Source organism: Rhinolophus hipposideros, assembly GCF_964194185.1.
Source record: "Rhinolophus hipposideros genome assembly, chromosome: 26".
Classification (NCBI taxonomy): Eukaryota; Metazoa; Chordata; class Mammalia; order Chiroptera; family Rhinolophidae; genus Rhinolophus; species Rhinolophus hipposideros.
Genome location: NC_138072.1, coordinates 10,594,428 through 10,882,785, shown reverse-complemented (window position 1 = coordinate 10,882,785; position 288,358 = coordinate 10,594,428). Strand labels below are relative to the sequence as shown.

The 288,358-nt window shown below is 39.6% G+C and overlaps 5 protein-coding genes across 13 annotated transcripts; 4 read left to right on the top strand and 1 right to left on the bottom strand.

The window, feature by feature from the left end:
• The first annotated feature begins 48,337 nt into the window (after window positions 1–48,337).
• On the top strand, window positions 48,338–111,485 carry RAB3GAP2 (RAB3 GTPase activating non-catalytic protein subunit 2). The gene is made up of 35 exons (XM_081039426.1): window positions 48,338–48,555; window positions 63,286–63,350; window positions 69,203–69,323; window positions 70,188–70,269; window positions 71,713–71,760; window positions 71,839–71,914; window positions 72,239–72,340; window positions 73,460–73,559; window positions 75,870–75,968; window positions 78,508–78,656; window positions 79,509–79,588; window positions 79,715–79,804; window positions 80,725–80,864; window positions 82,599–82,815; window positions 83,362–83,505; window positions 83,741–83,823; window positions 84,160–84,224; window positions 84,786–84,876; window positions 86,874–87,001; window positions 88,642–88,855; window positions 89,231–89,328; window positions 92,512–92,617; window positions 93,219–93,376; window positions 94,567–94,795; window positions 96,893–97,066; window positions 97,161–97,267; window positions 99,710–99,776; window positions 101,498–101,568; window positions 103,976–104,011; window positions 105,215–105,289; window positions 105,546–105,764; window positions 106,680–106,769; window positions 107,031–107,252; window positions 108,466–108,624; window positions 108,840–111,485. The coding sequence occupies exons 1-35, from the start codon at window positions 48,441–48,443 to the stop codon at window positions 108,993–108,995; spliced, it is 4,176 nt and encodes a 1,391-aa protein (XP_080895552.1). The 5' UTR covers window positions 48,338–48,440; the 3' UTR covers window positions 108,996–111,485.
• Window positions 109,804–142,892, bottom strand: IARS2 (isoleucyl-tRNA synthetase 2, mitochondrial). 2 transcript variants are annotated; one of them, XR_013992676.1, is made up of 24 exons: window positions 142,510–142,892; window positions 141,175–141,297; window positions 138,275–138,434; window positions 137,289–137,437; window positions 137,152–137,201; window positions 136,966–137,075; window positions 136,793–136,883; window positions 136,343–136,458; window positions 135,797–135,966; window positions 134,994–135,084; window positions 133,574–133,725; window positions 131,388–131,548; window positions 122,871–122,973; window positions 122,161–122,254; window positions 120,197–120,305; window positions 119,003–119,105; window positions 118,001–118,126; window positions 117,285–117,416; window positions 116,382–116,488; window positions 115,577–115,722; window positions 114,718–114,908; window positions 112,985–113,129; window positions 111,966–112,248; window positions 109,804–111,055 (listed from the first exon to the last, which is right to left on the bottom strand). XR_013992676.1 is itself a non-coding variant. In XM_081039427.1 (23 exons), the coding sequence occupies exons 1-23, from the start codon at window positions 142,774–142,776 to the stop codon at window positions 112,106–112,108; spliced, it is 3,039 nt and encodes a 1,012-aa protein (XP_080895553.1). In that variant the 5' UTR covers window positions 142,777–142,892; the 3' UTR covers window positions 111,099–112,105. The 2 variants fall into 2 exon arrangements, 1 of the variants encoding a protein (XP_080895553.1); XM_081039427.1 differs by lacking the exon at window positions 109,804–111,055 and having other exon boundaries at window positions 111,099–112,248.
• A 3,813-nt stretch (window positions 142,893–146,705) lies between these two features.
• BPNT1 (3'(2'), 5'-bisphosphate nucleotidase 1) lies at window positions 146,706–163,316 on the top strand. Of its 4 annotated transcripts, XM_081039209.1 has the most exons (11): window positions 146,706–146,874; window positions 150,290–150,446; window positions 150,544–150,671; window positions 151,858–151,962; window positions 152,648–152,755; window positions 153,858–153,906; window positions 155,242–155,333; window positions 156,444–156,488; window positions 159,099–159,296; window positions 161,588–161,693; window positions 162,642–163,316. In XM_081039209.1, the coding sequence occupies exons 3-11, from the start codon at window positions 150,552–150,554 to the stop codon at window positions 162,788–162,790; spliced, it is 972 nt and encodes a 323-aa protein (XP_080895335.1). In that variant the 5' UTR covers window positions 146,706–146,874; window positions 150,290–150,446; window positions 150,544–150,551; the 3' UTR covers window positions 162,791–163,316. The 4 variants fall into 4 exon arrangements, with proteins under 4 accessions (XP_080895335.1, XP_080895336.1, XP_080895337.1 ...); XM_081039210.1 differs by lacking the exon at window positions 150,290–150,446; XM_081039211.1 differs by lacking the exon at window positions 156,444–156,488.
• Window positions 163,317–165,684: 2,368 nt separating this feature from the next.
• Window positions 165,685–215,513, top strand: EPRS1 (glutamyl-prolyl-tRNA synthetase 1). 4 transcript variants are annotated; one of them, XM_081039132.1, is made up of 33 exons: window positions 165,714–165,906; window positions 167,738–167,822; window positions 168,903–169,002; window positions 169,870–170,026; window positions 171,208–171,347; window positions 172,604–172,698; window positions 176,194–176,320; window positions 177,010–177,202; window positions 178,592–178,763; window positions 180,567–180,800; window positions 181,444–181,528; window positions 181,949–182,008; window positions 182,295–182,315; window positions 187,712–187,822; window positions 189,678–189,814; window positions 190,646–190,853; window positions 191,441–191,553; window positions 194,074–194,191; window positions 196,020–196,379; window positions 198,166–198,399; window positions 199,410–199,672; window positions 201,172–201,223; window positions 201,685–201,894; window positions 202,255–202,327; window positions 203,676–203,755; window positions 203,983–204,084; window positions 204,732–204,887; window positions 205,177–205,374; window positions 205,855–206,028; window positions 207,095–207,255; window positions 210,153–210,231; window positions 214,993–215,057; window positions 215,154–215,513. In XM_081039132.1, exons 1-33 carry the CDS (start codon window positions 165,861–165,863, stop codon window positions 215,302–215,304), a joined length of 4,560 nt encoding a protein of 1,519 aa, XP_080895258.1. In that variant the 5' UTR covers window positions 165,714–165,860; the 3' UTR covers window positions 215,305–215,513. The 4 variants fall into 4 exon arrangements, with proteins under 4 accessions (XP_080895259.1, XP_080895258.1, XP_080895260.1 ...); XM_081039133.1 differs by lacking the exon at window positions 182,295–182,315 and having other exon boundaries at window positions 165,685–165,906; XM_081039134.1 differs by lacking the exon at window positions 176,194–176,320 and having other exon boundaries at window positions 165,737–165,906.
• A 3,276-nt stretch (window positions 215,514–218,789) lies between these two features.
• Window positions 218,790–244,866, top strand: SLC30A10 (solute carrier family 30 member 10; the record flags this gene model as incomplete). Of its 2 annotated transcripts, none has more annotated exons than XM_081039131.1 (4): window positions 218,790–219,237; window positions 235,807–235,884; window positions 241,982–242,221; window positions 243,800–244,866. In XM_081039131.1, the coding sequence occupies 4 exons, from the start codon at window positions 218,790–218,792 to the stop codon at window positions 244,300–244,302; spliced, it is 1,269 nt and encodes a 422-aa protein (XP_080895257.1). In that variant the 3' UTR covers window positions 244,303–244,866. The 2 variants fall into 2 exon arrangements, with proteins under 2 accessions (XP_080895257.1, XP_080895256.1); XM_081039130.1 differs by lacking the exon at window positions 218,790–219,237 and adding an exon at window positions 234,420–235,129.
• Between the last annotated feature and the right edge of the window lie 43,492 nt (window positions 244,867–288,358).

Below are 288,358 nucleotides of genomic sequence, written 5' to 3'. Positions count from 1 at the left end.
CTGCTCCTTGCAAACACACTGGTCTGGCTGACCCCTGGACAAGAGGCAAAGATGGTTCTCATAGCCTTCTCATGCGTGCACATGCCCAGTTACTGAGGGAGGAAGGGAGAACAATTTCTTATCCCAGCCCTGAAGCTTTCTGTGACCTGGTCCCTGCCCACCCCGTGACCTCACCTCCCACTACTTTCCTGCCACTCACTGCCCTCCCACCCCCCTGCCTTCTGATTATCTTTGAAGCCACCAAGCCAGTTCCTGCCTCCAGGCCTTTGCTTATTTCGGCTCTCACTTCTTTTAGATCTCTGCTTAAATGTCACCTGATTACCCTAAACAGCGACCAATCCTTCACTCGCATCGCTCATCCCGTTCCCTGCCTGTTGGTTCCACATCATTTGTCACTACCTGAGATTATGTTATATGTCCAGCTGTTGCCTCGTTTACTTCAGGCAGGCCTAAAGCCCAGGTCTGCTAGGGGGGTATACGCCTGGGAAATGGACTCTGAGAGACTGGACTTAAGTCTACTCGGCCCTGCAGCAAGCTCTCCAGAAAGGCTAAGGTGGTTCCTGGTCACTGGTTTTCGGTTGACAGACAGGTGTCAGTTACAGCCTCCAGCACAGTTGGGCAGGTCCAGGAAGGTGTAAAACCCTCCCTCGAGTGGCAAAGGGACCCGCTCCTAGCACCTTCCAATCCAATCAGCTCATATGGGAATCTTCACCTGCAGGGGGGTGGGGGAGGAGAGGAGTAGGGGGTCCTCCCAGGGCCTGAAGGGGGTCCTCCCAGGGGTCCTCCCAGGAAAACTGCTCCCCAGTGGGGTGAGTTGCATCTCTCACATAAAGGAGAGAACCCAGATTCTTTGCCTGTGGCTTTTGGTGTCTTTCCATCAATCCTGTTACTATCCCATTGGGACAACTGCACAGAATGGAAGTTTCTGTCTTGTTCACCAATGTATTCTCAGGGTGTAAGCAGTGCACACAGTAGGCACTCAGTCACTGAGCAATGGGAGATCCTCTAAGAGTGAAAGGGAGAAGATGAAAGATCAATGGGGAGGAAACTGGAGGTCAGCCTTCCTTTTCGGAGGGGAACAACTCCAGGGGTGCTCCTGACTTTGTGGCAGTAGCTTATGACTCTGACCAACAGCCTGGGACATGTGGACCCATAGGCATTGCCTCCAGCACCTCTGCTGGAATCCTTCTGGGATACTCAAATCCTCTGAAATGTACAGAATTAGGAGGCATGCCCTCGTTGCTCAGGATGATCTTACAGCCCTTCCAGATTTGCTCCCTATAATCCTGACCACCAGGACTCACTGTTAACCTATCACATTGAACATTCCCCACTGGCTCTAAGCTCTGACTTCCATCCTTCATCAAGGCTCACATCTGTTTCCTGGTTCACGTCTGCTGCTGGAGCTTATTTCCAGTTACGATTCTCTGTTTTTCCTTGTCTCCCACTAATGAACCTGGAAAGGTGCCTCCATAGAAGCTACACACCACTTGGGGAAACACGACCAAAAGAGCTTCAAGGGACCAAAAAAATGTCCGTCTCAACCCTGTCTGTGGAAAATGAGGAAGGACTCCCGTGGAAGCAGGTGGTGACACTGGAGCAAGGTGGTGAAATGGCCAGGTTAAAAATGAGTATTGGAGAATCAAGGGTGAAGGTAAGGAAGTTGAACTCCAAGAGCTTTAAGTTACAACGCTTCCATCAATATAGGAAATAGCAAAGACTTCTATTTGCTACAGTGAGCTTGTTTTTCAAAGATGCCATTTAAAACCACACTCCATTAAAGAATTTGTGTAGGTGGATTACTCTGAGAAAAACATTGCATCTCACGACACCTTCAAGGAAGGATAATGAAACAAATGGAACAGTCAACCTGACTGTATAGAAACAGGTCAGCAAAGGGGAGTTTACTAAACCCAAGTGAATTTAAATATAGAGATGGAAGAAATGCAAACCATGGAGCAAAGAACTGCACTTCACAACCATCCCCACTGTCCTTGCACCTGCAGTTTCTCGGTAACTGACGGTGCCAAGGGTAGGTCTGTCCTAGCCTATTCAGGGCCCGCGGTGTGTGTGCCAGGTCTGGAGGGACATCAGAGTTACTTGGTTCTGATCTGCCCCGTGGTGGCCCAAAGTCACTGGGCCTGTTTCAGAGTGGGATGGTGTCACCTATCACCCTGGCATGCATGCACACACACACACACACACACACACACACACTGTAACAAGCAGTGATTCTTACACACACACACACACACACACACACTGCAACAAGCCAGTAATTCTTATACACACACGCACACACACACTACAGCAAGCCAGTAATTCTTACACACACACACACACACACACACACACACACACACACACAGCAACTAGCCAGTAATTCTTTCAAGGGAGGAGACTATATTAAAATCTCAAGAGGGGAGACAGTATCTGGTTTTTAAAAGCATGTTCAATGTGCTTCTGGTTTACTAATCGAAATTCCAGGAAGGAAAGCACCACAGAAGGCTTTGTATTGCTATGCATTAGCAGACAACACAGTGAGTAAGTGAGAATGCTTTGCAGGGAGCTACCAGATTTTCCAAAACATCACTGAGGAGCATTGCTTGAGTTTGGCCCTGTCCTTGGTGAGGACGGAGCTCCAGGGCCTTCCATCAGCACATAGCACATAAGCCTCCGTATTAGGGGAAGAAAGCAATAACTTAAGCTCCAAGCAATTAAGTCCCCAGGAAAATCTGCTTGCATTAACCAGCTGGGTGCTGGAAATGTTTGCCTGTGCCTCATAAAAATTATTTCACTAACAGATGTCTGATCTCCACCTGAAAGGATTACTAAGTTAATGGCAGATTTGCCTCAAACAGCAGCTTAGTGAGTCATCATTGATGTCACGCAATGCACTAGCTGAAACATTTGGGGAAATGGAGCTGGGGGGTTGGGGGGGACTGGCCTGAACTCTGGGAATGTAGCATCTTGATGGGAAGACAGAGCCCTGGAATCTACGTGATTGGAATTTTAATACATTGAGATTTTTCTACAAGGAGTGTGGCATGTCAAGGCTCGTTAACGGCAAATCAGAGCATTGATTCCAGAATTGAAAATAGTTCTTATACCTAAAAAAAATTAAGGTAGCTTAATACCCTGACTCTCTTTACTTGGCAGCAACATAAAGTTGAAAAAAAAAAAAAAGAACATTAAGCTCTCAGAGACCTCAGCAGTGCTTCAAAGAAACTGAATTGGAGTAAAAGGAAATCTGTGCTCATTCTTTTGGTGCTAAATCAGTGTTGCTCTCAGCTCCCTTTTTTTTTTTTTTTTTGGCTACTATATGGGTTTTGTACTCCCCCCAGGCTCCCTCAAACTCCCACATCCATGGCCAAAACCCAGACCTTTCACATCCCGGAAGCAGTGTAACTCTTGCCGTCTCAGGGTTTAAAATCCCCTTCCCATCACTCCAGCTGAGAATGCATGCAGCCGAAGAGGCCTGATTTAGAGAGAGCGCTAGGAGATCTTGCAACCTTGTCTTTTTAACTACAGCGTCAGGCAGTGCATTTGAGAGAAAAGAGAGCTCTCCACAAAAACAAGCATGAAAGTCTTAGTAATCAAAAACTTTATCTTGAACAATATTTAACAAAATCCTTCTGAAATTAATAACCAGAGTCCTGGGATCAAACATACGGTGATGGAAGAAGAACTGAATCTGGGTGGTGAACACACAATGGGATTTATAGATGATGTAATACAGAATTGTACACCTGAAATCTATGTAATTTCACTAACAATTGTCACCCCAATAAATTAAAAAAAAAATAAAAAAAATAACCACAGTCCTGTTACAAAACGTGAACATGCTACATATGAGGTTAGACAATTAAGTTCGCGAAATTTCCACCGTGTGCTTGCGCGTAGAACAGGGGTCTTCCGTGCTTTCGGGTTGCAAATCCAAGCATTATGAAGACTATGTACCTCATTGTACATGTTTAAATTGACACATAAAAATTATATATACCAGAATGTAATTTTGGTATATTGCAAATAATGACATTTTAAAATAAAACTGTTACTCCTTGAAATACAACATCATAGCCATTTGATATCCACCATCATTTACTTTAAAAGTATGAGGAAGGCCTTTTTTTTAACATTTGGAATTTAATATCTTTCCTTTTTCTATTTGAATTCATATTCGACTCTATTTCTACACACACACACACACACACGCACACACACACAATCTATCCTAATATATTTTATAGTTAAGTCTTTTATGGTTAAAACTCTGTGATCACCTCATCATATAAAGTTAACACAAACATACCACAAACTAGCCCACTGCGATCACACACATTTGGGAAACACTGGCACAGGAATCCACTCTCATCCATCGTTTTGCTTTCCACTGTTTCAGTTACCTGCGGTCAACTGCGGTCCCAACAGATTACATGCAAAATGTCACAAGTAAACAACTTACGGTTTAAATTGCGCACCGTGTTGAGCAGCGTAAGGAAACCTGACGCCCGTTCGGAGCGGCGTGATGAGATCCCGCGCTGTTCTGAGGAGCGTGAAAAAATCTCACGTGGTCGTGAGTAGAGCAATGAAATCTGGCGAGTCCGGCTTGGTCCCACTGGGAATGTGAAGCATTTCTGAGCATTGGCTCCATGCCGTAGACCCTCCCTGCCGACTAGTCACAGGTACCGTCAGATTGACTCTTGAGGTATCTCAGGACTTGTGTTTGAGTCACCCTTAATTTACTTACCAATGGCTCCAAAGTGCAAGAGCAGTGATGCTGGGAATTCAGACGCCAAAGAGAAGCCATAAAGTGCTTCCCACAAGTGAAAAGGTGAAAATTCCTAACTTAAGAAGACATCTTGTCATCTTTCATCATCAGAAAGAAGGGTGAGTACAGTGCAACAAGATATTGAGAGAGAGAGAGAATGCATATTCCCATAACTTTTATTACAGTATATTGACATAATGGTTTCATTTTATTATTCGTTATTGTTGTTAATCTCTTACTGTGCCTAACTTATAAATTAAACTATCATCGGTACAAATGTATAGGGAAAAAACAATATTTGTAGGGTTCGGTACTAGCCATGGTTTCAGGCATCCACTGGGGGTCTTGGATAAGGGGGAATTACTGTACTGTGTCTCTCTTTGCAGTTAACCTATGAAAGATCTGAAGAAGTCCTGGAGTAGATGAACCGTTCCCCTTAGTTTAATCCAGCATTGTCCATATTGTTTACAGTAAAGCATACTGTCTTCAGAGCACATTTATTAACAGCTTATGGAACAAGATTTAGAACCTAATTTGGGATATCTTAGGCAAAACCTAGTCAGGCATCTGAATTATGATTTTGGAAATAAGGGGAGAAACCGGGAGAAGGGGGAAGGAGCAGACAGCGTTGCAAAAAGAATAGTTCATGGTATGTAAACCAGGCTGCTTGACCGAAGAGTTGCATAGATAAGCTTCATTGTAGACAATTAATGAGCAGATAAAATAATTTGATCATCCTGAAATTTGGCAATCATGAATAACACTTTCTTCTTTTAAACACTAATCCTTTTAAGTTTTTAAACTAACCCTTCAAATTCTGTTTGCTAACTCTTTGAAGAGCCAGAATTCAGGCCTATTTTCTTTTGTTTTGAAAGATGATTCTGTAGCCTGCCCAAGATTGTGTGTGAAATGGTTGAAGATACATACTGCTTCCCACTAAAAATCCAGAGGCTATAAGACAAGTCGCCTTAACTCCCATCACTCTGCCTTCCCCTCCTCCACTTTGCAGCCTGTGGACGACACTTGCAGACCGCAATTAAAAAGCAATTAGCGAGAAACGAAATACTGGCAAATGATAAAAATGTAGAGAGAAGCCCCTTTTGAGTAATCGGTAACTAGTAACAGGCACTTTTCAAATAGTGTTGGAAGATAGCTACTTCTCTAAACTGTAATTGATAAATTGTCAGTATTTAAAATCTATACTTCGAGCCACAGCAGATGATAGAGAATGAAATTTCTTCCTAGATGCATTAGTGTTCTGATCCATAGAGCATTAAGGCCTTACTTAATTGTTTTCTTCTATTGTCTGGGAGTTTGTACTCTATCACAACAGAGAATGAAAATTCTCTGTTGACTGTGTAAGGTCCTTGATATAAAAGCAGTATGAGCCATAAATAAGAACATCTGTGAACTCTGGAAGAGAATGAGCAAATTTTATCAGAACAAAGCCAAGACACACCCGGATAAGGTTCCAATAGTTCCTACTATGAAGAAATTTGAGGTTAATTATTTGAACTATAATAGATAGTATATGTAATTTGTTGTAGATCTTATGCTTTATTAAGTTTATTATAAGGCAAACATAGCTCATTCATATGTAAGTTTAGTCATTAAGAATTAATGTCTGCTGTGTTTATAAAAATGTGTAGTTTCACAATCCCTTTAAATATGTGTGTTGATACACATATCGATAGTAAGCAGACTTTTCTTGACAACTGCAGACAAGATTCTGGGTTTAGAATGCAAGGCCAGATAAGCAACAAGGTTTTTCAGCAGGCTGCCTTAGCCAGGTGTCCTCCTGTCTGATATGCCGCAGGTAGCCTGCCGTTTACTGGTGGTTTGGTTTTCTCCAAATGCCTATGGCTATATGTTACCTTTAGAAACTCCAAAATAGAGTGTTAGCTGTGCTTTGCTGAAATGAAACACTGAAGGCAGCATTAGGGGTTTCCTCTTGATTCATTGGTGTTCTGATCCATAGAGCATTAAGGCCTTACCATTTTCCTGGGAGTTTACCATTTGTCTGGGAGTTTGTACTTTATCACAAGACTGTTTTGACTCTGAAAAGTGGCACTGCTTTCAGATGCCCATGCTCCCTCTGAGAAGAGGGGCTATTGACACATAATAATAACTTTTCCCCCAAACCCTCAGAGCTGATAGCAACCTTAATAAAATACCAGTATTTTTAATACAATGAAGTATAAAGGATGTACAAGTAGGAAAAAGTTAATCCCAATCCCCACTCAAGGATCTCATTGTGCTGCTGACCACATGATGCAAATTTCATTTAGAGAAGAAAGGTCAGAAATAGTAAGAGAAGTGAGGCACATGGCAATTCAGGGGCAGGAGTGGAAAAAGAAAGCTCTCTCCTCCCTGCACTCACCTCTCTCCTAACTCACTCTGCCACCCTTACAGCCAGATTCTCTCGCCTACTATTTTCTTTCCAGATTGTTCACTTTGCTCAGAGAATGAAGGGAAAATACATTCACCACAATCGAAGCAGCATGTATGAGGAGTGACTGCTTACTAGTGCTCTCAATAACATCTATTCATTGTGGGCGGAGAAAAAACAAAAAAACAACTGGACCAAGACACACACACTCTAAATGTCTTGGGCTGAGGGGAAGGACACTCCAGTTAAGCTCCAGACTATAGTCTCTTGGTTTCTTTCCTTTCTGGCCTCCCTGGAGGAAATGTGAGGTGCTGACCACCTCCATTGAAAGGTGTGTTTCCTTTAGCTCTTCCATAGCAGTGATGCCTAAAAGAGAAACAGGTATCCGAAAAAAGGTTTACTGCCCTGCAGGTACATCAGAAGCATCTAGCAAAGGAGGGGGATTTTTTTTACTGTAAGACTCTCCTCCCACGCTAGGAGAATTTGGATACCCTCATGGGGGCTTAGTCGACATTCTCCTCTGTCCACGCCTGTTGAGTCACCATATTGAGGAGACACTGTTACTGATGATATTGCTTATATCCCTCAGTTGTGTTGAGTCAACAAAAACAACAACTACTATAGAGGCTCTTCGCTCAGCCTCAAATAAACTGAACTCTTTGCCTAAGAAAAAAGCTGAAGCTCTGTTGGGAGGACTCTGCTAATTAAAAATATGAGGACTCCCCAAGGTCAGGAGTATCTAAACCAGACCATGAGGGATAGTGAAGGATCTGGTTGCAAGGGAAAGGAAGAGCTGGGAGAATATAGAGCAATGAATAGGCAACGAGATTAGCAACACAAAGAGTGGTTAGGGTCGCATCATGGAGTGAAGTTCAGAGCAAAGATCAGAGTCAGGAAAGGTAAGGGAAAGACAGTGATTGGGAGTCTGGGCTACAATGGAGTTGAGTAGGGCAGAGCCAGGGAACCCAGGGCTAGTGGAAAGGAGTGTCATCGATATAAATGCCTGGCTGCCTCAGTGGTGAATCTCCCTTTCATGAGGCCCTCCTGCATCTCCACAAGTGTTGGCCTGAACATGGTCATGCGTTGGGGGCAGCCCTGCTAACAGGTGTTACGTAATTATTTACAGGTCTTGGGTGCCACTCCGCATCCTTAAGAAAATCATTTTAGGGCGGGCCCGGTGGCTCAGGTGGTTGGAGCTCCATGCTCCTAACTCCAAAGGCTGCCGGTTCGATTCCCACATGGGCCAGTGGGCTCTCAACCACAATGTTGCCAGTTCAATTCCTCGACTCCTGCAAGGGATGGTGGACTCCGCCCCCTGCAACTAAGATTGAACACGGCACCTTGAGCTGAGCTGCTGCTGAGCTCCCGGATGGCTCAGTTGGTTGGAATGCGTCCTCTCAACCACAAGGTTGCTGGTTAGACCCCCACAAGGGATGGTGGGCTGTGCCCCTTGCAACTAGCAACAGCAACTGGACCTGGAGCTGAGCTGCACCCTCCACAACTAAGATTGAAAGGACAATACTTGACTTGGAAAAAAGTCCTGGAAGTACACACTGTTCCCCAATAAAGTCCTGTTCCCCTTCTCCAATAAAATCTTTAAAAAAAAAAAAAAAGATCATTTTACTTAAGAAAAAAAAGGCATTCTTTTCTGTTGTTTGCTTTTGGTCTTCCATATGAAATAATTAGAAAATGTGTGTTGTTTAATGACCAATATTTACAGCAAAACTTCAGGTTTTCCTTGTGTTGGATTTAAGCCCACATTTAGAGAACGCTGGTTTGTGATGTTCATTTCCCCAACTCCACATTCCCATCTTCCGGTGAACTCCAAGGCAAAAGAAGTCTAAGCTACCCGTTTTCTTCCCATCTCATAACCCTGCCCACCTCACACCTTACCTGTTCTTTAGTTTTGAGCAGATGAAATGATGATCTCTCTAACAAGCACTCCAGACAAGTGACACAGCCACCACAAATGTCGGATGGCCAGAGCTTAGTTGTTGTGATATGTCTGAGGAGTGGCAGGGTCATGTTTTGGATCATGTTTTGCAATGTTACCATTCCAAGAACAACTGCAATGCTGTGCTGTGTGTCTCAGTTCCAATTTATATTTCACTCCATGAGATAGGTTTAAGATAGAAGAGCTTCTGATCCAAAGCCTCTTAATGTCTTATGGATTTGGACTATTGCTTCTGGGACTCCATCTTTGCCTTCAAACATTCTTTAGCAAGTGAACTAAATCTAGATCTCCTAAGTCTTTCCAAAAAGAGAAAGTAAGATTCATTTTACTTTCAGATCATCAGGGGTCAAAACTTGGGCCAGAGAAAGCCATGAAAATTTTATAACATTAGATCACGTAATATTGGGTGTTTGGGCAAGATTTCTGTTGTATATCTCTGGTCTCTTTCTTGAACGGGAGCAATAAGCACCATTAGTGTCCTTAATGAAAACGTATCTAAATTAGTGAATTCCTACAAACACGAAGAAACTAGCCCTCTCACTTACTTTACCAAACAAAATGTGTTTCTTCATGAAATTATCAAGACACCACCTAAGTTCCGTGTTCATTGTAATTAATTTATAAAGTAACTTGATAGATAAAATTATTCCTTATGCTTACCGTAACTATTATTAAAATAAAATACAGTAAGTGTATTGGAACCTGTCAACAGCAAAAATGTCATTTCTTTTATATTGAGATTCAATTTCCAAATAATAGGAAGAGAATGAAATGTATACAAAAATTCTGCTGAATAAAATTTGACCTTTTGATTATATAAAATATACTTTAGAGTTATCATTATAAACCTCCACCCAACTGGGGTTGAGTTAAAGTGCCAGCTGGAAAACGTTCTTGATTTCATTTTGTTCTAATGCTACACATGAAGAATAAGAGTTAAATATCTAGAAATAGAATCTATCAATTTGGTTTACAATGACACCTCAGTGATAGCCCCAACACATCTTTCAAACACCTCTAAGATGACTAATAATTATTTAAAAAGACATAATCTCATATCACCACCTAAAACTAGGACTCACAATCACACTATTGCAAAAGTCTTGGAGATAGTTTTATTAATAATAAAGCTGATGATATGCAACTTATGAAAATGACCAGGGCCTTCTAACCAGGGAAAGAAGGAAGGAGTGCATGTAGTTACTGTGAGGGCCTCTGTCATCAAAATGCAGCTAATGAACCAGAGCTACTATTTCGTAAGAGGTAGGGCCAAAGTCACAGGAAAGGAGGTCAATGGAAAAGCAAAAGTGGTTCTCTCCATGATGGGGTATGACTGCACTTGAGTTCTGATCAGTAGGAATGGAAAATAATAATGGAATTGAGGCCATCAGAAGCCGAGCCTTTGTTAGGTTGATGGGTAATTTATCTGGTGTTTGTGACTATCTGAAATAATCTCAGGTTCTCACTGTGAGATGTTACTACAGATTTTTTACCCATTTATCAAAAAGAATATGGAGAAAGAGAGCAGTGTCAGAGAACTGTGCACAAAATAACTATCCGTTGCTGTTGGTAACCAAGACTTGGAGTAAATTGAAAACTATAGAAATCTATGTCCCTTTTTGATTTTCAGATGGTTGAAACTTTTAGAAAAGGACTCAGTTTATTTTTGGTTTTTATGGTTCAGCTATGTCTCAGAAGGTCAGTTGGCCTTGGGAAGCTCTGTATCCCATATTTAGATTACTAAAGCTGTGTTTTAAAGAAGAATTATTTGGGACTTATCCAAACATTGAACTTAAAAAAAAGAAAAAGAATCGTAAGATAAGTAGGTTTTCAGCTGCCCACCCAGCCACTTGTGTGTCCCCATGTAGGAGCGTCATCATTGATCCTCTGAGTTCATGGTAGCTATTGCTTATTCCATAGACCTTCCCAGACCCAGCAATTCCTCTCACAATGTTTGATTTTTTTCTCTCAACCTTCACCCTATGCTCACCCTGTGGACTTGACAAAGGAACTTGGCTAACCCAGTGTATACTTCGGGATTTTTGCAGTTGTAATTAACAAGAGTATTCAACTCACACTGGCCTGAACCAAATAGGGAATGAAAGTATTGGCTACAGTACTGGAAATTTCAGAAGCTCAAGCACACCCTGGTATAAGGGCTTCAATAATATCTCCAGAACTTTTTTCTTTCTTTCTGTGCCGTGACTCAACTTCCTGTATGTTGATTCCATTCTCAGATAGGCACTCTCCTTATGGCCCCAAAATGACTGCCACTTACCCTGGGAACAACTTCCTTCTAAGGTTCAAATCTGGTAGAAAACAATGGATGTCTTTGACTCAGAATTCTCAAAAAAAAAAAAAAGTCCAGAGAGTCACACTGATTAGATCAGTCTTGCCACCCTTTTGCAAGAGAATATGGTGCATCAGTTGGCTTTGGCCTCAATCCAGTTACCACCCCAAAGTGGGAAGCCCATCTAGACCACAAAGAATGAAATGGAGAAGGAATGGATTCCAAAAAAAGCAGCAAATAACCATTAGATCCAGCTTTGACCATTAGCTCTTCCTAAGCTCACATTATATTCAACACCCCAGCCATATGGAGCTCTCCACACCCCTCACTTGCCATGCTCTCTTTTCTCTTCATACCATCCTGCATGCTGGGATATGTGGAATGGAGTCTGGCCTATCGTCTGCCTGTCATAAAACAGAGTCAATGAACTTACTCTAGGACATAGACACAAAGGACTCCAGCAACACTGGGGTTGCTATCGACCCATAGTAATGAGCATTGTTGCTTCTAAAGTGTGTTGATCATTTAATTGAAATACAACTAATTAAAAAAAATCTATCCTATGGAGAAAAATGATAAAATGTCTGTAGCAGATGTATTGTGTCCAGAACCACTTGACATGGTGGCCAGTAAAACTTGGGAATGCTTCAATTTCTGTTGTCTTAAAAATACTTAAAGATTTATCATCGAAGCCATGAATCCCTTTGAAACTAGTAGGTACCCAACATGGCCATTAAACTTAGAGAAAAGAAAGCCAATTTCAAATATATGAAGGAATGTGCGCTAAGTAGTGAAGGGAAAGACTTATTTTGTGATTTATTTTTTTTTTGAGCATACAAATAGAGCTAAAAGGAGAAGTTCAAAAAAAAGGAGAAGACATTTCATTTATCATACATTTATCAAGAGCCTGCTAAGTGCCAGAGCTGGGTATGTCACATTGAAATGAAATAAGACCCCTGCCCTCGAGGTGTAGACAGTTTAGCAGGAAACAGTACACACATTAACCAATGTCTCCAAGAGTGGCAGTAACCCTGCCTGAGAACCATTGCACCTTCCCACTTTCAACACTCCCACCTGGAAAGGAGGTGAGCAGTCTTGCTTTCCAACATTCTATGCCCTCCTTTACATCTTCCACCTGATGACTCCTCCTCCCCTATTTTTTTCCTTCCCATTATTAAATCCTGCTGCGTCAAGACCATCATGGCACTTTGCTGCTGCTTTCCCTACTGTCATGAAAGGCTTGAGAACTGGAGGAAGACTCATGAATAATTTAAAGGCAGCTTCTCACTTCCGGAAGCAATGCTCCAATTACCTAAGATAGCATCAGGCCACCTAGCTTTCCTCCTGTGCTCGAGACAGGTATGCGCTGGTGGTGGCTTCAGCTAAAATAGCCAATGAATCAGCAGTGCCAATAACTAACCCCAGATTCTCATAAATTATGGACTGCACCCAAAATTGAGGGATGGTGCTGTGTGTGCAAGAGGAGCTGGTTAGATTAGTTGGTCAGCAGCAGGATAGCCAGCCAAAATGATCACATGTGTTATACCAACACAATCACGACTATTTATAGTTGGGTTTTTTTGTTGGTATTTTTATAAATTTTATTGGGGAATATTGGGGAAGAGTGTGTTTCTCCAGGGCCCATCAGCTCCAAGTCATTGTTCTTCAATCTAGTTGTGGAGGGTGCAGCCCATGCAGGAATTGAACCAGCAACCTTGTTGTTGAGAGCCGGCTGCCCCCCCGGAAGCTCAGCGGCAGCTCATTGTCTTCAATCTAGTTGTGGAGGGCACAGCTCACTGGCCAATGGGGGAATCGAACTGGTAACCCTGTTGTTCAGAGCTCGCTCTCTAATCAACTGAGCCATCCGATCACTTCTATAGTTTTTTAAATCAAGCATGGAAGTTTTATCTACTTCCTCCTTCCTGCCAGCAGCCCCTTAGTTATTTCAATAAGCACCTTCACCAGGGAATTCAGAGAAACATAAATAAATCATTAATATATTTGTGTCTAAATGTAAACAGACGTGAGACTCTTCTTGTGACAAAAACAATATGCAGGAAGATCTAGAACTCCTAAAGAAGTTTTGCTCATTCATATCCCCCAATTTTGTTCTAAAAATTCCTCAAATTATGATCATACTCAGATTTCTAGGTATGACTATTGAAATATACTGATTTATTCAAGGCTAAATATTGAATACAAGTTTAGTTGGAAGAAGAATGGAAACAAATGCAAGAAACAGGGTCCTCTTTATATCTGCCCTGTGAAGGTTGCTCTTATTAGTTTAATTAAGCTCTTGGATTAATGTACATAAGCCCCTCCTGATTCATTCCTTACTCATGCAGGGAACCCAGCATGAGCCTAAGCTGGGTTCATTCTAGGACTCAGGCACGTCAAGGCACGTTGAAGAATGGATGTGTGTGTGTGGTGGGGGGTTGGTGGGGGAAGTGTTCAACAGGAACTTAGTTATGTAAGGGACAGAGGAACCTTTTGGAAAAGAGCTCCTCTTCAGGAAAAAGAATTCTAAGGCCAACATATTTGATAAAGGACAGAGGTCCAGAATGGGAGGGATAAAAGGGCAAAAGGAATGGTGTGGCAGGCCTCCAGGAGCCCCAAACTACTTCTGTTTTTGAGACTCCTGAAATATTACAACAGTGAGAAATACCAAAACTGGGTTAAAGAAACCGAAACATTTTGCAAATTTACATTTTGCATATTAATGTTTTTAACACCAGAAATAACAACACATTGCAAATAATGGTGCTACTTACAAGATAATGAAAAGAGTTATAAGCATTACTAATTCATAATTCGGTACAGGCGAGGCAATCCAGTGTAGGAACACAAGGGAACAGCTATATGGTGAATGCTGTCTTCCCTCAGTTCTGGGGCATCTCTCTGAGATGGTGTGAATGACCTCATTTGGAATCATCCCCATGACTGGCGTGCGGGTGGCTGTGCCTGTCCCGCAGAAGTGTCCTCCTGCTGGGTTCTCACTGACCCAGCCTGAATTTTATGCCTGGGGTGGGGGCTGCAGGAAAAGAGCCAGTCAAAACCACAAGAGCTCCTTATCCATAAGCTCTGAGAGACTCTGAGCTGGCAAACCGACTGGTGCCAATAAGTCCTTCGGCAACTTTGGTGACGTGAGCCATCACAGGAGTCGGCTGAGACATCACTGCTTCGACCCAATGTCAGCAGCCTTGGCACAGGTGTTGCTTGGCACAGGGCTGTCACAGCAGTGGAAGTGCCTTTGGTAATGGGGGCAACATTGGTAATGGGGGCAACAGACTTTCCTCATCCTGAGGTCAGCTTCATGATAGCAGTATCCATCAAAGGGACATGGAAGGTTCTAGAGCTGCAGAAAGTGGTCAGCAGAAAAGGAAATGGTGGTCCATGGTAGAGTAGAGTTCACCAGTCTGGAATTGTGTAAAGCAGAGGCACAGGTGTGGCATGGCTGACCTGGGAACAAAAATGAAGTAACCTTCCACCACCCACCGCTTCCCAAGCATGCTAGAAGCGAAGGACGAATTCAGGCAAAGGATGGCTAGGTGCTCAGCAATATCCTTTCCATGTCCTGAGCACACAGAAGAACTCATCTCCCAGACCCTTTGCAATGGCCAAAGGAACGTGACTGGAAGTGATAAAGGCCCCTTTCAGGCCTGGACTCTTAAACCTCCACAATACCCTCCTCTGCTTGATCTCTCCTTGCTTGCTGGTCAGCTCTGCTCAGATGATATGCAGAGGACTCCAAGAGTGCCATCGAGGACAGCAAACCAGAACTACACAAGCAGCCTGAATCCCTGAGTCATCACTTGGAGGAGAGCTGTCAGACCTGTTTTGAGTTGTGATGTGAGCAAAGAACAAACATTCATTGTGTTAAACCACTGAGATATTAAGGTTGTTTTGCTAGTGTAGCTCACAGTAATTACTCTGACTAATATAACAACACAAAGTGATGTCTAAAGTCCTATTATTATACAGACAAGGACCTCAGAAGCATCAGAAATTCAGGTTACAGAAACATGAATCAGAATTTGCAATCTACTAAGAAGCTTAGAGAAAAGGTGACAATAGAAGGATAAACAGGAACCTCGTAAGTGACTTTGTTTTCCTGCTGTAGACATTAGTGATGAGGCACAAAGACACCAGGAAACATTTAAGCAAGGATTCAAATAGTATCATTCCCTTGTCAGAATTGCCAAGAGTCGAGAGCTTGTTTTACAGTGGTGAAGACAATGAAACGCTATCCATTTTTCTCTCTGATCAGCTCATAGGTTTTTGTTTATGACCTTGATTTATGCATTGCCATGGTTTTATCTTTTACTTCCCCATGGCTATTGAAAAATAAAACAAAGGGACAGTTCTCCCTGAACCACAAATTTGCTAACACAATGCTCTTTAAGTACATATAACAACAAACCGAAATTTGACCAGACTTTTGAAAACCCATTTGACCTGCAATGCCTGAAGGAAGAACTGCTCACATGGGATATGTAGACTTTATTTCTTTTAATCCTCTTTTCCCATTTCCTCGGGAGCTGGATAAGGCACCAAAGCAGAAGTTTGTCATGGCAGTTCTTTCTCTCCTGGACCACCAAGTGAAACTGGGTGAAAGGAGATGTCCAGCCAGGTGAAGTGGGTCTGTGACTTTTCTCCCCTTTTTGTAATTCAAACGTAATTTATGATACATGCTACATACAACATGGATGAAGCTTGAAAGCGTTAAGCTAAGTGAAAGAAGCAAGACACAGAAGGCCACATATTGCATAATTCCATTTACATGAAATGTCCAGAATAGGCAAATCCATAGAGACACAAAGCAGATTAGTGGTTGCCAGGGGCTGGGCGGCAGGGGGTAGGGGAGTGCCTGCCGCTTAATGAGTACAGGAAAATGTTCTGGAACTAGATTATGATGATGATTGCACAACACTGTGAATGTACAAGTGCCACTGAATTATACACTTTAAAATGGTTAAAACGATGACACTTAAATGAATTTTACCTCAATTTAAAAATGTTCTGATTTTTTAAAAAGTAACAATATTATCTGTTGCCTTTCTTGTTCCACATATTCCTGTTCTGTCTGCTACTCAGTTTTCCTGAAGTTATGGTATTCGTAATGGTAGCCTTACTAACAGTAAAAATTAAATGCAACGCACAGCAGCCAGACTGGCAAAAACACAAAAATTAACTTTAGGGCAGTCAACTGTCTGCCAAATCAATAGAAAATCTGAAAGGGGAAATCATGTGATTTTTTTTAGTCTCAGGGGAGACCCTGCTTCCACTTGGAGCAGACGTAGAACTATAGGTTCCTGGATGGGAGATTAATAAATAAAGTAAAAAAACATATCTTGGTCCTTTCTACTTATCTCCCCCCAAAGCATGTTGCAGTTTATAGGTTTGATCATTTTTAAAATCTTCTTACTTTCAGAACCAGCTTTTGTGGCAAACCAGACTTCGACAGTGAAGAATGGAGTAACTAGAGGGCAGAAGAGGAGCTGGCGTTGGATTGTGATTGTCATGCTGATTCCTGGAAAGCCACCCATCCCCTGTCCCCTGTCTTGGATGCTGTGACAAGCAGGTGGGTAGAAAGCCATGAGGCTTGAAGAAAATGAACCGAAAACCGCTTGCTTTAAATTCTTGCCCTTCCTTCCCACCTCAGCCATGCCTTCTCTGCAGTGACAGGGTTTAGCATCTCTGCCTGAGCCAGGAGATAAAGGGCATGGTTCATAGGAGGGTGTGTCCCATCATAAAGAGGGTCAGATCCTTCACCAGAGGCCCCCGTCTGCTCTGTTGGATGGTTTGCTCACATCTCAGCGTATAAAGTTAGCAAGATATCAGCAGACGCTTCCTGGTCCAGCACAACAGAAAGCAAACAGCACTTGGGGTTTTTGACTATTGAGTCTTACATCCTAGCCCTGCTTTGCAAAAGATGTGAAGACAATTAAGCCAGGTGGCCACCAGCCCCTGAGGCCCAGTTGTGCGGGAGCCAGCGTGGCTCACAAGAGCCAGTTAAATTTTCAGGAATTTTGCAAGCCAGTTCTTAAAACCATCAGTTTAAAAATGTATATTACAAATATTACTAGAGCTGAAAGAGATCTTAGTTTATGGTTATCCAGTTGACCCCTGAACAACATGGGTTTGAACTGCGTGGGTCACTTACATGTAAATTTTTTCAATACATACTGTAAATGTATTTTCTCTTCCTTATAATCATCTTAATAACATCGTCTTTTCTCTAGCTTACTTTATTAAGAAACCAGTACATCATACATATAACACACAAAATAGGTATTCATTGACTTATGCGTAAGGCTTCCAGTCAACAGTAGACTATTAGTAGTTAAATATTGGGCGAGTCAAAAGTTACACATGGATTTTTGACCGTGCAGGGGTTGGCACCCCTAAACACTACGTTGTTCAAGGGTCAACTCTAATTTGTAGGAAGGTGACAAATAGTAAATAAACTGCAGGTTACATAACAGATGTAATAACAATAAATTTATTGGAAAAAGATTTAGCAGATTGGAATGCAACTCTGTCATATCATGGCTGAACTGCAACTACAGGTTGGCTCTCTGAATTCAGCAAAAATTAGCGAAAGCATTCTGTGAGGGTCAATTACTATGTGGAAATTCCAATAAAGTGGGTTGCATATCTTATTATTATTTGTCCATTGTATTCCACATTCCCTTTATATCAGTAAAACCCATGATAAACTCATAAAGTTGCTTTTTTTTTCCAGAGAGCCAGTTAAACTTTACTAGCACGCCACTGCCTGAAGTGAGTCATTTGTTCATTTTCTCAACTGTAAAATGAAAGAAAGAAAGAATGAGAAATGGAGGGGAAAAAGAAAGGAGAGAGGGAGAGAAGGAGAAGAAGGGTCATTCTAGAATCCTGCTCCTTGCATTTCAAATCTAAAGCAGTGAAGGAAATGATAGGACAAACACAGGGCTCTCTCTTTGCAGTGGTAAAGCAGGTGGCCTTCTGTCTAGGATGATTTGAAAGGGACACCAAAGTTTCACAGCCCAGAAATAGCTACCCCTCTGGCTTGCCGGAACCTGTTTCTTGAAATTCACAGGATTTGGGCATCCTTCCTTTGGGTAAGTATTGCCTCTTATAGCATTCTCTTGCCTCCAAAACCACTCATTAGCACCTTAGCCCACATTTCTGTATAAATAGCTCGATATGACCTTGAAAAGCACTGAACTTCTTCCCAGGGAAATGAGACATAATTACAAGTTCTGATGGAGGAAGGGAGCTGGGAAAAGCCCAGGCATTGGATTTAACCCTGGCCATAAAACTGGGAATCGCAGCATTGCCTTAAGTACGGAAGGGACTGGCAGGGAACCATAAGGGTTCTGCAAAGACAAGTGGGAAAGCCCTGGCGGCTCCATCACTTCTGGGTCAACCTGGTGTGGATAGTGGTATGGAATTTGTACATTAGACCTCACGTGAAAAATAAGGAGGTCAGAGAGAACCCTAATGCCTAAATCCTAATGCTATGGTCTCTGAGTGATGATGTGTCGATGTAGGGCTTGCCGGTCATAACCCATGTCCCACTCTGGGGCGGGAAGTTGATGGTGGGAAAGGCTGTGCATATACGAGGGCAGGGGATGTAGGGAAACTCTTTGTACTTGCGGCTCGATTTGGCTGTGAACTTAACACTGCTCTAAAAAGACCCTTCCCAGCAGTCTCCTTTCCATGCCTCTCATCATTTAACAACCCTCATGTTTCTCATACCAGAATGGTCACATTTACAATCCTTGGAAAGATGTAGTTATAACTTAATAAATCAACAAGTGTAAACATGTGGGTTTACACGTCCAAAGTGGTCAGAATGATGAACGAAAGCATCAACCCTTCACCCCCAGCAGTCAAGCAACAGAGCTTTAAAATACTTTCCAGGTCGTTTTTCTCTCTCAAGATCACCTCCCCTTTGCCTCTCAGACCAAATATTGGGATTCCCCTGTTTTTCAAACATCTCAATTTCTTTGCCAATGTTTATTTTACTTTGTTAACTGTGACCGCCACCCTGGCTTTCAAAATATATACTTGAATCTCTTTTCAAAGGTTTATTTGACTTTACTTTCTATTACTCCTCCTCTTTTCAAAAACTCGTGCTAGAATTACTCTTCAATAATGGTGTCAGCCCTTTAAGGTCGTTTACTTGATCGAAGGGGTTCCCTCCCTTGTGTGTTCCTGGAAAGGATGGAGGGTCAGGAGGATATTGGTATGTATTTAGATGGAAAGCAGCCCCTAAAACTGGTGTGAAAGAGGGGAGGCTGGCTGTTCTTTGCTCCTTTCATCTCTTCCTGCATGCATATATTTTAGTAAGTGGCCAAAGCCATATGGTTTTCAAAGGGGCTTAGGAATGAATGAACAAGTACACATAGAGCAAAGGTAGCTTGTAGTGGTGGCTGTAAATGCCAGGGTCAGCAGTGCCAGGTCGTAGTTGTTCTGGGGAGAGGTTTACGCTTTCCCTTCGCTAAGCCTGATCTCCTGTCCTGCTTGCCACAATGTCATTCTAATGCGACTTAAACCTGCCTGTCTGGGCCTGCCTCATTCAAAGAGAGTTCTGGCACGGCTCTAGGCAACCCAAATCACCCTTGTCCACTCAGCAACTGTTCCGCCACCTGCCGGCTTTGGGTCTTCCTAAACCCAAAATACATCCAAGTGGTCTAAGAAGAAAATCCTTTGGGCTTGTTTTCCTCTGTTTGAGAGTTCCTATAAAGGCAAATTAAACCTCACTTCCCTGTTTTGTGAACAACTTTTCTGGAAAAGAATCACGACTGACCAAGTGGGGGCTGTTCTAGGAGCCCAGAATGAGTGACCACTGTGCCCGTGTCTTCTCTCCCTCGGGCCACTGACCCTCAAGCGCCGACCCTCACAGCTACTTCCCCTCCCTCTGCCATCAGGCTGCAGACATGGGCTCACAGGGCACATTTCACTCGCTTCCCAGGATGCCACTGTTTTTTTCCAAGATGTCACCTTTGAGAAGTTGCCACACGCTCATGTTCCAGTCTAAATGGGAATCTTTCTTCTTAATGCCCCCAACTGGACTCCAAGACAGATCCTGTGGATGAGCTTGTCTTCCCTGGCGTTAGCACTTCAGGGGACGCTTTCTGCTTACTTCACCAACATTATAAAGGAAGCAGGGCTGGCCTCGTGGCTCAGGCGGTTGGAGCTCCATGCTCCTAACTCCGAAGGCTGCCGGTTCAATTTCCACATGGGCCAGTGGGCTCTCAACCACAAGGTTGCCAGTTCAACTCCTCGAGTCCCACAAGGGATGGTGGGCAGCGCCCCCTGCAACTAAGATTGAACACAGCACATTGAGCTGAGCTGCTGCTGAGCTCCTGGGTGGCTCAGTTGGTTGGAGTACGTCCTCTCAACCACAAGGTTGTGGGTTCGACTCCTGCAAGGGATGGTGGGCTGCGCCGCCCCCCCCTGCAACTAAAGCAACTGGCAACTGGACCTGGAGCTGAGCTGTGCCCTCCACAACTAAGACTGAAAGGACAACAACTTGACTTGGAAAAAAGTCCTAGAAGTATACACTGTTTCCCAATAAAATCCTGTTCCCCTTACCCAATAAAAAATTAAGTAAATAAAATAAATACATAAAGGAAGCGATCCAATGTACACAGAGTACCTGGAACCTGAGTTAAGTTTTTGACACATATGAAAGCTGCCTATATTTTATAGGATAGCAGGGTAGAGGGTGACTGTGTGACCTGATCTTACTTAATAATTAGGAGCCATATCATGATACAAGTATGATTACCAGTGTATTGTGGCCACATGTCTCTGGGAGCCTTCCTGGGAATATCAGGAATAGAGGAATGCATGAAGCAGGGGGCCATCTCTTTGGCTGACTGGTTCTCCAGCTCCTCTGGATCTGAAGAGAGGTGAGGAGGGAAGGGACCAGGGAAGGGCTGGTGTGCTCTGCGGGGCTGGACATGACATTTGATATGCGGAAGCCATTTCTCTGCCCAAACTCCTCTTTACCGGGCCTGTTAGAAAAGCTGATTTCAGGTCTGTCCAGCATTCGCAGGAGTCACAGGACATAAGACACACCTCCTCATAGCTGAAATCACCCTCAGCAAGGGTGTTAGAGGTCTGTGCTCACCAGCGATCCTTGCTGAGTCGTGGCTTCTGGGCTGTGGGGAGAGCCCGACAACAGAAGCTAAATCACACATGAGAGAAAACCCAGAGGCTGGAGGCAACTCCGAGGTCTCATTAATACCCGTGATGTAGTCTCTCCTGAGTCCTGCCCTCCGTTAAAGCCTCCAGATGGCTAAAAAAGAAAAAGAAAATTAAAAGTAGCAGCTGCTGTTTGCCTCTATGGCTTTTATCTCTGCTCACTCAGAAAGAGCCACACTCCCTGAGAGCTGCAATTAGCCCGGCTCTTGGAAGGGCAGAGGCAACTCCAGGCCACCAGCCATCATTCCTGCTGTGGCACCTCCCAGATGGAGAAATTCCCTGATGAAGAAGGACAGGAAGGGTTATCAGGCTCATTCCTGGGACTGTCCGCATTTCCAAGGCTTCTTGTCTTTGACCTTGTTTTCCTAACCCAAACTCAGGACATGTGGTCTGAAAATGGATTTTTGTACTGCTCCCAGGGGCGTGAGTCAGTTGGGAGAGCCATAGTTTAGAAATACAGATGTTGGAATTTCTGGCACATCTTGAGGTAAAGCAGAAGAGAATAACAAAGAAGAGTAATGTTGGAGTCAAATGAATGGGATTGAAAATTACATCTCCACTACTTAAAAACTATGCAGTCTTGGACAAGTTATTTCACTGTGACACGGCTTTCTCTCCTACAAAAGGGAATTCTAATACCTGTCCCACAGAGCTGTTCTGAATATTGAGATAATATGTGTGTGAGGGAGATGAGAAGAGGCATCATTATAAACTGCCACAATTGTTTTCTAAGGAACAGGGACCTCGAGTTTCTTCATGGGTCTACTGCTTTTCTTAGTGAAGAAATGAGGATTTTGACTTTCTGGGAATAGCCAAGGAGAGAGTCCCTGGGGAGTACTGTGTTTACCCAAAAATAAGACCTAACCGGAAAATAAACCCTAGCATGATTTGTCAGGATGACATTCCCTGAACATGAGCACTAATGCGTCTTTTGGACCAAACCTTAATATAAGACCTGGTCTTATTTTCGGGGAAACACAGTAGAATAGAAACAGGGAAAGAAGAGAGGATCTAGTGAGATGGTGTGAGGCTGGGGAAGGAGGCCTGAGCTCAGGGGCTTTAAGGCTTGCTGGAGCTGTGTTCAAATCCTGCCCTGGCCGGAGCTGGGTTCAAATTCTGCCCTGATAACTTATTAACTATGGAGCTTTTGGCAAGTTATTTGCCTTCGCTTATTTCAAATTCCTCATATGGAAAATTGGAATCATACTACTTTCAGGGCTGTTGTCTGAATTAAATGAGATAATTATTGTGGGGTGCTGAATCCCCAGGATTTGTTGTTGCTATAGTTGTGAATAACACTGAGAATATATGGTCTGAGCTCCACAACGAGGACGCCTTGGCAAAAGCACATGCAGGGCTTTGAGGTTCTAGCATGCTTTATTATATGAGGACGGTAATGAGGTTTCCTCCTCGTTTCTCCCTTCTATAGATCATGGTTGTATCTCACTACCATCACCACCGTCAGGACTCATAGGGATTCCCAACACTCATAGGGATTTGCTTTAAATCACAATAATTATCAGAATAATTTTTTACAAAAATTTAAGTGTACCAAACCCATCTTCAAATTACACCATCCATAATTCCCCCCAGGGCCATTTGTCTTCCATCATCTTAACAGCTCACAATTTATTCTATCAGGATATCAGTTCTGATGATAGAAGTCAGCCTGTAAATGTAGACATTCCCTCCCAGTTTGGAGGGGTTTGTGCTCAGGAGTCTCACCCAGGTGAGACTGAGGTGCTCAGAATGCTAGAAAAGACCTCAGTCAGTCAGAACGTGAAGGACCACTTCCGGATTCAAGGCAGTGAGATTGTTTCAGCAGCAGTGAGATTATGTCCATCCTAGAAAACGTGGAGAAAGCAAAGCGCTCCAGCTCTACCAAACCACACTTCAACCACAAAAGGTGACTATGAACCTTGCTAAATAAAATGTAATGCAAAATGGCACCAGGCACCATCAGAATGCGTATCTTCAAATGGGTAGAAAGCTCTATTGAGGGAAATCAAAGAAACAAAGAATGCACATCAAATTGGTGAGTGAAATAGGGACATAAATGTGGTACTTTATCCCCTAGGGTTGGGTGCCCAAAGTGATGCACTCCAATTCTGCTTAGGAGTTTCCATTTTACCCCTTCCCCGCATGTGTCAAGGGCTTCCAATAATTTTTTCTCAATTCCTCTTGAATGAAAGTATCCTAAGTCAATAAGTAGAAACATGGGTAAAGATTTGTGGTCTAGGATGTTTGATGTAATGTTATTTATAAAAAATAAAAATATTGAAAATAATCTAAATGTCTAGTTATGGATAGGTAATAAATAAATCATAATGTTATGAGTATTACACCACCGTTAACAATTGTTGTTTGAAAGAATTTCAATGTTATGGTAAAATGCTCACGATACAATATTGTATAAAAAATAGTACACACAAGTACATATAGATATCATTCAATTAAACATCTACATATATACATATACGTTTGTGCATTAAACAAGAGTTAAAGCAAATATATCAAATAATGGAATTAGAGGAGATTTTCCTATAATGTGTGGTTATTATCTTTAGAATAAGACAAAAATTAGATGAGAAACCAGGCTGTCTCTGGCTTACAAATTTGTGTCTGGTGACAAATTAAATACATAGCATTTATTTACATATTCTCTTCCCCCATGTGGGGATAGAGCCAGGAGTGCAGTTTCCAGGCTCTCAGCCTCACATGGAAAGGTACAGGCTCAGGTTGTAAATGGCCATCAATTGTGACTGGATGGCCATCAGCTGTGGCTAGTTGGCCGTCACCTGTAACCAGGGAGCCATTGTCCACTAATATAACTGCCGTGGCTACACTAGGAAAAAATGGGAGCTAGCAAGAAGATGGTGGCTGAGCTAGCAAGCATGGATTGCAGTTAGCATAGTGGATTGCAGCTAGCAAGAGGAGTGGAGTTGAGTTGAGTGGAGTCGGTCGGTTGGCAGGTGGAAAAGCGGACAGCAGGTCACACGTCGTGTGAATCCAGCCTCCAGTGAGACTATAGTGGTATAACTCCCCTACCTATGGCTCCGTGGGTGTTCCTTTTTGGCCTCACCATATCCTGTGTTCTTATGTGGGGAGCGGGAGCTGAGACCCCACATGCCGCCCCGTAGGACACCCCATTTATATTACCTTGATACTCAAGACTCTATCTGCTATTGCTTTTTAAAAATATCTTTATTAAATTTATTGGGGTGTCTGCTATTATTTTTCTTTTCTTTCTTATAGCACAGGGCTTTTTGCACACAGAGGCAGTCAGTCAACCAGTAAATCTAAGAAGAAGCAGCTCATACTATCAGTTCAATGGTCACTTCTAAAAAGACCCTATGGTCCATCTGTTAACAAAAGTACTGGCAGCTCACTGGATGAGACTCCACAACAATGGAGATGCCCGCATTCCCAGTGGAGAAGAATAGCAAAAACAAAAACCAATTAGGATCAAATACATCTGATCTCAATTTCACCACTCAATAGCAAAGTAAATGTGACCAAGTATCTACTTCTGTGAGTTTCAGCTTAATCGCCAACACTAATACCATTCCTTAAGTTGATTATGTAAGAATTAAAGCAGGTACAGTGCCTGGCAAATTGTTGGTATTTTCCCTTCCCCCTTTTGTTAGCATGGATCATTTTACTAAGAAAAGGATATTGTGAATAATTAAAAATTGTCATCTGCTCCCACAGTTCATTATCTCCTTTTGAAGAACTCAAAGGATTTGAAATTAAATTTTAAATGGTATCTGTGTAGACACAATTCACCCACATCTGGAAAACTCAAAGTTGAATCCTTGCTCCTGCTGCTAGCAATTTGATTTTTCAGTATTTCCCTGAAATCCTCTTGCTGTTTCATCAAATCTGATTGGGGAGGAACACGTGATTCCCCAGGGTCTGGGGTTAAGCATTAGATATGAAAGTCACAGGGACCAGGAGAGATGAATAATATGTCTCAGCTCATTTATTTTCAAAAGCCTATTGAGTCAGGAAAAGAGGTGGATGGGAGGAACTTTGAAAGAGTAACCAGGTTTATGAGGCAAAGAGATCTCATTTGTATAATTTAATACTGGGAAGAGGGTTATTTTTGATGAAATAGTTATCTTGGAACTGTAGTAGCTGCTATGTCTTTTGTGTTTCTCCCTTACGGTAAAAGGACATTATAATGAATGTAATAGGGCCATATGGAAATTTATTTTTTATCCTACCCCATCTCTTTCCATCTTTTCTTGTGCTGTGACTAGTTTGTTAAGCAGTAATTTTCACTTTTCTTAGTTGTCTACTACATAGTGTTCTGTATTATCAAACTATGTTATATTCTTTTGTTTTGATCCATGAAAAATTTGACCTTTACATTGCCCTTACTTTGAAGGTCAAGGCGATAATTAGCTTGGGCTTTTTGTGCATTAAGCAAACAGGTCATTTCAGCAGAGAAGAGAAATGGATAGTAACAATGAGTGAATGTTGGTGTGCATGATTCAACGTTATTTAATGTTTATCTGCATACAGTTCCACTTAAAAGGATCCCATTCCCCACCACACTTTGAGAAATACTGCTTCTGTCATTATATGATCTATGTTCCAGAATCCTTGGTCTTTATGCTACAAAACCCTTAGTGTGTGGCTCTTTATTCTCATGGCCTCATGATAGCTTTTCTATGTCCTCTGGATACTACATCCTCATTCCAGGTAGGAGGAAGGGGTAATGACAACAGAGTCAGTGTACCAGCTAGTTTTGATTTTCCCCTGGAAAACAATAGCTTCATAGCATTTTTACCCAGTAGAATGCAGCTTGCATCTCACTGGCCAGCATTATGTGACATGTTCATTCCTAATTGCAAAGGAAGCCTGGGAAGTCATCCTCATGACAGGTTTATCCTGTGCCAATGTATCAGCTATTCTACCAGCCCCATTTTCACCCTTGGAGACACTTCTCCTGGTGTGTTCTGTTGCACTCCTCCAATCTGAGCTGGGAATGCTCTAGGCTTGATGCTCAGCCAGAAAACAATAGCTTCCATAGCATTTCCATTTCCACCATCCTGGGAATTTTCTTCTTCTTGTCCCTGTATTAGATCCTGTTTCTCGAATGCTTAGTTCTTGGTTTACTCCCTTGTTTGATGGTACACATCCTTCAGTAGTTTTTTGAGAAGGAGAAGTAAATGTTTGAGACCTTACATGCATGAAAATATCTTTTATCTAGTGTCACACTTAAATTATAGCTCGTCTGAGTAGAATTGTATATCAACAATAATATAAATATACATATTTATACATATTTATTATACATATAAATATTATACATATTATACATATAGACGTATAATATATATTGTATGTGTATAATATTATATATGCAGTATACTATTTATATATATTCACATAAATATTTACAAATGTATATTTTTGGCTTTTGAAGGTGTTACTTCATTGTCATTTCCAATGATGTAATTCAGAAGTCTGAAGTCATTCTTGTGCCAGAACTGGTGTACGTGTTCTATTTTTCTCTCTGGGATTTTTTTTTTTTTTTCTCTCTGGGAATTTTTGGCATGCTCTACTACTGTTGTTCTAAAAGTTGGCATGGTTCTTTGTTTATTATTGTGTTGGGCACTTGTGGGCTCTTTTAATCTGGAGACATACTCATATGTCCTTCAAGTCTAGGAAAAGTTCTCATATTATTTTTTTGATCATTTCCTTCTCTCCATATTCTCTGTTCTCTTTTTCTGGAATGACTACTAATTACATATTACACTTCTTGGATTGCTCATTTTATTTTCTTATTTCTATTTTCTTTCATTAACCGTTGCTTTTACTTTTTATTCTTTCTTATGTTTACATGACATATCTTTTTCCATCATTTTACTTTTAATCTGTGTCTTTCTATTTAAAGTATATGTCTTGTAAACAAATACAGTAGGAGCTTGCTTTTTATCCAGTCTGATAATTTTTTGCCTTTTAGTGGGTTTAATCCATTTATATGTAATGTAATTATTGATATGGTTGGGATTAAGTCTTTCTATTTGTTTTTTATTTGTCCTGTGTATTCTTTAATTGAGTATTTTTGGTATTTAATTATATCTCTATTGACTTTTTATTTACACCTTTTTATTTTCCGTTCTACTTTTAATTAGTATTGTATACTTCACGTACAATGTAAGAACCTAACAACAAAATCCTTTACCTACTTCCTGTCCTTTGTGCAGCTGTTGTCAAACATTTCAGTTCTACGTATGTTACAAACTTCATAATACATTGTTATTATATTTGCTTTAAACCTTCTATTGTCTTTCAAAAAATTAAAACCCCCCAAAAATGTTTTAGAAATATTTACCCACATAGTTATGATTTCCAGCACACTTCATTGTCATATAGATTTACGTTTCTAACATCATTTCCTTCCAGCCTGAAGAACTTGTAATAACATTTCTTATAGGAAAGGGTTTTTGATACTGAATTCTCTAGCTTTTGTTGTTTTGAAAATATCTTTGTTTTGTCTTCAGTTGTCAAAAATATTTTCCCTTGATATAGAATTCTAGGCTGATAGTTTATTTTTTCTTTCAGCATTTTAGAGATGTCATTCAACTGTCACAGATACACACAGGGGTGAATATTTTCTATTATAGTTCCAACATTTAGCTAAGTGAAACAATTTGTTGGACCCAGAAAGCTTCAACAGATAATGAAAAACAACATTTAAGGTAAAAGGCAGTTTATTCAAACTCTAACACGTGTTGTGCCTAGAACCAACCTCTGGGCCCGTTTTTCTCACAGCTGCAGACAGAACCTCCTGGGTCTGTATTTCTCTGATCTGAAAGGCTTTCAACTTACCCCTCCCCCTCCTACAGATTCTGCCTTTCTCAGGTATTGAGAATCTAGCACTTGACAATCTCACAGGATAGGGGTGGGGTGTGGTCTCTGAGTTCAAACTAACTAGTATTCAGGTTCCAGCTGCCTCTGACAAGTTCTGTGGCCTTTGGGAACTTGCGCTCTCTGAGCCTGTTATTCACCTGTAATACAACAGAAAGCATTGCTTTATGAGACGTTGTCTCCCCCTGTCCTGCTAAGTTGTTGGCACTGATGCCAACTTTCTAGGGAAAGTGCCTGGGCCAATGAGAGGGATCTGTTAAAAACTCCTTCCTCTCAGAACGGGGAGAGAGGAAGTGATCTCCTGCACGTACACCTGCTACCGGGCATGCCTGGGGTGAGTGGCGAACTACAAGTGCCCTGTGAGTGTGGCCCACAGACAGCCCCACCTACCTCATTGTTCTAGCCCTGAGCTGTGCCTCGCCCTCTCTTGCCCCCAGCGCCACTTACAGACAAACAAGCTGTTTCCTCTGACAGGAATTTTTTTCCTTCTCAAATGCTTACTCCAACTCCCATCCCAACTTACTGTTTTTTCAGATCTCAACCTAAACATCTCTTCCCCAGGGAGCCCTTCCCTGACCTAAACTAGGTTCAACTTCTCCCGCAGTGGGGTTCCTGAAACACCTGGGCTTCCCTTAAAATAACATGCATTACAAAGGAGATTATTTGTTTAATATCTGTGTCGTCTGGTAGATTAGAAACTCCGTGAGGGCAGGGAGCGTGTCAGGAATCTCCAGGACCGAACACTCGCTTATCCCCAGCAGGACGCTCAATAAACCGTTGTTGACTTGTTAGTGGTGAGGTACACCTGCGGCCCCTGTAGCTGGTCTCCAGTGGCATCACCTGGTTCAACGCCGTTTCATTCTAAGATGCCGTAGGAACTGAACTCCCGTTTATATCAACGAGCCTATAGTAAAACTGGTTGTGTTTTATGTTGTTTCGCTTAAAGTCCCAGAATCTATTGGTGACCATAAGTGAGGACTTCCCATGTCTGTTTGGAGCGTGTTTGGTGTTTGAGGACACAGTGTGGAGAAGTGAGAAGACTGGGTGGGAACTTCAGATGGGGTCCAGAGGCAAGATGTTTTTACAGGGTATCTTTTGATATTAAAAACTCCACAACTGGAGTCAGATGGAGGAGTCCAACCTGAGCACCAGGCACTCGGCCTGTCGAGTTCCTTATATAACCTTTGCTGAATAAGACACAGAACAGAAAGCTTGGTATCCCAGAGCAACATCTGCTCACCTGGTTGGCACAAAAAAGTGAAAACTGAACGTGTTTAAATCCTGGCCATGGTCCAGTGTGGCCAGGACTGGATAAGTCATTTTACGTGCTCAATATTCCCTTTTCCTCTCTGGTGAAAATCAAGAGGCAGACAGAGTGTTTATGGCAGTGATACGGTGTTTCCCCAAAAATGGGACCTAGCCAGACAATCAGCTCTAATGCGTCTTTTGGAGCAAAAACTAACATAAGACCCGGTATTATTTTATTATATTACATTACATTACATTATATTATATAAGACCCAGTCTTATTTTACTATAATTAAGACCGGATATACTAAAGTAAAATAAGATCGGGTTTTATATGACTGGGTCTCATATAACATAAGACCCAGTCTTATATTATAGTAAAATAAGACCGGGTCTTATATTATATAAGACTCAGTCTTATAGTGAAATAAGACTGGGTCTTATATTAATTTTTGCTCCAAAAGACTCATTAGAGCTGATTGTCTGGCTAGGTCTTATTTTCGGGGAAACACAGTAGCAGCTTCTTTTTCTACCAAGGGGGCGAAAGTATATAGTTTATCTTTCAATTTGAGAAAACCAAACACAAAAACAAGCTCCTTGATTCTAAAGAAGAGGTTTTGTACCTAAGACAGGGCATCAAGGAGGGGAAGAAGCAGTAACATTTGGTTTGAAAAATTTGGACAATTTATCACAATTGTCCAAAAATTAGATATACTAGATAGATAGATAAAAAGATGGATGATAGAGATTGCTTTGTTTTTCTCTTTAGGTTTGTGTGTGGTGTGTATGTGTGTGTATGAGAGAGAGAGAGAGAGAGAGAGAGAGAGAGAGAGAGAGAGAGAGAGAGAGAGAGAGAGAGAATAAAACAGATATGTAAAAATGTTATTACTGGTGAACCTAGGTGAAGGATATATATGAATACTTCTTTTAGTAGCCTATAATTTTTCTATATACTTGAAATGTCATGGCTAAAAATATCATCATAATTAATAAAGATGAAGTTTTGTATTTTTTAAATATTCAGTCCATCCAGGGAGTTTGTAGAAGCTTCATTACTGACCCCACATTCCTCTCCCCAAAAGTTTGTCCCTCTGCCCTCTTAGAATGCCTGAGAATCTCTGCTCCCCCATCACCACTCCTCTTGGACATCGAGCTCATCCAGCTGAGAGCCACTGCTCTAAAGGTAGTGATATTGGAGCCAGTCAGCAAAGCAGGTTGTTCACCATTATTCCCCTGGAGAGTTCTACCTGCTTTGAAGTTTAGATATCATCTCCTTACAGGCAGATGGTTGAACCAGATAAGCCTCCCAAGGTCCTTTTGATTATAAAAGGGTCTGAATGCTAAGGGATGAGCGTTTAGGGTCTCTGGAGTATTACAACTCCCTTTCTCCTCTCTGGTGATTTGACTACTGAGATTTTTGAAGCTGGCACATAGCTTTTGTTTTGCTTTGCTTAGTTTGCTTGTCTGTCTCCAGTGTCTGCCGGACAAAGCTGTGAGCGGCAGCATTCCCGGAAGCTCCCACCTCCAGATGATGTCAGACCTCCTGTGACCCAACCACCACGCGCTGGGAAGCATTACATCATTCCAGGATGTGATTCCTTCTAAAGCAGAGCGTGCTGTCCCTGTGCTTTCATTGCTGCTTCTGTTGCTGCTGCTGCTGCCGCCGCTCGGAGCAACAAGCTGTGACCTCAGGCAGAGGCGGCTTTGTACAGGTCAGCAGTCAGGCGAGGTAGACAGCAGAATCACCTGAGGGTGGTGCTGCCCCCACCAAAATGCAGTGACTTCTGGGGCAGACCATACAACACACTTGACATGCATAAATCATTCCACAGTGGAAGACCAGAAATGTAAGGCAGGTGGCTTTTTCCTGGCAAGCTGTGGTAGCATGTGGTTTGTGTTTTGTTGAGCCCAGTATTCTGGCCTGTCAAGTTTGGGTTATGTGGGCAGATGTTGGAGTGAATCATCACTGTTGATTGGCTGAAGGGAACTGACTGTGAGTGTGTAACTCACATATGGGCAGGAATGGGACATGCAACCTTAGGGGTCATTAAAAGAAGTCAGGGTCGACTTTAAAGGCATTCGTAACCCATAATCACCCCAGAATAATTATAGAGGCAGAAATTGGAGGTGAATAGTTGGTACCATCTGTAAGAGGAATAGGAACTAGAACAATAGAAATAATGATCATTTATTGAGCTCTTACACAATAAGCCAGGTACAGTCACCGTGTGTCAAGAAATCTCCTGGCCTTGCTAACAGCATGACCAGCTAAGCAGACCACCCTTTGCCTTATAGTTATCTTCACCTTGTGTCCTAGGGGCGCCCATCAGGGTCCAGGGAACCATTGCCCCCTCTCAGTAATGCTGAGCTCTATTAGATCAGCCTCCTACCATCTGGAGTAACTCAAATATATCTGCACTTGGATCAGCTTGAGTGCTTCCCAGAGACAAGCTCAGGACGAAGGATGATGGCCTCGGTCATGTGGATCTTAGCTGTTCTGCAGGCATTCGGCCGCCGTGTGGAGACTGAGGAAAGCAGAGAACTATTAGTCCCACTCCATTCACCAGGAGCTTCGTTCAATCAGAATGACTTCTTCTGCCTTTACCATCTCTGAACAATAAGCTTTCCATTTCTTTGCCATCTCCACACCCTCGCGTAGCACTCACCTTATGTAAGTCTCATCTTGGATTCCCTGCCTCTTCTCTAGAAGTTGCCTCCTTTCCTTTCCCCAGCCCACACCCACTTGTACTTTAACTCCATTTTTAAAATTAGACCAGAAGTTTTAAAACTAGACCAGAAGGGAGTATTTGCTTCTCTATTTAACTCTAGAGTTGCATTCACCCTCCTAGCATCCCTGGTGAGCTGAGGTCCACTGATCACTGCCTGCTACCTCAGCCCCATCTCCTAGCAACCCTTAGCTCTTCACAGTTTGGAGGTGAAAGGGAATCTGAGCGGTGGAGGTGAGAACGTGAGGAAAGTTCTTTGCTCCAAGCCCCTGAAGTAAAGAATTGCTGCTTCACGATCGTTCATATTACAGAAGAAGGGATTTGCTTGCCCTGGTATATTTAGGACTCAGCCCTAAGGGTAACAAATCATTTGCCAAAAAGCTGGGCCACGCTTTTGGGCCAGAAGCAGACATTTCCATTTGAAAGATGCTTAATTATCCCTTACCCAGCTTGTCCTAAAGCAGGGGTGTCCAAACTTTTTTCAACGTTTTTTACCAAGGGCCATATGTGGTAAAATGCACACACAGCCGCCACTCACTCGAGGTGAAGTACGTATTGCCTCACCTGGTTTATTTAAGTAAACTAAACATATTTTTGGAATTTGCTGCGGGCCAATTAATAATGGATTGCGGACCGCAGTTGGCCCGCTGGCCGCAGTTTGGACACCCCTTCCCTAAAGGCTGATGAAAAAAACAGTAGGGTTAAATGTGATACATTTTTGGTACAAGAACAGTTAGACTGACTTGCTATTCATTGAGGATATACTTCAGTTTGTTCTGAGAGAATAATGTCATTTTAGAGCCAGACGATATCTTAGGATCATGTCACTCGAGTATCATATTCTTCGTAACCTGGTAAACTGAGGCTCAAAGAAGTTAAATTTCTCACTTGGGAGCGAGGCATCTCCCTATAAGGAAAAATGGAGTCGGGACTAGAACGTGATGCTATCCCCAGGCTCAGTATGGTGCTCCTCCCATTCCCATACTTCCTTCCAGAATCAGAGTCGATGTGCAGTGAGACATACGGGTTCACATTAAAGTCCGGGTCACGTATTGCAAAACAGCCGGATGGATTTAGGGGTAAGGCTTGTGTTAGAGACAGAGCAGAACTCACTGAACCACGTGACCTATACTCTTGGTCTCACTAGCAGCAACTTTTTCCTGGTTGAGCTAACCTGGACAGACAGTAGTGAGGCAATACAGAAAACAAAACAAAATAAAAAAAACAAAAATACAAAAACAAAAAATGAACTGCCGTGCACCCATGAGTCTGGTATTGAAAGATGGACTCTCGGCTTGACCCTTCGTTTAGGGTCAGAGGAAAGGTGACATAGTACCCGACACCAAGTTTTAGCTGTCTCTGTACGACCCAGCATTCTTCACTGTGACAAAACTCTAACTGAAACTACCTTTAAACAAATTTTTAAAAAAGGAAGCAGGATAGAGAGACTCCCATAGCTAGGAACAATAACGAGGGGAACCCAAAGAGAAGCTGTTGGAGCCGAGAGTGAAAGACTAGGATTGTGATTCAACCCTCCACCTGGCTTTTTTCTCTCATTCTGTGCTTACCTTACTCGTTTCTTCCGGTAGCAAGTCATCTCTGGTCAGAAAGGTGACCACAGTCATCTAACTTCATATCCTCTGGCATCATCACCTCCCATTTCAAACTCAAAGTCCCAGGCAGGGCAGGACTCTAATGACCCAGCTGATTTCATACCCTCTCTTGAACCATCACCTCGTCTGGAAGGAACAGGAAGCTAGGGTTAGCCAGATTGGTGTTACTAGCCCATGCTTCTGTGAGTGGGGCAGGGAGAGGGAGGGAGGACAGTTACAAGAATAAGGGGTAATAGGAAAGCTTGCTTGTGTGACAAAAACACAATAGCTAGCCAGGCAACGTTCACCACACCTTGTTCTCTGTAAGTGCTGGAATTCAGCACAACTGCCATGACCTCCTGCTACTCCCTCCTCCCTCCAGTCCACATGCACAGATATGGACCATCCATAAATAAACTTGGATGATGACATTGGCAGTCCAAGAAATTCTTGACACGTGAATCAGCCTTATCAGAATTGATCTGTACGAGCAGACCCTGTAAGGACCCTCCAAGGACTGGGGGCAGGAGACGGGGTACTGAAGAGCTCTGGAAGAGAAAGCAAGAGGTGTTGGGTTTGTCACTGACCTAGTCTGGAATCTTAAGCAAGTCCCTTCATCTCTCTGTTTGATTATAAAATGGGAGAAGTTGACCCAGGAGACCACTAAGACGGGTCTACCTCTAATATCCTATATTAGCAACAAAGCATGTCCCTGCGCCCTCTAGTGGTTAATTTAAAGTAGGAAAAGAATTCAGAGTAGCTCAAATTCTCAATAAAGAGAAGAAAAATTCTCTAGGCCCCTCCCCATGGAACAAGGTTTAAAGGCAAAGTTCCAGGGTGAGGGGGGGACAGAAGGATACCTTTGCTCTGTCCATCCAGGCCCTGGAGAAATACAAAAATAGAGACCTCTCTCCAGCATGGAAATATTTTAACAACCCAATACAAATTCATCAAGATACCATGTGTCCAACCAGTAGATGGTAGAAATAGGAATCTGACAGTAGGCAAAAAAGAAACTCTTGTGGAAGAGTGTAAATAGCTCTGTAGATGGTAGAGGATACGAAGGAGAGGAAAGATTAGTCTATTGATCAAAACCCATTTATTCCAGAAATGTTTATGGAGCATCTCCTGTAGGCCCTGATTGTGATTCATCGCACTGAGGATAAGAGAACTGACAGGTGCAGCCCTCCTGGAGCTTATATTCTCACAGAGGACACAAGCATTACCTCGACACAGGAAGTGCCATGAAGTGGAAATCTAGGGTGTTTCTGAGTTCGTAACAGGGGACCTAGTCCTTGCCTTTGGTAGCAGAGAAGGTCTCCCTAAAGAAGTGATTGTTAAGCTGAATTTTGAGAGTAATATCAGCTACCAGGTCAACTAGAGGGGGTAGGTAGTAAACAGCCAAGAGTATGAAACTTTTTTTGTGAGAAATAACTTTTAAAAATTTTAGACGTTATTTAAACGGTGACCACATGGTATGCTCTGAGGGTACAAAGATGAATAAAATATAGTATTCTTGCCTTCACAGACAACAATCTATGGATGACAGAGGACAGGACTTGGAGCCACTAATAGCTGGATTCCCAGAGGTCTGTGGTTGCAAATTGAGGGTAATTATGGTGTCAACAGAAAGGCAAAAAATGTCTTACTAACTGCCATACTTTAGGGACTCAGACTTTTCTAGACATGCATTAGATAGTGTGCCTCCTGCGAGAGCACGGAAGTAACAGCCTGTGTTTCAGACAACGTGCTGCTTATCAAGTGCCATGTCCCCACCATGGCATACATTGTCCTTAGCAGGTCATAAATAAGTGAACCGGGTCGCTGCCCTCAGACTCCTCAGCCCAGCCCTCCATACACTTGGGTATGGAGACAAGAGGCAGGGAAGAAGCCTGTGACAAATCAATGCCTGGCACAGAGCTGGTTCTTAATAGGCGTTTGATGAAGGTGTGGTGGGTTGAATTGAATGAGTGAGCACACAGCTCAGACTGCAGGTGTCTTCAACGATTAGGCGATAAGGAAGGGCTTCCTGTTTGTGAAAGGCCTGAAGTGAGATGCCGATAGTATGATAGGACTTGAAAGAGATCTTTAATGTGAGGCACAGTCACCTCAGTTCTTCTCCCTTTCTTTATATTTACTTATGTATTTATTTTTGGCCATCCTTGCTCCTTGGCACCCCAGGCTTCCTGTCTCCCATGACCAACAGTTGAGACGTTGTGATGAGTATGTTCTCACATTGTTCTAAAGAGGAAGAAATCCAGCCCCCAGCTCAGTGATAGCTGGTCCAAGGATGACTTCACGAGGTCCCAAGACAGAATAGGCATTACAATCACTCTTTCCTTCACACTTAGACTTGGCTTCATAGAGTCAGCATGTTTATCAAAGATGCAGAAGGAGAATATGTTGGACATGAAATCATTGTGAACAAGGAAGACAGGTAATGATTCCTTTTTCAAAATTAAGGTTTTTGTAACTCTGTGTGTGTGGACTTCTTAAAATGCAGTTGACATTTCAGGCTGACATTTGTGGTAGAAAACACACTTCAATTATTTAAAAAAAACCCATTTAGGAAATCATCATCCTATGTCAGTGAGGATCCTTATTTGTAAATTAAAATACACACACACACACACACACACACACACACAAAACCTCCAACTGCTTTAAGGAAAACAGGAATTCATTAAAATGATATGCATGTCACAGAATCACAAGCAGGGTTGAAGAACCAGTTCAGGATCATCAGTCAGGAAGGAAGTCTGAAATCCTGCGGCCTTCAGCCCTCCAGTTGCAGCGTTGCTGTTCATTCCACTGACCCAGTGCATTGCTTAGTGTTAACGTCCACAGCCAGTTATAGAGACCCCCAAATACCCCTATTTCAATCTAGGATATGGGTAATACAATTTTCAACATACTTAATTACAGATCATATTCTGTGAAGAGATTAATCCAGCCTTTCTCTATTAAAAAAAAAGTTTTAAAAAAATATAAGCATTAAAACATAAGCAAATGAATGGGACAGACCCACAATTCTCAGAAACATTCAATATAGGGAATAAAAGCCAGTGCAATTTGCTAGTCCCATGGCCACTTAAAAGTGCATAGGAGTAACTATAATTTACATCGTTTTGCAGTTGATAAACCCCGTGGCTTATTGTACATTATTTCATTTGAACCTCAAAGTAACCCTACAAGAGAGTTAAACAAGTAGCATTGTTTCTATCTTAAAGGTCAAAAAGAAGGCTCTCAGAAGAGAAATTACACATCCAGGGTTAAATCGAGAATAAGAGGAAGGGCAAAGACTCAAACGCAGAAGGCAAAAATCCATTTTCTTCAATTGCATTATGTGCCTCCCTTAGCACTTAGAAGAGCCAACTACTTAATGCAAAAAGCAGGCCAAGGAGTCTATGCCTTTTAAATACATATGCTGGTTTCATTTTCATTCAGATTTTCCTGCTTTGCTTTTTCCTTATATTTTTTACTTCACAGTAGAAAACAATGCCTCAAAGCTTTATTTTGAATAAAAGCCAAATTTAAACGTCTTAGAAAGAACTTGAGAGAATTCTGGTTCCAAGTATGAGGAGGACTAAAAATATATGACGGTCTTTTAGCTATAAGCACCTCGAAATGCTGGATAAAGCATAATAAATATGCTTTTAAATCATAGCTAGAGGCCTGCAAACAGGGAAAATTGCAGGTGCTAGAAATTCAAAGAAAACCGAAAGAGAAATAAGCTTGCAGACAACGCAGGAGCAGGGGACAAGACCAGCCTTGCTACCCAGCTTTGCTGCCCATATGGGAAGTGACGGTTATGCCTTGGGCTTGTTCAAAACAGGGTTTGGAACTGAGAATGTCCTTCCTAAAACTAGGATTCTAAAGAGCTGCCCCCCGAGTGAAGGGATGGTTCCGAAAACAGTCTGCTTTCCCACACAGGGAGTGAACAGAAGAGCTTGTCTGAGTTGCCTGGGCTCTCTCTGGGAAAAATTCTCCCTGAGAATGTGATACCACCTCCAAGAAAAAGAACTAACCCAAAAAAAGGGTTCCAAGTTCCTGATACCCCAATGATATCTGACCGGACCAACCCAAAACCTGCTTCTGAGGTTCATGTCTTCAACCCATGCTGCACAGGGTTCCCACACCTTAGATGAGATCACGGCCCCAAAGTATAGAACACATAAGAAAACTATGCACCCTGAATGGGAGTCAGAATTAGACACCAAAAACATCTGATATTAGGATAATCTAATAAAATAAATAAATAACAAATAAAACGGTATAATGTATACATAGCATAGTATGTGCGAGTTTGTGAGTGTATATTCACTAACCATGCATATCTCCATGTAACTCTAATTCTAAAATGGTCTCATTATTCTGTTCCCATTCATTCAACTGTGAAGGGAAAACGTTGGACAAAATGGTCTCTAGATTTCTTTCCAGCTCTAAATTTCTGCGATTCCAATAGCAGGCCTAATTACTTAATTACCTTTTGTTATAAGTGTTTTCTCTAGCCAAAGGAACTATATTCAAACTCTGTATGTTGTGTGAAAAATAGTACAAAGATTTACACGATATTTATTAACATCACTCTTCTCCGCCGCTTTAATATCAGTTTATTGAGTGAGTTTCCATTAAACCATATATATACAAGTATACACCTTTTCAGGAGAAAAACCTCAGAACATTTGATAAAGTAACTGTTGCTTTAAAAAATTTTTGACAACTTACACTTAGAGTTGCTAGTAGTTGTGCAGGAGAATGAGTGCTTTTTATGTTTAGCTATTATATTTTAGGATTATGCAACCTTCCGAAGGCAAACCAACCGTAGGAAAATAGAATAAACTTGTAGTTAAGTGGTTGTTCTATAAAAATAATCTCATAAGGATTTATTTAAAATAATGAGGTGTTCTAATGCAATCTTCATAATAGTTCTGTCACAAAAAGTAGAAGACCTGGATGGAATATTCACCATCTATATATGTACATATACAAACATACATATAATGTTTGTGTGTATAGGTATACATATACACATGCACGTATGACAAATGACTTGTATCCAGAGTATATAAAGAATTCTTACAACTCAACAATTACAAAATAACCCAAGGAGAAAATGGGCAAAATCCCTAAGAAGACTCTTCATAACAGAAGATACATGAATGGCTGATCAGCACAGGAAAAACAACATCATTAGTTATCAGGAAAAAGCAAATTAAAACCACAATGAGAAACCACTGGAGAACCATTGAAATACCTTTAAAATGACTGACAATACAAGTGTTGGTGAGGATGTGGAAGAACTAGAACTCAGTTGTTGTTGACGAGAGTGTAAAATGGTGCAACCATTTATCTATAAAGGTCGTAATACACCCATCTTCTGATATAGCAATTCCAGTTCCAGGTATTTACCCAAGAGGTATATCAAATATATGTCTATGAAAAGGCTTGTGTGTGAAAGTTCAAAATCATTTTGTTTGAAGTAGGCCCAAATTGGAAACAATCCAAAGTCCATCAACAGGTGAACAAGTTGCGGTATAATCAAACAAATGGACACTACTGAGAAATAAAAAATGAACAAAGCTCTGATATACACAGCAATATGGATGAATCTCACAGAAATTTGGTTGAGTAAAGAAGTCAGCCACAAGACAGTACATACTTTCTCATTCCATTTACATGAAGTTCTAGAAGAGCCAAACTACCCTTTTATGATAGAAGTCAGTGCTTTCCTGGGGCCGGGGTTGGGTTCGTGCAGGCCAGGATTGATGATAGCAAAGCAGTGGGAAGGAACTTTCTAAGGTGATGGAAATGTTCTTGACTGTGGTTGAAGGTACATGGGCGTGTACGTTTGTTAAAACTCATCCAACTGGACACCTAGAATCTATGCAATTTAATGCATGCAAGTTGTATTTCAATAATTGATTTTACAAGAATTATCATTATAGAGTAACAAACATTTTCTGTTGTTTAAGATAAAGGATTCCTATGTTATGACTCCTAAGTCTAAGTTCCTTCTAGAAAACATGTTACTGTAAAACAAGTGGTTCTTGATTGAGGGGTGATTTTGTCCCCCTGGGGACATTTGGCAATGTGAGGAGATATTTTTGGTTGTCATAAACCTGAGGGGCAGGGGTGGTTACCGGCCTCTAGCGTGTAAAGATGAGGATACTGTAAACATCATACAGTGGATGGGATAGGACAGCCCTGAGAGTAAAGACTTATGGAACCCAAAACGTCAAAGTAACTTCTGTAAAACATTTTCCAAAATTGTGTTTTGCTGTGCGCGTAAAGGTTCTTGAGACTTAACTTACTCATCGAATGTAAACATCTATGCAGAATCGCTAACATGCAGTGACCAGAGGGACAGTTTTACAGTCGACAGTACAAATAAAGTCTTGATCCTACATGAAAATGTCAGAGTTTTAAATATAGATTGCTAATGGCTGAAGTAATAAAAATAAAATTTGAATTTAAAAGTCCATCTGAATACCACATTCCAGGGACATATGTGCAGGGTATAGAGAGACTATGAGTTTAGCAAAATAGCAGTGATTCTCTTACTGTTTGTGTTCAGAATTCATCTTGACAATCTGTTTTAGGTGAGAAGAGTCTGGATAAGTACAATGAAATCAGATTTAGGGTTATGATAAAAACATATCTTTGCCTTTGAATGTCTTGCATTATTAATGAGTTCATTTATTAAAACATCCTCAACGTGCTCTTTTCATATTCATTCCTGACTTTGGTTAAATCTTTTACCTATATATCCATGGTCAGTAATATTAAATAGTTGAAGTTATAATGTATAAAACATTCAGCGTTTCACTTACTAAGATATTAACGTGCATTAACCAGGACTCCATTCAGCCCTGAAATATTTATTAATACATTAGTGAATTATTTATTCCCTTGTTTTTATAAATGCTTAACATCTCCGCACGTTAGCACTTTAATTTCTTCAGGAAAAAACCACCTCACAATGGATTTTGCCGGGGTTACAGGACTTAATGTCATAACCTTACCAAAAAAATATTGTTCTTCAACAGGGTATGATATTTTAGGGAATCTGATTTAGCGAGAGTGGCTGGGGTTTACCAAGTCTGTTATAGCACAGTGCCATGCACACAGAGAGCATACAATTAGTGTGCGGAGATAAAGGGGTGATGGGGAAAAGGAGGAGGAGGAACAGAATAGATAAATGAAAATAGAATACAAATGGATGCCACAGGATTAATAGTATGTGGCTTCATTGGTTAATAAAATGTAAGATGAGACTGCACATATTTCCAATAAATACAATGCGGGTAGCTCATTTTCACATGTAAAACCCATATTGATTGCGGGTCATCGTTAAGGATAGTAATTTGAAAAGTGGAAAGTTATTGCTTTTTAATGCTAATCAATCAAGCACTGCTCACGAGAAAAAAAAATAAAATTAAAAAAATGAAAATTAACAGTTACTATACCTATGACACAGTCAGGGTCTCTTTTCTGATTAAATGAGGGCTGGCAAATCCTTTCCATATCTCAAAGATTAAGGGGCATTTGGTGTGTGAGATTCCTAGAGTTACCTACAGCACAAAGTTAATGATAAACATTTCTTGTTTTCATGCCTTTTCTATGTAACTCATCACCCCTTACGCATTTGGTGACAATAGCAAAACTGTTTCATAGCTACATTAAAAAAGTAGTAGATATAAAGGAAATTACTGGACAATTTAAAAGTCATAGTGTTGGTTTTTCAAATTCTGCAATGTTTGATTGTCTTGTTTACAAATGATTATCCAACATTTTATGTTTCCCAGCACAATGTTTATTCAGAATAAATGGCTTTCCAAATGGATTCACTGCTTCAGTTGGCTTTGATGTTGATCTCTTAAAAAGCTATGTTTACTGCCTCCTTGCTTTATTGCCATATACATTTGGCTTAATTGCTTGAATCTTTGTATAGCAAAGTCCTTAAGTTACCATAAATTATCTGTTGACCATTTGTATTTAGAGTTTAGTGCATGTGCGGTTATATAATCCTTGATGATTGAGCTTAAGTGGCGCAATTAAATGTTGTCCTTTAAATAGCAGGTAGGCATATCACCAAAATGGCTATTTTACACAGTATGATATAAATTACCTAATTGGCAAGAAAGAACCACGTATTTAGTGCTGTGCTACTGTTTTTCTGTTAGCAAAACAAATTTATCATTATTGTCAGAAATTTTTGAATTTTTTATTTTCCTTAAGCTTTTAAGTTCAGAAAACCTTCAGGGGAAGAGGGAGGGTATGAGTGTTAAAAAGTTATTAGTAATAATCACCACAGTGGTTTTATATAGACTGACTAGTAGGTCAGAGTACAGTATAGATTCAGGTGCTAATTATCAATAAACGAATTCATTTAAAATACTGATCCAGATGTCACAGAAAAGTATGGTCTGTCTGCATTTTTTTAGAATAGGAAATACGTACATTGTTTCAAAACGTTAGCAACAAACACAACCGAAAATCATATCAATAGTTAGATAGGAATGTAAGAAAATAATTCCAGCAGGATCTCTTTTGTATTGGTTTAATACAGACTCCCCCAAACTACATCAAGTGTTCCAATGGTAAACACTACTTGAGAGTTCACTGTCATATATCATTGATTCTAAGATATATTTCCCTATATTTTAATACCTCTGAAATAGAGATCCATTTGATCAAGAAAAGCTATGTTGTGGTTTAGCTGAGAAAGTGATAATATTTCTTATTTCTTTGTGGTATATTAAATAATGGTGCATCTTTTAAGCTATGATATCTAAGATTCAGTGAAATATAGTATATGTCAGGTTGAATCTATGCTAAGTGATGTACACTCATTAGGAAAGGAGAATATGCCCATGTTACAGGTGATGAAATTGAGTTTAGAGAGATGAGAATAACTTGGCTGATTATACCATTAAAACAGAGACGCTAGAACTCAAGCTTAAGGTGCTGACTTTAGAGGAAGGCCTCAACTTAGTCTAGCCAGACTGCACTGTCCTGCAAACATTTGACGAGGAATTAAGAAATATATAGAGCAGGATCCGTTGCATATAAAAATAAATGTCAGATGCTCATGAAAGCCGATTTGAGAATTAAGATAACACAATTAAGTTAAAAACCTATTTTTAAAAAATTACCTTGATCACAATCAGTGGTGTGCTAGTAAATATTTAATAACTGGTTTGGGGAAGGTGGGAAGGCTATATCCTAATTTGTAGTGTTTAGGTACCTGTGTGGTGTTGTAAGGTGTCAGTTGCCTTCGTATATGAACCTGTGTCTCTGGGGCTCTGGTTCTGTGAATAGATCTTCCTAGACAGAATCCCTTGACTTTCCGCCAAAACTTTGATGTCCTCAAAACAGTTCTTAATTAAACACAAGTTGATTAGAAAAGGAACCATGGGAAGTTTAGAAGGGATTTTCTTTCTCCTTCCCCTCGCCTCGCCATGCTCCCATCTCTGTGCTGTAAAACTCAGAATGCCCTTTTTCTTTCCCTCCTAGTTAAACGGTACTCATCCTATACACACAGCTCAAGTCCCAACTCCTTGATAATGGGCTTCCCTAATAACTCCTGGTCGCAGCAATCTCTCCAGACCTCAACATGTTTGCCTGTACCACTCGCTTTTGGTATTTAATCCAGTGGGACCTGTTTGGATTGACCTATTTTGACAGCAATGTCTTGTCTGTCCAATGGCCCTGAGGGCAGGCAGGATCGGCATGTCATGTCGTTTACATACATCCCTCTTTTCTTCTTTCCTCCCTTCCAGAAACACTTGTTAGCCAGCTACCTATTTGTCAAGTACTTTGCTAGGCACTGGAGAAAGAAACAAAGATGAACAAGCCCTGTTCCCTGCCCTTGAGTCCTTTTATGACTTTGTTTCTCCTTTCTTCTTCAGCCTCATCCTAACACTTTTCTTTTAGCTCTAGACAGGCCGAAGGATATTCAACTCTCTAAATACACTACGTCCTCTCATGTCCAAGGTTTTGAGCTGTTTCCTCTATGTCTGAGAATGCTTTGCCCTTCCTGCACCCGTTCTACCCTCCATCTGGGTTATATTTGACTAACATCTAGTCACTCCTTCTGATCTCAGCTTCTAGTGATACTTCCTCCAGGAAGCCCTCCCTGATCCCCAAAGAAAGGTGCCTTTCTTAGTATGTGCGCCTATACTGTTTCCAACACTGCCCTTTCAAAATGGAGTTATTATTGCCTATTTATCTGTGTATGTCATTTATCTCTTCATACACATGTTTCTTTTGTGCATTAGGTATGAGCCATGGATACGTTTAGCTCCTGGTACTTAGCTGGTTTTTTAAAAAATGTATCGAATGAATGGATGAATGAATGAAAGAATGAATGTCACTAAGGTAACCAGGTCACAATCTCTGCCCTTGAGAACATCACCACCTAGTGGGGAGACAGATATGCAAACACAACTCATGACAGCAGCTGCTAAGTTTTAAAATATATACATAGTAAAAAGTTATGTGATCCAATGTGCCTAATTTTGCCTGGGGGAGTCAGGTCCTTCATCAAAGAGGTGATATTTGAGCTGAGTTTTGAAGGATTTCAAAGGCTTCTTGGGTAGAGAAGAGGCAGATAGCTCAGTAGTTAACTACTTTAGAATGTTCCAGCATACTTCTGTGCTGATCTAGAGTCCCAAACCTTCCAGGTGCCTATCGGTGCAAGAAGGAAAAGAGTATAGTGTGGCCACAACCGAAGGGTTCCACTAAGTAAGACAGTGAGAAGAAATGCATTTGTAAAATGATTCAAAAACTCAAGTGTCAAATATAAATTAAGTCAGGATCATTATTGACTACTACCTACTGGAAAGACACCACATTGAGACGCGTGAAACACTTGATCCAATGTAAGGAGCAGATATTAGAGGGCCAGTAAGAGGGAATGCTCCTCTAAACACGTAGAGGAAAGTCCCACAGCTATGGAATCTATTCGTCTGTGACAGTTTTATGGAGCAGGAACAGAAAGCCAAGATTCAACCCAAATGTAGCCTTGCGTGGAAATGGTCACGCATGTCATGTGGAGCTGTGCCAGATTAACCTGCCTCCCCCCAAACCTTGTCCCGTCCCTGCAGCCCTTTAGACTGCAAGCAAGCTATGGAGAATGGTATGAATGAAGAAAATGAACAGAAAAGGAGATCTTTCTCACTTTTATGCAAACTAAGAAACGTTGATGGGTCCTTAATTTCTGGAGGAAATGGAATATGAGGAAATTTCAAATCACTCAGGCTATGTCTCTGGACTCACCCCCGACCACTGTGTCACACTTTACATTCTAGAAGTAGCTGCTTGTGTTTCTCTGTACACACGAGATATTGCTACACTCAAGCATTGTGTGATGTTTCTTTTTCCTGGGTCACTTTCTCCCCTCCCCCTTCTACCATCATCAGCCCACTAAAATCTATGGTGCTTTCAGGACTCAGCTCAGATATTATCTCCAAGAAACCTTTTCTGAATCCCAAGACTGGTATTTGTCTCTGCTTTGTGCCCTTGTGAAATTCTTTCCTGTTTGTGTCTTGGTGACTCATCACCTCTTCCAGTGTTGGGTCTTATTTATATGTATGTTCATAGGGTTTTCAGCCATTCCTGGCCCCTAATGAGCACCCAGAAAACAGACTACATAGACTCCTCCTTTGGAGCTATCTCAACCCCCAGACCTTTTCCCTCTCAGTTTCTTACCAAAACCTACACATCCCTGTGTGGTGGACTTCAGAGTCCAGTCTCTTCATTTTTCTAGATCAAGAAACTGAGGCCCAGGAAGGTGACACAAATTGCCCGAGTTCATGTGACTTATTGGAGACCTAGCTGACACAGACCTTAGGCCTCCTGACTCCAAGCCCATTGCTCTTTCTTTCACACTTTGCTGCGTATCCTGCATCTCAACACCTTCAGCCTCAGGATGCTGTTAAAGAAGGTCAAGGACGGGCTGCTGCTGAGGCTCAGTAAGCATCTCTCTCTCTGCGGCAGTTATCAGGGCTGTAACTCCCTGAAATGGATACTGGACAGAGTTCACATTAGTACCCTCCTGTGATTATACTGGTACATGGTTTTTCCTAGCTCCTGAATGAGAGAGAGAGAGAGAGAGAGAGAGAGAGAGAGAGAGAGAGAGAGAGAGAGAGAGAGAAGACTATGCCGGAATATGTAAAGCCTGTACCTTTTCTGCAATGTGCTTTCTTATGACTGTGTGATATTCACTGTCTAACACAATCCTCCCACGCTCCACAGAAACCATGGCAGCAGAACTCCAGAGGCATCTCCCGCCCCCAACAGCTTTACATCTTCCTGGGGGAAGAGTTCAGTTCATGAATGTGCTGTAATTTCTGTGAAGGGTATCGAAAGTCCTTAAAAACATTCATGACTGAGCCTTTTCCATACCATTTGGAAGAAAGTCAGAAACTTCACCCTTGAAACTGAGCAGTAATGAAATTCCATGGCTGCCACACAAGAGATTTTTGAATGCCTCAGGGCAGAACAAAGGCCAGCCGAATCAGCCAGGAGCAGTTACTTCCACAAAATGCATTCACCTGAGAAGGAACCTGAGTGGCTTTCAAGGAATGACACTGTATCCTTCCAAAAAGTGTTCTGTGTTCTTTATTCATCCTGTAAAGCTAAGAATCTAAATTTAAATTGTATTCTGGTTTGGTATATTTTCGGGTTTAATTATCAGGACTGGATGATCTGAGGGCGCAATCCATTTTTTTTCAGATGGAAAGTGGGAGCATCTAAAGCTTGCCTTTTCTGCAAGTTTTGATTGTAGAATTACAGGTCGCTGATAGTTAAGGAATCTTGGAGCATATTTAATCCAAGCACGATTTTATTAAAGGTGAAGAACTGATTCCTGTTAATGTAAGAACTGATCCCTTGTCATGTAGGAACTATCTATCCTATTTTGTGAAATTCATTCTACTCTAGAAACAGGAATTAATGGAGTAGGAACCAGGGCACTGGTATAGTTGTTCTATGATCAGGACTAAGTGTGTGCATAGCCCTGACAGAAATGAATGCTCTGGACTTCATCTATTGCCTTCAATTTACTTCCATTCCATTTTCTGTCATACAAAGTGGACAGCCACTTTAGGTTTCTTTGGGAAGTATGTGAGCGTCTATAGTACTTTGTGCTAACATTAAAATCATTCCTTTTTTGTTTTTATTTTTTAGATCGTTTAAATGAACTTCAAGACTCTTTTCAGAGACAGATAAATTCCTTCATTAAAAAATTGAGATGAGACCCTTTTTAGACATTGTGACCATCCAATTGGACACTGTATAGAAAAGTACTTTAAAAATATATAAAGTACTTTGCAAAAGAAATGGGTTATTCTATATACATTATGCACACATTCCTTTCTATTCCTTCAGCAAATATTTATGAAGCACCATGTGTCAGATGAGATGCCACCTTCCAGTTTATAACAAAGGCTGTGCCTGATCCTGACAATCGTCCATCCCCACCCCCACATAACAAAACAAAAAACTAGGTAAAGTTCCCCGTTGTGTTCTGTCACAGCACTTTGTATTTCTTTCCTTCCTTAGCATTATCACAATTTCAGTTGCACAGTTAACTACAGAATCATTAATTGCTTACTACCTGTGCCAGCTACTCGATTGAGAGCTAAAAAAATCTTTTTTTTTTTTTTTTTTTTTTTTTTGCGTTATACTCCACGCCTAACGTGTCTGGAACAGAAAAGTGGAGCCACAACTATTTGTTGAATGGGTGGCTGAATAAATGAATGAAAAGGCAACTGGGTGTCACAACGTGCGAGCATCGCATGGCTCGTACTATGTTAGGCGTGCGTCGCGCTATGGAGATGGATGGAGGGGGCGCTTAAAGCTTAGCCTTGACCGGGCTGATTTCCGGAAAAGCAATTCATGTTTTCAAACTCCGACACTTGCAGGAGGCTGTCTCCCGTGGGCCCAGGGATTATTCGCTGTGAAACATCAGGTTCGTGGCAACAACAGGACGTCAATAACACTGATTAAATGACACAAAGGCCGGCGCGGACCACAGCCCACTGGATCGTCTCTGGCTAAAAGCTAAAGGCCAGAATGAACACGACGGTCCCCCGCGGGGTGGAGGCGCGGACACCGCTCACACCCGCGCCGAGCCTCCCCGTCGGCGTGGGACCCCAGGCCGGGCCGGTCACGTGCCTGGGACCCGGGCGGCCCGGCGCCGGGGCCTCCTGCGCACGCGCGCGGCCGGGGGCGGAGCCACCGCGCGCGCTGACAGCTTCCGGTCGGGTGTCCCCGCCCCCGCCCGGGTGCAGCGGTGCGGTGTCGGCGGCGGCCGCCGGGGGTGGCGGGGGCAGGGCGTGGCCAGGGAAGCCCAGTGCCCCGGCCGGGCGCGTAGCAGCCATGGCCTGCTCCATTGTCCAGTTCTGCTGCTTCCAGGACCTCCAGGCCTCCCGGGACTTCCTGTTCCCTCACCTGCGGGAGGAGACCCCCGGCGGCGCCCTGCGGAGGGACCCCAGTAAGTGCCCCGCGCCCCGCTGTGCCCTTCCCTGCTGCTCCCGCGGCCGCCGCTCGCCGCCTCGGTCCTGGGGGCTCCTGGTCCCCCCGCGCCTTCCGTCTCCTCCCTGCGACGACCCCCTGCCGCCCGTGTCACAAAGCCCCTCCGCCCCGGCTGGCTCCCGCGGCTCCTCTGCGTGTCCCCTTCCTCCTTCCAACCGGGTGTTCCCTCTTCCAGGCGCCCCCCTTCCTTGCCGGCGGTAGGCGCGCCACCCCGCGGTGGCCTTAACCCCTGCGCGCTCCATCCCCGGACTGTGGCCTTCCGCTGGCCACCCGCCTGTCTCAAAGTGTTTCTGGTGGCCCACACGCTCTCCCTTCTCCCATCTCCTGCTCCCGCTCACATTTAGGGACTAAGTGACTGAGTGACAAGCGACTCCCAAGGTCCGGGGTGAGCCTGTCCTAAGTAAGGGGAATACCCTGTCGGGAAGGGAGGAGGAGTCCACATCAGGACCTGGAATTACAGGTGCCTGTGAAATTACACGTCACGTTAATGACGTGTGAGTCACATGTAAATTCCAGTGCCACGGCCGTGAAAAGTTCATTCGCTTCATTGAGAGGCGAAGCCTTCCCCCCTAGTATCATCATCAAAGACGGTGAAGCCCTTGCCCACGTCCTGTAAAATCCTAACTCTGGTTTATTAGATCCTTCCTAGCGCCGCAGAATGTCCTACTTTCCTCCTGTTGAAAGAGGGTGTGTTTTGTGTTGGTGTTCGTGTTTCCAATGTGAAGCACGTTTTGCTGTGTCGTGCAGTGCTGCCACTTTACCTTTGGGCCCTGGTGGTAAACGTCCCCGCGAAATAAGCTTCCCCCTGTTTTTTTAAATTCAGAAGATTTCAAAACTGTCTGTGAATGTTTACTCTGGTGCTATAAATCACATGAGGTTGGTGGTCTCTACCCTCTAGGAGATCATAATTTCCTGGGGGGAGGGAAAGCTACTATCAGTATACAGGCGTGTCTGAGAGATGTACACGTATATAAATATGTATTTCCATGAGTCGCGAAGACACTTCCTTGAAGTGGTAATACTTAAGCCTACCTGTGAAGTCCTAGTTAGATGAATAAGGGAGAGGTAATAACATGTGCAGGAAGGGAGGCTGAAATGGCATGGTATGTAGAGAACAAACAAAAGCTGAATGGCCAGAGGAGAAGGTGAGGGAACGTGGAGAAGAGGCGTCTGTAAAGAGCTGGATCGTGAGAAGCCTTTGTGAAAGGAGTGGGATGCCTCAGAAAGACTTTAAGCAGAGAAATGACGTGGTCGGATTTGAACTCTGTAGTCAACGAAGTTTCTGAATGGCTGTTATGTGCTTCGGCAGCTGTGTGCCGGGGAGATAGGAAGCAGGGAAATTGGTTGAGACGATTCCAATAATTCATGCAAGAAATGATGTGAGCTCAAACTAATAAAATAGCCTCAGCAGGACTGGAGAGAAAGGACTAGATTAGACTGCTATTAAGGCGGTAGAATCTACAGGACCTAGTGGAGACCTGGTGATGTGGGTTATAGCTGATGAGTGACATGGCATTGAGGATGCCTTTGGCCTTTTGACTTGAGCAAGTGTGTATAATGAGAGAGCATGAAGGAGATAGGTTTTGGACCTTTTAAATGTTTGTGGTATGGCCAAGTGAGGGGGTCCAGTTGAACACTAGATACAGAGACCGCAAACTACCTTGTTTCCCCGAAAATAAGACCTAGCCGGACCATCAGCTCTAATGCATCTTTTGGAGCAAAAATTAATATAAGACCCGGTCTTAATATTATATAAGGCACGGTCTTATAGACCGGGTCTTATATTAATTTTTGCTCCAAAAGATGCATTAGAGCTGATGGTCCGGCTAGGTCTTATTTTCGGGGGAAACACGGTAAGTAAGGAGATGGGCCAGAGATATTAATATCAGGGTTATCAGCAAAAAGTGTCAGATCAGTGTCAAGGATGAAGTACAGTCATGTGCCGGGTACCAACTGAGAAATGCGTGGTTAGAGGATTGCGTTGTGTGCGAACATCACAGAATGTACTTAAACAAGCCTAAACGGTATAGCCTGCTACTGTAATTGTATGTGCTATGCTTTTATACGACTGGCAGCACAGTAGGCTTGTTTACACCAGCATCACCACAGACATGTGAGTAATGTGATGTGCCCTGACATTATGACAGCCAGGACGTCCCTAGGCAATAGGAATTTTTCAGCTTTGTTGTAATCTTATAGGACCACCATCGTGCATGCAGTCCTTCGTTGATTCAGATGTCGTCCTGCGGTGCGTGACTGTCTAGTGAAATGAACTGAGAACTGAAGTTGAAGAGCCAAATAGCTAGTACTTGGAATATTGAGTAAGAGGAACAAATAGAGAGGAAAACCAGGTGAGAGTAAAGTTCTGGGAGCTGAGGGAGGAAAGAATTTGATGAAGGGGAAGAGTGGTCAGTAAATGCAAACGCAGCAGAGGTCAGCTGACGTCAGGACGCGAAAGTGCTCATTGGTTTGGGGAAGGTGGAGGTTACTGGGACCTGAGGACAGTTTCGGTGGAATGGTGGGTGCAGAAAGCACATTCACAGGATAGTGAGGGGTTAAAAAATGAAGCTGAGTATTTCAAGGAGCCAGGTTGTGAAGGATATAGATACAGGACTGTGGACAAGGGGTGTAGAAGAAAAGCACACAATTTCTCTAGCCTACTGCCACTCCCCTAGCCCGGCACCGTCTTCTCCAACTGGGCAGTGGCATCAGTCTTCTTCTAGGTCTTCCTGCTTCCAGTCTGGGTTTCCTGTAACTCGCTCCCGAAAGCAGTCGGTGAACTTTGAAAGACAGTTTAGATCATCACATTGCCGTCTTACAACCCTCTCTGTCCTTCAGTTGCGCTTAATGGCTCTTACGTGCCTTACCAGACCCTGAAGGCCCTACCTCCTGCCCCTTTTTGCACCTCATCCTCCTCTCCCCTTATTTCTTATGCTTCAAACATACTTTTTTGTTGTTAAATCAGCCCCGTTCTTTGTGCCTGAGGCCTTTGCCCTTGCTCTGGTCTCTGCCTTGGATACTCTAAGCAGATCTTCGTATGCCAGTTGCATCTCGTCATTCATGTCAACCTCTGAGGGAGGCCTTTTCTGACCATCTAACCTACGACAGTCACTCCCGCCCCCGCCCCCTTGGTCTCATGTGTTCCTCTCAATCAAATCATCTTGTTTCTTTTCATCACTATGTCTGTCCAGTACATGGGAGTCTCTAGCCGCGTCTGGCTTTTGAGTCCTCGCAATGTGGCAGGTGCTAGCGAGGAACTGAAATTTTCATTCGACTTAATTTAAATTAATCTTAATTAATTTAAATTTAAATAGCCAGATGTGACTAGTGGCCACCACACTGTATGGCACAGTTCTAGGTAATACCGTTCAGGCATATATAGATTGAATATTTGCCCAAGGTTACAGAGTGAAGGGTAGCCTTAGGATGTGAACTCAGTCCAGGCAGTTGGAGATATAATCATACCCAGACATCTAGATAATTTGCAACATGCCAATGGGTTTGCATGTATTTCATTTATTACACTTTTAAATCAAATTCTTAGGTTTATGTATGTTGGTATTATTGTGGCTACCATCAATTCAAGTAGAAAATAAATGGAGAGGAAAAAAATCTTAACCAGTGAGCCCTTTTACCAAACCTATATTTTCCAGTTAAAATGGTGCTTTAATTTACCAATCAAAATCAGAAAAATAGCTTGTCCTACTGTAGGTAGTTTACTTGTGTTCTTGGAATGATTAGGTCCATGGATTTCAGTAATCGCTCTGGACCTCCTTTTACGAAACATTGGGTTTTGTAAAGAGCTCTTCCTTAAAATAAATCTGAACCTAAACTTTTGTGAGGGTGGAATTTTTAAAGGAAAAATGAAGTTAACAGAGCAGGTAAATAGGACCTGCCTTAAACTGCTTGGTGGCGTTTCATTTTGTTTTCCTTCACTTTCTTTATTAGTGTTACAAATGATTTATTAGAAAGCAGAAATCATGAGATCATTTTATTTTCCTTGCTTACATAGTTTTAATTTCTTAAGCTCACGTCTAGGGGGGTAGGTAAAACCAAAAAAAAGAAAAAAAGAAAGAAACCTCAATTACTTGCTATGGATTATTTGTCCTAGGTAAGTGATCATTTTTAAGGCTTATCAGTTGGTTTAATATTTCTTTTAATATGGGCAGCTGCCATAAATATAGAGATACCTAGTACCTGGGCACCTAGAAGTCATATTACTCTCCTCTATATTTGAATTTTCAGAGAATATTATACTATGACTTTATGTTTTTTTTATTTTCAACTATAAAATGAGACTGTTTTCTGTTAAGAGAGATCTTGAAACCTGCTGTTCCCCAGTGTTCAGTGATAACTAATCATAATTGTTTCTAGTCAGGCAAATGCTGTCTATTTCGGGTATAAAATTTTGTTGCATGATTTTAAATTTCAGAGATGTCCAGTAGTGTGGGTTCCCACTTAAGCTACCGTGGCATAATGCCCAGTGAGGCTGGATTTCTAGAACAGAGCTTCCTGATAATTATAATGGAGTTGTGCAAAAAAAGAAGAAATACAAGTACAGAGAGGGAGAATTAGAATATTTGGAAGTAATTTGAATATTATAGTATTTTGGATCTCTTAATTTACCTAATAGTAAAACAATTTTTTGTTGACATGCTAAAAAGGTAATACAGCTTTCCTTCTTGCCTGTTTTACCCAAAAGATAGAAGATACAGCATAAAGGGAATTACCTTGAAGTCATCAATTAAAGTCATGTTTCTATACAGTAACTGACAAAAGTGTGCTTTTTAGGATAACCGAAAATCATGGAATCACTTTGCTTTGTTAGGTATATTACAAAGGGTGTAAAATACCCATTTTTTAATACTTAGTGAAAGGGCTTTCTCTTGTTTGAGATCATACTGGGGAGAGAGAAGTAATCTGAAAGAAGAACATTTACAGGAATTTCAGAAAATGTATAGAGTATTTCATTAGTTATTTAAGACTGGAAAAGGATCTTACAGATAAAATTTTATCAGTGAGGAAATTGAGACTGAGGGAACTGAGACTTTAATTTCCTTCATTCCGCTAATATTTTTTGAGCACCTACTATGTACTAAGAATGAAGTAGTCTTAAAGGTTTATAAAATAGGTCGCTATCTTCAAGGAGCATGGAGCCAATACAGGAGGTAAGTATGTAAAAGGAATGTTCGAGGTGTTATGCTGTGATCTGGCTCGTGCTAGTCGGAGAATGAAGGAGTGTTGGTTTATTCTATGTAGGGGGCTCAGGAAAGCCTTTCATAGAGGAACTGTCACTTTCACCACGTCTTAGTGGTTTAATAGATGTCCATCAGGTGGAGAGGAAATGGTCAGGCAAGGGATGAAAAACAGCATGGGATTCAGAAAATGTCAATTTCTGTGGTAGGAGAGGAATGATGCTATGGAGTGAAGCTGAAGAGGTTTTAGAGGAGTTTAGATTTTATGCAGTCGCAGTGTCTTCAGATGGCAGTAAGAGTCCCTTGGGATTACATGGAAATTTGCAAAGGATTACTTGGGAAGAGATAGTTTTAAGTCAGTTTTAGGTATGCCTACGAAAGTACCTACTTTTCTCCCTGTCTTCGTCTGCCACTTTACTAAGGAAAGGTTCACTTTGCACACATTTTGAATATTATTATTATAGTAAGTTGCCCCAACGTGTTAAAACACTTTCCCTTTTATTAAGGTGCTGTAAACTTCCTCATCTATCGTATCGAGATTTCCAAATAATTTTTGCTATTTATGTTTAACAATTATTTATCAAAATCTGTGAATGTGTATGTTTTTCCTCAGTTACCTGCTTCTAACAATAATTGCAATAAGTCAAATAAGAAGACAAATTTTAATGCTTAGAGCCTTATGATTATAGGAAAACTATTTTTTCTCAATTCATATCCCTTTTGCCCAGAAATTTTTGGACTGATAATTACATCTATATTATGTTAGAATGGAAGTCTGTGGAGGAAATGTAATGAAAATAAGAATTCAAGGAGAAACAAGGACTTATAAAATTACTCTTAGAGAAGATCATATTTTTAACAGATGTTGGTGGGTATCATTTCCTTATAGTATTTAGAAACCACTGAATAAATTTAAAAATATGATATAAATTTTTATTAAAATGTCCGTGTTTACAGTAGATCAGAAATTACATCTTTTGATTAAGGGATACATACTGTTGAAAAACTCTTTGGGGTATGTGTAAGCAAAAAGTTTAAAGACATTCTCCTATAGGGCTCAGTCATTCCCCCAACTTTTTTTTTTGTATAATAGCATTCATAATAAGACATGGACACTGAACAGTGAAAACAATTTTGAAAAAGAAGAAAAAAGTTGGAGGACTCATACTTTCCTATTTCAAATCTTACTACAAAGCTACAGTAATCAAAATTGTGTGGTGCTGACATAAAGACAGATAAACAGTTGTCACATTACTCTAAAAATTGGTCAGGTTCATTCCTATCCATGGTAAACAGAAGTGCCTATTTATATACATACTTGTCATCATTCTACGTTAGCAAGATTAAGCTGGTATTGGAAGAATTTAAGGAAAATTTTCTCACAGGGACGGTAGTTGAATATTAGAAGGGGTTAAGAAAGGAAGATGTAGAATTGGCTTCTTTAGAATATGTAGAAATTAACTTCACCTAGCAGTATTTACATACCTTCACCCACACTTCATAGTGGTACATCCTCCCTTCACCTTATTAGCTATGCTTGTCTTTTTCTGCTGTTTTGGATGTAATAAATCCTAACATAAGTATGAAGTTGTAGGAAATAGTTACAAAAGATGTATAAGTTCTTTCCAATATACATATTGTATTATTGCCCTTAGTGACTTCCTGTGAAAAATAGAATGAATAGAAAGGAGAATAAGGAATAAGGCATATTAAACTTCTTTAAGTCTATAGATTTTTTTTGTTTTTGTAAAGGTGGGTCTAAAGTTTTCTCAGGTTTTTGGGCAAAGGGAGCGTGTTTGCTTTAGTAAATGTTTTAGATCAGGGGGACACATTCTTTTTCTGCTTAAAGTTGTTTTCTTTCTTTCTTTCTTTTTTTTTAAGGAGGGCGCAGCTCACAGTGGCCTGTGTGGGGATCGAACCAGCAACCTTGGTGTTATTAGTACCATACTCTAACCAACTGAGCTAACCAGCCACCCCTAAAGCTGTTTTCAGTGCTGTCATTTTGTGAATTGATTACCAGAACATATTTTCGTATGTGATATACAAGGTCACTTATTTGAAATCAGGAATCATTAGAATTCTAGAACTGAAAGGGACCTTAAATATCTAGTTTGATTTCATCATGGTGATTCGAAAGAGCTAAAGCCCTGCTTGTTGGAAATAGGATGGCGTCCTCATTTTAGATTGCTACATTTTTTTAATGTGCTGAAATGAGTGTGCTAATATGAACTTCATTTTCTTATTTCCGTTTTCCCAGAAATAGAAAAATATTAAAACTTCTGAGGCATAAGAAATTACGGAGCAGCTTCTCTATTATTTAGTCTTTTTTTTTTTTTTTTAAATTTGTAATGATGTTTTCCTTGTCTTGGCCAAGAAGACCCAACAACATTTTGTTGAGACTCCTGAATTATTTACATGTCATAGCTTCCAGAGGTTCTTCCTTTTTATAGAAACAAGTACATTATCTCTTCTTTTTTCTTATCTCGAAAGAACGGAAATGAATTTGCTTCTGTGCTAATAAGATCTTTTATTAGACCATAGAGATTAAATTAAGTTTTCCCTTTCCTAACATTAAATGATTTCAGTTTCTCATTTAGTTTTTGATCTTGACATACTCATATTGGAAAAAGCAAATACTGTCAAATTAATTGCCCACTTCTAGAATTCAATTTCCTTTCCAGCTCCAGGTTCTTGTTAAATGAAAGACATATACTCAGTTTATGAGGACAGACTGTTCAGAAACAAATCAAAATAATGTATTTTTGGAAGGAAATAGATCTATGGAAAGCAGAAGCTGAATGTCTTACTTAAGCTTTTGTTGGTAGAATAATACATTCATTGGAAATACTCCTAAAAAAGACATCTGTAATTTTTTGATGGTTGAATTAAAATGTGTTTTCTCAATGGTTGGAAGGTTTCAATGACCATCTCATTTATCAAGTGAGAGACGAAACAGTTTTTTATACTAGTATAATCTGACATCTCTTCAGGGAAAAAATTGCAGGGAAGTTGTAGTTTCATTTTATATTTTGAAGTCATTGTTTTATTCATTCAGGGAAAACATCTAGATAAAGGTAAGAACAAGGGTGTATGCTTATGTTACCAATTCTAGACAATTCAAACTAGTCTTCAGTGATGGGTAGAAAAGAAGTTAAGGATTGAAATGTCAAGTTACTAATCAATAAGGAGATAGTTGATTTTTGTTAAGTTGGTTAGAAATCAACTTACGAGTTTTATTTATATAGAGAGCAAGTATGATTTAAGACGTGGTGTGACACAAGAGTGAAGGGTAATTTCAGCAAATGAGATGGGCTAACAGATTATTTTAAGTGGGCAGACTTCCTGAAAGACTCAAATTGAATCCTCAAATGGAATCCTTGATTTTCTGTGGGTTTTAAGGAAAAATGTCTAAGAATGTGAAAAGAATAAATTTGAAAAGAAGCTCACCCTCCAGAAAGGTTTGTTGCCCCCCCAGTTCCCCCCGCCAAATCCAAAGACTCAGCAAAGTGTCTCACATACTTGGAAATGTCATTTTTTCAGTAAGTTGAATAGGAAATGAGGTGGGAAAGCCCAATTAAAACATGAGCCTTTGAAATATTTTGCTTATCGCCGGATGCTATCCTGGTGTAATACAGTTGTAAAATGACGTTTAGGAGCAACATCTGGCACGTGAATCATATTGTAGAAGAAACAAGACTAGAGAAGCATTCTCATGATCTAGTTTTAAATTTCTCCAAAAGGCAATATTTGCTATTTTAAAACTGTTTTTAGTGTAACCTGTTTTATTCACTACTGGCAAAAAGATTTGCATAATAGAGTTTAAGAAGGATGTGGATATTTTTTTCTTTCAAAATAGTATGGTGTTTTTCTGGGAACTCAGTGTCTCTTGTTAGTATTTTTTTCTAGCCTACCAAAATAGGAGGTTGTTGAAAGGCACACTTAATTGAATGAGCATGTTGGTTTCCTACTATGATACAGGATCTTTTAATAATACAAGCGTTGTTTTGAAATGTTGAAATATACATATACACACACACACTATATATATATATATATATATATATATATGTATATAGTGTGTGTGTGTGTGAAATATAAAGATCCATTAACCCATATCAGACCATCCACTTTGAACTATATTTCTAGAGGATCTTACCTAATCAAATTCTGCCAACTTAAACTTGAATTAGAACAAAAATATTTTTCCTATTATTTCTTAACACTAAAGCTAGGAATTGGTGCTTTTAAATTATTTTGTCTCAGTAATTAAAATGGAATGGAATAGAAGAGAGAATTATCTATGTAATTTTACATAGAAAAGTTATTTGACAAATATGGTTTTGATCTGAGATATAAAGTATATATATATAATAAAGTTTATGAAAAAATTTTATTGTTTTATGTTTCTGTAGAAATGCAAAGGGTTTAGAATCAACAACTGATTTGTTCATTATATTAAAAATTACTAATTTAAATCCTGCTGCTTATATGGGGACATATGGAGAAATGTTTGGGGTATACAGGGGAAGGTCATTTTCAAAGGCTTTATATTCATTCAGTAAATATTTATTAAGTGCTTATGATCTTGAACATTCGTGTGTGTGTGTGTGTGTGTGTGTGTACACACATGGTGTACACATTCCCTGCCCTCCGAGGCTTAGTGGTTACTTGTATAGACAATGTGTGCATTGATAATAAGTCAGACAAGTTAACAATGCAACAGGTGACCTAAAGCAGTTTATAATTAAGTTCTGACTAAAAAATACAAGCAAATGATGGCATATCACAAGAGAGTAAGATCGTTGGCGGATGGAAGTAAATTCATAAAGGATTAATGTGAGTCCTGGAGGAGAAGTTGAATTTGGAGAGGGAGAGACAAATGGGAATGTATTTTAGTTGGCGAATGTGGGATAGACAAAGGCGGAGAGAAGAATGAGGAATGAGTATGTTGTGTGTGGAGAAGGATCATTTTAATGGCCATTAAGGGTTTCACTGTTGCCAGCGCTTTGCATGTATTAACTTTCACAACAACATGATGTAGGTATAGTTATCAACTCCATTTTGCTAAAGAGGAAGCTGAGGCAGTAAGAGATTCCATAAGTTGCCCAAGGTCACATAACTCCATAGGGGTAAAAGGGGGCGTCCCACTCGGGCACCCAGAGACTTACAGTGTCCTGGACCTGCGCTGTCTCGTGCTGTAGCCACCGGTCACACGTGCTCTCAAGCACTGGAAGTGTGGCTGTCCCAAGCTGAGATGTGCTCTGAGTGGAAAGTACATGTTGGATTTTGAAGACTTGGTAGGAAACAAAACCATGTAAAATAGTCTCCTGAGTCAGTTAACATTGATTACATATTGAATTGATAATGTTTTGACTATGACTGCCCATCATGAGAGAAAACTCTAACTGGAGTGACCGAAAGAAGGTGGTGATGGCAGGCTAACGTGAGAAGGACATTGAGCGTCAGATTCGGTTGTGTTTGAAGTTGATCCGTGAGGCTGCTGTTCCTCACAGCATGATCCATGGACCATCTGCCTCAGATTGGTGGGATGGGGCCCCACCATTAAGAATGAACTTCCGTCATTCTTAATTCATCATTTTCGTCTCTTCCTCACAGACATTTTAAGACTAGAGGGGGGAATCTGCACAGGGACTGTATCTGGTTTTATAAAGGCAATGAATGTATGTACCGTTTTCTTAATTTTCTGATCAATTTTGTTGACTTGGACTTCAGCAAAGTAAAGGACACAGGCAGTTGATGACAGTGTCATTTAAAGAATTGCTTTTTGGAGATTGGGTTGTTGGCTGCTTATTTAATAAATGAGAAAAAAACGCAACATTATGCTATAATTTATAGTCTAGCTTTTGACCGAAATGAGTGCCACATACCTCACTGGATAAACTGAGTAAAGGCCAATGGCTTTGTGGTGTGTTTGGAATTTTTTCCACTGGGCCTTGACCACCCTCAAGAAGTTATCTGTCCTGGTGTCCTTATTCTGTCATATACTTTGTGAAACTAACTTACCTCTTCAATTATGCCAGAGCTTCAGACTTTCAAATTACCCTGGTCTGTAGGAGATTTTGATCTTTTTGCTCCATGAGGCAATCATGGTGAACTATTTTTAGCTTTTCTGTATAGTAATTGATAATGAAAGGTAAATTAGTCTTATTTTTTCGTGAGTACACAGAATTTATAGCCCATAAGGTCTTACAGTAACGTTCCATATTGACATTAAGCAGTGCACAGTTCTCAAATATATTCTAAACTCATTGCTTTGGTGACCCACAGCCTTGATCACTGGCCAATTAAGAAATACCCATAGTCATATCAATTGAAGAACACCATCCTTCATAGAAAAGTTACCAGAAGGAAAGACTGCCTGAATAAAATGCTTTACATGAATGGCAACTTTATTAGATATTCATCAGCTATTTTTTTTATATAAACCATCTTTTTTAAAAAATTGTTTTAATTTTTTAAAGAATGTGCTTGGCCTGCTCGCATAATTTGAAGGCATAAGAAAGAACCTTGGTGAAGTGCTGAGGTTCCAGCACTTTTTAACAGCCGACAATTGCTGTCAAATAGCAGCCTGCAAAAACAGTGTCAAATGATTTTCAACAGAAGTCAGGAGGCTGCAGAAATTATGTCACTGGCATTGCATAGAAATAACCACAAGGGTGGTGCACAGTTTGCAGAAGGCTTTCTGTCTTTTTTGAATGTCTTCCATTTATGAATAGACTTAGGATTCTAGACCAACCTTCAAAAACATCTTTAACCTGCCTAATAGTTTTGTGTCACCTTCCTTTAACCTCTGTTTGTACCTTGGGTTTTTTGGAAAATGTATTCTTGGGATAATAGATGCCTGATTAAATTCTTTCCCTCTTCTTAATGGAAAACTCCCCAGTCGGGGACACGGAGAAATGGCTAAACGTCCATAAACATAAATATCTTGTATAAAGGAAGTATTTCTCAAGGTCTTTCTCTTCCTGGATGTTTTGAATTGTGGCATAAAGAGATACTGGGTCTCTGCAGGGGCCAGAATTTCACATTGCTGCTGTCTGCTGTTTGGTTGTATGAGTCATTTGTGAGTTGAGTCAGGTACTTTTTATTCCAATACAGAGGAGAAATGATACATTTTTCATGGCTGTGTTTTGTACAGCATTCAACAGAGGTTATGTGCACAAACTAAGCTCTTTGAAGGCTTATTTGCTTTTTATCTCTAGCACTTAGCACAATGCTCAAGACATAAAAGATTGTTTCTTGAATGAATGAATGACTAACTTCACGAAGTGCTGTAAATTCTGCATGGTTTTCCTGAGATTGTGATAATTTGATAAATACATTATTCTTACAGCAGTTTTAAAATTGAATCATGGACTTTAGTGTGACAAGCATTTCTTATACAAGAGATAGTGCATTTTCGAAAACTGTGTAAATGGGGTGGCCTAGTTGCCATCAGCCCACAATAAGGCAGTTGTTTTTGGCGCAGTGGAAACATTAGCAGAATAAAGAGACTGCCTAACTGAATTAGATGGCCAAAGAACAAACTGTAATTTTCCACGTTACGAAAAAAATTTCCAAATCTCAATATCAAGGAAATGTTTCTATTTTAAAATAATAAGAATTCTCTTACTTTTGGCCTCCGCTGTACACCCCATTGTTCCCTAATCGCGTCTTTCTCCATAAACCATAGGAGGCAAAAGTGTACCGGAATACTAGGGAGCATGGACTTTGGAACTCAGAATTCAAACCCACTCTGCCACTTAATCCTCTGATCTTAGTCAAGCTGCATAAACTCAGTAATCTGTTTTTCTCATTGTAAAACAGGGATGGTAAAGGATCCTTGTCACACTTAAGTGCGTGGATGTCTACACAGCACCTAGGCGTTTAGAAATGCTGAATACATATTAGGTGGTGCCGTTACATAAGGGATAAGCCCTACATGTACATCGCATCTTTTTGCCTCTTTGCCTTTATCATGGTGACCTTTTTCTCAAGTAGCTCTGAAAGTTTCTAGCCACTTTTTTTTTAAACCGTGTCTTTTTTTATTGAGATACAACTGACATATAATATATTAGTTTCAGGTGTACAAACGTAATGATTCAATATTTTATATATTGCGAAATGATCATCACAATAAGTTTAGTTAACACTCATCACCACACATAGTTACACGTTTTTTTTTTGTTTTTTTTTTAGATAATTATTACCTTTACTCTGTCTCATTTAATTTGTGCTTAAGTCCCAGCATTATGGAGATGGTTATTGAAAATTTGTCTGTAAACATGTTTATAACATCAGTTTTATTTTGGTACAATATCAGTGAAGTTTTTATGTTTATCTTTTGTTTTCTACATTGTAATCCCTCAATTTTTTTTCTTATTTTTTACTTTTTAAAGGCTTAGTTTAAGATGACTCATCAGTGAGTTTTCCCATCTCTCACTGACTGGTCGGAGCTCCCTAGTAGCTGATAACAACATTCTCCATGTGGTGTAGTTCCATTTGTCTGTCTCCTACACTAGACCACAGATTTAGTAAGGAGGAGGACTATATTTATGTTTTTCTCTGTTCCTACTACAGGGTTTGGCATATGGTATGGAACAGAACATTTGTTAAATTGTTTAATTAACATGTATAGGGGAATCTTTAAGTTGGGCAGTGTTAATCCAATGATAGTACTCTTTTAGGACTTAATATATGCCTACCAACGTGCCTGGCTTTTTAGGAAGCAGTTATGTGGTATTTAAGCACCCAAGATGAGAATATTACCGCAAAGCTAATTGAGCAGTGATTCCAAGTACCAGACTGTAACATTTTTTATCATCTATGTATAACTGATTCTAGCAACTTGAAAAACCTTCTATATATAAGTGAAAGGTCTGTTTGCTTCCTAGATAATCAGGTGCAGTCCTACCTTTTAAATTGATCCTTCCCCCCAGACTTTTGAGGCAGATTGGTTTAAATACAATATTTTATAGTATTTTAATAGCTAAATTAAAAGGTGGGGAATAGACCTATTTTGTTTCAATATTCAGTTTTCTTTTTCATGGGTACCTTGTTTTATTAAAGAACAGCTCACTTTTTTAGACTTTGTGAAATTTTAGGTGTGTTTTTGTTACTGTGCATGTTTAGTTTGTCTGATGTCTGAAGTAACAAATATTTGTCATTTTAAGGTGTTTTTAAAATTCCTTTTGCCGTTTGATTTAACTGTGGATAAATTTGATGTCCAATATTTTAAGATCCAAATAACTTGCACAGTTTTACTATGGAATAGAATTGGAATTTCAGGTCAAATGTTTCTTGACTAATGTTACGTATAGCAATATTCTGGCATAGTTTACTATTGTTTTCTTCCTTAACATCAGGATTATATTTATATAATTATATAATGTTTATTTTATATCAGGGGTTGATTTTATTATGTTTAGAGAAAGTGTTTTAAAATATTTTAAACTCTCTATTTCATGTCAGTATTTTTATCTTTTTAAAAATAGGTAAATCAACAAACTGGGAAGATGATAGTTGGGGCGCATGGGAAGAAACAGAACCCCAAGAACCAGTAAGTCTTTGTAAACATATACATGCTTTTTGATAGTGACATATTTCAATGTTAGGTTGACATCTTAAAATCCTCATCAAGAGCGTTTTTGTGCTTGCTTAGTAGTACTTCAGTAGACACCCGTTCTTATAGATTTAATGACGGTATAGCTTAGTGGGCTAAACGGAGAATACTAGTTTATGGATTCTTTCTGCTTCATTAGTTATTCTTTTAGACTTTTTCACTTATTCTTTCAACTCATATTTGTGAAGTGCCCACCATGTTCTAGGCGTTTTTCTGCGTGCTGGCAATATAGCAGCGAGCAAGGTAGCAAAGTCCCTGTATATTAGTGTATTTTCACCTGTGAGCGATACACAATCCAACCCAAACTGGCTTCATTAACAAGGAAATGGATGAGATGGAAGTCACAGATAGTAAGGACTCCAGCCAAGGTTGGTGGATCAGACGGTTCCGCTGTGTCATCAAGGACCCTGGTTCATTCATTCTGTCTGCTCTGCAGAGACCGTGTTGGCTTCCTCCTAAAGCTTGTTTCTCTCACAGAGGTGCTGTGGCAACATGTTGCTTCATTCCTGACCCCAGGAAGAAAGACTGGGCTCTTCCATGACTCTTTTAGGAGGGGGAAACACCTTTCTCAGAAGTCTCTAGCAAACTTTGCCTTGTATCTTCTTGGTCAGAATTGGTCCAGATACTCATTTCTGAACTAGTCACTGGCGAGGGATGTGAGGTTTTCATTGGTCAGTCATACCATTGGCTGGGGTTGGTGGATAAAGGGGCTAACTTCTGAGACCCATAGCGGCATAGGGGAGGAGGTGATACCCACGCAAAATCAAGATTTTTATGCACAAAGAAAACTAAACGTACATATCAGATAGGTCTTCTTAGCATCCCAGTTCCCAGCAGTTTACACTCTTAAGGTAGAGAGAGAGATTTTTTTTTAAAAGGTAGATGAAAAGTATCAAATGGTGGTAGTAGTTACACAGAGAATTCAGATGGTGATTTGAGAGCAGTGACGAAGGCCTGCGGTAGGTTGGGTGGTCGAGGCCGGCTTTTCAGAGGACATGTAGGCTGAGGTCTGAAAGAGCAGGGAGTCAGCGAGGTGAAGAACTGGAGGAGAGGCCAGGCAATAGACAGCTCGTGCCGAGGCCCGAGGCGGGAATGCGCTTGGGGTTGGAAGGAACACAAAGAAGGCCAGTGTGGCTTGGCTACAAAATGGGGTCAGAGAAGGAAGCAGGCCTGATGTGTGTAAGGCTTTGAATTTGGAGTTGATTGTCAATGTGATAGGAAACAGCACTTACTTCATTGCTCATTTTTAAAAGTTCATCTTGACTGCTGTTTGGTATAGTTTCAAGTAGGGAGCAAAAGTGGAAGGAGGGGGACCAATTAGGAGGCTTTTGGAACAGTTTAGTTGAGAAATGGTGGTGGTTTGCATTACGGTGATATTAGTGAAAATGAGAAATTAATGAATTCAGGATAAATTTATAGCTAATGATAAGACCTTCCTATGGATTGACTGTGAGAGATGAGGGGGAAAAAGAAAAAAAATCCGGAATTAACTTCTTTGACCTGCGGTGTGGTGTGGACGGTAGGGCTTCCTGTGAAGTGAGGGTGGGGGCACAGTTCAGACCATAACAGGGCCTCAAATAATTGATCCATGTGAGGCATAAGAACTCTTGTGTATAAAAGTGCAAAGAATAGGTTAAGGAATTCCTACTTGTCCGTAAGTAAATACACTAAAGGATTAAAAAGGCAAACAGAGCAGGCTTTCAAGATGGAAGGAGAGGTACACTTCCTCTGGACTAACTTAACTTAAAGTGGGCATCATGACAGATTGTGTCTGACTTAGGGAAATTGGAAAAGAAGATAGTTGTACAACGCATCTTCTGATGAATGAGTCTGTAACAAATACTAAATAGCTTTGCTGTATTTTTCACAGTGTTATAAGGGGTTTTAGTTGGGATTATAATATTTTTGCTTTGGGAAAGAAGTGATTAGAGGGTGATATTTGGTCAGCTTTATTTTTAATGGGAATCGAGGCAGTTTAGGAAGAGGTCTGACAAGGTTTAATTTCATTTTTAACTGGCAAGACAGATTTCGTGAGCTTTCCTTCATGGGTATATTAAGACCCATGGGTAGGAAGCATAGAATGAAGGATTTGCTTGGCAGTGGTTTCTGGAACAGGAAGCACAGAAGATTTGGGTTAAGGTCCTCAGTTAAGGTTGGCAGCATGGAAAGCTTGCATGCAAAGACACTTTGGAATATGCTCCATTTGTGGCCTAACACCGTTTACAGAGGCAATTGGACTGAGCAGACTAACGGGATGATGAAAGCATGCTGGCCAGGTAGAGGACAGAGAAAGGTGTGTTTACAGGCCGAGAAATAGGGGATAGCCTGGCCTGCTTAGAGATTCTTAGAGCATTAATAATCTGGGACAGTACCGGAAAATAACTTATTTTAGTGTCATTAGACTCTGGTGCCATCTGCCACACAAGAGACATAAGCACCAGACTGGCCAAAGGCAGAGGAGAGCACTCACGTTATACCGAGGGTACGGCCTTGGTTTTGTGCGCGGGCACGGTAGCTGGGGTGGGCCTCCTTCCGAAGGCGGGCTCTCATTGGGGCTGTGGACCTTTGACAGCTGGAAACACTCATTTTGCCAGTAACCTTCCTCTCCACGTTAATACAAGCTGGGTCTAGACTAGTGATTCTCAACCAGGGGCAATTTTGTCCCCTTAGAGAACATTTCGCAATGTCTGGAGACATTTTTGTTTGTCACAACTTCAGAGGCGGTGCGTCTAGTGGGTAGAGAGATACTGCAAAGCATCCGACAGTGCAGGACAGCCCCCAAAACAAAGGATTATCCAGCCCGAAAGGTCACTTGTGCAGAAGTTCTGAGCTCTTGGTCTAGCCCGTGACTTCTAATGTAAGTCTCCTCATCTTTTCTTCCTGCCTTTCCCCTTTGTTCTCTAAAATTTCTTGGCCTCTTTTTGGGGGCTTCGGAACTTTTGATCTGTAAGGGCATTATTTGGTTTTAGTCGATTCTGAAGTGATCTGCTAGTGTGGGAAGTGCAGTTAAAGGATGGTTTGCCCACACACAAGGGTGGATGTGCGTTGTTCCTGACCTTTGGCCACCGACCAACAAGTCATCCAGGCTTGGTGTTGGTGGCATCACCTATTGCCTGAATGTTTAAGAGAGTCTCTCCATGAGTCAGTCACCATTTTTCGTTCCTCTTGTTTACCGTGGTTCATTACAGTCCACATCTGCATTCAGGCGTTCATTCCTGAGGGAGAGCTTCTGTTGGTTGGCTTTGGCTTGGTGATGGGCGCTGGTCTTCTGCCCGGGAGAGAGGGACAGTGAGCTGACCGTGGGGAGTGGGAGAAGCCATGGGCGACCTTAGCACACTTTCAAGCAAGCCTCATGATTTTAGCCGTCTCTCTGCCCTCACTGCCTGAGGGACCTGGCACCACTTCCTAAGCCTGTTGGCAGTTTTGCAGTGCAACTGTGGTTGCTTCTCGGCGTTCCTCTCCACCACATTGGGGGTTAGTTTCCTGGGGACTGTAAAAGCAGTTATGTGCTTCCTGTCCATCTGCTTTCTAGCTCTCAGAATGTTGGGGCTCTTCTCCTTTTGTTCTTTGTGCCCTTACCGGTTTTTGCCTTTAAACAAATTCTTTTACTGTTGTTCCTAGAGGAGTTGAGAGTTTTAGGTACAGAGAGTATAAAATTCACGTGTTTACCTCTTTACCTGAAAGTCCACGTAGACCTGATTTTTATACACTGTTCTACCTCTCGCTTTTTCCATTTGATGTAATTTGGAGGTTGTTCCGTATCTACAAATGTAACGCATCTAACTCTTCAAGGAATGCCAAATACTATCTCATCGCATAGGTACACAGTGATTTATTTAACCATGCCTCTGTCGAGCGATGTCTAGTTCTTGTTCGTTCTTTTGCTTTCTTCCATCACAGCAGTGGTGTCATCATCTTTACGGCCATGCATCTTTGGCTACGCATATGCACACAGTGTTACGATTGGGAGTCAGACTGCCTGAATTTCTATCCCAGCGCTGCCATTAAGTGACTGTGACTCCTTGGGCAAGTTACTTAATTTCTCTGAGTTCAGTCATCTCGTTCTGAAAGTAGGACTAATAACACTGTCAGCCTCGTAGGATCGTTAAGAGGATTAAGTGAGATGTGCTTAGAATAGTACCTGAAACATAACAAGTGCTCACTAGATGTTAGTCATTCTTATTTTTCCTTTAGGACAAATTCCTAGAATTGCTAAGGTAAAAGGTTATACATATTTTAAATTTTAATAGAAATTGTTGGATGGTGCTCCCACAAGGCTGCCCCAGATTGTATTCCAGACAGCAGTAGGGAGAGCACCTTGCTCTGCTGTCTGTAATTCAGAAATGAAAACAACTCTGAGCCAATGCCCTTTACCATTGACCACGGACTGTTTATAAAGAATGAAGTATTTCTCTATACCCATACTTTTATCAATATTGAGAAACAAAAAAACTATGCGAGATGAATGTGTTTTCTTGCAGAGGTCTGCTTTTCTCATGGGTTTTTTGAAACTATTGATCCCTTATATGTTATCAAACTTTAATCTTTGCAAAATCAGAAGTGAAAATGCCATTTCAGTCTTTTAATTTGTATTTTCAAATTTATGAGTGGGTTTGGTCAATGCCTGTTTTCGTCTGTAAGAATGCAACATACTGAGATATGCCGCTTTTCGTCTCTTAGATTGACAAAGATCCAGAGTTAAAGCATCTTTTAAATAGTCTAGAGAAGCAAGCACTTTCAAAACCGCTGGTCGGAGTATAAATCGACACAACGTCTGTGGAGCACAATTTTGGAATATCTAGCAAATTTACTAATAAACATTCCCTTTAACCCAGCAGTTTCACTTCTAGGAATTTGTCCTACTGATATACTCACTCCCACACAAACTGACACATGCATAAAGTTATTCGCTGTCATATCGTTTGTAGCAGCAAGATTGTATATACGTCACTGACGTCCATCAATAGGAGGCTGGATAAATAAACTCTGGTGTGTCTGTACCGTGGAATACTATGCAGCCATTAAAAAGTAAAGACACTTCATGTGGAATGAAGTCTAAGGTATATGTTAAAAGGAAAAGAGTCAAGTATAGAAGTTTGTATTGATATATAGTGTGCTACCATTTGTGTTGGAAAAAGTGCTAAATGTATTTGCAGAAAGTGTCCCTGGCAGTACATGCTGGAACCGATTACATTGGTTGTTTGTAGATTGAACACCTGTGGGGGTTAGAGTACAGCAGTGTCAGGAGACTTTCCAAAGAAGACCTTTTTCGATCTGTTCAATTGTTAACCACGGGAATTTACCTATGTAAAGAATACATTTTTCAATGGAAAAAAGAAAACACCTTTTAGGTCAAAAAAAAAGAAAGAAGTCAGAGTTATCAAACAGTTTCCATACCCCACAAGCATCATCATCAGACAATTCTTTCTTTGCTCTCTAGCTGCAGACACTTTAGCTATCTCTTGGGAATAGGATTATTTACTAAATTTCCTAATACTGAATCATTCCTGGAGTGATCCCTATGCGACATTTTTTCTAATGTCTTGCTAGTTTATATTTGTTTGCATTAAAAAATTTTGCATTAATATTCAAAACAGATTTGTTTGTAGTGGATATTTGTTGGTCATCTTTGATGTGTCTTGATACGGAGTATTAGTTGAGACTTTATGAAAAAAGAATTGGGAAGATTTCATTCCCATTTTTTCTTCCCCCTCGCCCTTCATGGCGGACAAGCAGAGTTGAACGACTCAGTATTTTTGCATGTAAAGTAATTGTAGTTTTATCCACAGGAAGAAGGAAATACATGCAAATCACAAAAAACTAGCTGGCTCCAAGATTGTGTTTTATCCTTATCGCCAACTAACGACCTCATGGTTATAGCTCGGGAGCAGAAAGCTGTGTTTCTAGTGCGTAAGTATCTATTATTTATCAGGGGTCTTTATTGTAATGTATAGAATAAAGCAGCAAATGGTATAAGTAGAAAGAAAAAATGTTATTTCTAGTGTATGCATTATATGGAGGCATTCTATAGTCTAGTTTATGTATGATATAACACTTAATTTCCTTTCCTTTTTGTATTCCTCTCTATCTTTTTCCCCCTTTCTTTTCTATTGTGTTTATTTCCTCTTGCTTTCCTTTCTTGGCTGTAGGAACTTGAGCTATCTCTCTGGTACTGCAGAGGCAGTACTGGGCATTGCCTAGGTCTAGCAAAGGGCAGTCAGAGCTAAAAAGGCCACGGCTCCCTTCTTAGTAATAATGTGAGTGAGGTGATTTCAACTACAATTTGAAAACTCACAGTACAGTAGTTTGCTATTTGGGGCATAAATTTTCAGCTCATAATTTTTGTTGAAGATTAAAATTAAGGTTTATGTATATATAAGGATATGAAAAACCTCACTGATCAAAATGTGTTCATACATTAAATGACTACGCAATGGTCCTGTAAAGCAGATTACCCTCCAATAGCATCAGCCTAATAGAAAGTTTTCTTTGTCATCTGAAGATAAAAGTAGTTTTATAAGTAAAATCAGTGCCGTGGTACATAAGAATTAATAACTTATTATAAGGATTTAATGGGAGGAAGGACAGACTAAAGGTAGAGTTTTATAAAAAGCTTATAAAAACTTTAAATATTATTTTTACTGTAAAAAGACCCAAATCAGTTAATACAGAACTATTAAATTTTGCACTCAATCATTGTAAAGAGTGAAATTTATAAATTACTCTTTTAGTCTACTATCAAGTTATTTTATGTGATAACCTAATTTTTTTCAGCAAAATGGAAACACAGTGATAAAGGAAAGGAAGAAATGCAGTTTGCTGTTGGTTGGAGTGGTTCTCTAAATGTTGAAGAAGGGTAGGTACCAGTTAATGTTTTTATCTTTCTGTGCATTAAATGTATATGTGATATTGTGGAACTTGAAAATGAATTTATTAAGAAATTTCGTCATTTGGCATGTTTAGTAAGTGTATATTCATCCCAACTTTGGAGGTTGGAGAGCATGATTCGGTCAGCAAAGTTTTATTTTACTCATCATGTGATTACTTGTTAAAACGAACTCCTGTTCGGGGAGGATTTAAAGAAGAGTTCAAAGAGAATCCCGTAACATCTTTTCTACATTTTGTCTTCTCTGTTCTTTATCACTAATTTTGTTCGACCAGAAAGTCAAGGGCAATCATTGTCTTCTCTGCTTTGCTACCACTGGGGTTGTGCTTAGAGGATAGCACTGCATTAGTTCTTAAAACTCGTAAGTACTTCGGAAACCCAAGTTAGTCAATTCACGTTTCCTACTGATTCCGTAAGAGTTTTGAAACCAGATCTCTAGTGCGGTTACGTGATAGCCTGGAAGCTGGAGCCAAAAAAATACAAGCTCTTTTGAATTACTGAGAATTCTCTGATCAGAATGACTACGTTTCTTCAACTTTGAATTCAAATAAAAGACAACCAAGTGGAAGTCAGGTTGTAGGTGCTCAGTGAAGTGTTTTCTACTGTTACCAAAAAATGAAAATATTTCTCGTTAAATCATTTAGTCTAAAGCATTTTGAAGACATTTAATTTCTGTCAGAAATGCAAAGCAAACATAATAGTTAAATGAGTTTACAGACAACAAACAAACAAAAAGATTGATTTTGTTCAGTGATTGTATGGGGCAGGAGTGTGTCTGCGTTTCTTGAATAAGCTGGGATGGTGCTGATGTTTGACTAGTTAAATAATAGTCAAGGAGTTATTTTAATTTTGAGGCTTGGTCTCTGAGCTCCTGACAAATGTTTCACGTCTACATGGCAGAAAAAATAATCTCTTAGGGAGCATCCAGCCTACCATGTGCTTAGAAATAGGTAATGAGGGAATATTTCTGCAAAACACAAAAGAAGAAGCCTACCAATTGAAATACAATGACTCGCTAGAATAGTGTACTCTGCAGAAATGCAGTTTGCCTGTAATGTTAATGACAGTTCTTCCCACCCTCAGTTGATGTGGAGGAGAGGGGGATACTGGGAAGTGACTGAGAGAGTATCAACTCTCTCAGTTCTGTATGCAATCAGTTGTGTATAGTCAAGTTTTGCTTTCTTTCATGCTTTTTATGACAAAACAAAATGGAAAATACTGCTTTTTTATTAACCTCAAGTGACTGTGACATTACTTTTATGTGAATGGATTTTATGGGAAGGGTTTTATTGTATTTTTACTTAGGCAGTAAATAAAACTGGTCCACAGAGCTCCCTGAACATTACGTTATAGCGAAATAACAGTGATTGGTAAAGTCATGAGCTAAGCACATGATTCTGTTTTTGTTCTTAGGGAATATGTAACCAGCGCTCTGTGCATCCCGCTAGCAAGCCAGAAGAGGTAAGGATAAATAAGAGTCACTTGTGTTCTTTGCTTTGATTTGTGAGCTCTTCAGATTGTGAATTTTGTCTGTGCCAGGAGTTCCACCGGCCGTCCCGACTGGACCTGCATTGTGGTCGGCTTCACTTCAGGCTACGTACGCTTCTACACGGAGGTGAGCTGGGTGTCAGCAGTTAGAAAACACCAGCTGACTGCAACACCTCGTTATGTAGCCCCATTGTGTTCATTTGTGACTCATCACCTGCCTCTTGGGAAGGTGTAGTTGACACTGTATGAGAGTGGAAGCTGGGCTGGGGGAGGGGTGGTGGTAGAAAGTTCTGGTGGAAAACTATAAAGAAGAGAAGCTGTATTCTTCTGAAAAAAGAGTACTTGGTGTCCATGGAAAACTTGGTGGGGACATGATAGTTTCTAGCTGGCCATACCTATTCAGGTGTATTAGTGACAAAACAGCAGGGCTCGTCTCTGTGTTTCCTCCTAGAGTGGGGTGCTCTTGCTTGCACAGCTTTTGAATGAGGACACAGTGCTACAGCTTAAGTGCAGGACCTATGAAATCCCACGACATCCTGGCGTGACTGAACAGGTAATGAAAGAGGTTGTGTTCAAAGTAACAGTGCCTTCACTTTGATGTAGTTTCTTCCCTCTGTATTTGAGGGGAATGTAAAGATTCCTTTGTTTTGTGGCACAGTTAGCTGTGCTGTCATATTCTAGAGAGATTTAACTGATTTTAACTGATAAAGAATACCAGTCTTGCCTTTACTTCTTTAATGAAATATTGCATGTTCTGTGCCACGATAAAACACTGTAGTCAGAAGCCGAAAAACGTTTTCTACGTGTAGAATTTGATAGTGACTTACGACCTTCCTGTTCCAGGAGCTGGGGTGGGAGGTGAGATGATGGTAGAGAGATGTGCCAGACCTTGCAGGTTAAGGAGGTCGGGTTTTATTCTAAATGCAGGAGGAAGCCACTGGAGAGTTTAAGCAGGAAAGTGGTTTGATCTGCTCTGTCTCAGAAGATCCACTGGCTGCGTGGAGCATGGGCTGTAGAGAGCAAGAGAGCAAGGAGGCCAAACTGAGTGTTGTGTTCAGTTTGTGTTCAGTTTGTGTAAATAAGGACTGGTTAACTGAGTTGTAGTACATTTAGTGCTACACGGTAGAGACATGACGAAAAATGATTTGTTCACTTATTAAAATGGAGAAATAGTGCCACTATTGACTAAACCATTTTCTGGAACACTGTACATGGTATAGTATCACACAAAAGTGTGTGATTATATGTGAGGATGTGTATTGATACCTGCCAGGTTCTTCACGTGAGTTTCCTTTTTTCCTTCTTTCTACTTTTGTACGTTGTTTATATCTGCACAATGACTGACTGTATACCCTTTTTATGAAACTTGTACCTATTTTGTTGTTGTTGTTAATCTCACAATTTATGCTGAAAGCATTACTCACCATGTACAAAAGCTGATATTTGAGATGAATTGTAAGTCCTTGGCCAAGGGTATTCTGAAGTTAATTTCCCATTTTTTTAACCATTTCTCTGCCTGATACTCTTGTGTGTGTGTTGGTGGTTGACATGTTTATTCATAGCATTTGTTATTTTACATTAATCATGACATTCAGCTGTAGTAGAAAAATAGATACACTTATTTGGCAGTGATGAAAATTCATTATTTTCTTCTTTCTTATTTCTTTGATAGAATGAAGAGTTGAGTATCTTATATCCAGCTGCCATTGTGACTATTGATGGATTTAGCCTTTTTCAGTCTCTTCGTGCTTGTCGAAATCAGGTAGCCAAAGGTAATTATTTGGCAAGAAATACCTAACTTCTGATGATGTTTGTCTTATTAAATTTAACCTACTTAGAGAATTAAATATGTCTTCTAAATTAAAAAGGCCTTCCAAACTACACGTAAGGGGAAAAGCTCGGGCTGTAGAAGCGGGAGGGCACTGCTGGGTAGGCTGCTCAGTAAAGAAAGACCAGGACTAAAAGTGCAACGCCCTTTACTGGCTGCAGTCTGTGACCATCACAGAAATAATAGATTTATCCATGAATTCAGCAGTGTCTCGGCCAGTGAAGAGAGAGATTTGCAGCTGTCTTGAGAATCACCTTCGGGGCAAGGAGTTGAGTTGCACCTAGCCGAGCAACCAGATTTCTCACCAGATCAGCAGCTTTTGGGCCAGTCTGCTGAAATCTTGTGATTCCACATTGCTTCCATTCTCACTGAGGGTAAAGATAGTCACGTGCAGGGGGAATTTCCCCCAAGGTGGGCAGGATGCAGTGAGGAGTCCACATCAGCTTCTTTCTGCTAACTTGGGACACTTGTGAATGGAGACAAGTGAGAGGCCTAAAGGTAATGGACATACAGGCAACTACATTCTTTCCAGATTTGGGGGTGAAAAGGATGCAAATATAATCAAGAATTCTGACTTTTACTGCCTTTAGTTTACCTTCTGATGCCATTATATTTTTGGAAGAGGGTATTGTGTGTGTCATCAGATTTAAGAGACCATTGATACAAGATTCACTGTTATTTTACGTACCATTAGGAAGCAGAAATGCTGCCTGTGAAACACATGCCATGGATTTTAAGATCCCAGTCTTAAAGATGTTAAAATAGAGGGGAAAAAAGCCTTAAAATCAGTGAAAATACCATTACTAGTGCTGACTTCCTCTTTTGGGGGGGGGAGGGGTAGAGGGGCCTCAGAGGCCCTAAAACAAAGTTTAACTCTTAAATGATTTAGAGAGCTCCCTGAAGATAGAGGTTAATTAGGATGTTGCTGATTTAAGGTTGTTCATAAAACCAGAACTAAACTGTAAGACGCAATATAAACAATTTCTTGTCTGGGAAAAATGCAGCATCTTCTATTGCAATAGAATATTTTTCACCATCTTTTTAGCAGATTGATGTGATTGGTAAAATTCTGAAGTCTTGCTTATGTGGTTCTCTAATAGAACATGTTTTTCTATTAAGTCAGAATTTGATTTTTTCTACCTATTTTCATAATTTTTAAAGTTACTTCAATTTAGCCCATTATAAACTTTATTATCTTGGGGACATTTAAAATAGTCACCATTAATATATATGCCCAAAGAGACTGGCAATTTTTTGTATGTAAGGATTCTGTCAGTAAAATAAATTAGAAATAAACAACTATGTTATAATTGGTGTAGTCAACCATTTAATTTTTACTATTTTTGAATTCCTGTTTATTATGTATAAGACCATAAAGCCATTTTGTCTCCTGGGAAGTAAGTATATGAGCCATTTAGTGCCCTCTTCTTGTAAATTTCTCTAAAAAGAATTCTAATTACTTAGCCAAAAATAATCTTGACATTTTTTCACAAGACAGGAAAATTCTCTCCTCTTGGCCTTACTGTAAAACCAGAAGTGCTTAGAGGGTTATCTTTTTCCTTTTTAAAAGTACTTTTCTTCACTTTCCAGAATAAACTGCCAGAATCCACTGTATTCTAATATGTAGCATGAGATTTATTGACAAATGGGCCTTGAGCATGAACCGATAGCAAGAGGTGTAACTTGTTTCTCCTTTCATTCCTCACTCACTAGGTGGAAATACTGAGGGTCATGATCGGCGGTTCATTGATTTTTTTCTGGCAATGCTACTGCTGCTAATAGACTGTCTGTCTATCAAGCCTGGCCTTGGTTTGCTTTAGAGACCTTGCTGTGTGTGTGCTCCTGCCAGCGTATCATCTGGTTTTTAGGTTTTCACTGAGGAAGGCACAGCTTGTTGTCCCCAGGATTTTACCCAGTGTCTTTCTCAAGGGGGAGAAATCGCTACTTGGCTTCAGTTGCAGTTTGAATTCACCTTGAATTTTAGTAATAGTCCAGACTTTTTAATTATCTTCTCTAACTACTGGTGTGTTCCAAAATCTCTTGTGGCACCCACCTGTTTTTTAATGTTTGCATTTTATGTGCATTGTCTTGGCCTGAATAAATTGCACTTTATACCTTGTTTACATTACTTTGTCTCATTGCTATTAGTGGAAATTTTAGAAAAATAAATCAAATTATTACACTTTTTGTGATATTTTCTAAAACTTCGTTTTATCCATTATAGTTAGGTTTGTCTCATTTTTATCTTTGACAGCTGCAGCGTCTGGCAATGAGAACATACAACCACCACCGTTAGCTTATAAGAAATGGGGGCTACAAGATATTGACACTATTATTGATCATGCTAGTATCGGTAAGCATCACTAGTTCATTTCTTTTGGAATTTACGTCTTACACTTTTGATTGAAGTATCTCATTGATTAGGAATGTAGGTTTATTCTTATGGGAAAAGAAAATGCATTGCCTTTAGTGAAACACTTGGAAGTCATTCATACTTACAGATTATCATGGGTTTATGGCTTTAAGACATGGTAACCATTGTAATAATTATGCTCTCTGTAGCGGTACTACGTAGTTTTAAGTCACTCACTGTTGGACCTAATTTTTCTGCACGCAGGTTTAATCCACATAATTACCGTATGGGTTAGCCATTTAAAAATGTAACCTTTAAACCAAGGACACAGATAAAAGCAGATTTCTCCTTGTAACCAGTGTTTGAAGGCTTCCTGTGTTAGGCATCGGGAATACAGAGATGAAGCGATATGGTCTCTGCTGTCAGGAAGCCTGAGTCTGGTTGGAAGAAACCTGTGACACACAGTATTCAGCGTAAGGATCATTGTTGCAGACAAGTGGGCCAGGGGAGTGGGAGCAGAGGAGCCCCCAGCCCTGAGCCAGTCAGGGAAGATGAGGGCGGTTGGCTCTAATCAGAGTGAAAGGAGGAGCAGGACTTGACTAAGAGAGCAAGCTCAGGGGAGGCATTCTAGCCACTAGGCCTGAGGGTGGGAGTGCATTGTGTGCTGGAAAACAGCGGACGCCAAGGAGAACTGTCAAGAGCAAGGCCAAGTATGTAAATTGGAGTCAGATTTTTGAAGGGCCTAGTATACTACGCATAGGAATCGAGATCTTTCTCCTTGTCACAGTGAGAGCCATTGAAGAGTTCTGGGCAAAAGAATATTACCTCTTAGCTTGTTAGAAAAACCACTTTGGTGGAAGTTTAGAGGTTGCAATGTTGGAGTAAAGATTAGAAATAATAATCTTGGTAGGAAGGAATGGGCTTTTGAATTAAGGTAGTAGGAATGGGGTAAGAAGGAAATGCTGTTTTAAAATGTATATTTTTTTCTGTTTATCAGCATAGTATTTGCTTGTTAAAACGATTCAAATAGTACATAAATATGTACAGAGAAAAGGAAAACTATGTCCCTTAAATTCTGCCATCTAGAGATACTCACCATTGATTTCAGTAAACATCCGTACAGACTTGAGTGTGTGATATGTGTATGGTTATGTAGAGAGGTTTTCCTAAATAGGACTGTATCATACCAACTGTTATAGCCCCTTTCTAATCAACATCTATTTTGAAGAGACTTTCACATCAGTTTTGCTAAATATACGGTTTATCAGAGTCCTAATGGAAGACAGATGGCACCGTGGAAATAGGATCATTGAAAAGAGCTTTGTTTGAGAGTGTTTATAAACATGTGGGACAGGAGAACCACCGGGTTGGTGCGGTATCTCAGGGCTTGGTAACAGTCCAGCTGTTAGCCATGCCGATGCTGAAAGGGGTGAGGGCTGGAGCAGTTCCGGCTGGAGCTACTGAGCAGAACCAGCACCTTCAGAGCAGCCTGGTGTAGGGTGGAGGCGGTGGAGTTGGAGAGGGAGAAGGTTCGAGACGTAGTTTGCACTTGCTGAGGGATGGACTTTTGTTTAGTGGTCACAGGGGAGTAGATATCCTGACTTCATTCTGCTTTCTGTCTTTGCTCTCCCGATGGGGCTTCCCATGTCTGACCCAACTAGAAGTCCGCATAATCTACACACACTGGCTGCAGGGAGGGCACAGGGAGAAGAGGCGGGTGTCACATCTGTGTTTACTGTTGCATAGTACTGACTGGAATGCTCTGTACTAAGCACCTTACTGGTAGACGTTCAGTTCATCTTGACTTTTTTGCTGACATAAAAATGCTGCAAAAGTCCAAAGTGTTGAGTTCAGTTCAGGGTCTCTTCCCTGTTCTGTTAATCAAACTTTGGAACATTGAAACAGGCTAGGAAAAATAATTGGATAGAAAATATACTTTATTCATTTATCTCCCAGCCTACAAAATAAAGAAAGTGCAGTGAACTTTATGTAAAGGTCTAATTAGTTCGTTCATTCAACAAATAAATGAACGAGTACCTATTATGTCCCAGGAGCTAGAAATACAAGGCAGACAGGACCCCTGCCCTGAGGAAGCTTACAGTAAACAAACCAAGTGAATAAATACAGTGATACCAAAATACTAGTGTGTATTGTGAAAAAAATCAGCAGTTATAATAGAGAGCAGTATAATAGAGCGTAAATGAAGAGGGCACAATAGGTAGACTGGTGAGAAAAGGCCTCTCCAGAGTGGTGACATTCAGACCGAGGCAGGAAGGATGAGAAGAGATGCATGTAGGAGAGCAACCTTGCAGAGGAAGCCCCAGAGATAAGATGTAATGTTTTATAGCTTAGACGAATTATAGCTGGCAATTTTAATCTTATGAATATGTTATGACATTGATTGTGTAGCTTTAAAGAATGACTTTTGTCTGTGAAACAAAATTAAGCAGTATCTCAGAATGGAATTAAAGTAAGTTTAACGACCTGCAGTGACAATGTCATTTCAGTGCATTTGAGTCATGTGTTGTTCTATCATCAGGTATTATGACGTTGTCCCCTTTTGATCAGATGAAGACTGCCTCCAATATAGGTGGATTTAATGCAACAATTAAAAACAGTCCACCTGCCATGTCTCAATATATCACTGTAGGGTCCAATCCATTTACTGGCTTCTTCTATGCTTTAGAGGTAAGAATTTTATCCCTGATCATAGAGGGCATAAGTGGGTTTTTCACCTTGTCTACAGAAGGGGTGGGGTAACTTAGCCTTGGAAAGGTGAAGCAGTTTCCATTTCTACGTTTCAGTTTAAGCTCAGATGGCTCTCTCAGCTCACTTTCTTCTGAATTCTTTAGATTAACTGCAAAGGTAGTAGAGTCAGTGTAAAACAAACAGACTTCTTTGTTTCTGATGCACGAGCTCTTGGACAGTTGAGTTGCCTTTGACTATTGGTGCTATAGTGTGTTGTCGATGACGATAGCCACCAGCGGTTTGCGTCAGTGAGGAATTGTGAAGGCAGAACAAGCTGCCCACTGGAGTTGACAGAAGTGGTGAAAATTGCTTCTTAGAATAGGGAAAAGTTAGGTGTTAGATTTGTCAGCTCTTATTTCTCACTTAAAAAGCTGCCCTCTCAGAATTGTCCAAACTATCTTTTTACTTTATATGCAAAAATGCATAAAAGAGCGAGGAGGGGAAGAGTCCCTTGCATATAGATGGGAAGTTTATAGCCCTGTTACAGCAATGCCACCTTAATGTCCTAGTTTAAATTTTTTTAAATTAAATTACAATTTAAAGAGGGAAATCCTAAAGCTAAAATGGACTACTAGTGATTTTTACATTTAAACTATAGAGTTAATGCTTTTTGGTGATACTGCTACCTCCTAAAATCAAGTTTTTACTGTACCCTCTGAAAGAAGCTGCATGTTCCTTGCTAGTCCAGGCTTTACAACTTGTCAAACTTTTTAGAGTAAGCCTTGTTCAGGAAATGTGTTTTGTTCCTTTGTCAGACAAACTAAGTTTTCTCTCTCAAATGTTGTTTTTCAGGGAAGCACACAACCGTTATTATCACACGTCGCACTAGCAGTTGCCAGTAAACTCACGTCTGTTTTATTTAATGCTGCCAGGTAATCACCTCACATGAAACAAAACCCATCTAATTTGTGTCGAGCTTGGTTTTCAGTTACAATTTGATCGCCTGCCCTTGGGGACTCGGGAAGCCCTGGTTTTATTCTAACATTCTTCCTTTTCAGTGGTTGGCTTGGTTGGAAAAGTAAGCACGAAGAAGAAGCCGTCCAGAAGCAGAAGCCGAAGGTTGAACCAGCCACGCCATTAGCTGTAAGGCAAGTTGGTCGTGCTCTTCTCAAACTGGAGGATGTCTAGAAAAGTACTGTTAAATGTATCGTCTTCCAGGGAGGTTAGCTGATCACATGAGTCTTCAAGGGAAATAGAAACCTCCCCCCCCTTTAGATTATATTTACCTAAAGAGATGTAATTCATTATCTGTGATTAGAATTTATGGAAGTTTATCTTCTAAGGTTTTTTCATCTTAATTTAAAAATATTATAGCATGTCACATTTTCTAGTTTTGCCCAAGAATCTAGAAATAAGCCAGATGGCCCCTGGGCATCCCGAACAGAAGGGACCAAGTTGAAGCACTTTGTCTCAGGGACTTTTGTCGCAGCAAGCTCTCCTGGTCCTTTGTCAGTACCTCCTGCTTTTCTTTTACTCTCAGTCCGAGAAGATTGATGACTGACCCAGAGCAGTTTAGAGAGAACTTTAGAAGAACATTTCTTGCTTCGAGCTGGTAACAGTGGTGTCAGCAAGATACGCAATCTAGCAAAAAAGGCAACAGGCTAGGAGTATGGACTTAACACAGACAAACGTGCCTGTGTAGGAGCAAAGTATCTAAAATTAGTTGGTTGTGAGCGTAATGTTTTCTGACGTACCACTTCGTCAAGGAAAGATAGTTACAACGTACTTGATATTCTCTTAAAAATACAAAGTTGTGGGTATCGGTATCAAACACCCATGAAATAATACACAAGTGTTTTGATTTTATAATGGGAGAAACTTCTTTATGTATTTTATAGTGCAGAATGTCAGATGTGAATAGTTAATAAATTACCTATTAGTCTATGCAAGGTTCACATTTCTTGTATGAAAACAGATTCAGCCTATTTCCTTTATGCATTTCATTATTCTGTTACCTGTTTCTGGATTGGAATGTGATTTGAGTTTCTTGTTTTCTTTTAAATATCAGATTTGGACTTCCAGACTCTAGACGCCACGGTGAAAGCATATGTCTGTCTCCGTGTAACACACTGGCAGCAGTGACAGATGATTTTGGCCGAGTTCTTTTATTGGATGTAGCTAGAGGAATTGCAATACGCATGTGGAAAGGTACTTCCTTACAACAACCCAGAAGTAAAGTTAATCCAATCGTCGAGCAACATTATCATCCCTTAGCTTCTGGTCGATAACACTATTTAGTCCTTTATATTTATGGTTTCTTGTTTTAACGTGAACCCGGATCAGCAACACTAGATCCAGTAGTCCAGTTGATTTATCCTTTAAGTTTCATGAACTCATAGGGACTTTTTTCATCTCTCTTTATGTACTTCTTTCAATTCTCACTGTCATCGTCATTTCTTGAACTCAGTTTCTTGCCCCTGCTACATTCATTCCATTTCAAAAGGCCATGCATGAGTCAGATGATCTCCCCAAATTTAGAATGCCACGTCTTTCAGGTTTAAGAGCAAAACCCAGCAAAATCCGTCTTTGCTGACTTGACTTCCATATCCACATGCTTGGGCCAGTTTACTTAGCTTCTTGGGAACTATGTCAGTTGGGAGTTGCAGTTAGCTGCAAATAACAGAGCCAAGTACAGGACTGATACGAAATCACCATCATACTCTCAGAACCCAGTCTCCTTCCATGTAGCTTCCCCACTCAAGGTTATCTCATGGTGCAAATGGCTGCTGGAGCTCCAGCCCTCTTACCTGCATTCCAGGAAGGAAGAACTGCCAACTGAGTCGCTCTGTTGTGAAGATATTTCCTGAAGTCCCGTCAACCTTTTGCTATAAAACATGATCCAGGACTTAGTCACATGGTTGTACCTAATTACAAGGAAGACTTGAAAGCATGTAGGCACAGTGTCACACTGAACAAAAGAAAATCTCCTTGACTAAGGAAGAAGTGGAGAATGTATCGTTTGGAGTTGTTTGGGATAGTACATGTTAGCTCAGACTGCTGGTTGGAAACCACAAGTATGGGGCAGTCTGGTCTGTACTTAGCAGTGTGAGGAGTCATAGTTTTGAGGATACTACATTCCTCTGGTCCAGACTGAGTCCACTCTCCCTTCGTGCCAAAGACTCTTTCAGTGCTTACCTGCCACATGTTTAAGGGTCTGTAGAAATAGGTGTTAATGCTACAGATACATTATTTCTCCTTGGTGTTTATTTCCTGAAAAAGTGTCAAGGGTGTGTTCTCAGCAAGACTTTTCCAGAACCTAGAAGACATAGGTGTACCAACTGGTCCAAATCCACTGAGGTGATCTTACTGGCATTGTTGCTTGTTTTTCTGCAGCTGGTACAGTCAGTTTTTCTCCCTGTGCTGGGAAGACAGGCATCAATTACCTGTAATGGGCCACCCTCAAATGAAGATAATGCCAGCTTCATCTTCTCACATGCAGGCGCTTCCTCCCATCACTGCCCATGCTTTCCCTCTGCCTACCACCAATCACAGGGAACCAATTGATCTTTCTCTTATATTTTAATTGGCTTGTATTTTAAATCTAAAGGGAGAGAGCTTTTTAAAGAGAGAGGGAGGCAAATGGCATCAGGGAAGGGTACTCAGGAGGCTTCTTCAATGATACCTATTTTCTTTTTAAAGAAAAAAAGTGATCTAAAGCAAATGGACAAAATGTAAAGATATAATGAGACTTCATGATTGATTCCATATTCATTATAATTATTATTTTCAGTTTAAGATATTTCATAATTTAAAAAGAGCATAGTTTTATAGCTTTTCTTAAATTCCTCCACCTCCCCAAAAAATATCCCAGAGTGCTTCAGAAGGCTATTATTGAACTTAGATTAATTAACTAATTAGCTTCCCTTTTTCTCTGTTCCCAAGGGTATCGGGACGCACAGGTTGGTTGGATCCAAATCGTGGAGGACCTCCACGAACGAGTCCCAGAAAAGGTGGATCTTTCCCCCTTTGGAAACACTCAGGGTCCCAGCCGAGTCGCTCAGTTCCTTGTGATTTATGCACCACGGAGGGGCATTCTGGAAGTGTGGAGCACACAGCAAGGGCCTCGTGTGGGCGCTTTCAACGTGGGGAAGCACTGCAGGTAAGCCGCAGGCCCGGGCACTCCCTGGTTACGGAAAGGCAGGCTTTGTTCAAGTAAAGCTTTTATTCCATCTCCTTATTCGTGGGCAAGTTGTTTGAGACTTGAAATGCTCTTTATTGTGGTTTTTCCTGCGAGTGCCTGGTGTATGATTATTTAATAACAAATCACACCAAAAAGGCCATGATATGCTACTGAATTAAAGTTAGCTTTGGTGCTGCCATTTGTCCCCACCCCTTACACTGTGGAGGCTCCAAAGGGAAGATGCGTTCCGATTCCCCTGCTGATGGTCAGTGAGGGGAACGCCTTGTTCCCTATCCTGTTCAGGATGGGCCTGTGCTCATTCCATTTTCTGGCACATTTTAACAGGGTAACTCTGCCAGACGAGTCCTGCTTTCCCTCTGTTTCTGGTATCAGTTCGTATTTATTTGCCTAATTAATGCTCCTGAATTGATAGTAATGTTGGGGTCCCCAGCTATCATAAACGCACCCTTTTGGTGTGTCTCCTTTCTCTAATGTCTGTACCGTATTGGTATGTGATTTCCTCAGGCTTCTGTATCCCGGCTATAAAATAATGGGCTTAAATAATGTCACCAGTCAGAGTTGGCAGCCACAGACTCACCAGATCTGTCTCGTCGATCCGGTGTCTGGAAGTATGAAAACAGTGATCGTTCCTTTCCATTTAGCACTGAGGTAAGATTTACCGAGTGTCTGCTCACGAAGGTCGCTCTGCTAACTTCTCCAAGTCGCTTAGTTTGCTATTTGTTTTGCTTTGTTTTCTAGTTATTGTTTTTTTTCCCCCTCATTAAACTGATACCTTTAAAGTTAAATAGGAAGAATAAAAAGGACAAAATAAAAGTTGGAGTGTCAGAATTAGAAGGAAACCAATTTCACCCTCTGTAAGAACGTGTTGTGTGTATTGTTTTAGTGATAAGAAGAGTGAACGAGCCAAAGACATGCACTTAGTGAAGAAATTAGCAGCCTTACTGAAAACAAAATCTCCCAATGTGGGTAGGTATCCTTTAATAAAAATAACAAAGCGTATTGCTATGTCATTTTCAAATTAATAGACTATTCTAAATGGCGCAGTCAAAATACTTCAGTGCATGTATGAGCTATGGCAGCTCTTTTCCAGAATGAGGTGAGGTGCAAATAATCACGTGTACTTTGAAATGGAATTGCTCTGTCGCATTGAAGCATGCCACCTAGTGGTATTAACAGTTGTTACGTGAGAGAACCCAGAAATCTTTTAAACTGATAGTACAAAAATGTACATTTTTCCTTCAGAATAAAGTTTTGCTCTAATAAAAGTGCAAAATTTGCTTTGGTTCATTTTTCTCTTTCTAGATTTGGTTGAAACCGAAATAAAGGAATTAATTCTCGATATTAAGTACCCTGCCACCAAAAAACAAGTAAGTGTATATAATACATGAACTTTCCTGCTGAGTAGCTATTACATATCCCTCTTAAGAAAAATCTTTATTTTTCTCATTTCCCTGCAAACATGACAGACTCATTTCTTCTTTTCATGTTTTTATTCATGTTTATCCTTTTTTATATTCCCACGTAGAAGTTCCCGTTGTTGGTTTTTTCCTTTCTTTTTTAAAAATAAGATACTGTCACCATAGACCCAAGTGCCTGTGTTTTATACACACACATCCATCCATAAAATATATTCAGATTAGAGAATAGTATTATATAAGATGAACACACGTGGATAACTACCCTTGCCTTCTGGTGGTTTCATCCTATCTGGACTTTTTGTCATTAACACCATATTTGGCAGGAGATGAAATTGATTACATTTACTTGTCATGCAAGTGGAATTCTCAGGTACACATGCTAACACCTTGAAAATGGAGCTTCCCTTTGAAACGTAGAGTAGTGAAAGTGTAGGCATTAATGTCAAATTTCAAAAACAAAATCGTTGCCTTCTAATTACTAGAATTGCTCAATCAATCTCTTTCTTCTAGGCTTTGGAAAGCATTTTGGCAAGTGAACGTTTACCATTTTCCTGCCTTAGAAACATCACTCAGACTCTAATGGACACTTTAAAAACTCAAGGTAATAGGTTTGTGCTGAGAGGAGGCTGTGCTCTCACTTCAGGTTTTATAACTCCTGATTGTAGAAAGCTATTCACTGCGTATGATACATCATGCTACTTTACTGTGAAAATAATGTGTATAAGGTTAAAGAGAACTCATTTCATACCTTTAGTATTTGGGAACTTTTTTACTCCCTGTTCATTGTATACAGTTGATCTTCATCTGAGCTTTCTCTGAATATATAATATTTCTTACTGTCAATATTTTTCTTTTGAATCCCTCTATTGTGAGGAAAGCTACCGGTATAGATAGAATGGTGAGAAGTGATTATTCTGACACAGTTGGAGAACATTTGAAAGCCATTGGCGTTGGGGGAAGTTAGTTGGTATGCAGAAACAACCAGGTTTTCTTGTTGTGTTTTATTCATGGGCGGAGAGATTTTTGTAGATGCGGCATTCTGTAAGTAATGATGTTTTGACCAAGATCATTATAAAAATATTTCTGATTTGTGATTTGATTAATGTTTATGTATGGAGTCCACGTTTTCTCACCCATTCCCTCATAAGCAGAGTTAGGACTTCCAGAATCACAGACTGCGATTACATTATTGGTTCTAAATTTTCTGGTTGTTTTTTACTGTTCACAATTTATTCATCTGAAGAGAATTACATCTGTAACTGTGGAGTTGTAACTCCATACTCTGTCCAGCTAAGCTAGCGAAATTCCATTTATTCTGACTTCTTCACATTAGTTCAATTGTAGTGTATAGAGTACCGACTTCCTTTTTTTGCTCGTCATGTTACTTATATAAAGCCAGCTGTATACTAATTATATTTAAGCCAATTTACAGTGGCTTAATTAATAAATCACAGGATGCCCTTTCAAGACTTTCAGCATCCTAATTTTGAGAGTCTTTTTTCAACACACGTAAAGCTGACTTTTGGTAAATAGTGAACTCCTTTAGTACAGAGAACTTGTGAGAAATACCCCTTTTAAAAAGCATGAGTGGTGGGAGCAAAAGGCAGATTTTTGATCCTTTGGCTCAGCCAACCCCCAAATAAAAACCAACAAAGACAAATCAAGAAAATAAAAAGTATGGTACACATATAAAGCGCCCTCCCCCCCACACATCCTACAAAGCTTTAACAAAATATCATCATTTATTAAATCAAAAATTATCTTGCACTGGGCTGGGAGTAAACCAAACACCACTGTTGGAGTTCTGTAAAATCATCACTAGTTACAAGTTCTACTCATAAATGAGAGTCCTAAAAATGTCCAGTGTTTAGTATGCTAAGCTTTATTATGGCTATAACAACTTAGACAATATTCCAGATTACTGTATTCTAAATAAGAGTTCTTAGGGGTTTTCCGTGTCTGCCTTTTAAAAGAATAAGTATTTATTTTTATTAGATATAAATATTTAAATTATCATACAGGCATGTATCACATAGAGAGTATTTTTCCAGCATTTATCTTGAAAAAACCTGATTGATAGGATATTAAGTGGAATTCTATTTTTGGTCTCTTTGCCACCCTGTTTTGAGGATCCATCTGTCACAATCCACTGTTTTGGGTTGAATCATAATATCTGAGCACCGTTCTAATAAGAAGAGCCAGGGAGCTTTCTTTATATTTTGTCTTCAGTGTGTGAGCCTGACAGGTGGCATATGAGTTACGGGGTGAGGGAGAACGTTTTCAAAGCTGTTTCAGATCATTTATGTACATTTGAGTATTAGACTAAGATATTTGTCCTTTGTTTTTTCTTCTTAATTTTGTTTGTTTGTTGTTTAAGCCCTATTGTTAAAGCAGCTTATTTCATTTAACAAGTTAGGTATTTTGCCATGATAGAAAACTCCTTTGCCTCATTCATCTGCTGTAACATAAGCAGCCCAATATTCAGTAAAATAGAGCATCAGGGAATTATGTACTATTAAGAGGTTTAATGAAAGAAAAGTCTTTCTATGAGTCTGTTAAATACATCTATTTAATGTGTTTTTTCTTTCTGCCTTTTAGAACTTGAGTCTGTTGACGAAGGATTGCTACAGTTTTGTGCCAATAAATTGAAATTACTCCATCTTTATGAATCTGCCAGTCAGTTAAATTCCCTTGATTTTCAGTCAGACACGCCTTTCTCTGATAATGTGAGTCATCCTTTTATACAAAATAATCGCTCTGTTTATGTTTAATTTTTTAAATTGGTGGTAAAGATTAGAAAATCAAGAATTTTTATGAACTGCGAAGGTGTATTTTCTTTACAAGATCTCCTGTTGGCTCTCTCTGCCTTGCAGCTAAATTTATATTATTTATGCTAGAATATTAAATTTTATGTTAATCCACTGAGACCACCCTCGAAGCATTTGGTTTTGCTCAGTTTGTTTTTTGCGGTTACTTCTTATAATACACTTCTGGACAAGGTTTGGCAATTAAAATATATTCAGTTTACTGAAGTTGCAAAACTTTAATTTTCTTTTTAAGGAAAACAAAAATGATTCTGCTTAGCAGAAGAGAATTTTTCTGTGTTGTTAGCTATCTCATACAGCTTGCTCTTTGTATACTATGTAATGAAATACTTTTTAAAAATATTCTGTCTTACAGCGGAGTGTTTGAAATAATTATAGTAAATGTTCTATGCTTTGGTTCTATAAAACATAAAAAAGTGACAGCAGTTTATAATCTTTATTACAGTGCAATATTATTCATTTCTGAGGACTGTATATAAAATTTTTACTTTCCATGTAGAGAAATTAAGTTTCTTTAATAGGGAAGAGATATTTCTTCTTCTCTAGAGAGAAGATACTAAAACCATATTTTGCTGTCGACTTGTTTAGATCCTTCAAAAAGCTTCTAGGCTGAATGGCTAATTTTGTACACACAAAAGTAAAATTCAAATCTGAAGTAATCCATTTTTGCATCTCTGGGACACGGTTCATGAAAGCTCCTGTGTAAATTCAGTATAGGATTCAGCTACTGGTATGTGTTCAGTAGCATTTCGCAGTTTACTGCTTTTTAAAAACAGCAGTCTTAAGGAAATAAAGCAAACTCTTGTTTAAACATGCAGCTCTAATCATGTAGCATGGGGAAAGGATGTTTTGAGTGCTATGGCAAACTTAGGGTCTTTTAAGTGAGTGTGTGTGTGTGTGTGTGTGTGTGTTGTGTACTTGTCCCTGATTTGTTATAGAAAACTAATAGTATCAGGAGATGTTTCTGCACATACTGTATGTGAAAATAGTTTGAAAGTCTGGTAGGTTGTATCTGGGACTTTTCAATCTCTGTAGTCCTAAAAGCCACATAGAGCACATAGAGGATTTACATGGAGATATAGTGAGGCTTGTTTTTCCAGTGTTTTCTTTTATAGTGTTTATGCTGCTTAATAAGTAAGGATTCAATTTCTTATTGAATAGTTCTTTAATTTCCTTAGGATCACAAGAGTAGCAGTTGACACCATTAAATTATTTTCTAACTACACACTAACACACATTTATTAAAATCATACATTTTATAAGTGCATAATATCAAGAAACTTTCTAAAAATGGTGCTTTTAGTAATACGTAGAGTTTCTAGATTAGCTTATTTAAATAACCTTCTAATGATGAATGTAACAGTCAAGTTTTAAGTAATTTGAGAGTAAGGTTTTAAGCAGAGTACATTATAGCTATCACATTAATTAAAAAGTCATCTTTTGCTTATCATCTTACATTTCACTTCAGATCATGGGGTTGACACATATGGCAGACTCATAGAAATACAGTCTATTCAGAACTTTTTCCCCCTGTTTTTAAGGACTTGGCTGTGTTACTAAGGCTCGATGACAAAGAACTGCTTAAGCTCCAGGCATTATTAGAGAAATATAAACAAGAGAACACCAGGACTGCTGTCCGATTTTCTGATGATAAGGATGGGGTGTTACCTGTAAAAACATTCCTGGAATATTTAGAATGTGAGAAAGATGTGATCAACATAAAGAAGATAAGTGAAGATGAGTACGTGGCTTTAGGTAAGTAGAATAATAAAGTGCTCTTGAAATCCTTCCTCTTCTGGAAGAAAGCTTGGGAGGCGCACACCTCATCCCACAGATACTGTAGGTTTGTATTGAAATTAAATCAACCAAAGAACTAATGTATATTTTTCCATCAACAAAAGATACTGTGGATATGTATGTACTATGTCATAAAAGTTGTGTCAATAAGGATATTTCAAAGATGGTGTTAGACACGTGATGATGTGTCTTCTTTCACAAACCAAGCAAATTGAACCATTAATTTCTCTCCTTTCATATGTTCCTCTGAGAGTCTAGATTGCAATTTAGGAAGATTGTTAGTCCATATGGTAAGTAGTCATTGGTTAATGCATTTTGTTTTTATTTCACTAGGCAGTTTCTTTTTTTGGAAGTGTTTGCATGGAGAAAGCTCCACTGAGGACATGTGTCATACTTTGGAGTCAGCTGGACTTAGCCCTCAGCTATTGTTGGTAAGGTTTCTTATTGCTGGATGCTGTTCTTCCTTGAACAATATCGGGAGGTGTCTGTCTTTTTTTTTTTTTTTTTTTGTCTTTTTTAGCCATTGTCTAAAGTATATTATGAGACATATGAGTACATGAAAACCTTCTAAAATGATCAAAGAAATTTATAATCATCATATTTCAATGAAGAATATTATTTTGTTTTTCTCATTCACTGTAAATGATGACAAGTATATTACATGGTTGGCCTTGAAATAAATAAATTTAGACTCTGACATACATGCATGCGTTTACAGTGGACTGTGGTCACCGTAAAAATGATCATATTAGAACGATAAAAGATCTTAGAGAACAAAATGAACTTCCCTTAAAGCAATACGGAATTATCAGACATTCCCAAGCTTTGAATACGTACGTGTTAGGATTTATTCTCTGTGCTGTAAGAAATGCAGGTAAAAGAAACCCCATGGAAAAATTACAGCATTAAATTTTTGCCCTTCCTGCAAAGTTACAGCACTAAATTTTTGCCCTTTTTGCAAAGTTACCCATCAGCAGTTCTCCCATTGCCATGCGCTACATGCACACATACACATGCATACACATGGATACTCTTTCACACAATTAATAGTTATAAATGGGAAGAGGAGAGGGAACTTCTCTAAAAAAAAAAAAAAGCCCAAGAATTAAAGTAAGTAATTGAATGTACAGTAAGACAAGCTTTTAAGAAAGCCTGCGTGGTCACTGTGGTCACGTTGATCAGAGGAGTGTCAGGTCCTTGCTAAGCCATGTAGCCTCAGGAAGATAAAGTGCAGGGATTTTGTGTCCTGTGCAGAGATAACACATCCTGCTTATGTCTTGCTCGTTCCCAAAGCAGTTTGTGCCAGTGCCACAATAGAGACCGACAACGTTTTTCTGAATTCTTCAATTTCAAATCGTTTTTAGAGATAGTAGATAAAGTATCAGACTTTTGCATATAAAAACCATGAGTAAAAAGTGATGTTTCAGCACAATACATTATTAGTGTTATGAAGAAAATCTATTTGAAATGGTACTCTTGCTATTGTTTCCTGATTATAATCTGAAAATTATCAGTGGTAATTTGATCAGAATTATGTTCATGAAGAAACTTGGTACTCATAGTCTAGGTTGTATAAGTTTTTAAATTTACAAAGTTTTCAAAAGTACTATATCCACGGATTTTTCTTTCAAAGTTACATTTGATTTAGTCACTGTTTTGCTACATTAGTGTAATACAGATGACAGCTGATAGTTTTTCACAATGTTTAAAACTTTAGAATTATCCTCAGTGGGATTTCATCAAGTTTTAGATTCTGTAAAAACAAACTAGTTTTCAGGAAAGACTAGAAAATAAGGCTCATCCAAAATACTGACAAAACAGGTTTCTTTTAAGTAGAGATAAGCAAGGCTAACGGACACCTTCCCCATGTTCTTATCTGCCAGCATGTCCACTGAGTGAAGGATTTTTAAAGCATTGGGAATTTCAATATCGTAGGAGGATACTTTGCAGAAGAAGTCATTAGGTATTAGAAGCATCTACCAGGGACCCATAGGATTTTCTCTTTCATTCTTACACACAGATTTTAACAAGTATTAGGTACTTCTTGACTGAGGACAGAGGAATTAACTAAATTTCCGCTCAAGGTTTCTATTGTTCAAAATCTGTTATTCAAATATCATCTCGTAATATGTCAATGTGTGACACCTATATGTGAAATAACATATTCACATTTATGATATATGAATCTATAATACGAATATTCACACGAATAATGTAATGTGACATTCCTTGCTGTGAGGTTTTGAAAGGATATCTTATTTTGTATGTACTAGTTATGGAAATAGTTACCTTCTAAATGTATATACCGTCTTTTCCTGTTGTGTATGTCTATTATGTTTCCACGTAGTAGCTTAATTTATCTCTGTATTCTCTTCTTTGATTATTTTTCTTCTCTCACCTTAATTTTCCCTGAAGTTTAAAACAATCTTCTATTTGTCTATACAGTGATTCCAAAATTGTACCATTGTGTTCTGCTGGCCCTTGTGATATCGTCTGTTTCACACTGACCTTCTGCATACAAACAAAAGCTTAACTGATTAGAATTTTTAAAGTTTAAGAAAAGAAAAACAACAAGAAAAGCACACACTAGGCTATAGGCAAAGATTATCTGGTTGGGTGAGAGATAGAGAAGGACTGACCTAGGAACAGATGGGAAATTAAGCAGAGGACCGGTGTTTTGGACAGGTGTTTTGTTTTAGCATTTGCTCAAGGTGGTGGTTGATTGGGGGAGGGGCTAGCTGGAGAAAAAAGTAGAAGAGTTCATAGTATGAACAGAGATCTAAGGCATGGCATTTAATTTGTCTAAATATAATTTAGTCTAAAATAACCCTTGAGGTGGCCAGTCTTTATGAGCACTTTGTGATGTGCTGTGACCCAAATTATCTGTGTACGAATTTTATAAATGTAAAAATATTTCAAATGTAAGTAGATAGACTGGCTCCTACGCATCTTAAAAGTCACTTATGTTGATTGAAGTGTTTTTGTTTAAAATCTGTTTCTCGTGACTGGTTAGTGATTTAAATTTGGAGTTTGATGGTTTTACCTGCTTGCTCCCCACTGCCAAGTCCACTGCCTTGTATGTCCATGACCAGCGCCAGCCAGGTCCACACCTCTGCCCCTCCAACTGAATCCTGTAGCTGAGTAGTGTCCTTTGGGATACAGCAGGTCCTCGAATGCCGTCCGTTTGTTCAACGTCATTTCGTTAAAACGTTGACGAGATGCTATAGGAATCTAACTCTTGTTTATATGTCAGTCTCTTGTAAAATTGGTTTTGTTACATGTCATTTTGCTTAAAATCACAAAATCTCTTGATGGTGTTAAGTGAGGACTTACCGTAATATGCTCCTTCATGGAGGCTCCAAGGGGAAGGCAGTGCTTAAACCAAAGAGATGGAGATGCTGGAGTTTAGATCTCTGACAGATGATAAAGAATTTCTTAGGGAGACAAGAGACCTTTGCTGCCCCTCATGTCACAGGCTGTCACAACCACCCGTTTCTTTCCCAGCCCAAAAGACCGAATCACTCACGCACACGTGTGCTATCTAGAAAAGTGTAAGATTTTGTTGATGTTACATATTTTCTTTAGACTGAAAAAAGATTTAAATTTGATTACAGTCTCTGCTCCTGAGTGTTTGGCTTTCTAAGGAAAAAGATATTCTGGATAAACCACGGACTGTCTGCTGTCTTCACACGATGCTGTCCCTCCTGAGCAGGATGAAAGGTACAAGCGGGACACTGGGGTTCAGCCTGCTCGGTTGGAAACAAGGCCGATGCCCTGGGAGGCAGAGTGTAGTGCTTGAAATGCCCCAGAAACAGGGAGGAAAGAGAAAAGGAGGCTGAAGTACTTACACACCATATTTCACTATAGAGATTCTTTTGTGTATAAAGAGAAAGCTCTTGATGCATTTGAAGTGTGTTTTATGAAAATTAAATTTATATTTTGTGTAATCACGAAAAATAATGTGGTATGAACAATGTATTTTCCTAATTCAGTGAAGTAATTGGGTCAAATGGTCTTTGGTGGAGTTCATAGTTTCCTTAACTATTTTCGGTGTGATTAAAACAATAACCTATTAAAACATTCACTAGTACTTTTCAGCAATGATGAAAATACAAATGCTATTCAGAGGCAGATGGCTAACAGCATGAGCAGACGGAACATACGTGCGCTGAATAAAGGACTGTAGGTTAATTTTTCTGGTTCGTTCAGGAAGATAACAGCTCCTCGCTAGGGAATTTAGTTTTAACAGTGTTTAATGTGAAAGTTTGGACCCCCCAAAAACCGAGAAACAAAAAGGTTTCTTTTTGAACTTTGCCTGCAGTGGCCATCGATGACACCTGGGACTCCCAGTCTGTGTCCCCTTGGTGGCAGCAGATGCGCACGGCCTGCATTCAGTCTGAGAACAATGGGGCTGCTTTGTTGTGTGCACACGTGGGGCACTCTGTCGCCGCACAGATCTCGAGCAGCGTGACCGAGAAGGTAATGGCAGAGGTGGGGTTTCGGCCATCACCTGTCCAGCCTGCTGAGGGGCCGCCCTGCCCTTTCTGGGGCCACATTGTCTTTCTTTGGTGTTGTGGAACATGGAGACTCTGAAATGTGTGTCCAGTGGGTTCTTAGGTCTTTTATAGGGTAAGAAGGGGGCGGAAGGGCGCTGCCCTTCATTTGTTTTACGGGGATGACATGCATCCTTGAACTTAGCGATTGCTGCGTGGGACAGGGGAAAGTACTGAAGTTGAGGCCTGGCTCCCCGCCAGTGGCTGGTGCTTGGTGCTGAGTCCCTTAAAAAAGGAGTCTCCTGGCTTCAGTTTCCTCATCTAAAAGAGGTCAGGGTTAGATTGCATTATTTCTCACATTTGTTCTAACTCCTAAGTTCAACGATTGCATTCAGAGCCCCTTTTTATAAACATAGGCTGTTTGGGCCCTGTGACATTGAATGATGGACGACTTGTGAAAGTTTCCTATGGACCCTGTGCTTTGTGGTGTTTCCTCATCTCTTGGGGACTCACATTTATTTAAAAAACAAAAGCAAAAGAACATTGTCATCCCTTAATAATATTGTTGGGTTGGTGCAAAAGGTATTGCGGTTTAAAAGGTTAAAAATAATTGCAAAAACCACAGTTACTTTTGCACCACCTAATATCTCATAGCCGATCGAATAATTTTTCCGAGGGGCACGTTGCATTAAACTGGACGAGACACTTACCGTAGGTCTGTGGAGAGTCACTTAGCATCGTCCGTCTCATAGTTTATAGGCTAAATGTACTATTGCCGGCTTAAGATGTTTATAATAACGGAGAGAGAAATTGAGACTCCCTTTTTTTTTTCATGTTGGCGAGTGTATGCTAAAGAGAGATCAGTACCCGACACGGGTAGAAAGAGCTGTGGCCGGAGAACTTTGTGAGGTGTCATTGGTTGAATCGGGGTGGGGTGGAGGGAGCGTCACTGCAGGTCTCTGTAAATGTCCAGCATCCATCACCATTGCCCTAAGTCTCCAAGTCCACACCTGCCCCTCATGTTTCCTCCAATCAAGCAGTGATATCTGCCAGCAGTATTCGTGTGTTGCTGTGTCATGTCCCCTGCCTACCCAGCAGCCTTCAAGTTCCAGGCTCATTCAAGTCGCTGGTGTTTCGGAATCTTGGCTGGAGTGTCACCCGCGCTTTTCCTTTTAGGTTTCCCAAACAGTTGTGGGTGCTGACTCGGAGGCCCTCACTGATTCCTGGGAGGCCCTTTCTCTGGACACGGAATACTGGAAGCTCCTGCTGAAGCAGCTGGAGGACTGCCTCCTACTTCAGACCCTGCTTCACAGCAGGGCGAACACTCGGCCCTCCCCAATGTCTTCACTGCAGTCCGAGCCACTCCCGAGGCTTTCTGTGAGAAAGCTGTTAGAAGGAGGAAAAGGTACCCTGAAGTCTGTTCGAGCATTTGTGTCTACGTATCTGTATGTTTCATGATAACGGGCTTTTTGGGCATTGGGTTTTGTTGTTTAGAGCAATGACTGAAAGAATAAGGAAAGAGAAATACACTCCGATGTTAAAAATACATAAATAACCCACCACATACATACTTGTTCTCAGTTCATCATTTCAATTAACTGAGAACCTGTCAGTTCACGGCTCAGGGATCCCCAGGTGTCCCGGCCCCCCTCACCCCCCCAGCTGGCCTTACAACACAAGCAGAGGTTCCCAGAGAATGCTCGGAGGACCTCACGAGCCTTCCCTTTGCCAAGTTTATGTCTGTGTGAGGCCAGCTCTTCCCCGTGCTCTTGCCCACCACAGCCGACCGACCACAGTGGGTGGAACGCAGAAGCGGTCGGAGACTCCAGATATAAGCCGGACCTGAGAGGGACTTGGAAAGTGTGGTGCCGTGCTTCTCACTAAATACCTGGGTTTGCTTTCGGAATACAATTATTTTCACAGGATGTGTAACGGGTTTATTGTTTTCCTTTTAAAATGAACTAGTACAAATATTTTTAAATTTCTAACACCATAACTATTCATAAACATAACCCACCAGCTAAAATTATTTGGGGTTGTCCATTTGTAAGAGTTTAAGGGACTAAGACTGAGAGTAGGGAGTTCAGAAACTGCTGGAACAAAGTGTGAATTCTGAAGCTTGCTCTCCAAGAACTTTTGACTTTGAACCCAACCCATTTTTCCCTCTCTTGCTTGCTTGTCACTAGTTCAGATGAAGCATCTGTGGGATTCGCCATCTCTGGGTCTGAGCCTTTGCTTATCCCTCACCCTGCCTCTCCCACTCATGGATTCTGAATCTTACTCATCTTTCAAGGCCCAGCTCAAATGTACCTTCTCCCAGAAATCTCCCATGAGTCACTAACTGCAGATTTTCTCTTCCTCCTCCTCATTTCCACGGAGCATTACACCTCTTTTCCGATGAATCACTTTCTCCTGTCCTAGAGTCATTGGGTTCCGGTGCTGATGTCTTGCAGGACCATAAGCATCTTCCTTTTGGAATTATCTTGCCGCGCTCCCTCTCACCAGCAGCCCTGTCAGGCTTTGATACTGGAATGCTGTCTTTCTGGATTTATAAATACCTGGGTATTTATAGATTTTTTAAATTTAGTTAACTTGTTCTCTCATTCGTCGTAAGTCCTGTGACAGTTTTGCATTGTGCCACCTGGTGAAAGTGTGTGAATACCGTTTTAATATTAACTAACACTCTATAATCGAGCTTGATTCTGGAAAGAGAATTATCAAATGATCTGAAGGCCAAGCATGAGACATTAGATCCCCCAGCACACTGCTCTTGTTTATTCTCACTGATAATTGTGATTTTTACTGGGAGGCATTCTTTTTGTGGAAAGGTTTCTATTTGAATCAAAATAGGAGGAAAGACGGAGAGAAGGAGTTTTGGTAAATTACGGAAGAATGTATAAATTTGTTGCAACTGTATCATAAACAGGACTCTTCACCTTGAAGGATTTCCGGTTTGCATTTATCATTTGTTGGACTGTATTGGTGATGGCAGCATGGCATAGCCTCATGTTGTTGATTAAATGTGGCTAAATTTTGCCCAGAAATATTCCATATAGGCAAGTTAGTTGACTCTTAAAAGTAATGTGTTGCCCTACGAAGCCTAGGCAAGGGTCATGCTGATCAGTTTTTACTTATATTTCTATGAAAGTGTCATGAAGATGCATTCATCCCTTTGTCTATTTGGCTGGTAAAGAATATTGTGAATTTGTGAACATAGAAGGTACGTGGTACACAAACATACATATGCACGTGCATTTATCACTCATATTTAACAAGAGTATAAATGTGTCCTTAGATACCAAAGAACCCACTTGCCCTCACACACAAGCCGAGTGGTAGGTAGGAACACTGCTGTGATCTCATGGCTTTGGGGGTCACTTTCAGGCTCTAAACGGAATGTAACACTTAGATCTCTTCATAGGAAATGCAGATCATGCCCTGTATGGGCTCCCTTCAGCAAACACTGCAAATTTTCCTTTTCTTTCTTGTCTCCAAACTACAGGTGGCATTGCAGACAGTGTGGCCAAGTGGATATTTAAACAGGACCTCAGCCCTGAAGTGTTACGCCTGGCTAATAAGGAAAGAGATGCAGAAAACCCAGACGAGCCCAAAGAAGGTATTCCCAGAGGTTTAACTGAGGTGTCGGAGGTAGAGATGGACTTAGGAGTCATACCAGGTAATAAAGATGGAGAAATGTGAAATCCAGAGTGGAGATGTGGCTGAGTTTGCAGGAGGGCAGGAATAACGTCTCCATGTCGTCTGACTTGCAGACTTGCTTTGTTTGGCCTATCAGCAGTTTCCTTGCAGCCTGGAGCTGGACGTGCTGCATGCACACTGCTGCTGGGAGTATGTTGTTCAGTGGAATAAAGACCCAGAGGTAAGACTCGCGTTACCGCTTCTGTGTTCATTCTGTTTTCGTGCTTATGCTCTACGTTTGTGGGGCTGTTTAATTGGGTGATATTATAAACACTGGATTTCTCCCCTTTGGGGTATCTCTGTACCAGGAGCCATGCTAGGCCTTTTCCATCCATTCTCTTGGATAATCATCACAGTAAATCTGTGGGGTACAGGTGCTGCTGTCATCCTACAGGAGACAGCTGGGGCTCAGGGAAGTGAAGTTCTTGCCAAAGGACACACTGCTAAGTTAGTACCAGGATTTCAGCATAGATTTCTCTAAGGCCAGTGAGGTGTTTTACCTACATGCCTGGTTAGCTTGTGATGCGCATATTTTGTATTTTCCTTTTGAATCCTACATGAGGTCGCACCCACCTAATAGAATGCTCTCAGTATTATAGTCTTTGTGGTGAAAGCCAGAGTAATGAGCCTGAGGCCAGCCTAGTGTCTGATTGTTAGGTATGACTGTATTTGTTCATCACTTCTCTTCTGTTGGTATCAGGAGAAAAATCAAGAAGGCCATATTGTGTGCAGGGCTGACTGGTCCAGGCTCTGAGCTCTGCTTGTGCCCCAGCCTCTCTCCCAGGACATTCAGTCTGGAGGCGGCCCCAGGCTGGAGGCAGCAGACCTATACTTAATGCATTTCTCACCTGGATTTAATGCATTTCTCACCAGGGTCTGGGTTTGGACCAGTCACTGAATCTCAGCCTTGTTTTCTCCCTCTGTCCATTTCTAATGATGGTTCCAGTCCTTCAGGATTGGCACCAGGAGAAAGCGAGATATAAAAACATACATGCATGTTCATCTTGCTCAGCACAGCCTTCACGAGCCCCCTCCACCCCCCGTCAGTGCTGTGGTACTCTCCTTCTCAAATCAGAATTCTTTCCTTCATTGTTCTCGTATCAGGTTCCACTCCAGAAGAAAAATCTCACTGATGAACTAATCATGCTAACATATTAATAGTAACAAAAAAGTCTTTAATATGTAATCACTTACTTATTAAAGGAAAACATTTAAAAAGTGCTTTAAACAAAGGAGTGGTCTGATCACTTAAACTTGGACCAAAAAGTAATTTGGAGACAGAGGACCTTCTTGCTCCCCCTCGAATCACCTTCTTTTGTTGATGCCTCTGTAGCCTGAATGGTAATCATATTTAGGCTCTCTACTTAAAGGGGATGTTTTCCTGCATGAAAAAAGAGTGTTTAGGACTAGAACGAGGACATAGTTTCTAAAATCTGAATGAATCAATTCCAGATTCCAGCCTCAGAACGTGGTATCTAAGAGAAGCGCTCTGTTTTACCACGTTCAGTTATAAAACCAAAGGCAGTTTGCGAAGTGGACACATAGCTGAGTTTAAGCCCCATCACTACTAGTTAATAGCTCCGTGACGTTTGCGAACGCCTCTGAACCCTTTGTGCTCAATGTTCTCCTTCAAGTACACGAGGGCTACACCGGTTGCTGCCTTGAAGGTTGTAGCAGTTTGTAGAGAAAATGCATGCGGAGAGTGTAATGCCTGACGTTTTCCCGGGTGTTATCATTGTCTGTTATTAGAATTGTTTACATTGGAAATAAGTGGCAATTTTTCTTATTTGTTTGGTTTTTTTCCTGTTGAATATTTATCTCCTTGCCCCATCCAGCCCCTACCCCAGGTCCACCATTTGACGCACACAGCTTTATTAGGCTCAAAACAGTTGAAATTATCAGAGGTGATGTGTTTAATTATTGCACAGGCTATACGATTATTTAGCAAACATCTGTATAATTCCTTGGTAAAGTTTTATGTATTATATTTGAGGTGTAATATGTCAACTACCTTGATTAGAAAGAGTTGAATTTCAGACCTCATCCCTGATGATTCATGTTTCCCTTCACTGCCTTAATGTTTTCTCCTTGGCATTTGTCCCTAACATACTGTGTAATTTGCTTACCTGTATTATCTAGCTCCCTCACTAGAATGTCACCTCCTGAGGGCCAGGATTTGGGTCTGTCTTATTCAGTACAGTATCCTGGTACCTCACACAGCCTGGTGCAGGGTAGCTGCTCAATAAATATTTCTTGACTAATGAATGAATCAGTGTGATATTTGCGAAGAAGTAAACCCAGTTTTCAGACCCACTGTGTAATATTCAAGTATTTATTGGAGAGAAAACTGTTATGATGTACAAACCACAGTAAATTTTGAATCCAGATGTCAATATATATGATCGGGGGGGGGGGGGGGGTTCTAGGAATCAGTTGTTATACAGTTAATGTGAATGTAAGAGAAACCATGACGTTGTCTTATGAAAATTTACTGCTTACCTAATACTTCCATTATTGCAACATTCTTATGTAGCTTTATGCAGAAATTTATGTAAAATTTCTATTTATTCGAAACACCTATTAAATGATATTTTTTTCTCTCTTTTTTCTCCCTTTATATAAGGAAGCACGTTTTTTTGTTAGGTCAATAGAGCACTTGAAGCACATTCTTAACGCACATGTGCAGAATGGTAAGTAAACGGGTGTTAAAAATATAACCGTCTGATTCAAAAGAGGCAGGAATCTTTAAATTTACATCCTGTTAAACATTTATTTCATGGTCTTATCCCCCAATACATTGCTGTGTACTGATTGACGTCTACAAAGTACTGGCTGTCTTAACTGCTTGGGAAAATCTGTCCAGAAAAGTGACGGGGGTGGACAGTAATTGTCTCATCTGTCCCCACCCATCGTTGCCCAAACTGACTACTATCCCTAGACGTAAATAAGCAAGGAGAATATTATGCATGAATTACTGATTTGCTGTTTAGTTCATAGGCAGGTAAGGACTAATTCCTGATTAAAAAGTTACGTAGCCAAAGCCTCATGGTACTGTACCCTAGAAGCCACCGTGTGCTTCTTTAATAAATGTGAATGTTCCCCGCTGGCTGGTATACCATGGGGCCTGCTGGTGTCTCCTGGAAAAAAAATGTTACAGTTGTAGGCAAACTGTAAACAGGTTGCTGGTTCCATCTATAGATAGATGAGTTTCCCTATAAGAATTAGTTGAGGAGTTCAGCCATTGGCTAGTGAGTCACCTTAGTGAGTTTGAGAGTAGGCTTGGGGCTGGGTAAGAGGAGGTGTCACCTTTATGTTCACGTGATCAATTCTAGCGAAGCTACTTCTGGACCACCTTCCTGCAGGTGATACGAAGTCAAATTGCAGAAATTCTAAAATGTCTCATTTTACGTGAAGAGAACTTGAAAATTATTTATCCATCTCTTAGATCTTACTTTCTTCCAAGAAAAAATGATTTAAATGACTCATTTGGGAAGTATGTTCTCTACAGTATTCTATCGTTTCTGATAAAATTAAGTTACCTACTGACTTCAGGCTGGTATTTCTTCAAGTTAGAGCTTTACCCAGTTTGTACAGAGTCAGCTTCCTGGCCCCTTGGCAGCCTTGGCAGGACCTCACTACTAGATACAGAAGCAGCTATGTGATCATAATAACTGCATGTGAAGTATCTGGGATACGCGGCCTCCCTCACAACTGTTTCAGAAATGTCCATGTCAGTGCCGCAGTTTATTGAACATGAAAGTATGAAGACCTGGTTTTTTTGTTTGGTGGTTTTTAAAAAAAAAAAAAAGAAAATTTTTCTATTTTGTTCAATGATTTTTTTATGTATCACTTTATTTGGTGGTTACCTATGAGAACAATGAATGGCTGGACATTGGGTTTGTTTCCAGTGTTTGGCCGTTGCCAGTGAAGCTTTGTGTTCGTTTCTGCAGTAGAATGGCTGGGTCACGTGGGAGACACATATTGAGCTTCAGTTGATACACTGCCAGTTTTCCAAGTGGTTTTACCAATTTATCGTCCCACCAGGAGTGTATGAGCGTTCTAGTTGTTTCCACATCCTCACCAACACTTAGTGTCGTCATTAAAAAACTTTTTAGCCTTGATGTGGGTTGCGTAATGTTACCACTTTGTGATTTTCGTTTTTCTCTCATAACTAATGATGCCTCACGCATATTGGCCATGTGGGTGTCCTCTTAGGCAGCCCAGTGCTAATTTTTCTTAAACATTAAATGTTCTTATTTTTTTTAATAACAAATACTACCTAAGCTGTAAGAAATGATATCTAAATCAGTAGCCTATGCAGCTTTATAAGCTTCATGAAGACGGTCATTTGTGTCTGACGCAAGAAAAAGCATGGAAGCCTGTTTTCCACATCCTTTTATTTGCTCTCTAGGCATCGCACTGATGATGTGGAATACATTCTTGGTGAAAAGGTTTTCTGCCGCTACATACTTGATGGATAAGGTAAGAGAATTCAACTCCATGTACTGACTTCTTGTGTATTTGGTCCCCTTAGGGGTACTAGAAAGATTATTTTCATGGGGCCTCAGTAGATTGATTTTTCTGATACTGCATTTCAGTCTTGCTCAGTGAACTGTACTTCTCAGTGCTGACATTTCAGTGACTTGAACAAGAGCCCCAAACCCCCGAAAGGGAACCATAGTAAAAGCCTCCTAACCCAAGAAGCGAGGTCTGGGCTTGATTCCAGCACTTGGGTTTAAATTACAACGTACCAGTGTACACTTACTTACTCACCAGTCTTTGCATGTCAGGCCAAGGTGTTTTCTTTGGAAGGAGTCAGTTGAAGTTCTACTTAGGTTTTCCTGCCTAAACCTCACCCATAATGCATTGTCTGAGTTCTAGATACTGTTTCTTTAAAGTCGTGATGCATTCCGAGTGTAAAATCTTCAGATTTTTATAACTTATCCCCCTAATTTTTATAGTTGTTTCCTACATCTAATCTAGTAGACCTAGGAGTTAGCTACTCTCCTCCATAAATCTTTTTAAAGCATTGATGTAGTATTCATATAAATAAATGACTCCTCTTTTTCCTCATTTATATTTCATCAGTTACTGAATTAAATTGCATACTTACCGTATGTACAATCAGCATAAGTAGATGTGGGAATAAACATAACATGTAAGCACGTAACAGCTGATGGGAGTAGAGGCTGCCAGCGCACTGGACAGTAGACCGTGGCTTTGAGCGGCCAGGCCGCTCAGTATGCTTCACAGGCTGGTCGGGAACATGGCTTAATCTGGCCTCAGTGAAGTGGATGGCAGAAGAATTAGCACTGTAATGACAACATGTTCTTTTAAATGTAGTGACAGACAGTCCTAAGCCACGAACAGCACTGGAATTCAGACCCACTTTAGGCCACAGCTTCTCTGAAAATGCTTTTTTGGGCGTCATTGGTACCTTTTTTCTAGTTAAATCTGTCCTTTCCTGTGTGCTCATCTTTCTTGCCAATGTATCTGCTTCTGTCTTGAAATTCAGTCCATTGGCCTTGATGATACTGTTGTTTTACTTCACCTCCGACCACCCTTTTTTGAGGGAATAATAATGCAGAGTCTTTTCTGTGTGGAGTTACTGTGTACAGTGTACAACAAGCTCATAACTTGGGTTTAAACAGTTCTGAACTAGGAAGCAGAGTCATGATCATTCACTCGATGAATATTCATTAAGTATCTCTCCTTGGTCAAGGACTGTGCTCGGTTCTGGGGTTGCAGAGATAAAAATCACAGTCGCTGCTTTCAGAGAACTCACAGTCTAAAGGATCGGTGGGTAGATAATAGGGCGCTTTGGGGACTGAGAAGAGCAAGTGATGACACGGGACGCCTCTGAGCTGAATTTTGGAGGAGGAACACGTATGAACCAGCGAGAAGTGGGTGAGAGAACATGTCTTCCAGCAGTGTCCTGGAGACACTGTGTCGGACTCAGAGCTGCAGTAGCTTCGTGGGTGAAGCACAGGCTGGAGGGAGGAGCGGGAAGAGGAGCGTGAAGAGCGCCCTATGTAGGCTGTGGGTTTGGGGCTTTCCAATAATGTGTGTCAGCTGCTTAGCATGGGCCTGGCACATGGGGTAAGGGCTCAGTAAATGGAGCTGTTATTTAATCGTGAAGACAGTGGGGCAGCCTTAAGCAATAAAATGATGCGTTCAGATTTGCATCTTAGAAGATTCTGGCAACTGGGTGAAATATGTTGAAATTGGGGTGTCCTGAGCTTGCTTGTTCCAAGGCCATGGCTGTCATCTCAACAAGAGGTAATGAGGCAATGGGTCCTTGGTACTGGGGTTCCTTCTTCCATTGTCACTGTCTCCTGTGAATTCTTATAAAATTCCTGAAGGGCAGAACTTCTGTCTGCCACTTACTGCCCTGTATCTCGTATAGAGTACAATCTTATTAAGTACCAGAGAATCAAGGAAATCAACTGATTTTCTGAACTAGCAACAGAAGTTCGGTCTGCTTTAGATTGTTCGGTGTGTTTTTATCAACAAGCAAAATTCCTACCTGCTTTTTGTTCATAGCCTTGGTTCTGGGTCTTAAGGCAACAGTTATTTGATTATACAAAGTAAGAATCAGATTTTTAGAGTGTTTTCTTATTTAGTTCAAAAATACTTATTTTTGAAAAGGATTATGTGTGAGCCTAGTGTGTTACATTTTTCATAATACTTTTTTATGTTCCACCACAAAATTAATTGCATTATGTTATATGCATGAGTGGAACCAACATTTAATTGATAAAAAGTTGCCACATTTATTGATAGCTGCATTTATATTTTTAAAATTTGGTAACTTTTGACTTCTTATACCATAGCAATGCCTTTTTATTTAATTAAATAAATACAGCATTTTGTGTCCTTTTTGTCTTAGGTTGGAAAATCCCCAAAGGATAGGTTATGCCGAAGGGTAAGTCAGTCGCCCGTGATTAGATATGTAATTGTTAATCCTGCACTTTCAATAGGATCTTATTATCCATAGGGGTGAACTTTGGCTTTTACTGTTGTGATGACATATCAGGAGATAAGAAAAATGGAAGGAGAATGCTGTCTTCAGGAAGTGCTCATGAACTCTGGCCAATTTTAATTTACCTTTCCAGATTGTCAGCATATTTACACTAGATTTTCACAAGATGTCTTCAACTTTGGACTGTGGACAGGAGGGTAACCTGCTGCCACTGCTGCTTATTTTCACTGTACTTCCAATCAGAAACATGTCCGAAATGAAATTGAAGTGGATTCAGAAACAGTCAATCTGATCTACCTTTGTGTAATAACCATTGTACAAATAGTCTTAAATAATATTCCAGTCCCCAGATACTGGTGCTTGTTTGTGAGGCCAGGGATTAATAGTGCTACCTTTTGCTCAAAACTTAGAAATATTCTTCTTATAAATATCTTAAGAAATACTGGGACACACAAATCTAGCTGTTATAGGCCTTAGTCTCGAAAAATCCCCTTGTTGAATTCTGGTACGTGCTTGAGTGTCTCCTTGACTACAGTTCATATATGTGTGTGTGTCCACACACGCACTGTCTGAATTAGAGATGTGAGGAGGGATTCGTTGGTTGTTGGTTTAAAAAAGATTGTGGATGAATCAGTGGCCCCCGGGCAGGCCCTTGAAGGGAGTCGGCAGGAATGATGTGTTGCCCACAGTGTGTCTGCTTCACAGGCTGGGGGTTCACGTTTTGCTCACAGAATTCAGCTGCATCTCCAAAAGATGCGCCGAAACCAGACCAGGCTGTTTTCTTACAACTTCTCACGTGGCCTCTCGTGTGTATCTTACCAGATGCCGTGATTCTTCTGTCTGTGAATTCTTGGACAGTGAGCGTGACTGCCCCCATCTATGATGACTGATGACACCGGGTCTTTACAATACACCCAAAATGCTCACTTTAAAAAGTTGATAGTAGTGCCATCTTTCTTTATAGCCCAAGCTTAAAATTAGTTAAATCTATAAAGGAATTAAAATGCACTCGTGCCTTGGCTTTCTAATCCTTGCCGGTCCCATGTAGGAAGTGAGTTGAATAGAGCGTTGTGTACTGTTTATTTTTCTGATAGTAACTAGAGCAGTTTGGCTGCAGGAGCTGATTATGTTCCATTTTAAAAACAGGATGTGGGGATGAGCGACATGGCCATGACCTCTTTCCTTGGCTCCTGCTTGGATCTCCTTCAGACTTTAATGGAGGTAAAAGAGGTGTATTTTCATTCTAAACTGTCTGAGATATTTAATATTTTGAAAATTGTTGGACTTTTAAGGACTAAAGAAAAATTTTCATGTATTTTAAAGTTTTAACACAGCCTAAAAGTAGTGATGTTTCTTATTAGAACCAGCTCTTCGGGGTTTTTTATTCTAATTTGGGAGAAAGACGGGTTTGCACTTGGCTGCTTGCCGCTGATGAAGATATTTGCAAGCTATGATGTCTCCATTCTCCGACACTCAGGCAGACGTCAGCAGGGATGAGATGCAGGCGCCCGTCCTGGACACGGAGGATGCGTGGCTCACTGTCGAGGGGCCAGTCTCCATAGCGGAACTGGCACTTGAACAGAGACACATCCACTACCCGCTGGTAGAGCACCACTCCGTCCTGTGCTCCATCCTGTACGCGGTTATGAGGTTTTCTCTCAAGGCTGTGAAGCCACTGTCCCTGTTTGATAGTAAGGTAAGTGCCTCAGAGGATGTCAGAGCCGTCTTGGAGCTGAGGGTTGGGCAGGATGCTGATCAGTAGAGGCTGTTCAGTGCATTTGTGACTTGTGTAGATAGGTTTTCACTGGGGGGTTCTCTGCTGCCGTTCCCTGGTGGGAAGTGTGGCCAGGAGCCTGCGGCTTCTAATGCAGAGACCCGTGCTTCTGCTCTGTTTTACATTTCCTTCCAAGGAACTTAAACCCCATTTTCAGATACTGTATTTTGGCTCTTCAAACACACATCTATTCTCAAACAGGTGTTTTTAACAGGATTCAGAGTACACGCTATATATTAGTTATCTATTATTGTGTAGCAAATTATCCCAACACTGAGTGGCTGAAAACAACAGACATCTATTATCATTTTTGTGGGTCAAGTATCTGGGTCCCCCTTATCTGGGTATTTCTGGCTCAGAGTCTCTGATGAGTCTGCAGCCAGGGTGTCTGCCAAGACTGCGATCTCATCTCAGGGCTCAGTGGGGCTGGGGATCGGGGCCCCACTTCCAAGCTCACGGAACAGGGTTTCATTTCCACATGGCAGCTCACTGCGTGGCAGCTGGCTTCCCCCAGAGTGAGCGAGTAGCCACAGTGTGTTTGTAACCTAATTTTGCAAGTGACATGCAATCACCTCTGTCTAATTCTCTTTGCCAGCAGTGAGTCACTAGCCCCCACTCAAGGGGAGGGGATTAGTGGGGGCTAGTGGGGGCTAGTGAAAGGCCGCCTACCACTTAGTAGGTAGTTGTTACAAAAATTAATTGAATAAAATTCTAAGATGTTATTGTTCAAGGAGAAACACATCAACCATGAGTTAATTAAATGACTTTATTTTTAAATTTTCCCTCTTTATAATAATCCACACTCATCAGTTTTCTTGTTCTCTTCTTTCTCTTTAGGGAAAAAATGCCTTTTTCAAAGACCTAACTTCAATTCAGTTACTACCTAGTGGGGAAATGGATCCAAACTTTATTTCTATACGACAACAGGTAATAATTCAGTTTTTGGATTTTGTTTTTGTTTCTTGGAAAAAATAGTAAAGGAAAAATCTTGCTGGCCTTTAAAGGATGATAACTTTAAAAGTATTCTTGAGAGCTACTAAGTTCCCTTTAAATTGTGTGTTCTTTTTTGATAATTCAGCAATTTTAATGGAAAAGCCACTGTAATGGACAGAAAAGCCAACAATTACTTTGATTTAGATTTTTTTAAGGAAACATATGAATAAGATGTTGCTGTGTTTCTTTTTCCAGTTCTTACTGAAAGTTGTTAGTGCAGCTGTCCAGGCCCAACATCCAGTTGCAAAGGACAAGGATTCCTCAGAAAAGGCAACGACCACTCCTTTTGGGAAAGACCAAGATTGGCCAGTTCTAGCCGTGGACTTGGCCCATCACCTTCAAGTTAGTGAAGATACTGTCAGAAGGCATTATGTGGGGGAACTCTACAACTATGGCGTCGACCACTTAGGAGAAGAGGTAATAATCACCTTAGGAATGTGAATTGGGCTCAAGTTATAAATCGGATGGTGGGAGTAAAGAATCAGTCAAGTCTCCAATAAAACTTTTGCTTTTCCTTTTGTTAGAACATCTACGCGCAAAAATAGAACAGAATATTAAAATATAAAACGAATCAAATTCCGTTTCTAGTTAATGTTTGGTAAACTCCTACTGTGTGCCAGGCCTGTTCTGTGTGGAGGCGTGTACCAGTGAAAACAGACAAGGCTCCTTCTCTTCCTCCCTCCCTCATTCCCACTCTCCCTCTCTCCTTCCCTCCTTCCTTTCCTCCTTCCCTCAGGGAATTGACAGTCTACTGTAGGAGCGGAAAAACAAGCTAAATTTTGTATCGAGTCAAATGTTGTGAAGATAATAAATAGGAATGTGTAAATAAACGAGCGACTACAATGGGGTGGTCTGACGTGACATTTGAACCAGGCCCCCAAGGATAAGCAGCAACCAGCCACTCAGAAAACTGGGGGGACCAAAGGCGGGGACTAGCTTGGCGAGGTCCAGGAAAAGCCCATACACAGTGAGGGAGGATTGAAGAAGTAGGAGGTGAGGAGATCGTACGTCTCGTAGCCCATGGTTACTTAACAGCGTAATCAGAAGCCATCAGAAGGTTTTAAGCAGTTGTGCAGTGATTTCATATAATTCCTTTCCTTTGCCAAAAGCTTGAAAATGACTCGTAGACATACTGAATTGGAAAATAAGGTGATGGCAGAAATTTGGGTTTTAAATGGGGAGTTTGATTTGGACTATATTTTGATTGTACAGTTCACCCTTGAACAACATGGGGGCGGGAGGAGCTGACCGCCACGCAGTTGAAAGCCCACATATAACCTGACTCCCCTAAAACGTAACTCGTAATAGCCACTGTTGGCTGGAAGTCTTACCACTAACATAGACGAGCAGTTAATACACTTTATGTTCTATGTGTTTCATACTGTATTCGTATAGTACAGTAATCTGGGGAAAAGTAAACCACAAGAGCAAAGACACTGACAGTCTTTATGGGAAAAAAAAATCCACGTGTAAGAGGAGCCACGCAGTTCAAATCCGTATTGTTCAAGGGTCAGCTGGACACACGGCCACAGATGCTTGTGAACTGGACTGACTCGTCTGTGGCAGCGCCCCCTAGCGCCGGCCAGGCTCTTAGCGCCCACTGACCAGCAGTCCGTGTTCTCCTCCTCAGGCCCTGCTCCAGGTGCATGACAAAGAGGTCCTTGCCAGCCAGCTGCTGGTGCTCACGGGGCAGAGGCTGGCTCACTCGCTCTTCCACACCCAGACGAAAGAAGGAATGGAGCTGCTTGCCAGACTTCCACCCACACTCTGCACTTGGCTGAAAGCGATGGTGAGTCCAGTGGAGTGAGCTAAATCAGATCGTGGGGTGTGGTCTTAAATGTGTATTGAATAATAGTTAAGGAGAAAATTGTAAGTATACGTTTAATTTACTTAGTTCTGAAGAAAAACATTTTTATTGGGAAGTAACTATTCTGATAAATCTTAAATTAGTAACAGTTTAGTTGTATATATAACTGATGGGTTATTTTTGTGTCCCATTTGCAGGACCCCCAGGATCTTCAAAACACAGAAGTGCCAATTGCCACAACAGCTAACCTAGTAAATAAAGTAATTGAGCTTTTACCAGAAAACCACGGGCAGTATAGTTTAGCCTTACACCTCATTGAAGCTGTGGAAGCCATATCTCTTCCTTCTTTATGACCCTTATCCACTGAAAACAGTCTAAAATTGTGTGACTATAACATGAATTAGTGCATGGCTATTTTACATAGTAAGAGCTGGAATTTTATGGAGGGAGTTTGTCTTTTTTCCCTTTTATAAAATAAATAAAAATATATTATTACTTTAAAAAAGTACAGTGCGGGCTAAATTCCACTCCTTTGGGTAAAACTGAAGGTAAAATATAAAGAAATATCAATTATACTATTAATTACTAATACAGATGTTTTACTGTTTATTTCTAACTCAAGCACTTAAGTAGTTTATTGTTCAATTTTGCTATTTAAAATTGGTTATAACTTACAGATGATGTTATTATAAGATTCTATATTTCATACTCAAACTGTGATTGTTGTAAGTAAAGTTCAACGTGTCCATGGATAGCCCCCACCCATAAAATAGAGAAACAGCCCACTCTCCTGTAATCAATGTTAGGACATGCTTTTGTTCTCATGCTTAATCCACGCGGGACTGTCACCTGGACTTCCGGAGGAGGACAGGTTCCTTTACCAGAGGTGGTGCTGCTGCCACCAGAGGACGTGACCGTGCAGGAAGAAGGGTTCGAGATCGTTACAGTCGTCAGAAGGGACATTAGAGAGAACCCGTGTCAAGTACCAAAGTACCTGCCGTACTTGCCAAAATTGAGAATCAGATGCGAGCAACGCAACAAAATTAATTACAATACAAGGTAAGATCTGCCTTTTGCCAAGATTCAAAGTCCTATCCACATCAGGTCATTGTAAAAATGTATTATCTTGTAAAACTTATGTTTAAAAAGGGCAAAGATGCTAAAAGATTAAGTCCAACTTTATTTTTCCTACAAGTGTTCAGAAATGCCTGCGTCTGGGACTCGGGAATGTTATCTGTTCTTAGGAACAGGACAGAAAATGCTCAGTGATATGACAGCGTTAGCAAACCTACCTCACAGCTGGGTACCCGACAGTGCCTAGAGCAGTCCAAGTGCTGAATAATCATTTGATTAAAACCAAATTAACCAAAACTCTAACAAGTGCTTTGAGCTCTACAAATACCAAGTATTTACCGGGGTATATCTTTGGAATGTAGCCATACAGTGCAATTATTGATATCAGTCATGGATCACAATTGTTATTCATAGTATGGTAACTCATTGTGATATAGAAGTTCGTTTCCTTCCTTGAAAGAAGCCAACTCTAGCAACTGTACAAGGTTGAATATGGCCTTCAGGGACATAAAGGAAAAAATGTCTGATGTTTGAGGGTATCTCAATGTCGATTCTTTCTAACTAAAAGATCACATTCAAATAAGAACTTCCTGTTTAATTTAGAATCTTGAGAAAGAAGCTGTTAGGCTGTCTTGAGTGTTTGGGATGAGGGGCCTGTAAGTCTGATGGAGACCCATGCTGTGTAAGTATGAAAAGGACCTTAGCTAGTCCAGCCTCTCGGCCTCTGCTTGGATCTCCACTGCCCCATCCAGACACATCCATGAGTTCTCATAAATAGCTCTAGATTTATAGGCACTGGTTATATGTATTCTGAAGGGTTAGTTCTTCCTGTGATTTTGCTAAATATTCGGAAGATAGTTATGAATTTTGGAGGCTGGTCAAAGAAAACTTGGAATTATAGCATTTTTAAAGATTAAACCTTCACTTTGATTCCATTATCACTTTGGAGGGAGGGGTACCTAACTTAGCATTTGAGATAATAAAACTGGTTAAACTTATTCTGGTAGAATACAATCAAATGTGGGCATTGCTGAGAATATTAATAAGCTGAAATAATGGCACGTAGATCCCCCTAATAAATCATTGAGTCTCTAGTTAGCTTTGTAATCCTAAAATTTACCATTCAGAATTTTAAAATTGAATTCTGAGTTGTATGGTTAAGAAAAGCAGTTAAGTATTTTACTGTTTCATCCAGGGCTTTTAAAATAAATCTGATAGGAGAGAATACATAGCTGTGTGCAGGAAGGCAGACCTCATTTTACTGGGCTTCACTGACTGCACTTCAGGCGTTGAGTTTTTCACAGATGGAAGGCAAGACCCTCCACCAGCAGAAATTCATCTAAGGTCAAAGTAAACATTGTTATATTTAGATTGGTTTCTTAAAAAAAAAAAACAAAAAACAAAACAAAAAAAAACACGATTAACTGCAATTTAAAATCACAGAAAACCCAGATTTAATAATACTAAGTGTACAGGGAATATAATGTTCACTTAGAAGTGGCTGCAATTCATTTAATTCTTAAGAGACAAGTATTTTTGAAGTACTCGATGGCAACAGGGAAAGCCCTCTCTCACCCTGACAGTTTTCTGCTGAATTGAATCAGTCATCTCTAGAATGATTTTAACCCAACACTGAGTTGTTTGTAAAATGCTCTATTTATCTTGTGTAATGTACTGTAAGTAGTGAAATTCTGTATATACTGCTGGTTTCTGTGTCTGTTCATTGTTGTGAACTGATGTATAATAGTGAAATAAATTTTCAGCTTTCATGTTGTTTCCTTAACATTCCTAAATTATTAAGTACATACTATTAAGATTTTTTTCCCCTATTATATGAGAATAACAGATTTGGTGATGTTTTTCTTTGTATTGCAGCTATTCCAAAAAGGTTGGTGTTTGCTAGTAAGGCAGAACGAAATTACTCTTCATCTCTCAAAGGAAACACACCCCTGCCATTCCCAATCAAAACCATTTTTTTCACTTGATATTAACTTCTACACCAACATCACTCAATAATTTTCTAGAATGCCTTTATTTTTAGATGTTACAGAACTTAAATACTGAGTCAAACAGATGTATAAAATATAAAACATTTTCTGCTCAGCCACATTGGAAGGCAAGCACATTCAGTGTCTGTTCTGAATGAGTCTGTCACAAAATGTATCAACCCCTCTGCATATGGGCATGTCTGCAATATACATATACACATTATTCTGTAGCTAGTTACAGGAAAATCTTAGAATTCTTACTTTGACTCTCATCCTGCAGCATTTCCTCTTCCACTCATTACCTAAACCGTAGATTTCTTTCCAACGTTGTAAACCATCCATCTAAGCTCATAAGTCCTGTCGGGGATCTCGCTCGGTCAGCTGTCAACAGCAGAGAGGTCCTACTTTCCATCAACAACTTCCGTGCATCGGGGGCAGAGTGTATCTGAGGACTCAGCTGTGTACTTCCAACAACGAGGGCATTTTTCTTTGGTAGTTGGCATGACGAGTACTTTATACGAAGACTCTTCACGAATATCACCACCTGTGCAAGAAAAACACACGAGGAGTATCAATCATATCACTGTATCTTCATTGGTTTTGCAGGTGCTCCTTTTTCAAGCTTTCTCCTTCCTGCTTTGGTAAAGCTTGACACATTGCGTGAGTAGCCAAGACAACGGAATCACACAACTTGACAAGGGAGGAAAGCTGAGGAACCTGAGGCCCTGAGAGGTTAGCTGATTTCCCCCCAAGTCACTCAGTTTTGTACCTAGCTCGGGCAGAGCAGACCTTCTAGCGCTTCATCCAGGTATAGTTCTGATAAAGTACACTCTTTCCAGCTACATACTTAAGAATTTTAAAAAGAGCCAAATTATAGTGACAATTGCACTTAAGACGTTTTGGTCTGGACAAAAGGAAACAACTTTCTGCCCTGTTGATCCTTTCAGAGCTCAGACTGATAACACATAGTAAAGAAAGTACATTATTGTCTAGTTGTTGCCCAAAGAATGTACATTAACATTTGAAAAGCAAGGTAAGCCAGAATCTTTACTACTTATTCACGGGACAGGAAGGAAAACTCCCTCTTCTACCCCAGCCCTGTGTTCCCCAGACCAGTGGGTAGGACACTTCTTAAACTTGGCCACTGTTTACCTCGTTTCCACGGAAAGGTGTATTCCAAGTGTGTATCTGCCTTTAGAATACATGTAGTCCCCTGGGAAGTTGGAGATGACCTACAGTCATCATTCAGTTCTCCAGCTGCCACTTGTTACTCTCCTTACCTTCTAAATTGATTAGGAATGTCCCTTTCAGCTCAGTCACATCTGCAGCCATCTCGCGTGGTTCCTGAGATAGTAAGGTTGTCTGGGAAGCCATCATTAATTCATTCAACTGAGAGGTGCTGGAAGTCTCCTCCATTTGCAGCATCTGAGAGGAAGCATGTGCAAGTTACTAAGTTACATTTTTACCATAAACTGAGGTTACTGACAGTAAATTCTTGTGTTTAGTGAGAAACCCCTTGATACCATTACCTCCTGACGCTAATACTATGAAAATACATCAGTTCTTACTAGTATGAAAGGTTTTTAACTAAAAACTTTATGGAGAATACACTCTATGCTGGCACTTCACTTTGCTAGATGCTAAGTGCTCATTATTTCCAATCATCACAAAACACCTTCCCGTTTACAAGTGAAGAAACAGGCTCAGAGAGGGCAACTTGCCCAACTTTCTCATCCAGTAAGTGTGCAGCTGCAGCTACAGCCCAGGCCTGTCAAAGCCCTCACTTTCTCCTAGTATCATGTTTCCTACATTGGAGGGGTTAAGATGCCCGCCACACGAGGACCTGCTTTTGGCAACGTAGACCAATGACGGCTCTCTGAAAACCGCTCAGAACTCCAGAAGGACACTGAAGCAGCTGTTCGATAAGCACTTTGACATTTTTCACTGTAATTTTCAAAACTGAGTTTGTGAACTACATAATACAGACTTTTTTTCAAAAAGCTCCTGAGAAAACAGGAGATTCAAGAGATTAATTTCATTTTAACAAATGCAATTAGCAGTTAATAGAACCAGCACTCCATCTGACAGCTACCTAGTGTAATTCCTAAGGAAAATATATTCACATTCAAAGTTTTTCCCCAGTATAAATGATCTAAATGAGCTGTATTCTTTTCAGCTTATTACTCAGAGCTAATGAAGTCAAAGGAAACACGACATGTCCAGCACTGTGGGCCAGGTCACAGCTTCGATGCTCGTTTCCTCATAAAATGGAGTCAGAACGTCCCGGCCATACATTTTAAGATGTGAATATATCATCGAAATTCTGTTACCAGTTTAACAATTTCATATATACTTGCTATTTCAAACCTCAAATCTTGATCAGTAACAATATTAAAAATTTTAATTGAGCTTACCAACCAAAGGAGATGGTCATTTTTTAGAAAACTATGGTACCAGTAAAACTGTCTAATATATTCATTGCCAGTTCTCTGAAGCATTACAACTAGAGAAAAATCTTGAGTCAATACATTAAGCTCTAAGCCAGTCGGGCCAATCAACTCCTAAGAATCCCAAGAAGAAACTTCTGACAGCCCTTGGGAAATAAAAATACATGAGTGCTTTGAGATATGAGCATATCTGCTGGAGCAAATGAGTTATTTCCAGATCTTTCTTTGACTTGTTTTGATCTAGTCCAGGTGGACGAAATGCTCAGCCAACCAGACCCTTAACACGAGACTGCCCATTTTTGTATATTCTAAACTGCCGTACATTTCCAATAAAACTATTACATCTGCCCTGTCCCAGCTTATAATGTAGCAACAGAGTAAATGTCTTGTAAGAGAAGGAAAAGGAAGCAAAGAATCAGTGATATATCAGAATTAGAAGATATAAATCCTAATTCCTAATTCTTTAATGAAAAAAAATCTTATTTATACAGAGATTTTTTAAAAAAACAATTTCAGGTGAAACTATGATATTAACACCATTGCAAAAGGTCCAAACAAAGGCCTACCTCTATTATCTCAAAGAGCAGCCCAGGCTCGATGACAATGGTCACTTGGTACTCGGCTGCATTTTTGCCAGGGATACTCCCCAGGAACGCATCTCTCATGGTGCATGCGCTCTCCACGGCTTCCTCCAGCCCAGGCTTCTTCCAGATCGAACTTGTATTAATCCACCCAGTACGAAAAACGCTCTTGGGTTCTTAAAAAACAAACAGGAATTGACAGAGGTTCTCAACCTCTAACCATTAAATAGTTACTATTCATGGGAAATGAGAATTACTAGTTAAGGTAATCGTGGGATGAAATATTGTGAAGCCATCTAAATATGTACCAGACATTTACGTGAGCATGTGGGAATTTTGATATTTAAAGAAAGGATAAAATATATAGTAAGAGCTCAAAGAAAAAAAAGATGGAAGAAAATAAAACAGAAATGTCCCAATATTAACAGCTGTCTTTGGGTAGGGAAGTAAGTGACTTTTCTATAGTTTCTGATTTTCTATAAGCTCAATACGATTGGGCGGGACGGGGGGGGGGGACTATTATAAAAGTAATTACTAAAAGGCATGATACTTTGTTTTAATAAAACTTAATATATTTCTGACTTTACAAAAATATTTAAGAAAAAGTGATTGCTCAATATAGTCAAGCTGCTAATACATTTCAGAAAGCATTTCAAGGTGGCTTGAAAGCCATTGGGAAGTTCATCCTACTCCTCCACAAGTACGTACAGGAACTACGAAGTGACTAAGACACATCATGCCGTAAATCATTGTGGATTAGTAAGTGCCCCTAACAGATACAACTGGAAGTTGCACCCTCAACAGGGGCCTTTCTCATGCAGAGAACGAATCAAGTGTTCCTTACCTTTAATATAAGGTATGTGCTGGAATACCTCTTCAGCCAAGTGAGGAAGAATGGGAGCAAAAGAACGAACTATTACATCCAAAATTTCAGCCAACGCAGTCTGACAAGAGCGTCGTTTAGGATCATGTACATTTTCACAATAAAGCCTGAACAAGAACAAATTCAGCAGTTGACAATACTTTGTATATTCTGACTGCCAAGACAGGTGCTGTTTCAACGCTGAGCTTATTCTTACAATGGCTAGTCTGTGGATCTAATCTAAAGAATAAGATATTCTATCACAATTTGTAATAACATCCTCTATTACACTTTACTCCTTCCATGTATGCCCTCAAAAAACTCTCAGCTACGTAGTAATGTCCAATTCCGTTTTTCAGAAAGTAGCCAGAGTCTAGACTAGTGCGTAAAGACAATTGGTCAGTTAGTTGGTGGTATTTAAAATGTGACTTCCCACCCCTGCAAGGCTGTGTCTGTGCCCCTTAAGACTTACAAACTCCTGAAAAGAAGTGCTATGTTCATTACCTCACGTTAGCTGCTATTACTTCTTGAGCGCTTACTTTATAAAACGCAGCATTAAGCACATTACTTATCGCTCTTCATTCTCGTAACCACATTATGAGATGATGTTAAATTAACATCACCACTTGACAGATAAACAGTAAGTGGCAGAACGAAAATTCATAATCAGGCCTGGCTCTACAATCTTCTTAACTGCGCCATGCTGCCCAGCTTGCTCACCATTTGCCAAGCAGAGGAGGCACTCAAGAAATATTTGTTAAGTATTTCAGTATTCAGTCATACATACCTATCTTTGATTATGCTGAAATAAAAGTTAGAAAGTTCTCTGGTGTAAAAGGCTCGTAATAGCCGAACAACTTTTCCAAAATCGTACTGTTTATATGAATCGGTAATCTAGGAAACAAAGCCAAAAACATTTGGAAGCTGGGTAAACAAATGGAAATGCAAGTTATTGTAAACAAAATATCTTCCTTTGGAAAGTATGTTTCTAAGGCGGACAAATACAAAACAGGTAATAAGAGCTCTTGGGGGTCCCCAAACATCCTGGATCACAAATTCGACTACCCTCAGAAAAGGACATTCAACTCTGGAAACTTTAAAACAACTTTCATCAAAGGAAAGGGTCAGGTATTCAATGATGAAATCACACCACTTCAAAACAGTGAAGAGGTTACCAATGTTTCTTCATTTATGCCTGAAAAGTAAACTTGGGCAAAAATCTGCACGCATGCCTCTGTCCGTACGTGGAAGCAACCACATTTCCCGTTTTTGAGAAAACACAAAGTTGTGTTCATATGTAAATGAGAAAATAACTTGAGACACACAGGAATACTCTATTTCTATGCTTCCAGGGGTACATCTGCAGGTAAAGTACAATTCTCCTTTATTCCATTCTGTCGGAGAAACAAAGCTGATCTTGAGAGAAAAATATGGTTTGAGGAGAAGTCTGGGCCTATCGTTCCCACGAGGTACTTCTCTAGTTTTCTGAGAAACTAGGAAAGAAGTCCTAAGACTTACACCTCCGGTCAACCTAGGAATAAGTGGAATTTATCAAGTCTAACTTCTTTCAGTGCTATAGTTACAATGTCTAGCAAGGTTTGATCCATTTACATGCAACTCCAACTCCAATTTTCAACATCCAACAGTGCTGATGTTTCCATTTTCCAAAAGCTCATTAATCCCCACTGACCTTATTTGCAAAGTCCTGCAGCAGATGTAGCATGTACTGGTCTATGACGTACATGTTGTTAACAGGGATGGCATCTGTCTCTGGGTTGAAACCAGCCACATTTCCCAAAAGAAAGCGGAGTGTATTCCTAAGCTATTGGGGGGGAAAATGCAGTCAAAGAAATTGATGATGCCTTCAGTTCTTACTGAAAAAGTATTTCTCTAAGTTTTATCCAACTCGTTACTTTCTTAATGGAATACTTTTTCTTTTTGGATACTTTTTAAACATTCTTAAGTAAGACTACAAATGCAAAAAAAAAAAAAAAACCACAGAAAATAAACTCTCATTCTAACAGTCCAGTTATAGAAACGATCCCTGGACTTTCCACATAAAGACTAGAGAGAGAATTTTCATTCTATTTCTTTATAAACTTAGGGCAAGTCACCTTTCAGTGGCCTTATCTGTTCATATGGGAAGGTTAAAATGTGTTCACCTGCCTCACAGGTAAAACGAAAGATATATTGGCTCTATATTTTAATAAAATATAAAAAGACAGTATATAAAATTATTAGTATTACTAATTTTTGAAACAAGTAATAGAGGATATTTTTAAATGCTCACAACATACGTAGAACTCATTTTCATTCAGTTTTGCATTGCCAACAAAATGTGCCCTTTCCTGAAACAATGACATAATCAACTTTTCATTGAGAAATAGGAAGAATGATGGCTCTGACCTTGCTGATATCATCTCTGGCAGCACTAAGGACAGATGGACTAATTGTCACTTCAGTGAAAACATTGGACTCGGCCACCCACCAGCGAAGGACATCGGCACCGTAAGGAGGCTCTGTGTTTTGATCCTTTCCATTGAGGGAAAAAAAGATAAACATATAAATGGCTTTCAGTTCCAGTAGGTGAACCAATTTCCTACTGAGGAAATGTGTGTGCACAACACGAGCATAAATACTGAATACCTGCACTGTAATGAAGGGCTCTGATCTCAGAAACCAAACTGCGTCTAAAAAACAATGCTGGGAATAAAAGAAGATTGGTCTCTCCAATCTGTTCACTGCGCAGATGCTAACACCAGTCTCCTCCCCGGTCACATGAGTGTCCATTTACCTATCAGAGCCGGTGGTCAGACTCAGAGCAGCGCCCTGACGGGCCCCATGATGGCGGAGGGGAATAGGAAGGGCTGCTTTTCCCTTTCAGTATTCCCTAGCAACTCTAAACAAAGAAATGGTTCTGGGCTTTAGGAGGGCAGTAAAAAGCCAAAGGAGTAAAGTAAGAGACAAGTGATTTCTTTTCTAAAAACTGCAAAATAAACCAAATGATCAGCAACCCCACATTTGATGTTTATTAATGGTGTGTAATTTCCAAGAATAATGAAACATGCATTTAGAAGCTGCAATCTCATTTTTTTCTTCTACCATTTCGTTTTAACTGTCACATTACAGTTTGCAAACTTTTAAAGCTCAGACAGTTACAAAAGGGGTAAAATGATTCAGGACCCAACGAAAGATTGAGACCTGAAATGAGTCAAAAGGGCCACCATCCCAGCCCTTCCCTTTCTCATTAAAATCATGTATTATTTGAGAGTCTAGTTTTAAAACATGGTAATGCATCTGCTATTCGTACGAAGATTTTTTACATGAAAGGAACTACATGAAGGGTATTTAGCTGCCAACTTAAGAGCCTTAAAACAAAAATAAAAATTTTATTAGAGAACCACCTACTTGTCCTCCATTGATGACAATGTCAGGATCAATGACATTCCCAAGAGACTTGGACATCTTTTCTCCCTTTTCTCCAAGGGTAAATCCATGAATCACCACTGTCCTAAGAAGATAAATCGGCTATTAGAATAATAAACAGAATCATAATGATTTTTTTGAAGATGACTTACAGCTTAAAAAGAGTATCCTATTTTGACACAAAAATAGGATATTTGACAGATTACGTATGAAAGCTTTTCTTGAAAGTCTAATTCTCGGCAGCTAATTTATCATGCATGTTAAATAGTAAGCTACGTACTTATGCACAGGAAAATTTTTGATGTTTACCTTTACTAAGCAAGTATTTCCTGAGCATTATGCACTGATTTTGATCATTAAAACTAACCAGGAAAAAGTATGCCTTGAAAAGAGCAGATTATCACCTCAACATTACCTTCGAAAAGACAAGTCAAGAGAAAAACGTATCTGCTGTTCTATTGGCTTATAAAAGCATGTTATACAAGAGACAAACATTGAAATTATTCTGAAATGGGTTTTCATTGTTAAGATTGCAAAAATCTTAAGCTCTTTAAGACTCTTTCTCACTAGAACCTTTAAAAAATACAAGGAAAAGCAATTTCTGTAACTAAATAATCCCTAATTTATAAAATTCGCTGAAGGAATGTTCATTCATTAACCACTGTGGACATTCCAATGAGGACAACTGAGCTCAGGCTGCCTTTAGCCAACCTAGAACCTCCTTCTCTGGTCCCTCTGTGTCGAGTCTTAACCACATTTCACCACCTGGTTCTCCACAGGTTCTCACCACTCCAGTCACGCTGATTTTACTCCTTCAAGGAGTTATGATCTGCAGCAGTGACAAAACTTGTCTGTATTTTCTCCTTTTTCTACTTCAAACTCATTTCTCTCATGAGACTGGAGACTAAGCTAATTGAAGGCGGTGTTTTACCCTATACGGGGGAGGGGGTGCCAAAAAAATGTATACACATGACTTGCATTCATCTTATCAGTATATATTGAGTATTACAATTTTAATAGTTTTTTCCTTTCTTAAAATGTATATACATTTTTTTTTTTGGCACATTCTGTATATACCATTCAGCACAGGGCTTCACACACTGGCTGGTACCCAGCAGAAGTACTCCAAGTACTTCCAAGTACTCCAAGTGTGCTGACTTGTTAAGTAATACTTACTTAAAAGGCGCTTTTTTCCTCGCTGCCACACTTGTTAATAACGATGACTGAAACCAACCGCCAAGCTGGTCTTTTCCTTCCAAGTACAAGTCTGCTCTTTGATCAGTACCTCAAGAAGTATTAAAAATTACAGAAATTTAGTTAAAATAGGAAAACAACGGTTTGATGAAGAGTATGAATGAAACAGTCAAAACTACAGTCTAAAATTGGGTTTATGTATTACCGATAGTGGTAGTTTATTTATGTTCTGGCAGCCTCCTATGCATGCAACATACATGTTTAAATTAAACACATTTTCTTTCTTTGAATTAATTACCTAAATATGACTGGGAAGAAAAAAATGATTTACTAATCAGGTACATTTTTACCACTGAATTGTATTTAATAAATTATTTCTATCACAGTCAAGTATTTCGTTAAGAATATCACAAACTAGAAATAGAGTGAGTAGACTAAACTCTATCGGTACCATGGACAGCGGCACATATCAGTTTTATGGACACTTTCCGTGCAGTTTAATCCAGTCCATGGCTCCAATATAACTTGCACTGCTGCACTTAAAAAGCAACAATGCTACTAGCAGCAGTTCTCACCAAGGCCGGAGCAGTGAATGAACTCTGAAATATACTGCACAAGCACTATTTCACATACGGTATCCTCTTGAAATTCAGGATGCTGCCCCATAAAGATGGTCGTAGGTAACTCTTCTGCCTGTTTATAACACTACATAAACTACCTGCAGTATCTTATGTAGTGTTATTTGCCCACATTTTCAATATAATTTAGGAAAACAAAGTACTTAAACTCAACATTTTCTCTTAAATACTGTGGGCGAAACTTAGGAAGTATTTCAGAAAATGATTACATAAAAAATTGTAAACATTTTATTAATATGTAACATATTGGGGCATTATGGATTATGTACATTTTTAGCCGTCATGCAAAGGAAACATGAATTGATACGCATTTTGCTTTTCAAATTTTCTAAGCTGAAAAAGCCCAAATAAAGGAATATTTACCTGCTAGGAACCATACTGCTGTCCTCTCAATCCTAAGGCCTAGAACCAGAAGTATAGCTCAAGGGAACTTGAGGACAGGCAGGCCCTTTCAATCCCTTTAACACTGGCCAGCTACACAGACAAGCTGTTTTCCCCACATTCTCTTGCTCCAGAGAGCAAACGGGATCTGTTGGGCCAAAGTCGGCCCTCAGTCGCGGTGCAAGGAACTGTCTGATCCGTCCTTAGTTCCCTGCCAGCTCGTCCCTGTCTCTACCCTCAGTGAGGACAAGCCACACTCTTCATTTCACCTCTGACTTTTCAGTTAGTATCCTCAGTGACATTTCTTCTCAAGCATCTAATCACATCTTCGCATGTGCCTTCTCCTACTATTCCCTTCTAGTTCCTGCTGAATCTCTCCTCTCCCTTAGCCAATGAGGCAAACACTTACCCGATGAGTAAGTATAATATTAGTAGTTGTCTTGTATCAGGGGAGAGGGAGCTGTGAAAAGGCAATGCAGTATAGAAGAAGGAGAACTGAAAATCAGGGTACCTGAGTTCTGGTCTGACACTAAATTATGTGACCATCACCTATTTTGCCATCATCTATTTAATTCAATCTCATTTCCTCTTCTGAAAAATGCTGGGGGTCCAATTAGTTCAGTGATTCCAAACTTTGTTTTATAGAACTGGGTGCCTTGAGGTTCCCAGGTGGGCCAAGGAGGTTAGGAGGGAGAACAGTCCCACTTTTATCTAACATATTGTGGTTCTATATAAAATTTCATTTGGAAAAACAAAAGTTTAGAAATCATTGGACTAAATGATCTGCAAAGGTCCAGTTACATTAGAGCAGGTCTTCCAAATAAAGCAAAAAAAAAAATTTTTTTTTTGAGTATAGGTTTTTTTCTAACTAACGTCATGTATTTCCAAAACTGCTTAACTGGTAAATAAACTATTATTTAAAATTACCTGGAAGAATGTGAGACCATGAAGTTCCACTATCAAACCAGATGTCCAAAATATCCTGACCGGGCACGTACTCCAAGGCGTCAGGGCCACCGACCTAGTAAGACCATGTAAAAGCATTTTAATTATGTGAGATGTACACAATAAATACTCAAAAAAGTCTTGAGGAAATGAAATACAGCCATTAAATTCACATTTTAAGGTAAATTGTAAAACATGTAAAAATATTTCCCAATTAAGTACGATGGACTCATTGACATGCAGACGTGACTGTGGCCACTTTGTTTCATTACACATTTCTTAGTGTAAACATAAACTGTTTATTTTCTTAAAATAATCTTCCAGTGCGGATTTTTTGGTGTATGATACGATCGGTTGACTCTAATTCAGATCCCACCAAGTCCTGACGTACCCATGTTAGTTAGTATGCACTGTTCTCTCAGAATCACGACTCTACCTACTTAGTCAACCAAGTCAGTTAAAATTTTGTCCCTCAATGAGAACAAATAACCCTCACACTCCACTGCTACATTAACTACCAAGCTTCTCTAGCTAAACAAAAGTGCTCTCAAACTGCACTGGTTCTCATGTATGGTGAAAAAACTCATTAACTGTACATGATAATGTAATTACTTTAACTCCCAAGAATCCCATCTGTCATTATTAGGTCATACAATGCATACAAAGGCTGTTCAATACAAGTAGAAACTGACCTGAGATAAGACTTCTTTTGGAAGGAGTTGCTCAGGGGGAAGAGTCCACCAGATATCACTGCCATGTTGTTCCACTAGTTTAATAATATGCTCGATGGTTTGGCTATTTTGCAGGGGGGGCAAGCAGAATTGTTCAAGTAAGTATTGTGATTACCACCAAACATTTTAAAAATAGTAATATTTTTTTCCTTTCTGCGGGATATTTTTTCCTATCTTCCCCCCCAAACTTTAGTGGTATTATCTTCAATTACTTGCTTACTTGGCTGCTGCTATCATCTGTGATTCAATATAAATAGTATCAGTATATCTCAAAAATGAAATAAATCTTATGTATCCCTTAAAAGAAGAAAAATGACTTCTCCCAATATCCATTTCAGTTACTGATTTCCCTATTTCTAGCAATCTATTTTCTATTCAGTCACCTATATTCAAAACCTCCTAATTACGTCACACCTCCAATTTCTGCCCAAATTAAACCAGCACAATCTGACAGTGCCACCTTTGAAACTGGCTCTCGTTCTCACTAACACTATATTAGTCCAATTTCACTGCTTCCATACCAGACTGACGCCAATGGTTTGACTTGTCCCCAACGCTCATCTCTTTAATTTGAAAACACAAGTCTGAGAGAAGCACATTCCCAAACTGCTTTTATCACACCAATTCCCTCTCAAAATCTTCCAGTGCCCCCATCCCTGCTTACAGGATTAAGTCCACATCCATCTGCCCAAGAGCAAAGACACAGTGAGACCCAACCTTTGACAACAGATACCCAGGCTTACAGCCTGACTGCTACTTTTTATATATACATGACGACGCACAAGCTCTGCATTCTTCTCTGAGTCTCGGTTATTGTCCAGTTCATTGGTTCAAAAATATTTACTGAGTACCTCCAACGTCCTGGACACTGTTCTAGGCATTGGAGACAAGATTCCTGCCCTCATGGAACTTACATTTTAGTGATCCTAGGTGTTTCCCTTAGAATGACTGCACACTAAATGAGACGATTCATGTAAAACTTAGCACATGGCCTAACACAACAGAAAGCCAATAAATGCGTATCAATTGACCGTATCATTGGGAAGATAACAGTTATAAATTATTTGAAAATTACACCCAGGGGGAAATTTATACTCAATTTTCTCACAGGAACAACATACTTTTAATTTATTACCACAGCTTTATTGACATTACAACTTCCTCTACTTGTTCTCCATTGAGTCAGTTTATATAATGTTCAAATGCCTGGTCCCTAGAGCCAGACAGCTTTGGTTTAATTCCTGGCTCCATCACTTTCTAGTTACGTGACCCTGGGCAAAGCACTTAACATTTCCGTACCCGGGTTTGTAAACTGCAAATAACAGTATCATTAAGCAAGCTATTACAGATATTAATCAAGCTTATATATATAATGCCTAGACAATGTCTGGCACCCATTACTAAGAATTATGTAAGCATTATTCAAACATTCTCTGAAGTCAGCTAAATTTTTGACAGTTAATTTTGTTAACCAATTACTAAAACACATACTTTTGTTAATATTTAAATTAGTTAAAATACACATACCGTGTTTCGCCAAAAATAAGACCGGGTCTTACACCGTTATTTCCCCGAAAATAAGACCAGGTCTTATATTAATTTTGCTCCAAAAGATGCATTAGGGCGTATTTTCAGGGGATGTCTTATATTTTCATGTACAACAATCTACATTTATTCAAATACAGTCATATCATCTTCTTCTGGAACATTGTCATAACGTACTAAATGCATCCATCTGGCTGACGATCTTAATTAACGGGGGTTTATTTTCAGGTAGGTCTTATTTTCGGGGAAACGCGATACTAAAACCAAATTTGTATTATCCTTCTTTCTACTACTCCATTAATAACTGTAAGTCCACGAGTCGATGAAAATGGAAAGAGTAATGCACAGGAAAAAGCTTTAAATTCTCAATCTGCATCTGCTTCTTAATCACGACTATGTAGGGCAAATCATTTAAACTCTCTGGGTCTGATAATTCACAGATAAACGGAAGTGTTTATTAAAAAAACTTGTGGGAAGCAAAAATCAAATGGGTATGATAAATTAAATATGCTCTACACATTGAAATTTGAAATACCTTACCATAGCAAAATATCGCTAAACTTGTATACCATGATGTATAGATTGAAAAATATAATGCTACCAGCACCTATTTTGAAGAAATTATAAATAACAAGAATGTTAAAATGAGCATAAGTCCCTATTTCTAATACAATCACACATTTTAGATGGACTTTAACAGTAAAGATAAACTTGTAATGAGACCATAAAACTTTGTGCAATAATTAGCTATTTATATGACTCTTTGGTTACTTATTACCATTTTATGCAGTTTGCACAGAACACTTTATCAGTTAAGAAAATATGAATATCCTATAATAGAAAATCTCAATAAATCTAACCCTCCTACCCGAGACCTAATGTTATTACACTGAAAGGACCAAAAAGGAGAAAAATACTAGCAAAGTCATTTGTACACACACAATTACAATAGATAGGCTGTTCATACTAAGTATGAAATTTTCATCAAAAAGAATGATTCTAAAAATGAGTGTCGTTTTGCCTTTTTATTTTTTACAATATTGTCATTAGATTGCAATTTTAGGTAAACAGTAAAATAAAATAGCAAAATAATCTAAAATGTGTTAGAAATAATCAGATAAAAAATAATACAAAAGTAAATGCAAATGGTTCAAATTTCATTATTAATTTAGGAAATAAGGTAGAAATGTTAGGACCAATTTTACTATTAATCAAAATGAAAGCATTTATGTATACACCACACTTTACACTTTTCAAAGTATTTTACAAGCACTCTAACTGGATTCACAGAAAAACCAACTTAGTAGCTCTTGCAAACTGTTTTGTGCTTCCAGATTCCTTAACAATCATGAGCTTAAGCAAGTAATACAATTAAATGTCGGCCTTGAGATTGTGTCTCCTAAATCATGGTTCAAAGCTGTTTTTACTTCTCCATTCAGCCTCTCTAACCGGGAACTTTATACTCCTCTCCTCTTGGATTTCCTAAGCAAAGGCAGAAAGACTTATTGCCCATGCTTAATGAAACCGTGACCCTGAGATGAAGGTGGGCACCAGGGAATCTCAGATTACTGCTGACAGAACAAGCACTAAGTACAAAACCCGGAGTCTACCTGCCCCTGTTGGATATTGACAGGAATACATCGTATTATGTTTCTGAGCTTCAGTTTCTAGGAACACTGGGAAAAGCTGTGAGGAAAAAGGCTACGAGAAAAATTTTATACTTAGAAAAAGTGCTAATGTTTTAGTCAGTAATTTACAACTAGATGTACTTACATGTAATCCATTTTAGAATGCCAAATTCAATTCTAATGACAGTTACTTTTTATATCCCTAAATACTGTGTTTCCCCGAAAATAAGACCAGGTCTTATATTAATTTTTGCCCCAAAAGATGCATTAGGGCTTATGTTCAGGGGATGTCATCCTGAAAAATCATGCGAGGGCTTATTTTCCGGTTAGGTCTTATTTTCGGGAAAACATGGTAGAAGATAATTCTATGAAGATTTAGTATTATATTTTAAGTATTACTGAACTATACTCAAGTATCTTACTGAGTCTATAACTAAAAATACCAAACAACAAAGAAAGATTCCCATTTCGCAGTCGGCATGTAATTAACGTAACTTCCCCACCAAGTTTGGTCAACCAGCTCTTCTTGTCAAACCAAAATTCAAGTTTTAATGGCTACATTTTCTCAGTACTATTTTGAGATCTTAGACAAGTATATTACTTAAGTTTTGAGAGGAAACATTTAAAAACAAAGAGCTTTAAAAATAAAACTTGCAATAAAAATAAACACACACGACCTACAAACTCTTGAGGTTTGCTGGATTCCAAATAAGGATAAATTTAATGTTCAAAATCTGAAAAGATAATTTGGAAAAAAATACAAGTAAAGGCTGCACAAGTACTCAACAGATACTCATTATAGCACTGCAGCAAAAACCTAGAAACAGGCACATATTAGATGGGTTACATTTACTTGATTTTCATACACTGGGAACGAGGCAACCATTAAGAACTGAGCTACCATTTTAATGGCTGTCAATTCATTCTTTCAAAATTGACTTAAATTATCTCTTGTCTTTCATATCCTTTTTCCTTTATAAACACTGTATTAGATATCCTTCCATATATACCTTTGTATGAGACATTAGTCCTTTTATTTCCCTAGGATAAATACTTAGAAGTACAATTTTTTATAACAAAACTGAGATCACGCTTTAAAATTTTTCAAAGCAATTTTGTAGGCATTTCTTAGTGATATTAAATATTCTTCAGAAAAAAATACAAGAAAGACGTCAACATCTGTCTTGGGAAATTTAAGAATTTTCTGCCTTTATTTTGTTAATAATATCCTATACTTAATACAGTTAACATAACCTAAAGATCAGTGTAAATTACTGTTGATTAAATGGGTGAAATCACTTATCGCTACATAATCTATATGCTTCCATTTGAATGCTGTATTTCATAAAGCAATAAGTCCATCGTAAAACTTTGTACTTTACGCAAGAGCCTTATCTAAACTCATGCACTAAATGCCCCTATGTTTCAATCAGTGAAAATTCACTAGGTAATATGAGCAACTACAGCACCAACCAATCATTTTGGACTTTGACATCAACTGGGATGAAGGCTTATTTAGCGGCTACTGGAAAGTAAGCAGCATTGGGGTTACTAGGTAATGAAGAAACTGCTGCTCTGTGTTTTGTCTCTATAAAAGCAAAAACATTCAGGATTGTAAGACAACTTTTCTTCTGCAAGTTACTGGAATAAGAATGAGGTAAGAGGCTATATGTTTCATATTTATTTACTAAATTTATTTACTAAATTTAATACTAGAACAATGAAATTTGAGGAGGACACTATTTTTAATTTAATGCTATACTTATGTTTTAAAGGCGACAGGAAATGATTTTGAAGAAACTTTATTTAATGAACACTATACATTTTTTTCACCAAAAGTTCATTAATTATTAATCTGAGTAAAAAACTGAGGTAACTACAGCGTACACTCAAGTTAAACTGGAAATTTCTTGCCTGTTTCTAGTAAACTTCTCATAATACCCAGAAATCAGGAGCTAAGTTCCCTAAGTGCATGCTAACTATTGTATTAACATTGTCAAATTAATTACAGTAATCTGAAATGAAAGAAGTTTACCTAACAACTTCTTTTCCTTCCTAGACAGCAAGTGGTTCTATATTTTATCTTTTTTATGCTAAAAAGTATTTATTTTGTCTTTATTAACCAGGAATAGATTTCCACCTAAATTATAATGGCATTAGATTACATGATCAATGATGTTAAAGACAGAAATGGAATTATTTCTTGAGAAAAATACAAATATGAATATAAAGTGTAAATGAGAACATTAATTCAAATCAAAATTAAACATTAGCGTTTCAAATATGCCAGTCTCTAAATGTATTTCGAACATGAAATAAATGAAGATTTCTTCTATGAATTAAGTGTACTTAAGAGATTTATAGACTTTCATCCAGAAAAGCTGAAGGACTCTTCACATACTTAATGGAATTATCAAGTGTAACAGCAACTCCATGTGGACTGTGTACCAATTTCCAGTGGAGATGTTGTTACTTTTGATGGTCACCAACTCGCGGAAAAGCATATCCAAAGACGGAAAAGCAGGATCACTTGATTCTCATGTAAGTAAGGAAAAAAGATAACGTGTCGTGCTACCTTCAAAAATGTGACACGTAATGATGAATTAACATCCATTTTCTTAAATCAAGTGTTTTGTCACATAAAATACCCAACAATGGAAGGAGATTAGTCAACATTAAGAAATGGTATTGGAGGTCATAGGATGTGACCCTTGAGCTGGACCCAGGCAATTGAAAGTTCTTCACCCTCTGCCTTGTCCTTGGAATGTGTGTTCTGCTTGCTTTCCCTCTGCTAGAAGCTGCCCAATGACACAGCCTTGAGAGAGTAAGGTGTTGTTGAGACCCTCTGGATGGTACATGTGACTGAAGGCCTCTATTATACACTTTAAGATTCTGGCAAGCAGGTGCAGAGATCTACTCACCTGGTGGCCGTCTAAGACAAGTCTTGTAAGTAACGTTCCCTTACTTATTAACACTGTCACCTACCAATCTGAAGTCCTCTGCTCTCTGCGTATGGGGCCAAGTTGGGAACTAACAAATGGTGTACAGGAGAATGACCTATAAATTGACAGACAATATGACTAACTGTGTCTGTCATTTCTATAGGCCAATATTCTGTATATCTCTGCTTCTTCAAAAATCAGAAACCAACAAACACCATGCAAGCAACACAAGAATCTGTAACACAACTATGTATTAACTACAAATAAAACATAAATGATACCTAATGAATATCTGTTGGTGTTTTTCTAATAAAGCTCACATTTATTTCGTCTAGCTTAAGTAAATCAATCAACCTATGTACCACTTTGCTGTCATGATTAAATAATGATCAAATGAACCTGTTTGATCTACTAATATATACACATATGGTCTACCTCAATCAATTCAAGGAAATTCCCTAAAAAACTTGTTCTCTTAATACCGAAAAGAATGAGAAACAGTGACAGTGGCCTATAAAAGACATTGCTTTAAAGAAAACTATCCAGCGTGGAATTTTAAACAATACTTGTGTATTTCTCTCAACTTTAATTCTTAATACAGGTATCAAGATATTAGCAGTTAATATCTGATCAAGTGTTCAATTAAAAATAAAAAGCACCAATACTTAGGCCAAAGCGTCTTGGCTCCAAATTGTAATAAAATTGAAATAGCTTTACAATGACTTCCTGGTCCCTAGAATCTAGTTTCTTTTCCTAAAACATACTCTTACTCCTCATGCGAACTTAAACATGTAAATTCCTTAACTCTGCATTCAAGTCTCACTACAGTTTGCTCGAAACAATCTTTCTTAATGTTTATCTTTCTGAAATTCCCCTCATATACCCTACAGCCCATTATGTTCCTATACATGTTATGCTTTCCCCCTCCAGGTTTTCGCTCCTACTGATCCCAGTACTGCAATTACCTAATCCATAAGGCTCTACTCAAATACCACATCCTCTGTGTATGAAGCAAATGAGCTGGTTTATGGTTTGGTATTTGCCCAAGGCATAGCCTCTAGTTTTCCTTCTGAGCCAAGCTGCCATAAAGGGTCAGATCACCAGAAAAGTAGTGACACAGCCAAATCGTGATGCAACCCATATTTCAATTTGAAAAGGAACTTCCACACAAATGATGCTAAGTACTACCTAATATGAGGCTATAAGTGATTAAAACAAAACAAAACAAAACAAGAAACCATTTTAATCAAACATTTAAAAAAATTCTAAATACATGTTCTCATAAAAGGACCACCTAAAGAAATACTGATACTGTTGACAACGAAAAGTAGAAACTTAAAAAAAAAAAAAGATAAGAAACCCGAGGTAGGGACATTCAACTCTACGTCTTCTGTTTCTTGAAGTCCCCATGACTAGATGGTCCTCATGCCCTCAAAACCCTTCCTGGATCCTCAACTAATAAAATGTGAAAACTCTTAGCAAAATGTGCTAAAACTCTTTACTCAAGTTAAAGCATAATTTAGTAAAAATTCCATTAATCAAATTAAAACAAAATTACTGAAACAAAATGAAAGCCTAGGATGTATTCCGAAGAGAAGTGATTAATATTTCCATTTCCACATCTGTTAGTAACAGCAACAATACAGAAACCCTCCCGAATTTACTAGAAGATAAACAAGCTAGACTACCACCTCATTAAGAACAGGGGTGACCACGTCAGTTTGTTCACTGCTTCAAAGGAACTTGTGTCTGCATTGGAAAAAAAATTTTCTTTTCACTGTATAAGCTTTTCTACTCTGAATTGTTAACTATGTCCATGTGTTATCTTTGCAAATTAAAAAAAAAAAAAAGGGAAAAAAAAGTTGGGAATGTAATCATCACTAGAATAAATGTAACTTTATACATTTAAATATATTATAGTCTCTTAAATTCTAAACCATCTAAACAATGACATAATGCCATTTCTACTGACAGGGACAGACAGTAGACTCAGAGTTAAGAGAGTGACTCTAATTCCTAAAGAAAAATTACACACCGGGATTCCCCCACTAAATACTATTTATCTTTGGATTCCACATACCTTATCTAGCAAGATGCTAGGCACACAGGAACAATGAATTCTCATTTAAAAAAAAAAAAAAAGAGCCTTTGCTTCTAAGTATCAATACCAAAAAAACATAGTTGTCAAAATTTCAATCATATGAAAGGATCTTTTTGAAATTTACGTTTTTATTCCCTCCTGCAAAAGATCATTTTAGACTGTTTTATGTAACATATCAGTTCTCAAAAGTCCACTATTTTTCCATTTTTAAAGAATATACAACTTGCTTTAAAATGCTGAAAAATTTTAGAAAGAGTTCTACCTGTTGATCAAGAATTCATCTTTTGTCTTATGATGAAACACAGGAATTGGAACACCCCAAACTCTTTGCCTTGATATACACCAATATGGCCGCCTGTCCATCATTTCAACCATGGCATTCAGGGCTGATCCAGGAATAAATGTCACTTTTTTTAACAATTCCTGCAATTGATTCACAAATCAAGTCCAGTGAGAGAAAGCAGAACAAATTTTCTAGGACTGTCACTATTTAGCCTAATACAGTTCTTTATTTTAGATGTTTATTCTTATTCACATATCCTCTCAACCATCTACCCCACACACAAAAATCTTAAAAAACGATTCCAGAGCAAAGTTAAAACGGCCACAAAGGACCTAAAAAATAACATCAAGAGCAGGCATCATCATCTTTAGAGGATGTGACAAAAGATTTTATATCAATTTCCAAGCACACTAGATCAAAACTGGTAATAACAAGTTGGTAGAAATATCATTAAACTACAGTTAAAAAATTCAATTCAAACTTGACTTCAACATTTGTTATAAAAATGCTTAAAAAAATAAGCTACTGTCATTGGTTGAAAAATAAGGATTACAGTATAACCCAATTTTACATAGAATGGTTTAAAACATAAAAAAACACTTTCTCAGAATAAGTTACTTGCTATTTATTTACTTACTATCTCTCAAGAACCCTCCCTGCCTCCACCCCACAAGTTGTAAACTACTATAGCATTTGATTTCATTTCATTTGTCACTTACCAAAAGATACATTATATAGCAAAAATGTTTGGTAAAAATCTCAAAAAAGGCCCAAGTATGTTAACTTCATTTTTTTCTTTAAATCTCTCTGTCCATTAGTAAGAGCATTTTTATATTTTCAGTTTCATGTTTAGTTTCCTCACGTACCTGAACTACCAGACCCCCCCCCAAAACCATTTGTAGCACCACCTACTGGCAGAATGGCAACATCTGCAATCTACAAAATGGGAATACTGATGGGTATTTGATTTTGTTAAGGAATAATGATTACTTTTTAAGGTGGTGATAATGGCATTGGAATTATGTTTTAAAAAGTCTTTATTTTTCAGTAATATATACTGAAGTATTTACGGGAGAAATAATGCCTGAAATTTGCTTAAAATAATCAAATGGGTAGGGATTAAAAAAGAATGGTAGGAGGGGTGTAGATAAAACCAAAATTGGCCAGAAGTTGATTATTGTTGAAGTTGGGTGATAGAAACATGGAAGTACATCACTATTCTCTCTATTTCTGCAAAGAGCAATTGAAAATAGTATATGAAGACATTAAAAAAATATTTGGCTTCACCATACTACATCAGACTTGGATGTTCTGAAGCCATCTTTGCAGAGCTGGAAGTTACAAATTTTAATATTTACAAATAAGGAAAATAGGCTTCATTGGAAGGCAAAACACAAACACCAGTCCATATCACAGCTGTCCACTCTACAGGAATACAGAAAATGTAAATTGTTACGCATAGCTTTGGCAAGGGCCCCAAACTGCCAGGCCAACAAATGAACATATGACAAAATATGGTAATATGTTAGATGCAAGCTATAAAGCAAAATGTCTGTATGTTCAGTCTGGTTAATAAAGATATATTTGAGCTCTTTCATTCAACAGAATCAAGTTATTTGTTGATTCTGTTTGTTGATTCAACACTAATACGCACACATACTGAATGAAAGAGCTCAAATATTAATATTTAGAACACCAGTTGAAAAGTATTTATTAACACAACACCACAACTTTTCAAATGGATTGCAATGTCAATCTTAAGGAAGCCAAGGGTTTTAAAAGCATTGTTTGAATGCTTATGTGCCCTACTACTGTTCTGGAAACTTTCATTCACTTACTCCGTGAGGTAAGCATTATTACCACCTTTACATAGATGAGGCAACACATTCTGAGGGGGTTAAACAACTTGCCAAACTCAGTCCTGTCCTAATTCTGTACTTCCACTACACTAGGCAGGAAATTTGGGCAAGTCCCTGAACCCCTAGAAGCCTCATTTTCCGCATGTGTATAATGAAAGAATGGAAATCCAAGTTCCTTCCAGATCTAAAATTCTACTATTTTACAAGTAACCTTTTCTATTCCCTAAACCCACCTCAACCTCATATGCAACCCTTCCACACTGAGGTCATGAAAACCCAAACCTTGTAGTAGGATGTCTTTTATACCTTGGCTGTAGACTTAAGATCCGTGATATTGACAAACCACTGCTTGCTGGCACGAATAACCACTGGTTTCTTAGTCCTCCAGTCATAGGGATAGCTGTGTACCACGTTTTCCTCTTTCAACAAAGTCTTTGCGGCCTGAAGCATCTTTATAACTTTTTTTAAAAAATCCATAACAATTTACATTAGACATAATTTAAAAGTACTATGAAAATCCTAGGAACTCTCTAACCTCCCAAGGAGTATACTAAATCTGGTGACAGTCAGTAAGAGTAACCACCTACCAGGTATCAAAGGCATTAACCTGGGAATCTCCTGGCAAGAAATGCAAGGACTGTAAAACCGTAGTCAGAATCCAAATTATGCCACTCCCATCGCTCTTCACTTCAAAGATGAACAGGATATAGTTAGAATTCTACATTCAAAATCGAGTCATAATCTTTCATACCATCACTCTTAAAATGGTCTCCAGGCCAGAAGAAACCAGATGTAGTGGGTTGAATTTGGACCCAGAAAAAGATACGTTCAAGTCCTAACCCCTTAGGTACATGGGAATGTGACCTTATTTGGAAATAGGGTCTTTGTACACATAATCAAGTTAAGATGAGGTCACACTGCATTAGAGTGGGTCCCAAATCCAATGACTGGTGTCCTTCTAAGAAGAGGAGAGGACACAGGGACACACAAGAGCAAAGAAGGACCTGTGACAATGGAGGTAGCGACTGGAGCCACACAGCTGTAAACCAGGGAATGGTTTAGAAACCAACGTTCCCAGGAACCACCCGAAGCTCGGAAGAGGCAGGAAGGACTCTTCCACAGAGCTCTCAGGGGGAGCACGGCCTTGCCCACACCAATTCCAGACTTCCAGCTTCCAGAACTGTTGTTTCCAGCCAGAAATTCATGGTAATTTGTTATCGTGGCCTTGGGAAACTAATCCACCACTAGCCTTAGTCTTCAGTGTGGGCAAAGAAAGGTTTTCACAGCACGTGGTCCCTGGATCCGTATTCACAGAAAGGCAGAAAGACAACTGAAGACTGAAGGACTCCCAAGATCGTCTTAGTAAACCAGGTCATGTGGGTCTGTGATTGACACGGGTTACAAAAGGCGTCAGGAGTGTCTGATTCAGGCACATTCTAGCCCCAGGCTGAGTTTAGCCTCCAGGAAACCAATACTGCTGATGATTATCTCTAGCTCTGAATAACATCATTCCCAGCTGACTGCCCTGATCTGCTTAAATGGAGCAACTTCAAAGCAAAAGATGAAAGGGTCCCAAACTCTATTTCAAACCATGTGGCAAAATAAAATATAATTTTAGCTTATTGTTTCTGTTGAAAGTATAAGATGGGAGAATAACTAGTAAAGGTTACTGCTGGCTGCTTTTCAGAAAAAATATATTTATGGTAGCGACATAGACAACACTTACCTACATCTGTTCCCTCTTCAAGGACTGCCTTCTTGTGAAGGTCAGGACCTGCCACCGCTGTGAAAACCCCATCTTCATCCACCAAACAATCCTACAAAGTGTCATTTTGAACCATTATTTTCATCTTATGACAATATCTGGCCAAACAATATATATATAAAACATCTTCGTTTAGACTACTCTTCCACGACACGGAAAATGTGGGTAGGTACTTCTTTTCAGTTAAAAGGAATTTGTAAATTTATACATTTAAATCACCAAAGGCAAAAATGTCTTATTAAAGCATGTACCTGAAGTCTAAAAACAAACAGTAAAGTATACTTAAACCATCTTTAATTTGGTGTCTTTTAAGGTACAGATCTATGACAATGTACATACATTGTGATGACTGAAACTCACCTGTTAACTAAATGGAAAAACGTGCTAAGTCACTGGTGTGTATAATATAAATTTAAAGAGGACTGTTTCGGTTTTAAAAAAATAACTATACTTTTCAACAAGTAAAACTAGTAAAATCCACTTGCCAGTGTTCAGGGACTAAAAGTAATTGTCTATGTGACTTAATACTTGAAAGAAAAAAACTGCCCCCATTTAATAAATATTCTTCAATTTTAACTTTGTGCTGATAATTGTGTTAATTCTAGGAAGTCTTTCTCAATTAGTATGAATTAACAAGGCTTTAGTATATTGCACAAACCTAAACATTTCACACTTATGAAGAAATGATTTATTATCAAAACATAAAGATGTCAGATTTATCACTTTAATTCTACAAAAGCAATAATTAGAAAGAGAAAGGGTACCGTGGGCAGGTTGTGCTGGGAAGCTACACTGTAGTCTTCCATGCCATGAGCTGGGGCTGTGTGAACCAGTCCTGTTCCTTTGGTCATGGTCACGTGATTTGCAGGTAAAAGAGGAGAGATTTTATCAGGCATTAAAGGATGAGCACAAGTACCATTTTCCAAATCTGCACCTGTGGGGAAAGAAAACCACAATTAAGAATCCTTTCATATGGCAGTCCTTTAAGAATAGCTATTTGGATAAATAAATATTTTAAAGTAAATTTGTACATTCTACACTATACAAAGGCCATTTGTCCAATTTTACATTGGATATTTGCCAGAAATATTTTTTTACCTTTTGTGCCTTTGTCAATGTTCATATTTTTCTATACTCCTATCATGTTTAATATATGTTCTCCTTTACTGCAATCAACATAAAACAGGTTCCAGAAAGGCAGAAGCCACATCTGTTTTGATTCAGAATGAGCAATGTTCAGCAAAGTACTGAACTCAAATTAGCCCAATATTTTGAGGACTGTGATGGTCAGAATATCTATAAATTTTCACCTGTAAATGTTGAAATAACTTCAAATGATGTTTTCAACGTAGAAGCAACAGACGTTACTTTATCTGCAGCCAGGATGTAGAGGTCTCCAGATTTGGAACATTTCACAACAGCATAACTAAAATAGAATTTTAGGAGAAAATTACTAGCAATGAAAAAAGAAAAGCCACAGATAGTTTTTCTAAAATGATGTAAAACATTTTCAACGCTAACTTCAAAATCAAAAAAGTGCTATTTTCCAAGGACTGCATCCGTTACATTTCTGTTTTGTTTTCCCAAAAAGGGGGAAACAAGGTCTTAAACGGCATCACCTAAAGCTTAATAAAATCTATATGAACATAATTATAACTCACTAACTTTTAAGAGGATAATGATGAAATAAATTCAAAATAATGCTAATGGAATCAATCCTATTTGTCGATAAAATAAAAAAAATGCGATCATACACTTACTTTGCATCTGGCATATAACAAACAGCCTGATTGGCTGGAATTGTCCAAGGCTGTGTGGTCCAGACTAAAATACTAACAGGAGATGAACCATCTGTGAAAATCAAATTTTAAATATGTTAGCAAGTGTTACAATTCCCTAACTTTAATAAACCAAAGCAATGAATACATTATACCTAGAAGAGATGCCAATTTAGGAGAAGATTTCAAGAGAGGGAATTTTACATATATTGAGCGACTGACATGCTCAGGATTATACTCCAGTTCCGCTTCAGCCAGTGCAGTCCTAAGGTTTAAAAACATTAGACATAAGTATTTGGAAAGCTTACAAAATTTCTCCTTTATCAAAAACACATAAATACCTCGATGACGGAGACCAAAACACAGGTTTGTAAGATCGATAAATCAAGCCCTATAAAAAGAACGATATTGATTAGATGAAAGCTTGAATTTTCTGACTTACAATTTAATACACTTGAAGGAAAAAGTACTTCATTACCTTATCATACATTTGGTAGAAAATTCTCAACTGTTGGGCCTCATACTTTCCATCAAATGTATAGTAGCAATTATTCCAATCTGCCATTATTCCCCAACGAATAAAAGCTGATCTTTGTTTCTCAATTGCTGCTTTCGCAAATGATCTAGCTAAAAAAAGAAAAAAAAAAGAAAAAAAATGAAGAAAGAATATTTTTGAAAACCAATAAATTCAAATTCTCAAACATGATTTAGCATGTATCTCTCTAAATGCAGATATTGTACACAATTTAGATCATAAAATTTATTTAACAGGAAAATTATTTTGAAAGGTGTTCAAATTCTAAAATTAACTAGAATTTCAAAAGCTAATATATTTGTTACCATCTTCTGTATTTTCCAGGCTTTCTACAATGAACTTACACTTAGAACAAATAAACTAGAAAAATTATTCTTCATTATTTTTTAATTTAAGAATAATTATTTCATTATACACTAAAAAATTAATCAGTACCTCCAGTCTAAGCCAATAATAAGATGTTTCATAAAGTTAAAAAATCTTCATGATCATATCCAAACAATAGTTTAATATATAAGAATAGAAGATTCCTCCCTGACATTCTACTAAAGAATCAAATAGATTAACTTAAAATATATTTGCATTTTAAAATGTACTTTTGTTTTTATCACCTGAAATAATAGGTCAACAGCCTTGGCCAGAAAAGTAAATAAAAACACTGACAAAAATAATAATTTCACAAAATATGAAGACTACAGAACTGAAAAATGTACTTGGAAATGCTTACAAATATTTCCTTCAATCTCTAAACATAAGTTCTCACGAAGGTCAAACAAAATCTGAATTTTCTGTGACACACCGTGGCTTCCAACAGATCTCATTATAACAACAACAAAATACCATAGAAGGTATCTTGAATAAAGCACTGACTTTTCCAAGGCACCAGTGTTTACAAATATCATTTTAAAACAGAAACAGAGATTACTTACCTTTCTCTCTAATTTCCACAGCTGAAAGATTCTGAGCTTTTCCACCGAGTTCTGATAATACTTTTATTTCAATGGGTAACCCATGACAATCCCAGCCGGGCATAAAATGTATTTTGGAACCTCTCATCATATGGTATCGATTGGCTATATCTTTCAAAATCTGCAAAGAAAATGATATTCATCATGCATACATAAAGTACATATCCAGCAATTTATATTATCTTCTCCATGTCATTTTTAAAAACTGGGACAGCCCAATTTTTATAGAAAGTAACCTATTAAACCTCCTAATTCAAGTTCTACATAACTATAGGAATAACAGATATTTGAAGTTTTAAAATGCCATTAACCCCCCAAAATAAATCAAAGAACAAAAGACTTCAAAGTGAAAAACATTATGCCCAAAATTACTACTTTGTTTGTAAAGTTGGAATATGCAAATAAGCAGCCCATACCGCCTCTTTAAGAAATATTTTTTACCTTCTAAAAACCAGAGTCAATTACAAAGTTGCTTTACTCTTATGAAAATCATTAATGTAAGTAATTCAATATTATTTACATTTAGCTAAGAAATATTATAGAATCAATGCAGAATTCATAATGCACTCAGACTACTGAATTACCAAAACTCTTATAGAACAGTAGACCTCTTCTAGCTATACTACGTAGGTCTATAACTGATTTACCTTTCTTAGTTCATTTTAGGTACTAGAGAGGAGGAGAGCCTGATTTAAGAACATATTACCATTATAAAATGGAAGACCAAAGGCAAAGGATAGGTTTGGTTCCAAGCTCAATTTCCTTCTTCCCAAAAGAAAACACTGTAGGAGTCCAGAAAATTATTTCCTCCTTTCCACATCTATCAAAAGTAGAAAAGATATTACACATTCCTTCCACCCCTTCCCCTACTTAAAACTCTAATTTTCAAACTTCTTTCCAAAGGGTAGGAGGGAGCCTTGCGACCTGGGTGATACTCGCATGACATAAAAATTCATCTAGTTATATATGTTTAAGATCTGTACACGAGGACCTAACACCGTGGTCCTCGGTTCGATTCCTACCTGGGCCAGTGAGCTGTGCCCTCCGCAACTAGAATGAAGTCAATGAGCTGCCGCTGAGCTCCTGGATGGCTCAGTTGGTTGGAGCGCGTCCTCTCAACCACAAGGTTGCCAGTTTGACTCTGGCAAGGGATGGTGGGCTGTGTCCCCTGCAACTAACAATGGCAACTGGACCTGGAGCTGAGCTGCGCCCTCCACAACTAAGATTGAAAGGACAACTTGACTGGGAAAAGTCCCCAAAATACATACTGTTCCCCAATAAAATCCTGTTCTCCTTCCCCAATAAAATCTTAAAAAAAAAAAAAGCTTTAAAAAAAAAGATCTGTACACTTCACTTTAGGGATATCATTGAAATCAATCAACTTATAAATAACCTCCTTCCCACTTAATCCTATGTGAAAATTATTTATTTATTATTAGTTCTTTACCAATAAAATATAAACTCTTTGAAATCAGAGATCCTATCTGTCCTCTTCACAGCAAAAGAAAACAACAACAAAAAAAAGGCAACCTACCAAATCGGGAAAAAATATTTGTAAACCATCTATCTGATGAGGGGTTAATATCCAAAAAATATAAAGAACTCCTACAACTCAACAGCAAAAAAGAAAAAGCAAATAATCCAATTTAAAAACTGGCTAAGGCCTTAAACATACATTTTTTCCCAAAGACATACAAATGGCCAAGAAGGACATAGAAAGATGCTCAATATCACTCATAATTAGGGAAATGCAAATCAAAAGTACAATGAGCGATCACCTCACAGCGTCAGAATGGCTATCATCAAAAAGACAAGAAATAACAAGTGTCGGTGAGGATATGGAGAAGGGAATCCTTGTGCACTGTTGATGGGACTCTCCCCTTCCTTTACTTCAGACCAGTCACACTGGCTTCCTCAAACACACCAGGAAAACGTTCACCTCCAGGTCTTGGCACTTGGCTTTTCTTACCCCAGGGAGCTCCAGCAGCTCCATCCCTGGCTTCTTTGAGGACTTGACACAAATGCCACCTTTTCAATGAGGGAGACATCCTAGACCAAGTTAATAAAATCACAAATTGCCCACCTGACCCTCCCGATTGTTCTTTCCTGGTTTTATTTTCCTCCACTATTGTGTTAGTCAGTTTGGGCTGCTGTAACAGAACAGCATAAACTGGGTGGCTTAAACAACAGAAATTCATTTCTCACTGTTCTGGAGTCTGTGGAGTCCAAAATCAAGGCACCGGCAAATTCGGATCTGGTGAGGCCCGCTTCAGGTTCACAGTCCACCTCCTTGCTAGGACCTCACAGGGCATAAGGGAGCTCACAAGGGAGCTTTCTGGGGTCTCTGTGGTAAGGGCACTAATCCCACTGCTGACCTAATCACCTCCCAAAGACCCCACCTCCAAATAGCATCACATGAGGGATTAGGTTTCAACATGTGAATTTCGGAGAAGAAACAAATATTCAGGATATAGCAACTATCTAGTATACATTTTATCTTATGGACGTCTTCCATGACTAGAACATAAGCTCCAAAAGGACAAGACTTATCTTTATTTTATTTGCTGCTCTTACCAGAGTCTAGAACAATACCTGGCACATACATAGTAGGTGCTCAGTAATTATTTATTGAATAAAATATTTACTAATGTGAAATAACAATAAGCTCAAAGAAAATACCAGTGACGCTATGTTTCACACAGTACTAAAATGGTTAATTGCTGCTTTCTATGAAGACATTCCAGTTTTATGTATTAATACAAATTTATACAGTTGTCATAGTATTAGAATACACTTTCATAAAGTGATTTTAAATAAAGGTTTTCCCCTCAAGTTTTATAAACTTCATTATAATTAATTACCTTATTTAAAGCATGTCCAACATGAGGGTCACCATTTGCATACGGAGGTCCATCATGAAGACAAAATTCTGTCTTAACTTTTCTTTCTCTTTGCCAGGAATAAAGTTCTGAAAATCCACATTTCTGTTTTAAAAGGACAATAATGTCTGAATATCATATAAATACATACTGCTGAATCTTACCATAAATAACAGCCAGCACTTATTTCTTATCTCATTCCAACATTTCCAAAATGCCCATCTGAGTACTCTTCCTTCAAAGCCTTTCAATAAATAGCTTACCCATGGACTTCAGATTGAAGTCTAAACTCCTTAAAACAGTGACCCTACAAAGGTTTGGTACCATTAAATTCTTGGGCAGTCTCTTCAGCACTCCCCACCCCCCACCCCAGTCCTGCCACGCGGAAGGACCCAGAGATTACCAACCCCCACCCACTCATGTCTAATTCTTGCTCTCCTTTGATCTGAACCCTGGCTACCTCTAAATCTGGAACAACACTCAGCAATCCCACCCCACTTCCTTCAACTGCTGTGTGACCTTGCCCAAGTCACTTTGCCCTAATGGGCCTGCTTCCCTTTTATTTTTTTTTTTAATGTTAATATCCATTTGGTATGAAGACGAAAGAGTAAACATTTGAAACTGTCAGTTCCTGGCATACAGAAGGTACTGGATAAAAAAAAAAAAATTAAGTTACTTTAAAAAATTAGATGGCCAAAATAGGTTTGAATGTAGAACTCTGATGACTATCTGAACATTTAAGCTAACATAGTTGCTTAACCGATAGATACATCCTTAATATCAGGGATTTTAAAGACTAGAATTCGAGAAACTAACAAGTGCATCTCTGCACTTTTCAGTCTAATGCAGGAGGCAGACGCACCGTTTAGGAAGAGCCCTCTGAAAGGAAGGACCGCTGCTTTATCCTGCAAACAAGTCGTAATTCCAACTAGAGACCTACTAACACCACACAGGTAAGCGTGCACTTGTCCTCACAACCGAATGTTTATGTACATGTGTACATGTTAGCTTACTTTTTACAGCCTCCACCTTCGACCTGTTTTGTCCACGCTAAACAGGGGGCTTACATGTAATACCTGCTGCTGTCTGAGCATCGCTTGTTTCCCCTGCAATACTCTGTTCCGGAACCTGCTGCCCTTTAGGGACTTACAAGTTGAAGCTTTCAGCCAATGACACTTGAGGGCAGCGGATGGTGTCCACTGCTCAGGTCACAGGTCCCCCGTGCCCAGGAGGCTGGAGGCCGGGGCCCAGTCCCACGCCCCGGGCGCGCCGGTTTCCCCGCCGAGGCCCCGCGCGGCGCGCAGGCGGGGCCCGTACCTGCTGGATGTCCAGCTCCGTGTCGGGCTGCTGGCGGCCCAGCAGTTTCATGGGGAAGCTGGTCTGGGGCAGCAGCACCGTGTCCCGATACCTGCCATTACTCGAGTTCTGCGGCTGGTTGCTGGCCCCGGTGATCGAGCGCACCAAAAGCCCCCTCGTCATCCCACGCCACCCCGGACCACAGGGAAGGCGGAGCGGCCCCCACAAATTCCGGGCCACAGCCAGGGCCGCCGGCCCCGGCCCGCGAGGACGCAGCCCCCAACGCATGGCGGGCCAACCCCAGCCTCCCGGTGACAGCCGATCCTCGGCTCCCGCCCGGGATCTCAGCAACAGGGACCTCAAAAAACACCCCTGAAAGCCGTGTAGGAGTGCGCATGCGCGCGGGACACGGAAGGGGCGGGGAGCACAGTTCTCCCGAGTCCGCGACAGTATTGCCAGCTCCGGGTCACGGCTGGAGCCGCCGCAGGGCGGGGCTGGCTCCGAGGGGCGGGGCTGGCTCCGAGGGGCGGGGCTGGCTCCGAGGGGCGGGGCTGGCTCCGAGGGGCGGGGCTGGCTCCGAGGGGCGGGGCTAAATGTGGCCATGTGTTGCTGCAGGATGAGATTCCGATTTCAATCACAGCGCCCCGCCTTTTAAAAAAATATGTATTTTTATTTAACCCAGTATGTCCAAGATATTATCATTTCAACATATAATTACTATAAAGTTATAAATATTTTGCATTTTCTCTCTATAGTAACTCTTCGAAATTTGTTATGTATTTCACATATACAGCCCACCTCGATTTGGGATAGTAACTTGTCAAAGTCAACAACCACACGGGGCTAATGGCACTGTTTTAGCGAGCACAAAGTTCATACCAATATTACAAATCAACCTAATTCTTTTTCAGATTCCCTCTATCTGTTACGTTCCACTCCTATTTTGCTCTATTTAGTTGTCCAGGTGATCATAGTTCACAATTATTACCTTTTCATTGTAACTTTTACCTCTTGGGGACGGTCTTCGTAATCATAGCACACAACATCTAGAAGATTTGGCTCACGTAAATTAAAAGACAAATTTTCAAGAAAATGAAAAGAAAATTTTATATGGAAAGTGATACCGCAAAGTGAGAAGACAAGTGGCAAATAGTAAGCACTCCATCAATGTCAGCCTTTCGCCAAGCACTGTCCCCAGCTCTTTACCTGGATTAATTAGTTTAATCTTCAAACCCCATGAAGTGAAGACATAACATGCCAAAACGACCTTGTGAGGTGAGGTAGGTAGTATGAATATTCCTATTTTACAGGAAAGGAGACTGAAGCATGTAGAGTAATTTTCCCAAAATCACACAACTAAGAAGTAACATAGCTGGAATTCAAATCCAGGCAGCTGGCTTCCAGTGTCCGCATAATCACCACGCTATATTGACTCTCCTACACTATATAGCCATACCTCACAGATACTGGGAGTTTGGTTCCGGACCATGGTAATAAAGCCAGTCATAATCTTTTTGCTGGTGGAGGGTCTTGCCTTCAGATTGTAAAAAATGCAATATCTGTGACGCACAATAAAGAGAAGTGCAATAAAACAAGGCATGCCTTTCTCTTTCCACCTGTTATATTTATAGGCAGTGTTTATCTTTAAACTAATTCATGCCGACCATACTTGCTATGTAATTATATAACTTTATTATACAAATCAACAGATGATTAAAATGGTACGTTTTCTTATTTTTTTTTTTACAATGAAATGGTTTTACTTAACTCACTGAGTTATTATGAAAATCAAATTAGGTTGTGTAGGTAAAAGCATTCTCAAACTACGTAGTAATTTACTATTTCCATGTAATAGTAGCTATTTACTGATATTGCTCTCTGATAAGCTTTTTTAAAAATAGAAATTACAGTGGTACCTCGGTTTTTGAACATCTCCATTGATGAACATTTTGGTTTATGAATGCCGTAAACCTGGAAGTAAATGCTTCAGTTTTCGAACACGATTCAGAAGTCAAACATGTCACACGGCTTCCACTGAGTGCAAGATCTTGAGGCCTAGCTGTCGGCTGTTTTCAAACGTTTCAGAACTTGTGGATTACGTTCAAAAACCGAGGTACCACTGTATTTGTTTCTCATTACAAACGTTTGGGAGTTACATAAAAGCACACAGAAACAAAAATCATTCACTAACTACTCTCCCCAAAACCAATGTTGTTGTTTTTTCCTAATGCAAAAGTAATTACTTTTATGAAAAGCTGAAAGCTCTGGAAAGCCCAGTAAAGACATGTCTCTAAAAACCGAAGACAAACTGCTGTTGAATTGGGTGAAGCTAAAACAAGTGTAAAATGGTGGGGAAAAATTTATAAGGATTCTGTGCTTAGAGTTTTAATAAGTGTCTGCATTTGACAACTAGATAGTACATTACGCTCTGCGTTATCCAGAGAGATAAAACAAAACTCCAGTCTAAAGATCTATGCTCTAAAAAAAGGACTAGACAGATGCATTCTTTGCATCTTTTTAACAATGAGGATGTAGTCATAAATTACTTATTTAATTTTAAAATGTATAAAAATAAAGTAGTATCTTTATTGTGTCAACAAAATTTTGCTGCCACCAATCCAATGCCAACAGGAGTTCCCAACCTGGGATGCTGTAAAAAGAGAGACTTTTTCCAGTTGAAGTTTGCCCACCTGAGACCCACGCAACCTCCAGAGGAAACTAAAACATATGTATGCTCCCCTGAGGCACCAGGACAGCCCATTTTATAGAGAAAGTACCCACCCTGGTCCCAGAATGGACCAATTTTATGCAAATGAGGAATCCAAATTTGCAGTTTGATTGGTTCAAATGGCACTGTTCTGATTGGTCAGAATCATGTTGTGCATTCTGATTGGTCATTATGGAGCTGCTCTGATTGGTCAGTTATGATACAAATGAGGATATATCTGTGCATTTCTGATTGCTTTGGACAGGACTCAGCCCATTGCTTGAAAGGCAATACCAGGAACTTCTTTATGAGGGTCAGCTGAGATGGCAGGAGCACAGTGCAGAAGGCTGACAACTCTGGCTTTTCCCTGAAATGCAAAGTGCGTGAGAGGCCTCTGCCAGCAGTGGCTCCTAAACTCTGGTTATGATTTTGAGCTCAGCAAACCACAAGGAGTCATTCTTGTATAATCCTTCTTGGGGTCAATAATTGATACAAAGGACACTTCTAACAATACAAAGTACTGTTCCTTTTGATAATTTTTCTTGTTCTGAATTCTACTCTATCTGATAAAATACTGCCATACCTTGGAGATATTGCAGATTTTGTTCCAGACCACCATAATAAAGCAAGTATTGCAACGAAGGGAGTTGTAATCTTTTTGCTCGTGCAAAGTTTTGCCTTCAATTTATTTAAAAACAAAACAAAACAAAGCACACCAGTGAAACACAATAAAATGAGGTATACCTGTAATGGATTTTGTTTTCTAAGCAATTGGAGAATTTGTCTTTAAGTGGAGGAGTTTAAACAATTTACATTTACTGTTATGGTATGTTTACTATGAACTCTGACATCTTACTGCACGTTATTTGTTATATATTCTAATCAGTGCCTTGCTTTTTAATACTGAAAAAAGAATCGTTGGCTATTCTCTCTGCTCTTCTTATCGCATACCTGGCTCCCACACGCAGGCAATACAAAGCAGGTACAGGTGTGCTCCTCAAATATATGGTGAATGCCTAAATGAATAAAAAAGACTTTTGCTTGTTTTTACTTTTGGCAGCGCAATAAGAATCATAAACATGTCTTCTATGCTTCAAAAAGAAAAAAAAAAGCCATTAATATGGTACACCTGACCAGGAAGAGAGGCAATCTCAGTACCTATCTGCAGGCAAATGCAAAGGGTCACAGACCCATTTAAGAAAATGATGACTGTTATCAAAAAAAAAAAAAAAAAAAAAAAAAAGGTAAGCCCTAGTAACAATTCTGCATAAAGTTGCTGTGTTGTTTGGAGGGGAGATGGAGGTGTCGTGGTTAGGTGAAGCTGCCGCCCGCCGCAGCAGGGCGACATCGTTAACCCAAAGACCATTATAAGAGGGAATGCACCGTGTGTACAATGAGGGCTAGGCAACTTGCGCCGACGTTAGAGCTTGAAGAAAACACGGAGAAGTGGAGTTTCCGGCGGATCGGGAGTCCACGCCGGGTGGCAGCTGCCCTGCGCCTGCGCCGCCTTTCCCGCATGCGTAGTAGCTGAGATAGGTTGGTCCGGCGTCCACAGACGTCCTATTGACTAGAAGAGAGCCGTGCTGGACGCGACGAGGGACCTGTTGCTTAATAACGCTTTCTGGGGGTTATTTATCCCTGAAGTGTCTTTCGCCTAACCTTGTTCCAGGCTTGTCACCGTGAGTTTCTCCCCTGCGGTCAGGGCAAGGGCACATCTAGGCAGGTCCGAGGCGTTCATTGGTTCCCTAACTCCACCCCTTTGCACAGATATGCAGAGAGTCAGGGATTTATGGTAAAAAAAAAAAAAAAAAAAGAAAAAAAAGAAAAAAGAAAAAAGAAAAAAAAAAATAACGTGACTCTGATTGCCTCTCCAGGTATATATTCCTGTGTCGGACGTAGATTCGGGAGTGTCAGCATTGTAACTGTGTGTCTGTGCTTTTGTTTTCGTGCGCGGGGGACTGTTTGTGGCCCATACAGTGTGGACACCACCACGCAAACCTGGGCAGTGGGTTGGTGGCAGCGCCCAAATTTAGAGACTGTCTCAGGCCTAACATGAAATTGCATGAAAATAGCAGGCATTTTTCCTATTGCCTTTTCCTCCATGTTGGTAGACTGGCTTGATGTATTTACGTTTCCCCGAAAATATACACAACGGTATGTTTTACTTTTGCAACACGTGGGTGTGCATTTTCACTGTCAATAAGATTTTCATAACGTCTCTAAGAGGTTTCACCACTTGACAGCCTTGCTGACAACGGTCAGGAGAATGTACCCTCGCACTCCAGCCAACATGGGGCTAACTTTCTTATCCGGGCCAATCTTAAAAACCGACAATCATTTCCCGTTGTTTTACTTTGAATTTCTTTCATCATCAGTGAAGTTGAGCATTTCATGCATTTAACCGCCATTGCTTTTCTTTTTCTAGGAATTACCTGTTCGTGTCCCTTGCTCATTTTCCTATTTTTCATCGTTTACATATTGATATATAAAAGCCCTTTATGTAACAACAGTGAGCTCGTTTGTAAATCGTGTTGGTTATCACATTACAATCTCGGGGTCAAAAGAATGTTGCAAAAGCGATAGGAAGTTTTTTTGCCCTTAACACTGCCCTTCCATTGCTTTTGCAACATTATTTTGATCCTGAGGCTGTAATGTGATAACCAATGTGATTTCCAGATTAAGGCACAGAGAATTTAAGTGGCTTTCCCAAGGTCACACAGGATTTGAACCCAGGCAGTTGGCTCCAATGCCTGTGATTTTAATCACTATGCTGTTTTCTGAGTTAGCTTCACAAAGCCATGCTCACAACAGAAAGACATGGTCACAGAGGTAGTGTTTTAGGACCCCGGGGTGTAAAACGGGTAGAGAAGGAAGTACAGTGAGTGTAAGTTCAACTGCTGTAGGAAGTGATGAACTTGCAGGTAGCTTTTGACCTTGCTCTGTATCCACTTGTACCATCAACAGGATATTCTCATGTGGAGTCTGGGAAGCGGCACAATTCAAAGGACTAATAGGAACCTCTTTTACAGATTTTGCATTTTGATAATGTGATTAGCTACATTTTCTTTATACAGAGACCCAAAATTATAGTCATTGGTTTAAAAATATGTAAGAAAAATATCAGGGCTTGAAGGCATATTAGGACATAACATTTCATTACTAATTCAGTTTGGATCAATGACGTACTTCAGAAAAAATGGTAGAAACCTTTTCCTATTCTCCAACTAAAATTGATTTGCAGATCTATGTACAAATCATTGTTGTGCTTTGCACCAAACCTAATTTTTTACATTCACTTAAAACCGATGTTAGCTTTAAATGGTGGTTTATAAATATAGTATACATTTTATAAGGAATATAATAGACAACGCTACAAGTTTTTCTTGTAAGAAAATACTGTGGACTTGGCAAACATAAAGGGAAGTGGTTTAGTGATATACGAAGCCTGGTAAGGCTGTAATGATTGCTCAACTGGCTCAAAGGTAAATGATATCTGTCAACAATTAGAACAACAGTGAGAGAAACTGATCTGCCTTTCACAAATCGTTATAAGATGGGGGCTGAATGTACATACCAACACATTAAAATATCTTCAGTGGTTAAGACATCTGGGTAGCATACATTAGTTGTCTGAAGACTGCCTTTTCCAGTACAGAATAAATCATACGGCTGGTCATAGATATAAGGGAATAGAGATAAGGCCAACAAAGTGTTTGCTAAATTATTTCTCCTGATTTCTATTTGAGGTGTTCCTGAATTATTAATTATCATAACCAGTTTTTCCACATGTAACACTTAGTATACCAAGAAAATAAGTATAGCCTGATTATGATGTTATAAGATAAAGAGAATTCAAAGTCATTGAAAGCCACTTTATTTCCATCTTAATTCCAGACTGCTGTTGGTTACAATATGATATTCATGACCTCACATCAGTTTCAATTCTGTCTTTCTTCTGAATGGTTTCAAGCACGTCACTCATTTAATGTCATTTATTTATGTTCATAATCCCCGTGAACAGAATGTGGATGATAGAAAAAAGATGTAAAGAGGGTCAAAGGCGCATCAAGTCAAATACGCAGAAATTAGTGGCAGAAGGATGACTATGACTGAATTGAGGTTTACAATGTCCTTTATATTCTGTATTGTGCTCTCTTATTGCATTGAAATCATGTTGACTTGATTTGATTAGAGGGGGGAAAGTTTTTGTCGTAGGTTAGTTCCCCGTAAATACCCTAAGGCAGAGATAAAGTACAAGAGGTTAATTGGGGAGTGTTCTTGGGATCACTTGTGGGAGGGAAAGGAAAGAGGTTGGATTGAAGGTGGTGGGGGGAGAAGTCGGGCCATGATGCATTCGCAGCTAAGGCCTCAACTGACCGCCCTGGGCATTCAAAAGCTAGGATGGGCCATCAGTTGAGGCAACAGCCCAGTCGGAGTGGGGAGTGGCCTTTACATCCATTGGTTGACCAGTTTTAGTTTAAGTGGCTCTTCTCAATTCCCAAAGAACAGTGGCTGCTAAAGGCCATCCATTGGCAACACTTAGCAACAGAGAAATGTCTAGAAGGGAATCTAGTTGGTGTATCCCAGCAGCAGAACAGTCACTAAAGCTGCAGGGTTTGAATGTGTATTTTTAAAAGTGAATATACTTCATCCTAAAGGCCGTTTTCTCCAGATTTTTTCATTAGGGCCAGGAACTACTCTGACACTCATTATTTTTCTACATAATTGGTCTTCACTTCAATTCGTTATATTGTTTGTTCTCTTTATTTAGCTACTAATGAAGATGGTAATAATCAGCAGATTAAATGTTATTTAATCTCCAAAGGAATATTCATTAATTTTTCAGAAACTAATTGTAACCACATGCATTCCCTCCCGTTTTTAATTTCTCCACCCACACGTATTATGCTATTCATACGTCCCTTGGCACTTACCAGCTTTATTTATAGACTTTAGGTTTCCATATTTTACCCTCAACCCCCCAAAATATTAGCTCTTCGTGGCAGATGTTATATATTTTTAGCCCCTGGAACACTTTCCGCGGTCTTTGCGTGTTATACGTCTCATACATAAACCTTTTTCACTTGCTTGTAGGCCTGGGCCAGTTTCCCTTATGCTTCAAAATGTCCCGTCTGCAGAGAGAAAGAATACTAGAGAATTGAGAGAGCTAATGCTGAAGTGGAGTTTTTTGCAAGTCCCTTTTAGTAAACATTTATTGAAGAATCCACAGAGTTAATTGGGGCAGTCCCAAGTAAGCACTTAATAAGTAAATGTGTTGAATTGAATTCAAGTAACTGAAACCAGTACTTGACTTTGAAAGTAACAACGTTCTCTCCATCTCCCTTTAGGGCTCGTCATGGCTTCCAGTCACACTGTGTTGATGCGGTTGGTAGCCTCAGCATACTCTATTGCTCAGAAGGCAGGAACCATAGTCAGACGTGTTATTGCTGAAGGAGACCTGGGTATTGTGGAGAAGGTACTAATAACATCTCATCTCATCTCATCTCATTTCATACCAACTTCATTGTTGTTCCTTAACGTTTAGCTCAAGGCTATAATAATCTGGATAGACTTGAACAGTTGAAATAATCAGTGGCTCCCTTGTACAGATTGCAGAATGCCAGGAGAAAGAACAGGAAATATTTATCCTAGAGAAGAAAAGAGCTGGGGTACCTTCCTTTTTTCATATAATTAAATGGCTGTCAGTGTGACTTTTTCTCGCTAGATCCCTGGTATCTAAATTTGATTGATATGTAAGTCATCTTCACATTGAACAATTATTTTGAGACGTTTCAGTCAACAGTTATTTATAGAGCACGTACTGTGTGCCAGACATAATTCTTTAGGGAATAAAACAAAGAGCTCTGCCTTTGTGGCACTACCTTTTAGCAGAATAGTACTTTGCATTGAGATAACCAGCAAACTTCAGTGTGGCATAAAAGAGTTGACTTTCATGATCATTGCTTAGCTCATTGCAAAGCATTGTAAAAATTCTACTATTTAAGATACTCTGTAAATTGACCTAAGCAGGCATACATCAATTGCAGCATGTCCTAATCCTCTCAGAGCAAACTGACCCAGGAGGTTGTGGCTTTCAATTGTAAGAGTTTCCACTGTCTTTCACTAGCGCCACTATCTGACCTATGGATTAAGAGTGCCGTAGGTGAGCTATATATTAAGTAGTACTGCTGTTCATTTTTATATTTTAGAATTATTTTTTTCTATACACCAGTGAATCATCCTGAGGACCTTTTGAATTATTAGAATTAGGATTAGTGAGTGGAAATTATAGAAGGGTCCATATAAGGAATATTTCAAATAACTGAACTTCCAGTTTTTAGCTTTGACTGCCTTGAAAAGTAATGAATTTCCTATCTCTTAATCTGTTTAAGCAAAAGATTTATCTAGAGATCTTATGAAAGGAATTTCTGAACCGGGGGAGAAAATGTTTAATGATTTCAAAGCTCCTTTCCAAACTCTAACCACTGTACTTCCCATGAGAATAACCAAGCCAAGAAACTCGTTGACTTATTTGATGTTAAGTTCCATGAATGTAAATAAAAACAGGCAGTGTAATTTAAATGATACAGACACTCATGCCTTAGGAATCAGGGCAACTTATTTCATTTCAGTTCTGCTAAAATTTGCATTCTTTGTTGCAGAGCTGTCCAACAGACCTGCAGACCAAAGCTGACCGACTGGCACAAAGGAGCATATGCTCTTCACTGGCACGGAAATTCCCTAAACTGACGATTATAGGGGAAGAGGTAAGACATGTCAGGGAGATAATATTCTTTCTATGGCCTGTTTACCAATATGGATTTATAATTGCCATTTTAATGACTTATACACCACTATAATGATTTCAAGCATTATATCTAGTATTTTAACACAGAAATGAGTATGATATTCCTTGGACTTGAAGGAAATGTCTGATTGTGAACTATTTTCGTTCACGTCTAGGTCAGATGTCTCAATTCTTGACCATTGAAGATATGGTTACTTTTAATAATATTCAGCATACAAACTATAAGATGGGCCATGTTCTAGAACTTTGGAATAAAATGGATTTTGCTCTTTTTTTTTTTTTTTTTTTTAATTAGGCGTACTTGCTTACTTATCCAAAGGCTGTAACGCTGTGAAAGTGAAGGAAGTGATATCTCATGTAATTGAGAGAGTAGAAGTATCTGATGTCAGGGCCACTTACTTAAAAAAAGTTTATCATACTTAAAACTTCCTTTCTTTTTAAATGCTCTTCAGGATAATGAAGTTGGGACCGTTGTAATCAACTGTGATGAACCATATATGGTTATCTTTGCAGTTTTATTGGATTTGCTTTAAAGCTTTAAACATAGTGGTAGAACTCTGAAACCTGTGATGCTGCATTGCTGAGATGAGGGGTACTTTGTAAACTTGAAACAGCTTCCGTAACCCTCATGTTCTCTGCTTTAGGATTTGCCTGCTGAGGAAGTGGATCAAGAGCTGATTGAAGATGGTCAGTGGGAAGAAATACTCAAGCAGCCATGCCCGTCACAGTACAGTACTATTAAAGAGGAAGATGTATGATCCCCGTTATTATTTGTCTGTTGATCTTTGGTTTTTGCTGCAGTAAAGGAAACAAAATTTGCCTGTAATGATGAAAAGTTGGTAGTTGTAAAACAGGGGAAACCAGGAACTTGAAATCCTTCAGAGCCAACGTAGAGTATCAGGCAACCATGTGGGCTGTGTGACTTACTAGTTGAGAGTTCAGTTTCTCATGCTACTGGTTTCTTCCCTGCTCTAAAACTATCATTAAAAATGCTTTCAGGGAGAACATCTAACGTGTTATTGAGTACATTTGGTAGTAAAACAGTTCATTGGTGATTGGGGCTAGAAGGAGACGAAACAGATCACTACCTTCTATTTTGGGGAGGCCATAAAAATCAACTTGCTCCCTTTTTATAGTTGCTTATATTAAATCTGTGACTTCAGATAACTAATTTATTTAACACACATTCATTAAAGACTTACTATGAGTAAGGCACTTTGCTCTGTGGTACGGAAGATATAAAGAAAATGAGACGGGGTGTCTTCCGTCAGAAATAGGCCCTCCCTCAAAAATTCACATCAAGCATTATAATTCTCGTGGTTAAATGCTGCGTATCCTGAATCACGTTAAAAGTCCTAAGTAGAAGGGATTTCTTTTTTTTTTAGTCTACTGTCAGTGTTATAAATCATTTAATTTTCTTTGCCATGTATATACGGTGACCTTAAGTTCCTCGGACTGTCATTTTTTTAAAAAATAAGCATTTATATATAAAAATGAGTAGCAACCACATATTGTTCAAAATATTTTGGTGCCATGTCACAGTTTTCCCTGTACCACCCTCTAGAGTTCTGTGTGTTCATGGCATTGTGTTTAATGTTCAGGTGACAATAAGCTTTTATCATTTAAGCATTTCATATTTAAAATTCTTAAATAGGGCTTTTCTCTAATTGGACTTTTTCCATTATTACAAAACAATAGGTTTTTGGTTTTTTTTTTACTGTTAAAAACTGATGACATTGATTTAAGCCATCCATAATATAATGTCAAAAATGAAAAAAAGGGTAGTTTCAGTTAATCTATTTAAACTTATGTTTTCTATTTTGTGTGCTTAATTTGGATATTTTCTTTTTTTAGCTTGTGGTCTGGGTGGATCCTCTGGACGGTACCAAGGAATATACTGAAGGTCGGTATCTCTTTTAGATTTGGATTTGACAGCACTAGGACTAGAATATGTTTGGTTGTAAACATTTACTATTTCACATGTTGTATGAAAAGCCAGTGTCGTATTTCATGTCTGTGTCCTAAAGCTGTGTTTGTGCCCATCCTAGCTAACTGTTGTTATACATCAGTAATTGTCAAAACAGAGGGAGAAAATTCAAGTCCTTCAAATGTGACTCCACAGCCCCACAATTCTAATGTCCCTCTGGTGAGAACAGCTGACATTAAACCAGTGTTGCCAAAGGGACTTTCCTGAACCTCCCAGCGTTATTGGGGTAGAAAACCATTGAAAAGGTCAGCTGTGCTGCTCTTGTTCTGCCCCACGCACGATCTCCTCGTCTGTGAACCGCTATCTCACTTCACAGTCTCACCTTTAAATGTGGGTTTCAAAACACAGTATAGTCTTTCTCCTTTCTAAAATTATCTGAGAAGATGAGAAAAATTATAAGGCAGCAAATTCAAATAAAGCTGGCAACATTAAAGTAAGAAAGACCAGGCTGAGACCCAGAGTTTTAGGTTTTAAGAGTGTAGCATTAACTTAGAGTTTTATTTCTGAAATAAAGATCTATGTAGGTTTACATATGTTGGTTCTTAGCTTCATAGCTTGAAAAAAGAAAATTCCTCATAACTACTAGAAAAAACTCTCTCTGTCCTTGGATGAGACATACCTATGAGTTACCCACGCTGAGCGTGTGTGTGCATGTGTATGTATGTGTGCTGAAAACATCTCTACTCCCCTGAGAAATACGGAAACTGTAGCCAGCTGTAGCGTGTGTCTGAGCACCAACACAGCACCCCCACCTGCAGAGATTTGGATTCACTAGCTCAGGAAGGAGCCTGAGAATCGGTATTGTAAAAATAACACCAGTGAATTCTAATGCTGTTTGGTAGTCTATGGACTCCACTTTGCAAAACCTTACTTTAGAGGCTTGAAATGCAAGTTTAGAGCGTAATCCTGCAATAGAGAGAGAGCCAGCAGGCAGGTGTGAGGTGGATGGTGGCTGAGAGGGAACAGAGGAATCTAATGTTTGTGGAGTTATGGCTGGTTTATTTGACTACTTTCCAAATTGTATCAATGAGACCCTGTGCATCAAATCAGTTAAGTACAGTAGACCCTACTTTTGTCTCTGGCCAGCTCTCTCTCATAATTTGTGTATTTTACCAGAAGTAGGATTGATCATGGATGAATCATTGCAAATCCCTTACCTTTACTGCAAAAATAACTTGGAGCAATTGATGTGCTGATGAGGAGTCATAACATGAGAAAGTTGTGTAATTGATATTTATTTCTTCTTTATAGGTCTTCTTGACAACGTAACAGTTCTTATTGGAATTGCTTATGAAGGGAAAGCCATAGCAGGAGTTATTAACCAGCCATATTACAACTACCAGGTATTGCTATAATGGACACAAAAATATTTTATTAGGTGAATAATTATAGTGTTGCATGATTTCCGTTATTAGCGAATCCAGTGATTTGTAGTTTGGTTGCACATGAAGTCATCTTTTCAAAATACAGATTCTCAGGTTACACTCCAGACCTACTGAATCAGAACCTCCGGGGGCATTGATGCTAGGAATGTATAGTATGCATGGATATGTGTACACAGACACACTGTTTATTGCATATATTTTTTATGTATGCCTTATGATTCAAATGCAAAAGTTTGGAAATTAGTGATATGGTTCTTGGATTAGCTTGGTCACTGAGACACCTGATTTACAGGTGGTTCTTGAAGCACACAGAAGAAATGAACCATTTCAGCCCAGAATGATGGTAATCATGTTGTTTTCCAGGTAATACTACAGAGTGCCTAAATGGTAGTCAGCATTGATAGCAGAACCAAATATGCTCTTGCATTCTTTTCTCTTATTTTTCTTTCTAATCTACTTTGACTTTCTGTTATAATTTCAAGAAATTGTCTTCCTTAGAAGCAAGAGGTTAATGTAATTCCAAAGCAGGAATATATCATTAAATCACATTGAATGTTAAAGGAAATTGAGATCAAATACCTATGGTATTTACATTAGTGTGACCTTGACAGAAGTTCAGAGAAACAAGTAACCAGAGTAGGGAATATTACTTCTGAATTTCCATTTGCGTTAACAGCAGGATTACTCTGTACATCTAAGATTAATTTGTTTTATTCCACCATTTGATTGAGTATAAAGTTGTATTTATAATTGTGCTTCTTAGGATTACTTAGCATAAATAGTTTTGCAGTATTGGGAAAGTCTCTTATGTTGAATTGTTTAAGGGTCCATTAATTCTTTTAACATGTTTACTCTTTATACATTAGTATGTACAGATAAAACTTTGTGGTTATTATGTAAACTTCAAAGTACGTTGATACTGTTACTTAAAAGAGAAGCATTTCATTCATAGATAACATTGTAACACATGGCACATTTCATTAAGAAAAAGATTCGAGTGCTTAGAAGTTGTTAACATTTCCATCACTTTTTTTCTGAGATTAGAAAAACTGTATTCATTTTCCACAGAACAATGGAAAGCAGAAGTTAAGGGAACACAGGAATGAAGCAAAGGTGAGAAAACTAGCTGGGGTTTTGCCTCTACTAGTAGGAGGAAAAGAGGTAGGCAACTTGTACCCCAGCTAGTCATTTTCCATTGCACGTACCAGTTCATTTTGTCCTGTCTGCTTTTCCCCATTGTTACCTGTCTCTTTACCACTTTCTGTCTTTACACTCTCTTTTTCCTTTCTCTTCCTTCTCTGTTGCTAATGCCTTAAAATTTAGTGCAAGAAATAGAAAATTGTTCAGCTCTCTTGGTAGTATACAAGGCTGACTATTCAATTTTAAATAATCGTCATCCTTATAATAGCTAACATTTATCAAAAGCTTACTGCATACTGCCAGCCTCAAAGGATTCACATGCATTATCTCATTTAATACTCACCTTTATCCTTTAAGGAAACCTTCCCCATTTTAAAGAAAAGGAAACAGGCAAGTGACATACCCTGGGTCACCCCAGGGTTTGTCAGTGGCAGATCTGGGATTCAAACCCTGGTCCGAGCTCTTTCCCATTACTTTAAATTGCTCTCTTAAGCCAGATAAAGGACTTTTAACAATTAAAACTCCATGATTACGTCTAACAGATATCGCAGTTTGTAGGCACTGAGAGGAAATAGTATGGCTCAGTGCAAAGAAACCCAGTCTCTCTATATCGGAGCTTCTTAACCGTTATGGGACTTAACTCATCAGTAAGATGAGAATATCAGCCTTCTTTACCCCCAGAAAGTTGGTGTAGAGACTTTGACGGACAGGCAGTGAGAGAGACTGAGGGAGCAACTGCGTTTACGTCACCGGGGTGCCACATTCCTTGGTCCCCTCCTCTTTGCCTCCACATTCACTTACCGAGGAAATACGACTTTTTAGGGACCCGAATACTCATGTCCACTATTTGGAATGCTTTCCTTTTTTTTCAGAATAACTGGAGACCTGGATTAATAAGTAGGTTTCTTGAGTGTATGAAATTAATCTCGGCAATCATGCTGAAGCTTAATGAGCACCCAGAGCCACAGGAAAGCCCCGTCTGTGCTTTTCAGACTCCAGCCTCTCCCGTAGTACAGAATCGAGGGAACAGAGGAAGCAAATAAACATATATTGACCCCCCCCCAGTGCTTATCGCCCTATTTGCAGGGAGTGCTAGCAGCAGACACCCTTCAGCTGCCACCTCTTCAGGGACTGCCTCACCTGTAAAGAGCTGCTTCGCCCAGTGACACACTTCTTCCCATGACTGTGACTTCTTCCCATTGCCAGTGACTGATTGCTGCAGGGATACAAAGGCCTGGCGTTTCCTCGCATTTGGTGCAGCCTTGGAGAGCCATGCTAGCTCCAGAGCTCCCCCTAGGGTCAGTGTGGTAGTAAAATGACAATGATAATGCAGTCTTAGCATCTGAAGCTATTGTTAGGTCTGCGTCGCAGCTCAGTTTCTCCCTCTGTCCACTCATGCTGCCATCCCTCCCTTGCACGGTGTTGATCCCAAAGGCATTTCTTAATAAACACCCTGTCTATCTCAGACTCTGCTTCCCCAGGAATCCAACCTGCCACATAAGCTTGTATCGCTATAACAACCCCCAGGGTACTGCTATTAGGACAAATAAGATGATGTGTTTGAAAGCGTTTTGATAATAAACTGTAGTTTAATGAGGAGGGATATTGGCCTTGAGTACACCTGAGCCTAAGTGTGGTTATGATTTTCCTCGAGTCCGTGATCAGGTGACATAAAGATTCCAATCTCATTTTTCTCATCTATAAAATAAGGATGGTAAGACCTACTTCCTGGGGTTCTTTTAGAGATTAAATGAGATGATATATGTAAAGCTCTTAGTATGATGCCTGGTACATGTTAAATATCCAGCAAAATGTACGTGCACAGTGGAAAGTTTGTGCGACCTCGTGTCTGTATGTCCACAATGTATATTATGTTACATAATTGTACTTTGATACTTTGTGTTAATCATTTTATGTATCAGTTTTACTTTCAATGAAATACAGTTTACGTTTTTCTGTATGAAGTGTACAGTTAGAACAATGTGGTTGCAAATTCTTTGAGTTCTGCAAAGGAAAATAACAGATTCTAAGGTTGTGTTGTCATTGTCATTTTACTACCATAATTGCCAGTAAAATCTTTGACCTTGACCCCCATTATCCATGGCTACTCTTCAGTACCAGCCTATTCAGTTGCTCCGTCTCGATAGTAGCAAAATGCATTATCACCGTTACCTATTCCCAAAATAACATGATCCTTATTGTTTCTTGGATATTGAAAAGTAGTCATCAATACACAGTGTATCGTTTCCTGGAGACTTCTGTACCCTTGGCGAAGAGCCATTTCAAAGACAATAATGAGATTATTTGATAATCAGAGAGCAATAGGAATCATACAATGTTTCCTTTTCTGAGGACTGCAGGGAATGACCAAAAGTTCCCTTTAGTACCTTGGAAACCCAATTATCAACCAAAGCAACAATGAGAATAATCAGTTGATTCTCTGGAGAAAATCTGTGTGTCAATGATATTGTTTTCGTACTTGATAATATGTTTTAGTTTTTAAAAATGAAGATGCTAATGTAACTATCCTATTGATGGCTAACATAATGACAAGTTTTGCTACTGTTTTACCCATTTCCATAGGCAGGACCAGATGCTATGTTGGGAAGGACAATCTGGGGAGTTTTAGGTTTAGGTGCCTTTGGGTTTCAGCTGAAAGAAGTGCCTGCTGGGAAACACATTATCACGACGACCCGATCCCATAGCAACAAGCTGGTTACTGACTGTGTTACTGCCATGAATCCTGATGATGTGTTGCGAGTGGGAGGAGCAGGAAATAAGGTACGGAGCAGGTCTGCCATCCACTCTGAAATGCACCTGAATCACTGAAAGACATACTGAGCTTTTGAGACATGTGAAATAAGAGTTTGGGAGAAGACATTAAAGATTGTAATTTGCCATTCAAGGCACATTTCAGCAGCAATTGAATTTTTCAAAAATATCAAGGTTCAATTCTTTTTTATCTAAGAGAATTCAGTTGTTAAGATAAGACCCCCTGCCTCTTGCCAGCCCTTATTTTCTCAAGGACCCTCTTGGATTACTTCCTAGACCTGTCTTCTAGAGACTCTGAGGATGGGCTTGCTCACCCCCTCCTGGATCCTCCCCCTACTCCTTCATCTGGGCTGCCAGCCTGGGTGTGAAATGGAACACAGTGTGAACTCCATCCCTAGCCCTGATCGCTTCTCACGTGATTGCCCCCTTGATAGCATCATGATGACATCTCAAATTCAACATGTCCAGTTTCAGCTCATCCTCTTTCTACCTTCCCCCAGATGTGTTCCTCTCCCTAGTTCCTATCTGGTTAATGGCACCACCATTTGCCCCAGTGTTTCAGCCAGACACCTAAAAGTCATCCTGAATTCTTTCTTTCCTTACATCTTATCAATCCGGTCTTACCTATGGATCTTCTTTCCTAATTCTTTCCTAATGTCTCCTCTTATCCATCTCAGCCACCAGTGCTCTAATTGACGCCTGTCATCATCCATCACCCAGACTTTACAGTACCTTCCAAAGTGGTCTCCCTGTTTCACCTCAGTCTTCACAAGGCCCCGAGAACAATTAAAAATGCAAAACTTACCATATGTTACTTCCTTCCCCCAATCCTTGGATGTTTCCCCTTTACAATAATTTAAAATCTAGGACCATGAGAATGGAATGAAAATTCCTCTATATCCTGATGCCTCAGCACCCCCAAGCCTCATCTCCCGCCATCCCCCAGCACATAACCTAGGCCCTGCTGATACTGAGCTGCATATAGTTCCTGATACACGTGCATTTTACACTTGTGTGCCTGGCAGCAGGAAGGCAAATAATAAATATTTATTGGACTGAGTGGAATTAATTTCTCCTCCTACTGGAAGCAATAACTAACTATTTTTAGATTTTTCTAAAAGCATTTACTGATAAGAGGATGATAGATGTGAGTTTCAAAGTAACAGTGTTTTGAAAAAAAATCTGAAACATTTCAAAGTGAAAATATACTCATTCCAGTATTCACTGGAATATGATTTCTCTTTGCCCCTACTTTTGTAACCACAAAACCCCATTATCTCTTATATTCCCAAGGGGCACCTTCTCCTTAGGAACAAAGGCCCCATCTTACACAACACCCCCCACCTTTTCTCCTGTGAAAAGACCCTAGTGGGTAGTTATTAACTTTTACATCAAGGACCTCCTTGAGAATCCAGTGGAGGCTGCAGCCCCTCTTCCCTCAAAAAATATACTGGCAGAGTTCTTGGCATGTAATAAGATATGACAAATACTTGTTAAATGAAAGAAAATCCTTTTACTCAAAAGCCTGATTTAATTATTTGAAGGTGTTCTTAAATAGCACTGAAAGGAATAATTAGTTACGTTGTATTCACTGAGATTTTCCTCATTCTCCCAGTCTGGTCTCTTCATCTGAATATTTAAAGTCTGAGTTTTATAGTACTAATCATTTGACAGTATAACTAAAAGAAGTCAAGGGACTAATGGCAAGTCATTGTTTTGAGTCATGCAATTTTCATCAGTAACTTCAGTTTTATTAGAGTATTACAGGAATTGTTAAGGTGACTCCCTAAAAATGTATATTTTGGTAGTGGAAATAGCAATAGATATGATCCTGTTGACTTACGAAATTACTTGTTAGACTAATCAGCATCACACATCTGTTAGGACTTATTACAATTTATACATTATTGCAGTAGTTGGTATTTCTCTATCTTTTACATAATAACGGTCAATTGTTTACCTGATTGAAAAACTTCAGCGTTTCTACAATATAGTTTTTACAGTAAGAAGGAAAAACAACATTTAAAAAAAACTTTATTTTATCAAACTTGGAATATGGAGACTGTTCAGTTATGCTCTTTATAGCTTATTGACCACTTTTTTCCCCTCACATGACTATATTATTATGTACGTATTTTACGTTTCTTCATAATACTCTTGTCATTTAAACCTGCTAAAGGCTTTAACCCAAGTGGAGTCTGACAAAGGAACTGAAATACACTTGATAGAAATGAGCAATTTTTTCTTACTTGTACCTCATTCATTTCATGGTTGAGGGATAATTATGTTTAACCTTACAGATTATTCAGTTGATTGAAGGCAAAGCCTCTGCTTATGTATTTGCAAGTCCTGGATGTAAGAAGTGGGATACCTGTGCTCCAGAAGTTATTTTACATGCTGTGGGAGGTTAGTCCATTTTATTTTGCAGAATTACAGTTTTTATATCATTCTTATATTAGGCTAAGACATAATATTTCAGTAATATTACTTTTCCTAGAGTCTTAGGATAGTTAGAGATTATCCAGTCCAACCCCCACATTTCATAGGGGAGAAAAATAGACTTTCAGCCAATTCATTTTTCTTTAGTTATAGTTTCTCTTTTGGACCTTGATCTGCATATAGTTAATTTAATCAAGTCTTTTAAAATTTACAGCTTTAATTTTAGATTTTTTTCTTGAAAAGCAAAATATGCGTTATCGTCTCAGTTTCTTTTAAGTGAATATTGGGAAATATCTCAGTTCTAGTGCTAAAGGTCAGAGTTAACATTTTTTAAGTCTGACTGAAACTATATTACAACTATATACATAGTAAGATGATTTTTCAATTTCAAATAGACATTAGGTCACATCTACTCTTAAACACTTGATTTTTTTATTGTATCATTTCTCCTAGTATATTATTATATCAATATCTCATTAACATATTACATGACAAGGAGGTTAAATTCATCATGATATATTCTCATTAGAATGTTAAAAGAAGCTGTAACATAATACAGATGTATTTTATGAACATAAATTGTTCAATGTTAAACAGTAGAATAAAAAAATCACTTTTGAAAATGGGGATAGTGGTGATGGAATATAACCAACAGGAAAAGTAATCAACTCAGGAAAAGAGAAATTAGTTGGTACTGAGAAATATTAACCGAAAATGCTAAATAAAATTATTTTAATGAAAATCAGTCAAAATTGTTCTGTAGTCTTAAATTTCAAGTGAATTCACACTGAACCATTATCTTCCTTATTTTATCCGGAATTAATTGGCTATTGCATAGGAAAGCAAGAGGCACTTAAAAATAACTAGACACAGAATGTGTCTACATTGACATTGTATTGATGTTTTTTTCTGTAGGCAAGTTAACCGACATTCATGGAAATGCCCTGCAGTATAACAAGGAAGTGAAGCACATGAACTCTGCAGGCGTCCTGGCTGCCCTGAGGAATTATGACTACTATGCAAGTCGAGTTCCCGAATCTGTTAAAAATGCTCTTGTTCCTTAGAGGGACATCTCATTTACTTATAGGAAAAGGACTTGGTTCTCAAATTAATAGATTTTAAAACGAATCGGAGGGAATTAAGAGCTCCACCTTTACTCTGTTCAGTGTTGATCAGCGATTTATATTTAATTACTTAGAAGTAGAAACTAGAATTTTAAAATTCCTTGATAATAATCAACCAGATCAATTTTGACATCTGGAGAATTTGTAAAATCTGTCACATTTCTTTTCCTCCTTTTATTTGGAGAAATGAAAGAAAGATTTTGTTCCAACCGACTATCCTGGTCAACTGATAATCAACATTCCTATTGTATAAACCAGATTTCTTTAGGGCACAGAAGCACAAGTTGTTACCTGAATCTCATTCTTGTTTTTCATAGTAATGTTAAAAGTTTTCCGGTTATAAATACACGAAAATGTTATTATGTATGTTGATGAAACAGATTTATGAGAAAAGCTTCTTTAAATTATTTGATTCTAGCTGGTATCTGTCCAGTCTTTTAAATAAAGTTCTCTGTTATTGGATTAAGCCAAGTGGTTTGATCATTTAAAGTTAGAATTCACTAGGTAAGATAATACAATATAATCTTGCACAGTTCCTGTAATCTAGCCTCAAATCCTCTTTTGACACCTTTGGCCACTCCCACTTGGAACTCTCTTCTCGTCCTGATTTTCGTCTTTCCTTTTCTAGCCACTCCTACTCAGTCTCCTTTCTTGGTCTTTATCTCCCGTCCCTTAAATGTCAATATTAATTATGTTCTAGGTGAGCTTTTTCATTAGATGATCTAATCCACATGTATGGCTTTATTTAGGGCCTTTTACCCCTAATTTCAAAATCTACATCTAATTTAGAACTCTTAAAGTCTAGATTTCTACCCTCAAAAGCCTACTAAATTCAGAGAAATGTTGGTGTCTATTAGAAAGTTTGAAGAGCACATATAATTTTGGTTTATTTAAAACAGGTCATAAACAGAGTATTTCAAATTTAGAAGATAACAGTATTGAAATACTCCTTTCTCGTGAAGTTGAAGATTTTGTCCAAAGGGAATTTTAATGGCCAAAGTGGGTTTACATGTGTTGGTGGAGAGAGAGAGAGACATGCTAGTTAATTATTAAATTCTTAGAGATGACTATGAGATTTGAAAGAAAAATAAAGAGAACCTGTTATTTCTAGCAATCAATTTACTGGAACAACTCTGAACTTTTTCCAAAAGGAGTGACAGGCTAATAGCATCTAAGGGGAAGAGACTGTCAAAGAAGAGGATGCCCTTGGTCCTACTGTGCTTAGTGAAATTCTCAACAATGAAAATTTTCAAAATTGGTAATGATGTTGGAACAATTTCCATGCCAGAGTCTTCCTCAGTCATCTCCACACAGGACTTGTGTAGGATTTTAGACGCCATGATACCGATGCTCTTGGTCATTCCCAAGAAGTTGGCGTCCTGTTGACTGAAGGTGTCCACCATCCAGTGGCTCCCAGCATGGCCTTGAAGTCATGGGTCTCTTCCACTTTGAACTTAGGTAAGCACAAATCCCCATTCTGTGATCTTACCAGGATGTTATTTCTCAATGGTGAGTTTATCTTCAAGCTTCTACAGACCATTTATTTCATTTGGCAGCAACAAAATACATGCTTAGAATAGCGTAGTCAATCATGCTTAGATCAGTAAAATCATGCTTGCCTTTGCTTATGGTATATTTTTCAAAGTAAATTTTGTATCACTCCCTCCGCCCCTGCAGCAATCAATCGCTCTGTGGCCTTTCCCTGGTACTAATTATGAGAAGAGTAGGAAGGCCTCCCAGTTGGTGCTAGGCACTGCAGGGAATCCAAAGATGTCTAAGATAAGGTTTTTCAGCAAACAATGTTAAGAGCTAGCAGGGTACACAGAAATCAATTTCCACAGAGGGAGGTAGAGAGGCAGGTTGTTGTGCATAGAATCACCTGGAGAACTTCATAAAAGGAGATTATCGATCTCATCCCTAGAGATGCTGATGGGAAGGTAAGGGTTAACCGACATTCATGGAAATGCCCCGCAGTATGACATCAGTCCTGTTCTGATGCCGGTGTCTTCCCTACTCTGGAGGCTGGCGATGCCTATCAAGGCGCAGCGATCTTTAGTGGTGGGTTGGGACAGGCAGGTAACTTCTCTACAGCTGCATTAAGCACTCAAGTCCCATATTTAATCTGAGTAGCACTCTCCAGTAAAAACGGGTGTCTTTGGGGGTTGAGAGAAAGTCTGGGAGCCCCAGAGCTCTCATAGCCCCGGAGTATCGCGCACGTGTACACACACACACACACACACACACACACACACACACACGTCACGAGGATGTAAGCGAAGAAAACATCCTGTGAAAGGCATGCTCATGCAGTCCAGGCAAACAAAGCCAAGAAGTTGGGGCAGCGCCTTTAGTAATAAGGCCTTTTATCAATCCTTTCTTTTAACCCTTAGTTTCAAGCATGAACTCTTGAAAATACATCTTTTTGGGGGTAAAAAAAAAAAGGAAACACGAGCAGAGCTTCCCGCATCCTCAGTGGAACCAGGGCAGTCGGCTTGCTGTGTGTCCTTCCAGGACGTTTTCTGTGTTTCCAGAGACAGTGGCCCCCGACAACACACGACACCTTGTGGGTGTTTTGGCTCGTGCTTCGTGTGAACGGCCCTCACACTGTAGAAACGGCCACATCCCTTGCTTTCCTCGCTCTACGAAGTATTTATTGTAAGTCTCATCCACTTTGGCGTCGTCGCCAGGGCGACATGGAAAGCCACGTAGCCCTTCGGTCCCTAGATGACCAGGGGTCAAGGTCCAAGGCCCCGGCACCCGCGACGGACGCAAACGGCGCGCCGCGATGACGCTCGTGGTCGCAAACGGCGCGCCGCGATGACGCTCGTGGTCGCACACGGCGCGCCGCGATGACGCACGTGGTGTGCGCGGCGCGTAGCGGCCTCCGCGCAGGGGCGGGGCGAAGGCTGCGGCAGCGTCCAGCGCGTCCACGTTGCAGCTGCTCGCTGTCGGCGGCTCCGGGGTGGTTCGGCGGCTTGACAGGCGCACTTAGGCCCGCAGAGCCGTGGAGATGGCGACGCTCTGTCTGACCGTGAATTCAGGCGACCCTCCGCTGGGTAAGGGCGGAGGCCGCCGACCCGTGCGGGTGGCGTCAGCCTGGGAGGGTGCGGGCCGGAAGGTCGCCGCGCCCCGGCTTTGCGCAGTGGCGACCGGGGTCTGGGCGACGGGGCCTGCCGCTCTCCCCCGACGCGGACACGGTGGAGCCTTCGCGCCCTCGCCTAACGTGCCCTGGCCGGTGGGCCTCTCCTGAACACAGTTTTCTCGGACGCGGAGGGAGGGAGGCGCGGGGTGAGCCGCGACCGCGTCTCGCGGGGATGGGGGTGCCGCGCACCCGGCCCCCGGGAGCCTTTTGGGCACGGTTTCCCCTGGAGACCCGCTCGTGGGAAGTAACAGGTGACAACTTCGAATCCCATTCACTTGGCCGCCCCTCCTCTTAGCGTGTCCCCCTGTGCCTCGCCTCGTGCCGCCCTCCCTCCTCTTAGAAAACATCTTCCTTCCGCCCCACGGGCGTTTCTTTCCATCGCGTTGGGTTCGAAGCACACGCGGCAGCACCGCAGTGGCTTCTAAAACGTCATCTGAGAGGTTGCATGTGTGTGTAATTAAAAGTGGCGGCGTGAGCGCCCTGACACGCAAGCCCTGCGCGCTGGGCAGTTTCTGCCACCCGTGGGTGTGACGCCCCGTGGGTGCGGTGAGTCGGACGACACGGCGGCCCTGCCACCTGCGGACGCGGCTGCAGTGGGATCTGGGATCGCGTTGTCCGCGTGGACGGGGCTGTGGATGGACAGCTTAGGGTTTCAGCTCTGTTCCTTTGGGAAAGTGACACTCACACAGTTACTGTATTGATCTCGCGTTGTTAATGCGTGTGTGTGTGGGGGGGCACAGACGTACCGATCCTCGTGGAATGTTCCGGAAGCCCGGATCTTTTTGTGATACGAGTGGCCACCGAGAGCTGGCGCGTTATGCGTCGCGTGTTCAGTGCTGGCGCTCTGAGTGCAACGAGACAAAAACCACAACTTAATGGCCACTTGGAACGTTGTGAACATGCTAGTGTTTCAGCGCGTTGGTTCCCGTGATTGCGGGCTCACCTCGGAAATAAACGGGTTTGATTCTTGGGCGGCAAAGCGCGAGATGGTGTGACCTCATAGTTAGGAGCAAAGACGTGGTTCCTGGAGGTCTTTCTCCAGTCCTGGCTGCCACTTACTGGTGGAACCTTGGCAAGTCTCTTTGTTTGGCCCCTCATTCAGTTTCCTGGTTTAAGAAAGGAGGATTAATGTCTTCCATAGGATGAGTTGCCAGAATTAGGGACAAAGGATTAATGGATCACTTTGTGTGTCGAGAGGCAGGTTACACCGTGTTTTAGATTTTGAATTCTGGACCGCCTTACACCTGGAATCAAATCCTGACTGCCACATATTTAGTCAAGGACTTTGGGCTAGTTATTTAACCCTTCGGAGCCTTACTTTCCTCTTCTGTAAAATGGACATAAAGGCGCCTGCCTCATAAGTTTAGTGCAAAGATTAAACAGCATAATGTCTGTAAAGCATTTAGCACACTGCCTACCACGCAGCAATCACTCAGACGCTATTAACAATAGCTTTTATACAAGGCACTGTTCTAATTTCTTCTTGTCTCCTGAGGGAGGAGAAGATTAATTTCAGAGTCCCTTACCGGAAGCTGCGCGTGTTCCAAAGTAATGGGACTGTGCCTGATTTGGTATTTCTCCAAGACCGAAAGTCTGTAGTACTTTCTGTTTGAAGACTACTGGGGGAAGTTTACTCTTTGCTGGATTTAACATTGGCTTGTTGAGTCATCCTTACTGCTTTATGATTTAAGTTTTAAATGCTACTTGGTTTATAAAGAGAAATCTTTTTACCTTACTATTTTTAGGCGCTTTGCTGGCAGTAGAACACATGAAAGACAATGTCAGCATTTCTGTTGAAGAAGGGAAAGAGAATATTCTTCATGTGTCTGAGTAAGTGCTTTTCTGTCTTTGTTTTCAATACTGAACAGCATTTTCACAATTCAGAATTAAACATCGTATGCTTGTTTTACTTGCTCATTGGTAGATTGTCCCTATAAGAAAATACTCTTGCTTCATTCTGGAGGAACTATATCCAGAGACTTCTATTTGTCAGCAAGCTATCGGGTTCCACTTGTAATCTGTTTAAGAGAAACTAGAAATGCACAGAAAGATTTATACCTAAGGATTTTTAATTCCATTGTCATTCTGGTGGAAAATATGGATATTTAAAATCAATAGTAGTAGGAAATAAGTAAATTTGGTAAAAATTATTTTTTTGCTATTGTCTCTTCTCCTTAGTCTCTTTTTCTTTAATAGTTTTGTGTCTTGTAAAAAAAATAATTTTTATGAAGTCATACCGGATTATGGTAGACTCCAAAACCAATTACTGGTGTCCTTACAAGAGGAGATACACAGTGGGAATGCGGCTACGTGAAGACTGAGGCAGAAACTGGAGTGACGTAGCTACAAGGCAAGAACACCAAATATTGAAACAAGAGGCAGGAAGGACCCTTCTTTGACTTGGAGTCTCCAGAACCATGGAAGAATAAATTTCTGTCGTTTAAAAATAATGAAACAATTTTTTTACGAAACAACAATTTTACGAAACAATTTTGATGGGGTTTGATCTGCCCTCTTTACCTGGAAGTTGATAAAACTAGCTTCTTATATGACAGTATGTCCTTGTTGTTGCCTTGATGTATTTTAAACCACTGTTATTCTCAATATCCCAATTATATTTTCATATTTTCACCACTGAATAAACGTGTAGGGACTAATAAAGGGATGATCACATAGGCAGTCTACTCTGAAGTCAGTTATTGGATTTAGCTGTGCATTTCAGAACAAATTCGAATAGGATAAAAGCAGTACAGAACAAATTAGATCTTTTTTTCTTTTTTTTTTTAAACTATAGTAGAAAATACATGATAAATATAATAAGACTTCTCTTTTTACATTTCTTATAAGTCTCAGGACTGTTACTGATTTGCTAGAGCTACAGTGATACTTCCTCTCATGCTTGTATTCTAGAAATGTGGTATTCACGGACATCAATTCCATACTTCGCTACTTAGCTAGAGTTGCAACTACAGCGGGACTCTATGGCTCCAACCTGATGGAACATACTGAGGTGAGAAATGGACATTTTCCAGGGTGTGTTTCGTTTTGATTTGTGCTTCTGCTCTGTTGAGAACTTCATTTTGTGTTTGACTTTTGTACTGTGACTCTATGTAAGGATATTAACAGAGTGTGAGTTAAAGCAAGTTCAGGAATTCTCATACTGTTTTTAATTTCAGGAAAAAACTCTTAGCTTTTCAATTTGAACTTTTAATCCCATGCCAGCTGTCCTGTTGGTTTATTGAGTGCTGTCTTGCTCTTCCTATAATAGAATCCTAGAATTTCATGGCTGGATGTGACTGTATAGATCGTCTTATTCACCTCCCTTACTTGAGATGAGGCAGCAGGCCTAGACAAGTTACGAGGTTTACCCAGGGTCACACACATAGTTTGGATCCCATTTTCCTTATTAAGTATATACTTTAATTAATTACACCAATAGTAGGCTAACTTTCAATACTGCACTTTAGATGCCTTTTTTTTTTTTTTTTTTTTGGCTGTTTGTGTTCAGCTCTAACTTTCCTACATCTTTTAAAATTCAAAATGCAAAGAATAGTTTCCAAGTATTTACTTTTAAAATCTGCAGGTGAATGGATCTATTTGGTTAGGTACCACCTGTTGGGTTCGATCAGGTTAGTCCTGTGCCATTTCTCATCTTTTTCTTCCCTGAAGTATCCCTCACTGCCCCTGCAAACAAAGCATAGAAAAAGAACAACAAAATGTGTTCATTTAAGTGCCAGTTTAGATTAAGGCAATTATAATTAAATCCACGTAATGGTAAATTCTGTCATTGAGATAAGAAAGTCATGGTTCTAACTGAGATTGTTTTTGTTTAAATATAAACTCTGGATGCATTTCTTTTCTGTCTTTGTCTTCACAGATTGATCACTGGTTGGAGTTTAGTGCTACAAAGTTGTCTTCCTGTAATTTGTTTACTTCTGTGATCAATGAACTCAATCATTGCCTGTCTCTGAGAACATACTTAGTCGGAAACTCCTTGAGCTTAGCAGATTTGTGTGTTTGGGCCACCCTAAAAGGTATCAGTAATTCTTCTTGAAGAATGTCCTACTTTAATTATTGAATGTTTTGCTGGTAAGAAGTACACGTATTTCTCTGTTTATGCACTCCTGTCTGTCTGTCTGTTAGCAGTCACTTAGGACTTCCTTAGAAAGGAATGGCCACTCTGGCTATTTTATTGCTATCCAGTCGCAGGAATTCCCTATCCTCTGCTATCCCTCCAGGTCAGCTCTCTCTCACTACCTCGGCTCCTCTCTTGCCTTTGGAGCTGGCCTTGTTTCTGCCAAGGAAGCCCTCATCCCGTTGATGCCAGCACCTCTGCTGTCAGCCATTAGTTTACTCCTGGCACTGTCATCTTGGGTTGCTCAGTAGGTGTGTGAGTGAGGAGGCTGGTGGGGTGATGTGGAGTTGTTCCCCTAGGAGGTCAGCTAGTTGGCAACAGGTAAGAGAATGGGATTGCTGATAGGCACAGAGAAGACTTACATTTTGTTAGTTTATTTTCTGTAAAATAAAAAGACCTGTAGCAAATATGCCAAAACGTTTTATTCTTTAAATCCGGGTTATGTGTGTGTGTATGTTTTTTTTATTCTGTCTACTTTTTTGTGGCCTAAACTTCTCTCCAGATTAAATTAAATTGTAATAATAACCAACATAAACTGAAGGCCTTTTCTAGTTAGATCTTTTCATCTGTAGGTTTCTTATGACATATATATTACGACATTTTTGTCTTATTTTGATTTTTGACTTCATGTTTGTGACAGAAAGATAATGTCTAATGGATGTAGCTTTGTGATGTTAAATAAACTGATTCAGTACCTCTTTTTGATATTACACCTGAAGGAATGAGCTACTTCTTGATCTTAATTTTTATTTTGTTCTCTTGTTCATCTCCTTAAAGCTTTTCCTTAATTATGAAATGTAGCATTGGCCTCATAGAGGGTGTATGGTGGTGGTGAAGGCAGGCTTTAGTGTTCACTTCAGTGAATTAAACTGAAGAAAGAAATATTTTGAATGCACTTTTGTGAATCCTATAAAACGTATGCAAGTGTAGAAAACATTTCAATGTACGCCCAGGTTTTAAAAACGGCATTATAGAAGCACAACTTTCAGCCATTTCATTGACTTAAATTAACCATGACTGGAACTTTGCTTTTGAAGTTGCAGATTCATTGAATGGTTTTAAAATTATGTTTGCTAATAGGAAATGCTGCATGGCAGGAACAACTGAAACAGAACAAAGCTCCGGTTCATGTGAAGCGCTGGTTTGGATTTCTTGAAGCCCAGCAGGCCTTCCAGTCAGTAGGCACCAAGTGGAATGTTTCAACAGCCAAAGCTAAAGTGGTAAGCCCTTTTCATTTCATTTAATGTTGATGTATTTGTCTGAGACCTCAGATCTGAAAAGAAAATTCTTTCTAATCATAATTTATGTTCTTTTCACGAATAAAAAAGGACCTTGTTGGATGACTGTGCCCTTATTGAGTTTTGGCTTGCCTTTATAACTATTAAACTACGTAAAGCTTTAATCTTCATAATTACATGTCTAAAAGAGTATGATCATCCAGTGTGTGTCCCTTAGGAAACCCAGACTCCAAGTAAATAAAATCTCATTATTTTATTGCTATACCATCTTTTTCTTCCTCCTAAATCTCCTATTCTCTGAGTTTTGAACCACTGACCATTGGTCCTGGGTTTCTGCAGAGCCCTTTTGTTGATTGTGTAGGAGGATGTGACATAGAGCACAGTAGAAAAAGTCATCTTCCCCAGCCAGAGTCACTCTACTTTGATCTGTTTTACACATGCATGCTTGGATAAAGACACTACAGTCCACTCAGTCTGGCTAAAAATCCTCACTCACCCCTTCACCACTTTTCACATCTAATTGGTCAACAAGTTCTATTACTAGTTCTCATATCTATAGATTTGTTTTCTATCTCCAGTGCTGTTGATTTTTATTGAGGCCTCATTATTACCCACTGCTTGATTTAATATTATAATCTCATCACTTAACTTCTTTGTTCTCTTTTTTTCTAGTTCACCTCTGCCCTTTCCTGGGTATCATTTTTCGAAAATATAAATAAGTGGTTCCATTACTCCTGAGAACTTCCCATTGCCTAAAACATAAAAGCCAAGCTCATAAGGACTGTCACATTTGCACCCAGTTCACTTTTTCAGCTTCCTTGCCCACCCACTCAGCATGCTTTCCTAACTTTTTATGGGCATCCTGTGCTGTTACTCCTTGTCTTGGAATGAGTGCCCTTATGCACTCTCCATCTGACATATATCTACTTATTTTTCAAGATCCAGTTTGGTTCTGACCTCTTTTTAAGCTTTTCCTGATGACCTTAGATGCTGTTGGTTAACTTCAACTGACTGCCCTAACAAGCACCCTGTATACGTACATGTACCTCTTACTGGTATTGGTTTTATGTACATCCTTCATGGAATTTTGAGTCTGCAAGTGCAAGGATGATGCTCTAGTTATCATTTTTCTCATAACCATGCCAGGCACACAGTGAGTACTGATTAGTATGTGTTGAGTGATTGTGTTCTTAAACATTTAACCGTAAAACAATTTTTGTTGCTGTCCTACTTTTCAGGCCCCTGAGAAAAAGCAAGATGTTGGTAAATTTATTGAGCTTCCGGGTGCTGAGATGGGAAAAGTTACTGTCAGATTTCCTCCAGAGGCTAGTGGGTAAGAAAATGCAACTTAAAAATTAAAATTGAATATATTTAGTGGAAAATCTTTAGACAGCTACCAAATATTTTTAATAATAGGTGAATACTATAGAAGAAAATAAGTAAAATTTTAATTGTGTGAGTTAAAATTCTAAATATCTTAATGTTTTCTTAAATATTGACAGTTACTGTATTAAAATTGTAGTTTTAGTTTATTAAATCAAGGAGAGAGAACTTTGTATTTTACCCCAGACAGAATTTTAATTATAATATAAAAGCATCTGTAAATAAAAAGACTTAAGTTTCATTTACATTTTGAGATTTTTAGGCTTTCATTTAATAAGGATTTATATTTGTACCCTTGAGCAATCCTTCCATTTGCAGTAGAGTTATGGTAGAATTATTAAGCTTCCCCCCCACCCCTGAAGTAAAGGAAGGAAAGTTGATAAAAGCCCATTCCTATTCAGTTCTTTCCATTATTAGCAGGTTTCCCAACCCTTTTTACTCTTGGCACCCAGAGAAAATAATAACACTTAAATAACTCATTAGGAAAAAAACTACAAAAACTGTGCTGGCTGGAGGACACCAACCTGGGGCTTCCTCAGGCCTTGCCCAGCATCCCGAAGGCTGAGGGTTGTCTCTGCATGTGCACTCAGGTCAGCCTGAGACAAACTTTGTAATAGAGCCCTTCCAATGATAGTCAATCTAATAAAATGCCTCTTGTTAAAGTAGCCTTAGGAATTTAGCCATTAGGAAAGCATTGTGCCTTAGTTTGTAAATGGGATGATTATTTTCTTCCTAATTTTGTTTAACTTCAGATTTTGTATTCTATCGCCAAATTCTTACCCATCTGTGGTAAGTGGAGTGTATGGACAATAGAAAGTGGCAGAAAAACAGTTTTATTTTAGCTGTTCTTAATAGTTCTTTACAGAGTATTTCATCACGCCATTGACAGCAAAATCAGTTTTAGAATTCCACATTTCACTCTGCTTCTCTAAGTTGGCTGATTCAGGTAGTGAAATAAAGGATATTTAGAAGGAGCTGAAAGAGAAATAATACTTCTGGAAAATTTACAGACTGAATGATTAAATGATTGGTAGTTGACTGACTGGAATCAGTCATAAATAGCACCTATCTTAACATGGTTTAATTCCCACAGATATCTTGGGTCGCTACCACCCAATACTCTGCTCCTGTGTATCCACTGTGAAGGGTCATGGTTGTCCCGTTGGGTGGTGATTTGAATGGTTTAATAAAAGCATTTTCTTAGCAGTGGTTTTTTTTATAGGTGTGCCATTTGAACATTTGTCCTTTTTGAATTTTTTTGTATTTTCTGTTACTTCTTGAATAGCGAGGAGCTCCTTGTGTTTATTACTTACTATGTAAAATATGTTTACCTGTTCTAAATTATATCAATTTCAGAAACCATGCTGTTGGCTGAATACAGTTTTGGGATTTGGAATATAAATCAATGTCCAGGTTTTTAAAATATTCATAATTTTGATCATAACCCCTATATTGCTAAAGAGTTCTTTAATTATTTTTTTACTCTTTTTTTTCTTGTGTCTTGCATGAAAGGCCAGAAGGCTTGACTCTTGCCTTTTCTTCTTATTCTTAGCTAACATTTATATAGCACCTGTTATGTGCAGATACTACCACGGCACTTTATATATAGTAACTAATCTAATCCTAGCCGCTGTGAGGAAGGCACCGTTACTATCTTCATGTTACAAAACTGATTCATACAGTGTTTTACTAACTTGCCAACTCAGACCAACGCTGTCTGGCTCTAGAGTCCATCTGACCTAAAATTATAGGCCTGTGTCTGTTACATGTGGCAGAAGCCCAGTTCAGCATCAATACTAACAAATGCAGCATGAATCTTATTTTTTCTTTAACTGTTCTGATGTAGGCTGTCTCTTGGGCTGATTATTTTAGTTTCCTTGTGAATATTTTATAGTCCTGTTAGCTTTCTTGAGGTTTTAAGTTGTTAGAACTGCACACGTTATTTCAGATATACAGATAATACCTTTAAGTATAATTGTTTGATTTCATCACCCCTCTTAAATTAATTCCTGAATGTAAAGCCTAGCACATTAACTGTCACGTAGTAGGTACTCGGTGGTTATTAGTGTTTTCTTATTTCTTTTCATAGTTTATGGGTGTAACACAATTCTCTATTTTATTTTTAATCAACTTTATTTTAGAATAGATTTAAATTCATAGGAACGTTGCAAAAATAGTACAGAAAGTTCCCATGTACTCTGCACCCCGTTTTCCCTAATGTTAACTCCTTATATTATTATGGTACCTTTGTCACAACTGATGAACCAATATTGACATTATTATTATCATCTAAATTCCATACCTTTGTTTGGATTTTATTAGTTTTCCCTAATGTCTTCTGTTCTAGAATCTCATCTGGGATACAGCCCTTTATTTATACAGAAAGTTTTGAATAACCCTAAGTGCGTTGCATTGTATTTGTCTGCATTAACCTGTGCATATAAACACCATTCTTAAAATTGAATCTTTGATCTAGAAGGCGGCATGAATTTCTAAAAAAACAGAATTGATTTAAAAACTGATAAAAAGACACACAAAGTGTTACACTTTTTCCTCCCTGATTGTTGTCAGCCGAGATTAGAGATGTGTGTGAAACTATGAGACTGTAGAACAGTATGACTGCAGCTACCATTATCAATTAAAACACATAAAAATTAGTGAGAGCTGATTAAACGTCCGTGCTTAATGCCTTGTTTGCTGCCCTATAAAGCATTTTTTCAGCATAGTAGTGAGGACATTGCTTTTTACTCACCTCATTGATAGAGGATGACATTGATGTGTAGTATTACCAACAGTACCTCGGATTTATTTTATTCCTTATGACTGAACTGCCCGTAGGAACAGAATAGTGTTTCCATAGGTTGTGATTCACGGAGTGTTGGTACTGGATGAGCCCTTAAAGATCATTTAGTTAAAGTCTTATTCAGGCTTCTGAGAAAACTGAAGTAGCTTTTCTGTGCCCCCTAATCCCCGTGAGCTCTTTCATTTAGTTATCGCAGTGACAGTCTCAGCGCTTCTCTAGTGTGCTTTCGTGGTGCCAGTTCTGAATAGCATCAGGTCTTATTAAAGATACAGTACTGCGTAGCATTGAAACAGTTTTGGAAGTAGTTTTCCTCTAACTAAATGACCATTTATTTATTCCTCTTCGAAGAAAAGAAAAAGATTCTCTTTAAGGTTGTAATGTTTGTAAATAACGTGTCCCTTCTTGAGATTTTACATACAAAACTATTTCTTAATTGTTATTTTATAAATGTGGTAGTTTTTTCCCCTTCTGGTCAGAGTCAGATTTTCTATCACAGCCCTTCTTGTTAGAAAATAAAATATGAGAGGAGTACCGACTAGACGGACGGAATTTTGTTTAATTCTCATCTCCTCAGAAAGGTTAAGTTTAAGTCTTTAGTTAAAGCATGTTAATGAGTTTCTTTGTGAAATGTTTTTGTTTTAGTTACTTACACATTGGGCATGCAAAAGCTGCTCTTCTGAACCAGCACTACCAGGTTAACTTTAAAGGGAAACTGATCATGAGATTTGATGACACAAATCCTGAAAAAGAGAAGGAAGATTTTGAGAAGGTAATTAAAGGTGCAGTGATGACCCTTTGTCAGACAAGTGCATTGAAATCGGAGGGTGACCTGATACCTTCATGGTATGAAAATGCTAAATTAAGCTCGTTCTCATAGCTGCTTTCCCCCCTCATCTGTATATTCTGTGTCTGAGATGTAAGCCAAGGAATACTGAGCTCTCATACCAAAAAACTTCAATTTATTTTTTTGTTCTTCAATTGTAGAGTTTACCTAAGTGCTACATTTTCCTATAAGTACCGGTTTCTTAAATGAATTGGCCACTAGAGGCAGGTTTCCTTTTTGTCATACAATTTTAAGTTTATGAATGAAACACTAAGTAGGTATTGGAAAATGTGAAAGTTTCCTAGCCTCTTATATCATCTTTATTCAGAAGCACTGCAATATATTCAAAGAGGGCAAATAATTGTCAGTATGACCAATAATAACCAGCTTTTCCAGAGTAAATGGAAAGCTCCATCATATGATCAGCTTTCTCAGCTGAAAATTTGGAGGCTAGTATAATGAATCTCTTTTTTTTTTTTGCCTTATCTAATATCATGCAATTTCCACAACCATTTTCAGGCTTTATAAGACTGATGGTGTGTTATTACATTTGCCCAAAAGCAGAATCAAGGATTGAAAATACACAAGGAAAATGCAGAAGATAAACTGATGGTTATTTTGGATTCTTATTGCAGGTTATCTTGGAAGATGTTGCATTGTTGCATATCAAACCTGATCAGTTTACTTACACCTCGGATCATTTTGAAACCATAATGAAATACGCAGAGAAGCTAATTCAGGAAGGGAAGGCTTATGTGGATGATACGCCTGCTGAGCAGATGAAAGCTGAACGTGAGCAGAGGATAGAATCCAAACATAGAAAAAACTGTAAGGCACAGTCAGTGTTTTATATTCTAATTGATACTCTTGTATTCTGTATCTTTAGTAGAACATGATTTCTGTGAAAGATGCTGGTTTCAAACACATTTGGGAATATGATTCGTACGTTAGTCCATCTCTTAGAAATCTTTTTTCTTTGTCATCTTTACCTTGTTACTACTTTGTTAGCGTCACAACTCCATGTGAAGGGTGTGTGTCCTCAGCATTTTACTTACTTCGTGCAGTCTTTTGCATTTCGTTCATTCCATTTGAATGATTCCTTCTGCAACATTTTTAAAAATTTTTTTTTAATTTAAATACTTAGCCTTTCTAAAATGATGATGACGTTATTTACCTAAATCTTCCTTTCAACATGCGGGTAAATGTGAATATAATATATAAACTTGGTATTACCCTATATCTCTGAAATACAACTTGACAAAAAAGTGTATCTTATTCATTACTTGTTTCATGAGCTTCAGAATCAGGTTATTTTTACTCTATAATCACGTTGCCAGAACTTTCATGCTATTATATTTAAATCTCGAGTGTCACATTTGGGAAGTGTAGTAAATTCAAATTGTTATAGAAATCTTCTCTACATTTTTAAAGCTAGTCAACAACTGGATTATTTAGACCTATCTTGATTCTTTGAAAGCAGGTAGAGTGTCTATCACACCTTCAGTAGTTGCCACTGAGAATCATTGTTTAACAGTTCTGTGTTTATCCATATCCGTCGGGTTTTCAATATTCTGACTTAGATAGGAACATAGTCACTTGGGATAGGAACTTCTTTTTTCTGGGATTAAATCTATCACTGTCTGTTTTCTGTCATCTCTCATTTCTCGGATCCAAGAGTGTCCTTCTTCCCACTGGAATGACTGAAGGAGCTGTGAGGGAGCCCCTGGGCGCAGGCTCTCAGCCCGAGCCGTGTTCTTCAGACGGGCATGGGCTGCAGTGCCAACGCCCGTGAGCCCCACGGGCTGGGCTGGGCTGGGCCGGTCTGTCCCCTGGGCGTGAGGCGGCGAAGGGACAGACTGCTTCTGCTTCAAAGGCACAGTGTTAGATGTGAGGGGGCCGGCCAGTGAGGGAAAAGAGGCAACACGGGGTGAGAGAAAACTTCCGGCCTCGTCCGGCCTTCCTCTCTTTGCCCCCGTCAGTACTACCTCAGTGGACTGCATTGACTTCTCAGGCATATTTATAGAGTACATTTCCTGAGCGTTTCGTGAGACTTCTGCATCCGAAGCAGTACCTGGACTCCTGGTACCAGATATTGGAACTATTGCAGTACTTTTAGACCAGTGGCGTGTGCTTATCATATATATCAAATTACAGGAGTATTAAAATAATTCACATTCAATCTGTTAGATAAACTGTCATATAACTCTCATTTTACAGCTGTTGAGAAGAATCTGCAAATGTGGGAAGAAATGAAAAAAGGGAACCAATTTGGTCAGTCCTGTTGTTTGCGAGCAAAAATTGACATGAGCAGTAACAATGGCTGCATGCGGGACCCAACACTTTACCGCTGCAAAATTCAACCACACCCAAGAACTGGCAACAAGTACAAGTAAGTGTTACCCGGTTCATTATGCTGGGTAGCCAGCTATGCTTTGCTTTGGTGCTGTCTGTGAATGTGGAGTAGACAGAGAGCAGTCAGTATACCTGGTCTTTGTTCATCGCAGATGAACTGGCATGTAGCCTTTCAGGGGCTGTTACCAATCTGTCAGTGAAGGTTGTACGACATTATTATTTCAGGGTCACTGCCAACTATGGAAGTCGTGTGTCTGCCTAAAGTTGCTTTTTATGTATTGAGTAGGTATACTGTGATGTGTGTCTTGAGATGAAGATATTTCTCTTCCTATTGCAAACTTTGATTCTACTGTGCATAAATGAATTCATGAATGTGATTGTTCTGAAAATTTACCCAAATGAGCAGTACACGAAAGTAGCATGTGTTTTTTTCTAGTTTCAATTAGTTTTCTGTGTGGGTTTTTAGTTTAACAGATAGTTTTTCTTTTAACAGTCCCTCCCCCGTTAATTTCCTTTATCAAGTAACAATAGAATATATTTTCTTATACTTTGAAGAAGCCTATTACATACCAATGCTGAATTTAACTTCTGAAGTGATGGTGAATGTACACTTGTGAGTGCCAGATGTGTGTGTCTATAGATAAACCCTTATGTGTGTGGTTATGTGTGTGTGTATACATATATTTATGTCCTTCATTTAAAAAATCTTTTCATCAACTAATTTGATACAAACATAAGAATCATTATAGATATAGTTTGTAATCTGCACTATTGCGTAGGATTCATAGGACAACAAGAGCAAAAATATCAAAGCAGACAAACAACAAATGAAAACAGCCACCACAAAACCTTTATATTAATCAGTGAAAAATACGTATTTTAAAGAATTGTGACATATACCATGTAGCTATACTCTATTCCACTTTCTACCATTTCAGTGTTTGTAAAATAACCTACTGTTGTAGTCAAGGAAAGTGAAATTTTACACAGTGGATTATGTGAAACACAAACTAATGAAACTAGCCAAATATTCTGAGTTCTTGACGTAGGATTCTTTTAATTTTTGTTTATTTAATCCGCCTATATTTAGAATGATAGCATTCTTAGCTTAGTGTTCCCAGTGTCCTTCATTTTAATAGGGTGATTGCTCCTTGTTTTATTAAGCAGGTACTTGGAATACATTTGGAAAAGTGAATTTGCATACACATTTGCAGTATCAAATAATTGCAAAGCCCAATGCATAATATTTTACTGAAATCACATCTTAAACATTAGGCATAATGCAGCAATATATTTTTAAAATTTCAAATGAAAACTGCTTATGTGTTGTGTATATTATTTTAGGCAGAAATTTTTGTGAGAGTATTCCATCCTAAATGGAATTTTAATTCACATAATAATTTTTTTTGCTTGTCAGAGAAGGAAACTGTTCTTGAGTGCAGTTCGTTACAAAAGTAATTCCATTTCCTTAAGTGTGGGATTAATTAAGATATTGAAAAGCTAAATTCCCTCAAAATTATTATGTATATTGCTGTTGCTTCCTCTCTTGATGTACGTTGGTCACTACAGAAACATGATGGTAGAATTTGTTGTCAGTACCCAGTTGTCAGTTGCAAATTTGCTTTTTAGTTTGATAGTAAGTGGGTAACTGATTCATTGTTCTCAGTCTGGTGTTTTGATATACTTTGATTATTATGAGTCATAAAACATGTCAGTTTTATAAAAATTCTTGTAAAGAATCATCATTTTAAATTAGTATTCCTGTTTATAATGCTTAATCTAAGATGGAAAGGGTAAAATGCATCATGTTGATTTTCAAAATATTCCCTTTTTTTCCTAGTGTTTATCCGACGTATGATTTTGCCTGCCCCATAGTGGATAGCATTGAAGGTGTTACACATGCCCTGAGAACAACAGAATACCATGACAGAGATGAACAGTTTTATTGGATTATTGAAGCTTTAGGCATAAGAAAACCATATATTTGGGAATATAGTCGGCTAAATCTCAACAACACAGTGCTGTCTAAAAGAAAACTCACATGGTTTGTCAACGAAGGACTAGTAGATGGATGGTATGTTTATTGTTGTCTAGAATTGAGGGGATGTAAAGACTGCTTTGAGTGCTGGGGAGGATGGATGGAAGGAGGTGAAATCGGTAGGCCTGTAGGATTTCTGGTCCTTTTGTCTTCATTTCCTCCAGTGCATTCGGTCCCCCCTTCCCCTTTGAGTATTACACACATAGACTACCTGTTGTGGACCATAGCACGTGGGAATGGAACACCCATAAGGGCACATTCTCTGTGGATCTCAGCATCTAATAGAAAAGTAGTTGTGAGTCTCTGGTCCTCCATAGATCTGGTCTCATGGTCATGGTCATATGTAGAATAGAGACATGGAATGTTTGTTAAATAAAAAATAATGTTTTAATGAGTGGGTTTTCTGTATTTGAAGATATCACCCTTGTGTCTTTCCGCAAATATGCTTTTACTCTTTCTGGTAGTGCATTTATTTTACTGAGCGATATTGGTTTGTAAGAAGTTTTCCTCTTCCATGCACTTGAGCTCACTTGTGCTGTGATCTATGCAATTATTATAACCAGCTCCTATTCCATATACTTAACAAGTTGAATATAATATTCATTAAGGTATTTCATACTCTCTGCAACTACATATTTAAAAAATTTCCTTGGTACTTACAAAAGTCCCTATTTCCCAGGGATGACCCAAGGTTTCCTACGGTTCGTGGCGTACTGAGAAGAGGGATGACAGTTGAAGGACTGAAGCAGTTTATTGCTGCTCAGGTGAGTCATGATTTCTTTTCCAGCTTTTCTGCTCAAATTTTCAAGTGTCTGTTGATATCCCTTTAGTCTTTATTATTCCTGTTTTTCTTTCTATAGTTCCTTAGAATACAGGGGCAGAATATTTTTTTAAAAGAATATGTTTAGCACCGTGAATAACAGTAGAACATTGAGAGTATCCTAAACTCCTAAGCTAGAGTTGGGCAATGGCAGCGCGTATTTTTACCCAGTAAAAGATAGGCCTGTTGACTGGAACTGTTCATGGTAACCAAATAAGCTTGTACATATTAAGTTTTATGTTCCAGTGGAAATAAACTTACAGGTAATTATTGGGCTTATTTTTTCCTACATGCATAGCTTAACATAAAGAAAATATCCTAATTAATACTCATCCTTTATGTCATTTTATTATTGTTTTTCTAGGGCTCCTCACGTTCAGTTGTGAACATGGAATGGGACAAAATTTGGGCATTTAACAAAAAGGTACAGGTTGTGATTCTTGGTCCTCTTTTTCTTATGCTTAACTCCTACGTGTAGAATTTATTAGTGTGCTCATGGTAGAGAAAATATTGTGAAGAACGTTATCATTTGCAGACTTTCAGGAAAATGGAATGTTTTCCTTTTTTAAACATATAAAAAGCATTAATCTTATTAACTATACCGAATAGCTAACAGTGATTAAAACAAGTAAATTTGGAGTTTGGGGAACAGTAAGTTTTTTCCTTAAGTCTTTTATGAACACTTTGCATTTCATTTTTCTGCTTTCAAGCTGCGAGCTCTCTGTAAGAAGGTATTACTTAATGCTTTTATTTGCCTTACTTAGCACATAGCTTCTAGCATATTACATGTTATAACCTACCTGAGCTGTTACACAGCTTTGAAGCACAATCACATTGATATAAAAGACTTGCCCATACAAATCCACTGAAAATGCATTATTCCTAGTTTTAAAAAACATGTCCTCTAGTTTTCTTAGTGGCAAGGGGAAGATGTGGCTAATTCCATTCTACCTTTCCCTTGTGTGCTGAGAGGACCGTTTTAAAGTTACATAGCCCATTGAGTTGCATTGAAGGTTCATTAATTCTGATTCCTTTGTCTTATTGAATCCAGCTTTTCAACTGTTCCTTAAGTGAAAGGCAAATGAGGAATATTGCATATTGACATTGTTAATTATTAATTGGAAGCAGATGCTTAGACACTATAATAAGGCAAAACATTTACGTGCCATGTTTTTAATTAGGGTTTCTGTGATTGTGTTCTGTAAAATTTTTTTCGTATTGCTGCCTGATTGTGCTGATGCCTTGCCTCAAGAAATAGTTGCTTGTCTTGCATGTCTTGAATTTATTTGATGTAGTCTTTTGTGTTTAGTCAGTTTTTCAATACATAAAGGAATTAATTGGCTCTTTCTGTTGCTGCAGTTACTAAAATAAATACAAGTGGAATTCACAGGCAAACTTAACATTGATGTACTTTATTCGTAATCCAAATTTTAAAGGTTTTAAGTAATACAGTTTTACACGTATACTTAGTTCAAATATATGAAAAATATTTCACTGTAATCAGATAATTCTATAGGGTCTGTTAAGATGAACAGCATATTTCCCTGTCTTCTTTCCTTGCATTTTCTCTCCCTAGATAAATTACATACTTTGGGCTCTTTGAGATAATTATTTTGGTATTTATTGTCCATACCTCTAAATGAGATGTGTGTTGCTACTTCTTGGTTTTTTTTAGTTTTGGGCATCATAAGTTGCCTTCCCACAATGGAAGATGAGGATTTAGCTCTCTTACTTTTTCTCATAGCTTGTTGGTTTTCTTGTACTTGATTGTTTTAGTTGTTTCCCCCCCCTTATTTGTTAAGGTTTCTAACTCTGGCTCAAACTCTGCTTAACTTTCCTACCAAAATGCACATGCCTTAGGGATTCTTTCAGTTGCATCTTGGAGATGTCTTTGCCAGACCCTCTACGCTGCTCTGATCTGATCTGGGTTCGTGGCCCGGTAACTTCTGAGCACAGCTGTCTTCCCAGGCCAGTCCTCCTCACCCTGGAATTTGCTTTGCTTTTGCTCTGTGATGGGTCATCTGGTTCTTGGCTGGATTTTCCTTCTGTTTTTATTACTTTTTTACTTTGCTGTGCTGTATCCTCTGGTAGTTCCCTGAGAAGGGGAGCCTGGGATGAAGAAGACCTCGTATATGACCTGTTTTTTCTCTTTCAAATTTCATGATGATGTGTTGTGATGTGGATCTGTTTTCATCCATATCCATTGGAAGAAACTCATTCCTTCAGTTCTGGGAAATTTCCTTTTCTTTTTGTTTCCTTCCTTTCCCTTCCTTCCTTCCTTCCTTCCTTCCTTCCTTCCTTCCTTCCTTCCGTCCGTCCTTCCTTCTCTCTGGAACTCTTCTTGAGCAGATATTGGGCCTTCTGGACTGGTCCTCTAATTTTATTTTCTCTCTTATTTTTCTCTCTCATCGTTTGACACTATTTTCTGGTAGGTCTACTCAACTACCCTTCTGTTGAGTTTTTCATTTATGCTGTCATATTTCTAAGATTTCTCTTTTGTTCTCTGAATTTTCCAGATAACATCCTGTTCCTGTTTCATGGTTATAATATTTATCAATAGTATTTTTTTTCCCCTTATAGCATCTCTTTTCCTCCAGGTTGTTTATTTTGGTTTTTCTTTGACATTAGAGGCGTTTTCCAGATGTCTGATTAGCTTTAGTTACCTGCTCGTGTCACATGAGGACTGACAGAGTGTGGGAAGTGCCAATAGAAAGAGTTGGGCTTGTCAGCTGAGCCTCACTGTAGGGTGATCAGGCCGGGCCGGTTAGTTGAGAAATGTCCATGCCGGTAACTTCCTGTCTTACTTCTTAGATTATGCAGTTTTTCCAGAGGAGTTTTTTCAGTCACTTGTGTGTAATGTGAGGCCTGGCTGCTGGGGCTCTTGAGCCAAATTAGGAAGACTGCTAGCTTGGAGGACTGCTCATTTAGTCTGAGTGCCGTTGCGTCTAGTGTCAGACAAATGGCTGGATCCCCCGGTCTCAGTGCAGTGCCCTCTTCAGCTGTGTCTGGTGTCCCCCGGGATCTAGACTCCCTCCTTGTCACAGAGTGAGCTTCTGTTTTCTTGACAAGATAGGGCAGAGGCAGTTAGCTGGTTGTGTGGAGCAGAGAGAAGATGCTTCCGTGTTTTTCAGCTGCTAGAATGTTGTTGCCATATCTCCTACCAATCCTTCTGGATTTGTGCCTGTAAAGAAAAACAAAACCCTTCATCCCTTTTTGTTGGGGGTGTGGGAGGGATTGAAAGGAGATGAGTATTTTTCAGTCTGCTTTGTTTATTCCTAAGTCTATAGGCTCTTTTATCATCAAGCACCATCTTAAAAACATAGCACAGTTTAAAATTTTGATTGGTAGTGAAAATGAAGTAATTCTATTTGTGTTGTTTCTACAGCCGGCCTTCGTGGCATCTCGCTGTACTTCCGTCACTTCCCATTCCCTCTGACCCTCGAGGTACAGGTCTCTTAATTAGGGCTCACGTCACTTTCAGCGTCTACTTCCTCCTTTGTTATTTCACAGCTTGTTCTATCTACCTTTCTCTCCAACCTCTGCAAATAAAATGGAAGCGAAGCATCAGTAACTAAATTTAATGCCATGGCATTGTGAAGTAAGCGATAAGGGTGGGGCTGAAACATCATTCTTTGGATAAACTCCCACTCTTATAACTCAACATATTTTTAAAGCATCTTCTGCTAAAAGACACAAGGGGACTAAGTCCAGATTAGCTGGAGCTCCCTACATGATCCTCTGGAGAAAGAGCTTTATTTATAGAGTATATTAAACATGGTAAAGAGAAGGGACAGTAAGATGTGGGGTGGTTAATAATCTCAGTATCCCTCTGAAGAGACTGAGCCCATTTGCTTAGCCTCACCCGACTTTTCATCTTGACAGGAAACTAGGGCATAATTTTTCTGTCATAATTGAGTGTACTATATATAGTTGGGTTATTTTCTTTTTTAATTTACCTTGATACTAGTGGGTATCTAATAACTTACTCTGCATTAACCTCACTGATCTGCTTGGTTTTATGTAAGTTTTAAGATTTAAACTTTTCAGCCAGGGCAGAAGAGTCACAGCTTTAAGGTGTTCATTTCAGAGGTGTTATTTAGTTCCATCAACCGTATTTACTGTTTAATTTAAAAACTTACGGTAGTATTTCAGTGGTATGATAATACAACATTTTTTTCCTCAGCTCTCATCTCAACCCCTTTACATTTACCCCGGCTAGTAAATAAAGTATATAGAGACTTCTTTCCTTCTCCCTTCCCCACCCCAAGTAAGGAAAGTCTTCCTTCAAATAAAAAAAGTTTGCATAAGCCTCAGTGAATAAAAGTGTATGTGTTCTGGTTGGGGTGTGATAGGGGGTCTGGAGTTCTGTGTTCTTCAGTCGTATGCCTGTCCCCCCCCCCCCCCCTTGGTGTCTGTTAGGGCCATCTCCTGAAATCCTTAAGACTCTGGAGAACTTGGAAAACTACTGATCCAGAGATTCTTAGAATTGTGCAATTTAGAGCTGAGAGCAACTTAAACCTTTTAATCCAAGGTTTCCCAAACCTGTCTGATCCCAACTGTCCTGTGGAATGCTTGTTAAAAGTAGATTTCCAGTGCTCGTTTCAGCAGCACATATACTAAAAGTAGATTTCCACACTTTAGACTGTTAGCATCATAATCCTTTAGGGTCAAGTGGCCTGAAAATCTGTGCTAGCCAGTGCCCTAAGTAATTACAATAATTAGTCAAGTGTGAGAAGCAGTCTTCTACTTCTTTTGTCGGTTGAGAAAAGTGAGCTTCAGGGAACTGAAGTAGGTTTCTCAGGTTGGCTTGTCTAGTTTTAGCTTCTTTAAAGCAATTGCAACTGGCTTAAATACTGAACTGAGTGGTGACAGGTTTTTGATCATGCTGAAAGGAAGCGCTCTTAACTAATAAGAATGACCTTTAAGCCTCAACTAATAAGAATAACCTTTAAGCCTCAAGGAAGGAAAGAATGAAACAGTAGCTTAGAGAGGCTGGTACTGATTTAGTCCTGGCATGAAATAGAAACAGATGGAACGGCAGACCGGGTAATTTGAACAGCTTTTCATATTTTTTTATGAGTAACCTTCTGAGGATGGTCTCGTGTCTTGAGTTCATTCAGAATTTCTGCAGTATTGTTCTTTTCAGAATCTGAAAAGGACTCCCAAAACAAACCAAAAAACTGACCAAACAATGGCAACAACAAAAACAAAACAAACCGCCAAGTTTAATTAACCACACCATTTCCTGTATGCTTCCAATGAGAAGAAAAGAACTTCACTGAGCTGTTTGGTGCTGCATTTGCTTCGACCTCCTTTCTTCTTCCGTTTGCTTTATTTCGTGTCTAAACACTGCTGTTGGGCTTGGTCATTTGAAATTGAGCAGTGAAGTGGAAACAGTACATCAGGTCCAGAAGGCTGCTGCTGCTGTTTTGGAGGTGGAGTACCGAAAGCACAGGGAATATGACCACCCATGCAGTCAATCTGCAGATGTTTATCAGTTACCAGTGTGTGCCAGGCCCTTGCCAGGTTCTGGGAATACAGTCGTCCCTGTAGGTACAGCGTGCAGCCACGGAGACATGTGTTCTTTATGCTTTTAATCTGTAGAATTGCCTTATTATAGTGAACTAATGCGACTTTGCTTTTGGTGGTGATGTGTTGCCTAACACTGACTGGACAGTTCTGCTAAACACACGTATCTGTATGCACCTTCAAAATGGACTTGTCCAATAACAACACCAAACCGAGTGTAGTATTTACCTGTAGGATCAATGTGTAGCCCGCAGGATGAGTTTTCCTTGCCTTCTAATACTGGAGTTGAACATTATTTTCAAAATATTTCTAATATTGTACTTTAACTAATCTGTTTCTTTTCACCTGTCAGTGATTATTCTTGGAAAGGAACGCTCAGTCTTTCATGTGGTCTTCTTTTATGATTGTTTTTCTCTTTTCTACTTGACAGTTCAAATGTTGGAGAAGACTTAGTAGGTGAACGAAAAAATTAGTAAATGCAGTAACAAAGAAAGCCAGTTAGTCTTCCTGTGCTTTTATTTTATTTTACTTAAGAAATTTTTTCAAGAAATTTTTAAAAATACCGGAATGTTTTAACCTGAGGATGCGCTTGTTGCAGGTTATTGACCCGGTGGCACCACGATACATTGCGTTACTCCAGAAAGAGGTGGTCCCAGTGAATGTCCCCGAAGCCCGGGAGGAGAGGAAAGAAGTGGCCAAGCACCCAAAGGTCAGCCTACAGTTGCACAGTGTTGTCGTCTCTGTTAACGAAGGGGCAGGATGATGAAAGGGGAAGTGTGCTTTGGTGGCCGTTGCAAAGCAGCCTATTCTACTCAACATCATTTGTCAGGAGTTAATGCTAATTGAAGTATAGAAATGTTTTTGTGGATTTCCTGCTGAAGAAATTTATTCTAGTAATAATCCATGGCACATCACACAACTATTGCACTCAGTTGGTGTATTCTGTGGTGATAGCTTATTAGTGTGTAACAAGAATTTCTTCCTGGAGTCAGTTTGAAAGATGAGGCATTACAAGTCATGCTCTTGCCTTTACATGGAAGCTGAAGTATGTTCTTTGTTCACTAGCCTATTCGTCTTTAAGCCAAGACATTAGACCTAGTAATACCGAATTACAGCTCACGTCCAGAATTTGTCCTGCTGCTGTTTGCTCTGTTGTAGAAAAGATCAGTGAAGTGAAAATGATACCTGTCTAAATTCAGAAGGTAAATTTCAAATGCGTGTAGCTGGGAGTTGGTTGTCATCTTGGATTTTCATGACTTCCTTGGTTGACAATCTTGAAGCAAAAGTAGATCCTTTTATTGCAGCTTCGTAAGTTGTCTATAATAAACATCTTCATTATATAATGAAGATTATGTTCACAGATTCGCTTATATACAAATAGACTAAGATAGTCGTAACCTGAAAACTTATGTTCACAGACTCACTCACATGTAAGATCGTTCATGTACATTGTGAAGCACTATAAATAAGTAGTAGCCTTTCTGACCTTAGCTATTTTTTAACTTTAAAGATTTGAGCTATTTTAAGGGAAACCCTAATAAGATATGTGTGTGTGCATGTGTGATTGATGTGATTTTGCTTTTATCTTACATCTGATTGTTCAACTAGGTGAGTAGTGGTATCTGACGTATGATATCACCCACTACAGTTAAACGGGAAGCTTACTGAATGTTTTAAAATTTGAGTGGTGAGAATAAAACTTTTTAAGGGTGCTTGTTTGTTAAAATGACTATGTTCAGATAGCATAAGTGAGATTACTACTGCTCATTATTAAACAAGAATTAATTGATTGGGAAACGCCCTTTAAATGATGATTGGATTACTGACTTTGATGTGTGGTGTTTTTATTATGATTTCCCTCACAAAGTATTCTGTATTTAGTTTAGCCTGTCAGTATTCTGTTCCGAGTCCAGCATAATATAAGTTGTTACAGCATACTGACTTTTCTCAAATGCATTGGTACATTCCTTGAACAATTATTAAACAAATGCTGTTTAACATTTATTTCAAAGGATCTTTTTACACTGTTTTCTTCTGAATTCTGCCCAATGAAAACTGAAACTTAACAAGTATAATATTTTTATTCCCCACATCTCTTTTACTTCTTCACATATATACTGACAGGGCAGAAAGCTTATCGGTACATACATAATTTTATCTTCAAAATTTGTGTTCTAAAATGTGAAAGGTCCACAATTACCTGCTAAAGTGACATCTGTTGTCCTACGTTGCTTTGCAGCCCCCGGGCAGAAATGACTTTATTTCCTCCTTTGCTGCAAAAGCAGTGAGATTCAGGGTAGTAAAGCAGATTCTGGTTAGAGGGATACTTAGCCACAAATAATGCTGTCATAGCTCTGTAAACAGTGATTCAGGTTGGAAGGGCAACCTAAGGGGCTGGCCACCCCATCTGACATCATCAGTAAGTTGGCTGACCCAGTGTCACAGAGCTGGATTCAGACTAACACAGATAGTTTCGTGCATTAAATAATAAATTGGAAGAATGTATGAATTTGCACACTGGGTCAATAAGTTGTTGTTTCAATCACTCCCTTTTCACCAATTAGAATCCTGACGTGGGCCTGAAGCCCGTGTGGTACAGCCCCAGAGTTCTCATTGAAGGTGCTGATGCAGAGACGTTGTCGGAGGGTGAGATGGTAACATTTATAAATTGGGGCAACATCAACATTACAAAAATACACAAGTAAGAACCTTTTTTTCAAATAAATATGGGAGAAAAGTATATTTATTCACTTATTAAAAATTACCTGGTTCATATATATTGATGTTGTTGACTGGTAAATCTCCCTAGGCATGGATACTACGAATTCGGGAACCTATATTTCTTTTTAATGTATGTTCCAGTTTACTAATAGGGTATCAGGATATCTTTTGCTTGTGATGTTGAAAATCAGTACATCTAGATATAACATATAGTTCTAATGGTCTAGGGCCCCTTTTTATCATCTATCATTGTACAGTTGCCTGATAGAGGGATTCTTTGGACAGAATTTGTATATATAACTTATTTTTTATCCTAAAATCTGTTTTAAAATTCATTTTTAATGATGAATACGAACTTCCCAGTTATACTCTGCTACACTTATAAATCTGCTTTTAAGATTACATAAATGGAACATAGTATGCTAAGATTTATTTATATAAACCCGACATCTTAATTGTCCTCTCATTGCATATGATTTCAAGTAATTGTTAAATGTTTTTAAATACAGTATTTCAGATTATTTAATGCTTAGTACAGATGACTTTAAAATTTGTAAATATTTTCATGTTCTTTGTCAGATGTGTATGGCTCTCTTTTCCGGTGGGTTATTAGTATCTTGGTAGCAGGGATCCTGTTTTATTCATCTCTTAACCAGTATGTGTCTGGCACATATTAAAAGCTCAAATAAATGTTTGATTTGAAATTTGTACCAAAGAAACTTCCTTATTCATTTGCTACAGATACAGAACAAAGTAATGCATTTTTATAGCAGTAGTGTTTTCTTTAAACACTTTTTAATTTTATATCTAGAAATGCAGATGGAAAAATTGTATCTCTTGATGCAAAATTGAATTTGGAAAACAAAGACTACAAGAAAACCACTAAGATCACTTGGCTTGCAGAGACGGCACGTGCTCTGCCTATTCCAGCAATCTGTGTGACTTACGAGCACTTGATTACAAAACCAGTGCTGGGAAAAGACGAGGACTTTAAGCAGTATGTCAACAAGAACAGTAAGGTAGCCGTATTTCACCTTTCCCTGTCATACAAACTTTTCTTTAGAATTTTAAAAATTACTTTTAAGTATTTGGTTCCTCAAATGGAAAAGATTTGTAGAATTTTATTAAAATAAAAAGATGTGAAAGAATAATGTTCCCATTTTACAGATGATACAAAGTGAGGCTAAGTAACTTGCCCAAGGACATACAGTAAATGATAAAGCTGGGATTCCAATCCAGGTTCTGGCTCCAGAGCCCTCACACTTAAGTGCGTTGCTAGCATGTCTTTCAGTCTATGTGCTTCTTGCATTGCAGTTCACATTTATGGTGGGAGAAGTTGTTATACCTGCAAGGACACCAGTGAGGTTAGTTTAAAGTTTTCCAGACACCAGTCAGTTTATAAATGAAAACTTTAAAAATATGATAAGGGTAATTATTTTAATACTTCACTGTTTCATTGTGTGTGCTTAAGTAGTAAAATTTTTAACATGTCTGTTTAACGTGGGAATATTCCAGGTACTGGAAAAAGCTGCTTGCATTTTAAAGCTATTTTTAGTGCTCTGATTTTGAGAAAGTATATTTTCCTCTTATATTTCCGCTTTTACAGCATGAAGAAGTAATGCTGGGGGATCCCTGCCTTAAGGACTTGAAAAAGGGAGACATTATACAACTTCAGAGAAGAGGATTCTTCATATGTGATCAACCTTATGAACCTGTTAGGTAAGTGAATGTGACTGAACATCTAAATGAGAATGCTTAAAGTGCTTATAGTAAATCATACTTACAGAATTCAACTGCCACTAAATACTGTACCTGACAATTCTCTATTCAGTTTGATTTGTTCTTCTATATTTAATATTTCAGACTTTAATAAGTGACATCTCTGAAACAGCATAATATTAACAAATTTCATTTCTAAAACTAAACCAGCCTATGATTCATCTTCATGTCCAAGTATAAAGAAAAAATTTCTCCAAAATTTCTCACAAATGGCCGGTACGCACAGGAAAAGCTTATGAATTATTCGGGAGATGCATATACAGATCACAACGAGGTAGCGCTCCATACCCACCAGGCCTGCCATAATCAAAAGGATAGACAATAACAGTGTTGAGGATGTGGAGAAAGGGGAGGCCTTATGCATTAAAGATAATGTTGCAAAATGATGCAGTCCCTTTGGAAAACAGCATGTCAGGTCTTCAAAAACTTAAACATAAGAGTTATACTCTTTTACCCAGCAATTCCATTCCTACACATATACTCAAGAAAAATAGGAACATGTGTTCACACAAAGACTAGTACATGATTGCTCATAGCGGCCATATTCGTAATAGCCAAGATGTACAGATAACCCGGATGTCCATCAGCTGATGAATGGGTAACCAAAATGTGATACAGCCATAGAGGGGAATACTATTCAGCCACAGAAAGGAATGAAGTACTGATTCATGCTACAACATTCAGGAACCTTGTAAACAGTGTAGTAAATAAAAGAAGCTAGTGACAACACATCACATATTGTATGATTCTATTTATAGGAAGGGTCCAGAATAGACAAATCTGTAGAAACAGTAGATTAGTGCTTGCCAGGGTCTAGAGGAATAGGGAACTGGGAAGTGATAGATAAAGGGTTCAGTTTCTTTTTGGGGTGATGTAAGTGTTCTAAAATTAGATGGTGGAGATGGTTACACAACTCTATAACCACTGAATTGTATACTTTCAAAGAGTCAGGTTTTTGGTATCTGAATTATATCTTAGTGAAGCTATTATTAAAAAATATTAAAATGATATGAGAGGTGATGAAAAAATATGGTGAATGTTTAAATAAAAAAATTATTACAGTAAAAGACACATTGCCATTAATCCCCCTCAAAATACTCCCCCTCGCTTTGAACATACTTATCTCATCGTACTTGTCACTTTGAAGCAGCTCTGGAAGTCCTCTTTCATGAGTGTCTTTAGTTGCCATGTCATGGCTACCTTGAGGTCCTGAATCGTTTTGACTTTGGGGGAAGAACCAGAAGTCGCATGGTGCCAGATACGGTGACTAAGGTGGATGAGGACACAGCGTAATGTTTTCATCTCACAGAAATTGCCGTATACCAGAATCGATGTGTGACAGGGAGCATTGTCATGATGGAGGATGATTTACAGCACGTTTTAAAATACACCTTCTCTCAAACGTAGCTCGCACCCGACTGACTGCACCAAACAGGTTGAAACTTGTCATATACTGTTACTAAGGTTTGACGTGCCACTTCCTGTACTGAAGAGCCCTGCCTTTCCTTTGGATAGCACTCAGCAGCAACATTCACCGTATTTTGTTATCATAACAGAAAGGCTTCATTTCACACGTTGCTTCTGATACGGCAGTTTCCGTCAAATAAAAACATTCTGGTGTGTCTGTATCCACCTTATTCATCGGACCTGGCACCGTGCGACTTCTGGCTCTTCCCCAAAGTCAAATTGACCATGAAAGGTAAGCGTTTTGAATCAATACAGGACATCGAGACAACCATGACAGCACAACTGAAGACACTCACAAAAAAGGACTTCCAGAACTGCTTCACAAAGTGGCAAGAACAGTGGGATAAGTGTGTTCGAAGCGAGGGGGAGTATTTTGAGGGGGATTAATGGAAATGTGTCTTTTACTGTAATAATTTTTTAAATTTAAACATTCACTGTATTGTTTGATCACATCTCGTAGCTCCTATTGTTACTTCATTCTTTCTCTCTTGACTTTGGCTTTTCCACAAAATTTGAAGAAATCCTTTGCTTGTGAATAGTCTCGGGGCAGTGGAGTTTGCTAATTACTTTACCCTTTAGAATTGAGAATTCTCATAAAATGAATGTTCTGCAGAAATTGTTCTGCTTATAAGCAGGTTAGGTGTAATATGTAGATCAATTTCCTTTAAGTCAGGGGTGAGCCCATTAGCATGCACTAATGTCATTTCTGGTGGCAGGTAGAGTAGATGTATTTTTGTCCTGGGGTTAATTTGTTCATGTCGGTGAAAGTTCATAAATTGGAGGTTTATATTTAGCGCTGTCAATTTTTATTTATGTATTTATTGTTTTTAAACTACTCTGAAGAACCTCAGATTTAAATAACAAAGAGAATGAACTATTTATACTTTGTAAAGCATTAACAGTGCCATCAGATTAATCTAGGAAATCACTTTTAATAGTTGTTCAAATAATGTGCTTCTAATAAACTTTATTGGCCTTTCATTTTCTTTTTAGCCCATATAGTTGCAGAGAAGCTCCCTGTGTTTTAATATACATTCCTGATGGGCACACAAAGGAAATGCCGACATCTGGGTCAAAGGAAAAGACCAAAGTAGAAACAACAAAAAATGAGGTAAATATTGACTTTTACAGATATGTCTTTAATCGGTGATTTTTTCTTATCCTCGGGTTTAAAATCTACTTCTTACAAATGGTTGTCTTTCTTACTGGGGAGACTGAAGAAAACAATAACTTACTTTTGGGGTTTTTGTTAGCCTTTCATGTAATATTTTTAAATACCTTGCAAAAAGAAGATTTTTAGAATTTAGTTTTAATATGTGAAAAAGTAAGAAAAACTAGATTAGAAGAATATTTTTAGAAAAGTTTTTTTTCGTACTGAACTGTAGTAGATGCTTTTCTTTTTAACAGCCAGTCTGCTTTAGTCAGGAGCCTTGGGTAGAGCAGAGGGGTATGTTGAGGACCCAGTGTTCTTAGCTACTCACTTTATATGTGACAAGGAAACAAAGCCTTGCCAGAGATACCAGAAATCGTTCTTGACAGAGTCAGGACAGTGACCTGGTATTCTGGTTTCCTGCCTGGACTTTCTATCAAACTGCAGGGCCTCTTGGTCAGGAGCTCCCTACAGTCAGTGAGGTTTGGAAAAGAGAAAAAGGACAGGAACTGCTATGTTGTGGATGATAGGAAACTGTCTTACTTGCCCTTTTCTATTTCTTTTCATCTTGGAGGTAATGCTCGATCTCTTGTCTTTAACAATGAATTAGGGATCTGCCCGGCAGTCACAGTCTGAAGGACATTCCAGGTGCAGACACAGCCTCTGTCCTCCTAGAAGACGTGGGTTTGAGAGGTTGTGATGTGTCTGGAGAATTAGGGGGTGTTGTGTAGTCCAGAGCTCTGCACGTTTCTTCAGTTCGTAGCACCATCTGTCCGTAATTCTGTCATGGCGTCCCTTAGGCTAAATGAAATTCCTAACAGTTCTTTTTAGTAAGTAGTTAAGGTCAAACAACTAGGTAAATATTTATATCCCAATAAGTTAGTAGCAATTTGAAAAAAATTACACATAAATTGAAAAAAAAAAGAAACTTAAATTTCATTTTTAAAATATTTTCTTAAATGTAAAATATTTTAATTCCATTCTTAAAATGATATACAAATTGAAAGAAAAAAAATAATACTTGTATTTCTTCCTTTAACTTTGGACTCAGATTGGTGACTACCATTTCCTGTTTCAAAGTGATTCTCCGTGGTATTTGATTTTTAACATAGCAGCTGTGAAAAATCCAGCTGTGCAAAGATAGGACACCAGTGATTTCAGCAATGAAAGGAATGTAGCTCACTTTAATGTTAAAACTGAACCACCTTGCATGTGCAGTCTACGTGGTGTTTGACAGATGCTGGGTTTCAGATGTCCTCCAGTGTTTCAGCTACCCCTGGCATCCCTGTGGATTTTCTGTGGCACCCACAGTGTGGGATCCATAGGTGTCGGCAGTGGGGTAGTCCTTGGAGATTTGGCAGCAGTGAAGAAACAGTTTGGAGAGTGGGTTGGATGTAGGATTAGAGGTGTTACAAGGTCAGGAAGCCAGAGGATGAGAGCATGGGGATGTAAAGTAGGGCATGAATCCAGGAGGTAAAGTAGGTCATGAATCCGGTAAGACAGTAACTGAGAGTTTTGTTTTGATTGACTAGGTAAATAGATGGTAAATAGCCTGAGCTGGGGAAGACAGAAGCACATAAGTTTATTAAGAGAGATGAGTTTGGAAGTATTTACAGTGGGAATGTCATGACTGGAGCTTTTAATTTATACAGATTAAAAACTGTGTGGTCTCTGATTTTCAGTTTTTGTTTTAACTTGAAACACTATAAAACAATCCAGTTGATAAAATTTTGTGGGAAGACATATAACATTAACTAATTGTTTTACTTTTGGTTTTCTGCCTTTATAGACGACAACTCCTAGTAAGGACAGACCAGCGCCACCTGTGACTAACACTTGCGCTGCTTCTGAAGACTCCTTGGGCCTTTACAACAGAGTGGCTGTTCAGGGGGATGTGGTTCGTGAATTAAAAGCCAAGAAAGCTGCAAAGGAAGATATAGATGCAGCTGTGAAACAGCTGTTAGCTTTGAAAGCTGACTATAAGGAGAAAACGGGCCAGGACTATAAACCTGGAAATCCTCCTGCTGTGGCCGTCCAGAATGTTTCTTCTAAATCCTCAGCAAGTGCCCCGGAGAGGAAATCTCTGTACGATGAGGTTGCTGCACAAGGAGAGGTGGTTCGTAAACTGAAAGCTGAAAAAGCCTCTAAGGTGAGTACGCTGGGACTGGAACATGGCGAGTTCTAGCTGCGAGGTCAGGGAGACTCACCTTCTTAGGGGCTTAGGGGACTGTCTGCTGGAATGTGTTGACACAGCAGTCAGCATTCACCGATACCTGCTAGTGCTCTGCGCCAAGGTCTGGAAATACCTACAAGAAGCAGCTCACCATCTAGTGGGTGGGGGAGGGGGTGGGGGAAGAAACGTATATACTGACAAGAATCTCATGTCACGTGACTGTGATACGTAGACATTGCTCTGAGAAACGTTTGTGGCTGTACGTGGCAGGGAAGGAGGGAAAAATTCATCAAGTCAAGCACAGTGTTCACCATCCCTCTCTCTGGACAGAGAGATCCTTTGTTTTTGGAGTTTTATTCTATTTTTACTCTATTTTTAGAATGTCTCATTCAGTAATGAAGGGGTTTGCCCATCTCGATTTTCTCTTTTATAATATTTCAAGTTGTAATCTTGCCAAACCAAGGTTGTTGATTTTTCTTTGTTTTCTGTGTGAAATGTGTGCCATCTGACTTTAAACTCTAGTGAATACCTGTTTATAGGGTAAAATGGAACTTCTTTCAAAAATAGGCCTCTTTTTGTAGAAATGTTTGCAAGAAAGTCCCTTAACTTTCTCCCCATTTTCTTTCTTTTAGCTTTAAGTTTCTTTTTTTTCTTGATTCTTGTATGTATGATTAACTATGTCCTTTTTCTTAAGACCAGATAGATTTTGCTCTGAAAATTGCTCTTAATTTTAAAGACAATATAAACACGAGACAGGTCAGGAATATAGACCCCACAGCCTGTACTCCCTGTGGGTGGTGCCTGCTGTGACAGACGCTAAGTCAGTAGGCTGCACAAGGAAATGGGATGTGCTGTCTCACTGATGCCAGTTCTTTGAGGGTGTACCATTGCTTCCTGCACTCTTTTCACCCCTGCTTAGTTTCCTGCCTTCGGCTGGCTTGCTCTCAGTTCTCTGGAGCGTTGCTACCATGCGGCAGCAAAACTTGGATGCCTGATTTGAAGATACTTTTTCCATTTTGATTGATGCTTGGCTTCCCGGTGTCTATTGATTGGTCTGTGGTTAGATAGTACCACCATTCGGGTAAGGCGTCCAGCTTTTCGCTGCCTGCATTGCCGGCCTTCTCTGCTAGTGAAGGGTCTCTGTTGGGCTGTTTCATTCTTTCTCAGTATAATTATGTTGAAGTATCAGAGGATGACATATATTGGTGAGTATCTAATTAAAACCTCAACATACCTTCTCTTTTCATTGTAAATTTTAGAAAGAGTGATGTAACTGTTCTTTAGTTGGGCCCAAACTGTGTGGTTTTTCAATGCTGTATTTAGTGTCCTTTTAGTAGGCTGAAGAAAATGAGGTTTGTTGTCTAGGCAAAGGTGATTGTTACTCTGATTTTGTACATTCTGACTCTGCTTACAGACCCAGGGCTTGGACACTGGAAGTTTGCTTGATATTTGATTATTTTTTTATTTTATTTTATTATCTATTTGTTTTATTTTTTATTATGTTATTATTTATTTGTTTATATATGTAAGATGGAAAATTACAATATATGTATATGTGTTTGTGTTTATTTTTATAACTTGTATATAGGATTAGGATATGGTTTGTATCTTTAACTTTTCTTTGGCTTTAAGCTGTTATTTTAAGTTGATGATTTAACTCCTTTGTGCTTGGTTTTCTCCATGATTGTTATTTAGAGGAATGGTTATTTTCAGAAATTTCAGAAAGTATTAAATATTTATCTTTTTCTCTCTTTTATCTCAGGCTAAAATAAATGAAGCTGTAGAGTACTTACTTTCTCTGAAATCTCAGTATAAAGAAAAAACTGGAAAGGAGTACGTTCCTGGTCAACCCCCTTTATCTCAAAGTTCAGATTCAAGTCCAGCCAGAAGCTCCGAGCCTTGTGGTCCAGAAACACCAGAAGCCAAAGGACTTTTTGACAAAGTAGCTTCTCAAGGAGAAGTTGTTCGAAAACTTAAAGCTGAAAAGGCCTCTAAGGTTAGTGTGGCATTTGGTTTGTGTGTTTTTGTTTTTTGCATTACATTTTCATTGCCTGGAACACTTTCTGCCCCATCAAATCTGGCTCACTTGTACTCATATATTATATTTTCAGTTCTCAATTCTTTTATCTTGCCTTGTAGAGAAGCGTTCGTTGATCCTTTCTGCCCCCAACTAGATTTGACTGGACATTCTCATACGACACTGCCTTTCTCTGATACGATACTTAAGCAACTATGTTTTGTCGTTTCTCTAGTTTGTTAGATCCTTCAGGATAGGGATCTGGACCCGAGTAGGGGCTGGCTCCTCCTAGGCCCTTGTGCGTACTCTGTCTCATTCTTCTAAAGCCCTTTCAATCTTCAAAGGCAGGTTTTATTGTGAACCATGGTGCAGTTTGTGCTAATTGTATTATCTTCGTGAGATTAAGCGTTTTTGGTATAGATTCCTGAGTGGAAAACAATAAGTCATTATAGGTTTTGAAGTTTAGTAATATTAAAAACTTGAATCAACTGTCATCTTTGTAATTGTGAAATGTTCAACTAATGAAATTTAATGGATCTTAAATGACAGTAGAATACATACTATATACTGGTGCTTTCTAATGGAACTTTTTGCAAGATGGAAATAACAGTTTATAATAGTTCTGTCTAGTGCAGTCGCCAGTAGCCACATGTGGCTACTGAGCACTTGAAGTGTGGCTATTATGACTGAGGAACTGACTTTGTAATTGTATTTAATTTAAATGTACGTAGCCACATGTAGCTAGTGGCTTGGACAGTGCAGTTATAGTTCTAGTTTTTAGTCACTCTTGTACAATTCTGTCCCTGTATATCCTTCTGTTTATTTTCAGTAGTTAGTATATGTAACATTCTCCACCCCTACCCTACGTCATACCCCCCTGCCTTTAATTATGTTTTCAAGTCTGCTTATAAAGCTGGACATTGGTGCTTAAGCAGCTATTTAAATGAAATATTATAATCTCTTCTTTTCCCTCTTTCATTAAACTAAAGGATCGAGTAGACACAGCTGTACAAGAACTGCTTCAGCTGAAGGCACAGTACAAGTCCCTGACAGGAGTGGAGTATAAGCCTGTCTCTGCCACTGGGGCTGAGGACAAAGATAAGAAAAAGAAAGAAAAAGAAAATAAATCCGAAAAGCAGAATAAACCTCAGAAACAAAGTGATGGCCAAAAGAAAGACGCCTCTAAAAGCCAAGGCAGTGGGCTGTCGTCCGGAGGAGCAGGAGAAGGACAAGGTCCCAGGAAACAGACCAGGTAACGAAGCACGGAGCGTTCCTTTGAAGTAAAGCAATGTTTTGAATGAATTCAACTCTCACGTTATTTTTTTTTAAACAAATTTTGGTTAGTTTGACTATCACATTAAGTCGGAGAATGCTAAAGGTACAATGTCAGCAGATGGCTTTTGTGAATTTTCTGTGTATTTATTTAAATAGGTAACACATTTACTTGCTTGGTTCAGGAATCGCAGAGCATAGAGTTCAGTGAAGTCTTAGGCCTGTGCTTGTTTCCCATCTTCCCAGTCCCTCCTGCCACCGTGATGAATTCGTTCCCTTTTGTCTCCCTTCTCACACAATTGGTAGCCTAGCTGCACACATTGTTCTGTACCTCGCAGGCAGATTTTTGTAATGAAAATCTTCTGTGCGGATTAAATGCGAATGTCATTCTCAGTAGGATTTTAATAAAACTGGTTTGGTTAAATGTAAAACAAAGCTGGTTTAAAGACAAAACAGTGGACTAGATGGTGTTTCGATTTCCTCCCATCCATACAATTCCCCTGTCTGGAGTCTCATCCTCGGAGCGGAGTGAACTGAATTTCAAATTCTGCCTCTCATCTCTCATATCACATACTCAGTGATCTCCTTAAGCAAGAGAATACAGCAGTTGTTTTTCTTGCCTGTTGAACGGGGTGATCACATTGACATGGTAGTGGAAAAGAGACTAGAACTTCTCATCTTTTTACCTTCTGACTGCTTGTGAAAGGGCCAGGTTTCACGTAGTAGGCATTTTGTTGAGATGTGTCAAAGTGAAATAACAGAATTGAAATGTAAATTCATCAATAAACCCTTTTTCGTAAACTCTAAATAAAAAGAGGTACCTTTTATAAAACATAACTCATGGGTAGATTTTTCTCTGGATCCTAAGACCACAGTTCCCTGAATAATTGTTGGCATGTCAAGAAAAGGATTATCTGCAGATCTAATTTATTTTGGAAGCATCTACTTCTGCAACTTTTATTTAGTGCAGTTAAAAGAAGAACTTGTAGAATATGTAAGGCTATATATGCCTATATATGCATACATGTAACACATAGAGCCATTGCTTTCATTTTTTCCATGTTACTTTTAGTGAGACACTGAGCCTACTAATTATAGTTTCACCTGGATTGAGGATGGCAAAAGATTTTTATTTTTTAGTGAGATAGTACTACATGAATAGGCTCTATCTTTATTACAAATACATTACCCTTTGAAGAACTTTGTAAAGTGGATGTCTGCTAAAATCATCGTTTTTGTTAGCGTTGGCTTTCCCAACATTTTGTGGACAGTACCACTACGTTTTAAGAGATGACTGAACTGTTTTCTAGGTTAAAAACATTATCTTGGGAGTGAATAAAGAAGAAATATAAATATAGAAATAGCTCATACTGAAGAAAAACTAGTCTGTTTTGAACTTCAGAGGTTTATTTCCATTCAACCTAAAAGCAGTTGCAGAATGAAAGGAAGGGATTTATATTTTATTTTTCATATCTGCAGGTTGGGTCTTGAGGCAAAAAAAGAAGAAAATCTTGCAGATTGGTATTCTCAAGTGAGTATGCATTCAGTTGATTTTTATGTTTTAAGTTTCTCAAAGGCGACTTAATATATTTAGATTCTGAAGTCTAGACACAAAGTAATAATGTATAATGCCTTTAATACATAGTGTCCTCATTTAACATGTCACAGTTTTCAAAGCATGGTCATGTAAAGTAATGAATCAGAAGTAGCCCTGTGAGATAATCATTGTTTGTTTCTGTTTTTTTTCAATGGTGAGCTAAAGGGGGTTAGTCCAAAGTCACAAAGGTAGTAACAAGATTGGAATTCGGTCCTAAGAGTTAGGGCCCTGTGTTAGATGTAGAGGATAGGAAGCATAGGAAGGTCTGTGTTAGATGTAGAGGATGTACCAGCTGGGGACGCCTCTGGATTTAAAGCGGGGTTATCATGCTCTTGGCACTTGTACTACAATTCTGCTTCAATTTAGGCTTTAAAGACGGTTTTTCTTTTAAAAAGGTCATCACAAAGGCAGAAATGATCGAATACTATGATGTAAGTGGCTGCTATGTCCTTCGTCCCTGGGCATACTCCATTTGGGAATCCATCCAGGACTTTTTCGATGCTGAGATCAAGAAACTGGGTGTTGAAAACTGCTATTTTCCCATGTTTGTGTCTCAAGGTGCGTTAGAGACAGAGAAGACTCATGTCGCTGATTTTGCCCCCGAGGTAAGTTAGCTCGCATTATTTGTGCAGTTTTTGTCTCATCAACTCAAAAGTGTATTTTCAGTTCCCACTTGAATAGTAATTTAAAAGGCAAGTTATAACAGCCAATTTAGAGAAACATGAAACCATTTAAAAAATATTTCTACCTTCAGGGCAAGTTATGATTCTGTTACATTTAGTAATTAACTGGCTTCCTCTAAACATGTAAAAGGACAGAAAGTACGTTTTCTCACAATGAACAGCAGCAATTATTTTAATTTGCCTTAATTGACAGAGCAAAAATTCAATTAGCGATTTGTCAGCATTTGTGCTGTTTCTCTAAATACTTTTTAAAATGTATAAAAAATGATTCTATCCTCCTAGGTTGCTTGGGTTACAAGATCTGGCAAAACAGAGTTGGCAGAGCCCATTGCCATTCGTCCTACGAGTGAAACAGGTGAGGATGGGCTTTGAAGAACAGGAGAAAGCTCATTGAAACATTAGCGACAGCTTCTAGAGCTGAGTCTCAACTTTTATTTTGTGACATAATCCTGTTGATGTTATATATAAAGTTTAATGAATGTTAATAAAGATGAATGCAAACTTAAGTTGTATGGAATTTTATTCTCTGTACAGCATTCATTGTACAGATAAAGACCTCTTTATCATTAGGATACTTTTTTTAATGTGTCATTTTTTATTTCATGCTATAATTTTTTAGAACTTTCCAAGGAATTTTATTCTTGGAATAATTTTTGTTCTTGGAATTGATTTTAAAATTACAAACACTTAGTTTTATGTGTTTTTTACTTAAAATTTTTACTTAAAATTTTGTTAGTCATTTTATACTACATTCACATTCATATAAGGTGTTTATAAGTTAGTGATGTCATGTACATCTTCTATTTTGACAACGGTATAGTGAGGGAGGCTGAGGCAGCTATTGTTATCTCCATTTTACAGGTGAAAAAGAGGTCTCTGAAAGGTTAAGTGACTTTCCTAAAATGACGCATAGTAAATGTGAGTGCCACTTGAAACTTTGGAGCCTTGGTCTTGTCAGTGTCTTCCAAAGTGATTGTCTTCAGTGAAGGGTTGATTATTTACTCTGATGCTCCTAGTGGTACTCTTGTATAGTATCATCATGACGCATTATTGAATTATGACACCAGCTTTAGCTCACATACCAGATTGGCAAAGTTTTCTTTTCTACTAATTCTAGATAATGTGGAGTAGGCCACCATAAGACAGGTACCTTCACGTAATTTAGCAGGTCAAGGCAAGAGCTTTCATACCCCGGGTAGATGCATCAGATAGATTTACTTAAATTCTGATTCTCATACGTAACTGTGCTGAATTCAGCAAGTTGACATCTTTAAGCTCAGTTTTCATATCTTTAATATTGGAATTAAAATTGTCTGCTTTGTGGGTTTAATGTGAGAATGGAACAGGGTAATGAATGCAAAGAACTTAACAGAACATGGTATATGCTAGAAGATCTTCACTTAGTGTTTTAGTGTTTTTAGAAACAAAACAGCTGAAAACCAGTCAAATTAAATGTCAAATGTAAATCTTACTGTGAAAAACACAAAACATGGTCACCTTTGGATAGATTTATTTCCTTGGTTAATCTGCTTTATGAAATACATAATAATATCATTCATTGACCATTACGAACACTGGAGACACATTTACACAAACACAGCATTCTAGTTCCTATTAATTATGTTGTTGGTTTAGCTCTTAGCACCCTCCAGGAGAAATAAAACCTTCAGCAACTAACTGCCTGTATTTTCCTATCTTTTCAGTCATGTATCCTGCGTATGCGAAGTGGGTGCAGTCGCACAGAGACCTGCCCATCAGACTTAACCAGTGGTGTAACGTGGTGGTAGGTACACACCCCTTCTTATGTTCTTTCATTGTTCTGCTGCTTTTTTTGGTCATTGTTACGAAACACATTTTGTTTTTTCTTATTTGTATGTTCAAAGGATTGGGAATGGAAGCATTTTTGAAGGACTTTGGATCCCAATTATGATTTCTGGTTACCACATACAATTATTAATAAAAATTGGAAAGCTCGCCATAATGACCAAATTGTCTTCTTGCTTCTTCCAGCGTTGGGAGTTCAAGCACCCTCAACCTTTCCTGCGTACCCGTGAATTCCTTTGGCAGGAAGGGCACAGTGCATTTGCTACATTTGAAGAAGCAGCAGAAGAGGTATAAAAAGTAGTCTTCCTCATTAACTTCCATATTATGTTCTATTTCTTTGTCCACACTACGCTTTTTCTTTTTCTTTCTCCAGTTGTAAGTAGTGCAGTATTAACTATTGGTAATCATTTAGTAAGTTGAAATTGGATCTGATCTCAAATAACATTAAAAGAATTTCTTTATAAATTATTTTGTTATCTAAAATTTACGTATCACTTGTTAAAAGACAAGAATAAGTGAATTCAATGTACATGGACTTAAAACACTGCTTATTGAAATTTTATTGGAAAACGTTCTGTTTTTTAAATTTTCAGATGAAAATATTTTTGAACTTCAGTGTATAGAAGAAATTATAATCCCATGGGTGAAATTAATTATTCTTCAGGAAATTTTCACTCTGGTTATTGTATATCTTTCAAATGCCATAATTTTATCTTACATTCTAATTTTATGTACATTTTTAAAAGTTACTGAGCTTTTCATACTGCTTTGTTGGAATGTCTTCCTTAATAAATTCATGCTGGCTGCTTTAACCTTTCAATAATAAAAAAGTTTTTCCCACCACAGTTAGCTTTAAATAGTACCGTTTTATAGATCTATAATAAATAAATAAACCATAAATTTGAGCACTTTTAAAACATTTAAAATGTTTACAGGTCTTGCAGATACTTGACTTATATGCTCAGATATATGAAGACCTCCTGGCAATTCCGGTTGTGAAGGGAAGAAAGACTGAAAAGGAGAAATTTGCAGGAGGAGATTATACCACTACAGTGGAAGCGTTTATATCTGCTAGTGGAAGAGCTATCCAGGTATCAGGCTGCTTTGTGGGATTCATAGCACAACCCGTGGGCAGAGGCAGCGAATTTCTTGTCATCAGAGACGTAGACTCCTAACAAATTGGTAGTTCGTGTACTTTCTAGACCATATTCTAATTTCAAGCATATGTGTCTCTTTGTTGTATCAGTTATGCTTTAAAAATATATTTAAGATAAAAAATCAGGGAAGATAAAATAGGACAAGTGTCATTTTAAGGCGTGATTATCTTATTTTCAAAGGCATAACAAATTATGAAAATTAGAGCTCATATTTCTATTTTAGGGAGCAACATCACATCATTTAGGGCAGAATTTTTCCAGAATGTTTGAAATCATTTTTGAAGATCCAAAGACACCAGGAGAGAAGCAGTTTGCCTATCAGAACTCCTGGGGCCTGACAACTCGAACTATTGGTGTTATGACCATGGTTCATGGGGACAACATGGGCTTAGTATTACCACCCCGTGTAGCCTGTGTTCAGGTAAGGAAACCATTTCTGTTTATCATTCCTTTTATGAAATACAAGCCGTGTTTACTAAAGGAAATTTCAAAGGGTGATTTGTCTGAATGTCATTCAGGTAGATTTTGCTGATATAGAAATAACCTATATTACAGTCTAGACCTATAGTACATTGTGTAACTGCGTATACCATTTGTGTTCTTGTTTTGTAATCTCAATTTTTTTAGTTACTTTATATAAAATTCCTTTAGAAATCATTTTTTGAAATGACTTATAATGGGTTAAATGAAACATAGGTGAAATGAAAATGCATTTAGCATGGACAAGCAGTGCAGCTAATTGGCAGACATTCTGTGGAGATTAGAAATCACACAAGTTGATTTGTGTTAAGATTTGTAGCCACTAGCAGGTTTTGACTCCTGGACGTTATGTAGTCATGTAACTTCATTACTTCTGTGTGCTGTTTCTTTGTATAAACGTGTGGTACTGTGCTGCTTCTAGGTGGTGGTTATTCCCTGTGGCATTACAAATGCACTTTCTGCAGAAGACAGAGATGCTCTGATTGCAAAATGCAGTGATTATCAAAGGCGGTTACTCAGTGTTAATATTCGAGTTAGAGTTGATTTGCGAGATAACTATTCTCCAGGTTGGAAGTTCAATCACTGGGAGCTGAAGGTAAATTTTTCAATTGCATCCTTTAATCCCAACTTGGATTCAGATTTTCTTTATTATGCTATATATACTTTTATAAAACTCAAAGCTTTTTCATTACTTTTCTCTATTTTGAAGTTGTGAGTTCTTCACTGAAACTGAGCAGAGACAGAGTTCAGTGCTTCGTAATAGATATCTAAAGTTTATGTATTTTCTAAATTTAAAGTCATTTTTGTGGAAGCTAATTTTTATTATGTTAGAATAAAAATGATCTTGAAGACCTTGTTTATGATTAATAAACTTCATGTGGTTTTTACACTAACATGTTTATACCAGGGGTTCGTATATAAATAAGTTGTTCAAACACTATCAGGGTAATGGTACATGGACCCTAAACACCTTCTTTTTGTGCTCGCGAATAGTAGTTGTATTGCTGGATAGTAGGATTAAGTTTTCCTGCCTGAGCCATTCGAAAGTAAGATGCTAGCCTGGTGCTCCATCACTACAGACACATTCTCCTACATCACAGTACAACCAACGAAATCAGGATGTGAACGCTAATAATGTTACTGCCGTCTATTCTAGAACTCGTTCAGGTTTTGTGAGTTGTCCCACTAGTGTCCTTCATAGCACAGGATTCTGGTTCAAAATTATGGGTGGCACACTGTTGTGCCATGAATAAGTCCAGGAAGCGCCAAGGGATTGCTCAGTGGCGTGGGGTGGCTTTCTCTTCAAGAAGTCTTCTCTTTTTACCCCCGCGGGCCATACAAATGTAATTTTTTTATGTTTGCTGTTATGTGAGAAAAGTTAGGAACTCTGATCTATACACCTACCATCACATTTCTCCATTAAGCACTTTCTTAACTTAGAACCACTTGGGCAGTGCATTTTTTTCCCTTAGATTTATGCTTTCTTATTGGAATAGGTTTCAGTAATATCTCAGGAATTGTACTTGCTTTTTTTATTGTTTGTGTTAGAACTTTGGTTTTTGGATTTTTGTGATGTATAGTTGATAAATCCACACAATAAGTCTGTATATTCAGCTAGAGACATGCATGTATCATCTTAAACTGCCTTTTTTGTTTATTAGGGAGTTCCGATTAGACTTGAAGTTGGGCCACGTGATATGAAGAGCTGTCAGTTTGTCGCTGTCAGAAGAGATACTGGAGAAAAGCTGACAGTTTCTGAAAATGAAGCTGAGACCAAACTTAAAGCTATTTTGGAAGATATCCATGTTAATCTTTTCACAAGGTTAGTTCCTTCAAATGGCTTGTGTGTGTCATCATCCAACCCCTCTGGACCTCTGAGAGACCAAGAAACTCTGCCCACCTGGAAGTCATCTTTTCCTTTGAACTCCCATGATTCTTAATTCACCTTCTCTTTGTGTTTTTGACTTGTATCATGATTATTCTTCTAAGTACTTGCTGTTCCCTACTAGGTTTGCAGCAATAGACTGTCTGTGCCACAGACTACTTTGGGTTAATTTTTTTTTTTTTAAGATTTTTTATTGGGGAAGGGGAACAGGACTTTATTGGGGACAGTGTGTACTTCCAGGCCTTTTTTCCAAGTCAAGTTGTTGTCCTTTCAATCTGAGTTGTGGAGGGCGCAGCTCACCTCCAGGTCCAGTTGCCGTTTTCTAGTTGCAGGGGACATAGCCCACCATCCCTTGCGGAAGTCGAACATGCAACCTTGTGGTTGAGTGGATGCATTCCAACCAACTGAGTCATCCGGAGGCAGCTCAGCTCAAGGTGCCGTGTTCAATTTTAGTTGCAGGGGGCACTGCCCACCATCCCTTGCAGCAGTCGAGGAATTGAACTGGCAACCTTGTGGTTGAGAGCCCACTGGCCAATGTGGGAATCAAGCCGGCAGCCTTCGGAGTTAGGAGCATGGAGCTCTAACCACCTCAGCCACCAGGCCGGCCCTGGGTTAACTTTAAATCCAGGCTTTTCTGATATATAAATCTGAGGAAATAAGGCATTGATTTCTCACCTGTTGGATACGCATCTGCAGTACCTGGGAAGCTTTTAAAAAATACCAATGCGTGGGCCCTCCCCAGTGATGTTAATTCAGTTGGTCTAGAGTGGGCCTGGCAACTATAGTGTTAAAAGCTCAAGTAATCATGAGGTGTAGCCAAGGCTAAGAACCTCCTACTGGCTGGGACTGGGGGTGAGGGTGAGGGCGGCTCAGGGCTGTCCAGACCTATGGAGAGGGGTCTTTTAGAATCATAGACCCCAACGCAGAGGCACTAGAAAGTCCATGGCATATGTGTGGCACCTTATGTCTCTCCTACCACCTGAAGCAGAGAGGAAGGCCCGCTGCCCCTGGAGATAGAGGCTCAGCCTGGGGGAGGGTAGTGCCTGCCTCTTACTTATTCGTTTATCTTCTAAATCTTATGCCTAACTCATGCTGGGCCTCAGTAAATCTTGTCAGGAGTGAACTAACTGGAGCCTTGGCTTTCGTGTGCTCGCTTTTGTGTTTTTAAGCAAGTGATTTTGCTTCTCTTGGCTTGCTTGCCATAAAATGGGAGTGATAGTCTCTTGAGGGGTTACTTCTAGGATTTATTTGGCCTACAAATCAATCATGTATTTGAAGTTCATCTGACCTCAGAACAGGTAATATTGTCAGAGGAAAGATCAGGACGCTGCCTGTCCTTATTGCCACCATTCAAACAGTGCATTTAGTGCAGTGGTCCTTTTCCAGAATTCTCTTCAGAGTCACCTGGAAGCTTTGGGAACAGGAATGTACCTGAGCCTCACACCTTGCATTTCTGATTTATTAGTTTTAAAATAGGTTCTCGTCATCTGTAGTATTAAAATTTTCTCTGTCTGATTCAGATGCATACCCCTGGTTGGAAAACCACTGCATTAGTGGCTAAAAAGAAGTTTTTTGTTGACATTTTTATTCAGTAAATTTGTTAATATAAGTTGCATAAAGGTGTGTTGTTTTCCCCAGCTGAAGGCTTAAGCCTGGAAAGTGGCATATTCCTTTCTCTGGATCTCATTGGCTATAACTTAGTTAGTGGGCCCATCTCACTACAAAAATGCCGGAAGAAGGGGAAACAGATTTGGTAGACAGCTAGCTAGCAGTCGCTGGCAGAGTTCCCATGGTCTTAGCTCTGAGATCTAGAAAAGAAAAATACCTTTTCTCTTCCTTGGTCATACCCATGAGTGGTCCTCATATAATACGTGACCTGGAATGTGGAATAATACTTATTTCCATTGCTAAATTCAAAGGTTCTTACAAAAGAATTACATAGTATGTGAAAATAACTTGGTAATGTATATTTACTTATTTGCTTTTCCTTATCAAAACATTTTCATGACTTGGTATTTGATTATCACAGCAATCCTTTATGGTATAGTTAGACTTACTTCAGTATTTTTCCACTTTCGTAGAAACTTAGAAAATTAAGAATAGAGAGGTTTAAAAAATAACCCAGGGCCGGCCCGGTGGCTCAGGCGGTTAGAGCTCTGTGCTCCTAACTCCGAAGGCTGCCGGTTCATTTCCCACATGGGCCAGTGGGCTCTCAACCACGAGGTTGTCAGTTCAATTTCTCGAGTCCCGCAAGGGATGGTGGGCAGCACCCCTGCAACTAAGATTGAACATGGCATCTTGAACTGAGCTGCCTCCTGGATGGCTCAGTTGGTTGGAGCGTGTCCTTTCAACCACAAGGTTGCCGGTTTGACTCCCACAAGGCATGGTGGGCTGCGCCCCCTGCAACAAGAAACGGCAACTGGACCTGGAGCTGAGCTGCGCCCTCCACAACTAAGACTGAAAGGACAACAACTTGAAGCTGAATGGCACCCTCCACAACTAAGATTGAAAGGACAACAACTTGACTTAAAAAAAAGTCCTGGAAGTACACACTGTTCCCTAATAAAAGTCCTGTTCCCCTTCCCCAATAAAAAAATCTTAAAAAAAAATAATAATAATCCAGACTCTCATAGGTAGTAAGTGGCATAGCCAGTAATAGAATGTTGGTCAACAGAGATTTAACCACAATAATGAAAGTACGTATTGCCTATTCAAATTGAGTTCTTCTCACTTCCAGGTTATTCTTTCATTAAAGTATTCTTTTTTAAAAGAAAAAAAAAACTTTGTCATATTAATAAGAAAAAATATATTCTTTTCAAATTATTTTTTGGTAGGGCTTCTGAAGATCTCAAGACTCACATGGTTGTGGCTGATTCAATAGAAGACTTTCAGAAGGAGCTAGATTCTGGAAAGGTAAGAGACTTGAGAAGTTTGAATTTGAAAATATTTCAGTAAATGGTACTTTAAGTCTCACTGAACTTAAGCATTACATTAATACCTTTTTCAAGGCCATTCTCACAAAACGATTATATATTACGCAGCATTATATACTCTTTTCCACTGGCTTTCCTAAAGCATTACAACATTATATCACTTTTGGGTAACACTGTGAACTGATTATAGAAAAGCTTTTTCTCATGCTTGATATGCTGGCTAAACAACATTCAATCTGTACGGCCCCTAATGTTTTCATTACTGAAAATCTTCATTTTGTTTTTTCAGCTTGATGTAAGTTCGTGAAGCAAGCCTTGTTTTAGCTTTAGAAATGTACCGTGTAGATCCTAACATAAGGTTAAAAGTCCATTTCTTTCAACTCTGACTGTATATTTACCCAGATATTAATTGATTGAACTTTCTGAGTAATAAGGGAAGAGTATTGCTCACATCTGAGCCTGTTTTCCAGAATGATTGGATACTTCCGGTTCCTTAAAGCTTAAAACATGGATTTTTCTAATTACATAGTTAATGGCTCTTTAAGATTTTATATGTGATATATATTGCAAATGTTCCTAACCAAAACTTTAAATGTTCATAAAGAAATCCTGATTTGCAAAATTATTAATTACTGGAATGAAATCACTTACGAACTTTAGTATTCTGGTATACCTGTTTGATTATGCAACCAGTCCAGTGTCACCACGTTATAAATGAGAAAACCATGGGCCAGAATCTAAATGAATTATCCCAAAGTTATACAGAAGCAGACCTGGTACTAGAATTGAGCTTTCTTTTCTGACTAGGTTTAATACACTTTCCTTTCCTCTCTATCTTTTTTTAAATTCATGCTGAGAATATTATGGCAAAGTTTTAATTGATTGTGGTCATTACCTCTTAATACATCTCTTATTGCCTGAGCTGGGTGAATGTTCATCTCTCTGGCTCCCCGATTACTAACTTGTAAAAGGAGTACACAATAGATGTTCTCAAAATGCCCTTCCTATCCTTAATTCTTCAGTAGTTAGCCTTCTGTTATTCTTGATTTATTGCTTGTGTAATCTTCCACCTTTCTGATTTCTAGAATTTGTCACTTGACTCAAACTACATACTTCTAAGAGAAGATTAGAAAATGGAAAGCCATCTGATGCAGCACATATTTTTTCTTTCACTATAATTTATTTATGATTATTTTGTATTTGTTCCATTCATTGAATTTTAAAATTTCCTGTACTATAGAAATATAGTAGTCATTTTTGCATTACAGTCTACTAAGACATTGCATAAGAGTTAATAAATCAATAGAGTAAATATCAGTTAATCCATTGCTTTCAAAGAAATGGATCTCAGCAGATATCAGTGGAATCATATCTTTCATTCTAATATTAGATAAGCTACTTTGGGGTTTTCAACATCTATTCCTAAGTAGAATATAGTATTTTAGTTGTATGTCCAAAGCACATAGAGACCTAAGCAAATTTTGTTTCCTGTATTCAGTAGTCCATTGCATCATCCGTCTCACCTTATGTTGGTCAGCTTAGATGTGTCGACTGACCATCTAGCAAACTCTGAGGCTACTGTAAATAGAATTGTATTTACTAAGAGGGGAAAAGTTGGAAATGATCTTTGGACCTTGAATGTAGGTGAAAGTTTGATTTTTTTACTCTTCCCTGTTGATATAAATGAAAAAAAAAAGTATATATGATGTGTAGGACTTGATTGCAATAAATTTTCCCAAGGGGATGGTCTTAATGAAATGAAAAAATATAAGTTATTTACATATAATATATATTGTTACTGTTGACATACACACTAATCTGTTGGTCACTATGTTCTTTTAGTACTGATATTTTTTGTCATTAACATTTTCTGATACAGAATACAAGGTGTTATGTATTGTAAAAGGTTGTATCTTTTTAAAACACAGATGTAGAAATTATAAAAAATAAAAAGTTAAGAACCTTTCCATGTTGAATAAATAGCCTGAAAATGTATACTGTCCTTTCACATTAATGAACTATATACATATATAGAAATATCAGGTTTTATCATCTAAACTTCACTTTGAAACTAGAAAGAATTAAAACATGTTTTTTTAAAACAAAATTATCATTTATGAGTCCAAATACATTTAATAACAACTTAGTTGAATTTTTTTCACATGCTCTACTACCATTTTAAATATTTAAAAATGACTATTTTAGAAATACTTTCTCAAGGCTTAGTAATTTTTTCTAAGACAAAAATAAGACTACTTACTGTAAAATTTGTTAGTTATAAAAAATATACCTATAAGTATTGAGTTAATAAAAGTAAAATTTTCTAAGAAACCAACTTAAATTTATTACCCAGACATTCTTTGAAATTAAGTCTTAATATTTTTATCATTGCATAGAGACAGTGATTAAAGTTTTCCCCCATTTTGTCTTTTGTAATGAATTTTAAACAATACTTTTATGAATTTACATTTTTTTAATCATACTTTTTGTTTGTATAAATGCTAATGATTTACCAAGATTCGATACAGGGAAGTAACTTTGTATTATTTCAGCTCGTATATCTCTAGGTTTGCTTTAGCTTCACTTTTCATTGCATAATTTCTATTAAAAGTTTTCAAAATATTACTACCATCCAGTCCTCCTTCCTTTCACCCACTCATTCCTTTTGCCTAGGATTTGCCTACCAATTTATCACCTCCTTTTTATCCTAAGGCAGGTTATCAAAATAATAGTTAGGCCAGCACATTTTACTGAATGAACTTAAGAGATGTAGGTAACTAACGCTTCCTTGTGTTGCAGTAATGTTCACCTGAGGAATTGTTTTTTTATAATTTCTTAATCTCTACTTAGTTTCACATTATTCTTAGAAAAGACTTTGGAAACCTATTTAACCAAGTCCCAAATACAGGAAGAGTATTTGCAGGAGGGACTCAGTTTGAGCCTGGGCTGTGTGGAGCAGTCGATCAGAGGCTGATGAGGAAGCATTTCTAATGTGGGGGGATTATCCATGCCTTAGATCTGCCCACTGCAGCCACTAAGCTCCAGGAATTTTTTTTTAATTAAAATTTATTGGGGTGACAATGGTTAGTAAAATTACATAGGTTTCAAGTGTACAGTTCTGTGTGTATCACATTGTGTGTTCACCACACAGAGTCAGTTCTCTTTCCACCACCATATATTTAACCCCGTTTACCTTCTTCTACCACCCCTCTCCCTCCCTTATCCTCTGGTAACCACTAAACTATTATCTGTGTTTGTCTTGTTCCTTTGTTGCTTTCAGTTTTCTATCCCACATATCAATGAAGTCATGTAGTTTTCAACTTCTTCTGTCTGACTTATTTTGCTTAGCATAATAATCTGAAGATCCATCCATGTTGTCGCAAATGGCACTATTTCATCTTTTCTTATGGCTGAGTAGTATTCCATTGTGTATATATACCACATATTCTTTATCCATTCATTTATCGAAGGACATTTTGGTTGTTTCCATGACTTGGCCACCGTAAACAAAGCTGCAATGAACATTGGAGCAGACATGTCTTTATGTATAAATGTTTTCAGATTTTTGGGGTAAATACCCAGGAGAGGGATTGCTGGGTCATATGGTAATTCTATTCGTAATTTCTTGAGGAACCTCCACACTGCCTTCCATAACAGCTGCACCAGTCTGCATTCCCACCAACAGTGTATGAGAGTTCCTTTTTCTCCACAGCCTCTCCAACACTTGTTACTATTTGTCTTGTTGATGATAGCCATTCTGACGGGGGTGAGGTGATATCTCATTGTGGTTTTCATTTGCATTTCTCTGATGATTAGAGATGTTGAGCAGTTTTTCATATGTCTGTTGGTCATCTGTATGTCCTTTTTGGAGAAATGTCTCTTCAGGTCCTCTGCCCATTTTTTAATTGGATTGTTTGTTTTTGTAAGACCGTTACATAAATAAATGTGATTGCAGACAAATCTCATTTTGAAGGAGATACACTATGAAAAGTTTAGGATTCACAACTGGGAAAATCTTAGTTGTCTAGTCCACTGTCCACATTTTACAAAGAAAATCCAGGGCTAGAGATTTTCAAATGGTCAGTGAATTTCAAAATCAGGGTATAATCCCAGGTCTCTTGATTCTGCCCATTATACTGTATGGTCTGTATATATAAGAACAATTTTGAAAGGGCTTTTTTCCCAATACAAAATGATGTTTGGCTTTCAGATGCCTTTGGACTTTAAAAAGGGTTCACTTAACCTCTAACATGTTAAAAACAGTGAGGCGCATAAGGGGAGGTTTACCCGGGTGTCAGCTGTCCTTGTTAACAGCACTTTAAAATCAGTTCATTGTCGGTCATCTCCCCTCATCCTCTTGGTAACCGTTTTGGTAGAGCAGGCCGTGGTCCACATGTGAAGTGGAGGCGGTGGGGAAACATCTGGAGTCTGCACCCACGTCTCCTCGCCCTTGGTTCCTTCTTCCAGGCACTATGTTGCAGCCACTTTCTCGGGACGTTTAAGTGTCTGTGTTGCAAAGATGTCTGTTGTGTCCTCATGTTTTATGGCGTGTGGGTTTTGAATAGTGGATAGACATTCTTCCCTATCTGTTGCATTTCGGAGCAAAGTTCCTAGCAGGTTTGCAAGGGTACCATGTCCTGAAAAAGACTGGGAGACCTATCCTTGATGCTTACAGGTTTTCATAGAGAACTCAGATGTTCCTTTCTGTACCGTAGGAGTTAAAAATACCTTTTCTTATTAGATTGCCCAGATTCCGTTCTGTGGGGAAATTGACTGTGAAGACTGGATCAAGAAGACCACTGCCAGGTAAATACGATCCGCGGATGAAATGTGTGAGGTACGGCAGTGGGAAGGAACAGGAGTGTGCAGCATGTTGAATGCAATTCTGGTTTTTCATTCCAGGGATCAAGATCTTGAACCTGGTGCCCCGTCCATGGGAGCCAAAAGCCTGTGTATCCCCTTCAAGCCACTGTGTGAGCTGCCGCCTGGGGCCAGATGTGTCTGTGGCAAGAACCCCGCCAAGTACTACACCTTGTTTGGTCGTAGTTACTAAGGGAGAGAACTGCACCCCCATCTCCAGCTCTCCTCACTTAAAAAAAAAAAAGATACTAATAATCTCCCCAGCTAGAGACAGTTTTATGATTTTTTAAAAAAATAAAAGTTCCAAAAGGAAGTCACATGAGACAAACACCTTATGCCTAAATTAACAGCGGGAAAAAGACTTTTCTGTAATCTACCCCAGTAATAAATATCATGAATTCATACTGTTTTATGTATTCATTTGTTTCTGAAATACCTGAATTATGTACTACAAGGAAATTCCTATGAAGAGATGGAAATAATTTCTCTTTGTAGGAATTTCCTGAAGCTTACGATGAGTAGAACTAATGACAGAAAAGCTTGAAGCTGGCTGCTTTGAAGGAATTCACTATTTAAAGGAACTCTACAGTAAGTAATTATGTTAAGCAGGGAATCCTTCACCCAAAATCTACGTGTGATAAGTTGGCTTTTTTCTTAAATTAAGATTCAGCTAAAAGATCAAAAATTTTTCAAACATTTAAAAGTGGTGGTGCTTTTCAAGAGGGTGCATAAACCTGAATCCAGACAGTACCTTTAAGAAATGATCACTATTTTACTTGCAGATGACAGCCATTAACTAGACACATGACTGACAGTCACAAAAGTGACTGTGCCTATTGTTCATTGCAGCAAAAAGAAAACAAATAGGTCAGTATATGTTTTCTAGAATTGGACAATAACAGCAGATCATTAGGCCTGCTGATGGAGAGAGGCTTTGTGTCTTGATCAGCAGCAGAACACTCCCTGAAACAATGAAGAGAAGGCATTTTGACTGGAGAGTCTGGACATATCACCTACTTATATTTGATTCTAGTTATTAGTATTGGTCATCTATCTTACAACTGGTGTTTGGGGCTTGTCAGTCGCGTCAGAAGTTTGGGGAGGCAGCTTGCCTCTGCCCTGTTATTGTCCAACATCTTTGGCCCTTTGCTTGGCACTTCTAGAGAACTCAGCCATTTATTGTGTGTCTGCTCTGTGCTCGAGCAGACAGGAGTGAGTAAAACCAAACATGATTTTTCCTCTTCTTGGCCTCATCTCCTTGAAGTAGTTCTATTTTACGTAGAGGCAAGATCTGGTTGTGATCAAGTGGCCAAGGAGACGGAGCGGTGGACCAACTGGCCAGGCGTTGTTCAGAAGAGGCCACTGCCTCTGTGACCCCTGAGACATCGTGGCATCTCCCCACCAATAGCACGCAGGAACTCGCCTGTACTGGAGATACCTGGAAAATTAACTCAACACGACTCTGTCACTCCATCAGGCTTAAAGTCACCTACAAACACATTTCCCATGGCTCAGTAGGTGATGTTAAACCAATGTATTTGTTCAGCTTTACTGGGAAGATTTAAGAGTTTGAAGCATCGATAATACTAAAATGCTGTAAGAAGATTTTCCTGTCTCATGTAATAGGGATATGTCAAAATAATATTTTGTGTCACCAAAACCAAATTTTGTGATTAAGAAATACATGTTGAATGAGTGAGTTTCTTACCTCCTTCAGCTCTCTACTCAAAGACCATCTCAGTCAATTCTATCCTGATCACTTGCTTTAGAATTACAACTCCACCCCATGCCAGCACTGGCCTTCATCACGTCTCCAAATCATTCGTATCACTATCTGACATTCAGTACACTTTATGACTTATTTGTTAATTATCTGTCTCACCCCCCCCCCACTTTCATAAAGGTAGGAATTTTTGTCACAGCTGTGTCCCCAGAGCCTAGCACTGTTTCACACGTAGGAACTCAGTAAATATTTGTTGCATGATTGAGTGAAGGAGAAACTCTTAGTGCCACTTGATAACACAATGTGGTGCTATTAGAAGTCTGTTAGGAATATTAACTGAACTAGAGAGTATTCATGAGATGACAACGAAATTAGGGCTACATCTAAGTTGTCGTGATTTAATCAAAGTCAGTGTATATTAGTCAGGATTCCCCAGGTAAACCAACCCAGTAGGATGTAGATGTCCATAGAAATTTATTATAAAGAATTGGCTGAGAAGTGCCAAGGTACTTGGCGAGTCAGCAAGCATCAGAGACTCGAGAGCCAGTGGTCTAGTTTCAGTCTGAAGGCCCGGAGACACGCTGGAGATGCAGGAAGAGCTAATGTCTCAGTTCAAGACTGAAGGCAGGAAAAAGTCAGGGTCCCAGCTTGAAGACAGCAAGAAAAGCAAGAGGGTCTCCAGGCCTTCCTGATGGGATGAGGCCCCCCCCATAAGGGGGAGGGCCATCTGTTTTGTTAGTCTACAGCAGGGGTGTCCAAACTCTGGCCTGCGGGCCAACTGCGGCCCGCAATCCATTTTTAATTGGCCTGCAGCAAATTCCAAAAACATATTTAGTTTACTTAAATAAACCAGGTGAGGCAATACGTACTTCACCTCGAGTGAGTGGCCCGGCTGTTTGGGTATTTTACCGCATATGGCCCTTGGTAAAAAATGTTGAAAAAAGTTTGGACACCTCTGGTCTACAGATTCAAATGTTAATCTCCAAAACACCCTCACAGAAACCCCTCACAATAACGTTTAATCAAGTGTCTCTGCACCTGGTGGCCTAGTCAAATAGACCAATAAAGTTAACAATTACACTCAGACTTTAAATCCAGAAAGACTGGATGTAGTAATTTCAGTCTATTTCTTTAACAGATTGACTGTAAGCAGGCTACTGAAAACAATAGAGGCCGCTATTGTTTTAGCTATTCGTGAACTAGTAAACCTTTAAGGGTTCTGAGTGACAGATAAGATTAAAACCAAAATTTCCTTGTATCAGTTAAGTTACTATAATTTGGCTTTCTTCCTGAAACCAACTGGGGTTATGTCTTTAGCTCCTCCCGTTTAAAGGCGTTTTATCTTTCCTGAGTGTGAGGAATGTTTTTCTTGTCTCATTTTCGAGAACGTTTGGCAGTGGGGTGCCTGTTGATTCCAGATCGGTGGGCAAAGCAGTAGAAAAGTCACTGTCGCGCTTCATCTTTGGCTTTCACTTCCTGTAGCTCTGATCCCGAACATTCCCTGTTCCCTGCAGTGAACAGCATAACTTTACATACCAGGTAGACAGGATCTGATGGTCTTTGTCAAATGACGTGTCTCACCGGAGCAGTTATTGCACAGTGTGGAACCTGGGACAACCACAGCCACAAATGCATGATTCAGAGTCGCTGAGACTCTGGATTCCCTATCTTAAACACACAAACAAACAGAAGAAATCCCTCATATTCCATATCTGAAGCCCGTGTCGACCATTTCCACAAGTCCCAGCTCACATGACATCTCTCCTTTAATTGCCCTTTAAACTGTTTTATGGCTTTATAGCAGCCTATAAAAGGTGATTTCCAAATATGACAGGCGCTGAAAGGCTGAAAGGGAAGAGTTTTCCAGGAGTTGTAATCACTACATCTGCAGCTACTCCCCTGAGGATCTCAGCCTTCCCCAGCGAGGCAGTCGCACCGCCGGAGCGCCAAGCGCCATGGGCCGATACTCCGGAAGGAGCTTCCGTTTAATCTTCATGAGCGCCGTGAGTATCCTCCTGTTCGTGATGGAGCTCGTGATCGCCCACATGGGCAACTCCCTGTCCTTGGCCTCTGATGCGTTCGCCGTCCTTTCCCACGTCCTCTCCATGATCATCGGCTTGTTTGGCTTGAGGGCCAGCAACATCAGACAGCACAGGAAGAGCACTTACGGCTTCCTTCGGGCAGATGTGGTGGGAGCGTTTGGCAACTCCATTTTTGCCCTGGCCTTGATGTTCAGCATCCTGGTGGAAGCTATCAAAAGGTATATTAACCCCCAGAAGACAGAGCTGCCACTGCTCGTTCTCAGTGCTGGAATTATCGGGCTGTTCTTCAATGTTCTCAGCTATGTCATCCTGGACTGCTGCTACTGCACAGCACACAGGCCCCTGGGAGACCCTGAAACAGGTAAACAGCTCCGCAGATGGGGCAGTCAATTTGCTCAGACTCCTGCTGGAAAGGGGGAATGGGAGGGGGGTCTCTGACGGTGCTGTCAAGACAGGCTGGATTCATTTGGTTGGCCCCTTGTCCCCGTGACTTCCCAAAAGGTCTTTCTCAAGAGTCGCCTCCAGTCCAAAGTGTGAGCTGAGTGGCAGCAGGCTACTTTCATCTTGGGGGGGTGGGGGCTTCTTTAATGTTTACTCATGGGGAGTGAAAAAGTGTTCAGACACCCAGAGAAGGAGGAAAGGTGTTAACCGGATTCGTAGAGGGAACAATGTGAAAGTGGGCATGGTATTGAAAGCAGTCTTAGTTAGTTACTTTTGTTTACCCAGATGTGGCATGACTGAATCTAAAAATAATATTTAGTGTCCCTATCAAGTGTGTTGGAAAAAAATACTGGACTAACCAGTTCACGTCGAGCAAATTGCTGAACAATTGGCTAGGCTGATAAAGAAACTCTTGGGCATATATTCAAGGAATGTTAAAGAAAGTGAAGAGCGAAAAAAAAGATGATCTAGTAAATAGTAAACTTAGCTCTCTTTTGTATGGAAATAGTTGTATGTATTTGTTGTATACATCTGTCCTATTCGAGAAAAAGGAGAACCATTTACATGTAATTCTTTAGGGGCACTTAGGAGTGAGTCCCAAACTTATTGGATCATCTGTGAAGAGATGGAATTTTAAATCTTGGAAGAGAACAATAAATCTCAAACAATAAATGCACAAGACAAATTATTAGATGGAACCATGTTTTTTTATTGCCACAAGAGGAATTCTTTTTTAAAATATATTAACAGCTTCTGGCACAAGAGAAACTTCCAGTGCTTTTTAGGAGCCCTGTGGCTTGAACAGACCAGGTTCAAATCAGCCACATGGCAGCGGTCAAGTTACTTCATTAGGCAGTGTGCCCACCTGTAATGTGGAAATAGGAAGGATAAAATGAGATCCTAAGTGCTTCGCCCGTAATAGGTACTTGGTAAAGAGTAATTACTGCTTTTCTGAAAATCACAATGCAAGTCTTTGAATTATGTGATAATCCAGCATCATTGAATTCTAATGGCTCATCTAGATTTTAAGAAATGTCAAGATTTTCCTTGCTGGGTGTTAATCAGTTTTTTTTCACTAGTAGGGACAATATATACCTTCTTTGCCTGGGAAGCCTATGTTTGCATTTTTTATCACGTTCCTCCTGTCTTTGCTACTGCTGTAAATTGTGTCGGCTGGGTCCAGTCCTTTCACTTGTCTCTGTCTAAAATGTCCTATGTGTAGAATGTATGTTAGAAGAGCACCTAGAGTATGTGTTAAGTATAAAAGGGAACAAACAAGAAACTAGAGTCTGTATCTTTATTCGATTTAAGGAATCAGTTAGGGCCTCATCTTTTTTTAAAAGACAATAGTTAATGTGAGGCCCTATGCCTTATTTACATCAGTCAACACCTAAAAGTTACTGCTTGAGATTCCATATCATAAAATTCACATCTTTGATAAAAAACAAGTATGTGTTTTTATTGCTAAGTATAAATTTCAGGTAAGAAAGCTGACATCAAACAAATGCTTAGTATGGGCAATGGGAGGGTCTCTATTACTAAGCTCACCATTATGTTTTTAATTCTAATTTTGTCATTACTTTTGACATACACTTATCTGCATATAACAATTTAGGCAAAGAAGCAATTTAGGCAAAACTTGGACCCACATGAAAGTGGGTAGACAACCATAGTTCTATTTTTTTTTCAATTGAATTATTATTGGATAGATCTGAGTTGAGCTCTTATTTGGGAAGCAGAGTTTTCCAATGTTTTCTCCATGCTAAAATAACAAGAGGCTGAAGGCAGCTATTTCACCTTGACCACATGTGTTTCTACTGTCCTAATTCCTGAGTCCTGTCTTCTTTCAAAATATTGGATGCTGCGTAGTATTCTACTTTAAATAACTAAGTACAGTGATAAGTACTATACACCTATACCTAATGCTTTAAGATCCATGTTCTGTGGTAACATGTGATTAGTTGGGTAGCTTTAATTTTGCTGAAGTTTTCCATTAGAAATTTTAGAGTGTTTAAGCCCTCCAACCAATTTTAGGATAACTACTTAGCTTTTAACATTTATGTCTCGAGTTATGTATTTATTACTTTTACTAAAACATATGGTTTGCTATCCTTCCCATCACCTAAATAAGCTTAAATGAAGGAGTAAATATTTGGGTTAGATAGACTGACATTAACCCAATTTCAACTGTCTTTTATTTCAAGAAGAAATGTGATTAATACATACATACCGATATATACCAGAAGGTTTAAAATATGAGGGGAACTGATCCTTGACTTTAAAAGATTCAACCTAAATTTCGCATAAAGAATTTTTACATGTCTAGAATCCTAGCTTGAAGCATAAGAAGTGACTACCAACTAAAGAACTGTGGTAGCTCCTGGCTGAGTGATCAGAATCAGGTAATCTGCCAGTTTCTCTGAGGAATCTATGGCCAGAGAGAAGTTTTTATTTAGCAAGCCTTCCGTCTCCCCTGATTTTATGGATCTTTTGCTAGTTCTGCTTTATCTGTCTGGTGTAGGAATTGACACTAGTGATAGTTTGTTGATGTTTGAGATCATAGAAAAGTAAAAAATAAGACCACAACCTTTAAATTAAATATTAACAACACAGACTGTATATACAGTTAAAGCTTTAAACACCCGAGGGAGTCATGGAGTAAGTAAGATATGCTGGAGAATCAGACAGACAAGCCAGCAATTCAACAACAACAACAAAAACACCTGAGCGAAAAGAATGTCTGGAAGGTTGAGTTGAGATGAGGGAGGGTGGAAGCCTTAGATCAATATGTAGGCGGTGAGTCCGCCCCTCGAGAACATGATGGTGGAGCAGGTGCTTGGGGCTGAAGTGAGAGGCAAAATGAAAAAAGGAAAAATTACAAGCATGAAAGGAAAAAAAACAAACAAAAGAGGTTTAGTCCAAACTTTGGACAGCTATATGTGAGTGTCTTTGGGGAAGAGAATTATAAATTGTGTTTGGGGAAAGAGTGTGGGAGAAGTAGATTCAGATCCTAGGAAATATGTGGCTCCCACTTCTTTTTTCCTCCAGACTTAGGGATTGAATGTGCTTTGTTTACATGTTTTTCTACTCGTTGTTTATTTGATTTGATTTTCCTTGACTCACATTATCTTTTATGTTTGTATTTAATTTTGGATCGTTTTTCAGGCTTGGGTTTTCTTTAAAATGTAACTAACAGATCTCTCTATGCCCTTCACTTGTACTTAAACTGATGCTTGCTGTACACTGGCCTTTATTTTTAAAAAAGGTCATTTTGTGCCGCTCTGTCTACGAGAGAGCAGACTTGCCATGCATCTAATTTATAAATGACAAATTTATATTTGAAATATCTGTTTATTGTTTTTAATTTGTAAAAATTTTACAAAATGTCTTTCCTTTGATTTTATTTAAATTCTTTTTGTGTTGATTCCAAATTGTGCTCATTTTCTCTCCCTATCTGGTAAACACATTGCAATTTTTCCCAGGCAGTAACATGTAAAATATTCCTGCCTATTACAGAGTTTAGAAATTTCCATCACATTCTAGGCTCCAGATTTTTTAGTGGCTCTTTTCCTTCCCAGTCAGCATGAAACAGAGAGAAATAGGGGGGGAAAGATGAAAGAAGGAAGGAAAAGGAAGGAAAGAAACAACCTCTCGAGTTCCATTTCCATCTTGAGCTCCTGTGTCTGGCTCTGTCTACACTCACTGTCTGAGAGTGGCTCTCTTTCTATCCTGTGCCGCGGGCTGTTGCCCCAGAACTACCAAAGTAGCTTCTGCTCCCAGAACTACCAAAGCCTGGAGTTCTGCTTCCTGAGGTGGCTTCTCTGTCACTCCCACATTTGTTTCAGCGTGATGAGCATCAGCCGTAGCAGGTTTCTGAGCTGAAGCTGTTGTGCATGTTCAAAGCTTGTCCCCATGCTCCTATGTCTGCTTTGTGTTCCTTCAGATCTGTCTTTCCACAGCTTTCCACAGCTGAATGTTTCAGGCCTTGAGGAGCATATCATCCTGTCAGATCTTTTGTTCGGAAGTTTGGGAGATGCTTCTGGTGTTTTGCCTCCTTTGGTGTTCTCTCCGGAAGGCCCCGTAGAGTTGTTAATGTTTAATGGTTTGTTGGACCTCTTAAAGCTGTTCCTTTTCCCTCTCTATCACATGTAAGGCGGGCGTTTTTGTTGGACTTTTTCCCCTCTTACTTGGTCATTGTTTTCTGGGTCAGACATTTGTTTTTCCAGTGTAGGTCTTTTTTCTTACCACAGCGAGAGAAATGAAGTCAGTGTTTTATGGGTCTGCCAAAAGCAACTGTTGTCCAAACAAATCTGGCCAGCTCTCATCTCTCTGAGTGGGATCATTTCACTCGAAAAGCATTTTCCAGCTAACCCGAAAATCTAACCCAGGCCTGCACTCGGGCTGTCATAGCCTAGCCTCCATCGCTTTCAGCGTGTCTCATTCTCCCTGGGCCCATCCTGGAGTCCTAACTCTGTTTCTTGACCTGTCCCCACCGGACACAGGTGACCCCTCCATCCACAGTTACTGTTTTGCTTTGAAGCTCACCTAATCTTACCTCAAATATCTGTGCTACTCTTCCTAGGCTTCTCCTCTCTACTAGTTCGAATTTAATGGAAGCTTTGCCAATCTTTACATGGTGGTTTTCTGTCCTGGTTAGCGCGTAACAAACCACTACACATTTAGTGGCATAAAACAACACTCATTTCATGAAACTCAGGATTCTGTGGGCTGGAATTTGGCAAGGACACAGAGGGAGCAGCCCTTCTGCTCCACCATGTCTGGGGCCTCAGCTGGGAAGACTCAAAGGCTGGGGGACATCATGGCCGAGGCTGTATCATCCGCAGGGTCATTCACTCGTGCGTCTGGCGTGCGGGCGGGAAGCTCTCAGTGTCTAGGACTGCTGACTGGGCTACCTCCACATGACCTCTCTGTGTGGCTTGGTTTCTTCACACTAGAGTGGTGGCTCAGGGTTCCCAGTATGAGCATTCCATCACACAAGGTAGATGCTTCCATGCTTTTACTGGCCCAACCGAAGATTCTCTGGATTCCAAGCAGGTGGCAAGATGGAAGGAGTGTCAAACCCATAGACCCCACTTCCGGATGGAAGGAGCATCAAGGTCCCCTGCAGAGGAAGGAGACCTAGTTGTGGCCGTCTTAGGAAAAAGCAATCTGCACAGCCTGCCCTCCGGCTACAATTCACATCACTGCCACATCAAAATACACTCCCTGCTCCCCAGAACCCCTGAAGTCTCATGCCCTGGGCATCAGCTTCAGGGCCAGGATCTTGTCCTCTGACTCAGTGCAGCTCCTTGTGTGGTTGTCCCTCCATCTGAAGGTCTGTGAGCGAAAGAAACGAGGGACCTGCTCTCCACACACCCACCATGCTAGGGTGAGACACACGTGGGATAACTGCTGTACTCCCTAGTGGCTTCTATTTCGGACGGTATTCACAGTTTTAAGAGGATGGCTTCCCATAGCTCCCTGGATCTATGCAAAGATCTGGTGGTGCTGGCGTGCGTTCCAGATCTCAGTGGGCTATCCGACATCTTGACTTTCTGCCCCTGAAATTCCCCAGTCCCTAATCTAATCTAATCCGATCCAATCTAATTTAACCTCCTAAGAATATTTAGGTATGTTTGCATGTCCTTTGCTTTTTTTGCGTCTGCCTACCTCAGGATAACCCTCTCTTCCACTGTCTCTGTCTGTCCATGTCTGAAAGCAAACTACTCTCCCTCTCATTTGCACAGTAAGACAGAAGCATACAGTAAACACCAGTCTTCAAAACTCATGAAGACCTGTTAAAACAGCCCTATACTTATAATAACACCCATTCTTCTGTGGGCAGAACAGAAGAATTGCCTGCTGTGATCAAGATCACAATACTGCTTGGCTCGAACTTGCTGGAGCCCTAAAACCCAGCAGCTCCTGCCCTGGTCTCACAAGAAGCCTGTCTCTACGTATTACTTTGGCCTCTAGATTCTCACCTTTATCCTTAAGGTTCCTGCCAACTCACCAGTATGTTTGGGTTTTGGGGACTAATAAATGCTCCTTTCTTACTCTCCTGAGTTTGGCAATTGATAGATAAGATACCAGTTGAACATAAAATATCGACTTTATTACAGATATTGAGAGATATGGCTTAGATGTGTAACAATAAAGAGCGTTTTAAATAGTTCATCCCAGAATTAAATTCACCCAGTCCCAGACCTCCCTTCACAGGGCAGAGCCTGCCCCCGTTCTTTGCCCTCATGTACAAGCCGACCAGGATTGCAGGTCTCTGTGGGAGGGAAACCTGAAAAAAAAACACCCAGAAGAGGTTAGTTGAACGTGCTCCACTCTTTCTTCCATGCTTACTAATCCGAGCAGTTATCATGCCTCTGGGAAAAGTCGGGAAGTGACACAAAGAGGCCATGAGTGTTACTGCTGTGGAGGTACCCTTGTGGAAACATGAAGCCAGGGGAATGGAAGGAAAACTGAGCTGGGAGGCACCAATGTGAATCAGATAGACTGTCTGCTGGGTCACCTATTGACCTTGACGGGAGGAAGCAGATGTGGGAAAGATGTTCTGAGTTAACGTGTCCACTCTCAAGTCGCCAGACACTCATGTCTTGGACCCCTCCTCTACCCCTTCCCACACTATTAGCAGATGCGGAGTGTCCTGCTCAAAGATACTCAATAAATAGTGAAGATCCAAATGGGAACTACTTAGAGATGCTACTGAGAGAAAGTTAAAAAAGGGAACCAGCCAAAAGGCCGATGAAAAACACATGGAAGAATAATAATTACCCCAGGTAACAGAAGTAGTAGTTTTCAGACAAAACCATGAATAAGAACTGTCAAAACTCAGGGGGAAAAATGGAAGATAAAAAAACATTACAGAAATGAAAACCCAGATTAGAAGCAGTGAGATGGAATAAACACTACCAGATACAACACATGATATGGAACACAGGCTTGAGAAAAGGACCGAGGAATTTAAAGTAACTGGAAGGGAGATAATAAATACAAGAAACAGTGAAGATACTCCATATCATACTAGGTGTGTCCTGAGCTAGAAAGCAGACAAACTTACCAGAAAAAATACTCAAAGATAGAAGAATTTTTTCTGAATTAAACTATAAAAATCTGCAAATCAAAAGGGAAAATTGATATGGAGCAACTAATGCATACATTCTGGAGAAGTTTCTGAAAATCAAGCATAAAGAAAGAAACTCATAGGCACCCAGGCAGAAAAAATCTGTCACCTGGAGGGAACAAATACCCGGAAGGATTCAGATTTCTCCACAGCAATATGCAATGCCACAATAAAATGAATCAATGTTTACAAATTCCAAGAGATAAAATTTATACTCATCTTAAGTTTTGTTCATTAATTATTGGCAACATAAAGACATCATAAAAATAATACATAAAACCCAGGAACCCTTCTTGAAAAAAAACAAAAACCAGTAAATGAAATCCTGTCAACCAAAAGATGAATCAAGATGAATTTAGGAATTTGAAAGCTCTGGTATGAAAAGACTGTTAGCATTAAACCAATTGAAATATATAACTACGGCCAATTCTAGGTATAGGATAGAATGTAAGTGTTTTAGATACTAATGGGAAGACCTCGGGAAAAAAAAATCATTAAATAAAGTTAAATCTTCCCCCTAAAAAAGTATTAAAGAATTTATGGGATAATGATGTTAGACGCCTAGGGGAAATGAAACTCATACATTTTTTTTAATAGGAAAAAATGTAATTGTCTTTATTTGTAGATGATATGATTGTTTAACTTAAAAATATGAGGAAACCTATGAAACAACTATAAGAACTAAGAAGTGCACATAGCAGAGTCAAAGGATAGAAGGTTAATATAAAAAATCAATTACATTCTTGTATATTAGCAATAAACAACTGGAAAATAAAATGAAGATGATCTCATGATAAAAGTATAAGTTTGTACAATATTTTTGCGTGGCAATTAGGCAGGCTATAAACAACTTTAAATGCCCATACTCTTTGACTCAGTATTTCTAGTAATTTATACTCCAAAAAGTGAGCAATGACATTTGTACAAGGATACTACAGAGTGTTTACGTACATCACAATTATGACCACAGTGATGAAAAAAATCAAGTGGATAAAGATGAAAACTATTCATCAGTGGACCTGAGGGTTGCTTAAATAACCTATGTACATCTCTATGATGAAATATCATAAGCAGGTTAAAAGAATGAGGCAATCGTATGAGAACCCCCCCCCCCTTGGCCTCATAGTTACAACAATAAGAATGCCTTTTATCTGTCTATCTGTACTTGCATTATCTTTTTTTAAAAAAATATATTGGGGTAGCATTGGTTAGTAACATAAGTATCAAGTGTACAGTTCTATAATATGTTATCCGTATATGGCATTGTGTGCTCACACCCAAAGTCTAGTCTCCTTCTGTCACCATATATTTGACCTCTTTACCCTCTTTAACCTCCTCTACCCCCGCTTTCTCCCCGGTAACCACTATACTCTTGTCTGTGCCTGCGAGTTTGTTTTTCTTGTTTGTTCCTTTGTTGCTTTCTGATTTGTATCCCACATATGAGTAAAATCAGATGGTTCTTGCCCTTTTCCGGCTGACTTATTTCACTTAGCATGATATTCTCAGGATCCATCCATGTTGTCACAAATGGCACTATGCCATCTTTTCTTAAGGCTGAGTAGTATTCCACTGTATGTATGTACCACATCTTCTTTATCCATTGAAGGATACTAGGGAGGTTTCCATGTCTTAGCTACCATAAATAATGCTGCAGTGTACATAGTTAATGTACATAGGGTGTGCCTTCATTATCTTATTTGATGTTCAGTACATCTCTACATGCTCAAAGGAGTATGAGGTTTTTATATGCATTTTACCGATTAGAAAACTAAGCTTCAGAAATTTAGTGACTGGTCCAAGTTGTACAATCATTTAGTGTCAGAGGTCAAGACACTTAGTTCTCCTGCAGGCCCCTATCAATATTCAATACAACTTCTCTTTTTGTGATGATAAGAAAGTTATGTCTCCCAGTCTGGTTACCTTGATCCGCTCTATTCTTCTGCCGTATAATAACAGACGATAAGATCATGATGAACAAAGAAGGATAGCTATGACAGCTGAGAAGTTTGGAGTTTTGTAAAATATTTTATATATTTTTGGATTCATAAAATATTTTATTAATATTTTACATTAGTAATACTTTTTCTTAATCAATAGCTATAGCTCTAAGCTAATTAGATTATTTGAACCACGGGGAAATAGATAAAATATAGGGCAAGCTAAATAACTGTGAAGGGGATTCCACAATGTTACTCACCAGAAGTTACCAATAGTTCTGGGAGTGATGGTAGTCAGAAGTTAAGGAAAGGAGCCACTATTTGTTGATTATCTACTCGTACTGGAGGCAGCATGCAAGGCCAGTCACCATGCTGTCTCTCCTTTGAGTCTCACAACCACTGGTGAAGGAGTGATCTCTACCCCCAGACTCTAGATAAGAACACAGATCTCAGAAAAGACAAGTGAGTTGCTCAGTTGCTAGTAACTGATAGAGCGAGGATTGGATCCTGGAACTGAAACCTACGTGTACATCTCTCCACTACGTAACCCTGAATATTGAAGCAGAGCGTTTGGCAGATAAAGGTAAAGGCATTTACTTGGAGGTTTTTTTTGAACCTCCCTCCCGTAATTATTCCCACAATTTCTTGGGCAAATGACCTTTTTCGTGTTCATGTAGTCTAAAAATTAAGGTGAATCTAGTGGTGAAGAAATCTGCTGTTTGGGTGAAATTGCTTCTGGTATAATTAAAGAACATATGTGAAAGCTCTTTTTAAATTATTAAATGATGATACGGCTTAACTTAGAGCTAAAAACATTGTTAGAATCAATACCAACGGGGAGTTCCCCTGTTTCATGTAGCTTCTAGTTCTTTTCGCTTCCATCTGAATTGGAAATGGTCCAAAGCTGACTTATTCCTCCTGCTTACGAAGACAAGAATCATCCCCTGAATGCTATCACTACATGGTGAGGAATTTTGAATGACAAATATTTCTTACATTCCCAGTTCTGCCTTGAATCCTTTCCCTCTTCCTCCCAATACCTATAGCTCCTTTCAGTTGCTTGTTCTCACTTAACTCTCCCACCTCTCTGCAAACCTCACACACAGGGTTTCGCCAGGAGTGAGTGTCTGGGTGTGCCCTTGTGATCTAGAGATGGTAAGAAGCACACAGATTGACCTCAAATAATGTGGCCTCATTACCGTCAAATGTATCCACAGCCCACACCCATCAACCTGGTGCAATACAGAAATCAACACCATTCCTTCATACCATGTACTCAACAGTTGGGTTCCTACAAGGTCTGACAGTTAAGTTCACAAACTCACCCTAGAAAAAGTGCTACATACCTCTCTGCTGAATATCACTGTGGTCACCTTCGAAGTCCTCCCCTTGGGAAGCTATGCCCCAACGCCAGCGCCTAGTCCACTCTTCAAAGTAATTTTGGAACTCTTTTTCTGGAATGGCCATCAGAGCTGTCGTCGTATTATCCTTGATGTCCTGAATATCATCAAAATGTCTTCCTTTCAATATTTCCTTTATCTTCAGGTAAAGAAAGAAGTTACTGGGGGCCAGATCAGGTGAGTAGGCAGGGTGTCCCAATACAGTTATTTGTTTCCTGGCTAAAAGCTCCCTCACAGACAGGACGTGTGAGCTGGTGCATTGTCGTGATGCAAGAGCCATGAATTGTTGGTGAAAGTTAAGGTCATCTAAATTTTTCACGTAGCCTTTTCAGGACTTGCAAATAGTAAACTAGGTTAACTGTACAGTTGATACAAATTCATAATGAATAATCCCTCTGATACCAAAAAAGGTTAGCAACATCATTGCAACGAGTTCACGAAGTTAATTGTCAGAACTTGTAGTCTTTGTATGTGTTATTTTCTATTTTAGCCTGTTCAGGCTGATATAACAAAATACCATAGACTGAAGTGTCTTATAAATAACAGAAATTTATTTCTCACAGTTCTGGAGACTGGAAGTCCGAGATAGGGATGCCAGTATGGTCAGGTGAGAACTTTTCTGGGTTCATAGCCAGAGATTTCTGGTTGTGTCCTCACATGGCAGAAGGGGCTAGAGAGCTCCGAGGGGTCCGCTTTATAAGAGCATAAATCCCATTCATGAAGATTCCACTCTCATGACCTAATCATCCTCCAAAGTTCCTTCTTCCTAATAGAATCATGTATTGGGGTTAGGATTTCAACATGAATTTGGGGCTGGGGGTGGAGGGACACAAACATTCAGACCAAAGCACTTCCCTTCTAGTTGCAGGAACTCAAAAATGTCTTATCTTCTGTCTGTGGCAGTTTCCCTGCTCCTTAGATTAAGATGCAAGCTGTGGGGAAGGAAGAAACTTTCCTTTACCTTCAAGGTTCTTCCAGCTGGTCTAATCATCAAATAGACATGAGACAGACGAGCAAGAGAAAATGACCAAATTTAACTACATTATGTATGGGAACCCCATGTGCATGAGACAGTCAGAGGCCCCACATGCATGAGAAGTTCAAAGACAGAAAGGGACAATGAGGCACAAGTGACGTCCTGAGCTAAGGATCACTTAGGGGCTTCAGAGGGGAGATGGGTCAAAGCAGGCGGATAAGAAGAGCAGATGTTCAGGAATTAGAAGTGTGCCTTGCCTTATAGATTGGTCATAAAAGGTCACAGGTCATCTCTGATAATCTCGTATTATGGGCAAGGTCCCTAAATCAAATTCTTCCAGGTAGTTAAGGGGGGGGGGCAGAAGTTTCTCTTGAGCCCAACAGAAGCACATCTTGGGGTGACTCATTCTGAATCCCTACAAAAGAAATCCTTACATGTATATTTTCCTCTAAACGTAACCCTTTGGTGAATCCTTTGGTGAAGAGAAATATTTCCCCTTCCTCAACTTGGATTTAGAAATCAAAGTGGTGGTTGTTTTTTGTTAACGCTGATTGAGTCCTATGTAAGCAGGCACCAAGCACATTTACATACAGCTCTCTCACCTAAGTCTCACGATAACTCCATGGGACACATACCAGTATTATCCTTAGTTCACAGGTGAGGAAAGAGAAGGTGTAAGGAACTTGCCCAGGTCACACAATGGATGTGTAGCAGAACTAGGACTTCCTTCCTAGTCGGACTCCAAAGCTCATCAATTATTAACTGCTACACTACTGTGCCTTTCAAGTTGTCCTAAAGTGAGTGCAAAATTAAAATGACCCAGAGCCTGGCCTTTTCTCAATCAGCAAGTTGTATTATTTGATGTTATTGGTGGGGCTTGCGTCCCGACCACTCCCTGGACTAGTGGTAGCAGAGGTATCGCTTTGCTGTAAGAACAGTGGCATTTTGGAGAAATTATGGAGGTGTCACTCAGTACGCTGATGGGCACAGCTCTAAATTCATGTTAGAGCTGCCACCTCCATGGGCGCAACTCACAGCGCGGCTGAGCCGCTCCTCTCAACAGCCCACTCAAACTAGGCTTGACCACGACCTAATTTTTCTTGTTCACACCTCATGCCTCTATCATTAAAAAGAGTGCTCACCTCAAGTAACGAAGCTCTTAAAGTTTGTGTATCTAAAACCTAAGGGACAAAAAAAATAAAAAAAATCCCGAGGGACAAAAATGCATACTTTTGGGGACAAAAAGGACCTTTGTGTTACAAAGTGTTACAAATATACATAGTATATACGTTCACCAAATCATAGTTTTACATACTTATGTACAAGTATTATATATACTTACATATATGTATATATCCTTTTATATTGTATATATAAAATAATAGTCAAAACATTTTTCTGAAGTGCATTTTTGTTGACTCCCTTAGCCTTTCTTAGAGTCAGAGGCTGGGCCCTGGGCAGGGCACCTCAGACACACACAGCTGCCCCTTCTACATGATTCCCCAGCCACTGGCTTTCTAGTTCCCTCATCTGCCTTCTGGGGGCAGTGACATAATTCTTGTTATCTGCCTCGATATGTATGCTGCTGATCTCAAGTTTCTCTTTCACTTGTGAATGACAAAGAAATGTAATCGGCAGGGAATACATTAGGTCTGTTAAGTGATTTCCTTTTAAAAGGCCTTTCCCTCTCATTTGGACGCTTTGCTAGCTGTCCTGTCAGGGTTCAGAGGTTTCAGAGTTGCACGACAGTATAAGCCAGGAAGTAGGAAGGAGCAGAGGTCTGCTCTATCTTTTCTTGTATTAGAGTGTGTCACCTGTGATTCAATGGTAATTCTGTTACACATGTGCTGTGATATTAATGCTAACACACTAATGATAATATCTGGACCTCTGGACCATTTGGCCCTTCCCTCGTCCTCCAAGCCAGGCTCTTCCTCCTCACCCCGCACCTTCATTTTCTTCCTGTCACCTTTTTTTTTTTTTTTTTTTTTTAAATAATCAGCTAACATTTATTGAGTGCTTACTTCGTGCCAGGGGCGGTTATAATCACTTTACACCTATTCACCCATTTAATCCTCACGACCCTATAAGGAAGCACTATTATTACTCCCTTTGTACTTCAGTGAAACCAGCCCAGACCATTAAGGCAATGGTGCAAGGTCACAGAGCTTCGAAACTTTCATCGGCCTTTATCTCCCTACGTCTTTTCAATGATTGCTCATTTTAATATTAGTTTTTAGAGAATGCCCTAAACGATACATTTTCTCAAGTGCTCAGTGTAGGGATATTTTCCTGGAGGTGGGGAGGGGATGTTTAACAGGCTCCCTGCGTTTGGAGGCTTATCTGGTCCAACGTGGAGCCCGCAGATCAAGGATGTTTTAGCAGAGAGCATTAAAAAGACAAGACTGTTTCACAAGGTTAAGGCAGTGAACGGGGCTAGAATTAGAATGTTCTGCTAATGGATCCTGTGCTTTTTCAAGTGAGACATTTTTAGTCATTTCCAAGCAAAAACCTATGGATTTTTTTTTTTTTTTCCAGGAATGGTTCAAGTTCAGGGTTTGGGAATGGGGGAGAGGGAATAGAAATTACCAGACCATCTGTAGATCCTTTTTTTTGGAATGAGACAAGTTTATACAAAACCAAAACAATAAAAGAAACCTGCAAGGTCCCCCCCCCCACCCCAGCCCACTCCCTAAACTGACCAAGAGCAAACATTCTTCTTCAGAGGTCCCCTTCCTGGGCCTCTCTAGGAGTCCTGGATAACTTTTACTTGGAACAGAGCCTTGTGTCAACAAGCAAGGCTCTATTTGGAATAAACCTTCATGGAGGCCAGTCGATTGACCTCTGAGCATCAAGTCATGCTGTGAGGGACACATGGGCTGAGTAGAATATTCTCTCCAACGGAGAATGTGATAAGTACGCCTGCCCTGGCTTCTTTGGTGGCCAACTGCATTTCGGAGTGCTGGGTGGCAGTGCCCTGCCTGTCGTTCGCTTCAGGATGGGGGGCCTTGTGAATGAAGATCCTAAAGGGGGTGAGGGTACAGGAAGGGCACTGTGCCACGGGGGTGTCAGAACCTATAATGTGCCCTTTATGAAGGCTGCAGGCAAGAAGAGAGGATGCAATGGCTCGACCACGGGTGGTCGTGGAGTGGGAGCGCTCAGAGAGGGATTCCCCTGGGGCTTCTCCCAACGCCAAGCAGGAAGCACCCTCCCTGCAGGGCAGGCTTGACTGGGTTAGTGCACCCGGACCTCAGCCGGGCAGTAAGGAATCTGTAATGCAAGCAGCATCTGCGCACGTACGCGAAGGTGTCCACGTCCACAGCGGCCGTCACACCCACAGCACTCAGGTCCTTATCACTAGGGTCAACGGTCAAGGCACAGGCGATAGGACGGGAGAAGCGAGTCGTCGGGTGGGTCCCACCTCCGCTTGGGGGGGTCTGTGAGGAGGGCCACGCAGACACGCCCCCTCTTCGCAGCAGCTCCCTGCTATGCCCGCTTCTAGAGGGACAGACATCGGCTCGTGGCCACCTGCCAAGAGAGGCCCAGGTCGCGAGGGAGGGGAAGAGGCCACCGCCGGAGGCGGCAGAAGGTCTCTGTAGATACGGCCGCCGCCCGACCACTCCTTTAGACTCTGGCCGTGCGAGGACCGGGCACTCTGCCTGCGCCTTATAAAGGGCCCCGCGCAGGGCGGCAGGGAGGCCGGGAGGCGGGGACCGGGCTCGGCGGAGTCGGGGGCGCCACCTGTCGCGGCGGCGGGGCCGGGCGCCGCGGCGCGCGCTGCGCAAACATGGGCCGCTACTCGGGCAAGACGTGCCGCCTGCTCTTCATGCTGGTGCTCACCGTCGTCTTCTTCGTGGCCGAGCTGGTGTCGGGCTACCTGGGCAACTCCATCGCGCTGCTGTCGGACTCGTTCAACATGCTGTCCGACCTGATCTCGCTGTGCGTGGGGCTGAGCGCCGGCTACATCGCTCGCCGCGCCCCCGGCGGCTCGCGGGCCACCTACGGCTACGCGCGCGCCGAGGTGGTGGGCGCGCTGAGCAACGCCGTCTTCCTCACCGCGCTCTGCTTCACCATCTTCGTGGAGGCCGTGCTGCGCCTGGGCCGGCCCGAGCGCATCGACGACCCCGCGCTGGTGCTCATCGTCGGCGCCCTGGGGCTGGCTGTCAACGTGGTGGGGCTGCTGGTCTTCCAGGACTGCAGCGCCTGCTTCGCGCGCCGTGGCCGCCGCCGCCGCCGCCACCCGCCGCGGGTGGCCGAGGGCGCCGCCCCCGTCACCCCCGGCCCGGACTCGGCCGCGGCCCCGCGCGTGGCCTCGCTGGGAAGGACCGCGGAGAAGGGGGTGACCGTGTTCTCAAACGTAGCAGGTGCCTTTCAGTTGCATTCTCTGGATGCGTGGCCCTTGCCTCCTCCTCCGTCGCGCGGTCCCTTCCTCTTCCCACGCCCTCTTTTTCTTCCTCTGCTTTTTTTTTTTAAATCCATTTCCTGTGCAGTTCCGCTGTAATCCTCTTCCGCGAGCTCATCGTGTTCCCCATGATTTCTTTGATTCCCCCCACGATTTCTTCTTTTCTCCTGCATTCTCAGGCCCCCTTTGCGTCCATTCCCTTCCCCCCTTCTCTCTGGGCAGGAGTATTGATTTTTTTGGAAATCAGTTATTATTGGGCAACGAATAGCACTGCTCATCCCTACCCCCTCATCAGATGCCATCTGCACTTTTTTCTCCCTCTCCCTTTGCCCATCCTTCTGTCCCCTTGGGAGTTGTGGGTTTGGGGGTGGGGGTGGGCTCCTCCTTGCCTCTTTTTGGTTTTAACTTGATGGGAACTATGAATGAAACCCAAAGGTGGATCGCAAAGCTAATTTCAAGGCCAACATCACCTATTCCTGGCTGTGTGTGTGTGTGTGTGTGTGTGTGTGTGTGTGTGTGTAGAGGTAGGGGGTCTGATAGGTTAGGAGGAATTTAAAATAACAAAACTATTTTTGAGTCCATTGGTTCTTTTTGTTTGTAGAACTTATACACAACACAAGGTTTCTTCTTTGAATGCAGGTGATACCCTAAACACCCAGAATGAGCCCGAAGAGATGATGAAAAGGGAGAAAAAGTCGGAAGCCCTGAATATCAGAGGTAGGATTGACTTCGGGGGGATTGGAAGTCCTTTTCAGGGGCGTCTGTGGACTGCGCTGTCCTCTTCCTCTTCTGTTTGCCTTTGAATCAGGCGTGTTAGAAAGCAGGCGGGTTACATGCATAGACTATGACCCCGGTCTCTTGCCTAATCACTGCACTGATTCTGAGGAAGACACCAGTTGCTAATGATTGACCCTTGCTCCCCTTAGACCCACCTAATGATCTGGGTCTTCACACAGCCGTTAGATGCTCCTAATGCACTTGGTTTTGCCCACCCACGGATATTGCTAACATCAAATGCAACCTATTTTTATTAAATATCACTTTGATAAAGGTGGGAAGAGAGTAGATGGGCGGCTATCCCACGTGGCATTGCTGAATGACCCTTATCACCGCCGTTATTTCTGCCAAAAATCTCCTTCCGCAATGGGTCTGTTGAATCACAGGAATCTCCACTTCCAGGTCCAAAGTGGGGCTTCTGGTGAGGTCCCTGGAAGGCACTTCATTACTGTTCTTCTTCTTGTGTGATTAAGGTCACAGCATGGGGCAAAGGTCAGCCCAGGGAGTTCAGAGCTCTGTTTCTCACCAGACACCAACACTGTACCCAGCATGTCTCCTTTCCGACTTCTTGGGCATAGACTTTGCTTCACAGTAATCTAAGAAGAGTCAATCCCTAATCTTGACTTTGAGAATTTCAACAAAGACGATGCAGCCCTTTACCTTCAGGGGCTTTGTGGAAATGTGTGTAGTGGACTTAGATGGAAATAATATAAAGAAAAATTGATAATCCAGGAGACATCTTCATTTTTGAGAGTCTCACATCTGTTTTTACAAAATGATGTGCAGAATAGATCTATAAGGGAAATCAGAAAATAATAACAACAAGAACCTATGACCTCCTAAAAATTCCAAACAAATTAGTTTTTAAAAATTTAACTGCAGCAGGGGAATTTCTAAAGAGCTTGGTCATGAATCTTTTGGGAAAGAGAGAATCTGTAATGAGAAATCACTATTCTTTCATTTATCTTTCTTTTTTAGGTTCCATTTTAAACACACACACATATGTTGTAGGTTTTCAAGATTGAGTTCACTATCATAGCACTTTAACTTCTCAAAGCATGTTCTGCTAATTATTTATTCTTGTTACAGTGAAAGAGTACAGGTAGGTGCAAAGAAGCAAAAAAGAATTAAGAGTAGACACCAACAGACTTTGTGACCTAGTTTGGGAAGCACAGTGTAAGGAAAATTTCCATGATCTTGCTAATTTTTAGTACAAAGCCATTGAAGCTCTGGAGTAGAAAAACATCAGGTGTACAATGCCTTGCCATACCTGGCTGAATCCTGTGGTCCACAGTATTGACAAAAGTGCACCTCTAGCTTCCAACAGAGGTGAATAATGCACTGGCCGAAAGATTGGGATTTGGCAGAGGCAGGACCCAAACCCAGGCTGCTTGAATCAGGCCCTGCCTCTGCCATGTAAGGCTCAGTGACTTGGAGCAAGTCAGGCAACCTCTCTAAGCCCCTAATTCCCTCATCTTTAAAAGGAGGACAGTAATAGTGTATGTCTACTTCCTGGGCAAGTTGTGAGATAAAGCATGTGAAACGCTCAGGCTTGTGGGAGGAAGACTAGCTAACATGTTTATGGAGTGCATGCTTGGTTGGTACCAGGCATCGTTCATGAATGAGTGACGTAGTATTCGTAACAGTCTCACCAGGCGGATACTACTGTCATTCAGGTAGTGAGAGGACTCGCTGGGCTCAAACAGACCTGCTTTAGTAAAGGTGGTCTCAGCGCCCGTGCCATGGCCAACAGAGCCTTTCCATATTTCTGGCTAAGTGAGAGGCTGGCTTCACCTTAGGTCCTGTGTCCTTACCTTGGAGCCACAATTCAGAGAAAGACCACAGAATGTTAGAGCTGGAAAAGCCTTAGGGAAAATGGACTCAACTCCTTCACTCCACAGATGAGGAAACAGGGTCCAGAGAGTCTGGTGACTTCCGGAATCACCCCAGCTATCAGCGGAGGCAGGTATCCTGGGCTTCCAGTCACATTTCTAGCCCTTTCCATGATTGCACACTGCTTCTAGACTCCACACAGGGTGCTTGCTTCTCCCGTGGACATGGTCCACTGAAGCCTTACATTTTTGACATTTAAGCCTCTGCTTTAGAAAGCAGGACTGTTTCCCCCACCCCACCCCCTCCATCTTCAGGGGAACGGACATCTGATGGGGATTCTTGTGAACTAAAATCATTTCTTAATTGTCATTACTGTTTCTCTTATTCCAACGAAATTCTAAAAAATGCATGTAAGAGTCACACTCCATCTACTGCAAAGCACCGTGAGAGCACACTCCTTTAAAAATGCTTGTCTATGTGCTTTCGAGTGGTTGTTTTTATTTAACAGGATGGCATGATACATTAAAAATATTGCCACAGTGTCAGAAAGACGAGCCCTTTGCATTTCGATATAACTGTAGATGGATGACTAGCAATCCTGGCATCGTTTAAAACGAAATCTTCTTTGATAAGGTGTTTCATTCTAATTTTTGTATTTTTGTCATTAGAATGACCTCTCATTCTTCCACTTGTTAATGCCTAGAGCGAATGAACTGTGTTCCCAATTATTCAGCAAATTCAACAGCACTGAGGAGTTTGCCAAGTGCTGGGTCGTGCATTAAATTTCATCTGATGTCCAATTGCCAATTCATGTCATGTGCCCGTTGATTTGAATTTTGCTTTTTATCTAGAGACAGCAAGTGAGGGTTGAGCGCTAAGGGGTCGTGTCTTTGCAAAACTGCCTTGTGAGCATTAGGACGAATCGGGTGATTGAGATAGTGCTGCCTGGTTTCTCTTCCTGAATCACAGATGTGATCCCATCAGAGCCTGCTCAGAAACCTTTACTGCCTCCAACTTTAGGTCCTCACTAGCACTGCAGACATTCAAGGACTTGCTGTTCTGGCGCCAACACTGCTTTCTAGACATTTCTGCCCTTCTCTTTACCCCATTCACTGCTTCCCCTCCCCCTCCGCCCTGGGTTGTCTCCCCTGCCCCACCCCATGTCATGCACACACCTATAGTCAGGGGAGAAGTGCTTCGTCAGGCAGAGCTAGTTTACGATCTGCCTTTTACTCGCTGGGTGACCTTGAGCGAGGCACTGAACCTCTTTGAGCTGCAGTTTCCTTCTCTGCATCATGGAGCTACTACTTACATCCCTGGGTTGTTGTGAGAGTGGCGTGAGGACCCACTCAACAAACGGCGCCCACAAATACCATTGCCTCTGCATCACTTCTGTGCCCTTACTTCTCTGGGGGGTTTCTGATGTTTCACGTACTTTCAGAAGGGGCCTCTGAGAGAAGTGCGGCGGATGTTGTCACCCCCACGTCCCAGGTGAGGGTCTCGTTGCTCACAGAGGGTCACTTTCACCATGGCTCATGAAGACTGTCAAGGTCTGTGACTCCACGTGGCCTGACAGCCGAGTCCTGCCTGGAGTTTTCCGCCTGCAACACTGAGTTCTCTCTGTCTGCAGTGTGGTCGCCTGTTGAAGTCTGTCCCCGTTCAGAGGCCTGCCCCAAGTGCCCATCTCTCGGGGAAACCTCCCTTGAGATTTCCCATCACAGGGAATACTCCTCCCGGGGAAGTTATTGACGCACCAGTGTCGGAATCCGGCCAGTGGACGGTGGTTCCCAGATGGTGATGGCTGTACCTTCCTCGTCTTTGCATGGGAGGCCAGCACACACACAGGCAGTGTTCATTCTCGGCAACTTCGTCACATGAGGCCTTAGGCAGTTTTGCAAATGGAAGGTCATGACAGTTTGAGTTATAAAATCAATTTAGTTCAGTATGATCAGCACTTAGAAAACTAAGTAGAATTGAATGAAATAGAAAATAGTAGTAAGTCATATATAAGGCTAAGTTCCTCCCACCTGCACAAGACACTTATTTTCATGTGTGTGCGCATGCTAAGATGCAAAATATGCTTCTTATTGTGGATTATGGGGGAAAATAAGTTTGACAACTATTTTATATAGTTCCTTGGGGCTAATAGTGGGATTTCTCAGAAGGAAAACTTGAAATTGGAATTTAGGATTTAGCTTCACAATTGTTCTCTAGTCAGACTACCCAGAAGTATAACCCTAGCACTTTCTCACTGTGTGATCTTGGATAAGTTACTTACCTACTCTGTGCCTCAGTTTCCTCATTTGTAAAATGGAGACAATATCCACCTCAGAGAGTCCTTAAGAGAACTTAATGTGTAAAATACATGTAACATACTTAAAATACCATCTGATGCATACGTATTAGATAGCATTCTAGTTGTTATTATTAAGCAAAAGATGGGCGTTACTCTCTGTCATGGGAATTACCACTACCCAACCCGAAAATACTGTTTTATTGAGTGCCTGTATTGAATGCCTCCAGTGCTGAGATATAAGCGAAGGAAATGTAGAGTGTGAGCCTCACCCTCAAGCTATTTATAGTCTGGAGGAGGAAAGGAGGCTGATATGCAGGAGACAATTGGAGAATATCTGACTGTCTCAGGCAGTGAAAATGATGCAAAGGGCATGTAGGAAATATTGGGTCTTCTTATTTCTATGATGGTATTTTGCATTGTCCTGGAGAGGTTAAAGCTTCGATCTTTAGTTCCTTCTAGAGGGACAAGATGTGTAGACCAAACGTTGGCATGTCCCTTAGTGTCTCAAGATACGGACTGGAGAGTGAGAAGCGCCTGTGGGGGTGGAGTGAGGGAGAAGGGGGCACAGAGTTAGAAGATGGGACTGTTCAATGTATATATTGAATCAGGATCCTAGTACCATACGTAATAGGATTTTGAAATGATTTTAATTTTTTTAAATAATTCCTGTATTTGGTGGGGGAGGGGGGAGGGCGTTGCCAAGAGTTACATTTAGTATGTTTACAGAATGCCATTTTACCTACAATACTGCAGAGAATCTTAGACGAGTAGCCAAGAGGAAGAAGTAGCCCATTTAAAGCACCTTCCAAGTAAGACTGTTGAGTCGGAGACATGAGTGAGTTGGTAGTATTTTGGATTATTCTTTATTTTACTGAGTGAATCTGTTGGATAGTTGGAAAGACAAAGCAGACCTTTCTTAATATATGCTTTCTTCTACAGTCCCACTTTAGAAACTCTTAGGTGGTTCATTTGAATCACTCGGAGATTTTGTTAAAATGCAAATCAGTGGTGGGGCCTGAGATTCTGCATTTCTCCCAGGCTTCCAGATGATGCTGGTCTGCAAACCCATACTTTGAATAAAAAGACTCTGATGTTGCTTCCTGTAAAAAAAAAGAAAAATACTTCGTGTTAATATTTTATAATCCTTCTGACAAGATTTTCACTTAACTCATTAAATCCCAGGTTAGCCTGTGCATACAGATCTTCTCTTCTAGGACTGCATGGTTTCTGTGTCACAATGGAAACGTCTAGAAACTGTTCTCTTCGTTAAAGGCATCCACAATTTGTGTTGTTATCTGTAGAATTTTAACTTTATTTTATTGTGACAAATGGCTCTTTATTTCGTGGGAACGTTGCTGGAGTCTCTTTTCTTGAGGACTTCTTAAAACCAACTGCGGTTCCCATGCCCATGTGCTAAGTAAGAAGGAGGCAAATGCATGTAAGGAAGAGGCAGAGGAATCAAGCTAGAGGGAAGACGAAGAGTCAAAAGATAATCTTAGTTCCCTCTCCTCTTAAAAATGTTGAAAGCAACTGAAAGCACAGCCTGAAAGAAGACATCTTTGCACAGCCTCTGTTTTCTGGCTTGGTGCCCTCTGAGGGGGTTGGGGGCCAGCGGTGTGGCATTCTGAGCTGGCACAGCCCCTCTTCCCACAGGCGTCTGCAGCTCAGAAGCTCCCCAGACCATTCCTCTTTCCAGGTCTCTGGGTCCCAGGACGGTGGCCGGGGGTTTTGTTTTCTACAAAAAAACAGTTGCCATTGTTTTTGTTTATTTGCGTTGCTGTTCTAACCAGAAAAGAAAACTAATAATCACAGGTCTTCACAGACTTGGGACCCCGAGTCACTGAGGGTCACCTGGCTCCCAAACTTGGATCTGGGCGTTAGCGGTCGGTCTTTCTTTCTTCCCGGCAGGTGTACTTTTGCACGTGATGGGAGATGCACTGGGGTCGGTGGTGGTGGTGATCACGGCCATCATATTCTATGTTCTTCCCCTGAAGCAAGAGGACCCGTGTAACTGGCAGTGCTACATTGACCCCAGCCTGACCATCATCATGGTCATCATCATTCTGTCATCGGCCTTCCCACTCATCAAGGAGACCGCTGTCATTCTGTTGCAGATGGTCCCCAAAGGCGTCAATATGGAAGAGCTGAGTAAGTCAGAGGAGTCGGATCTAGCACCATGGCCCCCCCCTCCAGGGGGCAATACAGACAGGGCAATACACAGCTCTGTCTTTGGCTTCCAGGAGACAAACATATGCAAAACAATATGTGATATACCGTGGTACCTCGGTTTTCGAACATAATCCATTCCGGAAGACGGTTCGAGTTCTGAAACGTTTGAAAACCGAGGTGCAGTTTCCCTATAGAAAGGAATGCAAAATGGATTAATCCGTTCTAGACCTTTAAAATCAACCCCTAAAACAGCAATTTAGCATGAATTTTACTATCTAATGATACCATAGATCCATAAAATTTATGTCGTTTGTAAACCGAAATGTTCATCAACGGAGACATTCGAAAACCGAGGTACTACTATATATTGGCTTATATTGCCTTTTACCAAAGTAATACATAAGATAGATGTAGATACATATTATGTAATATATAATATATATATGTGTATATATATGCTTAAAAACATTTTAAAAAATAGATAGTAATAACAATACTAGCAACACTTTTGTGACACATTATATGCTGGGTATTAGTCTAAGGGCTTTACTTAAATTAACTCATTTTGATCCTGAAAACAATCCTACAAGGTACTATTTTTATCATTCCTAGTTTACACATAAGGAAACTGAAGCACAGAGGGCTAGGTAAATTGCCCAAGGTCATGCAGGCAGTAAATGACTAAACTGGGATTCAAACTCTAGCTGGAGGCAGGATCTCTGCCCATACTCACTGTTTACTACCATCTCTCTAAATACATACTCATTTTAGAAAATATAGAAGAGCCTAAATAGACAACCTACCTCCCAGGAATTACCACTCTTAATATTTTTGTATCAATCATTCAATAAAACAAACCTTTATTTGTCTAAAAAAGTTTTTTGGGGGGGTTTATATACACTGATGTTTTGTAAAAAAAAAAAGGGGGGGGGGGAAATGGAGATCATGCCATATATATAGTTTAGCTATTTCCTTTTTCACTTAAAATACCCTGTGTGCCTTTTCCCATATCCTTAAATATGAAACTTACTTGTTCACGGCTGTATCGTTTTCTATTCTATAATTGATTTAACTATTCCTTGTTTCCATTTTTTCATTAGTGCAAAGAGCATTGCCCAAACCATTCTTGTACATAAATATTTGGTGTTTTCCTTTAGGTTACATTCCTAGTATTAAAATTGCTGGTAAAAGTTTTAGACCCATCTTCCCAAATTATCTCCTTTAGGAAAGGCCTCCTGCTTTATGCTCCCTCTGACAGCCCATAAACGTGCCCATTCCCTTGTAAACTCAGCAGCCCCGGGCATGGTTTTGTCGTTGTTCAACTTCTTTTCAACTTCTCTTCTTGACTAGCCTGTTAGGAGCTAGCAGTGTGCGGTAGAGGACTTCAGAGAGGAGAAGGAAGGCTGGGGGGAAATGCACACATAGAGGAGAGGCCATTTTTCTTAGTCAGCACATCATCTGGGTGAGAATGCTTAGAAGAGACCCGAGGCCTCTGCCATCGTTCCATGTTTCAGTGCTGGCTCTCACCTGGGCTGTTGTTTCTCATCCCTGTTCTAGTGAGTAAACTCTCTGCCGTGCCCGGAATTAGCAGTGTCCACGAAGTGCACGTCTGGGAACTAATCAGTGGAAAGATCATTGCCACCCTGCACATCAAGGCTCAGAAAGACAGGGGCTATCAGGATGCCAGTCTCAAAATTCGACAAATCTTCCACAATGCCGGGATCCACAATGTGACCATCCAGTTCGAGGACGCGGACCTGCCGGAGGTCTTGAAGCAGAAGGAGTCTCTCTCTCTCTGCAACTCGCCCTGTGTCTCCAAGGGCTGCGCCAAGCAGCTGTGCTGTCCCCCGGGGGCACTGCCTCTGGCCCACGTCAACGGCTGTGCTGATCACAATGGCTGCCCCCCTCTGGACATTGGCCGGAGGGAAGGCCTCGGTGATGGACGAGAACTAACGGAAGTGGCTATTGAAGTGTCTTTGGATGGCCGCGTGAGTGACCATGGACCAGCTTTGACCAAAACTCAGGAGGACCAGTGTTATGTCAACAGCACCCATTTTTAATCCGGTACCCACAGAAACAGACTGTATAGGCGAAGCACTTTGGAACTGCCAGCTGGGCCTGTGGAAAGAGCTTTGTGGGTTGTAGGTATTGACCAAACTCGAAGTGTGCACACTCTGGCTGGGTCCAGTGAGGGGTTGGCTCTTTGGGATGTTAATTGACGGTGTTGGTTGATTTTTATGTGACTGATAAGATAACCCTTTTCTCTTATCTTGGATGTCTCATGCTGCTGCTCAACAGTTGTAGTTGGCACGTTTATTTCTCGAAGCAAACTGCACTAGTATATATATCAGGGTCCCTGCAGGCTGGAACTCTGATGGGGATTTGAAGTATTTTCTGTTTTAAACTGATTAGAACTTTTAGCTGACTCTCAGGTGAGCTCATGGCCAAACAAGTACATTGCAAAAACTTAACCCTGATGGCTATTGTTGTTCCCTTCTACCAGAAGATCATAACCGAAGGAAGATAGGTAATCCGGTCACTACAGACACTTTTTCCTTGGACTCATTGTTGAATAAATGTAAAGTGGATACCTATTAAGGTAGAAAATATGCTCAGAACATTAAAGTAAGTAGAGTTTAGTGGGGGGTGGGCTGGGGGGGTGGGGGAGAGGGCAGGAAGAAAACGCTTTGGGACCACCTCATTTTGTGAAGTGCAGAGAAAAGGAATGTTTACTTTCTTCTGTGAACTGAACTCTAGCTGTAGGGTGTTTCCAATGTTTAAATACAATGCTTTTCCTTCTCCCTGGAAACGTGGGAACATGTCTGCTTCCTTAAGTATGACACAACTACTTCCGTATATACTGTCTTTTAGAGTCAGTCCAGTTTGGACTGTTTTCATTCACTGCTTAAAATGACTTACTTATCTGTCCAAATTTCCTTTGAGTCTTTTTTTACATGATCGTATTAATCCATGTAGCATTTACCAGGAGAAATTGAGCATTTCTGGGATAGAAGAATGTATGACATTGAGTATTCATTCCTGCCCCCAAATTAAGCTAGATAGATGTTTCTTTAATTAGACATAGTTTAAAGTATTTATTGTACTTGCCAACTCGTAATTTGATGGAAAAGTGTATGTTCAAGGGAGAAATGAGAATTAATTGCTGACTTGAATGTCTTTTGAGGAGCTTACACTTTTCTTTAGTGTCTCTGACCCATATTACCAAGTTCAAATAAATTCATTAGAATCTGATTTGGATCCATCACCATAACCGACCCATTTTAGTATTGGAGAAGCACCTGTCATGTATTTGACAAAAGTTTAGGCAACAATGTTTTAATCAGAGCTGTCTCAAGATAGCTAGGAGAAAATGGGAAGTGCCTCACGAGAGAACTAGAATCTTCTTTGATAGGTTCCAAAGTTGACCAAAAATGATCCTCTCTTAGGCTCTAAGCATTGAGTTCTGTGTAGAACTGTACAGTATCCATCAGAAGCGCTGGGTTGATAACAGAAAAAGCACCCACATTTCCCAGCACAAATGCCATTTAATAAAATGTGCCTTAATCTCACATTCTAAGGCTGAACTAAGTAAGTAACTATGATCAGTAGGATAGGAATCTTTTTTATTCCTGGAAAATTTATTATCTGAGTTTAAACTGGTAACGTAATTCTAAACATTACCAATTTAAATGTTACGTAAGTTTAAACGTAATTCTTTATGAATTACGTAAATAGAAAAATGCCTAAATATGTTTTATCCCTAGGAGTTTATTGGACTTGGCTATATGTGCTTTACAGCTAAAAAAAATGTGTGTGTGGGAGGGTGTAAATATAAGACACCATTTTTATTTTTAATATTAAAAGTGGAGCATGCACTCACGCAAAACAGGGCGTTCTCTATGCAACTCACCACAGAGATATGTGGACCAAATTCTCCCAGGTAAATGTTGGTTGAAATGCTTGACTGGACCAAAAAGAAAAATTTGTCCCTCACTTCCATAGTTGAAGGTCTAATTTCATTTCACATCATTCTGCTTTTAGTAAAAGGGGAAAATGATAATCCTGCAGTTTTTGTGCAACTAGCTACAGGAATGCATATTTACTTACAGCAAATAATGTTCTTTAATTAATCTCCAAAGCATTTTTCTGAAAAGCAAAAGGCACTTAATTCCAATATAATTAAATCTGACCTCAGAGGAGTATTTTGATGGACTGTTAGGAACATATCAAATTATGAAGCAGAGCCAATATGAAATAACACTTTTTAAAACCACTTTGAATGCATTTAATAACGTCCAAACAAGCTAATTACGTGCAATATTTTTCTATCTGTGCTTGGATTTCCCATCCTAGGCACAGTGATGGCTGCCGTGTGATATATTTACTTGGGTATTCCTCTTCCCTTAGTCCTGAACTTTAATTCTCCCCAGGAAATGCAAAGGTTTCCTCTCTTTCTTTGAAACAGCCCTGCAGGATGGCAGTAGCAGCGGACACAGTGGATTTAAACAACACTGTTTTGCTCTGAGATTAAAAAAAAGAAAAAAAAATGCTGTCACTCCATTTAGTGTTCCTGTGTGTTTAGGTTAATTCCAGAAAATTCTCTCTCTCTCTTTTTTTAAGAACTGAAAATAATTTTTAAATCGTCTAAGGCATCCTCTGTGTATTGGGTACCTGGAGGCACAGGGGGATGACACCTAGCATTGCCTTAATGTACTTCTATTTCTGTAAAAAGAGTCCTTTCCACATACATTATTTCAGCATAGCTAGAGGAAGTACCGTGTCCACTTTTATTTTCCAACTTTCAATTTGTTTTTGAAAGCTAGAGATTAATTTATTTTTTTCATAATACTTGGCCATTGTGAATATCTGTAGGGTTACCGGGCTGCATTGTCAATGGAAATAAATATATCATCCATCTAATTCTTTGATAAAATTTCAATAAAATAGGGAAACGGTGTTTGAAGAAGAATGTAAAATATTCTCCATATTTAGTTACTTTTTATTTCTTTTGCCACCCGCTGGCCAAACTCTAGTGGGGGTAAATCAGGAACTTCAACGTGCAGTAGGAATGGGTGCTTTGAATGTCAGAGGATTCACTGAGGGAGATGTTGGATTCTAACAAGGCAGCTGCCCTCTGAGGCAGGAAGAGCCTTTGCTATGTCTCAGCATTACTGACGTTTTAAATTGGATAATTCCTTGTTGTGTGGGGCCGTCCTGGGCATTGTAGGATCTTCAGCCTACATCTAGTGGCCTCTACCCACTAGATGCCAGTAACATTCCCCCCCAAGTTGGGACAACCAAAAATGTCTCCAGACATTGCCACACATCCCCTGAGGGGGCAAAATATCCCTAGTTCTGAACCACTAACTTAAGCTAAGGGTACTTGAGGGATATTGTTGACAAAGCCCTTCCAGGGCCCAATAATCCTTTTAATATTATCAATTCCATAGAATTCGCTCTTTCAAAAAATTTTTTTTAAAAGCGAGATCAAACAATTCCTAAAAATTACAGTTGTCTCTACATAGGAATTTTGGACATATAAAGAAAAAAATATAATTTGTAAAAAAGCTCTTACAAATCTGATTCTACGGACCAGTCATTAGACAGTGAATGAAGTGAAGAAAAGGGTGTTTGCTCTCCCTAGTCTGTCATCATCTCTTTAATTTATGAATATTCTCAATTTGATGAACCCACTGCAAAGTGAGGCCAGATCATATCCTTACAATTGATTCTTGGGGTTAAGGTGTTTAATTCTCTACCAGTTTTAAACTTAATGATGTTTCTTTTTTTGGGTGGGGTTCCTGAGAAGCAGCTCATCTTAGTGCCGATGGCAAGTTCCAGTGTCAACAAAAATTCTTTATTACGGCTCACTTCATCCTTTGCCAAATCGTATCCATTTTATTCCCAAGAGGACAAAATACGTTGCTTGCTTTTAAATTATCCTGCTTTTAAATGTCCACACTCTTGCAATTAAAGACTGGTAAAGACTGGTTTAGGAAAAAATGAGGAAACGTGACCTGATTTGTGTTTTGAATTTAGATGGAGTGATGACCGTTGACTGCATGCCTGTTCTGTCGCTGTCATTTACCTTATAAATTGTCACCTGTGGGTGTTGCTGAGTGTATTTGCACGCGAGGGGCCCCAAGAGTGAAGTAGGAATCAAGTTATTGAATCAGGAAACTAACGGCTCAAACGGAACTTGCCTCAGACCATAACCCTCACTGTAACCAAATGTTCTTATGAATCGGGAGTTTAGCTAATGCAGATGTATCATTTTCTGGAGCGTCTCTTTTCAGGTGTTTTTTTTCTGGATCTTTTTGTTTACATGGAACTTTCTTGAATGTTGTTAGATGGATCAACTGTCTCCTCTTGGTACAAAGCCAGGCCAGAGACGCTGAACCTGCTTTGAATTCTAATGGGAATAATCCAGACAAGATGAAGATTTTCAAGGGAGAGTGACCCCTTCCTGGAAGTCTGGAGTATGTTACAGTATTGTGGAGTTTTGTTGCTTAAAGTCTTCCTTCTGTGCTCAAAGGAGATTTTGCCAAAGTGTAATTGTCACATTTGGGGGAATTATGAAAACTCTAAGATACAAAGTTTAAGCAAGTCATTACTAATTGAATGTGAAGTCCCCCCAGTAATGTATGCACCTGTGCATACCTTTAAAAGTGAAAGATGTTCGATGGTGCTGTAAATAAATTTTTTTTAAAAAATAAACACACTACTGAGATGTTTGTGGAAATTCAACAGATCACTCAAAGTAGCTGAAGTCATTTGTGTTGGTCACTCTAGTCACTTTATGACTCAGTAACTCTTCAGACTGGTTTTAATACTTTGGGACTCATTCCCTGTCTCCAGTTTGCTGCTCTCTTCTTTACACCCCTCTGCCACTCTACCACCTGCAGTCTTGGCAGAAATGTCACTCCTTGAGCCAGCTGCCTTACTTACTGTAACCTGGACTGACTTGGTTTTCTAATGGGACCAATTTGGCCCTGGGCATCCCAATAGGATTTGTACATGTGGGGAGCTCCCAGGATCAGGGAATGGTGGAGAGGCTAGGCTTATTTTAAGAGATTGGGGAATCTCTTCAATGAGCTGAATGGCATCTTGGTGAATATTTAAGGGCACAGCCTTCTTTTGGTTTATCAATCAACTGATTCATCAGCATATACTTACTGTAAACCGTGTGGAGGTGGTTCTTGCCTCTAAGGAGATGATAGTCTACGTGGGAAGCTAAGTAAGACAGTCCAACTTTGTGGGAGTTTCAGGAGACCCACCATAGGCTGGGATTGCCATGAGGTTGAGGGGGAGCTTATGCTGGACGGGTTCTGGTGCTCAAACATGCACATTCTAACCCTGGGCAGCATCTGCCAGAGGAGAAGGCTGTACGTTTCATGACCATCAGCTTCCCTCAACGGTAAGCGTCTGCAAGGTGGAGCAGACGACTGAGCCCAGGGCTCAGCCCAGAATCGCTGACTACTCCATGTGAAAGAGAACCCTGCCTCTCTCTGTGTCTTTTACCCTGCCTGAGGCTTCTTCATAGCTCTATCACTTTGTAACATATTATACATTTATTTGCTTATTTCCTGTCTCCCCCACCAGAAGAAGGCTTTGTCTAACCCAGCACTGTGTTCGTCAGCCCCTGTCCCAGTGCTTGGAACAATGCCACAGAACCTGGCACATAGTATAGTAGCTCAATAAATATTGAATGAATGAATGAATGAATGAACACAAGCATGAATGAATGAATGAATGAATGAATAGGTTCAACTTTTGACATCACTAGGTACAAATCATTTAACTTCATTGTGCTTTAGTTCTTATCTATGAATGAGGCTAATGACGAAAGGCCATGTTACCTTGCTTTATGGGGTTGTTGTAGGAATCCTAGGAGATAAGACATGTGAGAGCAGAGTTAAATGTCAGTGGATTTTATGATCTTACGCTTTCAATCTGGCATTCACACTCTTCCTGTTCTTACCCTGCCTCCTCTCATCTCTGTAATTCCATTTTGTCAGTTAAACACCATTTAAAGCTAAATAGCATTAAATAGTGGTACAATCAACATGGATGAAGGAGAAGAAGGAAGAATGAAGAGTCAAGGATGGCTTCACAGAAGACTCAGCATTTGAAACTGGCCTTGGAGTAGTTCAGCAGGTGGAGGAAGGGAAAGGACAATCCAACTGGAGAGCTTAGACCTCGTTCATAGGCAGCTGGCACTAGAGCTTCTGTAGGTGGGAGGTGTGTGTGGGGGCGGGTAGGGGTGGGAGGTTATGTGTTGGGGAAATGCCAGGAATGGGGTACTTCTGGGCACCAATTTTGTCCCCACCACGCTTTGTTGTTCAGTGTTCCCAGCGTCTGTCTCCTCGTCTCCAGTCCTGCCTGGGATCCTGCAGACACTCCAAGTTCACTGGCAGGTTATTCCTGTTCGAAAACCAGCTTTCCGTGATGTTTTTCCATTGGTTTTAGTGGAAGCATTCTGCCCACAACCCTCCATGCTGGTCCCCCGCAAACCAGCTCGAACCTTGCTGCCGTGTTTAATGCTGACTTTTCTCTCATCCTGTCACCAACTTAGTCATTATGCTCGATTATCGTTCCCTTCAAAGGGCTCTTGATGTCAGCCCCTCCTTTGCTATTTCTGTCCTCTTCTCGTGGGTTCAGCTTTATCACCTCCCACCTGTGTTATACCAGAAGGCTCCCGGCCAGCCTGCTGGCCACCTCCAAACTGCTTCTTGGCGACCCTCTTGCTCCCCTCTGCTCCAGGAAGAGGGACAAGCCCCTGGCCTGTCACTGAAGCCCCATCTCTCATCCTGGCTCCCCACGCTTTATCGTCTTCAGCAGACAAGAAGAGACCGAAGATACCTAAGGAAGTCAGAATAGAAGAGGGTGTGAGGATGGCTTCTGTGTGGGCTAGTAAATCAAGTATGAGTTGGAGAGTGAATATTATACAGCAGCCTGGTCCTTTGTTGCTAAGAAGACATTTTCACTTTTTCGAATTTTGAATGACATTCGCCAAGTTATTCCTTCCTGGTTTCTCTTTTTTTGGCCTGTTCTTTCCTTTTCTATGTTAGCATGTCCCTTTTCCCCAAAGGGTGAATTCCTGTGGATGACAGATTGCCACCCTTCCAGGACTGGTGTCCTGATTGAGGAGCACACTCTGAATCTGACCTATCTATCCTGCCCGTGGAAGCAGAGCCATGCTCTCTCTCGTCTTGCTGGGAGGCAGCAAGGACGGCAGACTCTCCTTTGTTTCCGATTTTCACCATGTGGTCACAAGTGTGCCGTGCCATACTAATGAGCTCCAGTACTGAGCCAAAATACTTGGCACATCGCACTGTTTTCTTTTTAAGCTTGGAGATGCAAGATATAAATTCACATGGGCTTTGTAACCACAAGGCTGGGTGGTTTTGCCCACATTTTCTCAGGGAAAGTGTGGTGGAGGAGGAGTGAATTCTCTGCATGGCCTGTGTTGATACAGGCATGCAGTGGCGATGATAATGACCAGGGCCCCTATCTGTCTCAGAGAACTGGAACCTTAAGAAGGCTGAGCTGGAGTGCTGTGAGTGTTTGGCTGTCATGTGATGTTCAAACGTGTTCAGAAAAAGCGAATGCGACACTTTTGAAAGGAATGATGCTTGTTGCTGGCTTTATGGCTTTTGCTTTCTAAGATCGCTAAAGCTCTTCCTAAGTGGGCAGACATGATTGGGCCCAGGGCATGACCAAACCGAGGTTATACAAAAGTGCTTTACAGAGAGATTTTACTATTAAAAATGAACATGCACTCTGAAGTAGAACTGAAAGTTTGAGCATTTTGGCTCTGGAGTTTTCTTACTGTCAAATTCCAGTTCCACCATTCACATTATCTGTGAATATAAAAAAGTTCTCTGGGCCTCAAAGTGAAGAAAATCATTATTCCTGCCTGATGAAATTGTGAGGATTCAAGGAGATGGCCCAAGGGGAGCGCTTGGCCCAGGACCTGGTTCTGTAGATGCTTGAGGAATGCTAGATCTTCCCTAAAGTGTCAGCTTTAATAACTAAGAGTTCATTTAGGTGTATTCCTATTTTAACTCACTACTCTCAGCGGAAATGCTCAACGGTATAGCATAGACCAACCCGAGTGCCAACACCCCATTCAATTTTAAAGTCTTCGATGGCAAAGGTCATATTCTACGACCTTGCCAAACAACAGCATAGACTCGATCCCATGACCAAAAAAATCCCAAGGCACTTTATTCCTAGGAAAACAAAACTGAGCCAATGCTGCAGGGTTTCAACCGAATGCCAGGGCTGGATTCCACAGGCCCTTACTTCCCAGCCAAGATGGCATCTTCAACAGGAAGATGACTGCTTGAGGATTATTCCAGGGTTCTGGTCAGAGGCAGTGAGGGTGGACCTCCATTTCTGTCACTGCCCTCCAGCCAAAGGCTTCCAGGGACATGCCTATAGTTATACAAGTGGGCTTTGATGCTCGATGCAAAGAAGAGACTGTGTATCATGGAGAAGTTTGCATCTCAAGCAGAGAGTGTCCACAAGGACTGATTACAGCATTTGAGCTTGTGTTAGGTGATTTTTCAGGAGGATTCAAGGAAACGGGGCTTTGCCCTGGGTTGGATGCTAAGTGGGGATAATTCTATGACTGGGTTTCTTTTTCTTTATTGAGGCATAACTGACATGTAACATTATATTAGTTTCAGGCGTACAACATGATTCAATACCTGTATATATTGTAAAATGATCACCACAAAAAATCTAGTTACCATTCGTCATGTTACACAATTACAACGTTTTTGTGTGTGATGAGATCTTTTAAGATCTATCTACTCTCTTAGCAATGTTCAAATATGCAACACGGTATTATTGACCATAGTCACCGTGCTGTACAGACACCCCCATGAGTTATTATTTTATAACTGGAAGTTTGCACCTTTTGATCCTCTTCGCCCATTTCTCCTATCCCCCACCCCACCAACTGGCAACCACCAATCTGTTCTCTGTAGGAGGGGGTATCTTAAATCTTATCTATAAGGTGGGAGGAATGAAGCAAGACTCAAGCTTTAATTGGTAAAGAAGCAGCAGTCACTCACATTAGGCAGGTCAGGGGAATGTCTGCTGTTTCTGTGGTTTGCAGAGTGCTCTTATTTTTGTTTCTGCTTAGACGAGAGCACAGAGGGGCCTCTTGTCTGGTGCTGGTGTTCTGAGAAATTATGTTTGATAGGAGAATACTCCGGCTTTGCTGTGAGTGCCAGGCCAGTCCTAGCAATACCAAGGCTGAGGTGTGGCAGTTTCCAGATGGCAGGGGGCCTGCTTTACTCTTTCTTATATTTTGGTACTTAATACATGTGCATTTTAATGAAGCAAGTCACGAGCATTTAGATCCTGGTTAGAAGGCCACTTGAAAGCAGTGTGACTCCTGGCAAGGTACTGCATTCCTGGAGTGTCAGTATCAGCCATGCTTTCTACGTGAGATATGATACCTATTTCCAGGGGAGCTGTGAAAAGTAAATGCATGTTTCTGGCAAAGAGTCGGTGGTTTTAGAATCCCAGCTGTTTTTGAGTCCCTCTGTATATAACTGCCCCCATGACTGTCTCATTTTAGGACATAAATCAAATATACTTTTATTTTGCTGCACTTTATTTCCTTACATTATGGTACTAGTAAACAACAACAACGACGATCTTTAAATATCATAATTAGAAGACCCTGCCAGATGCCTAAGGTTATTTCTTCCTTTGCATCACGCATAGGAAATATTGTCATGTTACCGCAGCCATCATCACCAGTGTCACCACTATGATGGTGTCAAATAATATGACGGGAGAGAGTCTGGCCAAGGTGTGTCATAGCCGGGAGGTCACATGGCTTGTGAGTGGCCAGGCTATTATCCAGATACCCAGGTCTCTGTCTGTCAATCATACACATGTTGAATGAATGAATGAATGAATGAATGAAAACAGTGAAGTGTAGTTCACCTCTCACCTCACAGTCTATCAAGCAGGCATTTTGCTTTGTCCTCTGACACCAACATTCAGATAGACTCCTGTGCAGGTTACAAGTCATGCTTACACGTCAGTGCATACAATGCTCTCAGTGAGATATCTGGGGTTTCCAAGAGTCCAGTGTTTCAGAGGATCCGACCTCCTATCGCCTCTTTACAGAGCCCTGACTTAGGCTTCCGCGCCCCAATACGTTTCAGGGCATCACATTTGAAACAGATGTTTTGAGCCCCGTTGCTCATTTGATAAGATAGTGTCCTTTGTTACTTTGGGGGATGTGATGTCTCTCGTTCCTCCTTCTTCCTCACCTCCCTTTATACGTTCCTTTTGCCTTTCTTAGAACTTTTTTTTATTTAATTAAAGATGAGTCTATGCCTTTATTGGGATGAAGTGGGAGGAGTGGGTGTCTGCGATGCTGGGCCAGCTGTTGTTCACTGGGCTGTAGGTGATGGATAACTCGCTTAGGCTTGACTTCCACCTGGTGGAAGGTCTTGCCATTGTAGACGCCCTCACGCTGCCCATCACCTTGGAGAGGATGATCATGAGCCGCAGGTGTGTCTTCACCACCTGGGGTTTCTCCCTGGGCGGAGCCTCCTTCCTGGCCTTTGCGCAGGCGCCCCAGCAGCGAGGGCTGCTTCCCACGCAGGCCTAGTTGCGCTGTGCGGCTGCATCCCCAGCTCGTAGGACGTGTCCAGTAGTGGGTCAAGGTCAATGCCCCCGGTAGGTGAACTCGCAGAAGTTCTGCTTCTTCTTTCCCCCCACTTTCTCCATCTTGTGGGTTGGGAAGGAGCACCACTTCTCAGAACATTTTTTTTTTTATTACTAAATTGTGATAAAGCAAAATGGTATAGACATGTATAAAGGGTTAGAGATAGTTAAAAACCTCAGAGGGAAGCGTGCTTAAGACAATAGCCATTTTCACACTGTTAGGTTGGTGCGAAAGTAATTGCAGTGTTTGCAATTATTTTTAACCTTTTAAACCACAATTACTTTTGCACCAACCTAATATATATTTTGGACTTCAACTTGCTTTTTTATTTAAAAAAAAATTTTTCTTTCAAGTATAATTGACATTCAATATTATATTAGTTTCAGGTGTACGGCATAGTGGTAGTTTCAATATTATTGACCATAGTCTCTCTACTGTGTTTTATATGCCTGTGACTATTTTGTAACTGCCAATTTGTGCTTCTTAATCCCTTCGCCTTTTCACCCAGCCACCCACCGCCCCCTCCATCTGGCAACCATTGGTTTTCAATTTACTTTGTTAAGTTAACAATGTATTCTGGCTATCTTTCCAAGTCAGGATGTAAAGATGTACTCTTTTTTATTAATAGCTATATAGTATTCCATTGTGTAGCTTTATCAACTTAAATATCTACTGTCCTATTGATGAATTTTACTTCCTTTAGAAAATCATATGGACTTTAATCTAAGTTCCATTGGCATTACTCTAACCCTTTGTGGGTACTGTGTGTGTATGGATTTGGAATTAATGGCATGAAAATGTTTATTCGTTATACTTTTTGCACCCAATTTTCTATGAGTATATGATACTTATATAATATCAGAGAAAAGTTACTGAAAAATGTCATTCGTTTCACAAATATTTTGCTCGGTCTTGAATTCCAATGGTACTAATTGCTACTACTACACCATCTAATATTTGATTATATTTCTCTTCTCTTCAAATAAATAGCATGTTCCTGGAGAATGTGGGTTGCATCTTAATAATAACATTGACTCAGCACCTCCACATGCCAGGTGCTTGACATGAATATATGATCTCATTTAATCCTCACAAAACTCCTGCAAAGTCGGTTCCCTCTTTTAGTAACAAGGAAACAAAAGCTCAGAGAGTGTAAATGACTCCCTCAGCTCAGCTGTGGGGGAGGCAGGATTAGAGTCGAGGTGTCTTCTCCTTCTGTGCCTGGCTCTTTTCACTACCTTGTCCCCTGCTTTGGAATCTACTGTATCATCCAGCACAGGGAAGGACACACAACATGTGTGTAATCACAACTTGTTAATGAACTACAACAGAGGACCGTATTTCCTCTAAAGACACATATCCCAACCCGCATACCCAAGCCAAGTCTATACAATAGGTTTCCACTAACACTTCCTTCCTTTACGGTATTAGCGACTGAATTCTCTTCGGCATGTTGGACTTGAGACATCCCACCATGGAAGGAGAAGCGGCAACTGGGAACAAGGTAAAGTAGCTTCTGAAAATGGAAAACATTTGCCAGAAGACAGAGGGTGAAGCTCAGTAGATGACAGGAAATGATTGAGTGTTATGGAGCCCTGGTGACTGATATTAAAACGTGGGGGGAGGGGGACCTAGTAATTAAGCCTCTTATCTAACAGTGTTCATTAGAATTCCTAATTGCCTTGTCATAAAAGAGGGCTTGCATTAGGAACTGCTGCTAAAGCAAATACTCCGGACTTTTTAATGTGTTTGAATGTGCTATTCCTTAGGAAAAGAACCACACCTCATGGTGATCTCATCCAGACCTCTGAGAAGCCAGTCATGTCTTGTAGTAGAGGCTTGGTCCCTTTTCTCGCCCCCCTGTGGTGTTCTTCTTTATAAACATCTCTAAGTATGTTAGATGTGTAGTAATCTGTCCTTAAAGACAAGTTCATATTTCATTCAATTCTAACATAAGATGGTTTATTTCTGTATGTCTTTTCAAGGTCTGAGAAAATTTGGATTAAAGAACATGCAAAATGCATGTCAGCTTCTAGGGGTGTAATTTGGGAAAACAAGGAGCCAGATATTGGGAAGAGGGAGAGAAAGTTGACAGAGCAGAGTTAGAGTTGTTTGCAAGAATGTCTTAAATGAGGGAAATTAACTTTGGCCTTGAGATTGCATGTGCCTTTGAGGAGCCAGGATAAAGTGAGAGCATGGGTTGTCGAATGAATGATCTGGAGAAGGGCTGAGGTAATAGAAGCCTGGATATTGGGAGCAGGTTTGGAAAATATTTACTCAACAAAGCGTAGGTCCCACAGGTTACCCAAAGCTGCCTACATTTCCATGTCAAATCCCAAAGTCACTTTGAATCCCTGGGTCTCCAGAAAACCTGGGATAGACTGAGTGGGTGAGCCCTGGGAGGCAGCAGTTAATGATTCCCAGTTTTCCCATTGGAAAGACACTCAGCATTTGGCTCAGGGAATAAGTGCCTTGCAGTGTGAGGATTATCTGTTTAAGGGGAAGAAAAAACAACAACTAAAAACTCAAAAATGAATGAACAAGTTTGTTTTCAAAGTTGGAAAGATCGTGAACATTTTCTGGCCAACAAGTGATCAAGTGAGTTGGACGAGGGAAAAGTTCTGCGAAGGCTTTTGTTTTCCTTGACAAAAAGGTGAAATAAACTGTTACTCCCCTTCCTGGTTCTTTCTCACTTGGGTACACACTGGATGTATAGAGCTGACAGCCATGTTGTGACCAGAAAATGGAAAGTTCCCTCCCTGCCCCCCAACCACCACCACCACCACCACTACCAAAAAAAAAAAAAAAAAATGTGTGTGTGTGTGTTGTGTGTGTGTGTGTATGTGTGTGTGTATATACACATAAAATAAAATAAAAACCATATAGGGATTCAGGTCCTGACATTGTTGGGCTACTGAACCAAAGTCAATAGCTGCTGATCTCTGGCCTTCTTTTTATAAAAGAATAAACCTGTGTTTTTTTAAAGGATCTAGTTAGTACGTTTTCTCTTACTTGAAACTCAGAACATTCCTGATTCATAGTCTGCTAATTTCCTTATTTCCTCATTCACAAACATTAACCCATTCATGGAATTGATATCAACAGTTGATAGTACCTAGAGGAACTGCACGTAGTTTCATCTTTGTCTTGGGGTCTCATGCATTTCCAAGTCATTATTTTCAAGAATCATAATCTTTTCAATTGATTTCTATCGATCTGAAATTATTTCTCAGTGTTTGATATTGAAAGAAAGCAAAGATATTTTGTGAAAGTCAAGGAAAACCCTGTCTATGTCAAGAGTTTTCATAACCTTATTAATATTTGGGGCTGAATGCTTCCAGTATAAATCCTCTACTCATCCTCAAACTCCCTGATTTCTGGCCATAGACCAGCCAGAAAAAGGACCAGATCCTGGGACATGCAGTCTGAATCACCAGCAACAGGCCTGGATGGAGAAGGTGAACATGCCCACGGTCTTGGAGCTGATGGGGCTCTTTCATACAATGAGTTTGGGGAAGAAAGGTGCAAATTTTGAAATAATTTACGTTGGATATAGATCAGGGAAAGGTGAAGTGGGAGCAGTGCTAGGATAGGCGCTGGGTCCGTAAGGAAGAACTATTTACTACTTGAATGGTTGTGGGTAACAGTTTGGAAAGTTCGTGTATAAGCAGGATGTGGTGGCATTTGGTGATTGGCTATTGTTTTTCCTTTCTTTTTTTTTATTAGAAACCTGAAGTTCATTCAAAGTTTCAACAAACATTCAGGAATGTGGAGTAGTCTTTTGTTAGTTTGGCTCCACAGCTATTCATTGAGTACTTCACTTGTCTCTTTCTCCCACCCTTTGGCCCACTGTAATTTAATTTAGGACACCTCAGAATATTTCTCTTGTCAAGCTGGACCCATGGAAATAGTGGCCTGGCAAAAATGGTTTGTTTGCTAAATGGTTTGGGCATCTGCTCCATGACATTCCACTTCTACCTTTTGGTTTTCTTTCATTTATCTTACTTTCCACACATTTAGTAAGCTTAAAACTACTTCTTCTCTGATTACCTTTAAGGGTTAAATTCTCAACTTCCTGTATTCTCTTTATGGATTGCAAACAGTCTGGTGTGGAGTTATATTTCCAAAGTAGGACTAGGTATAGGAAATGATTTTAGGTGATACACGAACAAACATTTTTATTTAAATATTACACATTTCTTTAATGTGTATTGAAATATAACTATCTCATCAAATTTGTACTTTCAGAGTCATTCTATAAAATGTCGCCTTTTAAATACATCTCTTTGAGTAGCAAAAGCCGGATTTAAAGAAAATTCCAAAATAATACTAGTTAATTTTGAGCATTTACTATAGTGCTTTAGCATAGCGGGGGTGCCAAAAAAATGTATACACGTGACTTTATTCATCTTTTGTTTTTGGTATATATTGAGTATTACAGTTTTAATACAGTTTTTTTCCCTTTCTTCAAGTGGGTATACATTTTTTTTTCACCCTCTGTATATTCATTCATTTAATCCTCAAAACAGATCGATTGTTCATCCCCGTTTTAAATATAAGGAAAGAGGCACAGGTTAAGTTAGTTGCCCAAAGTCACAAAGCTAGTAAGAGGCAGTACCAGGATTGGAACTTGGTAGGCTGATTTCAGGACTGTGTTCTAAACCACTAAACCATACTGCCCGAAAGGAAATAAGACAGTACTTTGTACAGGATTTTGGCAAAAGTCATGAAGGTAGTGTCGGAATGACTGAAGTTTAGGAAGTACTCATGTGACGATTGAAAGCACAAGGGCTTTGGAGTCAGACAAACCTCAAACACCAGATTGGTTATTGATTAATTGTTTCTGCACACATCACTGAACCTCTGTTAAAATTATGTAAATGTAAAGTGCTCATCATATCGTAAGTTTCAACGCATATGCACTCTCTGTGAATCTCAGTTTTTTTCATTCATAAAACATCGGGATAGCGTATTAGATTACAAAAAGTAACAGCTATTGGTGCATAGGAGGTATCTGTGAAAAATACAGAGGGTGCCAAAAAAATGCATACACATTTTAAGAAAGGAAAACTGTATTACAATTGTAATACTCAATATATACCGATAGCAAAAGATGAATACAAGTCATGTTTGACTTCTGCAATGACAAGAGGTGCTCAAAGTGGTTACCATCAGTGTCCAGACACTTCTGATGATGGCAAGCTACTGCTTGAGCAACACTGACCTAAGTGTCCACTTGTATACATGTTTTTGGCACCCCCGGTACACATTCATGTCTTCCACTTTCTTGGCCTCTCATATTGACACTTTGACATTTGTGATTACCAAGTGTGATCGTAAGAAAAGGCCCCTCTCTTCCACTCCCCTTCAGTGACAAACACAGGGTGAGTGTGGTGACTTTCATGGATGCCAGGCTCCCCAGTGCACAGAGAACAAAGTACAGGGTAACCAGAGCCAGGAAGATAGTACAATCCTTGCTTGCAGCTGGGCTGATAGAAAAGGGGCTATATCTCCATCAGAAGAGAAGGGAGTGGGAGACGGAGATAGCCCCTCGGGGTTCGTTCTACTTCTATGACCCTATATGTGGGTAGCTTTAGAATTGGTTGGTTTGTGGTATGTTTCACCATTAAGTGAGGTTCTTGACCTACAAAACGTAACTGTAGTCAGGGCCAGCTTAGGTTCAAAATGGGAAATGCCTATAGCAGCATTCTCGTGGTAAAATATTTCCAGATTTTTACAACTTTGAACCCATTATCCCACATGGAATAATACAAATGGCTCCAGACAATTTACCCAAGTGATTACACTGGCATTGGGTAAAGATAGGGCCATTTTATTCTTCACAAATGATTAAACCTCTATGACTAATGCAAGGGCAATTACATTTTAAGAAAACAGTTTGATTTGCTAAGCATTTTGAAAATAGCCAGATGCCCTGATAGAATAACTGAAAATAAAATTTCATGCACCTTGACTGAAAGGGCTTTTTTCTAAGTCCTCTTCCTTCTCTCATGAATATAATCGTGTGTGCCTTTTATGGGGAAAAAAAAGAAAAAGAAAAACAACTTCATTCTCCTTGACTTCTTCTGTAATGCGGGGAAAAGCAGAATCTGGGTCGAAAAAGTCTGCATTCAAGTACATTCTCTTCTATTTAAGACAGATGCATGACCTTGGGTAATTTATGAAACTGCTCTGGACCTGAGTTTTTTATCAATAAAGTGGGGGTACTGCCTGCTTTATAGGGTTAATATGCACGTGAAAATGTTTTGAAAACTGTGAAATGCCATAAAATATAAGATGATATTATTTTCTATGTCATCCATTCAGATACCAGATCATTTTCCCCTTCTAAGTTTCATGTGCTTTTTCCTTATCTGCTCCCTAAACTCGAAAATGGTATCGGAATCGGAGACTGAGATTCCGCTGTCTGATCTAAGCCTGATAGCTACTAACGAAGAGTACTTTTGTTTGTTTATTTTTTGTTCTGTTTTGTGAACACAAAATGGAATTTCATTGATTTCAGAGAAAGCTAGTGAAAATTTTAGGAAAAACACCCAAGTAATTCAAAACACTAACACACTATTTTATTATATTTTACCATTACGGTAAGGGTTTTAAATGCCTTTTTGTGTGTACTCACTCACTGATAGACGAAATCCAAAGGAAAATTTTGATGGAGCTTTAGTTCAGTGTGTGTGTGTGTGTGTGTGTGTTGCTCCAAACACATAAGGAAAAACCATAGCAGATACTCTTACCTGGAGGCTTATGGGCTTCTTAAGGGTCTACAGATGGGTTTTTCAGAGGGTACTTGAAATCATATGCATGTATGTGCACATGTAAACTTTCTGTAAGGAGAAGCCATAGCTTTCACCAGGTCCTCAAAGGATCTGTGATTAAAAAAAAACCCCAAAACACAACTTCTGAACTGAATCAGAGAACATGGCTAACTTATAATCAGGCTAAAGTAATGATTCATAGTGCACAGATTATTATGTGGTGAATTTAGTCAGACAAGTCTTTTCAAAAGAAATGCTTGAGCCAGGCACTAAGCTAAGACAAGTTTCTGCTGTAAGGGTAGATAAGACTAATTTATAAAGAATAACAAACCATTAGCGTAGGAAGGCCTGACATCTAGTACTTCATTAATTGTGAAAGCTTTAGAAAATTGCATTAGTCATAACTCTTAATTTAACTGTTTAATCTAGTAATCAGGCTTCAATTTCAATACATTTTGAAACTTCCCTGAATGAAATGCAAAGTTCAAACGAGCTTATATAATTTTGAGGAAGCAAAAGAGTAGTGGTGAAAATGTTAGTGGAATCTTTGACCAAATGATCCCCTTTTGTCCATTCTGCCAATTTACTGCAGAACTAAGCTTTTATTCTTAGTGATTCTATGTTCTCAGCTGTTTCCTCAGTAAATATGTTTATTGAGTCCCTAGTCTGTAGCTGGCACCATGCACAGAATTTAAAAGTTGTTTGTGATCAGGTACCTTATAATCTGAGTGGGAAATCAGGAGGCAAAGGGAACCCAAAGTGGCCAGAGCTCAGGAGGCGCTCCATACAGGGTTTGAATGCCACCCGGGTACTTTGTTCCTTTGTCCTTGGGACACACTGTGTGGAAGTCCCTTAATCAAACTGAACCATAGATCCTCCATGAACACAATGGGAATTTGGTTTCTACCTTCCTTCATTTGTTGGAAATATTTTATCTCTGTTTTCGCTGGCCTAATTGGCCATTGATCTAAGTTTACTGAGTCTGCAGGTTCTAGAGTGGGAATGCCTTGTCAGATGAGTAATACAAATGTTGATATCATTTTAGAGGCAGAGGGGTTACTTTGGGTCTGTAATCGTGAGTGAAAGCTTCATGAAAGGGCTGACTGCAACCAAGGGTTGAGTAGAGGGCAGGACTGGCACGAAATGATGATAAATAGGGTAATTTCATTTTGTCAAGTTAGTTATTATTTTTATTTTAAACTCTGTTAAGTGAACCCTTCAACGCTAATACAAAAGTGGTTATTAGCTCAGCTCAAGTGATTACACATTCTAAATTGGCATTAATGAATCAATGAGAGTGGTCTTTCCTTTCTCTTAAAATAAGACATTAACATAATGAAAATACTCCCATTTAGAGAATTATACAGGCAGGAGATGGAACAATTACAGATTATTTTAAGACAGCTTTGTGGGGCCACCATTTGCTGACCACAGTAAATTTGAACAGAACTTTAGAGTTTGCAAAGTACTCCTGGATTGAGTATAAAATGTTGGCATAAGTATCACGTATGCAACAAGTCGAAGTGTGACTTATATTACAGGCTCAGCAGTTATTAGTTATTTTTTATAGGTGGAAAAAACGTTCCAGAGAAATTCAGTGACCTGACTCAGCAATGACTTAAATTCTTTTGTCTGCTTCCAAGGTGCTGCATCAATTTGGCTACAATCTTTCGGGTTACTTGTCTTCCATCTCCTTCACTGGCACGTCTTTTTCCTTTCCTTCCTTTCCTTCTTTTCGTGCATGCTTTCACTTGTCGTGTCATGGTTTCTACTCCATGAATGGTTCCAAATCGTACCTCCTCACTTCACTATTTCCCTGAGCTCTAGAGCTTTGTTCTTATTTGCCTGCTGAATATTTCCACCTGCCGGTCCTACCAGCTCCTCAGACTCAGCGTGTAAAAAAATAAAACGCATTATCTGTTATGCCAGTGATCTCTTTATCCTGAATGCCTTAACTTTGTTAATAACATCACCAACTTCTAATTCACCTAGGCACTGAAATAATACAAGCTCTCACGTAAAGAATGCTTAAGGGTGCTTTACGTATGGTTCCGTAATCTTAGCAGAACCTGCAAAGTAGGGAATTTCATGTTACTGCTCCTTATTTTCTGCTTCCCTGGCTGAGGTTTGGTGTCAGATCTGGCTTCCAGTCGCAGCTCCTTAGCAGACTCAATGGGTGGCCTTGAGCAAGTCACTTCATCTCAGTTTTCCTGGTATGAAAAATAGGAATAAGAGCATCCATTTGTTTAGGAGGAAAAACAACCTGAGGTCAGAAGGGAGATAAGTCAAAAGGCAGATGATTTGGGAACTGAGGGATGGTAAGTTGAAAGAATTCTCATACTGTGGCCTGTATTTCCCTTGGAAGCGAGGGTACTTCCATTGAGAAGGTACAGCCATGAGGTGAAGCTGGAGGAAAGTGGTGAAAAGTGACTCAGAGCTGCTCTGAAGGATAGAAGAGTTAGGGATGACCAGGAGGGCAGGCTCAGTGTGAACAGGGAACGAGATGAATGTCCAAGAGTGAGAAGTTGAAGTTTAAGATTGTAGCAACAGAACAGCTCTTGGTGGAAAGGGTGGATCATAAGCGTGGTGGCCGCTGGGAATGCAGGTCAGGGTCATTCATATCAAGGAATGGAATCATGGGCTATTGGGTGGGTAATCCACTTGCATGGTGGAATTTACTAGGATGATGGCAAGAATAGAAGATGATGACCAAGTGCCAAAGTTTAAAAAAAAAATGGTGAGGGAGAGACCAGGAGGTGGGGATTCAGTAGTCTAGGGAACAATTAAAAGGTGGACACTGGACAGCATGAGGGCACTCCACTCTGTTAAAACAGTTGACCCTTGAACAACTGCGCTGGTCCACTTATCGCTGATTTTTTTCCATGGGGTCAATGACCCGAACCCCCGCGTTGTTCAAGGGTCAACTGTATCTGAGGTGTCCCGGATGTTTGTATCTTCTTTTGATTCATCCTGCACACAGTTTCCAGAGTTAGAACAGATCTCATCCCGCCATCCCGTCTCAGAATCCTTCAATCGTTCCCCTTGTTTGCAGGAAAAAGCCTCAACTTCTAATTTAAAATTCAAGTGAGCCATTTCGCCTTTTATTTCCAGCCCTTTCACAGCTCCAAGCGCTGCTTCTTTTTGAACCCCTGGAGTGTTGTATTGGCGTCCCATTCCTGGGGTTTATCACATCGGCTTGTTTTACAATTTTCTACTTGTGCACCTGATCTGAGGTGCACAATTCTTGAATGCAAGCATGTTATATTGGCATCTGACACATAATTTATGGGTGCAATATATTTAACATTTTTATAATATAGTGATATATGTTCATTATGGAAGAAGTTGAGACCACAGAAAAGCACCCCCTACCCCCTGCACACATACAGATAAAAAGGAAGAAAAAATCTCCAGTAATTCTAGCATTTAGAGATAAGATTGCTAAAGTATGTAAGCTTCCAATTGAAAGCTTAAATTATAATACAATCCACTCATGGTCAGATTCTGGTTTAATTGGTCTTAGATGGAGCCTGGGTATGCTCTCTTTGAATATGTATAATAATAATATCTAAAATTTATTGAGTGTTACTCTTCCAAACACTTTGTAAGGTTAGTACCAAGTCATTGAATCCTCCAAATGGTCACATGAAATTTAGAGTCTGATCACCTATCTCCTTTCCCTCTACTTTTAGTGGAGGAAACTAAAAACCAGAGAGATAAGTAATTTCCCCCAAACAAATGTTAAATGGCAAAGCCAGGAAACAAACCCAGGCATTCAGACACCAAAGCCTACTCATAAGTAAATGACCTGGATCGACTGTAACATAATATCTGTATACAAATTATTTATATCTAAAAATCAAAACAATATCATTCCTAAGATCAATGAATTTTCTATTTGCTTTCCAAGTATTTAGATTGCCTCAATTTTTCTTGTTGTTTATATTACAAGATGAATTTTTACGTGAATGATGTTCTTTTTCTATGTTTTATTAGATATTTGAACTTGTCTTGCACTTTGATACAGAGCTCATAAAAGAGAGCCTTGTATTTGTTTCTGAGGAAAATGTGTATGAATTTTGTTTGGATTTCAGAGGCTAAAGTTCTCCTTGTGCAGTATTGACACAAACTCCTAACCTTCCCTCTCCTCTATTTGATTTTTCTAAAGTCCCAGAAGACTCTCAGGGCATCCAGTATGCAGCTCTAGTTCCACGCTCTTGAAATTGGCACCCAAAGATGAAACACATCAATTCTAGAACCTAATCAGACAGCTGAAGTAGATTACAATCTATGCATGAATTTCCTCCTCATACGAGCGTCCCCCAAACTAGAGGTCAATATTTGTTAGGCTCAGCATACATGCAACAGCTGGTTTCTAATCTTCTACATTAAGGATCTAGTGGTTAGTGGTAAATAACAGATTTTCCCAAGATTGTTCATAATGCTCTTCTATCTTCTAAAGGAACATGGAAGGGAAAATGGGAAAGCGAAAAAGAACTGAATGAAGTTCTTCAGGCTTAGGAAACTCATATCAATTGCCCAGAGCTTATCACAGTGACCTTAAATTTCACTGGAAGGAATCTTTCCAATCAGGAGCATGGTAGAGATTCCTAGTTACCTCTTGGTATCCATTCTTCTTATTCTCCTCATTCACACAACCCTATGTACATAGATACTCAGAATAAAGATTACATCCCCAGTTTCCCTTGCAGCTCAATGTAGCCTTGTGACAAGTTTTGAAAAATGGAATATATGTAGATGTAGTGGGTGCAAACCTTCCCTCTTCCTTCTGGCTGGGGAGAATGCAGATGTAATGGCTGGGACCCAGGGAGCGGGTAAAGAAATGGCGATCATTTTCTCATCAACAAAGTAGTCACTCTACAGGCATGTGTTACAACTAGCTCTTCCCACTTGGTGTTCCCCTGGTTAACTCTCTTAATGGTGTCTTTTGATAAAAGTTCTTAATCTGAATGCTTTTCAGTCGATCAGTTTCTCATCTTTTATATATTGGTGTTTACTGTGTACTGTTTAGCTTTTTCTTACCTTAAGATCACAAAGTCTCTCCTACGATATTTTCAAAAAACTTGTTTTACAGTTCACATTTAGATATACAATCCTCCTGGAGAAAAAAATAGAGTGTGAGGAGTGAGTTTGGGGCTAAGTTTCGTTTATTTTCTATATGCCTAACCAATTGACCCTGCAACATTTAGTGAAAAGATACTCTACTTCTCTGAGTGTCAGCTTTGTCATAAATCAAGTGTCCATACATACATACATACATACATATATATATATATATATATATATGTAGGTTTGTTTCATAATTCTATCCTCTTCCATTGGTCTATTTGTTTGTCCTTTGATCTGTACTACACTGTCTTAATTACTATAGCCTTATAATAAGTCCTTATATCCAATATGGAATTCTTTCTTGGTCAGCAGTCATTCTCTAATAGAATTTAAATATATTATTGTGTTGTCTTCTGGCTTTTGTTGTTTCTGTTGAAATACCAGCTATTGTTCTGCTTTTTTGAAGACACTCTTTCCCTTTTTTCCTTTTCGTTTTATCTCAAAAATTTATCATGAGATATTCTCATTGTCTTTGGTTTTCATTAGCTTTACTATAATGTACCTTGTGTGGATTTAAAAAAAAAATTATGCTTGGAGTTCATAGGCTTTGAATTAATCATTTGCATTTCTCATCAACCATTATCTCTTCTAATATTATTTCTAATCCTATCTTCTTCTCTTTTTCTTCTACGAGTTTCATGTTAAACCTTCTCACTGTCTCCTATGTATATCTCTTATCCCATCATCTATTTTCCACCAGAACTATATTCACATTGTGGGCAGTGGGTTTAGTTTTAGCAAAACATCATTTATGACATTAAATTAATGCCATTAGTTTGATTTTTTGTTGCATTAAAAATTTAAATGTGTGTTTTTAAAGCTGTAAATGAGCTAAAATATATAACCTAATTTTATGTTCTTGTATATTTACTTAATATTATAACAAATATTATTTTAATCAACAACGGGAGCCCTCAAAAAATGTTTGCCCCTAGAGTCTTTATTACTCAAGTATAAAACATATTAATGTAGTGTATTTTTTCTTTTTAATCTCTTTTTCTTTGCCAGAAGAGAGTATCTTTGTTTCTGCCCTCAGCCCCCTGAGCATTAACCAGACTTCTGCTTGTATAGAGGAGTTCATAGTATGACTAAAAAGAACTGTTACCCTGGCTAAAAAGACTGCATTTGAGGGATTCTCAGAGACTTGGCTGAAAAAGCTCCAGCTGCCTGGGTAACTGAGCCCTGTAGAAACAGAATCCCAGCTTTCAATTGCTTCCTAAGGCGGCTTTATTTAATTCAGGGAGAGAGGGAATGCACTGTGATCCTTAAAGAAGCTTGGTGCATTTTCACATCGTGGTTACAGATTTGCAAGACATCCATCCCGTTTCCCTGTGTATTTCCTCAGAGGAAAAAGGGTGAGCGGACTACAATGATTTGTTGTGTTTCACTGAGATGGCGGAAGACATTAGACAGGAGCAACTAGTGCAGGCTGGGTGAGGTGACCGGGGACTTTTTACTGCCCCTTTGTGTATCTGTTCCTTTTCTTGACTTACTCAGCAAAGGTCTGAGCCTGCATTTTTGGTGCAGCAGCCATAGCTGTTATTATAGTTCTGCGACAACTTCATGAGGGTTGAATACAAACTGAACATTATTTTCGTAGACTTTTAGATCGACTCCTTAGTGAGAAAGAAAGGTTTAATCTGGATTTATAAAATTGCCCCTAGATACGATAATACATTTTCACCACTACTTTGGGACGTGCTTTGATGTCTAGTTTATTCTGGCAAATAAGGGATAATCACCATGTATTTCTTGAATGAATTAATGAATGAACCTTTCATTCCCACGTGGTACTTTTCAAATACACAGGCTTTTGTCGTCTGATTTGATAGGAAAATGTACTCTTTCATTTTGACCATTTACTGGCAGATATCTCATACCTTGAGAACCACTAATCCTAAACGAGAATTTTCCATAACAAACAATAACCACATTTATTAATGTGAGGATTAAGCATCTTTTTTTTCACAAATCAATAGCCATCTCATCACTAGTCTAGTTGTTAGACACATAATAAGCAAAAGCACAGTGAGAAAAAACTTGTTATTTTTTCACAATAAGACTTAAATAAGGTGAAGGAGTTGCAAAGAAAAGAGGAAAGATTTGAAATTAAAGTTGGAGTTCCCAGTTATTGCCTTCTGCCACAATAAGAGATTAAAAAAGAATGAAAAGACAGGTAGAGTTACATAATACACGGCATCTGCAAAATCGGGGAGAATAAAACTACCACTCTGATGAGATTAAACACAAATTCATGAAAAGCATGTAATCATTAAAAAAATAGTGAGCACGTATGAAGTACTTACCACATGCCAGCCACTTCTTGTCTGAAGCTATTTACAGTTTAAACTGATTTCCCTCCCACAATGATTGAATGAGGCAGATAATTATTACTATCATTAATTTCCCTTTGACAGATGAGGACCCCTGAGCTGTAGAGAAATAAAACAATGTACCTGAATTCATCCAGCTAGTATATGACAGAGCCAAGATCTGAACTGAGCCAAGATCTGGCTCCAGAGCTCCAGCTCTTGACCTTGAAGCTACCCTGCTTCTCAAAAGATGGCAGCGAGTATGTCAAATATCAGCCGAAGACTCCACCCTCACAAGTTATGCTTTGAAAAAAAATTAGACTACTACTATCATTTTTGAGTCTTCCTTATTATCTTTATTCCCAAGGGGATAGAAAGGATTCAGAAGGTAATGCAAAATACATTTAGCTTTCTACAATTTAAATACAGAGAGACCATTACTATGGATGCATTTGAGCAGCTAGTATATGTTATAACTGCACACAGAGAGGTGCATGTAGTAAGTGAAATAAAGTGGTCACAGACACAGAGAATCCCCCCTCCACCCCCACCCCCCGCCAAAAAAACAAAACAAACCCCCCAAAAAACAAACCATGCAAGGGCACAAAGTGACCATGCACTTTTTGCTATATTATTGATTAGGCTACATTTTCCGATTAATTTATTTTTTTTTCTGTCAAAGATCAGCTAGAGCAATGGCTGTAAAGAAACTGAAATCCTGGGTATTATGATCTCCTCCTGTTTCAGAATATAGACAATTTCCTTTCAGCTTTAACTAGTTCCTGGACACATTTAATGGTTTTGTGTGTGTGTGTGTGTGTGTGTGTATGTGTGTTTTGTGTGTGTGTTACATAATTCAATTCACTCAGAAAACAGTAAACATGCAGATGTCATTAAAAAACTACCTCAAAAATAACAAGTATTATAAATAAGACATTTCATTATATTGAAGAAAATGAGTTCATTATATATGGTTATTGGTTACACAATAAGAGAATGGATATAAATGTAATGCCACGTAGATATGTACTTTTGATTTGTACCGTGGCCGAGGACATTGACCAAACATTTTGATTCAGTGGCTAAGGGAAAATAAATCATTGATAGTAAGGTTTTATAGGAACATTATATTAGGCAAATGAGCTTTTTACTTCTGAATTTCCTGCTGACAATAATCTTATTACATTTCTTAAAACCTTTAGCTTGTCTGAGGTTGCCTGGAAGCTAAGTGTTTTAAGGAGGCAATTTTCAATAGGTAGTTATAAATATGACACTTATTAATAAATTTCAAACTTGAAATGTTTTTAAAAATGGAACATTCATTTGACTGCCAAACCTTTAATGTTTTTAGTATATGTGCTGCCGAAGCGAGCACAAACCTTTAATGTTTTTATTCAGCAATTTAGTTTTTTTCCTTGTAGGATCAATAGCACATTTGGTTACAATGAGAATGTTACAGATTAAATTAGAATTTAACTTGTGCCCATTTATTTTCTTGATGTCAATTTTTATGTCTAGTATCATAATAACTTTACATCAAATTAGCATGAGGATGACAGGATGTGTGAGTTCAGTAGTTTTTCCTACATGTATAAAATGGATTAGAAACAAATTAAGAATATGAAATGCAATATCTTCTTAAACATCTTATTAATCTTCTTAGGAATCTATCGTCTCCCATTAGAAATCTCATGTAATCTGGAATAATTTAGCATGATATTAAAAGCTAAAAAATATTTAACCCTTAAAATCAACTGTCCCTTAATTTTGGAATGGTCAGTTATAATATGCTTGATGAATCAGGCATTCACACCTCTTCACATCCTCTTTAGGGTAATTCTCTATTTAGGTTTTATTTATTCCTGTAGTTTTGAATTTATATACCCTATAAATTTGGATGGAGATTTAAAAAAAATTTTGACCACATTCTGCATATTCTCATTTAATGTTTTTGAGTTGAATAGTGGAGTATTTGGTTTTGTTTTGAAAATGTCGCAGTTGAAGTGAAATGACTTTACAATTATTATGATTAAACAGCTCAACATTTTCAATTGTAAATTGTATAGCTTGTAGTGTAATTCAATATTTATATTTCCTGAACACTTTTCTCTTTGATTTTCTTTGAGAAAAGAATCTGAAAATTATTTGATAATGTTATAAAATAAATTGTCTGATTACAGTTTTATTTGAGAGTTATTAAACATATTTGTAACACGACATATTATATTAATTTATCTACACACAAGTAGTTAATTCTTTCAAACTGTAAAGGAAAAAGTGAAGACTCTTTAATATTAAATGCTAACTTTTCAAACTCTAGCCTTTGGTAAATAGAAGATTTTTGTTTTGAATATATGGCACTGGAACATTGTAAGCTCTCAAGATGCAGAGAAAAATTTCTGAAAATAATCGATTTAGAAAACAATTTGAAGAGCCTACTCTTTAATTAAATTGCCCATAGGACTATAGGACTCTAAAGCTTAGTCTGGAATTAAGCCCTGTGTATGAGCTAAGGTTATACTTTCTATTTTATAGAGTTGTCAAAGATTTATCCAAGCAGGATTTATCCCAAAATTGGGATTTCCAACTCTTAAAGGAATAGGCTATGTTTTATGCATATCTAAATAGAGCTCAGATTTGTCCAAACATCCATTCATATTTATCAGTGCATAGTGTAAAAACAAAGAAAGAAAACATTTGAATAAATAACTGACTAGCAATTAGTTTAATAATTTTTTGATATGGATAAGTTTAGTATATAGCAATAAGAAACCAGCTGTTTCTAGAATAAAGGGAGAAGAGGTGATTTAATAATCAACATTAAAATTTGTCCAAGGTCTTCTCAAATTTTAAAAGTGTTTTCCCCTACCCTCATTAAATAATCTTCTAAGAAATTATTTTTCTGGAGGCTTGATAACCTATAATTTAAAAAGTTTAACTCTTAGTGTATTCCATTTATTAATATTTTGTTAAATACCTTATTTTCATCTTCATCGACTTGAAACAAACATCCTCTGCATTTCACACAATTTACATTGTAAGAAAAGTGTATATAGTACGCACAAATTTTGCCTCTAGTTCCTGAAGACAAAAGAGAAAACATAAACATATAAATTAATTTCTTTCACTATAGAAGACACTGAATATTCCTCTTCCCCTCTGAATTTGTACTCATATTTTGTACTATACTATTTTGTCCTTTTCTGATATGAAGCCTTATGTCCTATACAAATCACATTGTGTCTAAAAGCTTGGTATTGTAAGATTATAACTGATCAGGCAGAGCAGTCTGCTTCCTCGATTTACGGCAGCTGGTTGTATTCTTTTGGCAGGAGCTGGTGTTTACCATTTCACTTAACTTTGGGAATAGTCTATGAGTTTTCCAGTGTTGATTTAACCATTTTTCTCTCTTTTAGGAAAATGTCCCCTCTACCCCCTGCCTTAAGCATCATAATTTAAAATTAGCTTTTAGCTTCAGAAGATCTGTATTGTATTTGTTCTTTGTATATTTGTATATCTTTTGTAGGACCAGGAAAAATGAAAACAGAAAAAGTTGAGAAATGAACACTGTGCTCTTCCATCTCTAGACATTTAGAAAAGGAGGAAAATTCCCGCAAATGCATTGAAGAGATTATTTGGTATTTTAACAATGTATTGGATTTAGTTAAAAACAAATAAAATAAACAACCACCTTGCGTTTGAAGGAGAGGTACTACGTATCTAGAGGCAGAGGGGGAATCCCTCTGACGTTACAAAGATATTTTGACTAAATTCTTACCTGTTGCACATTTTTTTTGGCATTGGTGGCTAGAGATACTGTCTGCTATTGCTTAAGAAAGTAACCTGTTGAATGCCTAACTAAAAATAAGCATCTTTAACATATTTAAGGGAGTTCAGATTCGTATAAATTATTGCAACTAATTTTTTAAATGTTTTGTTAGCAGTTGATAGCTATGATGGAGAAAACTGATTTCTTTTTCTTCATCATCATCATCATCGTTATCATCATTATTATTATTAATTATATGTATTCATTCTGGCTTTGAATATTTTGCACCCTGTGGCCCAAAGAAAATTTCCAGAGGTTTTCTTGCATTGGATAAGTTTTTACAAATCCTCTGTAGTTAGATACATTCACAGCAGCTGTAAAAATCTATAGATGCTGAATGTATCTGCTGAGAAAAATTCTGTGGTTTTCTCCTGAGGGCAACAGATCTTCGTGTTTTGGACGTTAAAAGCAGAAATTAATTCTGAGCCTTCATCTATGGCCTGGCAGCGCCCCCTTATGTTCAGGAACTGGAATATACAACAAATTACGTCTAAGTCTTGTTTGAGTTAAGAAACCCCAAATGGCTTTTAGCTTGTTGCCGTCGACCTTGTTGTCCCCTGAACAGTCAACACCACTCATCTCTGGTTTTCTTTCTAGCCTCACCAAGTCTGGTTTTTGGAAGGCATTTGGTAGACTAATTAACACAGGCTATATATGACTTGCTGAAATTTCATATGCTGCTCCTTTTGGGAAACTTGCGTTTTAATTGTAGACGAGGCTGTAAATAGAGGGGTTCCTGAAACGTGCAATTTCTGGGACCATCGAGTCAGAACAGAAGGGCCAGGATGAGGATGAGGCGAGTGAGGCCGAGCTGTGCAAATGCGAGGTCCAATTCTGTCTTTATTTAAAAGTTTGATCACTAGGTCGCCATAGATCTTTTTTTGAATTAATTTTTATTTTTAAAAATATTGCTTTGACATATTATTTATTTTACTTACTGAGTTTTTCAACGCCCTCTTAAGTTCTTTCCCCAGACGAGTGTCTTATTCGCCTCACCCTGGCCCTGACCCACTTAGTAGGGAGTGGTCTTTTCTGATGCCTGCCATTCCTAGAATTCTGGATATCACACCATCAAGTTGCCACCCACTCACCTTCCCATTGAACCCGTTGACCACCAGTGAATAAGCAGTTGTCTATCAGAAGTACACAGGGTAAGGAAACCGAACTGAAAACTCGCCACCAATCCAGTGATGTTGGAAGGGTTTAATGGGTTCATGGAAGAAGGGAGGAGAAGGAGGTCCTCGGGTTCAAAGGGTCATAAAAGAATAAAGTTATATAACATTTGCACTATCTAATAAAACTAAGGAGCCTGCCATGTTGGGATGTTATCTAAGACCTGGAATGATCTTAGACCTGGAATGCCACAACATTTTCAGTTGTGATGATTCTTAACATTTCAAACTGTTGGCTCTCTCTGATAGGATAAAAATAGATGTCACACGATTAGAGAAGGCATCTCCTAAGGATTTAATATTAGCTTCCTAGAGAGCACAAATGAGGGCATCCCGTGGGCACCAAGGCTTGGGGCGTCCAGGTTTGGAATGTGACCAGTTTTCAGCTTCAAAGGTCAGTTTCTGAGACTTCTGAAGTGTAGTAGTTCCCCCTTATGGGTGGGAGGTATGTTCCCAGATCCCCAGTGGATGCCTGAGGCACAGAGAGCACCAAACCCTATTGCTTTTCCTATACATATTTACCTATGATAAAGTTTATGAAGTAGGCACAGTAAGACATTAAGAAAAAAAGAGAATAAAGCTGAATGATTATAGTAATATACTGTAATAAAAGTTATGTGAATGTGGTCTCTTTCTCAGAATATTGTACTGTACGTGCCTTTTTCTTGTGTGATGTGATGAGATGAAATGAGATGAATGACACATTAAGTACAATAAGAGTTACTTTGACACAAGCACTGTGATGCCGTGACAATCGATCTGATTACCAAGATGGCCACAACGTGACTAACAGGCTGGGAGCACATCCAGCGTGGAGATGATGGACAAAGGGATGATTCAGGGCCTGGGTGGGAAGGAGCGGGACAGCCTGAGATTTCATCACGCTACTCGGAATGACATGCAAGTTAAAACTTAAGAGTTATTTCTGGAATTTTCCATTTAATGTTTTCTGACTGCGTTTGACCATGAGTAACTGAAACAGTAGAAAGCGAAACCGCGGATAAGTGGGGAAAATGTACTGTGAAGGCTTTTGAGGTTTGTGACAGAAAAATAGTTTAGCCCTGTGCAGCAGCCCTTAGGATTTATAGGTGGTGCTTTTTTGAGTTGAACCTGTATGTGTTTTGTGGGTGTCTGATTTTCTTCCATAGACCAAAGTTTCCTGGTTTTTAACAAAATAAGGAACCTGGAAAGCTTTAACTGTATGTAGCTGGGCCAGAAGACAGAGCTATAGAGAGGATGATCTGGAGAAAAACCCCAGAGTTTAAATTCACTTAGGTCTCTGCTTTCACGCCTGAAAATAGATCTCGACTTAATTTAGACTTCATTTCATTTTAGTATGACTGAAACATCTTCGTCATTGTATTTCTCGGGAATTAAAATCTTGAGAGTCCGGGTCTAATAAATTTATTTATTATTTATTAGAGCTGCTTCATACTCATTGTGGAAAAAAAATCTAGCTATAAATAACCACCTAGTCTAGTAGGTGACACATGCTTGAGTAACAACAGTGATGCAGCCATGCATGTTTCTTATTTTTTTATTTACATGAAAGTCAGAGAAAAATAACACTATATTGATAATTAACTTCCTGTCATATTTATAAAAAGCATTATGATATACTAGTTACTCGACTATACTAGATGTTGCTTTCCTTGATATCCTTTTCATGGGAAATTTCTATGTGTTTTCAAGGGTTCTTTTCTGACACACACAGTTTAAATATGGGTGTCATTGATTTTGACTTTCTCAACTTGAATAATTTATATTGTGATTGGATAGGAACTCAGCTAAAAATCCTTGCCCTTTACTTGACAAGACTTGCAAAATTAGTGTTTCAAAGTTCAGAAAACAACTGGTTTTAAAGAATATTAGCTCTCACACAATTTAATAAATAAGAATAACTTACACAGAGTGTATCGTTAAATTGTATCAATTAAGCATTCCCATTAGGCTACACTTCTGCCCAGAAAAAGCAAAGTCAAAACTCCTGGAGTTAACATGCATCATAAAGAACTTTCTGTTTTGTGCACCTGAAACTAGTAAAAAAAAATGTTAATCAATCAATCAATTTTTAATTAATAAAAAAAGACTGCATATAGAGAGAAAAAAAGATGAATACAAGTCACGTTTGACTTCTGCAATTACAAGAGGTGCTCAAAGTGGTTACCATCAGCATAATTTTAACATACTTTTTTCCCTTTCTTAAAAAAACAAAAAAGAACTGTCATTAACCTTATAATCTCTTGCAAGTACCCAGAATGTCACAAAAGTATTTCTACAAAAGCCCCCATTTGCCTTCTTATTTGTCTATAATTATATTTTCCGTTATTGAACGCTGGAGTGAGGAATGTTCCGTGGTTAGGCCCTGCTTCTGCTCTTTGCTGAGTGGGTGCCTGGGGAGTACCGTGTATGTCTCTCATAGGTTTTGGTTCTGCCCTCTGAGACATGCTTCCTTTTCTGTTCCACTTTAAGCAATATTTTCAACCTGCCTTGAGAAAGTTGGGCTGTAGAAACCTTTTTGCATTTTGAGCAACCTCATTCACTTTTAGTTCAGGCTGGTGGCACCGTTGCCTAATACAAGTCTCTTAAAAATATTGTTGGCTTCTTGTGAATATGACTCAAGGTCAGTCCATTCATGAAAACCCACATTCACGATTATTTTTGAGATGTGCCTCAGAATACTTATTTATTGCTACTTAGGGCTCAGGCACTTATGGAACAATGACCTTAAGATTCTTTGAAGGCATTTTGTCTACCTGAGAGGGTCTACTAGGCACTGTCTTAATTCTTTCAGTGGTTTTAGCAAAGGGTCTTATAGCCACATCCTAGATTTCATCTTTGTTTTTAGGCCTTATTTTACCGTGAGAATCTTTCCCAGCTGGGGAGGTTAGAGACCAGAAACTATTTTATTTTTTCAGCTTCAGTAAGTACTGGCCTCACCATTTCCCCTTTAAAATATACTTTCAATTGGGCCATTTTTTTTTAATCCAGTCATCTACCGATGGACATTTCGGTTGTTATAACCAGTTTTTCTTTAGCTAATCTTTTTGTTGCAATACTTTATCATATGTACTTTGGAGTGACCAGATGACACTTTGAGCATTCTGCTCTGAAAATCATCTCACTCAAATCCAGAGGTTTTCCAAATTGCCGTAAGGGACAGTTTTTTACCAATTGTTGTACCACTCTAATGACAAAGGTTTCCATTTCCCCAATCTGTTACAGCAGTTTCTCACTGACTTTTCTATCTTCTTCCTACTGGCCAGTCTCCAAAGCTAGTGTCACTTATTTCAGGTTTTTGTTATGGCAGCACTGCACTTCTGGTACAATTTCTGAATCACTTATCTATTGCTACAACAGTACTGCACAACACACATAACACCTCAGTGATGTACAGCAATAAACATTTATTTTTGCCTGCAGGTCTGTGGTTCACTGGTCCTGTTGCTGTGAGCTGGGCTCAACATAGCTCATGCATCTAAGGTCAGCTGCAAGAAAGCCCAGGGACTTGGCTGGTTTGGGTTGGGCTTTCTCATGTATCTGGGGCTTTAAGTCACCTAGCCGACTTGGCAATGCTCTGCTTGGTTTCTCTGGAAGGCCAGCCTGGGCTTGTTTTCATCGTGAGGCAGAGTGGCAAGAGAGAACTGAAGCACAGAAGCTTCTTGGTGAACATGGTTCAGCTCCCTGGAAGATGGATAGAAGGGAGGATGAACACTGGGCTTTTTCTTCTCTCTGGATAACAGATACATAGATAATCTAAGAGATTTGCCTTATCTGTATTTAGATTTCTCTAATTCCTCTGCTAGAAATAATCTTCCTCTGAGAACACTTCCTTTGTACTTCTAACAACACCAGCACCACCATTCTCCTCTTTCTCTGCTTCATGGTCACCATCACAGCAACCATGAAACAACTGCCATTTGTAGAATGACTCCTCTGTGCCACACACTGTGCTAGTTGCTAATTGAATACTCAAAATCCAGCTAATGTGATAATGATCATTTTGGCATTTTCCAGATGAAGAAACAGACCCAAGAAGAGAAGTTAACTTATTCAAAGCTATGCAGGAATTTGAAGCCTGGCCTATCTCATAATGTAATTTATGATCTTCCATTTTATTATGTAGCTGTTTTACCATTGTTTACCTTTTATTATGCTATGTATCTTTCATTCCTCTACTCTATTGGACGATTTTTGAGAGCAAGTATGATATTTTTATTTATAATAAGAAATACATATTTGGTCTTCGATCCCCATTTCTGGCACAGAGCTCCTAAAACCCTTGGAATTTCCTAAGTGATAAGACATAGGTATTTTCTTTTTATTATTACAAAGATATCTGAGCCTTAGGTCCTTCTTTTTGGATATTACAGTACTTATGATCTTTACCTGTGAATAGTGAATTCAGCTTTGCTTGATAGATAGATAGTGAGGTAGATATAAAACTTATATTTTGATTATATGTAACTAAATTAACTTCATAACCAAGGTTTGCCAAAGCAAATACTGGGGGCAATAACAGACAGACTTGTTGACCTTAGGTGTGAGATTACAGCCTGATAACAGCCCCATAAAAGCTGCTGAATTGGAATTACCTGGAAGAGAAAATGTGGCGGTCAGTTTACTCAGCTGAAGGTGTTCCCTGAAAGCAATTCTCCAGGGAAGGAGTCAACCTGGGATATTCAGGTAGAAGGGACAGATAACCGGGATGTAATTCTTGTGTTTTTCCTTTTGTTTGATGACTTTCACGTATTTTCAGAGCAACCTACTATCAACAGCTTTGTACCCCAAAACCTATGTAATAACTGAGCCTTTTTGAAGAGGGTCATTTTAAGTGCCCAAGATTTCTTTCATAATTTTTTGGCAATTGGAGGGAACCAGTCTGCACACCCGGCCTTTGTTTCTTGAGATCACTCATTTCTGTGGTTCACCCCTCCTCGAGGCACGTGGCAGTAGAGGCGAGCTGGTGATTACCTACCTGCAGGCCTCCTTGCACCCCCATGGGCAAACAGAAAGGAAGTCATGGCAATGTAGGAGACAAGGCCTCCTCTGTCCGTGGTGGGTGGCTTCTGAATTTGCCTAGAAACAAGAAGGGTACAGTGGACCGTTGAATAACGTGGAGTTAGAAGCGCCATTCCCTGTGAAGCTGAAAATCCGACGCCCCCAAAACTGAAGTACTAACAACCTACAGTTGAACAGAAGTCTTATTACCGATAACATACACAATCAATGAACACATATTTTGTATGTTCTATGTATTATATACTGTATTTTTACAATAAAGTAAGCTAGAGAAAAGCAAATGTTAAGAAAATCATAAGGAAGAGAAAATACATTTACAGTATTTATTGAAGAAAATCCATGTACAAGTGGACCTGTGTAGTTCAAACCTGTGTTCAAGGGTCAACTGTATTCTCGTTTATTTTTGCTAAATTGTAGAATACAAATATTGGCTATTGTGGTAGCCTTATAAAATAGCATGTCCTGCTTTATTTCTTGGTGGAATTGTGAAAATTCCAAACAAACAAATACATCACTCTTCCCCCAACAATAGGGAAAGAAATGAATGTATATTGTGCTATTTAGAGACATTTACATCTGTGCTCTGTGTTGAACAGGTGTTGTCGACTTACAGGGGAAAATTATAGCCAAATGGCAGAGGGCACAGCAGTTAGGTTTTGTCACATTAGAGGTGGGACTTGGGGTCCACTCTTACGGATCATGTGCCTTGAGCTATTTACCTTGATTTCTTCCATCTTCACCACCATTCTGGAAAGGAGATGGATTTCTCTGAACCCTCCAAACTCTCAGCCCTCAGCTTCCATCTATTTTGGGATGTCTCTGATATTATATTTATAGAAAGATCACCCATACTTGTCCTGCATTTTGGACTCTTTTGTGTAGATTAAAACTCATAACCAGCATTTAAAAGTGGATAGAAAATGGAAGATACACGTTTATTTTTCTACAAAAATTGCCAACACTGGAGAAAATACACATTGCTTAAAATTCATTCTAAATCCTATTTATACTTTGTTTAAAGGACTAAATTCTTCATTGATTTAATAAATATATCATTACAAATAATCTCAAACATCTGAGTCAAATTGTATTCCCTGAGTACCTAGTACATTATAACATTTATTTATCCTTGTTACCTGGAAAACTTAATATAGATGATTTTTAAAAATATTAATATATATTTCCTGGCCTTCTGGAAAAAGCGACCTGAACACTTTGAAATACCAATGCAAATACCAGTGAAAAATGTATTTTTCTATAAAACATAAACACCATGTGCCTCTACTTCGTTCTTGTTTCTACAGGAAGTCATGATGTGGCCATGTTAAGATGGGGCAGGTGGGAGAACAGAGACGGAGTGACACTTTATCATACATGGAGGACGCAGTGAGGAAATATTTACATTGTCTTTAATTCTGACAAACCAGGAAGAACTTACCTATGAGGAAGAGGTGGGATTTTGGAGAAAAGACCCTACCTCCCATTTTAGACTTTATAATAACCATTCAGTAAAGTTGTAAAAGGGAATGAGAGAGGACCAAACGACCTCAGCAGCTTAAAGGCCATACACCTGGTCCTCATCTTAAATTCAGTGTCAGGCCAGACTCATAATCTTATCTTCTCTTGTACCATGATATTATTATTGTTATTATTTACCACTGAGGCTGGAAAACATAGAGCCATTTGATCAGAACAGATTGTGGAGCCAGACCATGTGGGTTTGCACCTCAGCTCCATCATTCTGTCAGCCAGGTGAGTCTGAGCAAGTTATTCAGCCTCAGTTTACTCCTCTGGAAAAGTGGGATAATAAGAAATCCTACTTCATAGCTTTGTTGTGAGGGCTAAGTAGTTACCATGATGTACAGTGCTTAGAAGAGTGCCTGGCAGGAAGTCAGTGGTCCAAAATAATAGTAATAATAAACAAAATTGTATTATATATTAGTAATATTAATTATTATCTATTATAATATACAATAATTAACCATAATCATAATTATTATTTTATTACTTGTCTGTAGACTCTGGAAGCTCAAGGTCCTTCTGTTTTTTTTTTCCACTCATGAACAAGTCAATTTACTCTATAACTCATCCGTAGGTTTTCCATCAAATTAGCTTTTCCAATACCTAACTTGCATCATTCCTTTCTCCTGCTCACAGCATGGATTGACTTCACACTGAACAGAGAAGAAACTCAAACTCCTTTGATTGCCAGTCGGCGCTTTCCACAGCTTGGCCTCAACCACATTCTCAGAACTTTGATTTTGTAGGAAAGATGCCTTCACTTGTTTTGGAACAGTTCCGTTTCTGAGATAGCACCATCTACTGGACAAGTTTTATTCTAAACAAAACTGAGCTTCAACACTCCCGACTTTTGGAACTTGAACTATCCTTCGATACCATCCAAGGCAGTGGTTCTCCATCCCAGCCATACATCAGAATCACTTAGAGAGCTGATGGGCAGTGTCCTGGGTCCTATCCCAGGCCCACCTAGGAATCAGATCAGGGATTAGTGGTAGACTCTATGTAGAAATGAGGCCTCTTGGTTACCAGTCCTGGCTTCTCCCTAATGCTGCTTTGGAGCAGTTCTTCAGGCTGGTTCTGGATGCCCAAAGCCCTCTTCTGGAGCCTTCCACCTGGGCCCGCCCCTCCCTGTGTAGGACATGATGGTACAAATCTCCCCTTCCCTTCCTACCCGTGAGCAACGTGTCTTTCTCTAAGTCTCCTTCCCTCTCAGAAATCTATACAGTCGGAAAGTAATATGTTAAAATAAGCAGGCAAATTGAAAAAAAGTCTCAATTTTAAATTATAAAGTTTGAAATTAAATTTCTTAAATTATAAAATTGGAAATACATGAACATGATGACAGAATCCACCAAGACAGAAGTATATGAAAGTAAAACGCAAAACTCCTTTCATTTTTGCTCCCCTTATGCCCAACCCAAATCCTCCATTCCCACAGTCATTGTTCACAACTGGACTGAATCCTTTAAGGTGTTTTGACGCTGTAAAACACCATCCATCCTCCTTCAAAAACACCTTTATTGAGCTATAATTGGCGCAGAATAAACAACACATATTCAAAGGGCACAATCTGATAGGTTTTGACAAATGCCCACGCCTGCAAAACCATCACCAGATGATGGTGATGATCTCTATCACCCCCAAAAGTTTAAAAGCAGGAACACCAACTTGGAACCCTTAACTCTAGCAGTATGGAAAACATGTGACACGTTTTGGTGCTTTTAAGGACAACACATGCAGAATATTCCCCAATCTAGACTGCGTTTCCAACACTCGCTGAGTTGAGTGTATTTTCACTGGCAATCTTCATTGTATGAGGTTTAATTTAACATGAGAAAAATCTCTTTTAAACACTCTGACCCCTGGTGGACAGTTTGGGGCTTAAATGGTTTTACTGCTCGCTGGGCACATCTGAGCCATCAGCTTTTCTTTTCTTTTTCTTTTTAAGCCAGGCAGAGGTGGCTGTTGGTGCTGATTTTTGGTTCATTTATTCTAAGATCCTATTTCATGGAAGAACAGATAAAAGTCCATGGAAGAATTATGGAAGTATCATGAGTAGTAACTATTGTTTCATTTTGAATGTCCTGGAAATCAAGATTTTAGAATGCAAAAAGAACTTAGATGGTAATGGCCTAGCAGCAACAATTGGAGTAAAGCTGTATGTTTATGTATCACTTAAAAGTTGTTAAACATCTCTAACATTTTCTTATTTGACCCTAAAAATATCGTTTCTATTTTCAAGGAAAGGAGATTGAGGCACAGAGAGGTTAAAGTATGTGCTTTTAAAACCAGCATTTATAACTCCTATTTCGTGTACTTTCCAGTATACTAGACTTTCCAACTACAAACTCTCCCTTTACAGATGAGAAAAATGCATCCGAATGAGGCTAAGCATTGGCTCTCAAAGCCTGCGGGAAGTTGTAAGCAGTATCCGAACAAGAGCGTAGGGCTCCTGATTCATGGTCCAGCATGAGCATGCTAACTGCTTCCTTACTTTGGGCAAACCCCTTCAGTGACAACACACCAATGAAAAATAGATAGCTGATGAAACTCTGGAATTCATGTCTGAATTGTGATGATGAATCACATGTCTGAATCTCATTCATCTGAACTGTGAAAGGAGGAACATCAAATGTGAAAAATCCCAGGTGAGTCTGGTAGGAACAGTTAGCAAGATCAATCCAGGGTGGGGCCTGATCCTGAGGTGAGAGGAAAGGTGGGGCGCCGTTTTGAAACCTCAGGCCAATGCCCCACATCATCCCAGATTTGTCTCTGGCCCATATTTTCAGTCCCCCAGGACTCCAGGCTGAGGGGGCCACTCCAGCCAGGCTGTCTACACCCGCCTGCTGACCTCTGGGCAGACCCTTTCTCTCCTTGCTGCAGGAAATGGGGACGGTGCTATGGGAGCTATGGGTTTTATAACACACCCTCTGTCAGAACTAAGACCTGTTTCCTGTGTAGCTCGTACAATTTGAGCCCTAGTGCTAAACACACTGCTGAAGTGAGAATGTCTTATTTCCTGGTCTCAATTCCTACTTCTGGGAGTTTTAATGAAGACTTGATCATTCTCTGTGGGCTGACTCTTGGCATAAGAGCTTCCTGGAAATATAAAAATGTCACCTGGGCTTGCTTGCACTTAGGTAACCCTTGCTGGAGCGACTTAGTTTGAAAGAAACCAGGAGACCCTTTTAGCCTGTCTTTCAAACCATGTAACTCTTAAACTTGCACAAACCATAGTGGTTCTTTTGCAGTTGATTAAAATTTCTAGGACCACCATTCCTGGGGCAAGTCTTGCTTTATAAACCTATTTAAAAGTCAGTGTTCCTCTACATTCTAAATTTAGCACTGTGTATTTTCACTGCATTCTGCTGTTGCTAGGAAACACTGGAATTTTAAATTGTTGGGTGGACAATTGGAGTTTTCAAATTACATTGTACAATTTTCTCTGCATTTTATTTTAATCTAATGGGGGAAAACATGTGTTTCCTGTATAAACATCAGTTCACAATTTCAGAATCCGAATGGAAGACAACTGAGTGACCCGTTCTACCTGTGTCCCCCAAGATAAGGCCTTGAAAGATAGACACAGAGTGAAGAAGGCAAGGACGTAAAGTGGATTTGCATCCAAGACATAAAGCAGGCTGAAAGAGGATTGGGTAAGTGAGAAAAGATTGTTAAAGGTACATGGTTTTTTTCTTTCCATTTGTGGTTTCTACTCTTTGAGCACCAAAGGCGCCTTACGTGGAAGCAGCTCCAGGATTGTAAACCTAGCCAAATTGCTGGGGTTAACTGATTGAGGAAACAGTAGGCTTTTTAGATGGACACCCTTGACCTATTTGGTGGCCATAGCCCAGGGAGGCCAGCCAAGTGCCAGAAAGAAAGTTGAACAGAAACACATTCGACATCCAAGGAAGCTTGAAAAGTGGCTTAAATCTTCATGGAAATTTCTATAAGAGGTGCAAAGAAATGGTGACGTTGCTTGACATCACAGAATGCCCTGCATTCCTCATCAGTGGTATATCTACCACAAACCTTATCGTCAAGGTAGATTTTAGGGTGACCAGATAATTTATTGTCCAAACTGAGACACTTTTGAGGTACAAGGAGTGCTATTAATAATTACCCTGGGGCAGTAGGCATATACCAGGCCTTTCCTCACCAAACTGGGACAAATGGCCACCCATTGCTTGTCCACTTGCTCCATCCTCTATTTCTCTCAAATTCTGGCGTCCTCTGGGTCACCTACCTTCACTTTCCCTTCCAACTAAATAGTCTGTAGGACTTAATTCTGCTTTCCAAGGGGAGCCAGAATATAAAGCACAGCTTTGGCCATGACTGGGACCAGTACCATGAAAACTGGATAACTGCTTGAATCTCATCTCCCACCACTATCCCTCTCTCTCATCTATGTTATAAAAGGCAGCGTTTTGGCTTAGGAAGCAGTGACACTCCGGGAGTAGAAGCACACCGAGCAGCCAAATCTTGTTTTCTAAATATCTTTCTCCAGTAAGAGCAACCAGGGCTCCTTAGAGAAGTAATAAGCTCATTCTAGGGCTAGCGTGGTGGGGTAGGGGTGCGGAGTACAGAATGAGCCTGCAGACTCTTGTAGTGGCAGGAAATAAGGCAGTGCTCAAAGAACAGAAGTATGGAGGCATGCCAAAAGGACATAGTCACAAAACTGCAAGAGCTCCTGGAGGTCAAAGCTGGAACAATTAGAAAAAAAAAAGGAATTATAACCCAAAGCATATACACGAGCACATACTGATATAAATAATTGGATAACAAAATAAATAAATGGAGGAGAAGAGACACATCTTCCTTACAGAAGAATGTTCCACCCTCTAGGAGATGACACCTCGTCCTCCCATGTTCTCCCCCATCTGGCCCCCAACAAAGTGTGGGATGGACTGAGTATCTCATTTCCGAACCATAGAACATAGAAAGGGTGAAAACAATAATTTTACGGTGGAGAAACCTGGAAATCGAGACCTTAACCAGAATGATCAAGGTTAACACCCCATGGTGCTAAGTTGCGTTCCTGTCATATACCCCATTATGATGTGATGACAAAGGGACGTTATCTCTGTAGTATTGTTTCCCAATACCCCTGTCAAACCATGATTAAAACTTCTAATTACCTCATATTGGGGTATATTCTAAAAATTACCTGAACAGTATTTCTCAAAATTAGTGAGCTCATAAAAAACAAGAAAAGTCTGAGAAACTGTCAGAGTAGAATGGACTACAATGACATGAGGTCTAAATGCAATGTGGTATCTTGGACATTAGTGGGAAAATTGGTAAGTCCTAGTAAAGTCTGGAATTTAGTTACTAGTAATGTAGTTCCACTGGGTTCTTCGTTTTGACACTTGTACCACGGTTATGTAAAATGGTGAGTTTATTGGGCTGTCTGTACTATCTTTGCAACTTTTCTGTACATCTAAAATTATTCCAAAATTAGAAGTTGTTTTTTATTATTATTATTATTATTATTATTATTTAAAGAACAAAGCAGCTAGCTTGAAGAGGCTCCCTCTAGTCAAATCTGGGCCAATTTGGGGATCAAAATTTAATCATCAACGAATACATTTAATTAATATTTATGAATTTGTGTACAAATTTGTACATAAATTTGTATTTATGAATTAGTGAATTTGAATTCACTAATATAAGTGAATGAGTGAATAAATAAATCAAATGGAGATATGGGAAAACTCTTATATTGCCAACTAATAAATGTAGAAGGAAAATGAAGTTAGATTATCACAATGAATGGTAAAACTAGTGATTAAAGTTTGATGAGGAAAGGTATATTTGCATAGTCTCAAAGTATTCACTTACAAAGCAAGTACAAAGGGAAAACAGTAACTTTATTTATGGTGAAGAAACTTGGCAGACATCCATAAAGGATCAACATTAATATTACCCAAAATGGAAAAACCAATATCATGTGCTTCTGGAAATAATACACTCAGAACACCATGTCACCTCTGTGGTTTTCCTGCCCCCAAAACGTATAACCTGAATCAAATAATGGAGAAATATCAGATAAGCCAAAATGGAGGGGCCTTCTCCAGAAGAACTGGCTTACTTTTTTCATAAAGAGCATGGCTGAAAAACACAAAAAGGCCAAGGAACGGTTTCAGATTAAAACAGACTAAAGAGACATAACAAAATGTAATATATGATTGGATCCTGCATTGGGAAGAAACAAATAGCTATGAAAGGATATTACTGGGACCCTAGGTGAAATGTGAATATAGGATGTGGACTAGGTAATTGTATTGTATCAATGTTAATTTTCTTGGTTTTGATAATTGCACTGTAGTTGTGTAAGACCACACTGTTATCTTACACAATGCAGAACTTGGTTGAAATTTAAAAAAAGATGCCTCTTGCTGCTTTGTGGAAAAAGCATAGGGGAGATAAGGTGGAAGCAGGATGTCATTAGAAGGTTATTTTAATAATCCAAGTAAGAGACAAACAAGGCTCTGACTAAATGGTGGTTGGTTGTGGAAATGGTGAGAAATGGCTGGATTTGTTCTGAAAGTAGAACCATAAGGATTTGCTGATGGATAGGTGTGAATGAAGGAGAAGAGAGCCAAGGGTTTCAGCCTGAGTGACTGGGAGAAGTAGGGTGGGTGTCATTGACCCAATGGGAGACAGGGAGGTTGGGTGTGTGGGGAGATCAGCAATCTGATTATTACACATTGCAGCTGGATTAGCTTTCCTGAAGTGCAGTTCTGATAATCCCACTTCCCTGACTGATAATTCTATTTCTTCAGTAGTAGAATGTTTCAACTGAATGATCCAATCTCTTTAATTTGGCATTCAAGGTCTTTTTCGTTTTGGACCCATTCAAACTTTACAAAAGCAGTATTTACTCTTCTTAGCCTTCTTTTTGTTTCAGGGTAATTGAACTAATTGTTGTTCCTGATAAGGGCCAAGCCTCAATACTTTTTTTCCTATTGGTATTTCCTGAAGTAGGATCCGTTTACTGTTACTGGCATGAATGATCATTGTAAATGGCACATGTAGAAATATTTTTATTTTGATAGCTATATATTGATTTTAAGGTACATCAGAAGATGGTGTCACTAGCACATAAAACCTGTGAGTTCATGAATATTATTATTAGTACAAGTCTTGGTGAAATAGTGGGTAAGTTCAAAATCAACATAAAAAATATTATAGAAGGTATTATATAATACTACTACTACTAAGAGACGGCCAAAATTAGGAAGATCGTACATGAAACCTGAGGTTTGGGAAATACTGTACTAATAGAGTGTAATTTGAAACATGCTTTTTATAGGATGGTGACATTTCAAACATGCCCAAAGTAGATGGAGGTAGCTCTTCTTTATCGTCAGTGATTGTAAAGCAGATTGCTTAGACCTGCCCTCTGGCTCACCACCTTCAGCTCCAGATTAGTGAACCTGAAGAACCCATAGAGAGTCAGTGCCTAAAGGCTCAGTTTCAAAATGAAGGGTTTTGCACACCCACCGAGGAGTTTGAACCTCATCATTTGATAATGGGATGCTGGTGAAATGATTTGAATAGAGAAATAGTGTTATCAAAGGGTTACATTTCAGTTTAGGAAGGCTTTGGTTGGCAAGTAATAAAGGAATATCATAACATAGAATGGCTG

Excerpts from the sequence above, each read along its gene's own strand:
- BPNT1 (XM_081039210.1), top strand. The coding sequence starts at position 150,552 with ATGGCTTCCAGTCACACTGTGTTGATGCGGTTGGTAGCCTCAGCATAC. Across the intron at positions 159,297-161,587 it reads TGGGAGGAGCAGGAAATAAG|ATTATTCAGTTGATTGAAGG; the intron begins GTACGGAGCAGG and ends TTAACCTTACAG. Across the intron at positions 161,694-162,641 it reads TATTTTACATGCTGTGGGAG|GCAAGTTAACCGACATTCAT; the intron begins GTTAGTCCATTT and ends TTTTTTCTGTAG.
- RAB3GAP2 (XM_081039426.1), top strand. The coding sequence starts at position 48,441 with ATGGCCTGCTCCATTGTCCAGTTCTGCTGCTTCCAGGACCTCCAGGCC. Across the intron at positions 84,225-84,785 it reads ACCCTGCCACCAAAAAACAA|GCTTTGGAAAGCATTTTGGC; the intron begins GTAAGTGTATAT and ends TCTTTCTTCTAG. Across the intron at positions 105,765-106,679 it reads TGTCCCTGTTTGATAGTAAG|GGAAAAAATGCCTTTTTCAA; the intron begins GTAAGTGCCTCA and ends CTTTCTCTTTAG.
- IARS2 (XM_081039427.1), bottom strand. The coding sequence starts at position 142,776 with ATGCGTTGGGGGCTGCGTCCTCGCGGGCCGGGGCCGGCGGCCCTGGCT. Across the intron at positions 137,076-137,151 it reads TTTTGGTCTCCGTCATCGAG|GACTGCACTGGCTGAAGCGG; the intron begins GTATTTATGTGT and ends TTTAAACCTTAG. Across the intron at positions 136,459-136,792 it reads TGTTATATGCCAGATGCAAA|TTATGCTGTTGTGAAATGTT; the intron begins GTAAGTGTATGA and ends ATTCTATTTTAG.
- EPRS1 (XM_081039132.1), top strand. The coding sequence starts at position 165,861 with ATGGCGACGCTCTGTCTGACCGTGAATTCAGGCGACCCTCCGCTGG. Across the intron at positions 191,554-194,073 it reads CAACCTTATGAACCTGTTAG|CCCATATAGTTGCAGAGAAG; the intron begins GTAAGTGAATGT and ends TTTTCTTTTTAG. Across the intron at positions 215,058-215,153 it reads ATCAAGAAGACCACTGCCAG|GGATCAAGATCTTGAACCTG; the intron begins GTAAATACGATC and ends TTTTCATTCCAG.